This window comes from Pongo abelii, chromosome 1 (assembly GCF_028885655.2).
Source record: "Pongo abelii isolate AG06213 chromosome 1, NHGRI_mPonAbe1-v2.0_pri, whole genome shotgun sequence".
Lineage (NCBI taxonomy): Eukaryota > Metazoa > Chordata > Mammalia > Primates > Hominidae > Pongo > Pongo abelii.
The window spans coordinates 132,752,996-132,978,158 of NC_071985.2; the positions used below are offsets into that span (position 1 = coordinate 132,752,996).

The 225,163-nt window shown below is 37.9% G+C and overlaps 6 protein-coding genes and 2 non-coding genes across 27 annotated transcripts; 4 read left to right on the forward strand and 4 right to left on the reverse strand.

Moving 5' to 3' along the window:
• The first annotated feature begins 7,733 nt into the window (after nt 1-7,733).
• Nucleotides 7,734-28,113, forward strand: LRRC39 (leucine rich repeat containing 39). 3 transcript variants are annotated; one of them, XM_009247398.4, is made up of 8 exons: nt 7,734-7,886; nt 15,896-16,001; nt 17,039-17,195; nt 18,106-18,242; nt 20,162-20,307; nt 21,263-21,415; nt 23,937-24,076; nt 27,451-28,113. In XM_009247398.4, exons 1-8 carry the CDS (start codon nt 7,774-7,776, stop codon nt 27,504-27,506), a joined length of 1,008 nt encoding a protein of 335 aa, XP_009245673.2. In that variant the 5' UTR covers nt 7,734-7,773; the 3' UTR covers nt 27,507-28,113. The 3 variants fall into 3 exon arrangements, with proteins under 3 accessions (XP_009245673.2, XP_063574458.1, XP_054386805.1); XM_063718388.1 differs by lacking the exon at nt 27,451-28,113 and adding an exon at nt 27,113-27,268; XM_054530830.2 differs by lacking the exon at nt 7,734-7,886 and adding an exon at nt 15,418-15,788.
• Nucleotides 26,061-43,414, reverse strand: TRMT13 (tRNA methyltransferase 13 homolog). 6 transcript variants are annotated; one of them, XM_009247391.4, is made up of 12 exons: nt 43,166-43,244; nt 42,979-43,077; nt 39,584-39,630; nt 39,426-39,492; nt 36,844-36,906; nt 36,300-36,369; nt 36,037-36,143; nt 35,530-35,697; nt 33,346-33,418; nt 32,406-32,480; nt 28,222-28,654; nt 26,061-27,920 (listed from the first exon to the last, which is right to left on the reverse strand). In XM_009247391.4, exons 2-12 carry the CDS (start codon nt 43,000-43,002, stop codon nt 27,725-27,727), a joined length of 1,323 nt encoding a protein of 440 aa, XP_009245666.2. In that variant the 5' UTR covers nt 43,003-43,077; nt 43,166-43,244; the 3' UTR covers nt 26,061-27,724. The 6 variants fall into 6 exon arrangements, with proteins under 6 accessions (XP_009245666.2, XP_063574447.1, XP_002810604.2 ...); XM_063718377.1 differs by having other exon boundaries at nt 42,979-43,414; XM_002810558.5 differs by lacking the exon at nt 42,979-43,077 and having other exon boundaries at nt 43,166-43,312.
• Nucleotides 43,415-43,564: 150 nt separating this feature from the next.
• Nucleotides 43,565-106,735, forward strand: SASS6 (SAS-6 centriolar assembly protein). Of its 3 annotated transcripts, none has more exons than XM_024248138.3 (17): nt 43,565-43,729; nt 50,832-50,892; nt 53,513-53,592; nt 54,315-54,419; nt 55,249-55,420; nt 56,029-56,094; nt 57,352-57,471; nt 65,993-66,184; nt 68,477-68,671; nt 68,764-68,853; nt 68,928-69,107; nt 69,480-69,561; nt 70,565-70,701; nt 73,363-73,491; nt 88,148-88,245; nt 90,737-90,831; nt 104,875-106,735. In XM_024248138.3, the coding sequence occupies exons 1-17, from the start codon at nt 43,665-43,667 to the stop codon at nt 105,033-105,035; spliced, it is 2,028 nt and encodes a 675-aa protein (XP_024103906.2). In that variant the 5' UTR covers nt 43,565-43,664; the 3' UTR covers nt 105,036-106,735. The 3 variants fall into 3 exon arrangements, with proteins under 3 accessions (XP_024103906.2, XP_002810605.1, XP_054386730.1); XM_002810559.5 differs by lacking the exon at nt 104,875-106,735 and adding an exon at nt 90,933-92,774; XM_054530755.1 differs by lacking the exons at nt 88,148-88,245; nt 104,875-106,735.
• Nucleotides 76,567-138,028, reverse strand: MFSD14A (major facilitator superfamily domain containing 14A). Of its 3 annotated transcripts, none has more exons than XM_054530756.1 (12): nt 137,807-138,024; nt 126,105-126,200; nt 117,262-117,324; nt 115,996-116,123; nt 114,062-114,176; nt 108,147-108,365; nt 107,756-107,869; nt 106,662-106,733; nt 99,052-99,164; nt 97,792-97,889; nt 95,683-95,846; nt 76,567-77,019 (listed from the first exon to the last, which is right to left on the reverse strand). In XM_054530756.1, exons 1-12 carry the CDS (start codon nt 137,888-137,890, stop codon nt 76,786-76,788), a joined length of 1,500 nt encoding a protein of 499 aa, XP_054386731.1. In that variant the 5' UTR covers nt 137,891-138,024; the 3' UTR covers nt 76,567-76,785. The 3 variants fall into 3 exon arrangements, with proteins under 3 accessions (XP_054386731.1, XP_054386732.1, XP_002810609.1); XM_054530757.1 differs by lacking the exon at nt 76,567-77,019 and adding an exon at nt 89,706-89,827; XM_002810563.5 differs by lacking the exon at nt 76,567-77,019 and adding an exon at nt 93,108-94,342 and having other exon boundaries at nt 137,807-138,028.
• LOC129049932 (uncharacterized) lies at nt 135,757-152,694 on the forward strand. 2 transcript variants are annotated; one of them, XM_054530844.2, is made up of 4 exons: nt 135,757-138,425; nt 139,058-139,265; nt 141,979-142,278; nt 152,147-152,694. In XM_054530844.2, the coding sequence occupies exon 1, from the start codon at nt 137,137-137,139 to the stop codon at nt 137,821-137,823; it is 687 nt and encodes a 228-aa protein (XP_054386819.2). In that variant the 5' UTR covers nt 135,757-137,136; the 3' UTR covers nt 137,824-138,425; nt 139,058-139,265; nt 141,979-142,278; nt 152,147-152,694. The 2 variants fall into 2 exon arrangements, with proteins under 2 accessions (XP_054386819.2, XP_054386813.2); XM_054530838.2 differs by lacking the exons at nt 141,979-142,278; nt 152,147-152,694 and having other exon boundaries at nt 139,058-139,507.
• On the reverse strand, nt 149,227-205,549 carry SLC35A3 (solute carrier family 35 member A3). 8 transcript variants are annotated; one of them, XR_010138056.1, is made up of 9 exons: nt 205,389-205,519; nt 181,809-182,013; nt 176,181-176,335; nt 168,620-168,742; nt 164,256-164,424; nt 160,394-160,512; nt 158,301-158,434; nt 153,585-153,766; nt 149,227-151,485 (listed from the first exon to the last, which is right to left on the reverse strand). XR_010138056.1 is itself a non-coding variant. In XM_024236812.3 (8 exons), the coding sequence occupies exons 2-8, from the start codon at nt 181,993-181,995 to the stop codon at nt 153,676-153,678; spliced, it is 978 nt and encodes a 325-aa protein (XP_024092580.1). In that variant the 5' UTR covers nt 181,996-182,013; nt 205,389-205,549; the 3' UTR covers nt 152,698-153,675. The 8 variants fall into 8 exon arrangements, 6 of the variants coding, with proteins under 6 accessions (XP_024092580.1, XP_024092576.1, XP_063574453.1 ...); XR_008513335.2 differs by lacking the exon at nt 205,389-205,519 and adding an exon at nt 204,908-205,215; XM_024236812.3 differs by lacking the exon at nt 149,227-151,485 and having other exon boundaries at nt 152,698-153,766; nt 205,389-205,549.
• LOC112130933 (U6 spliceosomal RNA) lies at nt 174,856-174,959 on the forward strand. Its single transcript, XR_002913104.1, has one exon. It is a non-coding gene; the product is annotated as a U6 spliceosomal RNA (small nuclear RNA).
• LOC112131029 (U6 spliceosomal RNA) lies at nt 196,515-196,621 on the reverse strand. Its single transcript, XR_002913189.1, has one exon. It is a non-coding gene; the product is annotated as a U6 spliceosomal RNA (small nuclear RNA).
• Nucleotides 205,550-225,163: the final 19,614 nt, after the last annotated feature.

Consider the following 225,163-nt stretch of genomic DNA (forward strand, 5'->3'; position numbering starts at 1 on the left):
GCAGAGTGTTTTCCAACTTGGTTCCATTCTCCCCGTCACTTTCAGGTACACCAATCAGACGTAGATTTGGTCTTTTCACATAGTCCCATATTTCTTGGAGGCTTTGTTCGTTTCTTTTTATTCTTTTTTCCCTAAACTTCCCTTCTTGCTTCATTTCATTCATTTCATCTTCCATCACTGATACCCTTTCTTCCAATTGATCGCATCCACTCCTGAGGCTTCTGCATTCTTCACGTAGTTCTTGAGCCTTGGCTTTCAGCTCCATCAGCTCCTTTAAGCACTTCTCTGTATTGGTTATTCTAGTTATACATTCTTCTAAATTTTTTTCAAAGTTTTCAACTTCTTTGCCTTTGGTTTGAATTTCCTCCTGTAGCTCAGAGTAATTTGATCGTCTGAAGCCTTCTTCTCTCAGCTCGTCAAAGTCATTCTCCGTCCAGCTTTGTTCCATTGCTGGTGAGGAGCTGCGTTCCTTTAGCGGAGGCGAGGCGCTCTGCTTTTTAGAGTTTCCAGTTTTTCTGCTCTGTTTTTTCCCCATCTTTGTGGTTTTATCTACTTTTGGTCTTTGACGATGGTGTTGTACAGATGGGTTTTTGGTGTGGATGTCCTTTCTGTTCGTTAGTTTTCCTTGTAACAGACAGGACCCTCAGCTGCAGGTCTGTTGGAGTTTGCTAGAGGTCCACTCCAGACCCTGTTTGCCTGGGTATCAGCAGCGGTGGCTGCAGAGCAGCCGATTTTCGTGAACCACAAATGCTGCTGTCTGATCGTTCCTCTGGAAGTTTTGTCTCAGAGGAGTACCCAGCCGTGTGAGGTGTCAGTCTGCCCCTACTGGGGGGTGCCTCCCAGTTAGGCTGCTCAGGGGTCAGGGGTCAGGGACCCACTTGAGGAGGCAGTCTGCCCGTTCTCAGATCTCCAGCTGCATGCTGGGAGAACCACTGCTCTCTTCAAAGCTGTCAGACAGGGACATTTAAGTCTGCAGAGGTTACTGCTGTATTTTTGTTTGTCTGTGCCCTGCCCCCAGAGGTGGAGCCTACAGAGGCAGGCAGGCCTCCTTGAGGTGTGGTGGGCTCCACCCAGTTCGAGCTTCCCGGCTGCTTTGTTTACCTAAGGAAGCCTGGGCAATGGCGGGCGCCCCTCCCCCAGCCTCGCTGCCACCTTGCAGTTTGATCTCAGACTGCTGTGCTAGCAATCAGCGAGACTCTGTGGGCGTAGGACCCTCCGAGCCAGGTGCGGAATATAATCTCCTGGTTTGCCGTTTTTTAAGCCCATTGGAAAAGCGCAGTATTAGGGTGGGAGTGACCCAATTTTCCAGGTGCCATCTGTCACCCCTTTCTTTGACTAGGAAAGGGAACTCCCTGACCCCTTGCACTTCCCGAGTGTGGCAATTCCTCACCCTGCTTTGGCTCACGCACAGTGCGCTGCACCCACTGTCCTGTGCCCACTGTCTTGCACTCCCTAGTGAGATGAACCTGGTACCTCAGATGGAAATGCAGAAATCACCCGTCTTCTGCATCGCTCACGCTGGGAGCTGTAGACTGGAGCTGTTCCTATTTGGCCATCTTGGCTGCCACCCTAAATGCTTTATTTTTTCTATGTTCAGTTTTAGATATACAATTCACATGGAATTAATTTTGGTAATATATAGATATTCGACTGTCCCAATATAATTTCTCTTAAAAAATTATTTCCTTGGCCAGGTGTGGTGGCTCACACCTGTAATCCCAGCACTTTGGGTGGCCAAGGCAGGCAGATCACTTGAGCCCAGGAGTTCAAGATCAGCCTGGGCAACATGGTAATACCCCCTTTCTACAGAAAAATACATAAATTAGCCAGGTTTGGTGGTATGTGCCTGTAGTCCCAGCTACTTGGGAGGCTAAGGTGGGAGGATGGCTTGAACTCAGGAGATGGAGGTTGCAGTGAGCCAAGATCATGCCACTGCTCTCCAGCCTGGGTGACAGAACCAGACCCCGTCTAAAAAAAAAAATTCCACAATGTTCTGCAGTGCCTATGTGTATATGAGTCTGTTTCTGGGGTTCCTTATTCAGGTACACTGATATGTTTTTCTATTGCACCAATAACATTATCTAGTACTATAGCTTTAAAAGAGATCTTGACGAATGTAGAATAAATCCTCCCACTCTAGTTTTCTTTGGCGAGAGCGTCTGGGCTATTTTGTATCCTTAGAATTGACATTAAAAATTAGAAACTGATTGTCAGGTTGCTTCTCTCCTTCTCCAAATGAATTTTGTATTGAGATTGATTATAGTTCAATGTGGGGATAACTGACATTTTTACAGATTGAGTCTTGATCAATAAATATGATGTACATCTCTTCATTTATTTAGACCTTCTTTAATTTCACTCTAATTTTTAGTTTTCTACATTCTGTTTATTGTTAAGAATTTGATTTTTACGCTATTGAAAATAGTATATTTTTAACAATTTAATATCTATTTTCTGCTGGAATATAGACACATAATTGATTTTTCAAAATATTGACTTGTCAGAAGTCTTGCTAAATTCTATATATTTAGTTGTAAATTCTCTTGGATTTTCTAGTTCATAATTGTACTCATGAAAAATGTTCTTTTTTTTAAATTCCTTTTCAAACTTGAAGCCTTTTGTTTCTTTTTCTTGCTTTTATGCAATTGGTAGAGCCATGATACAGTATTGAATGGAAGTCGTGAGAGCAGACATCTTTTACTAATTTTACATGAAAGGCTTTCAATGTTACACTATCAAGTATGATTGCTGCAGGTTTTTATTAGATATACTTGGTTAGGTTAAAGAAATTATCTTCTACTTAGAGTATGTTAAGACTTGTTTTTAATCACATGATATTAAATTTTAATAATTTTCTACATCTATTGGAATGATCATATTTTCTTTCTCTTCTAGTCTATTCAGAATATTACATTAATTGATTTCTCAAACAAAGGTAAGCAAACAAACCTTAATCTCTGGAATAAACCCAACATGGCTATAATGTATTTTCTTTTTTTGTTTTTTATGTTTGTTTGTTTGTTTTGAGACAGAGTCTGGCTCTGTCGCCCAGGCTGGAGTGCAGTGCCGCCGTCTCAGCTCACTGCAACCTCCGCCTCTTGGGTTCAAGCGATTCTCCTGCTTCAGTCTCCCAAGTAGCTGGGATTACAGGTGCACGCCACCACACCTGGCTAATTTTTGTATTTTTTATTTTTATTTATTTATTTATTTATTTATTTATTTTTTGGAGACAGATTCTCGCTGTGTCACCCAGGCTGGAGTGCAATGGCATGATCTTGGCTCGCTGCAACCTCCTAATTTTTTTTTTTTTTTTTGAGACAGAGTCTCACCCTGTCACCCAGGCTGGAGTGCAGTGGCGTGATCTCAGCTCACTGCAAGCTCTGCCTCCCAGGTTCACGCCATTCTCGTGCCTCAGCCTCCCGAGTAGCTGGGGCTACAGGTGCCCACCACCACGCCTGGCTAATTTTTTGTATTTGTAGCAGAGACAGCGTTTCACCATGTTAGCCAGGATGGTCTTGATCTCCTGACCTCGTGATCCCCCCACCTCGGCCTCCCAAAGTGCTGGGATTACAGGTATGAGCCACTGTGCCTGGCCACAATTTTTTGGTATTTTAGTGGAGACAGGGTTTCACTGTGTTGCCTAGGCTGGTCTCGAACTCCTGAGTTCATGCAGTCTGCCCACCTCGGTCTCCCAAAGTGCTAGGATTACAGGCATGAGCCACCACGCCTGGCCTTTTTTGTATTTTTTTAGTAGAGACGGGGTTTCACCATGTTGTCCAGGCTGGTCTATAACACCTGACCTCAAGTGATCTGCCTGCCTCGGCCTCCCAAACTGCTGGAATTACATGCATGAGCCACTGTGCCTGGCCAGTATTTTCTTTTTCCTATATTGCCAGATATGGTTTGCCAGTATATGGTTTAGGATTTTTCTCTGTAATATATTTGTTAGATTAGTCTGTATTTTTCTTTCTAGAATTACCATTCTTAGGGTTTGGTATCAAGCGTATGCTAATTTCATAATCTGAACTGGGGAGTCTTTTCTATTCTCAGGAAGAGTCCATGCTATGATTAGTGTTATTTTTACCCCTCAAATGCTTGGTAGAATTTGCTATTGAAGTCATCTCTGGGACCAGCATTTTATTTGTGGAGAGATTTTAGATTGTTATTATTGTATTCTATTGTGTCATTTTAAAATTTTATACATGTATGTGTTCATCTATAATATTCCCTTTCTTCTGTTTTCTTTGTGTTTGTTTTGCTGTATCTAGCTTCTTGAAATGGATGTAAATTTTTTAGCCTCATTTCTTCTAAAATGTATACTTAAGTCTAGAAATTTCCCTCTACTACATTACCTATATTCCATACATTTTGATTTGTGGTATTTTTGTTAATTCCGTTCAAAATGCCTTCTAATTTCATGATGATAGCTTCTTTGACTATAGGTTATTTAGAAGTGTGTTTCATGGATGGGTGCAGTAGCTCACGCCTGTAATCTCAGCACTTTGGGAGGCTGAGGTGGGAGGATCATTTGAGCCCAGGAGTTTGAGACCAGCCCAGGCAACATAGCAAGACCCCTATCTTTACAAAAAAAAAAAAAAAAAAAAAACACAGCCAGGCATGGTTGCACACATCTGTAGTCCCAGCTACTTGGAAGGCTGAGGCAGGAGGATTACTTAAGTCCTGGAGTTTGAGGCTGCAGTGAGCTGAGATCACGCCTCTGCACTCCAGCCTATGGGACAGAACAAGACCATGTCTCAAAAAAAAAAAAAAAAAGAAGAAGAAGAAGGAAAGAAAAAAAAAAAGTATGTTTCCTTAGCTGAAATAATAAAGGCTTTTTTTCCAGGTATCTTTTCATTATTGATTTCTAGCAAGTTTATATTTTGATTAGAAAAAAAACTTCATGCTACTTTAATCCCTTGAAATTGACTGAGACTTGCTCTATGACCCCAATATGAGATTTTTTTTCTGTGACTCTTCCATGTGTTTTTTAAAGCATTATGTATTCTGTCATTGTAGGATATAGTTCTTTATTTATCATTTAAGTAAGTTTATTTATTGTGTGGTTCAAATTTTCAGTATTCTTCCTAAGTTTTAAACTGCTTGTGCAACCAATTGCTGAAAGAATGGTTAAAATATCCCACTTCAATTCTGGATTCCTTGATTTTTTCCTTTAGTTCTGTCAATTTTCCTTTGTATATTTGGAAGCCATGTTATTAGAGGCATATAGTTGAAAGTTGTTTCATATTTCTTGTGGATTAAATCTTTTATTATGATATGAATTGATCTTTTATATCTGTAAAGTATTTGTGCCTAAAGTCCATTTTGTCTGCTATTAATATATTGATACTAGCCTTCTTTTGCTTAGTGTTTGCATAGTATATCTTTCTCAGTTCTCAAAAAAATTAATTGATTAGCCAGACATGGTGGCACATGCCTATACTTCCAGCTACCTGAGAGGCTGAGGCGGGAGGATCACTTGAGCCCAGAGGTCAAGGCTGCAGTGAGTCATATCCCGCCACTATATTCAAGCCTGGGTGATAGAGTGAGACCCTGTCTCAAAAGAGCAAAGAAGGAAAGAAGAAAGGGATGGAGGGAGGGAAGGAGGAAGGAAGAAAGGAAAGAAATAAAGATATAAAAAAGAAAGAAAAAATTAATTGAAATATAATTCATATATAAATTCTCTCTTTTAGTGTACAGCTCAGTAGTTTTATTCAAGAGTTGTACAATCATCATCACTAATTCTAGAACATTTTCATCACTCAAAAAACTGTACAGTTAGCAGTCACTCCCAATTTCCCCCTCAACAAATCCCCTGGGTACCACGAAGCTACTTTTTGAATCTACAGATTTGCCTATTCTGGACATTTCATATAAATGAGCTTATATATGTGGTCTTTTGTGTCTGACTTCTTTCACTTAGCATAATTTTTTTCAAAGTTTATTTATACTGTGGCATGTATCTATACTTCATTCATTTTTATGGCCAAATAACATTCCATTGTATGGATATACCACATCTTGTTTATCCATTCATCAGTAGATGGCCATTTGTGTTGTTGCCACTTTTTAGCTATTATGAATACTGTTTCTATCAGCATTCATGTACAGGATTTTGTGAGAACATATGTTTTCATTTCTGTTGGGTATATACCTAGGAGTGGATCTTTTCCTGTTCTTGTACTGTCCACTTTTCTCTATCTTTATTTTTTAGGTGTGCCTCTCATAAACAACACTCAGGATTTTATCTTTTCTTTAACTGGACAACCTTTGTATATTAACTTGGAACACTTAATCATCAGGGAAGTACAAATTATGACCACCCTAGGATATGGCTTTATGCAGTAGTAGATGTAGATCAACAGGGACCCTTATATAGTGGTAGTAAGAGTATAAATGGGCACAATCAATTTGGAAAACAATTTGGCTCTGTCTTATAAGTTGGAACATTTACATATACTATGATCCAGCAATTCTAATTCTAGATATGTACCCAATAGAAATAATTCCACTGGAACACCAAGAAGATAAAAACATTAATTTTAGAAACATTACTTCTTATAAGAGCAAAGCTCTGGGACCCAAATATTCACATTCATTAGAATGGATAAACTGTGGGATAATTATATATTTTGGAGATCATGGCATATGAATATATAAGATACTTTTCCTTTTTTTGAGCTATATAATCTCCCATGATATAGGTAGATTATAGTTTACTGATGAAATGTTAGGTTGTTTACAATATTTTGCTGTTGTGAAAAACACTGTGAATAACTTCAAAAATATTTGAGGGATAAATTGCTAGAAGTGTGGATGAGCATTAGTGAGTTTAATAAATATTACCAAGTTTCTCTCCATACAGAATATAGTAATACCACCATTGATGAAGCAAAGTGTCTGTTTCCCTATGTTGTTGCAAATTTTATTGCTTTCTTTTCCAACTACATTACTTTCTATTTACTTTACTTCCATTTTGGTTTTCCTATAATGTTGAATAGAAGTGATTGTGAATGTCTTTGTATTCCTGAATTTGAAAGGAAATAATTCAAATAATTGTGAATCAAATTCTTTTATTAATGCTAATTTGGTAAAAAATCAATGTGATTATGTTAAGGCCATAGGACATTCCATAAAATGTACCTAACATAATTTAAATAACCATTCTCCTATTATTGAGTATTTTCCTTTCATTTCTGAGATTCAGGTCAAAATCCTTAATACTGCATCGTCCATTTGCAATTTATTTTACAGAAAAGGAAACAATCCCAATATATTATCACTTAACTGAATTTCTACTTGTGCATATGGTGTCCTGATTAGACTGATATCTCAAGATTCCAGTCTTTTAAAAAATTTCCATTATTTAACCATTTTCCTATAATTGGACATGAAGACTAGTAGCAGTTTTTCATTATTGTGAATTACATAGTAACGAAGGAATCATATATTAGATATGAGACCCCCAAGAAAATTGTTCACCTTCTTTAAAGCTTAATTTTCTCATCTATAAATTAGTCAATAAAAGCACCTATATTATAGTATTTTATGAGAATTTTTAAATATGATATGGCATGTAAAGTATATAAAATAGTTTTTGGAGCATGGAATGTGTTCTATAAATATTAGCTATTATGATCATTATGGTACTCAATGAACAGTCTGAAACATTGCTTTTTTTCTCTGGTACATTTAGGTCCTTTCTGAAATGGTATCTATGATTCAGCTATTCAAAACCTAATGAAGTTGGTGACTCTATGACAATGTGGAGAAATCATGACAGAAAATGTGGTTTGTACTGGGGCTGTCAATGCTGTAAAGGAAGTTTGGGAAAAAAGAATAAAGAAACTCAATGAAGACCTGAAGCGAGAGAAGGAATTTCAACACAAGTATGCTAAAACACATTTATTATTTTGAATTAGTGAAAATTCATATTATCATCACCATAAAAAAGAGCATTCTAAATGCCTTATTATTGAATTTGATATAGAATTTTATTTACTGAAAACTCAAAATATACTTAAAGAAAACAGCTGACTCAATTAAATTTGTCTATGCGATAGAAGTCACAAAAAATACAAATGTGAAAATAGTAGCTATCTTATACCCTCATAGGACTCTGTTTAACATTCATCAAAGTTTGATTAGTATCATACAGTCTAATTTTCAGGATTGTATGTTCAGCATTATATGCCCTAGGACCTAAAACAATATTTGGCAGTAGAAGGTACAGCAGATTCTCATTTGTTTGAATAGCCATGTGTTCTAGCCAGAGCTGCTGGATCACTTGATTCCTTGATCTGGGCTATATTTATTTGACTCTCATTTCCTCTGCCTCCATTTTATCTTACCCACTTTCCTGATTGGATATCTCCAAAAGGTATTCTACTAATCCTGCAAAAATAGTCCCTTTCCTCATAGATTCATATAGTTCCATACAATTCTCATTCATTGTCTCTTTCTATCATTATTATTATTATTATTATTATTTTTTTTTTGAAATAGAGTCTCACTCTGTCGCCCAGGCTGGAGAGCAATGGCATGATCTCAGCTCACTGCAACCTCCGCCTCCCAGATTCAAGTGATTCTCCCTGCCTCAGCCTCCCAAGTAGCTAGGATTACAGGCGCATGCCACCACACTCAGCTAATTTTTGTATTCTTAGTAGAGACAGGATTTCGCCATTTTGGCCAGGCTGGTCTTGAATTCCTGACCTCAGGTGATCCACCCACCTTGGCCTCCCAAAGTGCTGGGATTACAGGCATGAGCCACCATGCCAGGCCACTGCCTGTTTCTAAACATTAAATTACCAAATGTTATTTGCAAATGTCAGTTAACAAATAACAGAAAATTCAACTAAAGATGGTTTAAGTGATAGGGAAGTGAGGCTGTTCTGAAGATAGTCAATGCAAAGCCTCAACATCTTTTAAAAGTCAGCTTTTTCTTTTTTCACCTTCCGCTGTTAATCCCTGTGTCAGTCTGATCTTCAGATTAGCTTCCTTCAATGTTACAAGATGTCTGATGCACTTCCAGGCATCACAGCCAATCATCATTATGTTTTCAGAAAAGTGGAAACTATTTTTTTCTATTTCTTCTTTAAGAGTAAGGAAATCTTTCACAGAGGGTCCCCAACAAACCTCTCCCTCACTTCTCATTGGCCAGAATTGGATCATTTGTACACATCTAACCCAGTTACCTTCTAGGGGAATGAGACTGATTGGTTTAGACAAATTAAGATTCATCCCTGGTGTATTAGTCCGTTTTCATGCTGCTGATAAAGACATACCTGAAACTGGCTAATTTATAAAGGAAAGAGGCTTAATTGACTCACAGTTCCACATGGCTGGGGAGGCCTCACAATCGTGGTGGAAGATGAAGGAAGAGCAAAGGGACATCTTACATGGCAGCTGGCAAAGAGAGAATGAGAACCAAGTGAAAGGGGAAACCTCTTATAAAACCATTGTCTTGGTGATTAACATTTGGCTCCTCATTACTTATGCAAATTTCTGCAGCCAGCTTGAATTTCTCCTCAGAAAATGGGTTTTTCTTTTCTATCACATCCTCAGGCTGCAAATTTTCTGAGTTTTTATGCTCTGTTTCCCTTTTAAAACTGAATGCTTTTAACAGCACCCAAGTCACATCTTGAATGCTTTGCTTAGAAATGTCTTCCTTCAGATACCCTAAATCATCTTCTTCAAGTTCAAAGTTCCACAGATCTCTAGGGCAGGGGCAAAATGCTGCCATTCTCTTTGCTAAAACATAGCAAGAGTGACCTTTACTCCAGTTCCCAACAAGTTCCTCATCTCCATCTGCGATCACCTCAGCCTGGATTTCATTGTCCATATCATTATCAGCATTTTGGTCAAAGCCATTGAACAAGTCTCTAGGAAGTTCCAAACTTTCCCACATTTTCTTTTCTTCTTCTGAGCCATCCAGCTGTTCCAACCTCTGCCTGTTACCCAGTTCCAAAGTCACTTCCACATTTTTGGGTATCTTTACAGCAGTGCCCCACTCTATTGGTACCAATTTACTATTTTAGTCCATTTTCACACTGCTGATAAAGACATACCTGAGACTGGGTAATTTATAAAGAAAAGAGGTTTAATTGACTCACAGTTCCACATGGCTGGGGAGGCCTCACAATCATGGTGGAAGACAAAGGAAGAGCAAAGGGACATCTTACATGGCAGTCAGCAAAGAGAGAATGAGAACCAAATGAAAGGGGAATCCTCAGCCGGACATGGTGGCTCATGCCTGTAATCCCAGCACTTTGAGGGCTGAGGTGGGTGGATCACCTGAGGTCAGGAGTTTGAGACGAGCCTGACCAACATGGTGAAACTCCGTCTCTACTAAATACAAAAAATTAGTTGGGAGTGGTGGTGCGTGCCTGTAATCCCAGCTACTTGGGAGTCTGAGGCAGGAGAATTGCTTGAACCTGGGAGGCAGAGGTTGCAGTGAGCCAAGATTGCACCATTGCACTCCAGCCTGGACAACAAGAGTGAAACTCCATCTCAACAACAACAACAACAACAAAAAAAAAAAAAAAAAAAAAAAAAGAAAGGGGAAACCTCTTATAAAACCATCAGATCTTGGGAGAGAGAATGAGAACAGTATAAGGGAAACTGCCCCCATGATTCAATTATCTCCCACTGCGACCCTCCCACAACACGTGGGAATTATGGAAGCCACAATTCAAGATGAGATTTGGGTGGGGACATAGCCAAACCTTATCACCTGGATTACTTGGTAAACACTTGGACTTGGAAGCAATTGGTATTCTTCCAGTAAACAAGGGTGGGGGGCAAGAAGCTACTGATGAGCAATGATTTGTGTTGCTAAATATCTATAAAAACAAAAGATCTTGACAGGGAGGAATAATTTTTCCCACTTAGTTTTTAGTAAGTGTGCAGACATAGCAAGATTCGTGTTCAAAGTGGATTCTGCAAGGATAGAGAGGGAAGCCCAAGGTCAAGCCTGGTCAAGCAGAGGATGTGGAGCCTGACTAAAGTTTTGATAAAAGGGATCTTTGTCATTAATTAAGAATCACTTAATTTCAGAAATTTCAGAAGTTCTCTATATAGGAATAATGAGTGTGCAGTCTTGCCCTTACTTACTGCTTGTTCTTTTTTGGCATCATCTGTTTTATGATTAGGGAGGAGGATTCTCTGTTAGCAAAATGTAATTTCCAAAAGTTAAGTTAGACCAAAATCAGCTTCTACTTTTAGAAACATTACATGGAATTTGTGTAATGTAGTTTTTCAAAGCACCTTTCCCTTAATCTTAAAACAATTACATTGTAAAATCATTGTACGGTATTATAAAGCTTGGATTGTGGTTAAAATTAAGTATAAACTACTTTAAAAGTAAATTATATAGAGATCAAAGGTTAGGTTTAAAACCTGTAATATGACTAAATAAATAATTTTCCAGGTATGCTGGCTTGTGCCTGTAATCCCAGCACTTTGGCAGGCTGAGGTAGGAGGATCTCTTGAGCCCAACAAGTTTGAGACCAGACTGGGCAATATAGCAAGACCCCATCTCTAAAACAAAAAGTTAGCTGGGCATGGTGGCATGCACCTGTAGTCCCCATTACTTGGGAGGCAGAGGGGTGAGGCGGGAGGATCGATTGTGCCCTGGAGGTCAAGGCTGCAGTAAGTCACAATCACACCCACTGCACTCCAGCCTGGGCGTCAGAGCAAGACACTGTCTCATTAAAAAAAGAAAAGAAAAAAATTAATAAATAAACAACCATAACTGATGCAAAATGGTAAGAATCTGAGAGACCTTTTAAATTGAGACAGAGAAGCTGATTGCCAGAGAAAAGGCTAACTGGAAAATTCATAGAAATTTAAAACTGACCAAGGGTAACCCAAAGAAATGTCCTTAACTTTTTTACTCTGCTCTGAAATAAAGCAGTGTTTCTCAAACTTGTCTTTGTAGGAATCCCGTAGGGATCTTATTAAAATCGCTTCTGGGTTAGTAAGTCTGGAGTAGGGCCAACAGTCTGGATTTCTAACAAGCTCCCAGGAGACAATGATGCTGCTGTTCTGCAAATCACACTGAGTGGCAAGGAAGTAGACAAAAGAAGCAGATTTGAAAGGGGTCAGTACACAGGCAAGGGGTAAGAAGGGTAAGAATGTAATCTAATGCTGCTTCTTTCAGTTAAAAGTGGCTAGAGCTTTAGCTAAAAAATGAAAGAAAAAAAAAGCCTACAGTTTAAACAGAAATTGTGTTTTCTCCCTTTTGATGCCAAGCTCCTTGAAAAAATCAAGTACTTAGGTAATGGTTGGTGTGGCAATATCGGAAAAAGGCCTTATTCTACAATAAAACTTGTAGAATCTAATTTTATTTTATTTTTTCTTTTAGAGACAGAGTCTCACTCTGTCACCTAGGCTGGAGTGTATTGGTGCAATCTTGGCTCACTGCAACCTCTGCCTCCTGGGTTCAAGTGATTCTCCTGCCTCAGCCTCCCGAATAGCTGGGATTACAGGCCCACACCACCATGCCCAGCTAATTTTTGTATTTCTAGTGGAGACGGGGTTTTACCATGTTGGCCAGCTGGTCTCAAACTCCTAACCTCAAGTGATCCACCTGCTTTGACCTCACAAAGTGTTGGGATTACAAGCGTGAGCCACCACACCCGGCCTCAAAAGGGTTTTAGAAGAGTTATAAAATTTCGATTAGAGACCTGAAAGAATATCAAGATTAAAATAAGCAGTTTCACACCTGTAATCCCAGTGCTTTGGGAGGCTGAGGCGGGAGGATTGCTTGAGCTCAGGAGTTCGAGATCAGACTGGGCAACATAGAGACGGCCTTTCTCAATTTTTTTTTTTTTTTTTTTTTAGAAAAAGCTGTATAGGAATTAGAGAATATTGAGCTGGCAAATACATAGATATCATTTAATTATAACCTCACGTTTTATAGGTAAGGCCCACAGGTGGAGGATGTCTTGCTCAAGGTAACCAAATTAATAAATGGTATATTCTGGACTTAGATCATAAAAATACAGAACCAGAAAGAATTTAGCGATCATTACAGAGATGGAAATAGATTTTTCTAATAATAGCCTGACCGTAAACTCAGTAAGGACAGAGCTTTTTTATCTCCAATGTCTAGTACTTGGCTATAATGGTTACTGGATTAATTCCTTAAGTTAAAGGTCAAGGAATAAGATTCCTAATTTACTTGTTACTAAATCTTGCTCTGAATTTCATTTCTTTCTTAGTAATAATTAATAACCATTAAGCCCATTGTTTGAATAGTTCTATTTTTATAATAAGTGATATAATTGAATAGCTGACATTACACATTTTTTCTCAGTTATCCACATCTATGGGAAGCTTAGCTGTTTAGATCAGAAGGCCACACATATCCCACTGCCACAGGGCACCTGTTAGCAGATTAAATTTTAGGCAAGTGATAGATTAAAATACACAGATACTAAGAGAAGTATTTTACAAACCCAAATACTTAAAGACAGCAAATTCAACACTTTGTTTACTTTTGGCTTTCTGTTCATTAAAATAAAATTCTTATTGAAGATCAGTTAATATGCAAAATTGCTAAAAATATGTATTAACTCTCAGAATGTCAAGAGATTTCTGGCAAACAAATGCTCAAATTAGTTAAACTTCATGCTTTGAGGACTGCTTATATTTATTATGTATCCTTTTAATAGGCTAAAATTTCAAAATTTTCAATTCTAAACTTACTCTCTTTTTCATGAGTGAATAATTTTCTGGGATAGAAATAGCTTTTTGCAAAAGGTTTTCCAGTTTCCTTTTTTTTTTTTTTTTTTTTTTTTTGAGATAGTCTCGCTCTGTTGCCCAGGCTGGAGTAAAGTGGTGCAATCTTGGCTCACTGCAACCTTTGCATCCCAGGTTCAAGCAATTCTCCTGCCTTATCCTTCCTAGTAGCTGGGACTACAGGCACGCATCACCACACCCAGCTAATTTTTGTATGTTTAGTAGAGATGGGGTTTCACCATGTTGGCCAGGATGGTGTCGAACTCCACCCGCCTCAGCATTCTAAAAGTGCTGGGATTATAGGCATGAGCCACCATGCCTGGCTGGTTTTCCAGTTTCTAGTTTGCATTTTTCTAGTTTGAGATCATTCTTATGTTTGCAATAGATCAAAAGTCAATAGGAATGTGCTTCAGAATGACAAAGATTTTATACATTTTTATATGTAAAAAGTAAAGACCAGATAAAATTAACATGTAGTAAGATGAAATTGAATTCTGAAGTTGAACTGTATTCTTTGCAAGCCATTACAAAGTCTATTAAATATCTATAGATTATTCACCAGGAAAATGCAAATCAAACCCACAATCAGATACCATTCACCCCCACTAGATGGCTATAATAAAAAAGAGGGACAATAGCAAATATTGGTGAGGATGTGAAGAAATCAGAACCTTGATATGCCACTGGTGGGAATGTAAAATGGTGCAGCCATTTTGGAAACAGCTTGGCAGTTTCTGAAAATGTTAAACATAGCCAGGCACGGTGGTTCACGCCTGTAATCCCAGCACTTTGGGTGGCCAAGGCAGGCGGGTTGCTTGAATTTAGGAGTTTGAGACCAGCCTGGGCAACATGGCAAAACCCTGTCTCCACAAACAATACAAAAATTAGCTGGGCATGGTGGAGCATGCTTGTAGTCCCAGCTACTCAGGAGGCTGAAGTGGGAGGATCACTTGTGCCTGGGAGGTTGAAGCTGCAGTGAGCTGTGATGGTGCCACTGCACTCCTGCCTGGATGACAGAGCGAGACTTTGTCTCAAAAAAGGAAAAATGTTAAACATAAAAGTTACCATATGACTCAGCAATTCTACTCCTAGGAATATAGCCAAGAAAAATGAAAACATGGTCACACAAAAATTTGTACATCAATATTTATAGCAGCATTATTCCAAATAGCCAATAGTGGAATTAACCCAATTCCATCAGTTGATGAATTGATAAACAAAATGTGGTAGATCCATACAGAGGAATCATTCTGCCACAAAAAGAAGTGAAGTACTAATACATGCTACAGCATGGATGAACTTTGAAAAAAACGATGCTAAGTGAAAGAAGCAGACACAAAGGCTATTTATTGTATGATCACATTTAAATAAAGTGTCCAGGATAGGAAAATCCATATACAAAAAGTAGATTAGTGATTACCAAGAGGTATGAGAGGGAAGAATGGAGAGTGACTGCTAATGGGTATGGAGTTTCCTTTTTGAGTGATAAAATGCTTTGGTATTAGATAGTGATGATAGTTGCACAAATCTGTGAATATACCAAAATTTACTGAATTGTGTACTTAAAAAAGTAATTTTTATAGTATGTGTATCAGACCTCAAAAAAGCTATTATTAATAAAATCTATAGAGTTATGATACTTTTTAAAATTTTAAAAGTAGGGCATTTGTGGTACTAATCATATTTATAATTCTTGCAAAATAAGTTATTGTCTGATTTCCAGGTACCAATAGTCAAATGGTTGTTTTTGACAGGTCATTTAAAAATATATATATATAAAAGTGGCTGGGTGCAGTGGCTTACACGTGTAATCCCAACACTTTGGGAGGCTGAGGCTGGTGGATCACAAGGTCAGGAGTTTGAGACCAGCCTGGCCAACATGGTGAAAACCCATCTCTACTAAAAATACAAAAAATTAGCCGGGTGTGGTGGCGGATGCCTGTAATCCTGGCTACTCAGGATTCTGAGGCAGGAGAATCACTTGAAACTGGAAGGCAGAGGTTGCAGTGGGCTGAGATCGGGCCACTGCACTGCAGCCTGGGCAAAAGGTGAAACTCCATCTCAAAAATAAATAAATAAATATAAATATATATATATAAAGTGAATGCCACTTATGTAATTGTCTACGAACTAAAATGATTTCCTGGTTTCCTAGGCTAGTGCGGATCTGGGAAGAACGAGTAAGCTTAACCAAGCTAAGAGAAAAGGTCACCAGGGAAGATGGAAGAGTCATTTTGAAGATAGAAAAAGAGGAATGGAAGGTAAGATTTTATAGAATATTTGATTTTCCACATTTTGCATTTTGTGAGTCAATTGAGAGAATGATTCTGAGACTGTGTAATTAAGACTAGAATAGTTGGAAACTAATTTAAAAAATACACCAAATGAATTTGAGCAACATGAGCAACTGAAAAGAAACACAACTTCACAATTATTTTGCAAAAGTTCAGTTTGCTTCCACCCTGCCTAAACCTCAATCATTTGTGATATTTCTCCTATTAATACTTCTTATAGCAACCTCTCATTTCCCATAAAAAAAGATAACCAGCTGCCTAATAAAAATAATATTGCTTTTCCAAAGAAATGCTCAATTAATGGAATGGAAATAATAGTATTTTCAGCGGGTCTACCACCTAACTCATATTCTTTCTTCCCCTTACACACAAACTCACAGTTGGTTAACTATATTAGGCACACTCTAATTTTTACAAGAGCTTCTAACCCTTGGGTCAGTGTTTGTTTTTATGTTTTATGTCGGTGTTTGTCAGAGTTAGCTCCTTTATATTCTCTACTGGCTATTTTAGGCTGAAAGGGAAACGGCACAGAGTTCACAATAGTTGAAACTCTTAAGATTCTCAAATTAAAAAATAAATTTTTAAAAATATTCATATATTTCAAAACAGAAGTGGAAAAGCAGTTTGAATTATTGATTGAAATTATTTTTTTGGATTGTCTCATTTTCAATAACATATATGTACTTTAGGAAAGCCTAATACTGCATAACAGAATCATCAGGACATACTGGATGTGTGTACATTATTGATCAAAATATTTTTGTTTATTCTATCATGATTGGGGTTTGCAGGTTTAGCCAAAAAAAAAAAAGAAAAAGAAAAAGAAAAAAAAAAAGATCTTAAAACCCGGAAGTCACACAAAGCACCTGGAAAAGTAACCCATTAAGGAAAACAAATTCCAAATATTCCAAAGTGCTTGTATAAGTCAAATTTCACATTCCAGGGTGGCGTGATACTAAAACAATTTAAGTAATATACAACAACCATCATTTCTTTTGCTGTAGACCCTCCCTTCTTCTCTGCTGAAACTGAATCAACTACAGGAATGGCAACTTCATAGAACTGGTTTGCTGAAAATTCCTGAATTCATTGGAAGATTCCAGAACCTCATTGTGTTAGATTTATCTCGAAACACAATTTCAGAGATACCTCCAGGGATTGGTAAGAAAGATTACTTTTAGTCCTGTGCTATTTTATCCACCTGCAGATGTGCTTTTTATTAAGATTTTTTTGGATACATGGAATAAAGACCTCTTTATACAGCCCTCAACCTTGAGAAATTTTAAACATTTAATCTAAATTGAAGCTTCTAGAGGATTCAAGTTTCTGGATCTACTGAGGTGATTCAAGATGAGATTTCAATGAGAGAAAAGCCTCTTTGGAAATATCCTGTAGATTCTCGGAACAATATTGTCGGCTCAGCTATTCCTCTTAGGAAACAACAGGTTGAAGGCAATAAAGCAAAACAAGAAGATTCCTCAAATGGGGAAAAAAAAAATCCAAATAGAAAATTGCTGAGGATTTTGTGTAGATAAAACAGAATGAAAATAGTTCTGGATTTTTTTTTTTTTCCTATTGCACGGATAAACTTGTCCCTTGTTTGAAGAAGGGACAGGACACAGACTGGGAAAAGGGAAGACACTAAGAAGTCCGAATTTGCCAATACAAAACTGGCAAGTAAGTTATGCTGTAGAGCGGGCGCGGTGGCTCACGCCTGTAATCCCAACACTTTGGGAAGCCAAGGTGGGCGGATCACGAGGTCAGGAGATCGAGACCATCCTGGCTAACACGGTGAAACCCCGTCTCTACTAAAAATACAAAAAATTAGCCAGGCGCGGTGGCGGGCACCTATAGTCCCAGCTACTCCGGAGGCTGAGGCAGGAAAATGGCGTGAACCCGGGAGGCGGAGCTTGCAGTGAGCCGAGATAGCACCACTGCACTCCAGCCTGGGCGAAAGAGCGAGATTCCATCTCAAAAAAAAAAAAAAAAAAGAAGTTATGCTGTAATACCTTAAAAACTATAAAGATTATTTTATATCCAACTCCTCTCTATTGTATATTATTTTTTATAGGACTGCTTACTAGACTTCAGGAACTGATTCTCAGCTACAACAAAATCAAGACTGTCCCCAAGGAACTAAGTAATTGTGCCAGCTTGGAGAAACTAGAACTGGCTGTTAACAGAGATATATGTGATCTTCCACAAGAGGTTAGAAAGATATAAATGCCTATGATTGTATTTTCCATCTGCAGTAGTTGACCTCTCAATGTGTGGTTGTTAACAATAATAAAACTAATGAGAAAATTCTATGTATTTCAGAAAAAATATTTAGAGAAAACCAGTTCCTTAAGTATAATGCAGGTTTTTAATTGGAGAAAGATTTAGTGTAAAAGATACTTCTATTATTATCACAGTACTGACATCATTTGTTAAACTGTGATCTCCTTGAAGGCCAGGATGAGAGTTGTATTACAGTCTCAGAATTGAGGGCAGAGCCTAGGTTGTAGTGATTACTTAAATGCTTTTTGAATTAATAAATGGTTATCATAAAGCACAGACAATGTGGTGATAGCAATGGGACTGGAATGCCTCCAAACTTTGATTTGGTATGATGTCTTGTTATTGGTCAAACCAAATTGATCATATAAAAATAAAGACATTTGTATTACTTTTTGAAAATATTTGATGCTCTTAGAATCAGTGAAGAAGTTTCCATGGTGCTTTGGCTTTGAAAACAATGACTTTACAAGATAAAAGTTAAGAAAAATAATAAAATAAAATAGACTATTCCCTTCTCCCACTTTATCTTAATTAGTATATCAGACTTTTCTTCCAAACCAGCAAACTTGTCACCAACAATTGTTGTTCTTGCAAATAAAACATAGTATATACGTATACATTATATCTTCTAATAGTTCAATTTAATGAAATGTATACCCTTGTGTATTAGTCTGTTCTCACACTGCTGATAAAGACGTACTCAAGACTGGGTAATTAATAAAGAAAAAGAGGTTTAATGGACTCAGTTTCACGTGGCTGGGGAGACCTCACAATCACGGCAGAAGGTGAAAGGCACGTCTTACATGGTGGCAAGAGAGAATGAGAACCAAGTGCAAAGGGAAACCCCTCATAAAACCATCAGATCTCATGAGGCTTATTCACTACCATGAGAACAGTATGGGGGAAACCATCCCCATGATTCAATTGTTTCCCACCAGGTCCCTCCCACAACACATGGGAATTATGGGAGGTACAATTCAAGATGAAATTTGGGTGGGGACACAGCCAAACCATATCACTTTGCATACAATAAAAATGATAATCATATGGATAATTTCTTACACATACAAGAGGGCCAATAAATATTTTATTTCTAATTCATGTGTTTTTGTTTCTGAGTTGGCTCCATCATCATAAAAGCTATGTGATTTTGTACAGTCTATTAACCAGTCTTTTTTTGAGACAGAGTCAAACTCTTTTGCCCAGGTTGGAGTACAGTGGTGTGATTCTGGCTCACTGCAGCCTCAACCTCCCGGGCCCAAGCAATACTCCCACTTCAGCCTCCTAAGTAGCTGGGACCACAGGCTTGTGCCACCATGCCCGGCTAATTTTTAAATTATTTTGTAGAGACAGGGTCTCACTATGTTGCCCAGGCTGGTCTCAAACTCCTGGACTGAAGTGATCCTCCTAACTACCAAATTGCCTACCAAAATGCTAGGATTATAAGGCATGAGCTACCCCTTTCCTCCACCACTATTATTTGGAAGTTAAATGTTGAGTTTTCCCATACAATTCTCAACTACTGGATCAAAGGAAAACATGATAATGGGTGCTTACTCTCAGTGAAAACAAGGTTTTGCCAGGCACATTCTATAAACCCTGGAACCTGGTTATTACGAAAGATAAATTTTCTTCAAATAGATGAACTTTCTATGAGAGTTTTCCACTTCCCTGGAGGTTATTTAGCTTTGTATTTATTTTTAATTTGTTGCGGACTACTATGACTAAAAAAGCCCAAGTAAAATATTAACATTCCTGGATGTGAAATATCTCCTTTACCAATGTGAGTCTTTTAAGTAGTTTACATTGTGGACATTTATTTTGAAAAACCTTGCTTTCTTCTTCAGCTCAGCAATCTGCTAAAACTTACTCACCTTGATCTGAGTATGAACCGCTTTACTACAATCCCTCTTGCTGTGTTGAGTATGCCTGCCCTTGAGTGGCTGGACATGGGAAGCAACAAACTTGAACAACTTCCTGATACTATAGAAAGGTAAAAGAAATAACTCTTTATGCTAATGATAAAAGTCTTGAAACCTCTTATGAAAAATAAGCAAGACAAATGGGATCTCAAGCATAATCAATCACAATAGGTCCAACTAGTTTGAAATACACTGTTTTAACAGAATATTTTCATTTGTTCCAAGTAAGTAAAAGGGTTTGGGAAGAAGAAAAAAACTGGCTTTTTTCAAGTGATCCACCTACCTCAGCCTCCCAAAGTTCTGGGATTACATGCACGAGCCACCACGCCTGGCCAAAAGTGTCTGACTGAGAAATTAACAAGAATATGACACAATAACTACCTTGCTTAGTATATTCCAAGCACTTCTATGAACTTTACAAGTGGATGAAGAAACTAATGTTAGCTAACTTGCTCAAGTTAGTAAGTGGGCAAGCTAGGATTTGAACCTAGGCAGCCTGGCCCCAGAGTCCATGATGTTACACATTATGCATACTGCTTTGCTATAAATGGGCATATTCATCATTTGATTGTTCTCCTAAGACTCTAACTCAGATTAGGTAACATTTACAGTAGTTCTTCAAGAAATCCTATGAGAATAGTGAAAGAATTCTAGAATATGTTGATTTGATTTCATTTTTATTGCCATATGATAAGAGAGTTGTACTGTAGAGATGAACTTCCTGATGTGGTTTCTCTAATAACCAGGTAATGTGTTGTCAGTTAACTCAATAAGTACACTGGTTAAAGATGTTGTAAAAGACAACATTTGATTTTTAATATAAGAACCAAAGGCTGGGTGCAGTGGCTCACGCCTGTAATCCCAGCACTTTAGGAGGCTGAGAGGGGAGGATAGCCTGAGCTTAGGAGTTCGAGACCATCGTGGGCAACATGATAAGACCCCTACCTCTTAAAATTATTTGTTAAAACTCCAAAACCAATGTTTTCATATTATATGTAATTAATTGTATAAACCTTAATTTTTCAGAATGCAAAATCTACATACATTATGGCTGCAACGAAATGAAATAACATGCTTGCCTCAAACAATCAGCAATATGAAAAATCTGGGTACTCTTGTTCTCAGCAACAATAAACTGCAAGATATTCCAGTATGCATGGAAGAAATGGCAAATCTGAGGTAAAAAGTTGTGGGCACAAAACTGAAAAACCTTGCTTTCTTTCTGGCTGCAGAAAAAAGTAATGTAGAGAAATTGTTATTAATAAATTTCCGTTGTTATTTATATGAATGGATATCTTAAAAATCTTTTCCGATGTTGAAATTCTATAATTTGATGAATAGCATTCATATAACACTGGTCTATTCAAGAAAGAATCCTTAAAACTAAAGCAGTTTGGGATTTATCAGCTTTAAGAAATGTCCTCCATTTTAGATGTTTATCAAAGGTCTTTTATGTGGAAGAAAGTAAATGTATGAAATAATAAATGTGTGACATTTATGGATAATGTTGGCTCTGAACAAACTTTTGAAAACTTGGTTGACAAAATTTTCAATCAACTGAAAAAAAGCATGACTTGAAATCTCTGAATGCCTTGGTTCTCAGTATTATCATTCTTTATTGAATTTGTTTTTTATTAAAATATGTAGTTTTTAAGACTTTTTTTCTCACAGTATTATGTAATTTTTTAGCATGGGTAGATGGGAGTGTCACTTGTATGTTATCATACAGCTGACATGTATTTTTGTCTATTCTTTATTATCTTATTTTCATGCTATGTATGTACCATAACCAACCTATTGCCTATGAGAAACATGTAAGATAAAATATTTACAGCCATTGTTACAAGTTTATAGTGTATTTTTCTATCTTGTTTTACATGTATGTTATATAACATTCAAAAGGAATTTTTTTCTTGAGAAAATGATACAAAATGCAAAATCCACAATTTTGATAACTGAAAATTGCCAATTGTTTTGCAGTACTTTATTATATTGGGTGTCTTGTCTTTTTTCGGCTTTTAGTTAGCTAATGAATGAATACATTAGACATTTTTGGGTTTTAGCTGGGATTTTACATAGCTTGCATTTTAATTCTTTGGTTCTTTGCTGTTTGTATTAACCCATAGCATTATTTTAATAAATGTTATAATACCAACCTAAAAAAAAAGGAAATGTCCTCCGTTGGTGACATTTTCATGAAAATTATACAGCTAAAAAAACTTCATTCACAACATAAAAATCAAAAGCATAAAAGTGTTTATTTCCTAATAAGTACAAAGGGACACAATTATGTTACTGATAGAAAGCAGACATATTAGTCGGGAGTGGTGGTGCATGCCTATAACAGCTACTCGGGAGGCTGAGGCTGGAGGATTGCTTGAGCCCAGGAGTTCGAGGTTGCAGTGAGCCAAGATTGCGCCACTGTACTCCAGCTTGGGAAACAGAGACTATTTCTTAAAAACAAACAAACAAACAAACAACCACTAGATATAACTTTTTACTAAGTACCATCAAAACTCTGTCAAGTATTTTTTCTTTTTAAAAATTATTTTAGATTATTTTAGGTTGCTTGTATGTCTTCTTTTGGGAAATGTCTGTTCATGTCCTTTGCCCGCTTGTGGGGTTGGTTTTTTTCTTGTTGTTTGAATTCTTTGTAGATTCTGGATATTAGTTCTTTGTCAGATGTATAATTTACATATATTTTCTCCCATTCTGTAGGTTGTCTATTAACTCTGTTGATTATTACTTTTGCTGTGCAGAAGTTTTTCTAATTAAATCTCATTTGTCTATTTTTGGTTTTGTTATGTTTGCTTTTGAGGTCTTCATCATAAATTCTTCGCCTAGGCCAATGTCCAGAAGAGTTTTTCCTAGGATTTCTTCTAGGATTTTTACTGTTTCAGATGTGACATTTAAGTTTTAACCCATCTTGAAAGCTCCCTCAAGTATTTTTCTTCCAAAGCTTAATCTTCTAACAATTAAGAGAATACCCACTAAAACCCAAAACTTCCATAACAAAATAATTCATTTATTCACTTGTTCAGCAACTACCTGCCTTGTACTGGGTGGTGAAGACACAATGATAAGTAAGATGGAGGTATATAAAATATGCAGAAACTAAGTTCATAGCACTAATTTTATATTTAAGATATGTTAAAATTGCTCTTAGAAGTTAAGCTGTATTGCATTAAATATATGCTGTAGGCCAGGTGCGGTGGCTCACACCTGTAATCCCAGCACTTTAGGAGGCTGAGGCAGGCAGATCACTTGAGGCCAGGAGTTCGAGACCAGCCTGACCAATATGGCAAAACCCTGTCTCTACTAAAAATACAAAAATTGGCCGGGCGTCATGGTGTGCACCTCTAGTTCCAGCTACTTGGGAGGCTGAGGCACAAGAATCACTTGAACCCAGGAGGTGGAGGGTGCCATGAGTCCAGATCGTGCCACTACACTCCAGCCTGTGCAACTAGACTAACAGTTGCTTTTATAAGCTTTGAAAGTAAGCTGTCTAAAGCTAGCGTTTTTTTTCTCTTACGAAAAAAACACAGATTCTTGAGATATATCACATCTCACCAAGGTGTTCAGTTATTGAAACCAGTTAAAAACGAGTAATTTAGTATATTATCATTTGACCTTTCTCCAGGGAAATAAATGTACACTTCCATGACACCTATAAAAATACTGGTTTTTGATGAACTTCTAGGTTTGTCAACTTCAGAGACAACCCACTGAAATTGGAAGTATTACTTCCTCCCAATGAAGGCACAGATGAAGAAGACGAACGGGAATTATTTGGCCTTCAGTTTATGCACACTTACATACAAGAGTCACGGAGAAGAGCAGGTATAAGATTTGTATATAACACAGATTAAATGTTTTTTGGTAGAGTAATGTGTGTATCACTAACTGCTGCCTTTTGATGAATTCGTTTATATATTTCTCATTCCATCTTAAGTTTTCTGTCAAATTCTGTTCTCTTAGTCAATATTGTGGGAAGAAAAAAAGTGAAATGGAGAGAGAGGTTTTAAAGATATTCAAAGTCTTTCAAATGGGGGAAGGAAATAAATCCTTTGGCTAAGCATCTGAAGTAAAACCAAGTGAGTGAAGACATGATTCTTAAAGCTTTGCTACCTCATTCTACCAGCTTGCCACACACAGCAGTTTGACCACGAACTGACCTTCCCTGTCATTCCATAAATAGAAAAAAAAAATTTACCTAGGGATGAAAAATATTAAGAGAACACAGTTTTTTGTTTTTTTTAAGAGATGAGGTCTTACTATGTTGCCCAGGCTGGAGTGCAGTGGCTATTCAAAGGCACAATCATAGCTCTGTAGCCTTGAACTCCTGGGCTCAAGAGATCATCCTACCTCAGCCTGTGGAGTAACTGGGGCTATCAGTGCATGCCACCACATCTGGCTGAGAATACAGATTTTAATCAACAATGTGTGAGGTTTTGATACAGAGATTTCAATCACTTAGTCTCTGATAATTAATTAAGGAGGGCCTTTAAGCTAAACCAAGATCGGGGAAGAGGACAAAGTGCACAATTAATTTGTTAATAAAAACTAATAGTAATAGAAATTATAGTCTTATAATTTTAAAATGTTAAGAGTTTTTAACTTAAAAGGTAGATTTTAGTTCAACTTAATGCAACAACTACAAAGTGCACAACTATTTGTTAATAAAAACTAATAATAGTAATAGAAATTATAGTCTTATAATTTTAAAATGTTAAGTTTTTAACTTAAAAGGTGGATTTTAGTTCAACTTAATGCAACAACTAGTTTGAAAAATGAATATAACCAAGAAGACAATGACAGAGTTTTTCAGCTAGAGGAAATAATTTTTACTAACATTCAGTGTAGGATGTTTAGGAAATGGTGATTAGATTTATTGCAGCAAGGTCATAGAAGCAATAACAAGGAGACAGATTGGGGGAAGACAAGCAAAAAAGTCATAATTGTGACCTAGTTTTGGAAAGCAGAGAATATATAAAAGACAATTAGGAGACAGAATTGGTAATTGAATGAAGATGAGAAAAGGCAGTTTATAATCAATGTTTTTGGTTTAGAGGGCAACTGGTTAGATGGTGGTGCTAAGATGGAGAATAAAGTACAGAAGATGGGTTGGCGAGTAGAAATCAGGTGGTAGAGGCAGAAGATGATTTCTAATTTTGGCAGTCTTTTTTTTTTTTTTTTTTGAGGAGTTTCTCTCTGGTTGCCCAGGCTGGAGTGCAATGGCGCAATCTCGGCTCACTTGGCAACTTCCACCTCCCAGGTTGAAGTGATTCTCCTGCCTCAGCCTCCTGAGTAGCTTACAGGCATGCGCCACCATGCCCCACGAATTTTGTATTTTTAGTAGAGACAGGGTTTCACCATATTGGTCAGGCTGGTCTCGAACTCCTGACCTCAGGTGATTCACCTGCCTTGGCCTCCCAAAGTGCTGGGATTACAGGCGTAAGCCACCACATCCGGCCCTTAGCAGTAAATTTGATGCACCTGTGGAACATGCAAGACGTGGTAATTCTGTAGGTGAATCTAAAGTTCAAGAAGAGGTTTGTTGAATCTGAAAATTCTGCAGGACAAGAAATAGCTGTATGCATATCCCACATAGTCACTTTCTCATGATACGTGAAGACAAATTAACAGTTAGGAAAACAATAATCCTGACCTAAGGCTGGCATGTTGAAGGGCAAACTTATCTTCCTTTAAGGTACTTGATACCATTATCAGAAACATACCATTAAGCTAAATGGGCCATACAACTGTTCCTGTATAATTCTTGGGTGTATATGTATATTTTATGAAACATAAATGAGATTATGCCTGTTGTAGAATATTGTTTATTTCTGGGCATAAATTGTTGAATGTGCAAAACAAATTTTATGACGCAAATTAGTATTGCTTGACACAATAAAAAAAGGTTAATTATTTAATGATATATCTTCATTTAGGTTCCCTTGATTGGGGACATGGGTAACTAACTTAAACAAACTACCTTATTTTAATAACATTTGACATAAAACTTATAACAAGGCAAAAAAAGTTAACAACTGAAAGAGATAATAAAATCAAAGCCTATTATGTTATTAAAAATAGATTCATGAGTTACTACCACTACTATTACTAGTTAATATTTATTGAATTACTCTGTGCTTAGAACTGTTCTATGCATTTTACTTGTGTTATCTCATTTGATGCTCACAACAACCTTGTGAGGTAGGTATTATTGTTATCATCATCATCCCCATTTTAAGAGGAGGAAATTGAGGCACAAAGAGATTAAGTAGCATGCCCAAGGTCGCACAACTGAAGATGGTAGGGTTGGAATTTGAACCGAGGCAGTCTGACAAGACATATGAGACTAAAGGCTAGGCTTCTTATTTACAAATCATGTAATCATAGAACCACAGGATAAAAATAGTTATCTCAGAATATCATAATATCTAAAATTAGTAATTCTGAACCTTTGTCTTGGCAAATGTACCATCAATTAAGACAATTTTTACAAATAAAGGCAGAAACAAAATAGGGATAAGATGCAGAAGAGAATAACAGTCCTACCATATATTTGGTTTAATATTTGCTTGTGCATAGAAACCAGTCATGAGTTAAATAAGGCCTAAATTTGAGGTTTTTGGTTTCATTATCTAATTTCTACTTTATTCCAAATTATTTTCCCAAACAGAAGAGAACATACTTATTGTTTGTGCCTATATATGTAAAAAATGACCTGATAAAAGATATGAGATAGCTAATCAACTTCAGAAGTTATTTCAAATTTGTGAATTATGTTTGTAAGTATCTTTTTGGAAGTTCTAACTAGATAATTATCCAACAAAATAATTAAGTGAAATAATCTGTTTTCTTTGAAAACAGCTCTTCAGTTTTGTGTTTGTCATGGACAGATTCTGACAATATATACATGTATGGCTCTGGAAATTTGAAGGTGACTTCATTAATTAATTTTGTTTATTAATTGTGAACATCTCTGAATTGTTTGCATTTGAGAAAATCACAATTGTGCTTTCCAGATCTGTAGGGAAAAATGTCCACATATAAGTCAAATTCTCAGATTGGCCCTTGTTACAATCAATCACTACCTCTTGAACTTGAGAAATAAAAAATATTAAATGAAATCAAAGGAAGATAAATTTCCAAAATTAATACAAACAGAAATATGCGAATTATGTGTTGACATGTTATGTATGTTTCAGATCACCAAGTCAACGGTTCAACTACTTTACCAATCTCCATAAATACGGATGGATAATATAATTCAAGATGCCCTTCTAAAGAGGATTACTTTGGTGAATTCTCTAATGTTTGGATTTCTGAAGTAAAAAGAAAAGCTATTACCAAAGTTTAATGAGGCCACAGCATTTTTTAAAGTTCATATTATTTGCTATTTAAAGTATATATTTTTTGATATAAAAATATAATTAAAAATTTTTTTTTGGTGGAAGACATGATGCTCAAATTTCTTTTCCATTAAGCAGTTGCTTCTGGTGATGAAGAATGATTTGGTAAAGCAGTTAACAAAACATTTTCCAAAGACACCAGAGGGTCTGTATAGTACTGCAAAGCAGGACTGAATCCCTTCTGCTGCAAATACTGGATTCGACCTTGGTCAATCAGCAATTTACAAAGATGCCCTATTTTCTTCTTTTCTTCAACACCAAGAAGCCTAAATGGAATAAACACACACAAAACATTGTTAAAATTTTGCAAAAGTTTATAAAAAATTATTTTTGTCACTTCTATTTATTGAGAGACTGTTAACTAACCCATAATGTACTAAGTACTTTGTCCCATGCTTCCAAGACACATTATATTTATGACCACAATAAAAGATGTGTATATTTTATCTTATTCTAAAATTAGATTATAAAATACATTTTCCTGAATTGTTGATAATAGTCATCTAAAGTACAGTATAATACAACATTTCTCCTTTAGTATCATGCGTTACAAAAGTAGTCTCTTACCCAGGCAAACTATCAGCGCCATCATCTGTGATTCTGTATCCTCCATCATCATGCTCTTCACTATCATCATTCTGATTATCTTGCCTCTTTGTAGTACTATTTGAGGTTTCCAAAGATGTCTTCCGCATCCCACAAGTTGCCCAACTACTCATTCGCTGGAAATAGTGGAATTCCACTGCTCCAAGGCCTAGAGCCCTGAAATATTCTTTGCCCACATAATGTCTCCAATCACACCTGTGGTGACAACAGAGTGCAATAACAATGCCAGCCACAGGGTTCCACTTCTCTGGGACATTTTTTTCATTTCCTTCCTTGGCCAAAGTGTAAATTTCTTTTTCTGTTTTATCATTCCTTATGCGTTTGGCTAAAGGTTCTTCATTCCTTTCCTCAAAACTGGCAGCATAGGTTTCAACCAAACATCGTAATGCAAGATCTGCAAACACAATTATGTGGCCCCCCCAAACCACATCATCTTTAAAAATAAATATTTTTTACATTTATTAAGCAGTACTGTTTTTAAAAACCCAACAATAAAAACAGCAAAAACCTACTCAGCTTTATATTTGTAATAATTCTATCATGAATTATCAACTTCATTCAAATTTGCTCTTCTATCTTCTCAATTTCTTTAATGATTTATTCTGCATAAAGTCTACTTCCCAATAAAGCTATCTGAAGCTTAAGATCTACAATTTGAAGAACTTTTACCCAGCTACCTGAATTGTCTCTCACTTTTCCTACCTTAGCTGAGGAAATGACTTGTATAGGAAAACTTTATTCACCTACACTTACATTCTAGTTTAAGAAAGGAAAAATGAAGGAAGGAAGGAAGGAAGGGAGGGAGGAAGGGCAGACAAATCTGTTTAGGCTGATGCTAGGTCAAGATGCTTGTCTTGAAGAGGCTCATAGCAAATAGTGATGAACTGAAGAGTTGAAAAGAGGGGGTCAGAACAGAATCTGGAAAGTAGGCCTCACTGAGTAGCCTTACTGTATTTATTCATTTATTTAGCAAACATTTACTGAATGCCTTTCATGTGCAAAGCATTGAGGGTGCAATTATTAATATACACAAACTTAAGAGGCAGATGTACTCCACATTACAATGAAAACATTTTAGTATATTTTAAAACTAAATAGATGAATTTTTGATGACTATGGCTATTTCCCATCGAAAACTCCTACACTGTTGACAATATTGGAAAGACCCAAAATGTAGGACCCATATCTTCTTAATCATTAGATTGTCATGTTGTGTCTGTTCAATCAAAAACATATACATATTTTAAAATTTTATTACCCTAAGATATCACAAATAACTATTAAATGATCTGATATTTCACTAGTAAATTTAATTCAATATATGAATTTAAGTCAACATTAGAAACCCATTATTTGTAGAAAGTGATAGCTAATCTATTATTCATAAACTATTATTTTCTGACAAAATACATTTAGTCATTGTTTTATTCATATTTGACTTAAGTAAGTGATTTTCAGAGATGTGAATAACCAGATATATTATTAAAAGAATTAAGTTATTTCAGGCCAGGCGCAGTAGCTCATGCGGGCTGAGGTGGGCAGATCACGAGGTCAGGAGATGGAGACCTTCCTGGCTAACACAGTGAAATCCCGTCTCTACTAAAAATATAAAAATTAGCCGGGCGTGGTGGTACAAGCCTGTAGTCCCAGCAATTCGGGAGGCTGAGGCAGGAGAATCGCTTGAACCCGGGAGGCGGAGGTTGCAGTGAGCCGAGATTGTGCCACTGCACTCCAGTCTGGGTGACAGAGCGAGACTCCGTCTCGAAGAAAAAAAAAAAGAATTAAGTTATTTCAGAATTAGAAGGAGCTTTAGCAATTTATCTCAATTCATCTTGTATAGAGAACTTAAAGGACAAAGCCACATATGCAGAAAGGGACAAGAAAACACAGCAAATTGGTACCCAAGATTATTCATTCATTCAAATATTCACTGTGTTCCTGTTATATAGCAAGCATTGTACTAGTAATATACCATATACTCAAAAAAATTCAGAGCATGGTGGAAGAATTAGATATATAAACAGATAATTAAAATACCACAAGGTAAAAATATGCAGAGGGTATTATGATAACACCAAGGAGGCATATCTTATTTAAGGGAGTTCCCTGAGAGTGGTGACAACTGAGGTGAAGGATGAGTAAAAATCGACCAGTTTGTTTTGTCTGGGCGAGTGGGTGAATGGGGGTGAAATTCCAGATATAGTAGAAATAGTACAGTATATGGAAAAGCACACAGGGTTGATGTTGCTGAACAGCAAAGTAGGAGACAGGGAATGCAAAGAGAGGAAGGCTGAAGCCAGATTGAGACTAAAACGTTATGTCAAAGAGTTTGGACTATATCAGGAAGTACCAAAGAGTTTAAAGGGAAAGACACATTAGTTGTGTAGCAGATGGGTCTGAGATTGATTGACCGATTGAGATAGGGTCTTGCTCTGTCACCCAGGCTGCAATGCAGTGGCGCTATCCCAGTTCACTGCAGACTCAGACTCCTAGGCTCAAGTGGTCCTCCCACCTCAGCCTCCTGAATAGCTGGGACTACATGCACAAGCTATCGTGCCCAACAAATTTCTGTAGAGATGGGGTCTTCCTATGTGCCCAAGCTAATCTTGAACCCCTAGCCTCAAGCAATCATCTCACCTCAGCCTCCAGTGTTGGGTTTCCAGGCATAAGCCACTGTGCCTGGCCTGAATATTAATATTTAAAGGACAGACGTGGAAGGAGACTGTGAAATAAACAGAAAGAATGGCATAGATGTAGGGGAAGAACCAGGAAATAAGAGTATCGCAAAAGAGAAGAAAATGGAATTTCAAGAAGGGTAAGCAACTGCAGCAGAGACAAAAGGAGGATTCAGATACAGTGAATCAAGGGGAAAAAATTATGTGGAACATGAGAAATGGCCACTGTAGGTCAAAAAAGTGTACTCCCTCCTACCCCCAGGATGGAACTGGTTTACTTTAGAAGACTTTTATGAGGCTTAAATGAGATAAGGTATGCAAAAGTACAGTCATGCATTGCTTAACTATTGGTGTATGTTTTGAGAAATGCATAGGCGATTTCATCATTGTGGGAACATCAGAGTGTACTACACAAACCTAGATGGTGTAGTGTAACCTACTACACACCTAGGGTGTATGGCACAGCCTATTGCTCCTAAGCTACAAACCTGTACAGCATGTTACTGAACACTGTAGGCAACTGTAACATAATGGTATTTGTGTATCTAAATACAGAAAAGATACAGTAAAAATATGGTATAATTTTATAGGACCACTATCATATATGAGTCCATTGTTGACCAAATCATCGTTATGTTGTACATAACTATAGTCTTAAAAACTATGAAGGCCAACACAAATATATAGTACTCAATGCCATTTCCAGCCAATATGAATAATATCTATGGATGCTCCAAGTAATCCATATGGGTAGATGATGAAACTAGCAAAAGTTAGGAAGATGATGTAACAATAATTAACATTTATTGAGCACTATTATGTGCCAGACATTTTACATGCAACCTGGTAAATTATTAATACATTAGTATCTTTGCTTTATAGATGAGGTAACCAAAGCTCAGAAAGGTTAAGTAATTTGACAAGGTTACACAACAGAGCTGAAGGCTAGACTATCTGATTCTAAAGCACATGCTGTTTCCACTTTACCATGCTAGACCTGATGGATCAAAGTGCTAAGACAAGACATCTTAGATTTTTTTTTTTGGTCTAACATTTATTTTTTTCTTTTTCCCCAGAATCCTGAAACACAATAGTCTTTTAGTAGAAGAAGTTTCTGAGTTCTTCCTAAGCAACTACTCTAAAAAAATCAGTAGCTTCTGGGTGGAATCATACAGTTTCCATAAATGGTCTTATTTTCCTTTTCTGGTTGAAATTTAACCCAAAGAACTTTAAGGTCTAATGTGATGCAGTATTTACATACAAAACTCTTAATTCATCCTGCAAAATGGCCAAAATGAGCAGATAAATAGGAAAGCTATGCATCTAATAAAGCACAGGGCCAGTGCTCTATAAAGATTATTGAGTTGTAAACATAAGATAGCTATTCAAAAGAGACCACTGAAATGGTTGGGGCCAGGTTAGGCCAAACCTTAATGCATTAATGTAAACATTATCAGTATGTTTACATACCTGTTGCCATACCACACAGATGCTTTCCAATTCCTACTACAGGTAGTTTTCCTTCTCTTAGCACAGGAATCTTGTCTGAAATGGAAATGACAATTAACTGTCTAGTGAAATAAAGTACATATTAATGTGGCCTTCCAAAAGAAATAACTAATTAGAGTCTCTGAATTTTAGCCTGAAAGAGACTCAAACAAAAAATTATCACTTTATGGAACCCAACATATAACATAAGAATTTGTTTAGGGTTCATAACATCAGAAAGTTAATATATTCAGCTAAATAATTTTAAATACACTGATTTCTATACAAATGCTGGGTTGCTTTTCATGGCTAGATTAAAATTAGTGAATGGAAGAGGTTGCAAAGATACGTTTGCATTATTTTCTTTGGATAATCTGAAAAATAGAAAAGGTATAAAAAGGGCACTACAGAGGTTGATTGAGGAGTTTGTGTGTGTGTGTGTGTCTGTGTGTGTTTTGTGTATGGAATATGAATTCCACAGTGATGACTTCTTTTCTTTTGTACAATTTAAAATTCTAGGAAGTATCTTCTACACATTAGCTAGGCAGAGAAATATCTCATTTTCTTTCATGGTTTAGGTAAAGTCATGTTAACTGCAGGCAGAAGGCTAGTTTATAGTTTGAACAGACTCAAAATTAATTTAAACAGGACAAAGAAACAACATAAGTACATATTATAAAACTTTTAAACTCTTCCCTAATATAACACTTCATTTCCATTTGATACTGAAAATTTTAAAAATTCTCAACCTTGATTCAATTTATATCTATTTAAACATTATATAAAACATTCTATATTAACAATGGATTGATTTGACTGTTTTCCCTGAAGCACCGTTCTGCATGATTGGATTTCTAAGCAACCTCAGAGTTTAAAACAGTTATGATTTATTTGTAGACCAATGGAAAGTTACACAACTTACTCAAACACAAGTGTTGAATATCAATTTGAAGTCTTTCAAACACTGAATTTTTCTTTCTGTGTTTTCCATCCACCTGCACAAACAGAACATTATTGTAATAATCACTTCTTACGTTTAAAAAAGCTTTATGAAAATAAAAAGATTTTTATTGGTTTTCAAAATTCAGAGCAACAGAATATATTTAAAAATTAAGATTGTACATTCTTTGATGAGAACTTCAAAATATCACACTTTTAAAAAAAGATTTGAAAATGTGTATCAATTATTACATAGACATTATTTCCTTTAACCCTAAAAATTCCCAGTTCACCGACAAAGGAACTGAAGTTCGCAGATCTTAAGTGATTTATCTAAGATTGTCTACTAGCTCCTTTATCTTTGTCACTCCTGGTATACTATTTTTGGTTCGCTCCTCTTCTTGCTCTCCTGGAAGATCACAACCATTCTAATCTATACCTATGTGCCCACGACCTGCTGATCTACATTTGTGGCTCAGGCCTCTCCAATGGGCATCAGATACTCAATTGTGAACTAGAAAGCTCTACTTCACCAGCAAACTGGGCACATTCAGAACTGAACTCATTATTTCTGTCTCCAAAACCATCCCTCCTCTTGTGCCTCCTTTATTCCTTATCTCAGGAAAGAACACCACTTAGTCACCTAAGCCGTAAAAATCCTCCCGAAAATTACTCATCTCTCATATTCAATTACTAATAAATCACCAACTATTGTGGCTTCCAACATCTTACTGTTTCTCATACTCTTGCCCTCCTCTGCATTCCAATGCAATAGCTTTAGCTCTGGCCTCTTTCTTACTTGGATTGTTGGACAAAAATTATCTTTATTTTTAATCTCTCTACTTTAAGTATCAGACTCTTCTAATATAGTTTTAATGGTGCTGCCAGGATAAACTTTGAAAAATTTCCTTCTACTTTACCAACTCTTACATATTATTTCAATCTCATCTCAACTGTCACTTCTACAAAAACTCCTATGACCCACACTAGACTGAGGTTGGTGCTCTATCTTCATGCTCCCATAGGATTGGGTACTTACCACTATCAAAACACACTTAGCATACTGAACACAAATATTTATATGTCTACTCCACTAGACATAAGCTTCTTCAAAGCCAAGAACTAAATCTTTTTTCTATTGTATCCCCACCAGACAGCAGCATAGTCAAGCTCCTTCCTTAGCATAAAATATGAGACCTTCTATAGACTAGCCATCCTCTCCAGTCCCATCATTGCTGAACTCTACTTTGCACCATGTACTCCCATTATACAGGAATGTTTCCATGTTTTCCTGTTATTTCAGGTATTTGGTTACACTGTTCTTGCTTCCTAGAATGCTTCGCAAACTCTCTAACAAACACCAATTCACCTGTCAAGATTTAGTTCAAGCATCACCTTTTCTACATAGTCATTCTCCATCTCTTCCCTGCAATAAAACTTGTCACTCCCTTCTTTGAAACCATGCTGTACTCTGTGCAGACCTTTCTCATATTTTAACACTTTACTACAATCATTTATGTATTTGCCTGGGTCTCTTTTCTAAATATTAGTAATAAAGTGGCTGGGCACAGTGGCTCACGTTTGTAATTCCAGCAATTTGGAAGGGTAAGGTTGGAGGATGGCTTAAGCCCAGGAGTTTGAGACCAGCCTGGGCAACAAAGTGAGACCCTGTCTCCACAAAAAATTTTTTAAAATTACCTGGGCATGGTGGCGTGGGACTGTAGTCCCAGCTACTCATAAGGCTGAAATGGAAGGATTATATGAGCCCAGGAGGTCAAGGCTGCAGTGAGCCAGGATCCTGCCACTGTACTTCAGCCTGGGTGGGGCCTGGCAGTATGCTCAAAAATTGTTTAATGAATGAAGGGCAAGTGGCAAAGACAGGAATAGAACCCAAGACTTTTAACTCCTAGCTTGAGCTTGGTTCTTTCTATATATTTTTCTGTCTCTGCAAATAATTCTAAGAATTCAGATCAACGGACTATCAAAACTTAGATTAAAAAATTCACCTTCAGTTTGAGTTATCAATACAATTACAACTAATAAAAAGCTACAACAAACAGATAAAATTCCTTTCCTTTCTTTTAAGAAACGTTTCTATCACTTTTTTCCTGAATACAAAAAATGAAAACAAGTTTGGTTACTAATATAGAGCAATGGTTTCACTTACCTTGAATCTTGTGGTCACCTTTTCCACTAGGATGAAGTGAACTTTTTCAGCATCTTTTAAGGCAGTATCAACCCAATGAGATAATTTTCCCTTTCCCGCTCCAAACTCAACAAAGCATCTTCTTGGACCAAGTAACTTTAAATTTTCAATGTTACCTAAAATAGAAGCCTGCAAACTTCACAAGATTATTTTATAAACTAGAGTAAACACATTTGGTTCAAATGGGAAAACAGCAAGGTAATTTCTACATAAGGCAGTATGTTTACATTGATAATTTGTATTTGACTTAAAATTTTTCTCTCTTGCTTTTAAATATTTAATATACGGTACTCAGAATCATATCCATGCCCTCAATTTTTTATATATGTTTCTATATATTTTTTGAAATGAAAATATTTGGCACCCTGAAAAGGTAAACAAAATAAAATCTTATTAATAATTACATTTAAAACAGTTATAACAAATGAACAAAAGCCATGTTTAGTAGTTACTACAGCCTAAACATACCTGCTGTTTCAGGTGCTTGGTTGCAGAATCACCATTTTTAGGGTCATTAAGTGCATCGTGTAATGCTGGATGGGACATAATATGATCTTTAAGTGTAGAATTCAAACCTGTGCCAAATATAAGCACAACAGCTTAAGCAGCCAAACATGTAATTGTAGGATTCTGAACAATAGTAGTAACATATTTTAAACCAGAATGGTATCAACTCATATACCACCTAATTACTCTAAAATAACTGAACTTGCAACTTTAGGCAGTCTTACCTTCACTTGCTTTTCTCAATTTCTTAATTAACTTTTCCAACTGCTCTTCAGACAGAGAAGAAATTGGAACCTATATACAAAAATAAAACTAAATAATGTAGCCAAAAATTGCTTTAAAGTAGCATTAACAGAGACTGAGTAGAGGTTTACCAATTGGGCAAATCCCATGACAGCTTAGGCTTTCTCTCTATCAAGCCTTTTCCCTAAGCTGCCATCAGAATTGTCCAACTGCTAAACTTCTACTCCGTCTTTGCTGTGCTACTTTAATTTTCCTAACTTCCTCAAGGTCAAGAACAAGTCTAGGCTCAGAAGGGTTCAAGAATCAAAGGGGATTCAGGGCCATATTGTAGCTTCTTTTGTTATGGGGCATGAGCTAGTCTGGGTCTAGGAACTAACCATCACTAACAATATTAAGTCTACAGGAAAATGCATTCTAAATTAAAAACAGATTTACTTGAGACAAAAATTAGAACATGGCTTATTCGCATCATGAAGAGAGCTTATAAATACCTTTTAAAATTAAATATTAAGTCAATGTACTTACTAATTGTTCAGGTATTTCTGTTTCATCCCTTAAGCCTGCATTAATATCTTGAATATAGAAATCCTTAACAAAAACAAAACAAAACCATAAAAAAACTGTTAATAATGTAAAGCTCACAAAAATTAAACTAAAATACTGATTCTTCCCTTTATCCCCTGCTCTGTACCTGCCATCCTCCCTTCCTCCATTCATTTCTTCATGAAATCACTATTGAATACTTACTCTAGGCCCTAGTTTGCTTTAGGTATTGGGTACTCCACCACAGCAGATAACAAAAGTGACAAAAATATGTGTTCGTGGATCTTATATTCTAGTGAGGTGATTATCTGAATAAGCACTTACAGTTTAAAGAAATTCATTTGTAAAACTTATTAAAAGTTCTACAGCCTAGACTACTGACAGCATACACTGAGAACTGTAATAATTTTGTCTTATAGTGCTAAAGTAAAAACAGCAAAGTACTAACTACACAATGCTGCTTATCAGACATGCAGCATGACCAAAAACAGATAAGACATAGATATTATAACAATAAGTCTGATTTCTTCTATTTTAAAATATTAATTAAAACTTGAAAATGTAAATGTCCTGTCACACTAGTTATTTAAATTAATGTAATAAGGCCAGGCATAGTGGCTCAGGCCTGTAATCCTAGCACTTTGGGAGGCCAAGGCAGAAGGATCCCTTGAACCCAGGAATTTGAGACCAGCCTGGGCAATATAGGGAGACCCTGTCTCTAAAATAAACAAACAAACACACATAATGAAATCTTTCTAGTCTGGCTTCAGAAATACAGATTCTAGGTAAGGATCTGTATTACCATTGTCCAACAGAACTTTCTACAATGATGGAAATGTTCTACATCTGCTCTGGTCAATATGGTAACCACTGAAATATGACTAGTGTGACTAAGAAACTAGATTTGTAATTTTATTTAGTTTTAATTCAAATTTAAATAGACATATGTGACTAGTGGCTGCCATACTGAACGGTGTGGATCTAGATGAATGAAAAAGTACTGTTTCTACAAATCCTGTTTCAAAAGTGAAAATAACTCTTGGGGACATTATGTTATGTGTAGTAAATGGACTTTTGTTACACGGAGGCAGAAAGGTAACATCCTGATTTTGTGTTGCTAGCTTTACCTATATGGACAGAATGTGTGTTGCTTGCAATGGAAACTGGTGATTGAGTGGAATGAGTGAAGACTGCAGGAATTACAATGTTTTACTGGATAACTGAAAAAAACTATTAATAGAAAACTAGCTGTCAAGTATTAGAATTTGGTGTACTCTTAGTTCAAAATGGTTGCCAAGAGTGCTCCAGGTAACTTATGTTGTAGATTAGATTTTTAAATGTGAAAACTATTTATATTGGAGAAATTTATAACCAACTAACTTTTATTTAGTATACAATATTTTAAAAAATTGTTCACCAGTTTCCCAACGTAAAGCAGAATAATGATATGCCTTTACCTGGGTTCCAAGTGTCCTACTCTACATAGTGAATCAGATAAATACTGCTTTGCATTTCTTTCTTTGTCTCATCATTCCACTGCTTTTCTCCATTTCCTTGCCACTGTGTGTTGGTATGCAATGAAACTCACCCAAGGGTTTCCATTTTTAATAAATTTATCTATTCTCTCAAACTTTTCTCTGAACACATATTGCACTTGCTTGCTTTAACTGAAACCTGGAACTTAGGTAAGGAAGATATTTGCAAACAAAGCCAATGTTCTCTCTTTCTATTAAAAGGGCTACGTCCTAAGTAGGTGGTGGTGGTGAGGGTCACCATTTTTCTTCTACACCGTCTTAATGTAAAAATACTTTCTAAACTTATGCCATCTGGCCTGGTGGTTCTCAATTGGGAGGCATTTGAAAATGAATGGGAGTATTTTGTTGTCAAAAGTAACTGAATGGTGCTATTGCAAGACATCCTCCCATAAGTCTCGATTTTCTATGAGTCTTAGAAGTAGAGGCACTGATTATCTTTTTTCCCAGACTACCTTTTCAAGGGAGCTTGTATACCAAGCACCCTTGGAAGACAGAAATGGTGTCACCTGCTGGATCGCATGGCAGCCCTTATTGTACAGCATAATAAATGTCTACTTATGGAACAAAAGTCAGGCAGGTTTGCCTACTACCCAATTTAAAAATATTTGTATTTCCTGGCTGGATTTGGTGGCTCACGCCTATAATCCTAGCACTTTGGGAGGCTGAGGCAGGAGTATTGCTTGACACCAGCAGTTCGAGACCAGCCTGGGCAAAACAGCGAGAACCCCATCTCTACAAAAAATAAAAAAATAAGCCAGGTGTGGTGTCGTCTGCCTATAGTCCCAGCTAGTCATGAGGTGGAGGTGAGAGGATTGCTTGAGTCCAGGAGTTCAAGGCTGCAGTGAGCTATGATCACACCACTGCACTCCAGCCTGAGTGACAGAGTGAGACCCTATCTCTTTAAAAAAAAAAATTATAATTCCTGAGCTTGGGTTCCTCAGCTATGAAACAAGTACATTCCATGTGCAGCATCTACCAAGGCATTACATACCACATTTCACCATTCAATTTTACTGATCAAACACTTACAGGTTTTGGTTTCTCTCTTGAGTTACATTTTTTCAAATGCTTTGCTAGTTGATCTTCATATACTGTGCTAAATTTAAAGAGAAAATTATTTCAAATGAGATTTGTGCCAATTACTGTTTCCAGCACAAAAAAAATATCCATATCTGATCCACACTTACTGTTTTGGATCTAAAGGACACAGGATTCTTTTCCGAGCATCTTCTTCCTAATAAATTAAGAGATACATTTATTTAAATAAAATATCAAGTTTATTGCTTACAGATACCAGATATAACTGCAGTGTCTCTGTAATCTCAAAACAAGGTAAGGAAACCTTACAGGGACATAATGAAAAGTTGGCAAAATCAGGTCCCAAGGGTTTAACAAAAACTCTCCAGTGTAGCTGGCTTAAATGTATATGAACAAATACTGCTTTGGACAAACAAGGGTCTATAGCTCCAAACAGGGTATAGAGAAGGCCTACATATGGTGTCTGAAATCTAAGATAGTATCAACTATTATATGTATGACTATTTTATGCACAACCAAGAAAGAAAAAAATGCTACCTATTTCATGTTAATTGACAAATAGTTGTATATATTTATCACATATTAGGTTGGTGCAAAAGTAATTGTGATTTTTATAGCAACAAAAATAATATACACTATTATTTATGTATGGTTTTAATACAACATAATGTTTTCAAATATGTATACATTGTGGAATGGCTAAATCAAGCTAATTAACATGTATCGCCTCATATACTTATCATTTTTTGGAAAATGCTGCCCATTGACATATGGATTTTAAGATGTATCCTGATTTTAGAATGTTAAAATGTAAAAATAAAGTTTCTTAGAAACAATGGAACATGGCATTTTAACCATTTGGATGTGCCATATTTTACTGGCTTTGCAACTTTTTAGTATCAGTTACATCCTACTCATTCCTAAGTTACATCACTTAATAACTGGGAATACATTCTGAGAAATGTATCTTTAGGTGATTTTGTCATTGGGAGAACATCATACAGTATAGTAACACAAACCTAGATAGTATAGCCTACTGTACATCTAGCCTATATAGTATAGCCTATTGCTACTAGGATGTAAACCTGTACAGCATGTTACCATACTAAATACTGTAGGCGATTGTAACACAATGTATTTGTGTATCTAAACATATCTAAACATAGAAAAGGTACAGTAAAAATAGAGTATTATAACCTTATGGGACCACCATCATATATGTGGTCTGTTGTTGACTGAAATGTCATTATGTGGCACATGACTATATGAACTGGGAAAAAAGAAAGGAAAATTGATAATGTTGGCAATTCTACCCAATATTCCACATGAATCTGTATAAATAGGGGTTGTATAACAGTTAAGAACACAGGCCAGCCAGACTGCCTAGGTATGATACCCAGCTCTATCTACCAGCTATGATCCCTATGACCTTAGGTAGGTAGGCTTACTGCCTCATCTGAAAGATGAGAACAAAAATATGTCTTACCTTCTAAGGTTTGAACAAATTGAGCTAATAGTTTAAAAAAAAAAAAACTGCCTAGTACAGTGCTGTACATAGAGTAAGTGGTGACTAAGTGTCTGCTATTATTATTCTTTTAAAAATTTATTTCTGTTCGAATGTGCCTCTCAGCATGTCCATGAAGCTATTCACACTGAATTTCATGGGAAAGCTAAGAAATTTTCATTTTTTTTTGGAAAATACTATATATTCAATAGAAGAAAAAGAAAATACTGTATATTATTTCTTCCTTTTTGCTGACTTTAAATCCTAACCTCCATGTAAAAGACTATTCTAACCCCCAGAGCCTAACTGTAGCATAGGAAAAAAAAAGCACATTTAAAATTTATTAGTTGAATTTAGAAACAGGAATTCTCAATCTTGGCACTATTGACATTTTGGGCTGGTAATTCTTTTGAGGGGGTGAGTGCAGGCGGCTGTCCCGTGATTTGTAGGAGGTTTAGCAGCATTTCTGGTCTCCATCCATTAGATGTCAGTGATACTCCTCAGTTTGCCAACCAAAATGTCTTCATTTTGCCAAGTGTCCACTGGAGGCAAAATCAGTCCCAGTCGAGAACCACTGGATAAAAATGAGTGGTGTCATCACAGCTATATATGACACTTAAAAAAAAAGATGGAAACACAATATCCAGTTACATCATTAATTACAGATTCAGGAGGATAGCCACAATTTAAAATGAGATAGCAGTCCTGAAAAGCGTTTCCACTTGATGTTTTGCGGTCTCTCTTCAAGGGTCTAATGACAACATGTCGCTCCTCTCTAGGAATACTAATCAGCTTGTAAGGATTTATTCATATTCTACTATCATCACTATTTGTATTCACCTTCCATATATCTGGATAAGGTGGAGTCTAAATCCTTCTCCTATCGTAACTCTCATTCTTCAACAAGGGATATTTGCCAGTCCCCTCAAAACCAGTCAATACACTATGGGCATAATTCAGAGTTCCCACAACAAGTCACGTCTCCCATATTCCAAAACAAGAATGTCCTTGTTTCAGTATGCTTCACTTTTGGTAAATGCCAGTCAAAACAAAATAGGAAGTAGACTACAACTACGATGGAGAGTGGCAGATGAAGGGTGTCAGGGGACTGATCTGCACTGGATATTGTCTAGAAGAATAAATTCCTTAAGAAATAAAATAACGCAAATAATACTGAACATTCAGAAGCATGAAATCAGATGCTGATTGCTTTGGTTTATTCTTTATAGTTCTGTGGAACTATAAAGACATGCTCTCTTCCTATCAGCATTTTGCTCCTCTGGTTTTTATTTTCCCATCTCATATATATCCTAAAATAATATACATATATACAAATATAAAGTGTTTGATAGTACATTTATATGCATAACTATTATCAAACAAAATTGTATGCTTTGTGCTCAATTGTAAAAGGTCAATTCGTATATATTTAAAAATCTTTCCTTCCCATTCCAGCAAAGTTGCATTCTTAAAAACTGTAAGTCGAAAAAATTTTTTTTTTCTTTTTTGAGATTCAGTCTGGCTGTCACCCAGGCTGGAATGCAGTGGTGTGATCCTGGCTTATTGCCACCTCCACCTCCTGGGTTCAAGCGATTCTCCTGCCTCGGCCTACCGAGTAGCTGGGGTTACAGGCGTGCACCACTACGCCCGGCTGATTTTCTTATTTTTAGTAGAGAGAGGGTTTCATCATGTTGGCCAGGTTGGTCTCGAGCTCCTGACCTCAAGTGATCCGCCCGCCTCGGCCTCCCAAAGTGCTGGGATTACAGGCGTGAGCCACCGCGCCGGGCCTCAAGTCTAAATTTTTAAAAGAAAGTTTCTTCCAACCGCATTCACGAGAAGTACTTCTCTTTCATGAAATAACAATTAGAACACAACTAGTGAAACCTTCGGGACTTCAATCACTACTTTTTCTAAACCACCACTTTCCAGCAGGAAGACGGAGCGGTAGCTTGGGGTAAAAATTAAAACCTATCATTACTATGAGTTAAGATAGAGATAAATAGATCAAGATAAATGGGTCACTGCTGGCGCTTTACTTACAAATTTCTCATCACTAGAACTCATAATCGCTCCGCAAGGAGGGCAAAACTGGGTTTATTAAAGTGAAAGCTGGAGAATCCAGGGGACACAAGCAGAAACCTGTCAAAGAGGGGAGGGGCCGGGTTCCAGCACCGACAGGACCAGGATACTTATTTCCGACTCTTGAGAGAGTAGGGCGATACCACACCTCCGCGGCTCCAGCGTGTTCACCACAAAATCTTTTCCCTGCGGCCACCACCATCCTGCAGAACCGTTTCTTCTTTTCCACGTAGTAACCGCATCTACCCTCAGCTGAAAAACCGGGCGCGTGCGGCGACGCCGCGGAGGTCGCCATAATTCAGGGCTCGATTCGATGTCCAGCATCCGGCAACCAGAAGAAAAGTTAGAAGCTTCCTTCGGGTCTCCTTCCCTTAACAAACATGGCTGCCTCAGCCCCTGCCACACAGGTTAATGCCCGGAACTACCACAACCGTCTTCCCCTTATCCTCCGCAGAACCGGAAGAATCCGATGGTGGCTAGCGAGGGCCAAGTCTCTTCCGTCTTTCCCTCGTTTCTCCCTCCCCGCCTCCTCCGCAGAAGCCGAGCGCCAAACTCAAACTCTATCAGGACCTGGACGTCTCTTAGGCTAGTTCCGAGGGACGGGCCTGTTGGGCTTTTCCGCACACCAGCCGGGGCAGCGAGCAAACATGAGCCAAGTTCTGTTCCACCAACTAGTCCCGTTGCAGGTGAAATGCAAAGACTGCGAGGAGAGGTAAGGTCCGCGTCATCCAGTGCCCGCGGGTGGCGGTTGGGGTCAGGCCAATGGGGAAAGATGGCGGTTCTAGCCAGTGGGATCCGCCTTGCACCTAGGTGTCGAGTCGGCCCCCCTAGGAAGCGGATAGGGAACCCAGAGGGCCCGGTGGTTACCTCTCTCACCAAGTCGGCCGTTGCAGAGGGGACTGGAGGAAGGGTGTGAGGAGTTAGGAAGCCGGCTCACATCAAGTTAATGTCAAAAACCCTATCTATGAACGGAATCGTGAAGATTATAGCCCTGCCTTCCCTTTTGACAGATAAGAACTCTGGCCCAGAGAAGTTAAAAAAAATTTACGTGAGGGCTCACAGCCAGTTCACGGCAGGGTCAGCACTAGAACTCAGGCCTTGGCTCCGAGCCTTTCGCCCCCGTTCTCTTTTGAAGTATGTTGGCAGTAAAGTTCAACTTTTAAAAACCTACCAATTTGGTGGCGTCCTTTGGCTCTTCACATCAGTTGCTTTAAAAAAGTAAATTACATTTAACCGACTAAAAATGAGAAAAGCAGATACGTCATTAATTCATTCAATAAATATTGTCTCCTTGTAAAACACCTTACTGGGCACTGGGAATACAGTGGTCAGGAAAAACAGTCCTTTTCTTCATGGAGTTTACAATCACTGGAGGAAATAAAGACCAGTCGTACAGAGAAGTGCAACTTTGATTAAGGAGGTGGTATTATTGGGGCGTAAATAGATTTGACCAGAGGTCAGGAGACTTAAATTTTTTTCTCAGTTCTAACACTCAATGGTTGTCTCTTTTTTTCTCTGAACGTTCTTTCCTCATTTGTAAAACTGATATAACATGCGTATTCACGTGTTTGTAATGAGGATCAGGTGTGAAATCGTATGTGAAAACTAAGTGGTGTACAAACGTAACATAAAAAATGAAGACATTGCCTTATTGAGTTGCCAGTAATGTCAAACTGTAGTATATATAGTTCAGAATTCGGTCAAAAATCAATGGCAAGCCGGTCAAGGAGATGGTCCCAAAACCAGCAGCTGCATATGGAGATCTGTAGGTTTAGTTGATCATTCTTTTAATGCTGTCCAGTATGGTAGCCACTAGCCACATGTGGTTATTAGACATTTGAAATGGGGCTTATCTCAATTGTTGTGCTTTACGTATGAAAATGCACGTTGGATTTTTAAGACTTACTATGAAAAAAGAATGTAAAATATCTCAATCTTTATATTATGTGTCAAATGGCAATATTTTTGGGTATATTGGGTTAAATACAATGTATTATTAAAATTAATTTCACGGGCCGGGCGCGGTGGCTCACGCCTGTAATCCCAGCACTTTGGGAGGCCGAGGCGGGTGGATCACGAGGTCAGGAGATCGAGACCATCCTGGCTAACACGGTGAAACCCCATCTCTACTAAAAATACAAAAAATTAGCCGGGCGTGGTGGCGGGCGCCTGTAGTCCCAGCTACTTGGGAGGCTGAGGCAGGAGAATGGTGTGAACCTGGGAGGCGGAGTTTGCAGTGAGCCGAGATCGTGCCACTGCACTCCGGCCTGGGCAACAGAGCGAGACTCTGTCTCAAAAAAAAAAAAAAAAATTAATTTCACCTGCTTTTAAAAGTCTTTTTAAAATGTGACTTCTAGAAAATTTAAAAGTAGGCTAGGTATGGTGGCTTACACCTGTAGTCCCAGCACTTTAGGAGGCCAAGACGGGAGGATTGCTTGAGCCTAAGCTTGAGGTTACAGTGAGCTATGATTGTGCCACTGTACTCCAGCCTGGATGACAGAGCGAGATCTTGTCTCTGAAAAAGAAAAAGAAAAAAATTAAAATTACATACCTGGCTCACATTTGTGGCTTACATTGTATCTCCATTGGACAACACTGTTTTAGAATGATTATAGAAAGATAAAGGAGGCCATGACTTTGGTTTCAATATGGAAACTCCTAGATGGTCTCTTTCTGGTTACATTGCCATCACAGTTAATCTTAAAACTCAATTTCTCTGCTTAGAAACCTTTAATATATTCCTATTATCTGTATAATAGGGGTCAGCAAACTGGAGCACAGGGGCCAGATGGCTCACTGTTTTCGTAAATAAACTTTTCTTGGAACACAGCCATGCTCATTTGTTTACATATTGTAGCTGCTTTTGCACAGAAAGGGCAGAGATGAGTAATTGTGACAGAGACCTTATGGCCTGCAAAGCCTAAAATATTTGCTATCTGGCCCTTTACAGAATAATTTGGTGATCCTTGACCTATAGGAAGAACAACCCACACTCTCTCTCTTTCTCTCTCTCTCTCTTTTTTTTTTTTTTTTTTTTTTTCTAGACAGAGTCTCACTCTGTTGCCCAGACTGGAGTATAGTAGCACGATTACAGCTCACTGCAGCCTTGACCTCCTGGGCCCAAGGGTTCCCCCCACCTTAGCCTCCTGAGTAGCTGCCATTACAGGTGCATACCACCACTCCTGGCTTTTTTTTTTGTTTTTAATTTAATTTAATAGAGACGGGGTCTCCCTGTATTGCCCAGGCTGGTCTTGAACGCCTGGGCTCAAGTGATCCTCTCACCCCAGCCTCCCAAAATACGGGGATTATAGGCGTAAGCCACCACGCCCAGCCCAGATGCCTTGGTTGAGTATTTGAGGCCAGTTCAGCTCAACAAATACTGGCAAATGTCTGCTGTGTCTCAGGAACTGTCCTAAGTGTGGAGGATGTAAATACGCACCTCCCTCCCCATCCCCAACAACAACAAAAGCCAACAAAAACCTGTTTTCATTCTGTCCCTCAAGGAACTCACATTTTAATAGGGGAAATAAAAAGATATTCCTTGGACAGGCACCATAGCACAGATTAGGAGTTCAGGCTCTGGAGCCAGATTGCCTGGGTTTAAGTCCCAGTTCTGCCACTTATTGACAGATTTTGTACAATTTCCTTCTCTGTGTCTCATCTTTAAGTTGATGGTAATAACAGTACCTACTTCATGGTATTATGAGAATGGAATGAATTATTACATATGAACTGCTTACAACAGTGACTAGAGCATAATAAATGTTCACTAAATTTTAGGTATTAATGTGTGACAAATGCATAAAGTAATATAAGTACACTAAAGTCAGAGAAAAAGGAAATTCAGTTGAGGACAGTGGTAATGATCAGGGAACTTCATCTGGCGGAAAATTATGTAAAATTTTGGAGCCCATGATTTGACACTAATCTGCCTTTTCAGTTTTGTTTCCTAAGCTTATCTCTCCAATATAAAAGTCATACAAGCATTCTTGTTACCTTCTGAATGTACCTGATACTCATTCTGTACTATTACCCCTGCTGTTCCTTGTGCCTCAGGTGCTTTTTTCTTTCATAACTTTCAGGTGTGTCTTAAATCCTTTCACTATAAGGACCCTTCAAAGTTGCCTAAGTTGAAATGAATTGCCATTATTCAGTTAATAGATAGTGTGGTGTAGGTGAAAGATCTGAGTTTTCATTTGGGCTCTGTAATGTGACCTTAAACCATTATTTGGGCCTTAAGTTCTTCTTTTGTAAAATAGATAATATTTACTTATCAAGATTATTGTTAAATAAGATGATATGTGTAGAATACCTGGCGGGTACTCAGTAGTATTGGTAACCCTTCCCTCCCCTCTCATGGAGCCCTAAAATACAATCAGAAGCCAATCTAGCAAAAAGTCATTAATCTCATCTCAGTTTGAGGACAAAGACCATGGTTTTTTGTTTTGTTTTGTTTCTGTCATCCTATGTCCAAAAATTATTTTTCTTTTTTTTTTTTTTAGAGAGAGGCTGTCACTCTGTTGCCCAGGCTAGAGTGTTGTGGCATAATCATGGCTAACTGTAATCTCAAACTCTTGGGCTTAAGCTCTCCTCCTGCTTCAGCCTCCAGAGTAGCTGAAACTACAGGCATGCACCACCATGCCTGGCTCATTTTATAAATTTTTTGTAGAGATAGGATTTTGCTATGTTGCCCATGCTGGTCTTGAACTCTTGGCCTCAGGTGATCCTCCCACCTCAGCCTCCCAAAGTGCTGGGATTACGGATGTGAGCCACTGCGCCAGGCCCCTGGACCATGTTTATTTCTGTTTGTATCCCTAGCACCTGGCACAATACCTGGCTTAAAGTACCTTTTATTTGTTTGATTGATAGTTTAAGAGCACAGCTACTGGGTGTCAGAGATGGCCTAGAATCCAGTTGTGCTAAAGCAAACCTGATGTTTAGCATACTTTTTATTTAAAAGAACTCAGCTAAATCTAATGTCATTAGTATTAGACATCTATTGAGTATGACATCTATTGAGATGAGAAATAACATTTTATTGAGTTTTTATTGTTTTATATTGCTCTTATGACATTAACCATTATAAGGGAAAAAATAAGGTTTGTGATTTTAGTTAGCATATCCTCTGAAAGCTTGTATTTTTCTACAGCATATTTCTAGGGATTTTTTTAACTAAGCATGGGGAATTCATTTAACTCACAGGCCTTCCGTTTTTTCTTTCAACATCTAATGTATATAGGCATTTGGAATATATGCAACAATATCATTAATATGACTGGTAAATTGCCATAGTAATATAACTCTTCCAGGATTATGTAAAGAACACTTTGATAAGTGGATTCTTCTTGTACTTTTTGCAAATGTATGAAGTATGACAGGACTTTTAAAACCATAAAGCACTGTCTAGGTGCAGTGGCCCACGCCTGTACTGCCATCACTTTGGGAGGCTGAGGTGGGCAGATCACTTGAGGTCAGGAGTTTGAGACCAGCCTGGCCAACATGGCGAAACCCCATCTCTACTAAAAATACGAAAATTAGCCAGGTGTGGTGTTGTGCCCCTGTAAACTCAGCTACTCAGGAGGCCGAGGCAGGAGAATCGTTTGAGCCTGGGAGGCGGAGGTTGCAGTGAGCCGAGATCACACCATTGCACTCCAGCCTGGGTGACAGAGAGAGACTCTGTCTCAAAAAAATAAATGAATAAATAATTAAAATAAATAAAACTGTAAAGCACCATAAAAAGTTAAATACCAACTGCAGTATCATACCACTATGGCATTTATACTAGAGAAAACTTCAGAAGATGAAAACCAAACATAATGATATAGAGCTAAAAAGGTTTTCACAGACCTTCAGTTGAATCCACTTATCTTACAAGTTAGGAAACTGAGTCCCCCGTTCCCCCCCCCCCGCCCCCGCCAAGAAAGCTTAATATTGCTGTGTTGCCCAGACTGGACTTGAACCCCTGGGCTCAAGCTATCCTCCTGCCTCAGCCTCTGAAGTAGCGAGCACTACAGGTGGGAGGCACTGTGCCCAGCTCAGGAAAGCTTAAATGGAATTGGAGTAACACTCTAATCTGTTTCACATACATTGCTTTAGATACTAGAAAAATAGGAACAGTGTATTCTCTTGTTTTGAAAATAATTCTTCCTCTCTCTGGTGTAAACCAGTGCTTCTTGTTCCTTTTCAGAAAACAGATACAAGTTATGAGGTAACATTTAACCTTACTGTACAAACGGAGATTTAGCATCCAATCATATGTTCAACAAGAAACTTAACTAAAATGACACATTTTAAACCCATATAAAATTACAAGTCAGCATTAAAAAATCTGAACAGTTGAATCTAGCCTTGATCAACTGTTTCCAAGTTTTTCTATCAATACTCAATTGCTGTTTATACTTTTTACTTGTGTAGTAGATAAGCAACAGTGTGGAAAAGGTTTAAAAGAAGTCCTTAGAAGAAAAACTTAAAATTGAACAAATTCTATTTGTTAGTTTACTTTTTTCTACCTGCACATCAAAGAAAGGCCATTGTTATTTAATTCTGGCAGAATAGTTTGAGAAGTACTTGTGCATAGGTATTTTTTTTACTAATTTCTCCCTTTATTTTCTGAATTATATAAGCATTTGTGCTCTATTTGATTAATGTTTATGAGCACTTACACTTATATACCTCTGTCCAATTCTGGATTCTCTAAGATACAGCATGGGATGTGGAACACTGGTCTCTCCCTCTCAGGGCTTAAAGTTACTTTACTCAAGGATAAAATAGGTGTAATAAACTTGTTGATAGTACTTCTGTGGTTTTATTACATAAAGAATATATTAAGCAGATTTAATTCGTGGATGTGAAAATACGATTTTGTATGAATAAATGTAGGGACTATGTTATTTCCTTGATTTTAAACATTCAAAGCATTCTAATATTACTTCACATATTAAGTTTTTATTTTATTTTATTTATTTTTTTTTTTTTGAGACAGGGTCTCACTCTGTTACCCAGGCTGGTGTGCAGTGGTGCAGTATTGGCTCACTGCAGCCTCTGCCTACCAGGTTCCAGCATTTCTCCCACCTCAGCCTCCCAAATAGCTGGGACTACAGGTGGGTGCCACCACGCCTGGCTTGTTTTTGTATTTTTTGTAGAGATGAGGTTTTGCCGTGTTAACAGGCTGGTCTTCAACTCTTGACCTCAAGTGATCTGCCTGCTTCAGCCACCCAAAGTGCCAGGATTACAGGTGTGAGCCACTGTGACGGGCCACATACTGAGTTTTTAAAATGGAATCAGTCTCTCATAAATCAGTTTGATTACATGACATGGTAATTTTTTAGTGTGAAAAGTTGTTACTAAATTGGTGGTTTGTCTTTCTAGATGTTATTTTAGAATCAGGGCAGTAAGGGTATACGAGGTTGTTACCTCATTTAATCCTCAAAACATCCCCATTTTACAGTTGAAAAGTTACTAAATTGATGGTTTGTCTTTCAATAGATGTTATTTTACAATCAGGGCAGCAAAGTCATATATCAGGCTAGTGCTAGACACTCCGCAGTGTTTATTTCATTTAATCCTCACGATGTCCCCATTTTGCAGGTGAGAAAAATTTAGTTTTAGGTTAAACACTGCTAGATTACTCACTAGTAGAACAAAAAGAAATTAAGCTTCGAATCCAGTGTGCTTTTCAAACTTCTGTTCATAAGTTAGAGAACACCTGTGGAAAGTCTTGTCGCTTAAGACTGAAAACTTTAGTTAATACAAATGATAGTGATAACTCATTTCATGTGAATGTTTCTGATGGTTGGGTATGTCTTTTAATACAGGAGAGTAAGTATAAGAATGAGCATTGAACTACAATCAGTTTCTAATCCAGTTCACAGAAAGGTTGGTATTTAGTTCTTTTTTGAAATATCATTTCGGTACATTGTAGATAATTAGTTTTGTTCTTTAAGAATGTGACATATTTTATTGCATTTATTTTGCTTTTAAATTTTGGGCTATTTTGTAACTGTTGGAAATCAAGGGTGGTGGAATCTACTGAGACAACAACTGAAGGATAATTGTACTATATATATATTTTTTTATTTTTATTTTTTTTGAGATGGAGTCTTGCTCTGTCACCAGGCTGGAGTGCAGTGGCACGATCTCAGCTCACTTGCCTCCCGGGTTCAAACAATTCTCCTGCCTCAGCCTCCTGAGTAGCTGGGACTACAGGTGTGCACCACCACGCCCAGCTAATTTTTGTATTTTTAGTAGAGACGGGGTTTCACCATGTTGGCCAGGATGGTCTCGATCTCTTGACCTTGTGATCTGCCCACCTCGGCCTCCCAAAGTGCTGAGATTACAGGCTTGAACCACTGTGCCCGGCCTATACCATATATTTCTAAAACATACGTGAAAAATTGGGGGTTAGGGTGACAGTCTCCTTAGATTTGCCCAGTGCACTTAGAAGTTGCATATTTTATATATATATATATATATTTACATATATATAACAATATTTTTTATTGCTGTTGGTCATACACACACACACACACACACACACACACACACACACACACACACTGCTGCCTTATAGAATTGGCATTTCATGGTGTAAATGTAAAAACAATAAACCAAAGTACTGCAGGGAGATATGTGTGAATCTTTTACTTTACGTTTTGAAGAGAGGCATTTAGAGTATCAGTCTTATATAACCTTCAAAAGTGTGAGTCATTAACAGAACTAAGGATATAGAATAGAGCAGGGGTCCCCAACCCCCTGGCCACTTACTGGTACGGTCTATGGCCTGTTAGGAGCCAGGCTGCACAGCAGGAGGTGAGTGGCAGGCAGGGAAGCCAGTGTTACCTCCTACGATCCACCTCCTGTCAGATCAGTGGTGGCATTAGAGTCTCATAGGAGTGCAAACCCTATTGTGAACTGTACATGCAAGGGATCTCAGCTGTATGCTTCTTATGAGAATCTAATGGCTGATCTGAGGTGGAAGTTTCATTCTGAAACCATCCTTCACTCCCCAATTCTTGGAAAAATTGTCTTCTACAAAACTGGCTTCTAGTGCCAAAGAGGTTGGGGGCCACTGGAACAGAGGACTAAGAAATACAGCATCTGTGCCAAGGGCAGTGCCTCATACCTGTAATCCCAGCGCTTTGGGAGACTGAAGTAGGCAGATTGCTTGAGCCAGGAGTTTGAAACCAGTGTAGGCAACATGGTGAAATCCCTTCTCTACAAAAAAATACACAAATTAGCTGAATGTGGTGGCACACTCCTGTAGTTCCAGCTACTTGAGAGGCTGAGGTGGAAGGATCACTTGAGCCTGGGAGGTTGAGGCTGCAGTGAGCTGTGAGGGTGCCACTGCAACCCAGACTGGGCGACAGAGCGAGACCCCATGTCAAAAAACACTGAAATATAGCATCTGTTTTCTGTGTGCCATAGCTTTCCCTGAACACATTCAAGGACCTAGTAGTATTAGTAGTACCTTTGGTTTTTTAAGTAGCATCCTGGGTGAATTTCAGGAAGTACTTAAATAGAAGCTGCTTAAGAACAAGGCATTCAGAGGCAGAGCAGGTGCCTAAATTACTAATTTTCCAGGGTAGAGATGATATATTATACTTCTTGCATGTTATTCCTTATGCCTGCCATACCTCTTTATTTTCTAGCTTTGTGCATAAGTGGTTTAGATTTTTCTAGAATCTTAGCATTTCCTCAGTAGCCATGAGTAGAGATTTTATTTCAAATGTATTCTTAACTTTAATGCCCAGTTCTTTATTAGTTTTACATCATCTTGTAACTAATGCTGTTTTTCTTTCACCAGTGTTGTCTGGTACATAATTTTGGTGTACTTTTTGTGAGCTCTAGCTGTTATGATGATCTCCCACACTATGTACACTTAGCTACCTGGAAAGTGGTCTTTATGAAAGGTGCTTACTTCATTTGAGACTGAAAACAGTTGGGGTTCCATATCAGTGGCCCTCTGGCCTAGGAGAGAATGGGCTTTTTGGAAGAAGCCTGGCGACGTGTTACCTGATAACCCGGTCTTCTGAGAGACAGAAGCTTTCTTTTTTCTAGTGTGGATTATTGTCAGTTCTGCTGATATATTTGCCACTTTTGAAATGCCATACCAGTTAACTTTAAGGAAACTAAAAATAAAATTGAATGTGGTATGTTCAGTGGTAAAGAAAATTTTCATCATGTTATGGTGTAGCAAGGACTGGGTCTAAATTTCCCCAAGCCTCTGATAGGAGGATATTCCTAAACTTTCAACTCCTAGCACTTACTTAACTTTTACAGACCTCCATGTGGCTCTCAAAGAGCAAAATGTCTACCCCTATTTAAGATTCTAACTCTCTAAAGACTAATAAAAAACCAGCAGCACTAGAAAACAAAGCTGTCTGCAATATAACTATATACACTGATGTTGTTGGATTTCTTTACTTCTGAGAAGGAAGAAATTACTCAAAAAGCCAGATCTAGTAAAAACATTTAAAAACAACAAACTTTCTTTTAGGACTTAGTTATTCGTCTGACTGATGACACGGATCCTTTTTTTTTATATAACCTTGTTATATCTGAGGAAGATTTTCAAAGGTAACTAAATTTTTTTCTGATCTTATATTTAATGAATAAGTTTCTAAGTTTTATTGGTACTGTTCTCTTTCAAACACATACCTACATATTAGATTTAGTTACTTTGGGAATATTGGGCTATTTGTACTATCTTTACTTAGGGTGTTTTGGAAAATAAATATTTTGTGGGTTATTAGAATTCTGCTTAAAACACCTGTGAAGTTTGAAGCTTTTGCTGAATTTATTGATTTTTTTTTCCCATTGAATAAGTTCTATAAAAATCAGAGTTCCTTAGCTTAGTTCTTGATTATAACAAGCGTTAGTAAATTTAAAAAAAGAGTCCTTCAGGATGCTAATTATAATTAAAGATAGTAATTGGCCAGGCGCAGTGGCTCACACCTGTAATCCCAGCACTTTGGGCGGCCGAAGAGGGCGGATCATGAGGTCAGGAGTTCGAGACTAGTCTGACCGACATGGTGAAACCCTGTCTTAACTAAAAATACAAAAATTAGCCAGGTGTGGTGGCATGTGCCTGTAATCCCAGCTACTCGGGAGGCTGAGGAAGGAGAATCTCCTTAACCTGGGAGGCAGAGGTTGCAGTGAGCCAAGATTGCACCACTGCACGCCAGCCTGGGTGACAGAGCAAGACTCTTGTCTCAAAAAAAAAAAAAAAAAAAAAAAAAAGCAACAAAACAAAGTTAATTAAATTTTTTAAAAATTTTCTTTTCCTTTCTTCTGTATAGTTTAAAATTCCAGCAGGGTCTTCTGGTAGACTTCTTAGCTTTCCCACAAAAATTTATAGATCTCCTTCAACAATGTACTCAAGAACATGCCAAAGAAATTCCAAGGTAAGTTGCATGAGAACGCTACATTATTAAATTTAATTCAAGACAGACTCTTCTTTGAAACACAAGTTGGTGGCAAAATCTTTTCCATTTATTATGAATATCCCTGTTTATTTTTAGAACTGGGGTTAGGCCTCCATTAAATCTCAGATTTTAAGGCATCTTGATTAAAATCAGAAATATTTCTTAATTTTCATATCTTGACAAAGGCACTAAAGTTATCCGAAATATTTAGCAGCATCAAATATTTGCTTTTATAATGATCTTGGAACAAGGGAAGACTAAGATTGTATGTGTGTATGGTGCTAACGCCTGATTCTTTTATTGTAAAGTTCACCATCAACCTTTTATTTATTGGTTTTATCAGTTGATGATTGTTGTTGAATCAGTTATTTCATTAGGAAGAACAAAATGATGATTCTCTATCATTTTTTCTATATTAAGTATAATTCTTCTATAAAGAAGAACTTTTCCTCAGCAATTAGGGCTATTTGATTACTCAGAAAATTCATAAAGGATAAATGCTTAATTCTTGCATTTAAATTGTCAATCTTTAGAGTAAAGAGCTGGTAGTCTACTTTTGTGGCACTCAGTGAATTTTTGTTTCTAGTTTTTGCTTTTTCTCTCCTTTGCTTCTCATGAACTCATGGACTTTTCTGTAGTCACTGCATTTCAGTCCATCTTTTCTTTTTTTTGCCCAATTTATCTTTTACCATTGGGAGTCCTCAATGTGCTCCCTTTCCTGAGCTTTCTAAGTAGAGAAGCTTCTGATTCAGTGAGAGATTTTCACTGTCTCATAAGTGTGTTATAATGTAACATTTTCTTTTCAAAGGTTTTTGCTACAGTTAGTTTCTCCAGCAGCTATTTTGGATAACTCACCTGCATTTTTAAATGTGGTAGAGACAAATCCTTTTAAGCATCTTACACACCTCTCACTAAAACTTTTACCTGGAAATGATGTGGAGATAAAGAAATTTCTCGCAGGCTGTTTGAAATGTAGTAAGGTAAGATTTAAATTTAAGTTATTCTTTTAACAAAATAAGTATCAATGGTCTTTGATAAATTATTGAAGAGATACATTGCCATAAGTTTTTGTTTTCTAAATAAAGTTTTATGAAATATAACGAATTTATTTTACTGTTTTTTATTTAGTCAAGATATAGTGGGGATGGATCTGGACCAGGAATTGAGAAGCTTAGGTCTCAGGGTTTTTACCAATCATGTGTGACTTTGGACAGGTCACTTAAACTCTTCTGTCATGGTTTCATCAACTGGTAGACATGCATGGAAATAGCTACCCTATCTAGCCCATCTTAAATGAGATAAGATATATGGAAATGTCTTGAAAATTATAAAGTGCTATATGGCACAAGGAAACAACATAGGGATGCTGCTTGAGTTTTTAGAGTCTTCCTAGTCAAATGCTATAGATCAGTGCATCTCAAACTTTAAATTATATGGGGATCTTGTTAAAATGATTTAGGTCTGAGATGGAGCCTAAGAATCTGCATTTCTAACAGGCTTCCAGGATGATGCTGATGCTATACTTTGGGTAGCATGGCTATAGATGATTACATTGTAAACTGTGTAATTTTATTATTTTTATGAATAGGAAGAAAAATTATCATTGATGCAATCACTAGATGATGCTACTAGGCAACTGGACTTTACACAAAAGGTAATTCAAATTTCATTTTGTCTTTGTAAGTCATTCAGACATTGGCGCTGAATTGCTTCCTTGACTCAGTTCCAAGCTTTTATGTATTTTCTTTCAAAGCATGCTTCCCATAAATTTCCTTTCCTCTTTGCCACCCTTCAACTATCACTTAATTATCTTAATCTGATACTTTCTCTTGTACATACTCGATTTTACACAAACATTTCTGTATCCCCAATATATAACATGTTCTCTCGAGTCTTCATTAAATAAGATATGTATATTTCTGTCATATATTAGTTCTCCACTCCCCACTTGTTCGCCTCATTCCTCTGACCTAAATGGCTTTTCAGTTCCTGTGCTCTAAACCTTTCCCTTTCTTTGCTATGTTTAGAATTAATTCCTCTGATAGGCTTAGCATCATTTCAGTCATAGCAACAACATTTCTGCCCTAGTCCATGAAATTGAAGGCCAGAGTATCTGTTTTAGCTTGTTCTTGCTTTGCTTTAAAGAGCTATCTGAAGCTGGGTAATTTATAAAGAAAAGAGATTTAATTGGTTCATTGTTCTGTAGGCTGTACAAGCATGGCACCAACATCTGCTTGGCTTCTAGTGGGGACCTAAGGAAGTTTACAATCATGGCTGAAGGCAAAGGGGAGCAGGAGTGTCACATGGTGAGGGTGGGAGGAAGGAGGGACCACATGCTTTTAAACATCCAGATCTCATATGAACTAACTGAGTGAGAACTCACTTAACACCAAGGGAATGGGCACTAAACCATTCCCATAATCCAATCACCTACCACAGGCCCTGCCTCCTCTGTTGGGGATTACATTTGAACATGAGACTTGGAGGGAACAGACATCCTAACCATATCGGTATCTGATAATCTGCATGGCCTCATGCAGAAAATACCCCTGCACAGTGTGACCCACAGGGCTGTGTTACTGGGTTTTATATGTAAGTGAACTATTCCTTATAATTGACTTACTTCCCCTTACCCCTCTTTATTGAGTGGTAAAGAGCCAGATTTAATTAAAAGCTTTAATTAAAAGTTAGTTAATCTTGACCTGTGGGCCGTTTTGGGTCTAAGATTGTTCTTATTCTAATGTTGATTTCCTAAAATTAAAAAATTTTGTGTAGGAAAAGGCTTTGAACATGTCCTGAAAAGCTATAATTTTGTTTTCTTTAATATCCTTGTAAATATTGCTATATTCTAATTAAAAGTATTACATATTAAGGAGCCTATCTTAATATTTTGTGTTAAACTCTAATGTAGACATTAGCAGAAAAAAAACAAGAATTAGATAAGTTACGGAACGAATGGGCGTCACATACAGCAGCCTTGACAAACAAGCATTCTCAGGAACTGACAAATGAAAAGGAAAAAGCCTTGCAGGTAAGAACATTAAAGGAAACTGAAAAAATATCTTTTATTGCTGTTGGTCATTTTGTTAATTTTAAAAGTAATATATGCTTGCTTTAAAATTTCCAAACATTACAGAAGTATATAAAATAAAAATAAAAATCCTTTCTTTCAAAGTCTTACTACCTAGAGATAATCTATAAACATTTTGATGAATTTTTTTCAGACTTTTCTCTATGTATATGTAAATAATATGCAATTTATAAATATTTGTTTATAAACTTATAACTGTAAATTATGTCGTTTATATATGTACCCATATAATGGGTTTTTGGTTTTGTTCTATACTAATGGGGTCTTACTGGATATATTGATTGTAACTTTTTCTTCGCTTAATGTGATACCATTGTGTATCAGTTAAGATATTCCTTTTTAGTGACTGCAGAGTATTCATTTTTTGGGTTTAACTTAAATTATTTAACTACTTGCCTAAATGGTGGTCATTTAAATGCTTCAAAATTTTGGTTATTTTAAGCAATACTGCAACAAGCACTCTTAGTTTCTAGAAGTGAAACTGCAACATATCTGTATAAAATATTGATGGATACTGCAAATTTGCCACCCAAAAACACTAAACCAAATGGAATCCTAAAGATAAGGTAGTGTATAAGGATACTTATTTCCCCATATTCTTCACGTTGTTTTTAACCGTCTTAATTCTTTTTTTTTTTGAGACGGAGTTTTGCACTTTTGTTGCCCAGGCTGGAGTGCGGTGGCACAATCTCGGCTCACTGCAACCTCTGCCTCCTGGGTTCAAGCGATTCTCCTGCCTCAGCCTCCCAAGTAGCTGGGATTACAGGCATGTGCCACCATGCCCAGCTAATTTTGTATTTTTAGTAGAGATGGGGTTTCTCCATGTTGGTCAGGCTGGTCTTGAACTCCCAACCTTAGGTGATCTGCCCGCCTTGGCCTCCCAAAGTGCTGGGATTACAGGCATGAGCCACTGTGCCCTGCCACCTTCTTAATTCTTAATATATGCCACCTGATCTTAAGGTAGTACTAGTTTTAGTTTATATTTCTTGTATTTTTTGTGAAGACAAGCATCTTTTAATATAACTTTTTATCATTTTTATTTCTTCTATGGATTATTTTTTATTGTCGTTTCATCCCTTTTTCTGTGTGGTTATTTTTTTTTTCACTGTGCCCTGCCACCTTCTTAATTCTTAATATTTGCCACCTGATCTTAAGGTAGTACTAGTTTTAGTTTATATTTCTTATATTTTTTGTGAAGATAAGCACCTTTTAATATAACTTTTTATCATTTTATTTCTTCTATGGATTATTTTTTATTGTCTTTTCATCCCTTTTTCTGTGTGGTTGTTTTTTATTTTTTATTTTTAGATGGAGTCTCGCTCTGTCACTCAGACTGGAGTGCAGTGGCACTATCTCGGCTCACTGCAACCTCTGTCTCCCGGGTTCAAGTAATTCTCCTGCCTCAGCCTCCTGAGTAATTGGGATTACAGGCGCATGCCACCACCACGCCTGGCTAATTTTTGTATTTTTAGTAGAGACGAGTTTCACCCTGTTGGTCAGGCTGGTCTTGAACTCCTGACCTCATGGTTCACCCACCTCGGCCTCCCAAAGTGCTGGGATTACAGGCATGAGCCAGCACGCCCAGCTGTGGTTGTTATTTTCTACTGCTTTGTAGTATGAATTCCTTTTTTACCTTTCATACTATAGCTTCTTCCTTTTTATTTTTTATTTTTTATTTTTTTTATTTTTTTTTTGAGACAGAATTTCACTCTTGTTGCCCAGGCTGGAGTGCAATGGCACGATTTGGCTCATTGCAACCTTTGCCTCCCAGGTTCAAGCAATTCTCCTACCTCAGCCTCCCAAGTAGCTGGGATTACACATGTGCCACCACACCCGGCTAATTTTTTGTATTTTTAGTAAAGACGGGGTTTCACCATGTTGGCCAGGCTGGTCTCGAACTCCTGACCTTAGGTGATCTGCCCTCCTCAGCCTCACAAAGTGCTAGGATTACAGGCGTGAGCCACTGTGCCCGGCCTTATAGCTTCTTTAATATTACATTTTATTGTTGTTTTTATGTACTTTACTGGATGCTTGCTCTTAAGAGTACAGCTTGATGATTTTTTTAAATGTGTAAATTTCACCCAAATTAAGATACAGAAATTGGACCACCCCTCTAGGTTCCCTTGTATGGCTTCCTAGTCCTAACAGTAGTCCATAGGAGGTTATCATACTTCTGACTTACATTATCGTTCATTAGTTTTGCCAATTCTTGAACTTTGTGTAAATGGAATCATATATGTTTGCATATGGCTTTCTTCACTCAGCATGATATTTCTGAAATTCACCTATTTTCTATTGTTTCCTTTTATTGTTATATGAATCTGCCATAATTTATTTTCCTATTGGTAGGCATTTGAGTTGTTTCTGGTATTTTGCTATTATTAGTTAAACTGCTATGAATATTCTTGTACTTATCTTTTTGTGGACACATGCACTCATTTTTCTTGGATATATATCTATTATTGAAATGGCTAGGTTGTAGTATATATAGGCATATGTTTAGCTTTAGCAGAAACTACCAGTTTCCCAAAGTAGGTATACCGGTTTACATTGCCATTCTATGGGTATGTAATACTATCTGATAATAATGAACACTTCTTCATATACATATTTATCACTTGAATATTCTCTTTTCAAGTGCCCATTCAAGTTGTTAGCATGTTTAATTTGCCTATTATTAGTATTATTGTTGATTTGTAGGAATTTGTATATTCTGGACATGAGTCCTTTGTCAGATGTATGCATTGTGAATATTTTCTCTGTCTATAGCTTGCCTTTTCACTTTTTATTGGTATAAATTAAGGATATACACCTTATTTATCATGTATATTATAAACATTTCTCCAAGCCTGTCATTTGCCAGCATCTTTTGCCATATACAGTTTTTTTAATTCGAATGTCATCAAATCTGTCAGTCGTTGCCTTTATGGCTTAAGATTTCATTTCACATTTGGAAAGTGTTTCCCACCCCAGGATTATGAAAAAATTCTCCTATATTCTAATATTTGTTTAATTTTCTTGTTGTATTTAGCTTTTTAATCTACTTGGAATATAATTTTGTGGAGTATAATATAAGGTAGAATTTTTTTAACATATAGTCAGTCATTGTTCCCCAATGATTTAAAATACTACCTCTATTATTTTATTTCATTTTTATTTTTTAGAGGTAGGGTCTTGCTCTGTTGCCGAGGCTGGAGTTCAGTGGCACGATCATGGCTCACTACAGCCTCAACCTCCAGCGATCCTCCTGCCTCCGCTTCCAAAGTAGCTGGGACTACAGGCATGTGTCACCACACCGGCTGATTTTAAAATTTTTTTGTGGAGATGGGGTTTCACTATGTTGCCCAAGCTGGTCTTGAACTCCTGGCCTCAAGTGATCCTCCTTCCTTGGCATCCCAAAGTGCTGAGATTACCGGCATGAGCCACTGTGCCTGGTACTACCTTTATCACATACTAAATTTCTTTTTGTACTTGGGCTTGTCTTTGGACTGTTGTTAAGAACTGATCTCATTTTCTCGTTCAGTGGAGAGATATATCTCTTCATTTATTAAGGTCTTATTTGTTGAAAACAGACTTATTTACTCTCTATCTCTCTCCCTTTTTTCTCTTTTCTCTTTTTCTTTTGCAGTCTTGTTAAACAGTGTTTTTGGCTAGGGACTTTACAGATTTTTACTGCATAAATGAGACCATCCACTCCCTACCAGTACCACTGTGGTTAAATTTATAATTGTTTATCAGTAGTGTATATTAATGTCATATCCAGCCACCTTACTAAATTTACATACTGTTTCTAAGAGTTTTGGAATTGATTCTCTTAGGTTTTCCAGGTAGATATATAAACTATAAAAAATAGTAATTTTTTCTCTTCCTATGATTAGTGTCCTTTTTTTTCTTGTACAGAAAAATAATAGTGGAATTTTTATCTTTTTCCAGTCTTTTTTGGTAAATAACTAAAATATCTCACTGTTAAATATGATGTTTGCTTTGCATTTGAGAGAGGTTTTCTTCTCTTCCTTGCTACCTAAGAATTTTAATTCAAAGAGTGCTAAGTCAGATAAAATGAGTTTTGGGATCTAATCAAATAATTACGTCATTTTCCCCCTTTAATAGTGTAGTAAATTATAACAATAGATTTCCAAAGGTGGAATCATCTTTGCATTCATAGAATAATACTTAAATAGTCATAGCAATTTTTAATAAACTATTGTATCAATTTGCTATTATTTAATTTGGGATTTTTGTATTTTTATTTATTTAATTTTAGAGACAGAGTCTTGCTCTGTTGCCCAGGCTGGAGTGCAGTGGTGCGGTCACGGCTCACTGCATCCTCGACCTTCCGGGCTCAAGCGACCCTCCCACCTCAGTCTTTGGAGTGGCTGGGACCACAGATAAAGACCACCAGGTCTAGCTAATTTTTTGTTGTTGTTTTTTTTTTTAGAGATGGAGTCTCACTATGTTGGTCAGGCTGGACTCAATCTCCTGGTCTCAAGTGATCCATCCGCCTTGGCCTCCTGAAGTGCTGGGATTACAGGCATGAACCACCATGCCTGGCCCAGGATGTTTGTATTTTATTCATAAGTGACATTGGTCTGAGATTGTCTTTTTCCTGCACATCATAGTTTGCTTATTGCAAATGTGGGTTATAGACTATGGTATTAGAATTATGCTAGCCTCATGAGATGAATAAGGACATTTTTCAGTTTTCTTTATTCTTTGAAACAGTGAAATAACAGGGAATTAATCTGTACCTTGAGGGCCTGATACAATTAGCCTTTTAACACCATTTGGATCACGCACCTAGTTGAAGCATTTATGTTTTTCTTTTCCAGTTTTCTCCATGATTATTGGTCTGTTTAAATTTTCTCTTTTTTCTTGAGTTTTGCTAATTTATATTTTCTTAAAAAGCCATGTGTTTCATCTATGTGTTTTTATTTTTAAAATTTATTATTATTTTTTTATTTTTGAAGATGAGGTGTTGCTATGTTGCCCAGGCTGGACTCAGACTCCTAGGTTTAGGCAATCCTCCTGCCTCAGCTCCTCTAGAGTAGCAGGGACTACTGGTGTGTGCCATTGTATGTGGCTGCTATCTGTGTGTTTAAATATATTAGTACAATATCGTGCATATTGTCTTGTGATTTTTAAAATCTCCATATTATTTCTCTTATGTTCTTAATTTGTTTTGTTTAATGCGACTAGATGGTTTTTCTATTGTTTAGTGTTTTCGAAGAACTAGTTTTTCATTTCATTAATTAGTTCTACACTGTTTCTCCCCCTATTTCGTTAATTTCTGTTTACTACCTTTTTTTTTTTTTGGCTTGATTTTCTTTTCTTTTTTTTTTTTTTTTTTTTTGAGACCCAGTCTCACTCTTGTCGCCCAGGCTGGAGTGCAGTGGCATGATCTCAACTCACTGCAAGCTCCACTTCCCGGGTTCACACCATTCTCCTGCCTCAGCCTCCTGAGTAGCTGGGACTACAGGCACCTGCCACCATGCCCGGCTGATTTTTTTGTACTTTTAGTAGAGACGGGGTTTCACCATATTGGCCAGGATGGTCTCGATCTCCTGACCTCGTGATCCGCCCGCCTCAGCCTTCCAAAGTGCTGGGATTACAGACGTGAGCCACCACGCCTGGCCTTTTTTTTGGCTTGATTTTCAAGCAAGTTGTGTTCTTCTTGACGTTGTGGTTCGATTCAGGGGTACGTGTGCAAGTTTGTTACTGGGTATATTACATAATGCTGGAGTTTGGGCTTCTATTGAACTCATCACCCAAGTAGTAAACATAGTACCCAATAAGTAGTTTTTCAATCTCTACCTCACTCTATTCCTCCCTCATTTTGGAGTACTCCTTGTCTATTGTCCATGGAAACAAGTTAGATCTAAAAGTTTCTTCATAAGGGCATTTGTTTAAAACTCCAGAGTGACTGAAGGATTTGTTTGTATTTCTATATTGCACTTTCTAATAGGATTGTTAGGCAGTCCTTTGGGACTTTAAAACCAGGTCAGCACTTCTCTTCCTGCTATTAGATAATGCAAAATTTTAGTGTGCGTGAGAATCATTTGAAGGGTGCATTAGAATGCAGATTGCTGGGCTTCATCCCCAGAGTCTTTGATACAGTTAGTCGGGGGTGGAGTCCAGGAACTTGATTTCCTGGTGGGTTCTTAGCTGATACTGATTATTCTGTTCAGAGGACCATACTTTGATAACCACTGCCACAGGGTGCTGTTTCTCAAATTAGGCCAATTTTGTGACTATATAGAAATCTGTTGAGGCAGGTAAACTGCATTCTACTATTACTGATGGTTTCTACAAATGTTACAGGGAATAATGGCTGTATTATCTATATTTGTCACTTATCTATTCAAGTGGACATTAAACCTGTGTTATCTTTAAGGCATTTTAATAGGGCAAATTTGATTCCTGCATTTTTTATTTTTCTTTATGTTTACACTTATTTCTCATGTTTTCTTTATACCTCCATTTAAAAAAATATACTGAGTAATCTTAATTGTTTCTACACTAATTTCTTGCTAGAAGCTTTTTTTCTGTGAGGAAAGTCCTAGCAACACGTAGAATCACCCATCTTCCTTCTATTTCTTGTATTATTTTCTTAATTCTGACTTCTATATTTCATCACTTCTTCATAGGATGTTTTATTAATTTTTGTTTTCCCATTCATATCATTATAATTCCATTCCCAAAACATTTTTCTCATCTAATATTCTTCCAGAACTACTGTGTGCTTTTCCGATTTAAGCCTCTATAGAATATTCGTTTGAAAATTATTGCTTCCACCTCTACAAATTCTCCCTTTTCTATTGGACTCTATTATTCTGAAACTGTCACTCCAATGATTATTTTTTTCCTCCAGAAGGGAAAATTTTTAATGTATTTTTTTCTAAAAATAAATGATTCAGAAGTGAACAAAGTAGAAAATGTGAACTTTATAATGCTAGTTCTCACACTTTTTTTTAAACAAAAATCTCCAAGGTTCTGATGATCACTGGAATAAAAACCAGTTCTTTATTTTCACTGTTTTTGGCCTCTATTGTCTTTAGTGTCTTTGATTACCCTCTTAGACAGTTACAGTTAGCATCTTTACTAGTTTGCTCTGATTTTTCTTCTTGGTTGCTTCTTCAGTGTTTTCTTCCAAGGTGGCATTTTCAATTTTATGTGGACTGCTTCCTGTTTTATCTCTTTTTGCTCCTTCTTCTCTCCTTTTCAGCTTTCTGAAAATGAGGAAATTCCTGAAGCAGTAATCTAAAATTCCTAAGGTATTTTATGAGAGAGACACTCCCCTGTACTAGTGCTAAGACTTTTGAATGGGTATAAGTTCTCTGGGATACAGTTTTGGAACTTGCCTCAAGCTTTATATTTGTTTATATTCTTTATTCTATAATTGATCATAAAGAAATAATCTGAATTTTAGATGTATGTCTGTACAAAAAAATCATCATTTTATTTATAATTGTGAAAAATTGGGAACTAAATGTCCATAATAGGGCAGAAGTTAAATGAATTATGGAGTAGCCATGGATGGAATGTTGTGTAGCTATTAAAGACTTTACAAAGAATTTTTTAATGGTGTGAGAAGGTGCAAATGCTAAGGGATTAAAAAGTGTGATTAAATTGTATAAATAGCTTGATATTCATTCATTAAATTTAATATGTATATTGTGTGTTTATGTGGATGTCAATATAAATATATAAATGAGTGGAAGAGAGTACTCCTAAATATTAGGAGTGATTTTTCTGGATGGGATTATGGGTTATTTGTGTTTCCTTTTTGCCTGTAAGAGCATGTATAACTTTGATAACCACAAAAATATGCTTTATTTTCAAAAGATATTTAGGATTTGATAGTGTTCGTTAACAAAAGTTACTAAGATAGGTTTGTGATACGATTCAGACAGGCACTAAATATTGCACAGTTATAACCATGTTCAAATTTTATTGTTGGTAAAAATGACTATAAGATTGGACTAATGAACCAACCTTGCTCATTTTACAATTTTAGGTGTTTTTCCATTATAAAGCATATATATGAATATTTATTATTAAAAATTGAAACACTGTGATGGTGTTTAAAGCAAAAATCTTTTTTTTTTTTTTAATACACAAGTAGGTTCATCCTGTATACAGTATTTGCAGTTTGCTTTTTTAACTTATATAGCTTCTTCCCTTAACTTGAAGACTGTTGCATCTAAACATATATGGATTTAGAAGAAGCTAAAATTATGAACAAGATCATGGTGGTAAATTTGCTTTTGTTGACCTTGCTTTCTCCATCATGAAATTCATAATTGAAAATAGACCCTTTTCAGAACAAGAATCTAAAGAAAGATGACAAAATTAAGACAAAAAGAAAAAAGAAATTACAAATTTTTTTTGTTCAAATCTTTCTCTATTTGTATTTCTGATTTTTTTCTTTGAATTTTGGTACTGTATTTTTATTATATCATAGGCACAGGTTCAATATCAACAGCAGCATGAACAGCAGAAAAAAGATTTAGAAATCCTCCATCAACAAAACATCCACCAGCTACAAAACAGACTGTCTGAGTTAGAAGCAGCTAATAAAGACTTAACTGAAAGAAAATATAAAGGAGACTCCACTATTAGAGAACTTAAAGCAAAACTTTCTGGTGTTGAAGAGGTATTGAATGTTGTTTTTTTTTTTCTCCCCCAATTTAAGAGAACGTTTTGATTTGGTTATTTTAATGTGGTTACTTGTGTGGGTGGTGTTCCTCTGGATGCTCTGTAGAGTTCTCTTGTGGTGTTAGGGTAATCCATTCAGACAATGCAAAATTGAGAATTTGAAATTTGATAAAAAGCCTAATTCATAACAGAACTGAGGTAAGCTTGAATATTATTAGTTAGGGTCTTGAGAGCAGATTACTGGCACAGCTGTCAGATTTATCAGTGTGTTTTTAATAGTAACACAGCACCTGTATTTCATAGGGTACTGTGTTGACAGGGCTGGGTTTTTTTTTCCTCAGCCTGCTTAACATATATCAAACAATTATGTGAAATTTAGTATCTAGTAATAATAATGATAATGGTAATAGTAAAGATAATAGTTAATGCTTACTGAGCATTTTCTATGTGATAGGTACTGTTTGAAGTGCTTTACATATATTAACTCATTTTATTGTTATAACAATTCTTTAAGGTAGGAACTATTATTAGCCCTATTTTTACAGATGATGAAACTAAGGCACAGAAAGGTTAAATAAGTTGCCTAAGGTCACATAGTCAAGGAGTGGAAGAACAAGGATTAGAACTCATCTATTATTTGACTGTCTTTAATACTACCTTGTTCTTTCAGGCAACAGAGAAATTTTTATTTTTTATTTTATTTAAGTTCCGGGATACATGTACAGAATGTGCAGGTTTGTTGCATAGGTAAACATGTGCCATGGTGGTTTGCTGCACCTAACAACTCATCACCTGGGTATTCAGCCCCACAGAAATTTTTAAAATCTTGGTATAGTGCCACATTTGTTGTTGCTTTGGCATTGATTACAGGCTTCTTTGTAGCATTATATATTATTGTCATATGAATTATTAGAAAATACATGTAGATTTTGTCTGTATTTAAATACCAAAGTTACCAGTGTTATTCTAGCTCACAAGACTTCAAACTCTATTTTACCAGTCTCATGCTTAGAAGCTCTAAAGCCTGACCAATTTTGTGTTCAGATCCTCATATTGTTTTGCCCCAACAATAGATGTCTTCTGTTTTTCCTGCATACACTCTTCATACTGGTTGTAAAGCATTTGAACCTTCATGGTACATTGGTAGTCTAAATGCTTCAGTATAATGCTCTGATTTCATCATTCTCAGCCCTGGAACTGGTCATTATATAAACAACCTCATTGCGTTGATTTTTATGTGATCTAATGAAAATATTTCCTCCAAGATTTTCATAAGACTTGCAAATTGTTAGTTCTTGGAGCTTTTTTTTTTTAACCGCTGAGTATTCAGTTACCTATTTTAAGTAACAATTTTTAGGCATTAGTGCCCTAAAAATAACAATTGCTACCATTTATTGAGTTTTACTGTGTGCCAGCCAAAATGCTAGGCAATTTACATAAGGATTTTTATGAAAGTTAAATGAAATAATTTATTAAGTATTTGTTATTTCTGTTGTACAAATGAGGGAACTGAGATTTAATTTAGGGAGTTTCAGTAATTACCAAGATCACACAGTAGAAGAGCCAGGATTTGAATTTTGTTTGATACTGAAGTTTGTGCTCCTAAAACCACTATAGTCACAATACCGTATAATTATTTTTGGAAACTTTTGTTAAGAACTAAAACTATCTAGGAATACTGTATCCTGGACTTTCCTATACCAGCAGCATTTGGGTTGATATTAACTGATTGGGAAGAGATCTATTGTAGATTTTTTAAAAATCTATTTTTAATGAACAATTATAGTTTATTTTGCTTGAAAGAGTGAACAGAGAGATCCGGAAATGTTAACATTTATTGACATGGAAAGATATTTGTAATACATGAAGAAGGTAGATTATAAACTGCAGAGTATCAGCCTTTAAAAAACAATCTGTACATGTAAGCAACAAAGAAAAATGTTAATTCTAGATTGTGGCTCTCACCCTTGGTTACCCTTGGAATCAGTTGTGGAGACATCAGAAAATTATTGTTAAAAGTTTTAAAGTTACTGTAATTTATTCATAAATTAGAATTATTTTATTTTCCCTTGATATGATTGAATTAGATAGTAGAATATTTTACAATTATATTCCAGATATATGCTACTGTACCATTAGAAAGACATTCATGCTTTTAAAAAAAATCTGTACTAAAACTTTAAAATTATTAAAGATGTTTTTTAATATGTTAGACATCTTAATTATAAATAACCAGATGAGGCAACTTCCTTTTTTCATAATGCTTAATTTCTTTCTTTTCCCATTCTAGGAGCTACAGCGGACTAAGCAAGAAGTCCTTTCTTTGCGAAGAGAGAATTCTACACTAGATGTTGAATGCCATGAGAAAGAAAAGCACATTAATCAGCTACAAACAAAAGTGGCAGTTTTAGAACAGGAAATCAAGGATAAGGACCAGCTTGTTTTAAGAACAAAAGAGGCATTTGATACAATCCAGGAACAAAAGGTCTACTTTTAAATTTTTCTCAGAAATTGATAGTCATATTTATAAGTAAACACAAATGCCCTAATTATTCATGTTTTTAAAAAATATATCAGGTGGTTTTAGAAGAAAATGGTGAGAAAAATCAAGTACAACTAGGAAAGCTTGAAGCTACAATAAAATCATTATCTGCAGAACTTCTGAAGGTTTGTTTTAAAAATTTTATAGACTAATATTTCATTAGATTACATAGAAATATACATATGAAGCTCTTTTATAGGCAAATGAAATTATCAAGAAGTTACAAGGGGATCTGAAAACTTTAATGGGTAAGTTGAAATTGAAGAATACAGTTACTATTCAGCAAGAAAAACTCTTGGCTGAGAAGGAGGAAAAATTACAAAAGGAACAAAAGGAATTACAAGATGTTGGACAGTCTCTTCGAATTAAAGAGCAAGAGGTAGTTAATATTTTAAATTTTTGTGTTGTAACTATATTTTTTCCTCATTTATTTTTAAAATTTGTGCTTTGTTACATTAACAAATGGCTTTGGTCTTGTTTTTTTTCAACAAAAGAACATGACTAGATTCAATAGATGGTAATAACCTGTTTCAGTTTGGAAAGTTATCATGATTCAGATACCTTGATTGCTCATGTATGTCTATGTTTGTATATACACGTAAATACTTTATTATGTAATTGAGCTAATTCCTTTATTCTCATTTAATAATATTAGTAGTAACCATTTATGTAATTATTTAGTTAATACATTCTTCAGTTTTTATTTAACCTTTATTTTGCTTGACTTATTGTGATGATTGATATATTTCAGGTATGCAAATTACAAGAACAATTAGAAGCTACAGTTAAAAAACTTGAAGAAAGCAAACAACTTCTAAAAAATAATGAAAAGTGTAAGTATGTTACATGTTAATGTAAATGAGGTTTGTAGTTTTATTCTTTTATTTTTTTGAGACGCGGTCTCACTCTGTCACCCAGGCTGGAGTGCAGTGGCATGATCTCAGCTCACTGCAGCCTCCACCACTTTGGTTCAAGTTATCCTCCCACCTCAGCCCCCCAAGTAGCTGGGACTAAGGTGTGCACCACCACACTCAGCTAATTTTGTGGGTTTTTTTTTGTAGAGACGAGGTTTTATCATGTTACTCAGGCTGGTCTCGAACTCTTGAGCTCAAGTGATCCGCCCGCCTCAGCCTCCCAGATTGCTGCGTTTAGGTTTACAGGTGTTAGCCATCGTGCTTGGCTGTAGTTTTATTCTTAACCTGGAAATTTTATTCGAATTCATAAAAGTAGACATTGGCCAATATATAAGTAATTTCTGCTTTAAATGTAATGCCTTTTCTATAATAAATTTATATCATCTGCCCAGTAAAAGAGTTATCATCTTTATAAAGAAAACCATATCCCATAGGTCAGTAATCCACAATTAAAACTGTTGAAAATGTTGACTGTAATTTATTGTTTAAATTCTTCATGATTCCTTTTTTTAATAGCTGTGTTTACCTAATAATAACAATATGAATTGTTTGAAACCAAAACATAAAATTAAGATTTTAACTAACATTTTCTCAGTTTATAGTACTGGGTATCATACATAAGATTGTGAATTTTAAGTAAACTGTAAGATATTCTAGAAGTGAAATCTTTCAAAGAGGTGCTTGACTAGCAGAAATATGTGCTTCGGAGAGTAATACAATAAGGAGTCCTATGTGGCAGCTTCTAAAATAAGAAACTTTAATGACAAAAATTTAGGTGAACCTATATTGCTCTCCTGTGATGTCAGGTGGTTGTAAAAACTTATAATTTAAAAATCTTAATATAATTTGTAAATGTTTAAGATGATTAGAAAAATAAAAACAGTCAATATTCTTTACCTTGCTTCTTGTTCTTTTATTTAAGTAATCACGTGGTTAAATAAAGAACTAAATGAAAATCAGCTAGTGAGAAAGCAAGATGTATTGGGACCTTCTACTACTCCGCCTGCACATTCCAGCAGCAACACAATCAGAAGTGGAATTTCTCCTAACCTGAATGTGGTAAGATTTAAAACAAGATGTGAGTGATCTTAGTGAATTTCCTAAAACAAAAGTATTTCCAGATTGTTAGGAAGCTTCCATGATTTAAGGTGCTGATACCAATACAAAGTGGAGTCCTACAGTTACTAGCACTGAAATAGAGTTTAAGTTGCCCCTGGAAGTGGAACAAAGGCACACTTGCTCTGAACAAAGAGGCTGAGTTTCAAGAGCACAATTCTTTTTTTTTTTTTTGAGACGGAGTCTCGCTCTGTCGCTCAGGCTGGAGTGCAGTGGCACGATCTCGGCTCACTGCAAGCTCCGCCTTCCGGGTTCACACCATTCTCCTGCCTTAGCCTTCCGAGTAGCTGGGACTATAGGCGCCCGCCACCACGCCCGGCTAATTTTTTGTATTTTTAGTAGAGACGGGTTTCACCGTGTTAGCCAGGATGGTCTCGATCTCCTGACCTCATGATCTGCCTGCCTCGGCCTCCCAAAGTGTTGGGATTACAGGCGTGAGCCACCGCGCCCGGCCAAGAGCACACTTCTTTATAAGTGGATATTGAAATCTTTCAGTGCTAACTAAAGTAATACCAAATATACTGAAAAACTTGAAAACACATAACGTAAAACATTTAGGATACTTCAAGAAGAGAGAATTCAGGGTTTAGGCTTAAGCATAAACTGAATTCTATCAGAAAAAGAAAAGAAAGTAAAAAAGAAAAAAGTCCTATTAGCAGGCTTGTCACCTTTATATTCTACAAGAAACTGGTTATGAGATATAAGCTTTCTAGCTCCCAGGACCAGATTTTTTTCTTTTTTGAGATAAGACCTCACTCTATTGCCAAGGCTGGAGTGCAGTGGTGGGATCATGGCTCATGGCAGCCTTGACCTCCTGGGCTCAGGCAATACTCCCACCTTGGCCTCTCAAAGTGCTGGGATTACAGCTGTGAGCCACTGTGCCCAGCCCTGCTTTTTTTTTTTTTTCCCTGATTAAAAAGGGAGGCTGGGCATGATGGTTCATGCCTGTAATCCCAGCACTTTGGGTGGGAGGCTGAGGTGGGTGGATCACCTGAGGTCAGGAGTTAAAGAGGTCAGCCTGGGCAACGTGGTGAAACCCTGTCTCTACTAAAAATACACAATTCAGCTGGGTGCAGCGGTGCATGCCTATAATCCCAGCTACTCAGGAGACTGAGGCAGGGGAACTGCTTGAACCCAGGAGGTGGAGGTTGCCATGAGCCAAGATCACACCACTGTATTCCAGCCTGGGCGACAGAGTGAGACTCTGTCTCAAAAAGAAAAAAGGGAGAATAGGAAAAGCAGCTTCTTACATTCAGAGGTGGTTTGGTACTATCTGATAGTTAGGCCTAGGTGCTGCTAGGAGCTTGCCTAGCATCCACACATAGGCCTTGGGGCTCTGCTGTTAAACACAACAATTTCATGGAATATTAACATCAGGCAAGGTTACTCTGTGGCTCTGTCAATACAAAAACAAGACTGTTTCATAATCATGCCTGAACACAGACAAAAATATGAACATTGCTAAATCACAGATATGGCCCATAAGCATTCTCATATCCTAGCTAACATGAATGGCTGCTGCTGCTTTAATTGCAGCTTTGACCTTAATACATTCCTCTTGCCTTATTAGATAGGATTTATTCAGATACCCAGTCATTCATTTATCCCAATTACCCAGTAGCTTCCAATCCACAGCAAAGCACCACTTAAACTTTTTCTTAAATCACCTAACATGTGCCTAAATCCAATAAATAAGTCCCTTTTAATACCCACTTTTGGAGCTACCCATGTTTTTTCATGGTGTGCAGTTTCCTTTGTTGCAAGGAGCAATAAATCTAGCTTGTATATCTATACATGGGTTCCTGGTGGTCTTTGGCTGCAGGACATTGGCAGAAAGTTTAAAATTCAGATTCCTAATTGAATTTTTAACCTAATCTACTCTGGTAAGTCAGAGTACTGGATGTCTAAAGAAAGGGGAAGATTGCTGTTAAATTGGAGAAAGGTGCAGAAAGAAGTGCCTGGAGCTGAATTACAAACTTAAAAAAATTTTTTTGACTGGCTTAAAATTTGAATGACTGATGATAGCTGTGTGAAAGGTGTTTTTTTGTGTGCATTCATTAGTGTGCACAAATGCTTCTCAAGATTTGTGTTACAACTGGCCTCAGTATAAGAATAAACTTTTTCATAACGTTGGTTAATGTGTGGTGCCAGTATATTGAAAATTAGTGGCAAAACCAATTATTGTCTCAATTAGTCCATTTAAGAACACTGATCTTGTTTTTATGCAGTCTCACAAAAAATTATTTTTATTTTATCTCTGATTGGCCTATTGATCTCCAGACTCCTCTATTCCCCGCTTTTTTAGGAGACTTAGAGTAAAACAAGTTGGTTCAGAAGCTTGGCTTTAACTCAGTACTAAGGCAGGCCTAGTAGTTTGTTTTATCCAAGCTTGCACACCTACTTTGAAAAGCCCTCTAGTTCAAAGTTATCCTAGCCCCATGGTAGATAATAAAGCAGAGTTTTGTGGTGTGATAAACAAGACTGGCCTCTGAGATACTGCTCTTAATTATTAGTTATTATAACAGATGCTAATGCCACCTGATCAACAAATACTATTTAGAATTAATTTATCATCTTTAATCATCTTTATGTTTTTATTTTTAGGTTGATGGTAGACTGACTTACCCAGCCTGTGGGATTGGTTATCCTGTCTCCTCTGCATTTGCATTCCAGAATACCTTCCCTCATTCGATATCTGCCAAAAATACCAGCCACCCTGGTTCAGCAACAAAGGTAGCCAAATTAACTAATACTTGTTCTGGGAAAAAATATAGCAACCTATTAGCATACAAACATTTCACATCTTTTAAAAGTTCATTTATTCTTTGGTCAGTTGTTAAGTAGTAGGTAGTGTATTAGATAAATACATTACTGAATATCTAGTATCTATGTGTACAGGAAATATATGCCCTATATATTTCTTGAGTCACTGTAATTTCTCAAATCTTGACATCGTCTGTTTAAACCTCACTTATTTCTACTCAACCCCTCCTTTTTTTTTTTTTTTTTTGAGACAGAGTCTTGCTTGGTTGTCCAGGCTGGAGTGCAGTGGTGTAATCTCAGCTCACTGCAGCCTCTGCCTCCTGGGTTCAATGATTCTCGTGCCTCAGCCTCCTGAGTAGCTGGGATTACAGGCATGTGCCACTACACCCGCCTAATTTTTTTGCAATTTTAGTAGAGGTGAGGTTTCGCCATGTTGGCCAGGCTGGTCTCGAACTCCTGGCCTCAAGTGATCCGCCTGCCTTGGCCTCCCAAAGTGCTGGGATTGCAGGCCTGAGCCACCACGCCTGGCCAGCCTTTCCATTTTTATTCATTCTTCTACTTGTATCTCCTCCAGCTCTCAAGCCTGGCTAGGATTTCTGAATTCATACTGTTGGAGTCTGAGCTATGATTTGGAGTCCATTGCTAGAATTTACAGGTCTGGTAGGGCAGGCTTAAATCAAATTCTAAAATTTAGTTCTGACAGCATTATCTCAGATAAGATATGACTAGCAATCCCCCCAACCCTTGATATATTTGTTAAGGCTTTCTTCTACCTACTTCTTTTTCCTCATTTTTATTATTATCTTAGATTTATATATATTTTTTATGTATTATAATTTTGTTTTCACAATAGTTTAATCCACCCAGATCAGTCACTGCTTTTATTTTCATTGCTAACTTCAGATCCAGGTTTATTTTTTCTTAAATAATGAGACAAACATTTATGAAAAAATATTCTATAAAAGATAAAATTGAGGACTTTGAAACTGGTATTACAAACTCTATCAAATTAGGTCTGGGCTACTCTAAAAATAAGTTGGCTGTGTTGCTTAGGCATGTGCTCTTTTTATCCATAGCCTTATTATCGCCAGGAGCTATGGAGAGTTCTCAGTGAAATGAGAATTAAGCCTGAGTTTTTATGCTTGGAATACTGTTATGTAAAGAGTACTTAGATGCATATAATTGGCTCTTCTTGCATTGCTTATTAAAGAGAATTAGATATGTGCATTCAAAGGAATGCCTATTGTTTTATTATCAGTATCAGTATACTCAAGTGTGGTTGCATCTTGGGATCATTTTTTTTCTTTAGAATTATAAGTGAATTCACAGTTGTTTTTTATTTAAACAACTTTCCAGGAATATATATATAATGTCCAAAATGAGGACAAGTACTACTAGAGACAGTTGCCTACTTGGTAGGACTAAAGATGATTCATAAAATAATACTGTCATTCTTATAGGTCTTGTGGAATCAGAGGAATCATTATAATAAATATGTTCTTAAATACAGGAGCAAGACTTTCAGTGTTTCCTGTATCGGTGATCTCCATATTCTTTTAATTATGTATCCCTAACAGGGAAAAAAAAAACCCTAAAATAAACAGAACAATTTGCGCTCTCATCTCAAATACATTAATGTGTATTTATTTGTGAATTTATGCGTATACTACTGAAATACTATATTATATGCCATATAATTATTGGTTAAGAAAGTGGAATCTGATGTTAGTTAGGATTTAAAACCTGCCTCTATCAACGTGAAGTTGATCAAGCCACTGAAAAACAAACAACATTCAACTCTTACACTTCAGTTTTCCCACTTATAAAATGGAGTGATAATTTTCTCTACCTTACTGGATTATTAAGTGAATTAATGCATTTGCTTAGAATAGTACCTGGTTCATGATAAGTGCTCCATAAATGTTATATTATTAATAATAAAATATATTCAAAAATAGAAATTAAAGAATGAGACAAAAATGGATGTAAATGAAAGTTGTAAGATTTTCTTCTCAGACCTCAATGAATGGTCCTAATTACTGCCTACTTTGTCCTCCCCGACTCAAAGACCCACTTTAAAGCACCAAATACCACCTACTTTGGTGATCATTGATCTAGGTAGTTTTGTGCTAGCAGCTATGTTGATTAAAACATGTACTTCTGAATTACAGTTTTTAAAAATCACCCTTTTGTTTTTGACATTGAACCTGTGATCTTCCTGATGTCTTAAAATGTTACTGTCAAGATTGAATACATTCAAGGAGATGTTTAACTGTGGGAATGTAAAATAACATGAGAAATTTGGCAAGAAACAAAATAATGCTGAAAGAATATATGAGAATATTTAACAAGATTGTGCTGTTCTGACAAATAAAACAAATACTTGATAATTTTAAAGCAAGATACACAAAACTACTTGTTTTTTCTCTTTTATTTTTGAATACAATGATAGCCAAAGATTCATTCATTGAACAAGTATTTAATGAATGTCTATTATCTGCTGTGGCCAGGCATAGTTTTAGTTGCAGGAGATGACAGCAGTGAACGAGACAAATCCCCTGACACTATGGTGCTTACATTTTGTGGTGAAACACCAGTAGATAGTAAATTGTAATGTCTTTCAAACTAAACTGTTTATTCATTCATTCATTTATTCATTTATTTTTGTGACAGAGTCTCACTCTGTCACCAAGGCTGGAGTGCAGTGGCATGATCTTAGCTCACTGCAACGTCCACCTCCCAGGTTCAAGTGATTCTCATGCCTCAGCCTCCTGAGTAGCTGAGATTACAGGTGTGCGGCACCACACCTGGCTAATTTTTGTATTTTTAGTAGAGACAGGGTTTCACCATGTTGGTCAGGCTGATCTCTAACTCCTGACCTCAAGTGATCCAACCTGCCTCGGCCTCCCAAGTGGTGGGATTACAGGCATGAGCCTCTGTGCCTGGCTTGGGTTACATTCTTGATCTTCAAGGTCAAACTTTCATCGAGGAGATTATGAAGTATGTGAGGGATTTTCCGCAGTGAGGAAGGGGTCAGATGATTGATTTATCTTTTTTGTTTTAATCTGGTTAGAAGGCTTAGGGAGACAATTCTGTTTACTGTTAAGGACCAAGAAACAAAGTCTGGAAATGCCATACACAAAGGTCATGAACTACAAAATAGTAGTGGAGTGGAGAGGAGACACAGTAATACACAGCATTATTTTGAGTGAGCTCCAGCTTTTCATTCTAACCCTTGAACCGAGGAGAAACAGCTGTCCTTTTTCATTGAGTCTGCAACAGAATGGAAATGTGACTCAGTTTATCAGCTCCCACAGAGCAGGCAGAGTAAGAGACTATTTTAAGCTGGTTTGGGGAGCCCCTATCCCAAGCACAGAGTGGATGCTGAAGGTTGTTCCCGGCATCCACTGGTGGTGGCTTGTGGCTGGTCCTGGGCTCCCTGGGTCCTAGGCATCTCTTGATTCTCAGTGATGAACTTGTCAGTTGGCCAATGTGGACCTGTTGAGAAATTACTCTGAATTACTGTAAGGTCTCTTTTGGCTTTATTCTCTAGGGTTTGAGTTTCTACAGGAACCTTTACATTTTTATTTTCTCGGAAGGAATCTCTTATCCTCCTGACATTCTGTAATTGTAGGTGCTGAAATGCTTGTTTTCTGTCAGTGTCATCCAGTACAGATCTCTAACATTTGTGTGTGACTGGAGGCTCCCCAAGGCCCTGTTGCCTCAATTTCTTTATCTTGATAGTGTTTGGCCCACAGTGTGTATTCAGAGACAGATTTTGTGTACAGATAGCATTATTCAGTTTGGTTAACCATATAATTCACCTAGATGATTTAAATTAATTTTTCATTTATTTGGTATTAAGTGTTTTTAAAAATAATGTGTAAGTATGGGAAGCTTCGAAAGGTACAAGAGGATGTACTATCTAAAAGTCCCTACTGTGGTCCCCAGTCCTCTTCTCAGAGAAAAATACTGTTAGGAATTTCTTGTGACATATTCCAGAAATATTCAGAGCATATATAAGACCATATGTATGTGCATGTATATGTATATATGTTCAAATGTATGAGTGTTTTTATATATAAACATAAATAGTAGTTGCCAATTGTTCTGCGCCTTCCTTTTTTCATTTAATGGTATTATGGAATAGGTAACTGCAGTGTATCAGAATGTAAGTTTTTGTTTCTTTTTAATGACTTCATAGTATTCCAGTATACAGATGTACTGTAATTAACTAATACTCTATTTATGGATGATTAGGTTTTTTTCAATCCAGATGCTCATACAGTGCTCCAGCAAGTATTTTTGTGCATACATCTCGGTGGCCTGGTACTAATAGATTTATAGGATACATTGTTAGAAGTAACTGCGTCAAAGGCATTTTTGCATATCTGGTGACTAAAATCCTGTCTTATTGTAATGTTAATTAACATTTTCTTGATTAAAGTGAGAAACATCTTTTTATATATTTATAGGTTATGCTTCCTGTTCTGTAAAACTCCTGTTTATTCATTTTTTCTTTTTCATTTGTTTGTTTTAGAGATGGAAATCTCCCTGTGTTGCCCAGGCTGGCTTCGAACTCCTGGGCTGACCTGATCCTCCTGGCTCAGCCTCCTGAGTAGCTGGGACTACAGGCATGCACCATTGTGCCTGGCTCTTTCTTTTATTCGTTTTTTTAGTTTGAGAGGTTTAACATTTATAAAACGGTTTTATAAGTGTTCTTTACATATTCTGGACACTAGTTTGCTGTTGTTTTTAATGTGCTATTTTGTAATTTTTGGTTTGTTTTTATTCTTCATTATACTTTTTAAAAATTTAAAGGTTATTAAGGTAGAATTTATATACCATAAAATCCTTACACTTTAAGATTAGTTCAATAATTTTAGTCAGCTTATAGAGTTGTGAAACTATACCACAGTTCAATATTAGAACATTTACATTACCCTAAAAGTACCCTAGTGCCTGTTTGCAGTTTATCCTTACTCCTCCTTCTAGCCCTAGGCAACTACTGATCAGCTGTCACTATAAAATTTGCTTTTCTATATTTCATATGAGTAGAATCATACAACATGTAGTTTTTTGTGTGTCTTCTTTTTTTTTTTTTTGAAATATCTCATTCTGTCATCCAGGATAGAGTGCAGTGGCACAATCATGGCTCATTGCAGCCTCGACCTCCCTGGGCTTAGGTGATCCTCCTATCTTAGCCTCCTGAGTAGCTGGGACTACAGGTGTGTGCCACCATGCCCAGGTACCTTTTTTTGCATTTTTTGTAGAGATGGAGTTTCACAGTGTTGCTCAGGCTGATTTCGAACTCCTGGCCTCAAGTGATCCGCCTGCCTTGGCCTCCCAAAGTGCTGGAATTACAGGCGTGAGCCACCATGCCTAGCCCATGTCTTTCCTTTTCCCTCAGTATACCGTGTTTGAGGTTCATCCAGGCTGTAATGTGTATCAGTAGTTCTTTTCTTTTAATTGCTCAGTAGTATTTCATTGTATTGATATGCCACAATTTGTTCATTCATCAGTTGATGGACATTTGAGTTGTTTTAAGTTTTTGGATGTTACAGATTAAGCTGCTGTGAACATATGTGTACAAGTCTTTGTATTTATTGTGGGTGAGTACCTAGGAATGGAATGGCTGGTGGCATATGTTTGATTTTTAAGAAATTACCAAACTTTTCCAAAGTGGTTTTACCATTTACCACCAGCAGTCTGAAAGTTCAAGTTGTTCTGCATCCTTCCAATAGTTGGTATAGTCAGTTGTTTAATTTTAGCCATTCTAATACATGCATAGAAGTACCTCATTGTGATTTTATTTATTTATTTATTTATTTGTTGAGACAGAGTCTTGCTCTGTTGCCCAGGCTGGAGTGCAGTGGTGCAATCTCAGCTCACTGCAACCTCCACCTTCAGGGTTCAAGCGATTCTCATGCCTCAGCCTCCCGAGTAGCTGGGGTTACAGGTGCACGCCACCACGTCCAGCTAATTTTTGTATTTTTTAGTAGAGACAGGGTTCACCATGTTGGCCAGGCTGGTTTTGAACTCCTGACCTCAAGTGATCCCCCTACCTCGGCCTCCCAAAGTGCTGGGATTACAGGCATCAGCCACTGCCTGGCCCCTTATTGTGATTTTAGTTTGCATTTCCCTAAAACCTAATGAGGTTGAGTATCTATTCATGTGCTTATTTAACATCAATTTATCTACTTTGGTGATATTTCTATTTGAATCTTTTGACGATTGCTAAACAAGGTTGTCTTTTTATTGAATTATAAGTTCTTTATATATTCTGGATACAAGTCCTTTATCAAGTATATGATTAGCAAATATTTTCTCCCAGTGGCTTCCCTTTTCATTTTCTCAATGTGTCTTTTGAAACACAAAAGTTTTTAATATTTGATGGAGTGCAGTTTATCAAACTTTTTTCTTTTGTGGATCTTGCTTTTGGAGTTGTATGTAAGAACTCTGTCCAGCCACAGGTTGAAAAGATTTTCTCCTTTGTTTTCTTCTACAAGTTTTATAGTTTTAGTTGTTACATTTAGATCTATAATCCATTTTGAAATAATTTGTGTGCATAGCTTGAAGTAAGGATGTAAGTTTATTTTTTCCCCCCTGCTCTGGATATCCAGTTGTTAGTACCATTTATGAAAAGTCTTTTTCTCTGTTGAATTGTCTAAGCACCTTTGTTGAAAATCAGTTGACCATGTAAGGATTTATTTCAGGATTCTCAATTCTGTTTCATTGATTTTTATGCCTATCCTTTGCCAATATCACAGCATCTTAATTACTATGACTTTATATTAAAAGTTTTGAAAGTCAGTAGTATAAATCTACAGACTCTATTCTTCCTTTTCAAAATTGTTTTAGATCTTTTACATTTTCATGAAAATGTTTGCTCACCTTCTCAATTTCTGCAAAATGGTTTGTTTGGATTTTGATAGGTATACAAGGAATTTATAGGTCAGTTTTCAAAGAAATGCTGTTTTGACAGTGTTTTGTCTTTCAATCCATGAATATTAAGTCTTTCCATTTATTTAGAGCTTTACTTTCTCTCAGTAATGTTTTGCAGTTTTCAGTGTATAAGTCTTGAATTTCTTCTGTTGAATTTATTCTTAAGTGTTTTATTCTTTTAGATGCTATTGTGGGTATAATTATTTTATTTATCTTTCAGAATATTCATTGATGTGTAGAAATGTATGTCATTTTTGTATGTTGATCTTGTATCTTGAAACCTTGCTAAACTCATTTATTATACTCATTAGTGGTTTTTGGTAAATTCTGTTGGATTTTCTACATAGATAGTTATGTCATCTGAAAATAATGACAGTTTTACTTCTTCCTTTCCAATGTGGTTGCTTTTTATTTATTTTTCTTGCCATATTGTAATGGCTAGAACCGATAGTACAATTTATTTTTATTTATTTATTTTTTGAGACAGAGTCTTAGCTTCACCTAGCCTGGAGTGCAGTGGCATGTTCTTGGCTCACTGCAACTTCTGTCTCCCAGGCTCAGGTGATCATCCTACCTCAGCCTCCCTAGTAGCTGGGACCACAGGTGCATGCCACCATACCCAGCTAATTTTTTGTAATTTTGGTAGAGACAGGGTTTTGCCATGTTGCCCAGGCTGGTCTTGCGCTCCTCAGCTCAAGTGATCCACCTGCCACGGCCTCCAAAAAAGTGCTGGGATTACACAGATATTCTGGCCTTGTTCCTGAGCTTCAGGGCAGAGCATTCAGTCTTTGATCATAAGCATATTAGCTGTAGGTTTTTGCTAGATGGCCATTTTTCAGAATAAGGGGGTTTTATTCTATTCCTAGTTTGCTAAGAGCTTTTATCATGAATGGTTGTTAAATTTTGTCAAAGGCTTTTTCAATTGATATGGTCATGTGGCTTATCTTTTGTCAGTTAACAGATTGTATTGATTGTTTAAGATTATATTAGCCTTTCATTCTTGGGATAAACTTCACCTGGTCATGGTGTATTCTTTTTATATATCGCTGGAGTTAATTTTCTTTTTCTTTCTTTTTCTTTTTTTTTGGAGACAGAGTCTCTCTCTGTTGCCCTGGCTGGAGTGCAGTGGCGTGATCTCGGCTCCCTGCAACCTCTGCCTCCTGGGTTCCAGCAATTCTTCTGCCTCAGCCTCCCGAGTAGCTGGGACTACAGGTGCCTGCCACTGCACCAGCTAATTTTTCTATTTTTAATAGAGACACGGTTTCGCCATGTTGGCCAGGCTGGTCTTGAACTTCTGAGCTCAAGGTCAGAGGTGAGTGATCCGCCCACCTTGGCCTCCCAAAGTGCTGGGATTACAGGCGTGTGAGTCCCAACACCCAGCTTGGAGTTAATTTTCTGATAGTTTGATTTTGTATCCATGTTCATAAAGGATATTGGCCTGTAGTTTACTTTTCATGTACTGTCTTTAAAAAATTTAAATCAGGACAATACTGGCCTCATAAAATGAGCAGGAAACTATCTTTTCTCTTTTATTTTCTGGCATATATTTTATAGAGTTGCTTTATATTTTCTTTAAATGTTTGGTAGAATTTTCCAGTGAAATCATCTGGGTCTGCAAATTTTTTTGCTGGAGGCTTTTTTCAGCTGTGAATTAATTTTTTTCAATAGCTATAGAATATTTGGGTTATTTATTTCTTCTTGGGCCAGTTTCGATAGTTTGTGACTTTCACAGGATTAAATCATTTAATCTAAATTTTAAGCTATGTGCGAAGAGTTGTTTGTAGTATTCCATTATTATTTTTTTAATGTCTATAGACTCTGTTGTAACATCCTCTCTTTCATTACTTATAATGGTGATTTTTGCCTTGTCTCTTTGAAAAATCGGTTTGGTAAGAGTTACCAGTTTCATGGATCTTTTCAAGGAACCGGCTTATGGTTTCATTGGTTTTTCAATTTACTGATTTCTCCATTTTTAATATTTTTTCCCTTCTGACTGCCTTGAGTTTGTTTGGCTCCTTTTCTTATTTCTTAAGGTAGAAGATTATGTTCTGATTTAAGAGTTCTATGTTAATCTAAACATTTAATGCTATACATGTTGTTCAGTCTTGCTTTAACTGCATTTCACATATTTTGGTCATTTGTATTTTCATTTTCATTAAGTTCAAAATATTTTTTTTTCTTTTTCTTTTCTTTTTTTTGAGACGGGGTCACACTGTGTCCCCCAGACTGGAGTGCAGTAGCATGATCGCAGCTCCCTGCAGCCTCACCTCCTGGGTTTATGTGATTCTCCCACCTTAGCCTCCTGAGTAGCTGGGACTACAGTAGGTGTACACCGCCACACCTGCCTAATTTTTGTATTTTTTTGTAGAGACAGGGTTTTGCCATGTTTCCCAGGCCGATCTCAAACTCCTGGGCTCAAGTGATCTGCCTGCCTTGGCCTCCCAAAGTGTGGGGATTACAGGCATGAGCCACCACGCCCGGCCCTATTCTTTTCAAGTACACATGGAACACTAACCAAGATAGACTATGTCCTTAGTCCTAAACCAGTCTGGAATTAAACTAGAAATCTGTAACAGAAAGACATATGGAAGATTTGAGGGAAATTAGAAAATATTTTGGCCAGGTGTGATCACACACACCTGTGGTCCCAGCTATTGGGGAGGCTGAGGTGGGAGGATCACCTGAGCCCAGGAGGTGGAGGTGGCAGTGAGCTATGTTTGCACCAGTCTGCTCTGTCCTGGGCAATAGAGTGAGAAGTCTCAAAAAAAAAAAAAAGAAAAAAAGAAAAAGAAAGAAAAGAATAGGTATTCTGTTTTTGTTGGGATAATGTTCTTTAAATATATCTCTTTGTATTATTTTTATTTTAGTGGTTGCTCCAGGCATTATAATATACATACTTTTCATAGTGCGTAGAATTAATATCTTAACCACTTAAAGTAGAATATACATACCTTGCCACCATACAGTCCCTTTGCCTTTTCCCCCCTTATGTTTTCATATTTCGTATGTATTGTATCTGCATACACTGGAGACATTATCAGACCACCTATAATTTTTGCTATCCTCCATTATACATATTTAAAACTCTGGAGTGGGCTGGGTGTGGTCCCTTACGCCTGTAATCCAAGCACTTTGGGAGGCCGAGGCGCGTGGATTACAAGGTCAGGAGATCGAGACCATCTTGGCTAACACAGTGAAACCCTGTCTCTACTAAAAATACAAAAAATTAGCTGGGCATGGTGGTGGGCGCCTGTAGTCTCAGCTACTCGGGAGGCTAAGGCAGAACCCGGGAGGCGGAGGTTGCAGCGAGCCAAGATTGCGCCTCTGCACTCTAGCCTGGGTGACAGAGCGAGACTCTGTTTCAAAAACAAACAAAGAAAAAAAACACAAAAAACAAACTCTGGAGTGGAGAAGACTAGTTCGTTATATTACCCAGTGTTTACCATTTCTGTTGTTCTTGTTGTTCTTTTCCTTCATTCCTGGTATTCTAAGTTCTTCTACAGTATAATTTCCCTGAATGATAGAACATTCATTAGCATTTCTTTTAGAGGAAGTCTTCTGTCAATTCTTTTTCTTCCCCTGGGAATGCCTTTTACCTTTCCTGAATGATATTTTCTCTTGATACATAATTCTGTATTCATAATCCTTTTCCTTAAGCACTTTAAAACTGTTGTTCTGCCTCTTTTAGGATTCCATGATTTCTAATGAGAAATTAGCAGTAAATTTGAATCGTTCTCCTATAACTAGTGCATCATTTTCTCTGCCTGCTTTTAATATATATATGTATTTTAGTTTTTCACAGTTTAACAATGATGTGTCTGGGCATGGATTTTGAACTTATTTGACTTTATCCTTTTGGGGGTTTACTAAACTTGGTGAATCTTTTCCCAAATTTTTGAAGTATTCAGCCATTATTTCTTCAATTTTTTTTTTTTTTTTTTTTTTAAGACAGGGTCTTGCTTTGTAGCTCAGGCTGGAGTGCAGTGGTGTGAACAGAACTCATGGCAGCCTTGACCTCCCAGGATCAAGCAGTCCTCCCTCCTCAGCCTCCCATGTAGTCAAATATTTTTTTCTGCAGAACATTCTTCTTTGTTTTAGGACTCAAAAGACATGAATATAAATCTTTATTTTCCTAAAGGTCCACAACTTCCTGTTCTTTTCTTCCATTCTTATTTTTTCTGTTTTTCAGATTTGATTATTTCTATTGATCTGCCTTCAAGTTTACTCTTTTCTCTGTCCATTCTACTATGGCCCATTCGGTGGTTTTTTCTGTTCTAAAATTTCCATTTCGTTTTCTTTCCTTTTTTTTTTTTCCTGAGACTTTTTTACATTCATTTGAACAGTGTTATTAGAGCATGGTTATAATGGGTGATTTGAAGTGGTTTTTCTGATAATTCCAGTATTTGTGTCATCTTGGGGTTGACTTCTTCTGGTTTATCTTTTCCCTTATGAGTTGCTTACATTTCGCTAGTACTCTATTGAGTGATTTTGGATTGTATCCTGGACATTAGAATATTATGAGATCCCAGATCTTGTTTAAATCCTGAGGAGAATGTGATTTTTTTTTTTTTAAGCAAACAATCAGTCTTGTTAGGTTCAAGTTCTGATTAGCCTTCTTTAGGTTGTGATTCTTAAGTCAGTTCAATTTTTTTTTAAAGACAGAGTTTCACTCTGTTGCCCAGGCTGGAGGATAGTGGTGCAATCTCGGCTCACTGCAATTCTGGGTTCAAGCAATTCTTGTGCCTCAGCCTTCCGAGTAGCTGGGATTACAGATGTGCACCACCACGCCCAGCTAATTTTTGTATTTTTAGTGGAGATGGGGTTTCACCATGTTGGTCAGGCTGGTCTCAAACTCCTGGCCTTATGTGATCGACCCACCTCAGCCTCCCAAAATGCTGGGATCACATACGTGAACCACCATGCCTGGCTGTCAGTTCAAATTTTAAAGACTTTGTCATGTCATGCTGTTTGGATCTGTCTCAAGTGTGCTATTCTGTGACCTTGGCAGTAGTTTACCCCATAGTTCAGTTCCCAGAGCCTTTGGTATGCTGATTAGGGTCAGATTTGTACAGCTCATAAGTGAGCCTAAGAGTTTATATACCACCTTATAGGATTTCTCCCTTGAGTTTTCTCTCCATTTCCTCAGAATTTTCTGTGCCCTTAGGGTCCCCCTTCCTGGTCTTCTGGCTAGAAAATACAGGCCTATGTTTCCCTTCCCTGCTATGCAGTTCCTGTAATTGTATCTGCATCTGTTATCAAGCAGCAAGAGGACAAAGAGAGTAGAAAAGTAGTGAAGATGTTTCCCCTGTTAATGAGGCCACAGTGCCTTTAGTAGGAAAATATGATTCCCCTCCTTCAAAGTTTTAGTTATCCCCTTGCCACTGTTGCTCTCACCATTACCTCTGGCACTTCTGCTTCCATATAGTAGCCTGGGAGTTGGAGCAGGAAAGAACACAGGGAAAAATGAAAAGAAAGGGATTTTCCTCCCTCTCTTTGACCCTTAGGAGTTTCTTTTTTCATATCTCAGCAGAAAAATGAATGTACCTTGATATTAATATTGTATTCTGGCTCTCTTATGCCTAGTATTCACATGAAGTATCATTTTCTATTTTTTTATTTTCCAGCCTGTGTCTTTAAATGTGATTTCTTTTAGATATTTATAATTGACTCATTTTAATCCATTCTGACATTCTGGCTTAAACAATTTAAAATGTAATGCGTATAATAAGTGTTACCATATTATGATTTGTTTTCTATATGTCCTGTTTCTTGCCTCCCTTTTCTGCTTTTTTTCCTGCCGTCTTTCCAGTTAGTTTTGTGCATTTTATTTCATTTTTCATTTTATATTTACTCTTGGCTTTCTTTTATTTTCTTTGTGTTTACTCTAGTTTACAATATACAATTTGATCATCTACCTTCAAATATTATACTACTTCCCATGTAAAATAAGACCGTTACAATAATATACTTCCATTTCTTCCCTTCTTTTTGCTACTGTTGTCAAAATTTTACTTCTTTGTTATAAGCTCTACTTTTTTTTCTTTAAATAATCAAGTATATTTAAAAGACATTAAGCAATGAAGAAAAATCTCCTTGATTAACCCATACATTACTATTTACACTTTTCCTTTATGTAGATCTAAATTTTCATCTGGTATTATTTTCCTTTCTCCTCAATAACTAAGATCTCTTATAGTACAGGTTTTTAAGGCTTCTTACAATGCAGGTCTGTGAGGAATTAATTATTCTTTTGTCTCATAATGTTGTTATTTTGACTTCATTTTCTCTGAAATAGAACTTTAGGTTGACAAGTTTTTTTCCTGTCTGTATTTTGAAGATGTTATTCCATTGTTGCCTGGATTTAATACTTTCTGGCAAGATGTCAGTAATCATGTTTATATATAATGTTTCCTTTATATAAAGTGACCTTTTTCTCTGGGTGCTTTTAAATTTTCTCTTTATCATTAATTTTCAACAAGTTAATTATGCCTTGGTATGGAGTTTGTGTATTATTGTCTAATTGGGGTTTTCGTGAAGTTCTTAAATAGGTGGGTTTGTAGTTTTTATCAGTTTAGGAAATTCTAGTCATTATTCACATTTCTTTTTCTGTTTTGTTCTCTTTTTTGGTGTTCCTCCTTGGTACTCCAATTATGCGTGGTTGATTACATGATACTGTCCCAGGGAGACTTAGTTTATTTCATTATTATTTATTTCATTTTATGTAGATTCTGATGCTGTCTTAAAGTTTATTAGTCTTTTCTTCTGCAGTGTATAATTTGCTGTTAATTTATTCAGTGAGAAATTTTCATTTTATATATTGACTATTTTAGGTCTGGAATTTTCTTTTCACTCTTTTTTATATCTTCAATTTTCTCATACTTTTTATTTCCATTAAGTTCTTACACAATTACATTTGTGTCCCTGGTCTATAATTTCTGCCATTTCTGAATCTGTTTCTGTTGGCTAATTTTTCTTCTGAGTATGACATCTTATTGTTATCTTTGTAAGTGTTACATTGTTGATTGTCTGGGGTTTTATATTTCTTTAAAGCATGGTGGGCTTTTTTTTTTTTTATAGACATGGTCTTGCTCTGTTGCCCAGTCTAGAGTGCAGTGATGTGATCATAACTCACTGTAACCCCAAACTCCAGGGCTTAAGTGATCCTCCTACCTCAGCCTCTCATATATCTGGGATTACAGATGTGCACTGCCACACTGCTGGAATTATAGGCATGAGCCACCACACTTAGCCAAAGCCTGTATTTTTATGGTGTAGATTTATCAGAAAACAAATTTAACCACCCATCTCAATATAGAACTGTCTAATTCACCCTGGTAATGGTGGCTCATCCCTGTAATCCCATGATTTTGGGAGGCTAAGACGGGAGGATCACTTGAGCTGAGGAGTTTGAGACCAGCCTGGGCAACATAGTGAAACCCCATCTCTACAAGAAATAAAAAATTAGCCAGACTTCGTGGCGTGTACCTGTAGTCTCAGCTACTTGGAAGGCTGAGGTGGGAGGATCGCTTGAGCACAGGAGATTGGGACTGCAGTGAGCTGTGATTGTGCCACTCTACTCCAGCTTAAGCAACAGAGCAAGGCTCTGTTTAAAATCCCCCTTCTGCCAAAACTGTCTACTTCTATATAACTCAGTTACATGAGATGTTTTTCCTTCTCACAGGTTCAGTTTAATTTGCAGTTTACAAAACCAAATGCATCACTAGGAGATGTTCAGTCAGGAGCAACTATTAGTATGCCTTGCTCAACTGATAAGGAAAAGTAAGTGCTTAATGACATAAAATTTAATGTTTGCGATTTTGAAGGCCATCTTAAAGAATTTTTATCAGTGCTTGAGAGCTGTGATGCCCACCTGTTTACCTGAGACATTTCAAGTTACTGATCATTGGAATTTAAGTTGACTCACTCTTAGCTATAAAAAAGAGATTTCTCATATTTTTTGTTTCCTCCTCCAACAATCTACTCATTTTTTTTTAAATGTGGGATATGCTTAGATAGTAAAATTTTATTTGTTGAAAGAGATTTTCCTACATAACTGAAGACTGGTCTTTCAAATATTCTCAGACATATTCATAGAAATTTTTAAAAATTCCTCATGGTCAGCTGTTTTTGTTTTCTTATATGGCTATGTCTGTCCCTGGAAGCTCTCCATTTTTCTGATTTGTTGCTTTCAGTATAAATCTAAAACACCAGCTAGTTAATATGCTAGAAATATACAGAGAATGAGTAAAAAGGTTTGTGAGATTTTACCATAGATAATAAAAATAAGCTTTAATGCCATTTTGTGACTTCCATTCCCTATTTTTTAAACAGGGTTTACATAGTGAAGTCTGTTGATTCAATGACTTGTGGTTAAATCAGACCACTCATACAGGCAAACTTTTCTCTCTGGATAGACTTCATGTTTGTAATTTATTATTACTAATATAGTTATGTATTAAATTTAATGGCTTTAAGGCCTGTCTGCCGATACTCATTATCATGAGCTATCACCATCCCAGTTCTACATTACAAACTAAATTACTAACATAGCTCAAAGAGGGTTCTTATCCCCAGCTCTCTAGCTTTTATTCATCGGATCATGATGTGTTAAAATAGTTAAAATGTTTGTGGCTGGTCACAGTGGCTCATGCCTGTAATCCCAACACTTTGGGAGGCCAAGGTGGGTGGATCACTTGAGGCCGGGAGTTCAAGACCAGCCTGGCCAACATGGTGAAACTCCATCTCTATGAAAAATACAAAAATTAGCCAGGCGTGGTGGGCATGTGTAATCTCAGTTACTCAGGAGGCTGAGGCATGAGAATCGCTTCAACCCAGGAGGCAAGAAGTTGCAGTGAGCCGAGATTGCGCCACTGTGCTCCAGCCTGGGCAAGACTCTGTCTCAAATAAAATAAATAGAAAAAATAATTTTAAAAAAGTTAATATTTGTAAGCCTTCATTTTTAAAAAAGATCAAAATTCACTTGTTCACAAGGGAGAGCACCTTAAATTCCTGTTAATGGTAGAATATCATAATGTTTGATATATTTAATTCATCATAGGCCAGGCATAGTGACATACATCTGTAGTCCCAGCTGCATGGAAGGCTGAGGCAGGAGGATCACTTGAGTCTGGGAGGTCGAGACTGCAGTGAGCCATGATCCTGCCACTGCACAGTAGCCTGGGTGATAGAGTGGGGCCCTGCCTCAAAAGGGAAAAAAAAAAAAAGCCAGACATGGTGGTACATGCTTGTAGTCCCAGCTGCTTGGGAGGCTGAGGGATCACTTGAGCCTGGGAGTTGGAGTCTGTAGTAAGCTATGATCAGTCACATCACTGCACTCCAAACTGGGCCTCAAAACGAGAACCTGTCTCAAAAAAAAAAAAAAAATCAAATCATTATAGACAGAGCAGTTTTACTAGCAGAGAATATGACAATCGTATTTGTAGTATGAAGTCAAACATAACCATCTGTCCATAAAATTAGGACTGCTCAGTGATTTTGAGTTTTTTCTGGTTCTTTTATTTGTCAGCTAGCAAAAAGCGGCACCGGGTATCAAACTTTAAAGAAAAAAATAAAATAGAAAAAAGTCTGTTCACCCACTTATTTCTGAAAATTGGGTCAAGAGCAACCATCATTTAATTTTAAGGATTGATTTATTCTCATTGTTTTGCAAGAGCCTTTAACTTCTTATTACAAGCAATACTAGGGAAACCGTTAACATTGGATGTATTTAGAAAGGACGGCAGTGGTAGAAAGGGGAAACATACAGAAATGCCCTTCTTTCTCCCCCAGATTTTCTCATTTGTATTAATTTGACCAGAATTTATTATTGTGTAATGTGTATTAATATTTGATCATGACTACTTTGAAGCACTAGAAAATTTTGAAGAGCTTTTGGTCAAAGGAAAAAGAAATCTTATTTTAAATATGAGTTAGAAATTAATAGTGTTACTCTCAAGGCATGTATTTTTCTGTCATGTATCACTTATGTGCTAGTATTTAAATTTTTGTAACACTTGTAGAATTTTCATTTTTCCCACCATCCTTATCCCAGCTCTTAAAATTTTATTACAATCTACTGTTTACTGAGGATACTTTGGTTTATGTATAAAATTACCATTTGCTTAAGAAACCATGAAGAATGTGTTCTGAACAAAGCTAAGATATAAATAGAACTTAGTTACATTATCTTATATGTATGTATACGTATGAGATAAACCTTCAAAATTAATAAAGACTTTGTTAAATAAGTTATTACCATTTTCTTTTTAAGTGGTGAAAATTTAGGGTTGGAATCCAAATACCTGAAGAAAAGGGAAGATAGCATTCCTTTACGCGGACTCAGCCAGAACCTATTTAGTAATTCAGGTAAGCAGGGATTTCTGGATTTTTGTACTCTATAGTTGAATTAAATGTAATGTATGAAGACTTAATGAATACCAGTAACCTTTTTTTGTCCTCATTTGCAGACCATCAGAGAGATGGCACTTTAGGAGCATTACATACATCTTCCAAACCCACAGTGCTCCCTTCTGCATCTTCAGCCTATTTCCCTGGGCAGTTACCAAACAATTAATTCTAGTGTCATGTTTTACTTTTTATTGGTATTTTAGAAACTCAGGTGCTTAAAAAATGTGTCAACACAAACCAGATCCTAAAATAGCAAGTTTCAAATTTTACTTGAGCTGTTAGACTGGATACTTTAAGTACTGCTATCTTTTATGGCAGTTTATAGGAACAAATTTGTACTTGGGGATTGGTAAAGATTGTGAGTAAATGACATTTTTCGGTTTGTGAACATGGTGTTTTATAGAATAATATGAATTTTATTAAGCTATTCTTTAGAAATTCAGTTCTAAGGAAAGAGTTGATCCTTATAAGGGAGATTCTGATCATATTAAAAATCTGGGTAAACTAAAACCTGCTCATAAGCTCATAGTATGCAACCAAAGAATGCTAATTCATTTTATCACTTTCATTGGTAAAACTTTTAAATTCAACACCTGAAAATTATGAGGGAAAATGATTACCTCTTGAGATATATTATTGATGACATTTAAAGGGAAAAGTCCTAAAATTACCTTAAATAACTGAAATGAATTAAGCCTTCATAGCATATTTTCCTTGAAGCATTTAAATTTGCTATTGATGAATCAAATAAATTTGATATACTTAAAATAATTTGGACAGTGTATTTATGTGACCAGATTAAGTGCTTTAGTCATTTGAGCTGACAAGTTTTTAAAACTTCAGTGCTTCCTAAATGTTTATACTTATCTAGTTTTTCTCAATTTGTAGTTTTATTATGCAGTTGAATCTGTATCAGTGGACTTTTAAAACTTGGTACTACTACTAAGTCTACTATATCATGAATATTCATTTATTTTTATAGTATCAGAACTTGGGTTGATTTCAATGTTAATAAACTAGGCAAAACAAATAACTGTTAGAAGGTACAATTTTCTTCCCTTCCCTGTAACTAAAAGTTTTAAGAATTGTTCCTTAGGGAAAAATTTTTTAAAAATTCACCTAGAATCATAGGGCCTCATTTTGTTTTCTTATTGACAAAATACCTGGTAGCATTCTCTAAAGAGTCTTCTAGATCAATTTTTGTAAAGTACTAATGCTCATGTGATAATTTAAAATTATTTTCAACTACTTGATTACACAGATGAAGAAACATTTCAAGATATTAATGATGTAATAATGTTACTGAGTTCCATGGTAAGAAAGAATCTTTGCTATTTTTTTTTTTTTTTTACGAAGCCAGTATCTTGAAGCTATTGGCAGTTGCAAGTGTCTTTAAACTAGGGATCTAATCTGAAAATTCAGTAACTAATATTAGGCAGTGATACTGCCCCTACCTCCCCCATTTAGATAGACTGCTGTATTAGTGAGAATACTTGGTACAGTAACTTGAAAGCACTTGCTATTCTGGAAAGAAGCATCTTGGTGATTTTGGAAGGGGCTTTGTTGTAAATACTATGTAATATATATAAAATATTGTGACAGGTTTTGGATGGGATGCATGACATACAGGTAGCTCTCTTTTTTTAAATATAGGTATCTCTTTGCATATATATATACACAAGGAAAGTTGAATTTTCAGGAGAGATCATTCTGATAGCTTGCAAATTTGTTTGTATTAAATGTATATAGACTTCCAAGTGTGCTAATTCTTTACCTCCTAAACTTTTAGTTGCAATTGTTTTGCAGTGTAAAATTGTACATGTGTTAATAATCAAAGTGTTGCATTTAATGTTATTTCTGTAAACTTTGAGCTTTGTTAATAAACTATTATGCAGCATCTACACTTTGAAAATCAAGTACTTCAAAACGCATACTGCGTTTTTGTTTCCTTCCTCTTCTCTTCCTTGAAGAGCATTTTTTAGTGAGGGAAAAGAAATGGATACAAAGAAAGAATGAATAATGCTTTGATTTGTTACTGTAAAAATGAATATGGTAACAAAGCCAAAACAGGCCCTATAGGAACTCACAGATCAAGACTTTTTTTAAAAAAAAAAATCATTAAAATATTTAACTTTATTAACAGAATATTTACATTTCTTTTAAGACCTTATTTAACCATAGTGAGTGTTCCAAGTTTAAAAAGCATTAAGCAGTAACCACACACAAGATGAAAACAGTGTAAACTATACAGTAGTTTATATACAATTTTTACAAAGTAACACTTTTTTTAAATAATATAACTGGACACAAAAATATACACTTTAGAGAAATTCACATCAGTAATTGTATAAAGCTCTCCTCTAGGGTCCTGAAAATTTAGGACAAACATTAGCTCTGTAAATAAAGTGTTACTGTGACAGTCCTGAAAGGCCACTATATATATTTATCTACATATAGATATCACATTGACATTTTCAAGGCTACCAGCTTTACTATATAATTTTTAGATTATGTATTCAAGTGTTGAGGTGCTTATGATTATGCAAACATTAAAAGAATAGTGGTATAAGAAGTAGCTGGGGAATAAATTTGAGCCAGCATTTAGATTACAGGCTCTAAATACCCCAATTTAAATTCTAAATGGCTGATACTTTCTCACTTCAAAAACAGTAGTGAATATGTTTAAAAGTACTGCAAACAAGCTCGAAACATGATTCAGATTTAGTACAGTTTTCTTAAGAGTTTTTTTTTTAAATGCAAACAATTCATTTACCATTTCTTTGTTTTAGTGCATCTGCATTAAGGCTTTGAATTATTTGACCCAAGATTTTACAATATTAAAATCTGACTCAAAATTTTACAATGTTAAAACAAATAGGTCCACAACCATACTACCTACTCTGTCTCACTGAGTCAGCATAGAGTTAAAGCTCAACACCTTAAGGAAATGGTAGCAGAGACATTTGCTAATATCTAAAAGTTACATATATAGTTTTTAATTAAAGGATGTATAATAAAACAAATAGCTTAATGGCAAGAAATTGGTGCTAATAAACAAAAGGTTTTTCAAAAGAAATTGTAACATCTTTGGAAAACTGTCCGGTTAAGTTCCCACTTCCTTTAGTTCCCACGGAGTTCATGCAGATACATTTCTTAAGACAATCTTAAAGTACACTGTGGATGGAAATGGAATGTACATCCAGAACTAGAGGTGAAAACTAAGACCTGGGTGCTGATAGAAAAATCTTCCTGATTTCGGTCATCACACATTTGTGTCCTGGAGTAAAGGTTCTTTGGCCTCTCCTGGTGCTTGTGTACTATGAGGATGGCTGTGACTGCCACAGTGCTTTCTCCAACTGCTGGACCTTAAGCTTAAATTGGTATGTTCCGGAATAAACAAGGCAACAAGCAGAGCCAGCAGTACTGAACAGGCTCCAAATAGGAAGGGAGGGCCAGGGATGATGGAATTCTGAGGAAGAATAAAGTAATTAGGATTTTTACACAAATACTTTTACTCATAAGGAGAAACTACATACCTTTTAGTATTAACTTATGAATTACAAGCTAATTGCTCTTCTCTTTATTAAAGCCATAATTATAAAAGGCATTCCCTTTTTAGGAGAAAAGAGATACTATCACATTCTCTATAAAATTCTGGGAATAACAACTGGCAAAATAGCCTATGCGAAAATATTACATCATTACTTTCAGCACAAAATGTGAACACAGCTATTCTATGATTAATTTGGTAGCCCAAGGGGAAAACGTTTATAGAAAGATCTCAAAAATAAAATCAGGCTGCACGTGTTGGCTCAAGCCTGTAATCCCAGCACTTCGGGAGGCTGAGGCAGGCAGATCACTTGAGGTCAGGAGTTGGAGACCAGCCTGGCCAACATGGTGAAACCTCGTCTCTACTAAAAATACAAAAAAAATTAGCCGGGCATGGTGGCATATGCATGTAATCCCAGCTACCCGGGAGGCTGATGTTAAAAGAATCGCTTGAACTCGGGAGGTGGAGGTTGCAGAGAGCCAAGATTGTGCCACTGCATTCCAGCCTTTGTGACAGAGTGAGACTGTCTCAGAAACAACAAAAAAACAAAAAAAGTAAAATCAGGTAGCATACAGTATTTACTACAGTAGCAAAATAAATTACCATTTCTTTGTTTCAAGAAGGTAATTATAATTTCAAGTGACTAGAAGTGAGAATACCAAGAAAAACCGACCTTTGTTTTAGCCCAAAATTACATTCATTCTTAGCAGAAGCTTGCACTGCCAGTTTTGTGTATAGCCCACAAACATTCTTTTATTTAAAAGTAGTCTTAGTGGGTTGGAAGATTAGTACAGAACTCTGATAAATAAGCCAGGAAACTGATGAGCTGCTAATATTGGCCAAAATGATCAGCACTGTTTAGCATTAATTTTCAGTTGAAAGGAGGGAAATATAGCAAACAAGTAAACAAAGGTTATTTACCATAAGCCTGCCTTTTGTATGAAAAGTTAGTTAACATACAGAACTGTGATATTAGAAAAGTTTCAAAAGAGAGACTAGTAGTAAAGAGAAATGGTTTGTTACATATGCCATTAACAAACTAGGTACTTAAAATTTTTCATTCTCAAGTGGAAAAAAATATGCACAGCCAATTTTCACAAGGTGGTATGTAGAAGAACACAGTCCCTTAAACTCTGGTTTTTAAGCATTTTATTCATTTTCAAATAGAATTTCACATAAAAGCTTTAATGACCAAAAACCAGTATCCTTTAATCTAGCCAAATGAACCATACAATTTGATCATGTTGAATGAGAATTACCTGTTCAAAGTGGTGCTGAGGGCTTGTGTTTGTTCCCAAGTCTGTTCCTGTTATTGGCAGTTCTTTAAGTTCCACATGGAATATGTAGAAAATGAATCCATAGAGGGCCGGTCCCAGACCATTGCATAATCCTCGAATTCCTGTTATCATTCCTTGAACGACACCTACATTGTTTAAACAAATTATCACTTAGTAAACTACCTATTTTTTTTTCCCTACCCTAGAACCAGTACAAATATGAAATCACTTAATCTAAAATCAAGGTTCTTATCAGACGCTAGCAATTTATAGCAATGTCATTAAAAACTATTAGTATTTAGAAACTATCAGCTCTACAAAGTGTAGTAAGCTGTCCTATGCAAACATGAGCTCCGATGTACCCATATATAGGTCTCACATAGAAACAAGTGGGCAAAACCACTTTATTTCCCTAGATTACAGCCTTCAAAACATGGCTGGTTAAAAATCAGTCACGATTTCACAACTACAGATGTTAACATTTCTCTGTCCCCAAGCAACTACTTTTAAGACCCCTTTTAGTCAGAAATAAAGTGGGGGGGGTCACCCTGGCTGGAGTGCAGTGGCGCAAACTTGGCTCACTGCAGCCTCAACTTCCTGGGCTCAAATGCCTGGCTAATTTTTGTACTTTCTATAGAAATGGGGTCTCACTTTGTTGCCTAGGGTGGTGGTGAACTCGACTCAAGTGATCCTCCTGCCTCAGCCTACCAAAGTGCTGTGATTACAGGCATGAGCCACTGTGCCCGGCCAAAATCACACTTTTTTTTTTTGAGACAGAGTTTCACTCTTGTTGATCAGGCTGGAGTGCAGTGGCACGATCTCGGCTCACTGCAAACTCCGCTTCCAGGGTTCAAGTGATTCTCCTGCCTCAGCCTCCCGAGTAGCTGGGATTACAGGTGTGCACCACCACGCCTGGCTGATTTTTTTAGTAGAGGTAGGGTTTCACCATGTTGGCCAGGCTGATCTTGAACTCCTGACCTTAGGTGATCCACCAGCCTTGGCCTCCCAAAGCGCTGAGATTACAGGCATGAGCCACTGCGCCCGGCCAATAACACTGTTTTTATAGCATTTGATTTTTGTTTCTCTCTTTTGGATCTTTTCTCTAATTTAAAATGCAACTTGCTTTGGCCATGGGCCTTTCCTTCCTCATTTATCAACCAAGTGACAACTGCCACTGTTTTGCAGTGCCCCTTTTATCCTTATGACTAAACAAAACATATCCTTTTCAAAGAAGTATTCCTCATCTGTTAGCATCCCAAGAATTAAACGTTCCCACCAAAAAAGACAGCATATGACATTAAAGATGTTGCTGTGTTACGTATCTTCAGATCACTGAAACTATATGATTTCTCTTTTTTTATTAGAGATGGGAGTCTTGCTGTGTTGCCTAGGCTAGCTTCAAACTCTTGAGCTCAAGTAATCCTCCTGCCTCAGCTTCCCAAGTGGCTGGGACGACATTCATAAAAGGTCTGTGAATATATCCCACAAGGTGTCTAGCACAACACAGCAAAAACTTAATGCTTAGTTAATATTCTGTGGCCAGCCTTCATCAGTAAATTTTTTTGAGATAGGTCTCTCAAGGTCTCTCACTCTGTCGCCCAGGTTGGAGTTCAGTGGCCTGATTTTGGCTCACTGCAACCTCTGCCTCTGAGACTCAAGTGATTCTCAACCTCGGCCTCCCAAGTAACTGGGACTACAGGCATGCGCCGCCCTGCCCAGCTAATTTTTGCATTTTAGTGATGGGGTTTCCCCATGTTGCCCAGGCTGGTCTCCAACTCCTGAACTCAAGCAATCTGCCTGCCTCGGCCTCTCAAAGTGTTGGGATTACAGGTGTGAGCCACCATGCCCAGCCTCATCAGTAAATTTTCCATGAACAGAACCGATAAGCCACATATTCTAAGTGAGAGAAAAGGGAATATGTATCTACCTAAGGATAAATACCCTAGAATCTGCTTTTCCTGTTTATATCAAAAGCAATTTTAAAAGTCTCTACCCTGAAGATATACTTATGTTTCAGTACATAGGAGACAGAACACAGGATTAGAACATTCTGTACTTTTAAATAATTATCGCTAGTTCCTATCAACTCACCCTGTTGATCAGCATCAGCAGTTCGTGAAACAAGTGCACTGACAGCAGGAAAGGTGATGCTAGACATGGCTGCTACTGCCCCAGCAGCCCACATCATCCTATAAGGAGAGCAGCAAAACAAAAACAGTAAATTCTTCTCCACTGTACCTGAAAGTCAAACTACATAATTAAGTAACTCTTACTGTGAAATGGCTGTAGAGAAAAGGAGAACTGAACTTGCTTACTAGGTGACTATGGGCAAGTCGCTTAACAATCTGACCCTGTATACAAAGACGGCAACTTAATTCACAAGAGTGCTGTGAGGGTGTAATGTAAAATCGGGATATCATGTTCCAAACTGTAAAATGTGCTGGGTATTATTTCTACAGGCAATTGAGAGGTTATATTGAGGATGATGTATAATATAGATGATGAAACATCATCAAATATTTCCAAACACATGAAGCCAACAAGTCTTTAGCAAAGTTCTTATGGATTTGTGAAGATATTGCTGATTTGATCTAATCCTTAAATTGTAAAGAACAAGTAACTTGGATGTTCCTGGCTTGATGTTTAAAAGAAATGTTTTAGGTAATTTCAGTTGTGAGCACCTCTTTGCAAGGCTAGTTTGGAGAACAAATCATCACACTCTTGATGCTTACTTATATCCAAGTCAAAACAGAGACGAGGCAGTTGTTTGAAATATTAGTGCAAACCATGGAGTTCAGTGCCGTAATGCCTGAGCACAATAATACTATCTACGTGGGCAGCCTGACAACAAGCGTCACTACTCAACTCCCCTGCAGGAAACCCTGAGTCAGAAAAGCTGAGACACAGCATGAAGCTGGCACCAAAATAACTGGATTGTTTTCACTTCTGGTTTGCTATCAGTAATGATCACTGGTTATACAACTTTCTTTTTCCTAACCAGAAAAACAGAAAATGTAAATAACTTTCAGGGCCTTGTTGCTATGGGATTACATACTTTTTCCTAGTAACGGACTGATTTAGATTAAATGCTCCTTAAAGATTCAAAAGCTGTATAATCTCATTCAAAAACTCAGCCTGTCATTTAGCTATAAAAGGTCACCTTTTTAATCCTCAAGCCATTCTAGGAGAATATATAAATATACAAGTGGCAGACTTATATTAGACACATTTTGAAAGATAAAGAGCACAGTATGAGACAGATTACAGTCTACCCCTCAGTTGAGAAGCAAATAAAAACAGAAGGGCTAACACCAAAATTCAAAATATTAACATTAAAATATTTATACTTACCAAGGTTCTGAACCAAAGCCATACCATGCCAACTGTAATATTTGAAATCCTAGACCCAATAAAATGGTGTTCTTATTTCCAATTGACCTCATAAGTAAACTCAAGACTATGGTCTGAAGAAAAAAAAAAAAGATTTATCAGAATAAAGTTTTAAAAAGTGACTTCTTTCAATCTACACTATAAAAGGAATATTGGTACTTTTCTACAATTTGGCTGATTTTCAACAATAATTGCCCTGAATATGTCTGAGATCACTGGTCCAGGTCACATAAGCAGATGAAAAGTCCCTCTGCTGACATAGATCCAGACTGAGAGTTAGAAAACTGAAAGATACAACTTCCTATTCAGTACATTTCTACTGAGGACCACTTAAATCAGTAGTTGAAAATGGAAATGTGAAAAGTTCTAACTAATGATTTGGAGATCCCCATTACATAATAGCCTTAAAGCTTGTTTAGGTCCAAGTTAGTCTAAAATGCTTATTTCCACAACTAAAGAAAAACTAACATAGAACAATGATTACCCATATATTATTTACCTAAGTTAATCTATTGAAACCATGATGCCTTTTATAAACAGTAAATTCATAAGCTTGATTTGGGATAAATGCAGTATACTATACAGCAGACTTTAGAAAAACACCCTGGATCATAATCTTGGCTTTGTGTGGCTCTCAGCAAGTCACTTCACTTTGGGCCTCACTTTTGTCTCTTTCCAAATGGGGATAACAGCACCTATTTCAAAACCTTGTCATGGGAATTACATGAGATATATTTACATAAAGTTCTTAGAACTGTGCCTGGCAATAGTCAGCAGTTAATGAACAATATTATCAGTGGGTGGGTTTTCTTGTGCCTCCTTTTTCTTTCAAAGTCAACAAAAGTTCAGCAGTGATTTGGGGAACATTAGAAAAATTTTTTTTGCTATTCTAACTAACGTTTTTAATATACTACATAAGATAGCTAGTAAGTCCATAGACAAAGAAGTAAAAATAATTCAGGAAATCACTATTTTATGATGGGCTGACACTTTAAAACTCATAAAATATAAGTTTTGAATTCTTTAAATTGAGATGGCCAATTAAGAATTCAATCACAAATATGCCAGTGAAAAGCAAATGATTCTTTCAAGGATTTTTGAGCAATTAGAACTCATAGCTTTCTTCTCTAAGACTTTCACTTAAATCACATGAATATAAGACTGAGTTCCATGTAGAATTACATTCTTCGGCAACCAAACCAGAAAAGGAAACTTTCCCAGAGCCAGCAGTTAGCTGAGAAAAACTTCAACTGAAAGAAACATTTAGGCCGGGCACAGTGACTCATGTCTGTAATCCCAGCACTTTGGGGGAACTGAGGTGGAAGGACTGCTTGAACCCAGGAGTTTCAGACCAGCCTGGACAACATAGGGAGACCACATCTCTACAAAAAACTGAAAAATTAGCCAGGCTGGTGGCACACGCCTGTGGTCCCAGCTACTCAGGAGGCTGAGTCCAGAGGATCACTCGAGCCCAGGAGGTTGAGGCTGCAGTAAGCCATGATCACACCACTGCACTCCAGCCTGGGTGACAGAGACCATCTCAAGTCACCCATGACTTGTGGGTGGGAACTGGTGGCCAATATTATAAAAAATAATCAGAAAGATTAGAAATGATTAGGATTCTAATTAGGGTTAGAAATAATTAAAAATGATTTTATTTGTGGACTATATCAGAGACTGGCTTTCAGTTAATTATGAAAAAGGAAACTAAATATACCCAAAGCTCTGTGGCCTCCAACTGTCTGAGAAGAACAGGGAACTATAATGCAAAGTTGAAGAACTTCTGGGAAACTACTTTTAAGAACATCCCTGAAGGTAGCACTTTCATCTAAAAAGCTGTGATTCTTTATATGGCTCTAGGAACTCACAGAGCAGAAAACATTTGTTCTCATCATTCATTGAGATGATGATGAGCATTACAAGGAAGAAATGCTATTAAAAAATAGATTTTACTTATGATGAAATCCCTGGCACTTCAGCCAAGAGACAGGGCAGTGAAGAAGGCTGAGCATCAACTCCCAGCTCAGTGGGAACAGGATGGCATGGGCCAGCCATGTACCCTGGAGCACGTGTTCTTTCAGGAATGCTAGCCTAAGAAAGCTGACACTTCTCAAGCAGAGATCATTAATATTACCAGAAAGTACTTATAAAATGCAGTCATCTCATAGCCCTTCAACCAACCCATCTAGCCAGTAAGTACTTATCTACAGAAATGAGTATCTTCCCCTTTGTGGAAAGCTGTTCTCAAAGAATAAATCCCAGTTCAATAAAAAAGGCTTAGAATGCATTATTAGCCTCATTTCCTTTTTATAGATGAGATTAACTGGAGAATATATTTTCTTTCGGGTTTTTTTTTTTTTTTTTTTTTGAGACGGAGTCTCGCTCTGTTGCCCAGGCTAGAGTACAGTGGCGCGATCTTGGCTCACTGCAACCTCTGCCTCCGGGGTTCAAGCAATTTTTCTGCCTCAGCCTCCCGAGTAGCTGGGACTACAGGTGCCCGCCACCATGCCCGCTAATTTTTGTATTTTTAGTAAAGACAGGGTTCCACCATATTGGCCAGGCTGGTTTCAAACTCCTGACCTTGTGATCCAGCTGCCTCGGCCTCCCAAAGTGCTGGTATCTCAGGCGTGAGCCACCGTGCACCCAGCCGTTCTTCCCCCCCGAGATGGAGTTTCGCTCTTGTTGCCCAGGCTGGAGTGCTGTGGCGCAATGCTGGCTCACTGCAGCCTCCACTTCCCGGGTTCAAGTGATTCTCCTGCCTCAGCCTCCCGAGTAGCTGGGATTACAGGCACGTGCCACCATGCCCAGCTAAATTTTTTTTGCATGTTTAGTTAGAGATGAGGTTTCACCATGTTGGCCAGGCTGGTCTCGAACTCCTGACCTCAGGTGATTCACCCACCTTGGCCTCCCAAAGTGCTAAGATTATAGGTGTGGGCCACTGTGCCCGGCCAAGAATATATTTTCTTAAGGCCATGAGATGACTCATTAAAATTGGAAACAATGAGATACACCAATCCCCCTTTCCTGGGGTAACGTCCTATGTGCAGAATTACTGCAGCAGGCCCACTGCTGTGAGAACCTCCTCTTGGACTCCTTCCCCTACAGCCTATCTTGTGACCCAAAGTCCTAAAAGACACCGATACTTATAACACTCTAACTGGGAACACTGATTTTCTTCTTGAAGGCAGGAACTTTTCTCTTATTTACATTTATATCCCCAGCACCCAGTAAGTTCTTAATAAGTGTTTATGGAAAGGATGCATAATTCTAAATGTTATAATATTCTCAATAATATTAATAATAATGGAACAAAATACTTAATATATAAGTGTTCTTGAACAGAAAAAAATTTTGGTGTCCCTTAATTTAACTCTCATTTTGAAGATGACAGCACTGAGTCCCAAAGGTTAAATGACTTAAGCAAGATGGCATAGCTGATTAACAGCTAAGCTTAAACACTAACATCAGCTTTGGTTAGTCTGTCAACAAATATTTGCCAAATTCCTAATAAGACCAACTCTTAATCTTGTCCTGAAGTCACATGAGTGAGTAAGTCAAAGTATCCATCAACACATGGACTACCTTCTCGTGGAGGAAAGATGCATATGAGCCTGCTTATTTAACAAGATATTCCAGGTTGTAGCTGCTATGAACAAAATAAAATAGGGCAGTGTGATGGAGATGCTGCTTAAACCAGGATCCAGGGAAGGCCTTTTGAAGTGAGAGCTGACTAAGGGGAGCGAGGTAGTTATGCAAAGATCTGGGGAAAGAGAACACCCCAAGCAAGGCTGACAGCAAGTGAAAAGGCCCTGGACTGAAACAGAACATACTCAACCATGTGGAGAGTGGAGGAAAATGACATAATAAGGAGTCTAGATTTTATTCTGGTTGCAAAGGAATGTGAGTTATAGGTAAGATGCGATAAAATTTGCATTTTACAAAAATTACTCTGCCAAGTGCAGAATGAACTATAGTGAGGCAAGATGGAAGCAGAGAGACCAGATGGAGGATATGGCCATGGCTCAGATTGGGTTCCTACTAATGGAGAATATCGGAAATGCTCTGCTTCAAGATATATTTTGGAGAGAGAGGTGATAGGAAGTATCATTTGATGGGCTGAACGTAGGTTAGGGAGAAAGGATTCCTGAATGTCGCTAAGGCTTCTGGCCCCCAAAACCAGGTGGTGGTGAAGCCACTGAATGAGATGAGGAGCACAGGGGTGGCAGGCAAGGGATGGAACCCAGATTTTAATTTTGGCCATGTTAAGGCTGAGATACCCAGCCAATGTGTCATATAGGAGCTCAGGGACTGGACTGGAGGATTAAGTGTGGGAGTCACCCCCACAGAGAGGGCTGGATAGGAAAGCACTGAGAAAAAAGAAATGTGTAGAACTGTATCGATGTTCTCATGTAAACAATTACTTAGTGCAAGTGTTAGGAACTCTTATACGTACCGGTGCCCAGGAAGTAATGGGGCTGATGACAAACCAGAAAGAAAAGGTTCCAAAGGGGACAGCAACTACTTGGCTCTCGCTGGAAGGATGGCCTACAGCTGGTTACCAGATCTAATCATTTTGGGGGAGAAGCTACATAACCATAATTTCACGTAACACTTCCCAATTTTAAAGTGCTTACTATTAATTTTTAAAGTTTTCTTTTTTTTTTTAACATTATGGAAAAAAACCAATGACCTTTTAGTTTAGCACCTCCTGGCAGTTCAGGGTGCTAGGGTGACAAAAATGAATATGATATAATCCTGACCTCATGATCTATTCAGAGGTCCGCTAGAGCTCACAAACTAAGGCAATAAACAGAGATAAAATCTCTACTACACTGTATTCTGTACAATGATACAGATATGCACACATGAGCATGGGGACCCAGAAAAGGGATACTTAGGGTGGAGGAAGGGGAGGCAGAAAGAATAGCAGGAACAAAAGCACATGGGTAAGAAATAAAGCAAACAGGCATAAATGGAGAGCTATTAGCAGCTCTGTGCTGCTGGAGAGGAGGGAGAAATACACTGGTCTTTCAGTGGTTTGGAAGGTCAACAGGGGACAAGTCATTCTCAATTGTATATTTCTGCATAAACGAGAATATAACATCATTCTTCTACCTTTGAGGCTATACAGGTAATAACATAGTAGCTCATATATAATGATATAAAGTGTTAATTCTTACTTCTACATAAGCACCAAAACCTAAGTGGTCACTTAAGGACCTTGATCCTCATGGACTGTGTCTGTCATGCTGTGTCAGCAATGGTGGTTGGAGGGTTGCTTGCACCTTTGCGGTTGTACTGCCTTCAGGGCTCTGCTGCTGCACTGATCTTTCCAATACAAATCCAACTACATCCCTCTCCTTTACCTGTCTGCCCTGCCAGATTCTGCACTCTCAGGGACTGTTTTTCATCTTGTAACCTAGTGCCAGGTGCCATCTGCTGAACAGAGGAAAAATACCCTCAAAAGCACCCTCCACTCATCACTAGGTCTGCAGTGTCACTGACTAAATTTATTAGATGCATACAGCTCCCATGGTCATTTAAGAAACAGAACTTAAGACCTTATAGCTATCAATCTCTTATGTATCATTACAGTATTAGTCTGCTCTCTTCATCTAAATCTTAAACAAAATGTTAGCAAATCTAATGTTGGCAATGTATGAAAAAGATACTCATGCCCAGGTTGATCACATCTATTGCAAGGTTGGGTTAATCTTTGATAATTCATCAAGTTCTACACATACTAACTGTGTATTTTCCTTACACTTTTTTTTTTTGAGACAGGGTCTCATTCTGTTGCCCATACTGGAGTACCATGGCACAACTGTGGCTCACTGCACCGTCGACCTCCCAGGATCAAGCAATCCTCCCATCTCAGCTTCCTGAGTAGCTGGGACTACAGGCACACACCACCACACTGGGCTTTTTTTTTTTTTTTTTGGTAGAGATGGGGTTTTGCCAAGTTGCTTGAGCTGGTCTTGAACTCCTGGGCTCAAGCGGTCTCCGACCTTGGCCACCCAAAGTGCTGGGATTACAGACATGAACCACCGCACCTGGCCTCAAAAACTGTTTTTTAAAGCCATTTTTATATAAAGGCTACAGTATATTTTCCTCCAAAGTTAAAACGCACTTTTCTCATGGCTAAGAATGAATATTTAAATGCATTGTTTTTCCAGACTGATGATTTCTAGGACAAACCTGAAGCTAGAAATAGTACTAATACTCAACACCAAGTATATGTATGCGCAGAGGCTTGGGGAGGCATATAGGATTTAAATTTGAAATTTGTTGCTAAACTCACCAAAACAGAATGAATCATGAGACCTGCAGAAGGAATCCTACTTGAGAAATGGTGAACCATCCAAGAGTCAATTAAAAATACATCCAAGAGTCAATTAAAAATACCCTAGAATAAAACTAAGTTGTAATCTAGTAGATTACATCTAAGGTGAGAAAAAGTATTAACTTAGACTAGACTGTCTTCATAGTGTCTTGGAAACAGAAAGCCAAATAGCAAGAAAGGGGTGGGGCTTTTTCACAGGAAGGAGGACGATGTTCTGTGATGTGAGAGAATTATGGTGGTCACAGGAAAAAAAAAGTATTCTTATTGTTAAACAGAAATAGTTTGGAAGCCAGGATGAAATATCTCCTCAGAAAATCCAAATTCCTGTGTTGATTAATATCTTATTCATCACACAACAACTGTTTACCAACTGGGCTGCCAAGATACACACTTTCATGTCATTCTGCTGCTCAAAACCCACCAATGACTTCCTATCTTACTCAAGTCTTATGAGGACCTGTAAGCCCCGCATGATCTGGTCCCTTACCACCTCTTGGACTTCAGTTTCTAAGATGCTCTCAACCGTTCACTCAACTGGAGCCGCACTGGCCCCCTGTTGTTTCTTACACAAGACAGCTACAGTCTATCCTGAGAATTTTGTTTGTACTGTTTAGAATTCTCTTCTTCCAGATAATCCTACAGCTTGTTCCTCATACCTTTGGGTCTCTGCTCAAATGTCACCTTGCATTAGCAAGGTCTTCTCAACCATGCCCCCTGTGCCCTTAAGACCATTCCCCCAAGTCACTCTCTATATGACCCTTAGCTTTTTTCTCTGTAGTTCTCAATACATCCGATATGTTTACATTGGTGTTTTTATTTTTCTGTCTTATCCCACCAGAATGTAAACTCTACAAGAGCAAGAATTTAGTTAAGCTCACTGCTGTATCCCCAGTGCCTGACACATGGTAGGTATTCAATAAATATTTGTTGAATGAGTGAATAAATAGGACAAGGACTAACAGACATGAAACTTCTAACTTCATCCAGGCATATATCCTAGTATCCATCAATAAACTAGCTTTTACATTTATATATCCTATATTAATATGTGTGGGTCCCAAAAATCTGATCAACACTAGCTACACAAACAAACTGAATTTCTGAACCTATCAACCTCAGACTCCTGACTTTGTTGATTCCACCAAGATACCATCACTATATGAGGCCCCAGTTTGGATGGCCAGCCAGGGTCACTCTGACATCACTCTAACTAAAAAAAGAAACTCACCTGTGCAATAATGGAAAGAATGCCAAGGACTGCTATAAACGCTGCAACACTTTCTGGTGAAAATTTCATTATCTAGAAGGGTTTCCAGAAAAAGTAACATTAATGAATACAAATGTATACCAGATAGAAAACTAAGGCAGCTACTTGTATATTAACATTAAATGGGCCAGAAAAAAATAAATGTAATTCATTTATAAACAAAGAATTCCTCAGAGGAAATACAACAAATCTTAACTACTAAAAATGCCTACTTATCCATGATGGGTCCCTCAATGTGGATATACGAAATTGGAGATACTTATCAAGAACTCAGAATCATTTTACAAATAAATATTGCAGTATTTTGTGCATTTTACATGTATTGGTTAAAGGCTTGATCTCTGTCTAGTGAGACTATTGTCAAGGAGGAAAAAACTTGTTTTTGCTCTCATTTTGGCTAGCTGCTCTACTTACATATGCTCTAAATCGCAAAGAAGCTGGAGCAGGTGAAGGGGTTAAATCATCCCATCACTTCTATAGCCAACAAATAAACTCAAACCACCTATATGGACAGGGAAAACTATCTTTCTCCCTAAGCCAAATATCATAATATACCAAATACCCCCATAAGAAATGCATAAGGAACATCAGCCACACGGAATAGGAGGTTAAGTCTAGTGGACCAAATGGTATTCATTTTTTTTTTTTTTTTAATTTTGAGATGGAGTTTCGCTCTTGTTACCCAGGCTGGAGTGCAATGGCGCAATCTCGGCTCACTGCAGCCTCCGCCTCCTGGGTTCAAGTGATTCTCCTGCCTCAGCCTCCCAAGTAGCTGGGATTACAGGTGCCCGCCACTACATCTGGCTAGTTGTTGTATTTTTAGTAGACATAGGATTTTGCCATGTTGGCCAGGCTGGTCTCGATCTCCTGACCTCAGCTGATCTGCCCACCTTGGCCTACCAAAGTGCTGAGATTACAGGCGTGAGCCACTACACCAAGCCCAATGATATTCATTTTTAAAGGCCACTTCTATTACAGTTCTCTCAAGATTAAATATTTTTATTAAAGCACTAGACAATGAAAGAAAAGTCCACCTTAGTGTAAGAGGATTTTACCTGTCTGAGGTATAAAAAAAAGCTGGAATATTGGCCGGCCTCCGGTAGGTAGGAGAGAAACACCGTAATGCAGATCAGCAGCACTATGGAATCTTGGCCGACTTTTTTTAAGGACTAGAACAAGAAAAAGACTGATTGATATAAGGTTTTCTATCAAAACCACTGAACTATTCTTAAGAATAAGCAGAGATTCCTTTTGGCAGTGTACACATGGACAACTAGTTGTCCTTTTTATTTATTTCATATTCCCCAAACTATTCTGAAAAGTATTTCAAAATGTTAAAAGAAAAACCCAAGATGTTTTCCCAAAAGAAATATCCACAACAAAATATTAATGCTGCACTGAATCATGCACTTTTTTATCAAGGAGAAGGAAAAAGTATAAACTTACCGCAAAAGGGTCAGCTTGTTCCCAGGAAATGGGTGCTCCCCAGGATGCTGGCCGCATTTTCTCAGGCAACGACTCTGGCACAGCAACAAGGATAAAACAAATATCTAGCAAAGCTATTGCTGTAGCTAAGACCACCACCAAGCTGTCCCCATATACTCGTCCAAGATAAGCTCCAATTGCAGGACTGGTGACTAAACTTGCAGCAAATGTTGCTGAAACCTGCAATAAATTAAGGATAGATAGAGATTAGTCAGGCTACCTTTTTTCTTCAACACCATATAACTCCTTTCATAATCTTGATTTATGTCAGGCCTTCTGTTGCACACCCTCCCTTTTCTCTTCCTCCCTGTGCCATTTATCTTTTTTTCTTGTGGGGGCGAGAGTGAGGGAACTGGGTCTTGCTCTGTCGCCCAGGCTGGAGTGCAGTGATGCCATCACGGCTCACTGTAGTCTTGACATCTCAGGCTCAAGAGATCTTCCTGCCTGAAGATCTCCTGATGGGGCTACAGGCAAACACCACCACGCCCAGCTAATTTTGTTTATTTTTTATAGAGGTGGAAGTCGCACTATGTTGCCCAGGCTAGTCTCGAACTCCTGAGCTCAAGTGATCCTCCCACCTCAGCCTCCCAAAGGACTGGGAGTACAGGTATGAGACAGACACCAAGCCTGGCCCCACTTTTCTTATACTCTCTCCTTTGGCAGGAAAAGTAAAGAATTAGATTCTTGCCTAAAAAACAGCCTGGGCAACAGGGAGAAACCCTGTCTGTATCAAAAAAGAAAAAAGAAAAATTAGCTGGGCATGCTGGTGTGCACCTGTAGTCTCAGCTACTTCAGAGGCTGAGGGGCAGAATTCCTCTGAGCCAGAAAGGCAGAGGTTGCAGTGAGCCATGACAGCACCACTGCACTCCAGCCAGGGTGACAGAGTGAGACCGCATCTCAAAAATAAAATAAAATAAACGATAGCCTCTCAGGACACTGTCTTCAAACTTTCTAAGCCTTGGACCCCTCTGTTCCAATAAATCCTGCTGGCAAATTCATAGGTAAAACAGATTTTTTAAAGAAGACTGGGTGTGATGGCTCATGCCTGTAATCTCAGCACTTGGGGAGGCCAAGGTGGGAGAACTCAAAGCCAGAAGTTTGTGACCAGCCTGGGCAACACAGCAAGACCCCGCCTCTATTTAAATTTTTTAACTCTTTTAGTTGAGGAAGGGTTGAGAGTCTGGGCACTGTACAAACTCCCCTCCTTGACTGCCAGTCATGCTGGTCCTTCGGGGAGGAGCGTCTAATCTTTGGCTTCCCTGGGCCACACTAGAAGAACTGTCTTGGGCCACACATAAAATACACTAACAATAGCTGATGGGCTTAAAGAAAAAAAACACTGCATAATGTTTTAAGAAAGTTTATGAATTTCTGTTGGGCCATGTGTGCAGCCTGTGGACCATGGGTTGGACAAGCTTGGTTAAGGGCATTTCCATAAACCCTTAAGTGCTCTCCGTGAAAGGAGTCTAAAATCCACTGCTCTAAGAAAATCCAATTTCACTGTGACTTTTCCAATATTAAAATTAAATGAACGTTTATCTTGATACGTACTGAAGGGCTAGCTGAAATAAGGCTTAAGAACTTGGAGGTTCCTATTCTCATCAATAATATGTTAAGCCCTGGAACAAAACTGAGCTTGGTAATCTTTTTAGTTGGCAGGGTTAGGAAGAATGAAATCACAGATAAATTAAGAACATCTCTAAAACTCTGAGGAAGTCTATTTTTTAAGCCTGGTGAAGATGAAGATTAAAGTTGAAAAGGACACAAGTAGAGCAAACCTGTTAACCGCAGACACTTCTAGCCTACTGGACAACAGCCTACAAATTAGCAGATGTGACAGCAGGAAACACTTCATAAAAATAGCACTCTTAGTCAGGTGAAGTGGCACCTGCCTATAGTCCCAGCTACTCAGGAGGCTGAGGTGGGAGATCACTTGATCCCAAGAGTGAGTCCAGTCTGGGCAACATAGTAACACCCTGTCTGGAAAGGAAAGAGGAAAGGAAAGCAAAGGGAAAAGGAAAGGGGAAAGAAGAGGAGAGGAGATAAGAGAAGAGGAAAGGAGAGGAGGAGAAAGGAAAAGGGGAAAGGGAAGAGAAAAGGGGAAGGAAAGGGTTAAAAAAAAGGGAAAAGGCTTAAGGAAAAGGGGAAGGGGGAAGGGAAAGGAAAAGGAAAGAAACAGGGAAAAGGGGAGGGGAAAGGACAGGAAAGGAAAGGGAAAAGGGGAGGGGAAGGGGGAAGGGAAGGGAAGGGAAAAGAGAAAAGGAAAGGAGAAAGGTGAAAGTGAAAAGGAAAGGGGAAAGTGAAAGTGAAAAGTGGAAAGGGGAGGGGAGGGGAGGGGGAAGGGAAGGGCAAAGGAAAGGAAAGGGGAAGGGAAGGAAAGGAAAGGGGAAGGGAAAGAAAGGAAAAAGGACCATATTCTTTCAAAGCATACAGATTAACGTTGGAATTTTATTCTGTTTCTATGCCATTTTTGACTTTTGGATGGAGAACTTAAACTTCACAAGAATGCTTACTTGCAACTCTGTTGCTTAAGGCAAGCAATTCAATTTTCAAAGGTCAACTATTTGAACAAATACATAAAATTCTAGTAATTTCAAACATCTAGCTATCAATCAAATGTCCATCAACTGATGAATGGATAAGAATACACTATACAGCAATCAAAAAAACTACTGGCCAGGTACAGTGGCTCACGCCTGTAATTCCAGCACTTTGGGAGGCTGAGACAGGCGGATCACTTGAGTCTAGGAGTTTGAGACCATCCTGGGCAACATGGTGAAACTCCATCACTACAAAACATACAAAAATTAGTAGTCCCAGCTACTCGGGAGGCTGAGGTGGAAGGATCACTTGAGGCAGGGAGGTAGAGGGGAGACAGAGGCTGCAGTGAACTGTAACGGCACCACTGCACTCCAGCCTGGGCAACAGAGTGAGACCCTGTCTCAAAAAGAAAAAAATTAGCTGGGCATGGTGCATCATGCCTGTGGTCTCAGCTGCTTTGGAGGCTGAGAAGGATCGCTTGAGCCCAGGAAGCCAAGGCTTCAGTGAGCCGTGATCATGCCATTGCACTCCAGCCTGGGGGATACAGCAGGACCCTGTCTCAAAAAAAAAAAAAAAGATAAGAGACAAAACTAGAACCTATTGATCTATAGTATCAACATGGATCAATCTCAAAAGATTATGCTAAGTGAAAGAAGTTAGACACAAAAGACGTTTTGTATTATTTAATTTATATGAAGTTTCTAGAAAAGGCAAAACCATGGTGACAGAAGCTAAATTGTTGGTTGCTTGGGGTCACAGGTGGAGCATGGGGATGGATGGCAAACAGGGCTAAGGGAACACTTTGGGCTGATGGAAATATTCTATAACTGGGTGGTGGTGGTTTTTTAAATGGTATTTAATATATTCACATGTGGGCCAGGCGCCATGGCTCACGCCTGTAATCCCAACACTTTGGGAGGCCGAGGCAGGCGGATCACAGGTCAGGAGTTCAAGACAAGCCTGGCCAATATGGTGAAACCCCGTCTCTACTAAAAATACAGAAATTAGCTGGGCATGGTAGTGGGCATAGCTACTGGGGAGGCTGAGGCAGGAGAATCGTTTGAACCCGGGAGGCGGAGGTTGCAGTAAGCCAAGATCACACCTCTGCACTCCACTCCAGCCTGGGTGACAGAGTGAGACTCTGTCTCAACAAAAAACAAACTATATATATATACACACACACACACACACACATATATAAAAATATATATATTCACATGTAGTGGTTATTTTGTTATTGCAGCCCTAGGTGTGGTTTCAGAGGGACCCAGATCTCGGCAGGGCTCTGGCACAAGTGTGGGGAAAGGGAAAATGGTTCTCACTATGAGAGTCACTGAAGACATTTGAGGGCATTTACAGAGATCACATTTGTGACACAGTGACCAAAAGTCAGTACAGTTGTTTCATGTCATTTCCCTTCTCCTCAATTCTCTCCACTTGGTAGCCATTTCTTTCTGCTCAGAAAAAAGATCACAGGGGTCACCCCACACCCAACCCCCTTTTTTTGAGACAGGTCTCGCTCTGTGGCTCATGTTGGAGTGCAGTGGTGCAATCACGGCTCACTGCAGCCTCAACCTCTCAGGCCCAAGTGATCCTCTCACCTAAGCCTCTCAAGTAGCTGGGACTACAAGCACACACCACCACACCCGGCTAATTTTTAAAGTTTCTGTATAGCTGGGGTCTCACTATGTTGCCCAGGCTAGTCTCAAACTCCTGGGCTCAAACAATCCTCCTGCCTCAGCCTCCCAAAGTGCTGGGAATATAAGCCACTGCACCCGGCCCCTCCAACTTTTTTTTTTTAAGAGACAGGGTCTCGCTCTGTACCCTAGATTGGAGTGTAGTGGCATGATGATAGCTGCAGCCTCAAACTGCTGGCCTCAAGCAATCCCCCTGCCTTGGCCTCCCAAACTGGTGGTATTACAGGCACATGCCACTGTGCCTGGCCACTTACTCACCTTTTTTCTGCATGCATATTATTTCTAGAAGATTTAAGGTTTTTTTTTGTTTTGTTTTGTTTTTTGCCAGAACATGCCTTAAAATACACAGAACCTCCAGATTGAAAATTGTTAATTCCAAAACTTTGGCTATGGGAAAATAAATTACGTCAAAAAAACCAAACCAACCAACCAACCAACCAACCAACCAACCTCAAATTGGGTTATGGTGTTGTTTGCACAACAGTATAAATTTACTAAAATGCACTGAACTATACTCATAAAAAGGATAAATTTTATGGTATGTAAACTATAGCTTAATTAGACTATTTTTTAAAAATCCTGGCTATCATCAGCCTCGTATCATTTAATGTTCCAAGTTTACAACTGAAATCATTAGTTCTTTTTCTTTTCACTTTTTTTTTTTTTTTTTTTAAATAGAGACAAGGTTTCACCATGTTGGCCAGGCTGGTCGTGAACTCCTGATCTCAAGTGATCCGCCTGCCTCAGCCTCCCAAAGTGCTGAGATTACAGGTGTGAGCCACTGAACGGCCAGAAATCATTAGTTCTTTTTCTAAGTTTCTCTCTATAGGTGTTTCCTCCCCAAAAATCTTATGATTCTTCATTATAACGTCCTTTGAATCAGAAATCAGTCCCTTTTAAAACTAATTCAGCCCAACACAATATTCAGTCCTTATTTATCAAAAGGTATTTGTCTCACATTTACCGAAATGCATCACTGTCCTATTTCTGGCTATTCAGTAGTGATCTATTATTGTGCCTATAGTAGTCGTTCTATTACTAGGCTTTTTTCCTTTAATTCCTAGATTTGATAGATGACAGATTATACTGCCATAATTTAGTTTACCAAAACAGTGTTCAGGAGTTGGCGAACTACCACTATGGCTCAAATCTGGCTAAGTGTTTCTTATGTTTTTAAAGAGTTTATAAACATAAATACACATGCAAAAACAAAAGAATGAGACAGAGACCATACATGGCCCACAAAGCCACAAAAAAGGTTTGCTCATCCCTGAGCTAGATATTAGCCTGTTGTTTTTAGATTAGACATTAAATGAGTAGTGATTTTTTTTAACTCTTGACATACTAAATAATTCTTATTTTTAGGATTCTGTTAAAAAGAACTCTACAAAGTAAAATACACTATAATTTCAATTCTGACGTGTGACTTATAAATATCTCCTAAATGAAAAGTATCAAAACTTACATAGCCTTGTACTGCAAAAAAATTTTAAATGTAGTCTAATGAACAATTTTATTACAAAATATATTTTATGCAAAAATCTTGTAATGCAAAGGTTTGCACTCCTTATAATAATATTTATCTTAAAAACAAGGCATTTCTCAGCAGATACAAAAGGTATAGAATAACATACATACCAGTCCATAAGCCATACTTCTTTCATGCTCTTGGGTTATATCTGCTACGTAGGCAAATACCACAGAAAAAGTCACTGCAAAAACCCCAGAAACAGAGATAACAGCAAAGTACCACCTAGGAATGAAAGATAACAAGAAATGGTTAGAGCAATTACCATTGTTTTAATCTTCTTTCATTTTTATAAGTTAATTAAGCATAAGAGCAGCTCATTTCAGTCAACAGCTTACTAGGATAGTTCATGGATTAACTATTCCATAAATATAAGCCACAGATATGAAAACATAGGGCTAGAAGGAGCCCTTCAATAGCAGCTCAGCTACTATACAGGAATACTTAAAATTAGATCATGTATTCAGGCAAATCTTTTGACCAACTGTTGAACTGGTAAGTGGTTTTGCTTTTTCTGCCAAAAGCAGCAACAAACTAAAGTCTATTATAATCCATCCATTACTGTTTTTCACCACAACACTAGATAAAAAACAAAATCCAGTAAACAAGACTGAGGAACAAGTTTCTTCATATTTGTTTTGAGCCTCTATGTAGTAACTAAATGTTTTCCATAAGTTATCTTTAGCTTTTCAAATGCTGGCAAAACAAATAACTCAGCTTCACACAGAGAAAACCTATATGGCAGTATTCAGTGTTTATAAAACTGAGAATAGACAGTTACTATAAACAGTGGACAAAATATTTAAAGAGTAAACTATATTTTGCTATAAATAATTCCAAAACAGCTGGGAATAAGAAGTTTCTAATACTGTTTAGTTTCTGAAAATCACATATAATCATAATGAACTTTCAAAATATCATTCCACCAAGACTATCACTACTAAAATTTTTCTAACACACTGCTTAACATAGCAAATTCTTTGTTCATTCCATGTTCAATCTTTGGTAAGATTTCATGTGCATGAGTGCCCTTCATCAAAGGCTTGGTCTATTAGAGTTGTATCTCATCTACACGAAGAAGATCCTGCCCCATATAAACCTTTGGGCCTTTGTAGATAACACCATGGAAATAAAGCCCATCCATGATGTAGAACTAACATTAATACTCAGTGGAGTAAAAAGAACATTAGTCAGAATAAATCTATAAATCTACAACCAAATTGGGCTCTGACTTTAGGACAATTATTCCCTTTTTGTTAGCTTTCCTTCCCTTGCCTCCTGAGTGGAAAAAAAAAAAAATACTGATTTTAATCAAGGTGGCCTTGAGTCCAGACTCTTGTAACTAGGAGCAGCATATCCCTGAAATCTGACGAAAAAAATGCAAGCAGAGGTGGGATGGGAATTCTGTAAAATTTCCTTAAAAGAAGATGATGTGCTCTTCTTAGCAACTCCTTCCACCTTGCTATCAGTAGTATGACTTGATGGCTGGAACTCAAGAAGCCACTCTGTTCAGTGAGGTGAGAGATGAGTATGGAAGAACAGCAAGATAGAAAAAGTCTGCTCCATTGGAACTGCCATACCAGCTCCAGACTGCTCAACTGCAGACCCTTTTTCACATGAAAAGAGAAACTTGATTTTTAAGCAACTATTATTTTGGGTTTTGATATATAGCAAAACCTATTCCTAACTAATATAGATAATGACAAACTTTGTGTCTGTTTTTAACATTCTATACAAGAAAAAAAAGTTAGCAATCCTATCCAGTCCCCAAAATATTGTTTTGAAATTTGGCTTCTGGAATCCAAAATTAAGTTAGCCAGAAGTCTAGATGCCTCCAACAGTGTCATCTAGTTCTAAAACCTTTATGAATTATTACCTACTATATTTTTAGAGGCCTTCTTATCTGTGTGAAAGAATAAATGTATTAGAAAAATAAAATTAAAACCTTATAACCAAGATGGCACAAGTGAAAGAAATAAAGGAACATTAAGAAAACAATAGCTGAAAGTGATATTTAGTTGCTATAATCTAAATGTGCACGTACCATGGGCTGATCTTCATTAAAGGAATTGGGGCACATGTGAAAAACACCGTTAGCAGCAAGAAGGATTTTCGGCCCCAAACATCAGAAAGAGCACCAATAAGCGGGGCACTAAGGAATGACAACAAACCCTAAAAAAATTAAATGAAAAAAATGAATACCACACATCTATGAACATGAACCAAAAATAAATCATTTTACTCCTATAGAAAAATTTTCAACAACTTTGTTTCTAAAGTAAATTATCACAAACTTTTAAATAATGAATTGCTTATCTATATATAATTTTAAAATTTCCCAAGATAGTTTAGAATCATCTGTAGGGCTCCAGGTAGATATTAAATATGAACTGCTCTAATAAATTCTCAATCACAATAAATCCACAATAGCAATTCCATATGCTAATTACCTGTGTGTGTGTGTGTGTGTGTGTGTGTGTGTGTGTGTGTGTGTGTGTGTATATATATATAAAACAGGCTAATTACCTATTTAGAAAACTTGTTTGTCAAACTGAATCAAGAGTAAAGAATTTGAGCTGGGCACAGTACTTGCACCAATAATCTCAACACTTTGGGAGGTCGAGGGCAGATCACTTAGGTCAGGAGTTCGAGACCAGCCTGGCCAACATGGCAAAACCCTGTCTCTACTAAAAATACAAAAAATTAGCCGGGTGTGGTGGTACATGTCTGTGGTCCCAGCTACTTAGGAGGCTGAGGCAGAAGAATCACTTGAACCTGGGAGGTAGAGGTTCTCAGCAGTGAGCTGAGATCACACCACTTTCACTCAAGCCTGGGTGACAGTGCAAGACTCTGCCTCAAAGAAAAATTAAAAAAAAAAAAAAAAAAAAACACGAAAAAGAAAGAGCAAAGAATTCATATAATAACCAACTCTTTACCCTACTGATACAGTTTTATATTGATGGGGGTTTTTTAGTATAGTTTTTTCCTCTTCAATCTGTAGTCTTACAAAAATCATTGAGATCTCTGGAATTAAAATGCCAGCATAAAAACAGGGAATCTGTTATGATGTGGTTTATTATTATGCATAATTGGCTATATTGTAGTTAGATCAAATTTAAAACTCAAGTCTAGAAAGTATTAAGTTATCTCTCAAAATATACTCCATCTAATTATAAAAATTAAGTTATTACTCAGTAAGCAAACATATATTCACAGTTATATATACGTAAGTATTTATGTATGTTCATCCGTGTGCATGTATGTGTATGTATGTATATATACACATAAATATATGTATGACTGATCCTACCTTTACTCCTTGAATTAAGCCATTCATCAGAAATGTATGTTTAGGAAAGGTTTCATGTAATACCTAAAGAATAAAAACCAAAATAAAAATCACATGCTCTATTTCAGTCGTAATAAAATTTCTATATTTACCTTTTTGAACATCCATTCATACTACAATCTGATTTATTTTACATATTCAGATTTGTATGACATGCATATGACCATTAATAACCAAATATTTATATGGTACTTACTATGTCACAGGGCACTAAATTGGGCACTTTACATATATTATCTCATTTAATCCCTCATAACAGCCCTATCAGAAAACTGATATGCAGAGGTTAAACATCTTGTCTAAGATTACAGTCAGTAAGTAAATGGCAAAGCTGAAACTGAACCTAAGAGATCAGACTTCAAAGCCTATGTTTTTACTCACTATGCTACGCTGCTTCCCCAAAATAACTGACTTACAATTCTCTTTCAGATGGATATATTGTCTAGGATAGGAGATTGGGAAAATTAATAAGTAATTTTTAATTGCCACAAAGTAGATCTAGAAAGATTCTATAAAGAAAAAAAATCCCAACCTATGAAAATGTATAACAAGTTATTCTATCCTTTCCAAGGCTTGTTCTCAAATCATGTGGTATCAATTTTTTGCAGTGGGCAGCAAGAGAACCACTGGAATGCATCAAATGAAAAGGCAATTCCAGGCAATTGGAAAAATAAACAGCAGCTACCATTTTTACAGCCTATATGTACTCTTATTTAATCCCAACACTGTGAATTAGACAATATTATCACTTTACAGATGAGGCAACTGAGTTCCTGTTTGACTTAGAAACTAATGCTTCTGTTATCCAATGCTATCGCTCAGTAAAAACAATAGAGAATGGGAATGTGGGTAATAAGAAAGGTAGGGAAGGTCTTCCCTTTAAGAAGAAACATTATGCTAAATATACTTTCTGACATGTTGCAAGAAGAACCTTTAGAAGGATCAGAATTGCTCCCCTTTCTTCAGTTATTCCTCTTCTGCCAATAGCGAGAAATTGAATAAAAATGTGCTCATTGTAAGTAAAAATAAATTTAGAGGCCAGGTGTGGTGGCTCACACCTGTAATCCCAACACTTTGGGAGGAAGAGGCGGATGGATCACCTGAGGCGGGAGTTCGACACCAGCCTGGCCAACATGTCGAAACCTCATCTCTACTGAAAATACAAAAAATTAGCCAGGCGTGGTGGCAGGCGCCTGCAATCCAAACTACTCAGGAGGCTGAGGCAGGAGAATTGCTTAAACCTGGAGGGCGGAGGTTGCAGTGAGCTGAGATCGTGCCACCGCACTCTATCCTCGGCAACAGAGTGATACCCTGTCTTAAAAAAAAAAAAAAAAGAAAGAAAAAGAAAAAAAAAAAACCAGTCACAGACTGTATGTAAATGAATGGGTTTGACTGTATTCCAATAAAATTTTATTTATAAAAATAGTATGTGATCTCCAGGTCACTGGACTGGGCAAAAATTTCTTGATAATACTCCACAAGCACAGGCAGCCAAAGCCAAAGTGAGAATGGACAAATGAGATCACATCAAGTTTAAAGCTGCACAGCAAAGCAAACAACAAAGTGAAGAGACAACCCACAGAATAGGAGAAAATATCTGCAAACTATCCATCTGACAAGGGATTAATAACAAAAATGTATAAGGGGCTCAAACAATTCTGTAAGAAAAGAATCTAATAATCTGATTTTTAAAAAACGGGCAAAATATCTGAATAGACATTTCTCAAAGTGACCAATAGGTATATGAAAAAATGCTCAACCATCACTGATCATCGGAGAAATGCAAATCAAAACTACAGTGAAATATCATCTCACCCCAGTTAAAAATGGCTTTTATCCAAAAGATAGGCAAGGATGTGAAGAAAAGGGAACACTCATACACTGTTGGTGGGAATGTAAATTAGTACAATCACTAAGGAAAACAGTTGGAAGGTTACTCAAAAAACCTAAAAATGGAGCTACCATAGGATCCAGCAATCTCACTGCTAGGTATATACCCCTCCAAAAAAAGGAAATTAGTATATCAAAGAGATATCTGTACTCCTATATTTACTGCAGCACTATTCCTTTTTTTGTTTGTTTGAGACGGAGTTGCACTCTTGTCACCCAGGCTGGAGTGCGATGGTGCGATCTTGGCTCACTGCGACCTCCGCCTCCCGGGTTCAAGCAATTCTCCTGCCTCAGCCTCCTGAGTAGCTGGGATTACGGTGTGCACCACCATGCCTGGCTAATTTTTGTATGCAGCACTATTCTTAATAGCTAATATTTGGAAGCAACCTAAGTGTCCATCAACAGATGAATGAAAGGATAAAGAAAATGTGGTACTTATACACACAGAAAAAGAATGAGATCCTGTCATTTGCAACAACATGGATGGAACTGGAGGTCATTATGTTAAGTGAAATAAGCCAGGCACAAAAAGAGAAACTTCACATGTTCTCAATTATTTGTGAAAGCTAAAAATTACAACAATTAAACTCATGGAGATAGAGCAGAATGATGGTTACCAGAGGCTGGGAAGGGTAGTGGGGGAGCGGATGGTTAGTGGGCACAAAAAAATAGAATAAATAAGATCTAGTACTTGATAGGCACAACAGGTTGACTATAGCCATCATTTATTCTACATTTTTAAATAGCTAAAATTTGGCCGGGTGTGGTGGCTCACACCTGTAATCCCAGCACCTTGGGAGGCTGAGGCAGGCAGATCACAAGGTCAAGAGATTGAGACCATCCTGGCCAATACGGTGAAACCCCATCTCTACTAAAAATACAAAAATTAGCTGGGTGTGGTGGCATGTGCCTGTAGTCCCAGCTACTTGGGAGGCTGAGGCAGGAGAATCGCTTGAACCCAGGAAGCAGATTGCAGTGAGCCAAGATCACGCCACTGCACTCCAGCCTGGTGACAGAGCAAGACTCCATCTCAAAAAAACAAAAAACAAAACAAAACAAAATCTAAAATTGGATTGTTTATAACACAAAGAAAGGATAAATGCTTGAAATGATGGATACCCCATTTACCCTGATGTAATTATTACATACTGTATGCCTATATCAAAATATCTCATGTACCCCATAAATATATACACCTACTATGTACCCACAAAAATAAAAAATAAAAATATCATTTAAAAATAAAAAGGAAAAATGGCATGCCCTCTCTAATTGAAAAGAATTATTGGGAGGTCTTTGAGAAACTCCTAGAAGTTCTTTTTAGAGTTCTACTGCATGCATTAACTAAGTAGCTAAGTGATAATTAGGAAAAAGTTCAATTCAACATACTTGTGAAAAGGAATATACACACACACACACACACACAAAGTTGCCAGAAGCAACTACAAAAAAAAAAAAAGAGTGCAAAAAAGATTCAGTCCTCTAGCCATATTTTCCCAGTCCTTGTGCTAAAGGATAAGATTTAAACTCCTTAAACTAGTATCTCAAAACTTTTTACAGGACTCAAATGTATTATGCTTTTCTTTCAATAATCACAAAGGACCTACCGCAAGCCAAATCTTTCTAGGTATGAAGAACAGGTTTGGTGTTAGAAAGAATGAAGAACATTATGAACGTCTATAAGAAGTTTTATACTATGCTAGATCTTATCGCTAATGATTCACTTTGCCAAGCTGTATTCCATTCCAATCAATCTGTTCTCACTGTTTCTGAAATATTCTATGCTTTCCAATATTCGTATTTTATACATGACATCCTTTCAATTTTGAATATTTCTTCCCTTTCTTTATCTGGCCAACCCCCAACCCTTCCAAACTGTTCCTCTGCTACCTAACTTTCTTCTCCAAAGCAATTTCTCCTTTGGGGCCATACAATTTCTAACAAAATTTTAACAGACAAATATAACAAGTGATTCAAATGTTGTAAAGATTTTTGATGTCAGGATCCTTTAGTAATGGTCTTTAGAGGTGATCAGAGAAAATGTAACATTTTTCCAAAAAATTTTATGGATCTTGACTTTTTTTTAACTTTAAAAATGTTGAAAGTAAATAATCCTTAAAATGTTAAACGCTTTGGGGCTGTTTCTGTAGCCAAGGACACAAAACCATCTAGGTAGAAGAGATGCTAGTGGATTTTGAGTGTTCCGTAACATGGGCTGTGTACCTAGGAGCTTGAACCATCAAACACTGGCCTATTATTTCCAGAGCCATAGGTCTGTGAAAAGGGTAAAATCGGCCAGGAACAGTGGCTCACGCCTGTAATCCCAGCACTTTGGGAGGCCAAGGCGGGAGGATCATTTGAGGTCAGGAGTTTGAGATCACCCTGGCCAACATGGTGAAACGCCATCTCTGCTAAAAATACAAAAAATTGGCCGGTGGCAGTGGCTCACGCCTGTAATCCCAGCACTTTGGGAGGCTGAGGTGGGTGGATCACAAGGTAAGGAGTTCAAGACCAGCCTGACCAAGATGGTAAAATCCCGCCTCTACTAGAAATAAAAAAATTAGCCAGGCATGGTGGCAGGTGCCTGTAATCCCACATACTTGGGAGGCTGAGGCAGAGAACTGCTTGAACCTGGGAGGCGAAGGTTGCAGTGAGCCGAGATAGTGCCACTGCATTCCAGCCTAGACGACAGAGTGAAACTCTGTCTCAAAAAAAAAAAAAAAAAAAAAATTAGCTGGGCGTGGTGACATGCACCTGTAATTCCAACTACTGGGGAGGCTGAGGCAGGAGAATCTCTTGAACCTTGGAGGTGGAGGTTGCAGTGAGCCGAGATCACGCCATTGCACTCCAGCCTGGACGCCAGATTAAGACTCCATCTCAATGGAAAAAAAAAAAAGGAAAGAAAAAAAAACCCGGTAAATCCACTCCTTGGCATTACAGATCCTTATACCTACTGTTATTCTCATCACTTAGCTAATATGTTACATAATCAAGCAATAATCACTGATTCTGATTGAACATCTACTATGACCAACCATATATTCATAATCTCTCAAAAGTGTTAGACTTCAATCTTTAAAAATATTTGTCAGTACAAAATCCTTCTTTTTAGCTAAATCCCCTTGTTGGTAGAGGCTCACCATCTTCCCCTGGGCAGATCTTCCACAAAACACAGCTTTTGTTTTTTGACTGTTCTATGAGAGCTTAAAAGTGAAAGATAATTGCAACACACAGTGTTTTTTATCTTAAAATGTCACATTAGTTTTAAAAATTAAGAAATTAAGGCTATCATAAATCCCAAACCAGACATTCAAAATTAATATGTCTAAAACTGGTTATCTGATTTAAAAAATACTTCAAAGAATATCTTTGAAATCTGAAATGCTGAAACAAACTATGATATAACTGTCGAGGGAGGGACAGGGAAATGAAAGATACTGACTTAAAATATAAATAAAATTATGTCTTCATCCTCATTTTCCTTTTAAAATGAATGTTAAAAACTTTGACTCTTGTGGCATGCACCATTTATAATGAGTTTCAAAACACATAAAACAGAAATGAAATGTTTAAAGATTAACAGACTTTTAAGAGGAGAGCCTTCTTTTACCCAGAAACCCACCTCTTTACACACCTCTCACACACAATGCTGGGGAGGAGTGGGAGGAGTACTGGAGCCCAAAAGAAAGACTGCCAACAAAGCCAACAACAAAAAAACAAAATTTGTAAGCCAAAAGCCTTGAAATGAGTAAAACCTTTTTAAAAAGCCCATAATGAATTAATATATTGTTCTTAATTAGTGACATATACTAAATATATAAAAGGGTCACTTCTAAAAAGTAGATATGCCAGGCTGGGCATGGCGGCTTATGCCTGTAATCCCAACACTTTGGGAGGCCGAGGCAGGTGGATCACCTGAGGTCAGGAGTTCAAGACCAGCCTGGCCAATGTGATGAAACCCTGTCTCTACTAAAAATACAAAAATTAGCCTGGTATGGTGGCACGTGCCTATAGTCCCAGCTACTCGGGAGGCTGAGGCAGGAGAATGGCTTGAACCTGGGAGGTGGAGGTTGCAGTGAGCCAAGGTTGCACCACTGCACTCCAGCCTGGGCAACAGAGTGAGACTCCGTCTCAAAACACATAAACAAATAAAATAAAATAAAATAAAAAAGAAAAAGAAAACAAAAATTAAAGATAATAAGAATATATTGGCCAGGCACAGTGGCTCACACCTGTAATCCCAGCACTTTGGGAGGCCAAGGCGGGCGGATCACGAGGTTAAGAGATCGAGACCATTCTGGTCAACATGGTGAAACCCCATCTCTACTAAAAGCACAAAAATTAGCTGGGCATGGTGGCATGTGCCTGTAGTCCCAGCTACTCGGAGGCTGAGGCAGGAAAATCACTTGAACCTGGGAGGTAGGGGTTGCAGTGAGCCAAGATCGTGCCCTCTGCACTCCAGCCTGGCGACAGAGCGAGACTCCATCTCAAAAAAAAAAAAGGAATATATTAAGCACATTAGTCTATGAAAAATGAATAAACAAGCCTTTCTAACTAAGGGGACTCTTTCCTTGTTCTTAAAAAAGATAGCCTCCCTTTGTCCAACTAGGAAAAAAATGTACCAAAATTACACGAACGATGACATACCTAAAAAAATTTAAACAAGAAGCAGATTTTTAAAATAGCTATACAGACTTGAAATACTGATAACAAATTATGGAAACATCACAAAATGCTTTTTTTCACAGCTTGCTAACAGCTCATCCACATTTTGATCACCCTACTTAGCTAGTGGTTGGGCTGCCTGATAACCTCAACTATCTAAAACATGGGTACAAACAAGTTACTACCTGCATTCCCCAAAAGACTGAGCACTGGAGGAGTCAAGGAAGCCTGGGTGCAGATACCAACACTGCAGCTTACTGTCAGAGTAGCAATCAAATTGCTTAACTTTTCTAAGCCCCGGTTTCCTCATCTGTATTATGAGGCTAATATCTCACTGATAAGGTGGTTGTGAGGATTAAAAATGATAATGTATTCGAAGTGGAATACATTAGGACTGTGCCTAACATAGTCCACTTTGAATACATTAAAGGACTGTGCCTAGATCCATCATAATATAAATACACGTGGACTGTTTACTATTACAAAGCTCAAGTACTTTAAATGGTAGGAGTGATGATCTACCAGACAGATTTATATGTTAAACTGACAGATTATAAAAAGCACGCTGGCGCATTAGGAAAGCTAATGTAAAGTCATGAGCTCAAAAAGTTATTACAGCACTTTAGTAACCCTTGACAAAAACAGGTTATTACAATTCAATGAAGTTATGAATGTCATAATCAACTTGCATCATCTGAGGAAGTTCCGAATCACTGTACTTGGATTATGAAGCCAGGAAATGTGTAAATTAATTTTTTAAAGATTTCTATCTGAAATTAGGAAACTAAAAAAAAAAAACAAAACCCTCTGATTTTTTTTTATAGCAATACTCATAAACATGCTCTATATATTCAAAATGATTTTTTTTTTTTTGAGACAGAGTCTCACCCTGTATCCAGGCTGGAGGGCAGTGGTGCAATCTCGGCTCACTGCAACCTCCACTTCCCGGGTTCAAGAGATTCTCCTGCCTCAGCCTCCCAAGTAGCTGGGATTACAGGTGCGCACCACCACGCACAGCTAATTTTTGTATTTTTAGTAGAGATGGGGTTTCACCATGTTGGTCAGGATGGTCTCGATCTCTTGACCTCGTGATCCACCCGCCTCGGCCTCCCAAAGCACTGGGATTACAGGCGTGAGCCACTGCGCCCGGCTGTTTTTTTTTTTTTTGAGACAAGGTTTCACTCCCGTTGCCCAGGCTGGAGTGCAGTGGCACGATATCGGGTCACTACAACCTCTGCCTCCTGGGCTCAAGTGATTCTCCTGCCTTAGCCTCCCGAGTAGCTGGGACTACAAACATATGCCACCGTGCACAACTAATTTTTGCATTTTTTGTGGAGACAAGGTTTCACCATGTTGCCCAGGCTGGTCTCAACTCCTGAGTTCAAGCGATCTGCCCGCCCAGCCTCCCAAAATGCTGGGATTACAGGCATAAGCAACTGCTAAACATCAATATTTTATGTATAGATAGTAACGATTACGCAGCTGTCAATAAATATATCAAGAAATATGCATTGTAAATATTCTTAGGCTAGTTCAATATACTTACATAATTTTTCTATTAAATAACTTTTTTTATAAAAACCATCATGAAAACATAGTATATTACTTTAAAACTCTATTCCTCTAGGATTTGGTAAACTGTACATTTATCCTAATTACTCCTTTCAAGATGGTATAGATATTTACCAGAGATAGTCCTTCCCTCATTCCATTCCCCTTATCTACACCAATATAAGAAAACTGGCTATCTTCTGAGTTGTTTGGTCGGGCAGGGAGGGCTTTTCTAAAGTTTCAAACCTGGGAGAATTTGGGTAAAATCAGCTTAGATCTATTAAAGAATAGCTCTTCTAGGTACTTAGCCCAAATGAACAGAAACCTGTTTTTGAAAAATACAGCTGCATAAATGAACCTCAAAGAAATTATGCTGAGTCATGCAGGTCACAGATACCATCTTTTCTAAACCCGTCGGTTTAAGAATCTCTTCCATTTTACTCACAGTAGTGACAGAGCCTCTGCTTGAACATGCCCAGTGACAAGTCCAAATTCAAACACCTCCACGCCACCCCCCTCCCAAAAAAAGGTAAGGGAGAGTTAACAGTTGGAAAAGACAACCAGTAAAATACTGGTGAATACTGAACAATACCGGTGGGAGAATTAACCGTGCAAAGGAAAAAGGGCCACACTTTCCTCCAAAACTGAAGTAAAAGAGATTTTGGAGTCAGTGTTAAATAATTTAAAAGATTACTTACCACCAAGGTGGGTGCTGTCAATAGTCCCCAAGCAAAAAACTCCAAAAAGATGACGATAACTGCATGATAAACACTAGGAGAACCTATTCCTTGAGGCTATAAAAAACAAGATTTTTAAAAAAGTTAACAAAAAGTTAACAGTACATTCTATAATTATTAACAGTAACAACGATGTAATAGTCAACAAATATTAAGATCATATATGTACTGGGCACTGTGTCAAACATCTGTACTCACTGCCTCTGTCTTCAAAGTCAGAGGGACAGACAAGGCAATAACAAAATTCATTAGCATAAGCACAGTATGCAGTTGGAACATAGAGTCCAAGGGAGCTTGGGAGGTGGGAAATACCAGACTTCCAGGAGGAAGGCTGAAAGGACACAACAGAGTTAGACAGGCGGAGGTATAGGGTGGAAAAGACGGCTCAGCCTGTACAAAGCTTCCAAGGCTTGAGGCATTATGGGTCTCATATATCGAGTTCAGTACAACCAGTGCATGGGCTGCACGTTGGGTGTATTGAAAGACGAGCTACAAGTACTCAAAGACCAGCTTCCATGCTAAGGAGTCTATATTTAATTCTGAAGGCCATGGGGAGCCACTAAAAGATATTAAGACTGACACAATCAGATGAAAGTTTTAAGATTATTCTGGCAAAGATGTAACCAAAAAAAAAAACCATAAATGAAGCAAGTGGCAAAAATATAAACACAATATCAACATGACTCAAAAGCAGAACAATCCCTAGGGAAAGTATGTAAGAGATTTGGGATTTGATATACATGAGAAAGAAAATACAAAATTAAGTTTATACTGCTGCCAGAGATGTCTTAAGACTCACTTCAGTATTATCACTCTGGTGATTTCCTAAAGGATAAAATGGAGAAGCAAGGTGCATCTAAAAGGAAGCTATTTGAATCAGCTCAAACAAGAGATCAGGGCATAAAACAGTGGCACAGTATGAATGTTGGAGGGGAGGGAACGGATAAAGGATTCAGGATTTGAAATTGGGAGGAGCTTGATAAATAGCAGAAGGGAGAATCAAGAACAACTTCCAAGTGTTTAGCTTGGTTGTCTAGCAGTTAAAGCTGGTGGCTTCCCAGCACTTTCCCCCACGAGGCTCAGATTTACTTTAGGTCCTATCTACAAAACTGCCCTCTTTACGTGAAACATTTGTATTGTCTTTGAGCACTGATTAAAACAATTAGCAGCAAATGTGATATCTGAAACCACCAGAGTAGATGAGATTATCAGGAGTGTCAAGTGTGAAAACAGCAGTGAGCTGAGACAGAATCCCAAGAAGTGCCAACATTTTAAGTAGGAGGCAGAGGAAAATAATGAAGGTTTTTCTTCTTTGATGAAGAAAAGAGGAAGATAAAAGGAACAGTGAGAAAATATCAGGAGAGTGAAGAGAATACAGTGTCACAGATGACAATGGAGCAGTTTCAGGAAGGAGGAGGTGATGACTAGTATCAAATGGAACAAGCATAGTAATATAAGGTCAAAAAATGACCACAGGAGGCCAGACATGGTGGCTCATGCCTGTAATGTCAGCACTTTGGGAGGCCAAGGCGGGCAGATCACTTGAGGTCAAGAGTTCGAGACCAGCCTTGCCAACATGGCAAAACCCTGTCTCTACTAAAAATACAAAAATTAGCTGGGCATGGTGGCGTGTGCCTGTAATCCCAGCTACTCAGAAAGGCTGAGGCAGGAGAATCGCTTGAACCTGGGAGGCAGAGGTTGCAGTGAGTTGAGATCCCACCACTGCACCCCAGCCTGGGCGACAGAGACTCTGAAAAAAAAAAAAAAAAATTGGCCACAGATTTGATAAGCTTTAAACCTGTTTTGTTCACCGTGTTCACCACCACATATACCCAGCCCCTAGCAGAAAGCTTGGTACAACTTCTCAGGGCTTAAAGCATGCTAATTTTTTAAAAATCAAAGTAGGATATAACATTGTATAGGTAGGGTAATTTCAACTCTGAAAAACAATAAATACTGACCTCAATGTAAATAAAATGTATATTGGGTAATGATTTTAAGTGATATCACATTGTTTACTATGCTATTCTGAACTTTCCATATCTTTTCTAATAAGCATGCTTGCACTTTAGGAGGAAAATGCTTTGTTTATTTAAGAGAAAAATTACCTAAAACTAGCATGGAGAACAACAAAATAAACTATGGGACAATATCTCTGATGAACATTGATGCAAAAATCCTCAACAAAATACTAGCGAACCTCCTTCAGGAAGGAGGTTTAAAAAAAGATCATTCATCGGCCGGGCGCAGTGGCTCTCGCCTGTAATCCCAGTACTTTGGGAGTCCAAAGCGGGTGGATCACCTGAGGTCAGGAGTTCGAGACCAGCCTGACCAACATGAAGAAACCCCGTCTCCACTAAAAATACAAAATTAGCCAGGCGTGGCGGCGCATGCCTGTAATCCCAGCTACTCGGGAAGCTGAGGCAGGAGAATTGCTTGAACATGGGAGGCGGAAGTTGCGGTGAGCCAAGATCGCGCCATTGCATTCCAGCCTGGGCAACAAGAGCAAAACTCCGGCTCAAAAAAATTAAAAACAAAAAAATCATTCATCATGTTCAAGCGGGATTCATCCAGGTATGCAAGGATAGTCCAACATACATAAATCTATCAAGGTGATACATCATTTCAAAAGAATGAAGGAAAAAAAATATGATCATTTCAATTGATGATGAAAAAGCATTTACTAAAATTCAACACTGCTTCATAAAAACTCTCAAAAATGGTACAGAAGGAACATACCTCAATATGATAAAAGCCATATATGACAGACACAGAGCTATCATGCTGAACAGGGAAAACCTGAAAGCCTTTCCTCAAAGATCTGGAACAAGACAAAGATGCCCACTTTCGCCACTCTTACTCAACAAAGTACTGGAAAGTACCAACAGAGCAATTAGGCATGAGTAAGAAATAAAAGGCATGCAAATTAAAAAAGAGGAAGTCATGTCCCTCTTTACAGATGACATGACCTTATATAGAGAGAACCCTAAATACTCCACCAAAAAACTATCAGAATGGAAGCAAATTCATTGAAGTTGCAGGATACAAAAATCAGTACCATTTCTATATGCCAACAGCAAATATCTGAAAAAGAAACCAAGAAAATAATCCCACTTACAATAGCTACAAATGAAATACCTAAGAATAAACTTAAAGAAGTGAAAGATGTCTATAGACTATAAAACATTGATGACAGGAATTGAAGAGGACACACACACAAATGGGAAGATATTTCATGTTCATAAATTGGAAGAATCAATACTGTTAAAATTTTAATACTACCAAAAGCAATCTACAGATTCAATGCAGTTACTATCAAACTACAAATGACATTCCTCACAGAATTTTTTCTTTTAAATCCTAAAACTTATATGGAACCACAAGAGCCAGAACAGCCAAAGCAATCCTGAGCAAAAAGAACAAGGCTGGAGGCTGGGCACAGTGGCTCACGCCTGTAATCTCAGCACTTTCGGAAGCCAAGGCAGGTGGATTACCTGAGGTCAGGAGTTCGAGACCAGCCTGGCCATCAAAGTGAAATCCCGTCTCTACTAAAAATACAAAAATTAGCCAGGCGTGCTGGTGGGCACCTGTAATCCCAGTTCCTCGGGAGACTGAGGCAGGAGAATCGCTTGAACCAGGGAGGCAGAGGTTGCAGTGAGCCAAGATTGCACCACTGCACTCCAGCCTAGGTGACACAGCTAGACTCTGTCTCAAAAAAAAAAAAAACACACACACACACACACACACAAAAAAACGACGACGCTGGAGGTATCACATTACTTCACTTCAAATTATACTACAAAGTGACAGTAACCAAAACAGCATAATACTGGTATAAAAACAGATACATAGACAATAGAGCACAATAGAGAACCCAGAAATAAATCCATGCATTTACAGTCAACTCATTTTTGACAACGGCACCAAAGTATACATTGGGAAAAGGACAGTCTCTTAAATGGTGCTGGGAAAAGTGGATATCCATATACAGAAGAATAAAATTATACCCCTACCTCTTGCCATGTACAACAATCAAATCAACATGGATTAAAGACTTAAATCTAAAACCTGAAACCACAAATGACTAGAAGAAAACATTGGGAATACACTCTAGGACATTAGTCTGAACACAGATTTTTTTTTTTTTTTTTTTTTTTTTTTTAAGAAAGAGTCTCCCCGTCACCCAGGCTGGAGTACACTACTGTACTATGTATGTCACCTGGGCAACAGAGCGAGACTCTGTCTCAAAAAATAAAAAATAAAATAAAAGTGGAATTGGCATGTTCCTAACACAAAGAAATGATAAATGTTTGAGGTAATGGCTACCCCAGTATCCCTGATTTATTATACACTGTATACCTGTATCAACATATGCTTGTATCAAAATATCAGATGTACCCGATAAATATCTATATCTACTTTGTACCCATAGTAATTAAAAAATTTAGAAGTCCTAACCAGAGTAATCAGACAAGAGAAAGGAATAACGAGCATGCAAACTGGAAAAGAGGAAATCAAACTGTCACTGTTTGCCAATGATATGATTGTATACCTAGAAAACCCTAATGACTCATCCAAAAAGCTCCTAGGTCTGATAAACGAATTCAGTAAAGTCTCAGGATACAAAATCAATGACACAAATCAGTAACACTGCTATATTCCAACAACGACAAAGCTGAGAATCAAATCAAGAACTCAATCCCTTTTACAATAGCTGCAAAAAAAACAAAACACCTAGGAATATACTTAACCAAGGAAGTGAAAGATCTTTACAAGGAAAAGTACAAAACACTGTTAAAAGAAACCATAAATGACACAAAGGGAAACACATCCCATGCTCATGGATGGGAAGAATCAACATTGTGAAAATGACCATTCTGACCAAAACGATCTATAGATTCAATGCAATTCCCATCAAAATACCAGCATGATACTTCACAGAACAAGAAAAAACAATCCTAAAATTCATATGGAACCAAAAAAGAGCCCACATAGCCAAAGCAAGACTAAGCAAAAAACAAATCTGGAGGCATCACATTACCCAACTTTAAATTACATAAAAGGCTACAGTTACCAAAACCGCGTGGTACTGGTATAAAGATAGGCATGAAAACCAATGGAAGACAACAGATAACCCAGAAATAAAGCAAAATACTTACAGCTGGCTAGGCATGCCTGTAATCCCAGCACCCTGGGAGGCCAAGGCGGGTGGATCACCTGAGGTCAGTAGTTTTGAGTCCAGCCTGGCCAACATAGAGAAAACTCATCTCTACTAAAAATACAAAAAAGTTAGCCAGGCGTGGTGGTGTGTGCCTGTAATCCCAACTACTTGGGAGACTGAGGCAGGAGAATAGCTTGAACCTGAGAGGCAGAGGTTGCAGGGAGCCAAGATCATGCCATTGCACTCCAGCCTGAGAAACGAGCAAAATTCCATCTCAAAAAAAAAAAAAAAAAAAAATCAGCAGAGTAAACAGACAACCCACACAGTCAGAGAAAATATTTATGAACTGTGCATCTGACAAAGGACTAGTACCCAGAATCTACAAGGAACTGAAATCAGCAAGAAAAAAACAAACAATCCCATCAAAAGTAGGCAAAAGACATGAACAGACATTTTTCAAAAGACATACAATCAGCCAACAAACATATGAAAAGATGCTCAGCATCACCAATTATCAGGAAAATGCAAATTAAAACCACAATGAGATATCATTTACTCCTGCAAGAATGGCCATAATTTAAAAATCAAAAAATAATAGATGGTGTGGATGTGGTGACAAATGAACAGTTTCACACTGCTGTTGGGAATGTAAACTAGTACAACCACTATGGAAAACAGTATGGCGATTCCTTAAAGAACTAAAAGTAGAACTACTGTTTGATCCAGCAATCCCACTACTGGGTACCCACCCAAAGTAAAAGAAGTCATTATATGAAAAAGACACATGTACATGCATGTTTACAGCAGCACAATTCACAACTGCAAAGATATGGAACCAACCCAAGTGCCCAATGACCAACAAGTGGATAAAGAAAATGTGGTGTATATACACCATTGAATACTTAGCCACAAAAAGGAATGAAATAATGTCTTTTGCAGAAACTTGGATGGAATTGGAGGCCATTATTCTAAGTGAGTAATTTAGGAATGGAAAACCAAATGTCGTATGTTCTCACAAGTGAGAGTTCAGCTGTGAGGACACAAAGGCATAAGAGTGATAGAATGGACTTTGAGGATGGGGGGGAAGCTTGAGAGGGATAAAAGACTATATATTGGGTACAGTATACATTGGTCAGGTGACAGGTGCACTGAAATCTCAGAAATCACCACTAAAAAACTTATCCATGTAACCAAAAACCCACCTGTACCCCAAAACTATTGAAATATTTTAAAAAATAATAAATTTTAAAAATAAAGTAAAATTTGAATGGAAAATGACAGGTATGCTGCATATACTTGTCCCTCTTGAACCATTCTATTGAGTTTCCCACGACTGGAAGGAAAAAATGTATTATTTATTTTTTAAAAAAGCAGGGCAGTGGGAGGGATATTTCTTTGTTATAAAGTACTGGAAATTTTGAGAGCTATATTACACCCATATTCATCTCTTCTTGATGTACCCTGGCTGAAACTGTCAACTGTTACTTTCACACTTTCAATTTAAAATAATGCTAAAAGACAATCAGAGTTCCTTATAATTGAAACTTTTAAATCATATAGACTTGTCAGAATGTTACCTGAAGAAAGCTATTCATTTTTTTACTTAAACTTTAAACTTTCAGTAGCTGCAAAGGAGTTACATTTCAACTGTAGAATTTCTGCTGATGGTCTGATTACGTTGGTATGCAAGTCTTCTAACTATATGAGGATGAACTGGATGCATATAGCAATCTGAAAAAAACTGCATATTAATTTATCCCCAAACACACCAATCTAAACCAAACACTGAACCATGGAGGTAAGGAGTTAAGTAATTAATGATGCTGCCAGCCACACACCTGCCAAAGACAATATAAACACCCTGATGTTTCTAGGCTTTTTGAAAAGCACCACGGGGCCAGGCGCAGTGGCTCACACCTGTAATCCCACTTTGGAAGACTGAGGCAGGTGGATCACCCGAGGTCAAGAGTTCGAGACCAGCCTGGCCAACATGGTAAAATCCCGTCTCTACTAAAAAAAATACAAAAATTAGCCGGGCATGATGGCACATGCCTGTAATCCCAGCTATTCAGGAGGCTAAGGTAGGAGAATTCCTTGAACCGGGGAGGCAGAGGTTGCTGTGAGCCAAGATCACGCCATTGCACTCCAGCCTGGGCAACAAGAGCAAAACTCTGTCTCGAAAAAAAAAAAAAAAAAAAAAAGAAAGAAAGAAAAAGAAAAGCACCACAGGCCCTTCTCATTGCTTGCATGCTAGCAACCAAAGGTTATTTAACAGCTCCCTGGGTCTACAAAGGCCCTACATCCCAGAGAGCTTTCCTGCCACTACTTCAGCCATCCTTGCAGGTGAAGAGTGCAAACCGTCAGAGCTTGGGTCCCGCTTTTGAAATGGTTGCTGACTCCTATTTAATTAAAATCAGGGATGCCAAGAAAAAAAAAAATCTGGTGCTCTGCTTATCCAGGGATATGCATTTCATTTTCAAATGATATATCAATTTTACTTTTTTCAGGTACTTCCGACCATGCAATTCACATATGCCTTACTTTCTATCAAATCTTTAAAGTCATTTTACCACTAACTTCTGAAAGAACTATACATTTTCCACTTTGTCAGAGATGTAGTCCCACAATTGTATTGCCAAAACAATAAAGATCATATTTTAAAATGAGCATTTTAAAAGATAAGGAAAATTCTATTTGAATACTGTAAATAACTCTTTAGCTCTTAGCCTCTAACAGGAATGCTTAAAAACAAGTGGTAATGCTTTAATAAAACAAAACAGAATTCTAGTATTTGAAAATGTCAGAAGGTATTTTTATTTCAGCTGTCTTAAATACCTACACTGAATGTTACATACATGAAAACTTGTAACTAAAAACTTTTTTTTTTTTTTTTGAGACAGTTTCACTCCATCACCCAGGCTGGAATGCAGTGGCGTGATCTAGGCTCACTGCAATCTCAGCCTCCCAGGTTCAAGTGATTCTCGTGCGTCAGCCTCCAGGGTAGCTGGGATTACAGGCACATACCACCACACCTGGCTCATTTTTGTAATTTTGGTAAAGACGGGGTTTCACCATGTTGGCCAGGCTAGTCTCAGACTCCTGGCCTCAAGTGATCCACCCACACTGGCCTCCCAAAGTGCTGGGATTACAGGCGTGAGCCACTGCCCCTGGCCTAAAAACTATTTCTATATATGGATGCTTTAAAAGCAAATTCACTAATATGGTTACTTTCATCAGTGAAGTAGTATACAGTATATGATTAAATATTTACTGAATATAATCTGTGGAACTTATTCTTTAGTTACTTATGCTGTTTTCAAACAGAACAATTGCTCTTAAACTTTTGGGAAGTATGGACCTTCTGGGACTCTTCCAAGAAACATGCATAGCCAAAAGAAAATTTTGCAAACAACTTCAGGCTGAACAGATCCACGTTAAAAACGCCTAATATAGAATCACACACCTTAATGTAATTTATCTTAATTGTGTCTACTCACATAGGTAGCCTATTTGTTAGCTTTATCCCGGCCTGGCTTTTCATTCAGCTGAATGAAATACAATTCAATGAAATACAATTTTAATAAAAAAATTAATAACTTACGATTAAGCTGGCTCATTTAGAAGGATTTATTTCTTCAACCATTGAAAACTACAAATCTGCTCTAATCTGCTCTAATTTTCAGACAAATCATTAACAACTCTTACTACTTTTGTTTATAAATATTTAAACTGGCCAAATAGGCTTACATATATGTCATTAGCAGGACAACAGGAAAGAATTTTATTAACATTGTTGAAAAGAAGAAATCAGAAGGGGATCAAATCAGTACCATTGACCAGGTATGTGAAATACTGTTCACAACCTGTCATGTACCGACCACAGAGCCTCAGACATCTGACTAAATGAATCTACCCATTGGCGGAACTTTATAAAAACTCTGAAACTCTAGGTCAATAGCAATAGCACTAAAATATTCTATGATACGATGAATTAAAAAACACAAGAACAGAGTATTAAATGGCAATTTTTTTCCCTTTCTTAAAAAATGTTCAGTCTGGGCACGGTGGCTCACACCTGTAATCCCTGCACTTTGGGAGGCCAAGGTGGGTGAATCATGAGGTCAGGAGTTCAAGACCAGCCTGGCCAATATGGTGAAACCTTGTCTCTACTGAAAATATAAAAAATTAGCCAGGCATGGTGGCTACTCAGGAGGCTGAGGCAGTAGAATCACTTGAACCCAGGACGCGGTGATTACAGTGAGCCGAGATCCTGCCACTGCACTCCTCCAGCCTGGGCAACAGAGTGAGACTCTGTCCCAAATAAAAAAAAAAAAAATGTTCATAATAGTAGTCTGACCTATTGTAAGTAGAGAGGTAGACAAGCAACTACCATTTTACAATCATTTCTATGACTGCAATAGTTATACTTTTTAAATTTAAAGCTGGGATGGATTAAAATACAAATAATGCAAAATATTCCCCTGATATTTATTGAAATATATCCTCTGATTACATATAAGAATAAACAAAATTACAATAAAAATTCATCTAGGAATGTGCTAGTACAAAATAGAAGTGTTTTTATCACTTTAAAATTCACATACTAGGCCCTGTGGGATTCAAACATACAAAACAAAGCCCCTATTCTAAAGGAGTGCCCAGTGCTCTTAGAATAGAGAATGAAATATTAAGTGTATAAAGATGAGAAATGATAATAGCCCCCATGTTCACAGCCCTCAAGAAAAGTCTTCATTTGTTCTATGTGAAACCTATTGCTGGTGCAAATATTTTATTTTGTGTCCCAAAGCAGACTAAGAATTAATTACAACCTTAATAATGGACAAGAAAGTTTAAAAACAATCTTTTCTAAAACTCACAGGATTTGGAAAGAAAGCATCTGCTGTAAAGCAAATCAAACAAAACCCCAAAGAAAGGTAACAAAACTGAACTTTCCAAGGAAAAGGAAGCTGTGTTTCTTAATCACAGTTTCATTCTTACATTTTGCAAAAAATACTGATCTTAAATATCACTTGGTCTTACAAAATACAATCCTTCATTGCCACTATTTTGTAGATTTTATGAAGAATGTAAAATATTGTCTCTTTCTAAAGGCAACAGTATTTTTCTCCCCACATAGTTCTTACCTACTTGGTCAAAAGAGCTATGACTCTTCATAACTGATCTAATCAAAGTAATGTTTTAATTAATCAAGTTCAATAAAAAGAACTTGAGGAATTTGTTTCTTTTTTTCAATAAATGTCAAAGCTATAACATGTAATAAACCTTAAACTAAAAATACATTCCAAAGTCATTACATATGTCCCAAGTTTTCTAAACTTTGGCATATTGACTGGGCCGTGTTCTGAAATGTCATACAATTTTGTCACGTTTTTCAACTGAATTCAGCAAATCCTCAATGGTGGCCTACTTACACATTTAGTACTGTGCTAGCAGTTGATCAGGGCTCCAGTAAGATATAAACAGAAATGGAATTAATGGAACCATTTCTGCACACTTCAGGTAAGTGAAACATATATTTCACCTTTCCATTCTATTTCAGAACGCGGTATCAGCGGATGCAACAAAGACCACAGAGTGTAGCAACGGAGAAATGTTAGCATAAAAAAGTATAGTTAGCATAAAAAAGTATAGTTTTTTTTTTTTTCAATTAAAAATCCTACGTCCCCTGCTGGTTAACTACAGCACACTGCACAAAGTTTACTGTGATGACAACTGTTTCTAAAAAGCAAACCTTTCTTCCTTTCAAAGTGTCTTCCTCCAATCCTTAGGCCATGACTGATTCTAGTACTTTTGATCTTAAGACACACAGTGATGACTTTTTTTTTTAAAACTAGCAGGTTCGAATGTAGGCCCCAGGTGTCCGCCGTCATGCTTCCGACTCCGGGAAGTGAGGGAAGCCCACCTCCGGTCAGGGTTTACTGTAAGCAGCCCAGAGCCGGAGCACCGACGCAGAGAGACGTGGAAACGATAAGCGAACGTACTACGGGGCCGCAGCGGGATCCCCGCGCCAGACGCCACCCCGTTAGCAACATATGGGAGAGCAGGGATGGTTCCCAGCTCCTTGACAAGCGCGGCGACGGCTCCGCGGGGCCTGGCGACGAAGGCGAGGCGAGGCTGCGGCGACGGAGGGGCGCGGCGGGCGGGCGGGCAGGCGGGCCGCCGGCGGAGCCCCGCACATTCCTCCCCGCGGCAGAGGCGCACGTGGGGTTCGAGGCCGCAGGGCCTGCAGAGGCGGCCAGAGCAGAGGGCGGCAGGTGCGGGAGAGAAAGAGGACGGGCCCCGGAGGCCGCAAGCCCGAGCAGGGGAGGACGATTCCCGGAGCAGCGGCATGCGGCTCCGCGACCCCGAGGCACCGGCACCGCGGACAGGGTGGGGGAAGGCAGGGGGGCACCGGGGCGCCTAGAGACGACAGTGTTGGGGTCTGAAGGAGAGACCGGATGGGGGCCCCGAGGGACGCTCGCCGGCGCGGAACTCAGCTCACCGTGCCTCCATCCTTAATGATGATCTTCTTGGCCAGCATGATACTGCGGTTCGCGGCCCGTTTCTTCTTCTTCCCCTGGGTCATTTTACCATCCTCGATTCCTGGCGCTGCTGCAGCCACTCCCGGGGCGGCAGGCCCCAGCGGCTAGTGCCGTCCCACCACTACTGCCGGGCCGAGCCGCTCTGGGCGCCCGCCGCCATCTTGAGGGCCCGGCCTGCCTCCGGCGGCGCGTCACAATCGTGCGATCAGCCGACGAGCGCGCCCCGCCCCTCCCGCGTGATGCCGCCCCGCCCGCTCGCCGCCAGCCCGCTCTACAGTAGCGGCGCCGGCAGCGTGATCGCGGGCTCGTGTGGGTGCTGCTGGCTACCTGTACAACTCCGTGCTCCGGCGTCACCAGCTAGCTAAATCTTCGCAACGGTCCTGGGCGATAGGGGCCGTTATTGTCCCCCTTCTTCAGCAGATGAGGGAATTTGTTTCAAAAAGTTGTTACCTGCTCACGGAAACAGACGTCCTAAGCTATTAGCACAATCTCCAGCTGTGTTCTAATCAAGACAGGAACCGAAGGGAACAGTAAAAAAGAAATCATTTTCCACAAGTAATGGGTAACTGAAGAGATAAGGTAGTGTTTCAGAAACAGTCTTGTCCTTTTGGTGCTCAGGGACCCCCGCTAGAACTCAGCCGGCTCACGGTTGTTTACCTCCCTAGACCCAGGACATTTTTTATTCCCTGCCAAAAAAAATACCTTACTTGACCGATGTCACCCTTTGTGGCCCTCTACGTTTTTACTATATTGTTTAAAAATAAATTTGATGGGAACATTGCTAGAAAGGGCAATTTACACAAGTGGAAGTGGACTTTAAAGTATCACAATGTTAAAATTAGATATTGATAACTACCGTGTTGTATAATAGAATATCCTTTAACTTAAGAGAGAAACACAAGGGATAGGGATACACCGCATGTTCCCTACTCTCAGATGGTCAGGGAGTAACATGTATGTGTATGTATATATAGGTGGGGAAAAGAGAGGGACAAAGCAAAATGGCAAATGTTTAAAAGTACTGAAACTAGGTATGGTAGTTCTAAGATATGTTCACAGATTCAATGATATTCCTCCCTGGAAGGGGAGGACTCTAATTCCCCTCCCCTTGAGTGTAGACTAGGCTTAGTGACTCTTGATAGATCAAAACAGAAGTGACAGTATTGACTTCAGAGGCTAGGTCATAAAAGGCACTACATCTTCCTTTGCAGGTCTCTTTTTCATTCATTTTGGGGCTTGGAGCCTGGGGAAGCCTGCTTGCATGTTTTCAGGACACTCAAGCAGCCTATGGAGAGATCCAGTTGTCCAGGAACTGTATGTAGCCTCCTACGAAATGCCACGGAGTGAGTCACTTTGGAAGTAGATCCTCCAACCTTGGTCAAGCCTTTGGCAGACTACAACTTCATGAGAGACCCAGAGGTAGGACCACTCAGCTTAGCCACTCCTGGAATCCTGACTCAGAAACAGTGTAAGATGAAAAGTACTTGATGTAAGCCACTAAGCTTTGGGGTTATTTGTTGCACAGCTATAAATAACTAATATATAGGGTAAAAGGAAAAACAGAGTAAATGAATGTATGAGTTCTTTGTACTCTTTTTGTAACTTTTCTGTAAGTTTGAAATTATTTCCAAATAAAATGTTAAAAAGTAAATTTGATTGAATTTCCTGTTCCTTGTATTTTCATACTGACTAAAAATGGAAAAAAAAACCTAATTTCCATGGAAGGGAGAAGAAAAGCAATTTATAGCCTGATAGATACTTCTAATTATGTTTTCCAATCAATAAGTATATTCATTGTACTTGTTTTGAAACATATATTCTCATGTTGAAACTTTTTTTATTATTTATTTATTTATTTTTTGAGACAGAGTTTTGCTCTTGTTGCCCAGGCTGCAGTGCAATAGTGCCATCTTGGCTCACTGCAACTTCCAGCTCCCAGGTTCAAGTGGTTCTCCTGCCTCAGCCTCCCGAGTAGCTGGGATTACAGGTCCCCGCTACCATGCCTGCCTAATTTTTTTTGTATTTTTAGTAGAGATGGAATTTCACCATGTTGGCCAGGCTTGAACTCCTTACCTGAGGTGATGTGCCCACCTCAGCCTCCCAAAGTGCTGGGATTACAGGTGTGAGCCACCACGCGTGGCCTATTATTTTTTGAGACAGGGTCTCACTCTGTCACCCAGGCTGGAGTGCAGTGGTGCCATCATGGCCTCCTGCAGCCTCTTCCGAAACAATCCTTCTGCCTCAGCCTCTCAAGTATCTGGGACTACAAATACACACCACCATGCCTGGCTAATTTTAATTTTTCTTTTGTAAAGACAGAGTCTGGTTATGTTGACCAGGGTGGTTTCAAACCTGGCCTCAAGAGATACTCAGTTCTACCAAAGTGCTGGGATTACAGGTTTGAGCCACCGCGCCTTGCCTGCAACTTTTTAGTTGACATCCAACTTGAAGTTCCTTAGAGAAAGTAATATGATAGATTTCATAATTCAATTCCCAGGAGCTTATTTTGAATGGAAGTAGAGGGCTGGTAATTTATTGTGTGGTTACTTTGATTTTCATAGTCCCTCAAAATCATACTTCATCTAGCTATACCAATTTTATCAGCCTTATGAACTGGTTATTGTTCAGTCATTCAAAAAATATTTACTGGGTGCCTGTGTTTGTCAGTGTTTTATTTAGATGTCAGGGATACATCAATAAATGAGACACTATTTATCTGCACAGAGCTTACATTCTAGTGGGGGACACAGTTACAAAACAAAAGGAAGGTAATTGCAGATTGCAGTAAATACTGTTGGAAATAATGTAGTAAGAGAAATTTAACACATACTAAATGTCCAGAATGTCCCTGGCTTTGTGCTAGAAAGGCTGCAATGATAAACAAGAGAGATCAGTCCTGTTCTAATAGGCCTATTGTGTATGAACTTGTCACTTTGTATGTGATTTGGGTTGTGAATACAGCTGGCCCTCAGTATCCTGTGGATTCAGCTATCCTCAGAATAAAAATATATTTTTTTAAATCCCACAAAACAACAACAACAAAAATACAAGTAAAAAATACAGTATGACTACACAGCATTACATTGTATTAAGTACTATAAATAATCTAGAGATGATGTATGTGGAGGATGATAACCAAATACTATGCCATTTTATGTAAGGGACTTGAGCATCCACTGATTTTGATATCCATGGAAGTCCCACAACCAATTCCCACTCCCCTCCTCATATGGAGGGATGACCGTATTCACAAACTTTGCGCTAAGAGACTGATATGTCAGTTAGGGTTTTTTGGTTAGGATCAACAGAAACTAACACTGACTAACAAACTAGTACTCGCTAACGTAAGCAAAAGGGAATTACTTGGAAGGATATTGGAAGTTTTGAAAATTAATGAGAAGGCCAAGAATCAGGCTTAGAAACAAGCAGAAACCAATGTTTGGAAAGTTAATGAAAACAGTTCATGAGGCACCTTGAAAGGGAGTGGGATTCCTTGGAAAGAAAGGCAAGTGGCCAAAAGTAAAAGATTCCTAAAGAAACAAGATTGTATCACAGAATCCAAATCCCACCCACCCCCACCATGCACAATTTATTAAAGAAACTGCACTTCACCATGCTAACAGAAGAGGGTCCTCTTTAACTAAAAACTGAGTAAGTCACCCACATCCCTTCTACCCTCCATTCTATAGAGCCACCTGTTATTGCTGATTCAAGAAGATCCTACACATTTAATCATGAATAGAAAAGCCACACAAGGCTATTATAAAAAACAGAAAATGAAAACTTTTCGATCAATAGAAAATACTACCCTCTAGAAAATATGAAGCAGAGGCAAATAATATACAACACTCCAACATGAATATCATTAAATAAGTAATTGCACATATAAAAGAGCACAGCAAATAAAAATTTTTAAACTCAATAGTAAGATGTAAAATGAGAGTTGAACAAACATAGGCAATATACTGAAAAGATAAAATCATCTAAAAATGAAAACTAAATCACAGGGTACCTGAGAGACACAAATTAAAGTAAGAAACACAGAGAAGAGGAATACAACAGCTATGAGAACAAAAATGAGATAAAAAGGATCAGAGATAAACTAATATAAAAAAATTATCTGGGTCTCTAGGTAAAAATCAACAACAAACAAAATGTCATTTCCAAAAGGGAAAAAAATCAAGTGGTGCCACACTTCTTGATAATAACATCAAGCAACCCAACAGTGAAGCACAAATTCAGACAAACTCAAGAAAAGGAAATGTTTGTCAAGGATTTTCTACATGGCCAAGCTGTACTTTAAGTATCTAGGCTCCAGAAGAAATTTTAAACATGTCACAACTCAGAGAATATTGTACAGTACTTACAAGCCCTCCTTGAATACTCTACAGAAGAGCTTCATCCAGCCAAGAGTTGACTGGAGAGACTTCAGGTAAGTATCAGTAGGGTATTAAATATACTTTTTTAAAATTTTAATTAATTTTATTACAAAGGTGGGGATTAGGATGGGAAAATAGTGTGTAAATATTATATGTTCTAATCAAAAAGAAATAAGACTACAGAAAATATGAAGAGATAATATATTCACTGACAGTCACATAGACAATTAGATAAGAGTCAAAGAACATCATTTAAAGGTGTCAAATTAAATAGTAGAGGCCTAGACAAGCAAACTGGGGACTCTAAATGCATTATATAAAATGTTATCACTATAAATTAGAACATACAAACCTTTCTAAACATCCAAAGAAATTTTATAAAGACCCCATGTTGTGAAAGAGGCACTAGTAAGTATAGCAATATGCATATTTGTTTGCTTTTTAAAAAGAAACATATGAAAGATAAATTGGAAAACTAAGAAAATACTTACAATAATTACTTATAAGAGATGGTTAGGAATGGAAGGATAGGTATGACAGCTAGATTTTTTCAGAGTACACTTTTCATATAACACTTCTCGAAAAAATTTATCTTTTTTTTTTTTTTGTAGAGACAGGATCTCACTCTGTTGCCCAGGCTGGTCTTGAACCCCTGGCCTTAAGTGATCCTCCCACCTCAGACTCCCAAAGTGCTGGAATTACAGGCATGAGCCACTGCACCTGGCCATGTTGCTAAATTTTAATTGTAAATATTAATTTGAATTCATGATCTTTTAAAATTGTATTTCCTAGCTATGTCCACTAAAATGGCCTAGAAACAATGACAGCTCAGTAACAGTGGATTCTATAATAAATTCCATTCACTGGCTAGAAAGAGTCCAAAGAAAAAATAAAATAAATCCCACTCCCCTTAAAAGGTATAGGGCTCCTTGGAGAATTAGCTGATAATCCAAATTTGGAACAAGACAAATATAAGGTAAACCTCAGATTTCTTGTGCCTGAAGCAAATAAGGACTAAAAGACTAATGTGGTCATGTTTAAAAAACACAAGAGTGGCCAGGTGTGGTGGCTCATGCCTGTAATCCCAGCACTTTGGGAGGCCGAGGCGGGTGGATCACGAGGTCAGGAGTTCAAGACCAGCCTGGCCAAGATGGTGAAACCCCATCTCTACTAAAAATACAAAAAATTAGCCAGGCGCGGTGGCAGGCGCCTGTAGTCCCAGCTACTCAGGAGGCTGAGGAAGGAGAATCATTTGAACCCGGAGGATGGAGGTTGCAGTGAGCCGAGATCATGCCACTGCACTCCAGCTTGGGTGACAGAGTGAAACTCCGTCTCAAAAAAAAAACCCAAGAGCTAGCTTGCTGTGACTTCCATGGGCTAGAGGCTCACAATATATATGAGCATCAAAAAGAACTGTGACCGACTGGCTATAATATATTAATTTTTTTTTAATTCATGAAGACATGGTCTTTTTTTTAAAGAGGGGTATTAGAGAAACAGGAGGGAAATATACTTTTTTATTTTAAAAAAAGAATATAAACTAATAAGTGTAGAAGAAATTTAGAGCACTAAAAAAAATTTATCACCATTTTGCACCCCAGTGTAATAAATGATTCAGTCAAGAATCATCAATTGATGCTAAAGCCATTGGGAAACAGAATATTCTCCTGGTGCTAAAACATTACTCCACAGATTACTAAGGGTGAAAAAATGACCTTTACCACAGGGAGAACTTTACAATAACCTTTACAATGGGGTAGTCATCATCTTAACCAAATAATCAATTACCAACATTAATAACGAGATTATCTGTGCCTTTTAATATGATACAATATAAAATCTGTGAAATATTTTTACCCAATACATTTAACCTGAAGGTAATCAAACCTATAGACTTGACTTCCAGTCCAAAGGACATGAAAGGAATAAAGGGAACAAATCAAACCACATAACAGAAGCAAAGTAACTTTGGTCCTTCAACGAGTACTATCATGGGGAGAAAAGTCATTAGAGGTAGCATTTTCAGTCTCTTGGTATAAAAAAGCCATTGAGGGACAGGTGGTGGTGCAGGAAGGGGACTTCTAGACCAAAGGAGACAATCAAATACAAAGCATTAACCTTGATTTTACCCTCGTTCCAAAACAAAAAAGCTATAAAAAATCATTTTTGAGACAACTGGGAATACAGTTGACTCCTGAACAACAGATTTGAACTGCGTGGGTCCACTTATATGCAGATTTTTTTTCAGCCAAATGCAGATGGAAAACACAGTTATTTGTGGGATGTGAAACCCGCCGATAGGGAGGGCTGACTTTTCTTATACGCGGTTTCCTCTTAAGGACTTGAGTGTGCCCAGATTTTGGTATACACGAGGTGGGGGTCCTGGAACCAATCCCTCACGTTTACAGAGGGGCAATTGTATTCAAATTTGAACTTAGATGAAGTGACCTGAATTAATTTAAATTTTCTTAGATGTCATAATGGCACTGAGGTTAATTAAGAAGATGTCCATATCTTTAGGTCATGCATGCTGGAGTATGTAGGGGTAAAGTGTCCCAACAGAGATAAAGCTAGTGTGGCAAAATGTTAATAATGGTTGGATTTAGGTGGTATACCAATCTTTCAACTTTTTTGTATGCTGCAAAATGAAAAGCTGGAGAAAATTTAATTTTAAAAAAAGTTCTTTAACAATGCCGCATGTGTGAGTTCATGGAGGTAGCCCATGAGTTTTTTAAAGCTAAATTGGCACAATCTGTCATAGCATGATTGAAGCCATTAAAATGGCAATATTATAAAAACAAAATATTGAAAACAAAATGAAACTTGACACGAGGGAAATGGAGAAAAATAATATGAAATAATGGAAATTTGAGGCATTATGTATATATAACATCCAAAATAAGTGGCAGGTTTTAAAATTCTAGAATTCATAGCAATATGACTGGAACAGTTATAAAATGAAACATGGGCACACATCTTTCATTATTTTCTATAATTCTATCATCACTCAGGAAATATTACCCTGCCTTGGCTATATTTAAAAGACCTATTGAAGCAGCATGCATATATTTAAAAAGCACTTAGCATCATCATTTTAAAACGCTGTATTTACTATCCAAGCAGAATAAAATAAAATAAAACTTTAGCCTAAAGGGAAAAACTTAATAAACCCTCAATTATTAGAAATCATGTTTGTACATGCAGTATCTTTTAAAAGAGCAAACACACACACAGAGATTTTGTGTCTAAATCACACAAGTCTGATTTAGTAGATTTAACTGAACCTCTTAAATACTCTACATTTAAAGCTGGGGTGTCCAATCTTTTGGCTTCCCTGGGTCACCCTTAAAGAAGAAGAATTGTCTTGGGCCATATATAAAATACAGTAACTAATAATAGCTGATGAGCTTTAAAAAATTGCAAAAAAATCTCATACTGTTTTAAGAAAGTTTACAAATTTGTGTTGGGCCACATTCAAAGCCATCCTGGGCTGCATGCAGCCTGCGGGCCGCGCGTTGGACAAGCTTAAAGTATATTTTAACGTGAATTTTCAGTGATTATCACTAAACACTGTAACAATATTCATTATTCTTTTAAACCTGCAGTGAGTTCTACCTTTAAAAAGAGGAAGTGTATATCTAAGATAAACTGTATATTTCCAAAAGAACACCATGTTATTTGTTTTAAACAAATTACCTCTAACATTTTAGAAATCCTAAATGAATGAATGAAAATAAATGCATAAACGAAAAACACCTGATTCTCAGGTCCAAGGGAGGAAAATGTGATCCTAACACTAGTGAAGCCCTACTGTGAGCCAAAATAACAACTGGTATCAGGTTTTAGCTCTTCCTTATAATGGTGATAGGTAATGCCTAATTTAAAATTAGTTCAAAATTGTTTATTAATATACAGTACAGGTAAAAGGTTTATAAACCATGTTTTAAATTTGTAGTTTAAAATAGTCCAGCATTTATAAAGTTGTCATTAAACATAAGAACTGAAAACTAAACGATAATACTATGCTTTCTCTCTCTCTATATATATATATATATGTTCTTAACACAGTATCTGATTATAAACATTTTTCCACACTAGATTCATGTTATGTTCAGAATCATTTGACAGATATTCTAAAATTAAAAATGACAATGTATAAATTAAAAGTCTCCGGGCTGGGTGTGATGGCTCATGCCTGTAATCCCAGCACTTTGGGAGGCCGAGGCAGGCAGATCACCTGAGGTCAGGAGTTTCAGACCAGCCTGGCCAACATGGTGAAACCCCGTCTCTACTAAAAATACAAAAATTAGTTGGGCATGGTGGTGAGCACCGGTAATCCCAGCTACTTGGGAGGCTGAGGTAGGAGAATTGCTCAAACCCAGGAGGCAGAGGTTGCAGTGAGCAGAGATTGTGCCACTGAACTCCAGCCTGAGTGACAGGGCGAGACTCTATCTCAAAAAAAAAAAAAAATTAAGTCTCTGAAAAGAAGAATTGTTGTTGCTTGTATCATCCTCATCAATTCAGAAGGATGTGTATAGAGATGAATGGTCTTTGTGTAGTAAGAAATTTGGCCCATCCAAAGAAAGTTCTGGTGTAAGTCTTTGGGAGTTCTCACGGATAGGAATGTCTTTATTATTCATTGTGAGTTCCTCAGACAACACTTGACAGTTTATGCTAAGGAGATAACCTGTGGTGAGGCCCTGAAGTCTTGATGTCAACCAGATCTCCAGGGAGGGGCAGACGTTGGAAAGAGAGGACAACTACATGGGCAAAAAAATCAACCAACCATGCCAACTAATAGACCCTCTCTCAATAAAAATCTGGACACCAAAGCTTAGGTGAGCTTCCCTGAATGGCAATACTATGTGAGTACTGTCAAACATTGTAGTCAGGAGTAGATAACACCTTCCATGACTCTACAAGAAAAGGACACCGAAAGCCTCAAGTTTGGACCACTCCTAGACTCTGTTTTATGTGTCACTTCCTTTGGCTGGTTTTATTTTGTATTTCCTTTCTCTGTAATAAATATGACTGTGAGTATAATAGCTTTCAGTAAGTTTTATCTTTCTAGCCAGAACTGAGGGTGAACTTGGGAAACCCCTGAATTTGCAATGACCAAAACACTCTCAGCCATAGTAGAAGCTCAAATCTTTGGTAATTGAAGGCAATTTATTTCTTCCTTGCTATTTTCTTTTCTAGAGTGTATATGTAATCAGTCCTGCCTTAAAGGAATTCTCTTTTTAAAAACAGTAAGAAAGACCAGTATGGGCTGGGTGTGGTCGCTCATGCCTGTAATCCCAACACTTTGCGAGGCCAAGGCAGGCAGATCACTGAAGCTCAGGAGTTTGAGACCAATCTGGGCAACACGGCGAAACCCCATCTCTACAAAAAAATACAAAAATTAGCTAGGCGTGGTGGTGCGCACCTGTATTCCCAGCTGCTTGGGGGCTGAGGCTCCTGGGAGGATCGCTTGAGCTTGTTCTGTCAAGGCTGCAGTGAGCCAAGATTGTGTCACCGCACTCCAGCCTAGGCGACGGGAGGAAGACCTTGTCTCAAAAACAAAAAACAAAAAAAAACAAAACACAAAAACACCCCAAAAAACCCCACCAGTATGATTACTAATGCTGGTCACTATCAGTCTCTTTTGAAAGGCAGTATTGGCTGGGCGCAGTGGTCATGCCTGTAAACCCAGCACTTTGGGAGGCCGAGGCAGGTGGATCACCTGAGGTCAGGAGTTTGAGACCAGCCTGGCCAACATGGTGAAACCCCGTCTCTACTAAAAATACAAAAATTAGTTGGGCGTGGTGGCGTGGCCTGTAATCCCAGTTACTAGGGAGGCTGCGGCAGAAGAATTGCTTGAACCCGGGAGGCGGAGGTTGCAGTGAGATCACACCACTGCAGCCTAGGTGACAGAGTGAGATGCCAACTCAAAAAAAAAAAAAAAAAAAAGGTAGTATTATCCATAAGATTCAGATTATAAGATACTTTTGCATAGCACTGGAACTTGAGGATTGTGATATATTTCCAACAAAAGAAGCACTGTAATACAAAAAAGATTATTAAATATTTTTAGTCAGTGCTTTTTATGAGAGGTTGCCAAAGAAAAATATACATTTTAAAAATGCTGGCACTTTAGTGATTTTTTACAAAGTATTTTGTGTAAGGTTACTTCAGCAGTAGAGATAGGACTAAAATCCTGTATATTATCACAATTGATCTCCATGCATTCAATTGATGGTCACAATAGAAGCAATTATATTCAAATTATGAAGAAAATACATACCAAACTTCTATAATTACTTAACCTTGAGGCTAGCCTAGAGATATTTAAAACAAAAAATCTGTTAGGCTGTTATTAACATATAGAAAGATAAATTCTAACTAGTTTAAATAAACCCAGTCTTTTCTTGTTGTTTCAGTTTTTGTTTTGTTTGTTTTTTGAGACAGTCTCACTGCCACTCAGGCTAGAGTCCAGTGATGTCATCACGGTTTACTGCAGCATCAAATTGCTGGGCTCAAGCAATCCTTCTGCCTCAGCCTCCTGAGTAGCTGGCCCCACAGGTGCATGCCAACATACCTGGCTAATTTTATTTTTAAGATTTTTTGTAGAAACAAGGTCTCCCTATGTTGCCCAGGCTGGCCTCAAATTCATGGGCTCAAGCGATTCTTCTGCTTTGGCTTCCTAAAGTGTTGGGATTACAGGAATGAGCCACTGCACCTGGCCGACCCAGTATTTCATGCTAGAGTACGGGCTAGAGAAAAGGAAGAAAGATCACATGTGACAGTGATAGAGATACTACAGAGCTAGAGAAAAAGTTCAGCAATTCATTTTTGATATATAAAGAGAGAAGACTAATTCATAGGTTAGGTCATAGACACAGGTAAATAGGAAAATAAGGAAATATAGAAAAAGATTTGTATAGAGTTCTTTATGAAAATAATCTATTTCAATAAATCTATTAAATAGGTAATAGCTGGATACCAAAAAATGACAAGAGAAGTTTATCAATTAAAAAGCTGTTTAACAAAAGATGAGTTTATACATTCCTTTGAATTATGTCCATAAAAAATTTAAATATACAAATTACATTCTCAAACCCAAAAGAATCTTTCTAAACAAATGAAATACAGATATAGACAAAGTCAGGATCCAAATTATTTTAAAAAGTTTTTAAGTTACAGTAAATTATATTTTGTAATTACAAATGAAACAACAAACTGACAGTTTTATGCAATTGTTAAAGTTTCAAAAAGTTCAATGATAGAGCAATAGTATCACAATTTATTTAAGTACTGTTCACAAATGTTTATGCTTTTGTAATATACCTATTTTAATTTTGTTAATGAATTTAAAGAGCTAATGTTGAAACAACCAAAAAAATAGAAATGTATTTATTCTTAAAAATCCTAATTTTGCCCATGTGTCTAAAGTTGTGAATTACAGGAACACCCTCCAGAAAAATCAGGTATTTGGTAAAGCAAGGCACATAGGACCAGATTTTGATAAAGGTGCTTGTTCTCTGCTCCTATAACTACTTTAAATAACCTGGAGATTCTTAAGATGACTTTCAATACAGCATAAATAACTTTTATAAACCTTTTTTATGTAAAGCATACACCCATGATAATTAAATATTATAATGTGAATGTGTAAATCAAATGAGTGATGCTAAACCCTTTAAGAAAAAACCCAACTCAGTTTAATGACTATGCAATGAAATTTTTAAAGTTCAATAATTTGATATATAAGAATAATCAGTATTACAGTAAGTGTAGAGAACATAATTAGTTTCCTTTCAGATTATATCTTAGAATCTAAATATCAAGCTACCTTTCCTTCCATGAAATTATGTGACATTCAATATAAATTGATGTAAACATTTAAATTTTGCATCTCTAAACTATATATTCCACCATAAAAGTAGCCTACAACATCTCTAAAATCACTTATTAAAGAATTGATAATATAATACTACTGTGTGGAAACATCCATCTGTTGCATTTCAAACTTTTCTTCCCAAATACCATATTCTTAATTTTTAAAAGAACTATCGATTGGCACTCTTCTCCCGTGAGTTAGCACATTTTCACATTGAACAAAGTAGTTGCGTGATAACAAATAAAAAGTATAGGAATTTAAATAATGAAGGAGTCATCATTATAAAAGCTTGATACAGTAAGGCCTGTGGAGGTCATCAAAACACACATCACACACACAAGGAAATGGCATTATCTGTATATGTAACATGATCCTAGGGCACAGGTCTACCTTCTCATGTATGATTACTTTTCTATAAATTAAAAATTATAAACTACATAGCCCAATCTCTAATAAACATTTTCAAACCCACTAGAAAAGCAAAATATAAATTACGCCTGTCTAATAAAATCGTGCTTTGAAAATATACTTGACTACTTTGTCCATTTTTACAGTTCTTGTTTACATTTTTATAACTTTCATTAGGAATTTTGAAAATTGTGTTTCGACACCTAAAAATGTGTTACCACTGTAACTAACATGTCTAATATCTAATTTGCTTGTATAATTTTTTTAAATATTAAAATAGAAACAGACTAAACCTGATTAAATGTGAATGCACACTGCATTAATACATAAGTAACCAACCAATACTTGAATGTGAGCTAAACATAAATCATTATATTTCATCTTGAATTCTGTGCATTTGCAAGATTTTGATTTTACTTAGCAGTAAGTAATAATGTAAGTCTGAATATTATTGCAGTCTAAAACTACCATGTTCAAAATGTGGTGAACTTAGTAAACAAATACTCTAAAGGGTGGTTACTGAAAATCATGCTGGGCATCCAGAAAGTTTGCTTGGTACCAATTTGGAATCACCACCAAAGTGATTTTAATGATTTGGTAACTTTAAATGCTTTTAAACTTTGGATGGAATTGATGAGACCTGCAATCTGTAGACTATTACTGCAAAAGCAAGGCAACACCGCCAGTTCACGTTAGGCAAGTGTACCCAACAGTTTGTAACATAGTATTTTTGAGCCAAATTCTGTTTAATAAAATCTGTGAGAGCTATATAAAAATACTTATTTTTTACAGTTTTATATCTATTAGAACAGTCTTTAAAAATATATACAGTATAGGCCGGGTGCAGTGGCTCATGCCTGTAATTCCAGCTACTCAGAGGCTGAGGCAGGAGAATCCCTTGAACCAGGGAGTGGGAGGTTGCAGTAAGCCGAGATCGCACCACAGCACTCCAGCCTGGCGACAAAGTGAGACTCTGTCTCAAAAAAAAAAAAAAAAAAAAGAAGTATTTTACTTTGTTCATTCATACTGTGTGTGTGTGTGTGTGTGTATTTTCTTTTTTTTCTTATTTTTTTTTTTTTTGAGACGGAGTCTCGCTCTGTCACCCAGGCTGGGGTGCAGTGGTGCGATCTTGGCTCACTGCAACTTCCACCTGGTGTGTTCAGGAAATTCTCCTGCCTCAGGCTCCCGAGTAGCTGGGACTACAGGCGCGCACCACCATGCCCGGCTAATTTTTGTATTATTAGTAGAGACAGGGTTTCACCATGCTGGCCAGGCTGGTCTCGAATTCCTGACCTTGTGATCCACCTGCCTCGGCCTCCCAAAGTGCTGGGATTACAGGCGTGAGCCACTGCGCCCAGCCAGTAAAATATTTCTTATACTCAGTAAGTAATTCTGTCTATAGTTAATAATTAAATTAAACCCATATTCAAATTATAGAAAGCATTTTTGCCCACCAAATCATCTTACCATTTCTAATATATTCTCTCTCCCTTGAACCAACTTATTAAATAACTCATGTAATCTTCATCCTCAGCTCCAGTGTTCATTAAAAAGGAAAAAAAACCCACTATTTTAAAGCAAAATGGTGGCTCCTTCTCAGTAGCTTTTTTTTTTTTCTTTTTTTTTTGAGACAGACTCTCACTCTGTCGCCCAGGTTGGAGTGCAGTGGCGTGATCTCCACTTACTGCAACCTCTGCCTCCCGGGTTCAAGCAATTCTCCTGCCTCAGCCTCCCGAGTAGCCGGGACTACAGGTGCGTGCCACCACACCCAGCTAATTTTTGTATTTTTGGTAGAGACGGGGTTTCACCATGTTGGTCAGGATAGTCTCAATCTCTTGACCTTGTGATCCACCTGCCTTGGCCTCCCAAAGAGCTAGGATTACAGGCGTGAACCACTGCGCCCAGCCTTCTCAGCAGCTCTTGTGGGAACACAGAAAGGGAATTCAAAATTTGGCTACCTCTCCCACTCATGTGATCAGGGAAGAATAGGCTTATGAGAGACCTAAAAAAATCTTCCGAGCAGCCTTGGATTTAAAGTCATAGCGCTGTTTAAAACAATGTAATATGGCAATCTGGAATGTCTCCAAGAAAAGTCATTTTGGTCTGTCACTGACATCTGTACTATTATTTGTTTGAATGTTGTTTTTGTCAACAGTTGTAGATTAAAGAAGTTTTTACAGATCAATGAGTAAAATGTTCATTTAATAACTTTCTAACTGTATACAGTATATGCTTGATAGTTCAAAATTCTCCAAATGTAGATATTATACAATAATTATTTTAAATTATTAAATGAGTATTTAATCCTTTTAAATTACATTTTGAAAATTTAATGGCAATTACACACAAATTTTAATTTAAAATAATATTAAGGATTTAATCTGATTTACAGAAATGAAATGCAATGAAGAGATTAAGGGCTAACCTCCATTACTATAAAATTCTCTGGCTACCATCTAGCACAGGAGCAACTGGATTGCTTTCAGCAGTCTTGAAGCACTAAAATATCTTAAAATTCATATGGAGAAATAGTATGTATCGCTACATTAAATTTAGATTTGATATTTATTCTCTGACAAATCAGACTCAGAATATTACTTTATTTTTATGTAATTGAACAAAAAACATTTAGCAATCCTTCATTTAGTAATCTTTTGTATAAATATAAAAATCTCTGATAAGTGAAATTTTTTCAAATTATATTTCTATTTTTTCACAGCTTTATAGGTAATTATAATTTTCAAACTTTAAATATTTCATGTGATTTGATATATCTGTACAGAAAGAGTAAGATAAAAACATTTAATAAGATTAAATCTAATTTGCAAAAATTGATATCTGACATTTGTTGTGTGCTCTTGCAAAGAGTGCATAGGACATTTCTGCAGCAATCAAAAAGGTAAAATCTTTTTAAACTCGGATTTCAAGTTTCCTCTAATATTCCTTCTAATTCTAATCCCTGGAAATACTTTCAAGTTTTGATTTCTAGATGCAATGTGTTTTGTTACATATACACATATTTTATCCTTAAACTTTAAAAAAACAGTATGATCAGATTCAGCATGATGATACCTTCACAGACTCTGTAGAAGTCCTCTGTGCAAGATTAATGTCGAGATTCCTAGTGCACCATCGTGAAAAACCAGTTAAAGATAGTATACAACTATGCTTTAGTGGGATTTCCTGCAGGTTTGGGATCATAACCATATAAAAAAGTAGCTGTTATTACAAGGATGGCTCCAAGGAAAAAGACACTGAATAAGATGAAGACAAAATAAAAAAGAGAAAATCAGATTAAAAGCAGAACAAGTTCCTTCTATTTCTTTACTATAAAAACAATTATAATTTGGGGAAAAATGTTCCAGTAACACAGCTAACAAATCTTGAGTACTTACTACATTCCAGGTATCTGGCTAAGTGATTATATGCATTATTTCATTGAGTTCTCACAGAAAATCTATGAAGATGTATTAGTATTCATTTTTTATACATGAGGAAACAGTTTTACAGAATTTAAATAACTTGTCTAAAGTCCCATAACTTCAAAAGGATTCAAACTCAGGTATGTCTAACTCTACAGCCTGCACTCTCATCCACTGCACTATACTGTCTTCCAAAGCAAAGATATTTTAAGTTCTGTATTTCACCTAAATAGGGATTTTGTATGCAATACATTCAGTAACAAAAGGTCTTAATTCTTTAGTTGAACATATGAAAGGAATATTTTATTCTGTCATGTTAAACCAAGGTAAAGTTTAGTTTAAAATCCAAGATAATAATAAGCAAAACTCAGGACCAGTTTTTATAGGATGCTTTACAAAAGGAAATTACATTAAATACAGGGAGTTCTTGGTTTTCTCTTTATCCTATATATCTATAGATATAGTCTACGATAAATCAGAAACAAATTTAGATGGGATATGTAAACTAGACTACAAATATTAACTTTTTTTTTTCTTTTTAAAGACAGGGTCTCACTCTGTCGCTCAGGCTCTGGAGTGCAGTGCTGTCATCATGGCTCACTGCAGCCTTGACCTCCAGGGTTCAAGCAATCCCAGCTCAATCTCCTAAGCAGCTGGGACTACAGGTGCAAACCACCACACCTGGCTAATTTTTCTATTTTTTGTAGAGCTGAGGTCTCACTTTGTTGCCCAAGCTGATCTTAAACTCCTGGGCTCAGGTGATCTGCCTCAGACTCCCAATGTGCTGTGATTACAGGCATGAGCCACCGTGACCAGCCTGAATCTTAACTTTTATTTGTTTATTTTTCTGAGATGGAGTCTCACTCTGTCGCCCAGGCTGGAGTGCAGTGGTGTGATCTCGGCTCACTGCAACCTCTGCCTCCCAGGTTCAAGCAATTCTCCTGCCTCAGCCTCCCGAGTAGCTGGGATTACCGGTGTGTACCACCACGCCCTGCTAATTTTTTGTATTTTTAGTAGAGACAGGGTTTCACCATGTTGGCCAGGCTGGTCTCGAACTCCTAACCTCAAGTGATCTGCCTGCCTCCGCCTCCCAAAGTGCAATCTTAACTTTTAATGTGTACATTTTTAAAAATGCTATTATAGAGACATAAGCTAGTTTTGGATTTAAAGTTTCTACTAATAGTCCAAAGCCATGCTCCTGTTTTTTAATTGTCTGTAAACGAAAAATAATTACTAATCATTATTAAAAGGCCCTTCATAATATGGTCCCTCCAAACTCATCCTTCCCACTTCATGACACCCAATCTATAATTCAGCCACTCCACTCAGTGAACACAACATACACTTTCTTGACAGTGTCTTTAGAGATACTATTCCCTCTGTCCACAGTTTCTTTGCTTCTTAGAAAATGCTTATTCATAATAATTCAGGTCTAATGTCTCCAAGACTCACTCCCCTAGGCAGAACTACCCTAGCATAACACTTAGCACGCTGTCATTAAATGATGCATTATTTACAAGTCCACTCCCCTGCTCAACCATGTGCTCTTCATTCACTGTGGTAGCCACAGTGCCTAGCATATATAGGGAGCTCAGTAATTATCTGTTACGATTAATAACTAGATTTGACTTGATGCAAATGGTTAACTCTTCAAAAGATTTGAATGCAGTTATACATATAAGGTTATTAGGATAATATAAAACATCCTATAACGTATCTTGAAGAAATTGCTACCACATTAATATTGGTAATTATTAATTACTAGACACTGTCTTCACTAGTCATTATGAACTATTCTTAGCTTTCTGGAACTTTGGAATGGCATGGACTGAAAGTTCATGCTCAACTGAAAGATTTTATGGTCTACCTTTGTATCCACTGCAGGAATCCTTTCTATAATATCTTTAGCAGGATCTACTTGAATACCTAATAATGTCAGGAAACACCTGTTTCTCAAGCCAGCAATTTTTAGATGGTTCTGAGAGAGAAAATTGTCTCAGAAAAAAAATATATTAGGAAAAAACTATCAGAATGTAATGATCACTTCAAGGATTTGAGCCCCCTCTAACAGAATTATTATATGTATACTTCCATTGTTGCATTGATCATACTGTTATAATTATTCACATCTGTCTTTCCAATCACTTGATGGTCACCAAACCTTGATGATCTTGAAGACAAGAAATTGTGTCTCATTCATGCACTCCTTTTCCAGGAGCTAGCACAGTGGCCAGCAGGCACATAGTAGACACTTAATAAACTTTTGATAAAAGAATAAGCAACCCTAAATGGAAGAATGGTAACACCAATAAGCAAAATAACAAGCACAAGAAAAATAATTTAGGGAAATGGGTAATAGTGATATTGTATCAGTAGAGATGTCTAACAGTCAATAGAATAAAGAGATCTAGAGTTTAGGTGAAATCTGAACTTATCTTCCTAGAGAAGACAGATATGACATGGCAGTGGATGAGATGGCCAAGAGAGTGAGCAAGGATTGACAAACTACCAAAGGGACAATCAGAAAGGCAAGTATAGGCATACCATTTCAGAGAAGCCAAACAAACAAACAAAAACCCAGTTTCAGGAGGTGGAATGAGGCTAAAGGCAAATATATTATTACATTTAGGATAGAATTGAATGAAGATTGAGAAAATGTCACTAGATTTATTACTGAAAATGTATTCTCCACAAAGGTAAGATGCATAAAGATAGATGGCTTAGTTATCTATTTTAGGAAAAAGAATCCATCTTCTCCATCTGGCTTAGTGTCCTGAGCATATTCTCAAAATATTCATTCATTCATTCAATAATGGCAGTATCATTGTCTTTTCTCTTTCTATCTTCAACCCAACAAACCTTATATACTTCCTCAGAAACATGAATTTATAGGCAGACATACATCTCATTGCCAAACTACTACTCTTTCGTCCCTCTGTTGGTTTGCTTGTTCATTTATTTGTTTATTCTCTGCATAATTCAAAGATTTAATTACCTCGGCCTTACATAAGGTTCATTTTTTTTTAAAAAAAAAAAGGTATGCTTTTAAAAGTAAAATGTAAACATCTGCAAGGTGCAAACATTCTCAAAGTACATTAAAGCATATGATTTCCTCATCATGTGAACAGGGAATACGATTAAGATTACAAAATTAAGAAACAAGTGTTCATTGTTCGTCTAGTCTCACTAGCTAAGTGATTCATTTCCATACCAAGCTGAAAACAGAAATGCTTTTAAATTTTTGTCTCATAAGAACTACAGATCTCAACATGTATGTTCCAGACCTATTGTCTAGATTGCTAGAAAAGAAAACCATCAACATTCAATATAAAAATATAAAAAGGATATTATATTTTTATAGTGCCAAATTCCATCCATAATCCTATTTCACTCTCAAAAACACAAATGAGTTCAGCAAAGTGGCATATGCCTATAATCCCAGCACTCTGAGAGGCAGAGGTGGGAAGATTGCTTGAGGTAAGGAGTTCAAGATCAGCCCGGGCAACAAAGCACATCTGTAGTCCCAGCTACCCGGGAGGCTGAGGCAGGAGGATTGCTTGAGCCCAGAAGTTTGAAGCTGCAGTGAGCTATGATCGTGCCAGTGCACTGCAACCTGGGTGACAAACTGAGATCCTGTCTCAAAAATATGAACATATAAATAATAAAGTAATAAATAAATAAAAGATCCTTGGGAGATTCCAAAGTTTAGAGGTTGAGAAAATCAGGAAAGGAGTAAAGTTGGAGGAAAACCAAGAGTGTTGTCCTGGAAACAATTAAAATATAATCCCACTAGTCTGGGATTATAAATTAAACAAAAAACTAGAATTTTCAATGCTGTCTGTAATGGATATTCATTACACTCAATTTTTCCTGATGCTATCTCCTCCCTTAGCATCCATAAAACTACAGAGTCCTGGGTCTCCTTCCTCACCCATAACTCCTCCTGCAATTCCTTTCCAGATTGCTTTTCCTGCTACCACCTAATTGAGTTTCCTCATGAGCCACATTCTCTATATAAACTATCTTCTTCAAGGAAGTCATGTAAATTCCGTATTTTAAAAATGTCATTACATGACTTATTTTTATGACTTTATATGACTTATTAACTTTTCTATATCACTTTTTTAATTTGCAGGGAAAATATTCACATCTATTTATTGGGAAAATTCTGGCCAACCAAATTTGTATAAAAAACTTTTCAGGAGAAGACTTTCTTTCATGAATTTAATTTGAAATATTTTTAAAACATAGTTAAATAAATTTTTAAAATTATATAATTCTTCAAATTTATCAGATCACCTTACAAAGAATTCTAATTTTTCTATATACTTTTGGGGATTTAAAAAAATAGAAAAGAATATTTTACCTGGTTGGCACAAAATCTTGAAGCCAAAAATAGGAGATCAATGTTGATAATATTATCGATAAAGAGGTTGCAAATCCTTTTAAAATATTATCTGCATACTTAATAACAGCAGCTATTACAAGGCCTCCAAGTGCCTGCAGAAGTTTTAAAAAAATATTTTTTAAAACACACATATAAAACTGCATTTCAAAACAATTTAAGTATTTAATAAAGCTTTAAGCTTTTGTCCTATAAATTCAATCCCATTATAGTAAGGGATTTATTTTAAACATCTCTTACAACGAATAGACTTATAGGTTTTGTTCAATAGCCCTCTTATTTCAAAAGGCATTTAATAAAAGTAACTACCAGGACAATCTGCAGTTTGTTATAATGGACTTTGACCATATTACAAATAAAATGTCTATCATTATCCAATTTAGTAATTAAACATCACTTGTTTGGACAAATGTGAGAGGACTGGTCACTTAAGTGAAATATTTTTACTTTTGAGTAAAATTAGTAATCAGAGTCAATTTATAGCCTTTCAACAGCCCCTTAATTTGGCTTTTTTCCTATAGTTTCTCCCCTTTCAAATCCACCTCTCATTACTGTCACATTAAGTTTTCTAAAGCACAGTTTTAATTGTGCTTTTTCTTTAAGAATGTAGAAAGAACTTTCTACCTAATCCCTCTCAAATTCCCAATTGTGGCTACTTTAATAATGAGGTTTTACTATACTACACAGTTTTGCTTTCTGCCAAAGACTACTTATCATTTTCCAAATCTAGGTTACCTACTGTAACAACTTCCAAAACACCTCTTCTATGATGGAAGCTTTATTTAGAGAAAGTCATAAATTATGCCAATTGAGCTTACTACAAATTAATGTTTCAGTCCCAATATTTCTTGGCAATGTTGTCATTCATCTATTTACTCCCTATTGAATCCTTCATACCAGTTATACCAAACATTTTTTATTTTTCTCATATCTTCAGCCCCTTTTTAAGGGAAGGGGGCTTCTTCTCTTTGCTGGAATAAGATACATCATACGTAAACTCTCTTGACTCACCCTATCTCCGCTTCAAATTTTCTCTTAATTATTTTTTTCAAATTTTCACTTATCCTTGTTTCCTTTTCTGCTATCTTAAAAACAGAAGTATCTGGGCCGGGTGAGGTGGCTCACGCCTGTAATCCCAGCACTTTGGGAGGCCGAGGCGGGCGGATCACAAGGCCAGGAGATCGAAACCATCCTGGCTAACACAGTGAAACCCCATCTCTACTAAAAATATAAAAAATTAGCCAGGCTTGGTGGCGGGCGCCTGTAGTCCCAGCTACTTGGGAGGCTGAGGCAGGAGAATGGCATGAACCTGGGAGGCGGAGCTTGCAGTGAGCCAAGATCACGCCACTGCACTCCAGCCTGGGCAACAGAGCTAGCCTCCGTCTCAAAAAGAAAAAAAAAAAAAAATAGAAGTATATCCTACCTGCTTTTAAAACACAACTATCTTTTGCCATCTTCACCTTCCTTTCTGGAGCCTTGCTTCTTAGGCTTCAAATATCTCTAGAAGAATAGGAGGCTCTAAGGATAGTGACTTGTATCTTCATTTTTATATCCTCTAGAATTCTCCATATGTATTTTTTAAAGATGTAATTAATTACTCAACCCTTGAACAATTCCAAGCTATATATAAACTGAATTTGACAGACGTTTTCCAATATGTAACTACAATATGAGGCTATGAACTGTCACAGAATTAAATATCTAGATCTGCTTCCTGGGTCTTAATGGCTGACCCAGACTTCCTCTACAATGGTAAGACTTGTAGAAAAATCAAAAGTTATATTTGCCTTTAGCTTCAACTCTTTTATTCTTAAACTTGTATTTTCATTATGTTACATTTAAATACCACAAAGTTCATTAAAGACCCCTTCTCAAAATAAGATTTCATTACAGCATTAAGATCACTTCTATTTTCACTTCCTTGAATAAACTAGATACGAGAGCGCTAACAGGAGGGACCTTTTCCCCTCACATCAGTATATCAGGAGCTACTTTGATTCTTTATATTAAAATAGGGTTTATTAGCATTAAATCTAAGACTTTAAATGCTTTACCTGAAGAACAACTACTATCCAGGTCAGTCGGTTATATCCCTGAAAAAATCCATTCTTTGATACCAGTTCTCCATCATAAATGTATACACCCATTAATCCAAATATACTTCCAAAGAAACCTAAAAAAAAGTAAAATCTACATGATATATCATTTAGTTTGTCTGAAAAGATATATTTTTTCCACTGATATTCCAAATAATTTTATACTTAACTTTTTCTTTTTGATAAAATTAGATTACTTTCTTTTTTGAGACGGAGTCTTGCTCTGTTGCCCAGGCTGCAGTGCAGTGGCGCAATCTTGGCTTACTGCAACCTCTGCCTCCCAGGTTTAAGCAATTCTCCTGCCTCAGCCCCCCGAGTACCTGGGACTACAGGTGCGTGCCACCATGCCCGGCTAATTTTTTGTATTTTTAGTAGAGACGGGGTTTCACTGTGTTAGCCAGGATGGTCTCGATCTCCTGACCTCGTGATCCACCTGCCTCGGCCTCCCAAAGTGCTGGGATTACAGGCGTGAGTCACGCGCCCAGCCAAAATTAGATTACTTTCTAAAATTTTTACTTGGTTTTGTATACTTAACAAAAGTATACTTTGTACTATATTATGACTACAAGACAAAGACATACAAATGTAAAAAGACAAAGACATAGAATACAAAAAATAACAGACATTATCAACTTTGGAGCACTAAAATAATACAATGCACAAATTAGATGATTACATGGCTAGCCCATTCAAATATGTGCAAATTGCTCACATTTGGAATATGTCATTGTTCTTCCATCTTCCTCTTGCTAGATCTAGATTTTTCATATATTCACATGGATACATACAAATATAAAAGCTCAGGCAGGGGGTACAATATTTTTCCTTATTAAGAAGTTTTGAGAGTGGGCACAGTGCCTCACGCCTGAAATCCCAGCACTTTGGAAGGCCAAAGCAGGAGAATCACTTGACCCCAGGAGTTTAAGACCCACCCAGGCAACATAGCAAGACTCCAACTCTACAAAAAATTTTTAAATTAGCTAGGTGTGGTGGTGCATGCCCGTAGTCCTAGCTACTCAGGTGGCTGAGGTGGAACAATCACTTGAGCCCGTAAGTTTGAGGTTACAGTGAGCTATGATTCTACCACTGCATTCCCGTCTGAGCAAAACAGCGAGACTGTCTCTAAAAAAATAAATAAATAAATGAAAGGTTTTTTTGAAAGTATAACTAATAATAACTAATATCCAAAAAATCACAGCTAAGAAATAGTCATAAAAATCATTAGATTCTGTGTTACTGAAGTTTCACTGTTAGAGAAAGTTAACCTGGTGAGAGCAGAAACTGCCTTGTTCATGTTGAATCTCACCTCAGAAACATATTCTATCACATGACTATTGGAATAAAAGATTCCCAGAAGCATTGCTAGGCTATAAATAAAGAAATTCATGCTTACAGGGACCACTTCTTATGGGTCACCTTTGAAATATATGCAGTTAAGGAGTGCAAGGGTAAAGCAATTTTTAAAAATGAAGTCATAACTAATCAAAGTATTCCACAATAGAAAGGAAGTGAAAAGGATGTGAAATGCTCTAAAATTCCATTTAAGTCAGCTCTATCCTTTTAATGTCTAATTTCAAACATGAAATTAATGCTGGCATATAATTACAAAAACACACCTGATGGTATTTTATATGACGGTATTACATATATATAAAATATGTATGTGTGTGTATATATATACACACACATATATAAAATATCATCAGAAGAGTTTTATATATAACATATATATATATGTATATGTATATTTTGAGACAGGATTTCACTCTGTCACTTAGCAGGCTGGAGTGCAGAGGCACAATCACAACTCACTGCAGCCTCGACTTCTTGGACTCAAGCAATCCTCCCACCTCAGCCTCCCAAGCAGCTTGGACTACAGGCACACGCTACCACACCTGGCTAATTTTTTTTTTTTTTTTTTGTACAGAGTTTTGTAGTATTGCTCAGGCTGGTCTCCAATAACTAAGCTCAAACAATCCACCTGCCTTGGCCTCTCAAAATGCTGGGATTACAGGCGTGAGCCACTGCATCCAGCCTTATATATATATATTTTTTTTTTAAGAAACAGGGTCTCACTATGTTGCTCAGGTCTCAAAACTCCTGGTTCTCAAGCAATCCTCCCATCTCAGCCTCCCAATTATCTGGGATTAGAAGCCCAAGCCACCACACCTAGTGAAGTTTTTTAATTTATAAAAGACTTTGTAATTACTAAAAAAGTATACATTATAGAAGGATATATACATGTCAGTATGAACAGATCTACTGCATTCTAACAGTTGCATAATATTCCTTTGTATGGATTATAATAGCAAATATGTATGTATCAGCATGTAACAGGAATTATTCTAAGTGCTTCATGTATGTTAACTCACATACAACACTATGAGGTAGGTGTCTATTTTATAGATGAAGAAACTGAAGCACAGAGAGGTTACATAACTTGCCCAAGCTCACACTACTGGTAAATCATGGGCTCAGGAGAGAAAGTGATCTTAATCACTATACTATGTATTATATCGATAATTTATTTAACCAGTCCTCTAAATGTTTTCTGTTTTTTAGAATTGTAACCAATGGCTGAAACAATAATCCTGGACATCTATCTTTGTGCTTTTATAGGATAGATTCTTATCCAGACTTGAAATTCTAACATTACAGCCTACACATACTTAAAATTTTGGCAAATATTCCCAAATTGAAATCCAACATGGTTATATCAATCTATACTCCTAGGAACAATAGGTAATAGAGTTCCTGGTTCTCTATTCTCTGGCTAAAATTGGATCTTATCATGTTAATCTTTGACAATTTGATGTTTGAAAAATGCTATTACATTGTTTTAATTTGTTCTTATAATTTTGAATTGTGATAGGCAATTATTTAATTATCCTTTCAAAACGTTAAGTCTGTTATCTTTTTTTTTCTATGAGCATTGGAGCTTATGAAGTCACCAAATAAGAAATTCATGAAGCACATTAGAATCATGAATTCTGACTTGTCTTCCATTTTTATCTTACAATTTAATAAAAGTTTAGGCAACTCACACAAACCTTATTTCTTTCTTTTTCTCTGATATTGTATATTTATATAAATAGTTGACATTTTTAGTGCTCACTATACGTAAGACACTTTATTCTTGGCTCACTGCAACCTCCGCCTCCCAGGTTCAAGCGATTGTCCTGCCTCAGCCTCCAGATTAGCCGGGATTACAGGCGCGCGCCACCATACCTGGCTAATTTTTTGTATTTTTAGTAGAGATGGGGTTTCATCATGTTGGCCAGGCTGGTCTTTATGTCACAGATCTAAGTTTTTCATATTCTTAAATAAAAGGCGTTCATTTAAAACAAAATGTTTGGCCGGGCACGGTGGCTCACGCCTGTAATCCCAGCACTTTGGGAGGCCGAGGTGGGCAGATCACAAGGTCAGGAGATCGAGACCATCCTGGCTAACACGGTGAAACCCCATCTCTACTAAAAATACAAAAAATTAGCCAGGCGTGGTGGCAGGTGCCTGTAGTCCCAGCTACTCGGGAGGCTGAGACAGGAGAACAGCGTGAACCCGGGAGGCGGAGCTTGCAGTGAGCCAAGATTGCACCACTGCACTCCAGCCTGGGCGACAGAGCGAGACTCTGTCTCAAAAAAAAAATAAATAAATAAATAATAAAATAAAATAAAATGTTTTAAAAGACAAGAACATTGCCAGATATTTGGATCAATAGCAGATTTTATGCAAGGCTCATTTATTTAAAGATATATAGAAATCTTTAAATATAACAATATAATCATTTTTAAAATAATATTAGAAAACATTTAAAACTTACCAAGCTGAATATTTCTTATCCACACTGATTGTTTTGTTTCTTTTAAGATTTTCTCAAAGTAAACCCCAGCAAAGCCACTTGAAAAACATGCTGTGAGAACTGCCATGAGTCCTACAAATTGAGAACCAGCTGAAAGTTCCTTAGAATCAAGCTGAGAATCTGAGGGCCACTAAATAAGAAGAAAAATAAAATTGAAGTTTAATTCCTATAACATTTTACATAAACATATTGAGAGCCCACTCTTAGACCATAACTTAAAAATGCAACCAATATCATTTTTGGGATTGCAAAGGAGAGCTTTTAACATAAAACCTTACAATCATTTTATTTTTTTCCTCACAGGGATAATATATTACTAACTTATAATTTCAAAAAGTACCTTAGAAATAATAAATATTTTACATTTCATCTATTACAGAGACCAATGTTACCTTGAGATAATTCCTTGAAGTTTAATTTATTAAAAAGCACCATCTCAAATACAGGCAGAAGAAAGAATGAGAATCTCACATCCCCTCTGCTGTGTCAGCAAAAGTAGAGATCAGCTGGAAAGTGTGTTCTAAATCAAGCATAATAAAGGGAAGCTGTTGGGAGGTGAACCCCAAACACTGTCAGGAAAAGACAGTCCATCAGACAGGGAAGGAAAACTCTGAGTACAAGACACTGGAAACAAAATGTGTTGGAAGGGACTCCAGGATCATTCCACCAGGGATGGTACCCTATGGCTTAGATGGTACCCTTAATCTAATCAACTGATACCCTGTAACTACTGTTAAATTTTCTTTTGCATCTATTTCTTCCCTCTTCAGTTTGATCTTCTACTAGCTAGACTTCTTTCTTTGAGACATGGTCTCACTTTGTCACCCAGGCTGGAGTGCAGTGCCTGATAACAGCTCACTGCAGCCTCAACCTCCCTGGGCTCAGGTGATCCACCTTAGCCTCCCCAGTAGCTGGGACTACAGGTGCACACAACCACACCCAGCTAATTTCTGTATTTTTTGTAGAGACAGGGTTCTGCCATGTTGCCCAGGATGGTCTCAAACTCCTGGGCTCAAGCAATTTGCCTGCCTTGGCCTCCCAAAGTGCTAGGATTGTGGGTGTGAGCCACCCTGCCCAACCTAACTGGACTTCTTAAAGCCATTTTTCCTTCTGAAACTGTACTTTTCATAGCGACCAAAGACTTTTCAATCAATATGTTAACTACTTTTTAATAATAAAATTGTTCATTCTCTATTCAGCTTGCCTTCACCACAGAATTAACACTACTGACTATTCATTCCTTACCTCTTGAAACGACCTGCTCTTTTCCGTGTTCTCTCCTCCAATCTATACTTATTCTAGTCAACTGACTCTTTGGATGATGGAAATGTTCTGCATCTTCACCCTCAATAGGGTCATCACTATATTTAAGTGGCTCTGAGCACTTGAAATGTGGGTAGTGTGACCAAGGAACTGAAATTTTAATTTAATTTTAACTAATTAAATTTAAATAGCTACATACGGCTTGTGGCTACCCTATTGGACAGTGTAGTTCTACAGCATAGTTTATAGGAATCCCCTCTACCCTGGAGAGCTGATTCACAGAAGCACTGACATCTCTTCTGAGCTCAAGTCCAAGATTTTCAGTTGCTGCTATCCAGAAACTTATCTCCTCAAGGCCAATATGATTAAAATGTACCCATTCCTCTTCAAAGCAAACATACCTTTTGATACCTTTATATCTATTAAAAATGCCACCATTCAAACTTAAGTTTCTTAATCTCCTTGCTCTCCATTCTCTATGATATTTATTGGTCTAACACTCACACTGATTCTTCCCTTGGAACAACTCTTACATCACTGCTGTGGGACATTCCAATCCCATTAACCTGACAGTTTAGGTCCCTGTCATGCTTTCTAACTCCTCTCCATTCCTTCAGTCTTTCTCCCCACCAATCTGCCCTGCATGCCTATAGGATTTCTCTGATATGCCACTCTCCCTTCCAACTCTCCAGTGAGGCCTTACAGCCAAAAGCAGTTAAGCCTAAGCTCCTGGTTCAATACTGAAGACCACATATAATCTAGGACCAATCTGTATTTTGTAATTTCATCTCTCACCATATCTTTGTCAATTATTTGTTCCAATCAAAGAAGACTATTACCACTTCTTAACTTATCTTGTGCTTATCCACCGATCAACATCTGTATTTTTTTTAACATACCTTTTATGTAATGCTTTTTCTGCTGTTTCCAACCTACTGAAACACAAATAGTGAAAAGTTTTAAGGAGATTTGGTTCTGGCTCTGCCACTACTAGATTGGGATCATAAGCAATTTCATTAACCTATCTGAGCTTCAATAACTCTTTTGTAAGTTGAGAAGAATAATATCTACTTTAAACAGTTGTGTATAACATGAGATTATACAGGATAAGTACCAAGTGGGCACCTGGCACATAAGTACTCAGTATGCAAATTTCATTATAATTATTACCTTTCAACACCTAATTTAACTCCAATATCATCCCTGAAGATTTCCCAGGAGTCATCTGTACTTACAGGATATAGAATCAGTTGACAACCATCATGTAAAAAAAAAATCATTTGTTTAAGTCTTGCTAATTAGGCACTATGAATGGAAGGAGCAGTGAAACACAGCTGCTGCCTTCTAGGAACTTAAGTTGTAGGGGTAAACAGACATATAAATGAGCATTTAACTATAAGTACTTTGGAAAAGGTATGTACAAAGTACTATGGTGGTAGAGAAGAAGGCATAGAAGGCATAAATGTTTAAATGTTATGCCTGTGATGTTAAGAAGATATTCTGGTAGAGGCAGACTTTAAGACTGAGCTGAGTCTTAAAGGTAGGAGTTAGCCAGGCAAAGAAAGGGGAGAAGGCATTGTAGGCACAAGAGAAAGAATGAATAAATGCTCAGCTGTGCAAAATAGCCCCTACAAGCAGCTCAGTTGTAGCAATTCAGAGTGTGAAGTATGCAGCAGCAGAAATGAGTCTAGAACTGTAGGTACATTTCAGAAGGTCCAGTGTGTCACACTAATCACTCTGAGCTTTATCCTATAGGTCTGTGTTCCTGAAGCTTCAGTTATTTGCCTATCATTTTCATGGTTTTGTCAAACTTATGTTCCACCTGAACTATTAATAACTTTCTAATTTAAAATACCTTACTGTTTGAAACAATGCCTACTTTAGCTTACCCTAAGCAATATTTATGAAAATATGAATTTGATATGCCACTTATACTTTTGTAATATTCATTTAAAATAAATATTAAAAATATTAGGCTGGGTGCAGTGGCTTACGCCTGTAATCCCAGCACTTTAGGAGGCTGAGGCGGGTGGATCAGGAGGTCAGGAGTTCGAGACCAGCCTGGCCAACACAGTGAAAGCCCATCTTTACTAAAAATACAAAAAATTAGCCGGGCATGGTGGCAGGCACCTGTAATCCCAGCTACTTGGAAGGCTGAGGCAGGAGAATTGCTTGAACCCAGGAGGTGGAGGTTGCAGTGAGCTGAGATTGTACCACTGCCTTCCAGCCTGGGACAGAGCAAGACTCCACCTCAAAAAAAAAAAAAATTAAAAATTTATTTATGATATAAATTCCACACTTCAGGGAAAGTGATGGCATGAACTGAGGAATTATCAAGATATAAGTATTAATAAAACCTTCCATCAGAACAAGTATCACTGAGGACTAAAAATAATAATCATCATAATAAATAATAAGGCCAGGTGCAGTGGCTCACATTTAACACTTTGGGAGGCTGAGGCAGGATGATCACTTCAGCCCGGAAGTTTAAGACTAGCCTGGGAAACATAGTGAGACCCCGTCACTATATAAATTTTTTAAAAAAAATTAAAATTAACCCCCCCCAAGAATAGATGAAATCTCCAAAAATAAAGATATAACTTAGAAGAAATAACAAACCTGCAAGCAATCCCAGTATTTAAAGGGAGTCTCACAGAAAAGATCCATATGAAGAAAACCGATAAGGAATCATTAGAAAGATAAAAGAACCAGGAAAAAATGGTATTGTGAAGTCAATAGAAAATAAAAGGGAGTGGCTAATAATCTCAAATGCTACAGATAACCAGCAAAAATCAACTTTCTTTAAAATGCAGTGTCTTATTTCCCTAATTAGAATGTTCACTTCTGTAGGTAATATAATTTTATTTTGATTAATTCCTCTGTATTACTTACACTCCCAAAGTAGTATGTCACACAAAGGATGCCCTCAAAACATATGTTAGTTGTGGGGAAAAACATTTGTTGGTTTCAACAATCAATAGAACCATATTTCTCCACACAAAATAAATAAGGTTTTGAAACCACGATAAAGATAAAAATATATACTTATCTTGAATAGTTACCTGTACAAAAGCAACTCCTGTCATCAAAATTACTAGGGACAGCCACTGGTATACACCCAATTTTTTACTAAGCATAGACACAGAAAATAATGCTGTTGTAAGAATTTTCAACTGATACGTGACCTGAAAAAGAAAAGAGTAATATTATTAATGTTTGTTTGTTTGTTTGTTCCTTAAGAGTACTATTAGAAAGGTATTTTAAGGACTATGGCAGCATCCTGGTGGTTGCATCTGGCTGGGAACTGGAATCTAAAGCTTCAGTTAATGCCAGTCTCAGGAATCTGTACTATGTACCAGAGAGCTCTGGACACTTTAGGCAATAATGCAAAATGAATTGAACCTTCTTATTGTAAATTAGGTTGCAACATGCAAGCAAAGACAAAATTATCTCCACAGCCACTGCCACTCTTGCAGATACACACGCATGCAATCTAGGGGCCTGGGTATCAACCTGTCCCACCTGCCACAGACAGCACCTGCGCAGACCATCCAGGGGCCTGAGGACAAGCCTGTCCCACCCACCACTGCTTGCACAGGCCTCCAGGGACTTGAAAACGAGCCTGCTCTGTCTACCGCCCACGCATGCCTCCTGGGGGCTAGCGACTGACCTGCACAACCTGTTGCTACCACTGCTGGCACCCACCCATGCACACAAACTGAGGCCTGAAAATTGGATTGCCCAGCCCTATGCTTTCACCACTGGCACTCATGTACACTGCTTGGGGACCCAAGATTGGCCTACTGCTGCTCCTGCTACTGCCAATGCCACACATGCCACTCAAGAACTGGAAGACCCACCTGCCTGCCCAGCCCACTGCTGCCTCCAGCAGCACTAAAACAAGCTGCTGGGAGGCCCAAGGACCAGCCACCTGGACCCACCACTGCTAGTATCTGCATACACCTCTTGGGGACCCAAGAACCAGCATACCTGGTCCACCACTGCCACCACTGGACCCTGCCTGGCATCCCCATCCCCAGCAAAGCCTTGCCACAGCCTCCACTAATAACTTCAGTCAAAGCAACTAAGGAACCAGACAGACCCCACTGACATTGATTATAGCCAAATAAATCACATAGAGACTATACATTACTGCACCCACCCAGGATCAAAGCCAAAGCACCCTACCCAACCAACATTATGCATATATCTGTAGGAAAATGTCTTTCCCTGTGAAAGCTGTCTACAAAACTGGAAGAAGCTATTGTTATACCAGATGCATAGATATCAATATAAGTACACAAGAAACATGAGAAAGCAAGAAAATATGACACCTCCAAAGGGACACAATAATTCTCCAGTAACACATTCCAATGAAAAGAAAATATGAAAGGCCTGAAAAGAATTCAACATAATGATATCTACAAAGTTTAGTGAGATATAAGAGAACACAAGCAGACAATATAAACAAAATAGGAGAACAATTCATCATCTAAATGAGGTATTCAACAAAGAGATATCATAAAAAAGAACTAAACAAAAATCATACAACTAAAAAATTCAATAAATGAAATAAAAAATCCAATAAAGAGCTTCAATGTTAGACTAGATGAAACAGAATAAAGAATTTCTGAACTTGAAGTCAGGTCTTTTGAAATAAGCCAGTCACATTAAAAAAAGAGAAAAAAGAGTGAAAAAGCCTAAATAGAGTCAACCCAAAAAGATCTTCACCAAAGTACATTATAGTCAAACTACCAAAAGTCAAAAGACAAAGAGAGAACCCTAAAAACAGCAAGAGACAAGCATCAAGTTACATATAAGGGAATCTCCATCAGTCTTAGCAGCAGATTTTTTAAGAGAAACATTATAGGCCAGGAGAGAATTAGATGATATATTCAAAGTGCTGAAAGAAAGAAAAACTGCGAGATAAAAATACCATACACAGTGAAACTATTGTTAAAAAATGAATGCAGGCTGGGTATGGAGGCTCATGCCTGTAATCCCAGCATTTTGGGAGGCCGAGGTGGGCAGATCACTTGAGGTCAGGAGTTTGAGACCAGCCTGGCCAACATGATGAAACCCCGTCTCTACTAAAAATACAAAAATTAGCAGGGCGTGGTGGCGTGCACAGGCATGGTAGAGTGCGACTGTGGTCTAGCTACCTGGAAGGATGAGGCAGGAGGACAGGTTGAGCCCAGGAATTTGATACTGCAGTGCACCATAACTGTGCCTGTGAACAGCCACTGTACTCCAGCCTAGGAAGCATAGCAAGACATCTGTCTTTTAGAAAATAAAAAATAAAAAATAAATAGAAATAAATTTTTTTAAATTAAAAAATAGGTAAATAAATTTTTTAAAAATAAAATGAGAGATAAAGTCTTTCCTAGATAAGGAAAAACTGACAAAATTCATCACCACTAAACCAGCCGTATAAGAAATGCTTAGGCCAGGTGCCTGTAATCACAACGCTTCAGGAAGCCGAGGCGGGCAGATCTCTTGAGCTCAGGAGTTTAAGACCAGCCCTGGGAAACATGACAAAATCTCATCTCTAAAAAAATACGAAAGTTATCCAGGCATGGTGGTGTGCACGGGTAGTCCCAGCTACTTGGGAGGCTGAGGGAAGATGGCTTGAGCCTGGGAGGCAGAAGTTGCAGTGAACCGAGACTGTGCCCCTGCACTCCAGCCTGGGTGATAGAGCCAGACCTTGCCTCAAAAACAAACAAAAAAAGTGCTTACAGGAGTCCTGCACTTGAAAGCCAGTATCTACCATGATAAAAACACATGAAAGTATAAAATTCACTGGAAAACCAGACACACAAATGACAAAGAGAAAGGAGTCAAACATTAACACTACAGAAAACCAACCAGAAAACAACTGACAAAATGACAGGAATAATCCCCATGTATCAATAATAACTGTGAATGTAAATAAATTAAATTTCCCACATAAAAGATATGGACTGGCAAAATGGATTTAAAAAACCATACGTTAACTACACACTACCTACAAGAAATGCAGTTCACCTGTAAAGACAAACATAGACTGAAAGTAAAGGGATAGAGAGATATTCCATGCAAACAGAAACCAAAAATGAGCAGAAATAGCTATACTTCTGTAAAATAGACTTTAGGTCAAAAACTTCAGAAACAGACAAAGAGGTAATTATATCATGATAAAGGGATCAATTCAACAAGACTATAGAGCAATTCTAAATATATATGCACCCAACACTGCAGCACCTAGATATATTAAGAAAATATTAGTAGCTCTAAAGAGAGAGATAGACTCCAATACAGTAACAATTGGGGACTTCACAACCCCACTCTCAGTTTTGCGCATATATCATCTAGAAAGAAAATCAACAAAAGAAACATTAGAGGATTTAAACGACACTTTATACCTAATGGAACTCCCAGACATTCACAAAACACTTCATCTAACAGTTGCGGAATGCACATGCTTCTCATCAGCACATGCAGCATTCTCCAGAATAGAATATATATTAGGCTGTAAGTCTCAACAAATCTTTAAAAGTTGAAGTCATATCAAGTATCTTCTCAGACAAAAAATAGAAAATTTTCTTTTTTTCCTTTTCTTTTTTTTGAGATGGAGTTTCGATCTTGTTGCCCAGGCTGGAGTGCAATGGTGTGATCTCAGCTCACGGCAACCTCCGCCTCCTGGGTTCAAGCAATTCTCCTACATCAGCCTCCTGAGTAGCTGAGATTACAGGTACCTGCCACCATGCTTGGCTAATTTTTGTATTTTTAGTAGAGACAGTGTTTCACCATGTTGGCCAGGCTGGTCTGAAACTCCTGACTTCAGGTGATCCACCCGCCTTGGCCTCCCGACATGCTGGGATTACAGGCGTGAGCCACTGTGCCCAGCCTAGAAAAATAAAACAAATATAAATTGAAACGCAACATACCAAAACCTATGAGATACAGCAAAAGCAGTGACAAAAGGGAAGTTTACAGCAATAAATGCCTACATCGAAAAATTAGAAAGATTCACATAAACAACCTAATATACCTCGAGAAGCTAGAAAAGCAAGAACAAACCAAACCCAAAACTAAAAGAAGGAAAGAAATAATAAAAATGGGCAGGCCAGGCACGGTGGCTCATAGCTATAATCTCAGCACCTTGGGAGGCCAGGCGGGAGGATTACTTGCGGCCAGAAGTTCAAGACCAACCTGGGCAACATAATAAGACCCTGTCTCTACAAAAAAAAAAAAAAAAAAATTTAACCGGCATGGTAGCACATGCCTATATTCTCAGCTATTCAGGAGGCTGAGGCGGGAGGATTTCTTGAGCCCAGGAGGTTGAGGTTGCAGTAAGCTAAGACTGCGCCATGGCACTCCAGTGTGGGCAACAAAGTGAGAATGTCTCAAACAAACAACAACAACAACAAAAGATCAGGGCAGAACTAAATGAAATAGAAACTAAACGAAAATACAAAGGATGAAATAAAAGAAAAATTGGTTTCGTGAAAAGATAAGTAAAATCAATAAACTACAAACTAGACTAACCAAGAAAAAAATAGGAAAGACCCAAATAAAATCATAAACAAAAAAGGAGACAGTACAGACGACACCACAGAAATACACAGGATCATTGAGACTATTATGAACAACTATATACTAGCAAATCGAAAAACCTACAAGAAATGGATAGATTCCTGGACTCATACAACCTACCAAGATTGAACAAAGAAGACATTAAAAACCTAAACAGAACAATAACAAGTAACAAGATTCAATTAGCACTTAAAAAGCCTCCCAGAAAAGAAAAGTCCAGGACTGGACAGCTTCACTTCTGAATTCTACTGAACTTTTAAAGAAGAACTAACACCAGTTCTCCTCAAAGTATTCCAAAAAAATCAAATGAAGGGAATTCTTCCTAACTCATCCTGTGAGGCCAGCATTACCCTGATATCACAACCAGACAAGCACACAGCAAAAAAGAAAACTATAGTTGAATATTCCTGAATAGAACAATAGAGAACCCAAAACTCCTGAATCAAATATTAATACTTGCAAATCGATTCCAACAGCACATAAAAAAGATTGTTTACCATAATCAAGTAGGATTTATCCCAAGGATGCAAAGATGGTTTAACATATATGCAAAATCAATAAATGTAATACATCACATCAACAGAATGAAGAATAAAAACCTTATGATCATCTCAATAGATGCAGAAAAAGCATTTGATAAAATTTAAAATACTCCTAGGAACATATCAACATAATAAAGGCCATATATGACAAACACACAACTAATATCATACTGAATGTGGAAAAGCTGGAAGGCTTTCCTTTAAAAACTGGAACAAAATCGGGCAAAAGAGAGAAATAAAAGGCATCCAAACTAGAAAAGAGGAAGTCAAATTGTCCCTCTTTGCAAATGACATGATCTTATATAGAGAGGACCCTAAAGATTCCATTAAAAAAACTCTTAGAGCTGATAAACAAATTCAGTTGTTTCAGGATACAAAATCAACATACAAAAATCAGTAGCATTTCTATAAACCAATAACAAGCTAGCTGAAAAAGAAATAAAGAAAGCAACCTTATTTCCAATAGCTACAAAAAAAAATCTAGGAATAAATTTCACCAAGGAAGTAAAAGATCTCTACAAGAAAAACTACAAAACACGGATGAAAGAAATGGAAGAGGATACAAATGGGAAGATATCCCATGCTTGTGGATTAAAAGAATTAATATTGTTAAAATCACCATATTACCAAAAGCGATCTTCGGATTCAGGACAATCCCCATCAAAATACCAATGACACTCTTCACAGAAACAGAAAAAACAATCCTAAAATTCATATGGAACCACAAAGACCCTGAATAATAGCCAAAGCAACCCTGAGCAAAAAGAACAAAGCTAGAGGCATCACACTATGACTTCAAAATATACTACAAGGCTATAGTAACCAAAATAGCATGGAATTTGTTTAATAACAGGCACAAAGACCAATGGAACAAAATAGAGAACCCCAAAATACATTTACGTGTTTATAGCCAACTGATTTTTGACGAAGGTGCCAGGAGCATGCATTAGAAAAAGGACACCCTCTTCAATAAATGATGCTGAGAAAATTGGATATGAATATGAAGAAAAATGACACTAGATCCCATCTCTCACCATATTAAAAAAAAAACTCAAAATGGATTAAAGACTTAAACATAAGACTCAAAACTATAAAACTACTACTAGAAGAAAATAGAGGAGAAATGTTTCAGGACATTGGTCAGGACAGATTTTATGGCTGTTATTTCAAAAGCACAGGCAGTGCTTGCTTCAGCAGCACATATACTAAAATTGGAATTATACAGAGATTAGCATGGCCCCTGCATAAGGATGACAAACAAATTCGTGAAGTGTTCCATATTTTAAAAGATACGCAAATAAATACATAAGAAAAAAAGCATAGGCAATGAAAACAAAAATAGAATAATGGAACTATATTAAACTAAAAAGCTTCTGCAAAGCAAAGAAAAAAATACAGAGACAATCTGTAGAGTGGGAGAAAATATTTGCACTAATCATGTGACAAGAAACTAACATCCATAATATATAAAGAACTCCAGAGCATAAGAACAAATAATCCCATTAAAAAGTGGGCAAAGGACCTCAACAAACATTTCTCAAAAGAAGACATACAAATAGCCAACAGGTATATGGAAAAATGCTCAACATCACTAGTCATCAGGGAAATGCAAATCAAGACCACAGTGACATATCATCCTGCCCCCTGTTAGAATAGCTATTATCAAAAAGACAAAAAAATAACCAGTGCTAGTGAGTATGTGGAGAAAAAGGAGCTCTTGTACACTGCTGCTGAGAATGTAAATTAGTACAGCCTCTATGGAAAACAGTACAAAGCATTCTCAAAAAACTTAAAATAGAACTACCAGACAATCCAGCAATCCCACTACTGGGTATTTATCCAAAGGAAAGGAAATCAGTATATCAAAAGGATATCTCTAGCCCTGTATTTATTGCAGCATTGTTCACAATAGCTAAGATATGAACTTAACCTAAGTGTCCATCAATGGATAAATGCATAAAGAAATACTATTCAGATATAACAAGAATAAGATCCTGGCATTTGCAACAACATGGATGCAACTAAAGGTCATTATGTTAAGTGAAACAACCCAGGCACAGAAAGACAAATATTGTATTTTCACTCACATGTGGAAGCTAAAAAAAAAAAAAAAAAAAAGTTGGGGGGTTCTCATGGAGGTAGAGAGCAGAATGATAGCTACCAGAGGATAGGAAAGATACAAGGGCAGGGAGAGGAATAAAGAGAGATTGGTTAATGGGTACAAAAATTGAGTTAGATAGAAGGAATAAGTTCTAGTGTTAGCACAGTAAGGTGACTATGGTTAACAATAATTCACTCAAAATTTCAAAATAACTAGAAGATCTGAAATGTCCCCAACACAAAGAAATGATAAATGTTTGCGGAGATGAATATCCTAAATACCCTGATTTGATCATTACACATTGGATGCATGTATCAAAATATCACATGTACCCCATAAATATATACAATTATTATGTATAAGAAAAAAGTTTTTTTAAAAAAGAAAGAAATGTATTTTAAGTACCTGATAAGTAGCTGCATCTAGATTTGATAGTGCCACATATAGCAAATTATTCTGAAGAGTATAGATCCCTGATGGAATAGCAAGTTTAAGTGTTTCCATAGGTTTATTAAGAATTTCATCATGTAGTACTCGATTCAGTGCTCTTAGACTACATTCTAGAAAATAATATGAGAAAAATCAGTAATTAAGTAACTCTGAATAAGTTACATATCTGCTCTCAAGATCTCAATTTCCTCACCCATAGAAAAAGAAAATTGAGCTACATGTCAAGATACTTTTAGGACTAAAATATATCTTTATGATGCTGATTTTTTAAATGTTAAATATTATAAAGTAATGTATTAAGAAACCTTATATTCTTTTATTCTGATATATAATCAAATTTATCTTATATATATCTACATATATGTATATATACAAACACATACAAACACAAATTTATGACAGCCAAAAGCTCAAAGTTTTAATTTGTCAACCAAGTATTCTTAGTTTATTATAGCAATGTTATAAAAACTTGTATTTTGTGCATTTTGTTTATCATCAGCCATTCATGCCAATTAGTAATTGTGAAGATTTTAATCATAAAAAGAAGGTAAATCAGTTAGGGAATGGGTTTGGTTGCAAACAACAGAAAACCCAACTAATACTAGTTCAACCCATAGGGATTTGTCTCACATAGGGTGAGTCCAGATTTAAAGCTTTTATACAGACTCAGGGACCCAGGCACTCTCTCTCTGTAAGCATACCTCGTTTAATTATGCTTCATTTTATTACACTTTTCAAATATTGCATTTTCTTCCAAATTGAAAGTTTGTGGCAACCCTGCACCAAGCAAGTTGCAAAGGGTGCCAAAGTGTCTAGCTGTGAAAGGAGGAGAAAAGTCCCTGGGGTGGACAAAGGACTCTAAGAAAAGTGGGAAGGTGGATGCTGGAAGCAAATGAACCCACTCCTAAAAGTGACTGTCAGGCTGGGCACGGTGGCTCCTGTCTGTAATGCCAGCATCTTGGGAGGTCAAAGTGAGAGGATTGCTTGAGGCCAGGAGTTCAAGACCAGCTTGATCAACATAATGAGAACCTGTCTCTAAAAAAAAAAAAGAAAGAAAAAGAAAAAAGTTTTTAATTAGCTGGGTGTTGTGGCATGCACCTGTAGTCCCAGCTATCCAGGAGGCTGAGGCAGGAGGATCAACTGAGCCCAGGAGTTTGAAGTAGCAGCAAGCTATGACTGCATAACTGCACTTCAGCCTGAGCAAAAGAACAAGATCCCCATCTCAAAAAAAAAAAAAAAAAAAAAGTGACTGTCACTGGCTTGAAAACAAACCAGATTAGCTGTGGCACAGGCTGCCAACCAGTGGTCTGGAAGAAGGCTTGTTCTTCCACTTCTCCCACCCTGACTGCAACATTGAGACTGAAGAAAACTCAAAGTGGTGCCACTAATGGGTCTAGGTGCCATCAACCAGGAGAGGAAAAAAAGAGAAAGCTGGGGCCAGAGGATTTCAGAGTTATGAGGAACCAACCCCTTCTTGGTTGCATGAATCTCTCATACAGCATTATCTTTTAAAGACCTTCCAGTATCTATGTTGGAAATCCTCTAACCACTGCAGCCCATTCTGGCGATAAACAGGCTGAAATCAATATTCTAAGTTCAGTTGGATTATCAAGAAGACAGCAGGATTCTCTCTTTCCTGTTAATACAATGCTGCTACAAATTAAGCCTGTGTCTCTTCATATTGCAAATTATTAAAATTACGTCCAAGAGAGGCATACTTAGAAAAAAAGCCGTAGCAGAAAAACAAAATAACTGCATTAGAGTAGAATAACAGGCTTTAAAAATTTCTGCAATATAACCTTGAGAAAATTCCTGGATGGTAAAATAAATAAATAAATAAATATAAATATATATATATATAAAAATATATATATATATATATAAGATCTTAATACACGTCCAATTTTTGGAAACCAAAATGTGCCTGGTATGTGATAATATCAACTAAGCACTATTCTAAGATCCATATAAATATATATATATAACTATATATAAAACATATATAACTGTATATATTTTGGCTTTTTAATCTTCATGATTTTCATCTGCTGTCTACGTGATTATTGCAACAAGATCATCAAAGTACTGCTGCATGTCTAGTTCTTGTTTCAGGCAGCAAAAAAAGGAGAGGAAACAGCAGCTTAGCAGGTATCTTCTTGGTTCTCATTGAACAGAATTGTGTTGCATAACTACCCATAGCTGCAAGGAAGCCGGGAAGTCTTTTCCTTTATTTCCTCCACGTTAGAGTCAAGAAAGGGAGAAACGGACTGAAAATGAACTTTGAGCTGGCCAATCTTATGGTATCAGTCATGAAAAATGGCCAAAGATCCTTTAGAGATGTATACATAAACTCCTCAAAAAAATGAGAAATTCTAAGGAACCCTATAATTAGGGTTCTAAGGAGCCTAGAATTATTCTAATTATTCTAATTTGAAGGAACCCTAGAATTATTTACCAATAATGATACTTTAGACAATTTTTTCTCTATATATAAAATAGGAAAACTTTGATTATGAAAAGTTTTTTGAAATAAAAAAAACTTTAAAATTGCTACCTGGTACTCACCGTCTCTTCAACACAAAATAATAGTTGAAAAATTCTTAAGTAAGATAAAAGTTACCAAAAGGTTTTTTTCTTAGTTTTACCAGAAAAGAAAACTAAAATATTACCTTAATTTTATGTTATTTTATTTTTAGAGATGAGGGTCTCGCTATGTTGCCCAGGCTAGATCCCAACTCCTGAGCTTAAGCAATCCTCCTGCCTCAGCCTCCCAAGTAACTGGGGCTATAGGTGTGCACTAAACCTGATTATTTTTTAATTTTTAAATTCAATTTTTAAATAATCACCAATTCCTGGTATTAAGACTTTTTATTTTTGCCAATTTGAGGGCAGTGAAATTCTGTCCTGTGGTTTTAATCTGATTTCCTTGATTGCTAGTGAAGTTGAGCATCTTTTTATATATTTATCCGCCATACAGGTTTCTTCTTCTGTGAATTACCTATTTATATCCTTTGCCCCCTTTTCTATTAAGTTTCTATTAACTCTGATTGAGTTGTAGGAGTAATTGTAATTCTGGATATTAATTATTGGTGGTTACAAGTGATACAAATATCTTCTCTTAATTTGTGACTTGTCTTCTTACTTGATTTGATTTACAGATGTTTTTCAATTTAATATACCCTAAATTATCTATTTTTTCCTTTATGTCTTATTTGTACCTTTTGTATGTTGTTTGAAATCATTCACAATAGTAAGGTCATAAAGTTTTGCTTTTTAAATGTCAATCTTTAATCCACCTGGAATCTGTTTTTCTGTATGGTGTGTCTATAGATGCTTTGGTTCACTGAAAGTTGGTTTTACCACATTTTCACCACATCTCCCTACAATGCAACTATTTGCGTCAAAGATATCTTTGGCTCCACAATGTTAAATGCAGTGAATACTTCTGCTCATCTATACTTTGGCAGCAAAAACACTACCATCTCAACTTGGCTATTACGTTTCCATTTATCTTTCTATTTTGCTTCTGTCTTCTTTTGCTGATTCCTCCTGTGGAATCTGACCTCTAAATATTGGGAATGCAACAGAGCTCAGCCTTTGGCCTTCTCCTCTTCTAGTATACACTTGGTTATCTCATTCAATCCTCGACTTTAAAGCAAAATGTAAACTGACAAATTCTTGATCTCCATATGCATAGACTCTACTATTTGACATCCCAATGGGAATGCCTTATAGCTGTCTGAAACTTAAATGATGCAAAAAGCAGCTTTAATTTCCCCCCAAATCTATTTATATATATCATTAATTGCAGCACACATTCACCCAATAGTTTAATCTAAAAACCTAGCAATTATTCCTCAAGCTGGATTCCTCCTTTCTTCTGACTTTCACATATTCAATCTTTCAACAAGTCATGTCAGATGTAGTTCAAAAGAAAATACACAAAAAGGGCCAGGTGTGGTGGCTCACTCCTGTAATCCCAGCACTTTGGGAGGCCGAGGTTGGCGGATCACCTGAGGTCAGGAGTTCGAGACCAGCCTGGCCAACCTGGTGAAACCCCATCTTTACTAAAAATACAAAAAGTAGCAGGGTGTGGTAGCACGCACCTATAATCACAGCTACTCGGGAGGCTGAGGCATGAGAATCACTTGAACCCGGGAGGTGGAGGTTACAGTAAGCCAAGATCATGCCACTGCACTCCAGCCTAGGTGACTTAGTGAGACTCAGTCTCAAAAAAAAAAGAAAGAAAGAAAGAAAATACACAAAAAGCCAAAAAAAAAAACCCATAAAAATTCATCATCATTAGTTATTAGAGAAACACAAGTCAAAACCACAATGAGAAACTACTTCACACCTATTAGAATGGCTATTTAAAAAAAAAAATAAAACAAAATATTAAGTGCTGGTGAAGATGTGAAGAAACAGGAACCTTCGTACTTTGTTGGTGGAGATATAAAATGGTCCAGTTGCTGTGAAAAACAGTTTGATGGTTCCTTAAAAAGTTAAACATAGAATTACCATATGACCCAGCAATTCTACTCCTAAATATATGCCCAAAAGGAATGAAAACAGGGACTCGAACAGATACTTGTACATCTACTGAAGCATTACTCATTGTTCTTTCCAGCATTATTCACAAAAGCCAAAAGGTGGAAACAACCTAAGTGTCCATCAATGGACACTTTGTTTATTCATGGATGAATAAACAAAATGTGTCACGTCCATACAATAGAATGTTATTCAGCCATAAAAAGGAATAAAGTTCTGATGCATGTTACAATGTGAATAAATCTTGAAAACATTTTGCTAAGTGCCAGACCTAAAAGGACAAATACATGATTCTACTTATATGAAATATTTAGAATAGGCAAATTCATAGAGCCAGAAAGTGAATTAGAGGTTACTAGGGGCTGTGGGTAAGGGAGAATGGGGGTTATTACTTAATAGTTACCAAGTTTTTGTTTAAAGTGATAAAAAAATTTTAGAAATGGATAGTGGTCATTGTTGTACAACACTGTAAAAGTAATGACAATGAAGTGTACACTATAAATAGTTAAGATGGCAATTTTTATGTTATGTGTATATACTTTACCACAGGTTTAAAAAATTAGAATTGAAATATACCAAAAACTATTAAATAATATACTTTAAACACATAAATTGTATGGCTCATGAATTATCTCAATAGAACTATTTTTAAAAACTATATAAAATTAGTCACTACTGGACTAATCAATAAAGCAAATAAAATAAGTGTTTACATTAGTAAAAAAATTATTATGATTCTTCTAAAGTTCTAACAGTAACAGATTTATAAAATTTACTCTTACTCTCAAATTATTATAAATGCAAGAAACTATTTTATATTTACAGAATTAACCAGAAGATATGAATCATGATACAGATTAAAATAAAATGGCTTTATTACTAGACTTAAAATGTCTTAAGAAAATTTTTAAAATATTGAAATATTCTTCACACTAGGCCATTCGACAATGCAAGAGTGCAAATGTGTAGTTACCAATATATATATGCAAACTAAATAAACTGCATTGATTAAAAACAAAAAACCTAGATACCTACTGCTGTCTTTGTAGACCAATAAAATGCAGGCCATTATCTTCAAAAGTTCAGCAACAACCACTGCTGTAGAAGATAGATAACGAGGTCCTTCTTCTTTTAAAGTTCTGGAATAACGCATTGTTAGAACCAAACTGGTAGTCTGAAAGACCAAAATTCCCAGGGAAACGTATTTTAGGTTGGCGGACATTGTTTTATCTTCATTTGCCTGAAAAACAAAATAAACAGGGCAAATAAATAAGATTACAACATATGAAAACTAGTATATTTAAAAACACCAAGAGGGAGAAGGAAGAGGGGCCTGCAGGTCTCTCCTCCACCTGCCACCAAAAAGAAAAAAGACAAAAAAACAGAAACCAAGAGACTTCTTGTTCCAGACAAGATGAAATAAGCACACTCCACCTTATTCTTTCTGCTAATTACAACCAAACACCTTGAACTGGAAACAAAAAGCAACTACCAGAAGACTCTGAAAGGTGAAGGAAATAAGGTAAATTGGCTAGAGACATCAGATCTTGAGGGATGACTCAGCAGTGAATTCCCTAGAGATTTTTTTTGCTACAGATGTAATCTACTTTGGGTGCTACAGCAGCCCAAAACCTGAAACTGCTCAAAGGCATAGAACAACAACAACAACAAAAGCCCCAAGAAAAACATACTTTCTCTAACCAAAGGCCTGAGAAGGCAAGAGTCTTTCAGAATAAAATCTTTTCAACTGGTTACTGTGTAATTAGCAAGAAAGAACTTTACTGACCATCCTCGTCTTGAATCAATGAGAGCAGAGGTGGTGGCCCTTCCCCCTCCCACTAGGGGTTACAGCCACAGAAACTGTGGCACAGAGCCCTGCTGACCATTCCTGCCCTATAGAAGGCAAATGTTTGCAAGGAGGCAGTACTTTTCCTCGCTCCCCAGTGGTTGTCTATTAACATAGAAGATTTAAATAGGAAACAGAGTCTCATAATGTAATATGCAAAAAGTTCAGGAAACAATCCAAAGTAAGTATATTTATTATACCAACAAACAGAAAAAGGTCTCAACTTGGATGAGTAAGGACAACCAACAGACAACAATGCAGAGATGACACAGTTGTTGCAATAGTCAGAAAAGAATTTCAAGCAAGCTATCTTAAAAATGCAGCAACAAGCAATTATGAAGACTTAAAATAATTTTAGACTCATATAGTTTAAAAAATAGTACAAGAGTTCATATGTACCCTTCACTCAGTTTCCCCCAATGATACTAATTCAAAATCCCTATATTTTCCCTAAAGCAATTCAGTATTACTCCAGGAGACTTACTTTAAATATGAAGACATATATAGGTTAAAAAGTAAAAGGACAAAAAAAGATATATTATGAAAAAAATAACTAAAAAAATTAAAGAAACTTTATTAATATCAGCCAAAATGGGTTACATAAGATTTATTTCTGGAATCAAAGAAGGACATTTCATCATGATAAAAGGGTCAATACATTAGAAAAATATAACCATTTTAAATATATATGTGCCTAATAACATACCTTCAAAATATATAAAGCAAAAACTAACATAACTAAAGGGGAAAACAGGTAAATGCAGTCATAATTAAAGATTTTTACCCTACCTTTCTCAGTAATTAGTAAAATAACAATAAAAAAGAAAACCCAGTAAGAATATAGAAAATCTGAACACTATCAACCACCATTACCATGGTAGACATAAAAATGATCTACCTGGCTGGGTGCAGTGGCTCACACCTGTAATCCCAGCACTTTGGGAGGCTGAGTCAGGTAGATCATGAGGTCAAGAGATCGAGACCAGCCTGGCCAACATGGTGAAACCTCGTCTCTACTAAAAATACAAAAACTAGCTGGGCATGGTGGCGCGCACCTGTAGTCCCAGCTTCTCGGGAGGCTGAGGCAGGAGAATAGCTTGAACTCGGGAGGGGAAGGTTGCAGTGAGCCTAGATCATGCCACTGCACTCTAGCCTGGCAGCAGAGCAAGACTGCGTGTCAAAAATAAAATAAAAATAAAAAAAATTAAAAAAAACAGATCTATCAGATCGTACTTGAATTCAAGGAAGGACTTAATGCAGTGTGTAATACCTGACTGCTTTCCTAGTGATGATCACATCCTTTGTCATAGATTTAACTGAAGATGCAATTCAATTCTGAACAAAATCGCTGTAGGCTTTTTTGGTAAACAAACAAGCAAACAAAAACCAAGCAAGCTTATTTTAAAATCATATGGAAAGACAAACGACCTAGACCATCAAAATGATTTTGAAAAAGAAAAACAAAATTGAAAGCCTTAAGTTACCAAACTTCCAGACTTACTATAAAACTACAGTAATCAAAACTGGTGGCTGGGCGCGGTGGCTCACGCCTATAATCCCAGCACTTTGGGAGGCCAAGGCAGGCAGATCACGAGGTCAGGAGCTCAAGACCAGCCTGGCCAACATAGTGAAAGCCCGTCTCTACTAAAAATACAAAAAATTAGCCAGGCATGGTGGCGGGCATCTGTAATCCCAGCTACTCGGGAAGCTGAGGCAGGAGAATTGATTGAACCCAGAGGCGAAAGTTGCAGTGAGCTGAGATTGCACCACTGCACTCCAGCCTGGGCGGCAGAGTGAGACACCATCTCAAAACAAAAAAACAAAAAAACAAAACCTGGTATTGGCATGAGGACAGAAGCATAGATCAATGGAACAGAATATAGTCCAGATTTAGATCCATATGTCTTATAAGCTTAGGGTGCTGTAACAAAGTATCATAGACTGGGTGGCTTATAAACACAGCAATTTATTTCTCACAGTTCTGCAGGCTGGAAGTCCAAGATCAGAGTGCCGGCACCTTGGGTTCTAGTGAGGCCCTTCTTCTGGGTTCACAGATGTCTGTGTTCTCATTGTATCCTCACATGGGAGAAAATAGAGTTCTCTGGGGTCTCTTTTTATAAAGGCACTAATCTCATTCATGAGGGCTCCACTTTAATGACCTAATTACCTCCCAAAGGCCCTACTTCTTAATACCATCATATTGAGAGTTAGGATTTCAACATGTGAATTCGGGGAGGCAGGGGACGGAGGGGAGAAGAGCACAAATATTCAGTCTATTAAACCATACATAAATATTGTCAAACATTCTTTGACAAAGGTACAGAAAAAAGGGGACAGTCTTTTCAACAAATAGTTCTGGACTGGAATAATGAGATCTATGTATTTTTATTTATTTATTTTTTTTTGAGACAGAGTCTCGCTCTGTCACCAGGCTGGAGTGCAGTGGTACGATCTCGGCTCACTGCAACCCCTGACACCCTTGTTCAAGCAATTCTCCTGCCTCAGCCTCCCGAGTAGCTGGGATTACAAGCACACACCACCACACCCAGCTAATTTTTGTATTTTTAGTAGAGATGGGGTTTCACCATGTTGGCCAGGATGGTCTCGATCTCCTGACCTCATGATCCGCCCGCCTCGGTCTCCCAAAGTGCTGGGATTACAGGCTTGAGCCACCTTGCCTCGCCAGATATATGTATTTTTAAAAATATAACCCTCTACCCCTAACTTTCTCACACCAAATATTAACTAGAAATGGATCATATAGCCATTACAAAAGCTGAAACTATAAATATTCAATAATAACAAAGCATAGGAAAAAAACTGTAATCATGTAGAGATAGGCCAAGAGTTCTTAGGATACAAAAAGCACAAACCATAAATGAAAAAAATGGATAAATTGGACACATTAAAATTAAAAAATGGGCCAGGTGCAGTGGCTCACACCTGTAATCCCAGCACTTTGAGAGGCTGAGGCAGGAGGATCACTTGAGCCCAGAAGTTCAAGACCAGCCTGGACAACAAAGTGAGACCTCAGTTCTACAAAAAATTAGCTAGGCATGGTGGCATGCACCTGTGGTCCCAGCATTCAAGAGGCTGAGGCAGGAGGATCAATTGAGCCCAGAAGGTCAAGGCTGCAATGAGCCATGTTCATGCCACCACACTCCAGCCTGGGTGACAGAGCAAGACTCTGCCTCAATAAAATAAAACAATAATAAATTAAAGACTGCTCTTCCAAAGATACTGTAAAATAATATGAAAGGCAAACTACATTATGGGAGAAAATATTCTCAATACATGTATCTGACAATATATCCAGAATATATACAGAACTTTAATAATACAATAAATCAAAGACCGACAATCCAATTTAAAAATAGGCAAAAGATATTTTACCAGCTGGGCATGGTGGCTCATGCCTATAATCCCAGCACTTTGGGAGGCCGAGGTGGGTGGATCACCTGAGGTCAGGAGTTCAAGAGCAGCCTGGCCGACATAATGAAATCCCATCTTTACTAAAAATACAAAAATCAGCCAGGCGTGCTTGAGGGTGCCTGTAACCTCAGCTACTCAGGAGGCTGAGGCAGGAGAATTGCTTGAACCTGAGAGATGGAGGTTGCAGTGAGCCAAGACTGGGCCATTGTACTCCAGTGTGGGCAACAAGAGTAAAACTCCATCTCAAACAAAACAAAACAAAAAAACAAAGATATTTTATCAATAAAGACAAATGAGTGACTAATAGGCATAGGAAAAGGTGTTCAACATCACGGTCATTAGAGAAATACAAATAAAGACCACAATGAGATACCATTATGTACCTATTAGACTGGCTAAATTTTAAAAACTGATACAACTAAGTGTTAAAGGGGATTTACAGCAAACAGCCCTCAACATTGCTAGTGAAAATGCAAAATGGTACGACCACTTTGAAAAAGTTTATTAATTCCTTATTAAAAGAAAACAGCACTTTGGGAGGCTGAGGCTGGAGGATCACTTGAGGCCAGGAGTTTGAGACCAGCCTGGGCAACATATTGAGACCCCGTCTCTACAAAAAATAAAAAAATTAGCTGGTTTGGTGCTACATGCATGTAGTTCCAGCTACTCAGGAGGCTGAGGCAGGAGGATGGCTTGAGCCCAGGAGGTTTGAGGTTATAGTGAGCTATGATTGAACTGCTGTATTCTAGCCTGGGCAACAGAGCAAGACCCTCTCAAATAAAAACAAAAAGAGGATAGGAGAGAGGAGAGAAGGGGAGGGGAGAGGAGGGAAAGCAGAGGGAAGAGGAGACCAAGGGGAGAAAGACAGGTAAGAAAGGGAAGGTAGGAAAGGAAGGGAAGAAAGGAGAGGAGGGGAGGAGAGGGGAGGGACAGAATTAAGGGAAGGAAGAGAAGGAAGAAAACAATAACATAATCTTTTCATATGACCTAGCAATTCCACTCTTAGATGTACCCAAGAAATTTGAAAATACATGTTCACAACAATATTTGTACATGAATATTTATAGGAGCTTTATTTGTAACATCAAAAATGAAATACTCCAAATGCCCATCAATATTTGAATAAATTATCCTATGTGGTACATCCATACAATGGAATAATGCTCAGCTATAAAAAGGAATAAAATACTGCCACACTAAAGCACCCAAAAAAAGTAAAAAACATACTGAGCAAAAAAATTTAAACAAAACAGTATACTGTATACTTTATCTTTCCATTTATATAAAATTCTAGAAAAGGCAAAATTAAATTATAATGACAGATGCAAACTTATGGTTACCTATAGATAGGGGCTGGGGTTGAGGGCTGACTGCAAAGGGACAGCAAAGAATTTTTGGTAGTGGTGGAAATACTGTGTGGTGGTTATATGATTGAATTTATTTATCAGAATTCACTGAATTGTGGATTTTGTTTAAATCTACAATTCAGGGGTACAATGGTTCATTTTATTCAATGGGTACATTTTATTATATGTAAATTACAACTCAATAAAGTTGATTTAAAAAAATTAAAGATTGAGGACATACCAAATAATAGCATTCCTAACCAGGCTTTGTTCACAACTTTGGCTCTAGCTCTGATTTCTTTGGATTAATTCTAAGGACATTCTGTTAGTCTATTCTTCACTCCACCTCTATCTTTTCCATGAGTCCAACTTCTACCTAAATTTTTTCAAATGTGAACGCTGTTTATAATATATCTCTTTAGAGCTCTCACAACCCAAGCTATCAAGCTGCCAGGTTGCTACAACCAAGCTACCATGGTTTAGGTATGGTTGTATATATATATATGATCCTTAACTCCTAATTATTGTAATATATATAATATATTCAAACAGATTCAACAATCATTATTTCATGCCTACATTAGGCTAAGTACCATAGTTACAGAGAGATATATTCCTAAAAGCATTAAGTCTAGCTTACTAAATTCAGCAATGCCTCAACTGAATATGCTCCAAACACGAACAATGCAGCACCATGAGTATAAGGATAAAATTTTTAATGGTAAAATATGTATACTCACCATTAAATATACATAGATTATAATTATTGGAAAAACCAATCTTAAGCATTTAATTTGACTTTCAGAGACAAAAATTGAATAATATATCTCTGTTACAAATAGAGGATCAAGCTTAGAGGAAAGAATACATAGACTTCTTAATCATCTATCTCAATTTTGTCCAATGTGAAATAAAATTATAGCACTTTAGAGGTATGTTTTAGAAATCATCTAATATAATTTCTTCACTTTAAAATGAAGAAAATAGTGAATAGAGAAGTAGATGATTTGTTCAAGGTCACTACTAGTAACTGGAGACACCAGCCTATATAGCTTACATCAGGCTCCCTGGCTCCCACTACACGCTATTGTAAAATTCCAGGACATCCTGGTGCCTTTATCTCTATATGGAAGGAGAGCAAGTTTCCAGCAACTTACATTTGGCAGAGGCATCTAATTCTCCTGGAAAATGTCAAACAATGATTTCATATCTGTTCAAGGAAGTCTTTTGTTTATTCTGTGCAAACAAGACCATAATGTCCCTATTATAACAGCAATGCTCTAACTTCTTTTCAAGTGAAAATTTAGGCCAGGCATGGTGGCTCAGGCTTGTAAACCCAGCATTTTGGGAGGCCAGGTGTGCAGATCACTTGACTCCAGGAGTAAGAGACCAGTCTGGTCAAAATGGTGAAAACTTGTCTCTACAAAAAATACAAAAATTAGCTGGGCGTGGTGGCCTGTGCCTGTGGTCCCAGCTATTGGGGTCTGAAGAGGAAGTATCCCTTTAGTTTGGGAAGTCAAAGCTGCAGTGAGCCAAGATTGTGTACCACTGCACTCCAGCCTGAGTAACAAAGAGAGGCCCTGTCTCAAAAAATAAATAAATAAATAAATAAATAAATAAAAATTAAAGGTCAGGATATACTTTGAAAATTTTGCACTTCCATTTCCAAACATCAATATAAACATTGATCATAATAATACAGTTATTATTAATGCTCTTTATTTATTATAATGTATGTTTTTAAAAGTTGAAAAGTAGAATATGGCCAGGCACAGGGGCAGGCAGATCACTTGAGCCCAGGAGTTAGAGGCCAGCCTATGCAACGTGGCAAAACTATGTCTCTCCTAAAAAATACAAAAATTATCTGGGCATGGTGGTGCATGCTTGTAGTCCCAGCTACTCAGGAGGCTGAAGTTGGAGGATCACTTGAGCCCAGGAGGTTGAGGTTGCAGTGAACCATGGCGGCACCACTGCACTCCAGCCTGAGCGACAGAGTGAGACCCTGTCTCAAAAAAAAAAAAAAAAAAAAAAAGTAGAATATATGCAAACAAATGATCATTTGTAACAGGTTACCTATAAAGAATTCAAATTTAATTTACTATTCTGCCTAACAGTAGAATAAACTCAAAATGAAAATAATCAGGCATCCAATTTGATAAAGAGGAAGTCAAACTGTGGCTGTTTGCTGATAATATGATTGTATACTTAGAAAACCCTAAAGACTCATCCAAAAAGCTCCTAGAACTGATAAATGAATTCAGCAAAGTTTCAGGATACAAAAGTAATGTACACAAATCTGTAGCTCTGCTATACACCAACAGTGACCAAGCTGAGAATCAAATAAAGAACGCAACCCCTTTTACAATAGCTGCAAAACAATAAAATAAAATACTTAGGAATATACCTAACCCAGGAGGTGAAAGACCTCTATGAGGAAAACTATGAAACACTGCTGAAAGAAATCATAGATGACACAAATAAATAGAAATACATCCCACGCTCACGGATGCATAGAATCAATATTGTGAAAATGACCGTACTGCCAAAAGCAATCTACAAATTCAGTGCAATTCCCATCAAAATACCAGCATCATTCTTCACAGAACTAGAAAAAACAATTCTAAAATTTATATGGAACCAAAAAAGAGCCTGCATAGCCAAAGCAAGACTAAGCAAAAAGAACAAATCTGGAGGTATCACATTACCTGACTTCAAACTATAAGACCATAGTCAATAAAACAGCATGGTACTGTTATAAAAATAGGCACATAGACCAATGGAACAGAATAGAGAACCCAGAAATAAAGCCAAATACTTACAGCCAATTGATCTTCAACAAAGCAAACAAAAACATAGAGTGGGGAAAGGACACCCTATTCAACAAATGATTCTGGGATAATTGGCCACATGTAGAAGAATGAAACTGGATCCTCCTCTCTCACCTTATACAAAAATCAACTCAAGGTGGATCAAGGACTTAAATCTAAGACCTGAAACCATAACAATTCTAGAAGATAACATTAGAAAAACCCTACTAGACATTGGCTTAGGCAAAGACTTAATGACCAAAAACCCAAAAGCAAATAAAACAAAGACAGATGACTAAAAAGTTTCTTCACAGCAAAAGAAATAATCAGCAGAGTAAACAGACAACCCACAGAGTGGGAGAAAATATTTGCAATCTATACATCCAACAAACAACTAATATCCAGAATCTACAAGGAACTCAAGCAAATCAGCAAGAAAAAAACAATCCCATCCAAAATTGGGCTAAGGACATGAACAGACAATTCTCAAAAGAAGATATACAAATGGCCAATAAACATATGAAAAAATGCCCAATATCACTAATTATCAGGGAAATGCAAATCAAAACCACAATGTGATACCACTTTAATCCTGCAAGAACAGCCAAAATCAAAAAATAAAAATAAAAATAGATGTTGGCATGGATGTGTTGAAAAGGGAACACTTTTACACTGCCAGTTGGAATGTAAACTGGTATAACTACTATGAAAAACAATGTGGAGATTCCTTAAAGAACTAAAAGTAGAACTACCACTTGATCCAGCAATCCCGCTATTAGGTATCTAGACAGAGGAAAAGAAGTCATTATATGAAAAAGATACTTGCACACGCATGTTTATAGCAGCACAATTTGCAATTATGAAAATATGGAACCAGTCCAAATGTCTATTAATCAACAAAGAAATTGTGGTATATATACAATGGAGTACTACTCAGCCATAAAAAGAAATGAAATGATGACATTCACAGCAACCCAGATGGAATTGGAGACCATTATTCTAGGTGAAGTAACTCAGGAATGAAAAACCAAACATCATATGTTCTCACTCCTAAATGGGAGCTAAGCTATGAGGATGCAAAGGCCCCTTTAATCAACAACTCTAAGTCTATTCCTTTCCTCTTCCCCCCAGGGGAATCAATTATCCGGCTTCTAAATATTATATAAGCCACAAGTGTTTTTATGCTATTTTTAAAAATTTAATATTTCATATGATTTCTCAGGTCCCCTCTATTTCTTGTTTTTGTACTTTTTAACCGATATATCAGATCTACTTCTTTTGGGAGTACATGTGATATTTTCATACATGTATATGTGTAATGATTAAATGAGGGTTAATTGGGACATCCATCACCGCAAACTAATCTTTATGTTGAGAACACTACAATTCTTCTAGCTATTTTGAAATGTAAAATAATTAATTAAATGTAAAATAAAATAAAAAAATAAGGCCGGGTGCGGTGGCTCATGCCTGTAATCCCAGCACTTTGGAAGGCCAAGGCCGGCCAAGGCCGGCGGATCACGCAGTCAGGAGTTTGAGACCAGTCTGGCCAACATGGTGAAACCTCGTCTCTGCTAAACATACAAAAATTAGCCAGGTGTAGTGGTGGGTGCCTGTAATCCCAGCTACTCAGGGGGTTGAGGCAGGAGAATCGCAAGACTCCATCTCGAAAAAAAATAATAAATAATATATTTCCCTATTGTATTATCAAATACTAAAACTTACTCCCTCTATTCAACTGTTTTTTTGTTTTGTTTTGAGACGGAGTCTCGCTTTGTCGCCCAGGCTGGAGTGCAGTGGCGCGATCTCGGCTCACTCCAACCTCTGCCTCCCGGTTTCAAGAGATTCTCCTGCCTGGGCCTCCTGAGTAGCTGGGATTATAGGCGCCCGCCACCACGCCCAGCTAATTTTTTGTATTTTTAGTAGAGACGGGGTTTCACCATGTTGGTCAGGTTGATATCGATCTCCTCACCTTGTGATCCGCCCGCCTGGGCCTCCCAAAGTGCTGGGATTACAGGCATTAGCCACCGTGCCTGGCCCCCAACCGTATTTTTGTAGCCATTATCCAATTTCTCTTCACCCCACTCCTCTCCAGTCCTGAAACACACACACACACCCACACACACACAATTCTATTAATCTAATTTCAACTTTTTCTAAAAGTTCCACATAAATTTGTAAATTGTAAATGTTGAGTATATCTACATAGTAAAATATAACATATAATAATCAACTATTGTATAATTATTATAATGCTCCATAATTATAATCTTTGGGTATGAGTGTAGACATTACAATCACACTGATTTGATACAGCAATCACATTGCTAGTACTTCTATAAATCCTTTACAGTCCTGTGCACAAAAAATATTTTAGGGTTTTGTTTGTCACCCTAATGGATCTTGAACTTGCTTTCTAATCACTAATTCTCCTCTAAATTTTTGGATGTTTGATATTTATAAAGTTGAGTTTTATTATTTTTAAATCTATTCTCACCTCTTGGGGGAAAATATACAAGAAAATTTCATTTATCTAAACTCCATTCATTTGGATTTAATGAGTTTGGATGATGGCTTGGTTAGAATTTACTTTTGCATTTTATACAAAAAATATTAGCTTATTTCATGTTCAAAGATATTTTCAGTAATTATTTAATACTCAAGAGAAAAAGATTTTCAAACACACTAAAATCTATAGTTTAAATATATGTGATATACTAGTTACCTTCATTTTTATTAAAGCAGCTCCCAAAGATCCTTGCTTTACAAGGTTTTATCAGCCAATTACGAGTTACTTTACAGGTCTAAATATTTTAAAAATATACATTTCATAATGTATATGTTTCATTAATGCACACTTACTACCACCCCATCCCCAAATTAATGAGATATTGATAAATTATTTATATCTTCATTAATTGCATTACAGATCTACGCCAAGTTCTAAAATATTCAAAACACCATATACTAATAATTTATATTCATCTTTTCAAAAATAGAATACAGGCCGGGCACAGTGGCTCACACCTGTAATCCCAGCACTTTGGGAGGCCAAGGTGGGCGGATTGCCTGAGCTCAGGAGTTCAAAGCCTGGGCAACATGGCAAAACCCGTCTCTACTAAAAATACAAAAAATTAGCTGGGCGTGGTGGTGTGTGCCTGTAATCCCAGCTACTCAGGAGGCTGAGGCACGAGAATCACTTGAACCCAAGAGGCGGAGGTTGCAGTGAGCTGAGATTGTGCCACTGCACTCCAGCCTGGGCAACACAGCAAGACTCTGTCTCAAGAAAAAAAAAAAAAAAAAACATCCTTGTAGGTGTAGGTAAACCCTAAAATCAGTATTACTACAGACTTATTTCCAGTGGCTCACCAATGTATAGTCTGTATACTTTTTCAGTCTGTGTATAAAGTTTATCATTCTGAGACAATATCTGTATTTTGCTGATATGTCTCCAGCCACTAAAAGTCCTAAAAAACTAAATTGTTTAGTCAATGTTTTAAAACTGTATTAAAATTCATATACAGGCTGGGTGCAGTGGCTCATGTCTGTAATCCCAGAACTTTGGGAGGCTGAGGTGAGCGGATCACTTGAGGCCAGGAGTTCGGGCCAAGCCTGGTCAACATGGCAAAACCCCGTCTCTACTAAAAATACACAAATTAGCCAGGCATGGTGGCACACACCTGTAATCTCAGCTACTCAGGAGGCTGAGGCCACAAGAATTTCTTGAACCCGGGAGGAGGAGGTTGCAGTGAGCCGAAATCCCACCGCTACACTCCAGCCTGGGCAACAGAGCAAGACTCTGTCTCAAAAATAAATAAATAAATAATAAAATAAAAAATATAATAAAATAAAATAATAATAAAATAAAATAAAATTCATATACATTTTTAGACTACCTAGTATCTTAGATATTCTGCAAGTCAATTTTCCTTCTATTATAAAAACAAGGGCTAAATTCCTAAGTTATGATTTTTAGAGTAAGCTATGTTTACATTTTCTAAACACTATACTCCCTTAGTAACAATATCAGTCTACTAGAGGTTAATGACATAAGAGAGTATATATGAAAACACACAAGTTACAAAGTGCTATGCAAATAAGTCACATTATACACTGGTCAGAGACAACTATTAGGGTAAAAAACAAACATTTTAAGGTTTTTCCAAATAAATCACCAGAAAAAAGTATATACATACAGAAATGCTGAGCTCAGTTGCAATTTTTTGTCCATTATCTTCCATGATGCCAAAACTTTAAAACTATAACCTATTATTACAGGCTAAATAATGACGAATAAAATTCATCATAACTGACTTAACTTTTGACACTGGTATTTGTATATATTCTTTTCTAACTACCTCAGAAGTAGATACAGTACTCAAGAAGAAGAGCAACAATATCTTGCACTTGAAATTCATAATAATCTCGTGGAAAATCCAAAAACCTTTTTTATGTAAGTGAAAGAAATAAGTAGAAAGTAATTTACACTACAGATATAATAAACTCAATTTTTATGATAGAAACAATAGCCTCCCCTAAATTAGTTGCCTCTTAAGTGCTTAAGAAAAGCAAAATTTTGCTCAATAACATTTAACCAACTCTTTATAACTTACAGGCTCCTATCACATTCTAAGTTAAACAACTTTTCATTGTTTTTCCTTTTCTTTCTTCCTCAAGGTGTCAGGTAACGGTAACTGTTTACTAAGAAAATATCACCTGTACGTAAGTTACAGTGGTATCCATTTTTAACTTGTTCTTTCATAGGCTGCAAAATTTCCATTCCTAGATTCAAATAAAACCAAGAGTATTCGGATATTTCTTTACCTATACAAATATAAAACCTATTTGCATTCTAATGTTTAGATAAAAATCGTTCAGCACTATTGTACTCTTTACAGAAATGCATGATTTGGAAAACAAAACGACTTAATATCTCTAAGATCTCCTTTCAATGTGTGGTGCCATGTAAAAATGAACTTACTCCTTCCCATCCTCCCATTTCCCCACACTCTCATGCAATTCTGCTCTACCTCATTCTGTTATGGTCACTTCCCACCATTTTCAACAGTTAAAGATATTCTACAAAGAACAGAGACTTGTGTAAAAGCCAGGTAGGGTCTACAGGCACTAATCATTAGTAAAGATTCAAAACTAAGAAGATTGGGGATAGAAGTAAAAAAATACAGTTATCACACAATTCTCCAGATGGAAATCAGCCATCAAATATTTAATTAATATGTATATACATAAACACTTCAATAAAGCCGGAATATATATATATATATATAGAGAGAGAGAGAGAGAGAGAGAAAGAGAGAGAGAGACGAAGTGTTGCTCTGTTGCCCAGGCTGGAGTGCAATGGTGTGATCTTGGCTCACTGCAACTTCTGCCTCCTGGGTTCAAGAGATTCTCCTGCCTCAGTGTCCCGAGTAGCTGGGATTATAGGCTTGCACCACCATGCCCGGCTAATTTTTGTATTTCTAGTAGAGATGGGGTTTCACCATGTTGGCCAGGGTGGTCTTGAACTCCTGACCTCAGGTGATCCACCCACCTCGGCCTCTCAAAGTGCTGGGATTACAGGCATGAGCCACTGCACCTGGCCTGGAAAAATATTTTTAAAAAGAAAAGGAGGCCCGGCACTGTGGCTCACGTCTGTAATCCCAGCACTTTAGGAAGCCAAGGTGGGCGGATCATGAGATAGAGGAGATCGAGACCATCCTGGCTAACATGGTGAAACACTGTCTCTACTAAAAATATAAAAAATTAGCTGGGCATGGTGGTGGGTGCCTGTAGTCCCAGCTACTCGGGAGGCTGAGGCAGGAGAACGGCATGAACCCGGGGGGTGGAGCTTGCAGTGAGCCGAGATCACGCCACTGCACTCCAGCCTGGGCAACAGAGTGAGACTCTGTCTCAAATAAAAAAGAGAAGAAAGAAAAGGAGAATACAGATACACAAGAGAAGAATGCAATATAAAGATGAAGCAGAGAGAGATTTGATGATGCTGTCCTTGGATATTAGAGTGATGCGGGCACAAGCAAAGGAATATTGGCAGCCAACAGAAGCTGGAAGAGGAAAGGAATGGATGCTCTCCCAGAGCAACCAGATGGAGTGAGGCCTTGCTGACAATTAGATTTCAACTCAGTTATATTAATTTTGGATTTCTGGTCTCCAGAACTGTGAGAGAATAAATTGCTGTTGTTTTAAGCCATAAAATTTGTGATAATTTGTTACAGCAGCCATAAGAAATTAATATGAGGAACTGTCTATATTTTTTAAATGTAACGTTTCCAATTCTACATCTATTTTTTCTTCCCTAATGGAATGCTTCATGAATTTGTGTAGCATCCTTGAGCAAGGGCCATGCTAATCTTCTCCATAATGTTCGAATTTTAGTATATGTGCTGCCAAAGGGAACACTCTATGTCTATTCCAGAAGAAAGCATTAAATATGTTTCAGAGAAAGATTGGATGAAATTAAGTTGCTATATTTTAAAAAATTAATTATTAGGAAAACCGGTTTACTGAAGAGTACATAGAACAATTCCTTGCACACAGTATGCACTCAATAAATACTTTTTAAAATATATTCTGGACTCAGTAACAACAAAGATACTAAATGAATGAGAAACTACTCTAGTAATCTTCTCATAGAAAACTGACCCAACCACTTTTTGCTCACAAAACTAAATGTTTAACCGTAACATTTCCATAGAAAAAACAAGGACTTGGCCAGTGTTACAAACCAATTCTTCTACTACCGCTTAGTTTGGAAAACATCAATTTGTTTTATTATTTTATTTCTTATTTTCTTATTTTATTTTATATTTTTTGAAACAGGGTCTCACTCTGTTCCCCAGGCTGGAGTGCAGTGGCATATGCCACGGCTCACTGCTGCCTCTACCTCCTGGGCTCAAGCTATCCTCCCACCTCAGCCTCCTGAGTAGCTGCAACCACAGGCATGTGCCACCACACCTAGCTAAATTTTTTAAATATTTTTTTATTTGTAAAGATGGGGTCTCCCTGTGTTGCCCAGGCTGGTCTCAGGCTCAGGCCATCCTCCTGCCTCAGCTTCCCACAGTGCTGGGATTACAGGTATGAGCCACCCCGCCCAGCCTCTTTGCTGTTTTAAAAGACATAGGTAGGCATGGGTAGGGGGAAGAAAGGACATAAAAGGCAAAACAGTACAGATTGTCACTATTTTCATTAGTATGTTTGTTTTTATAACTTGAAATATTAATAATATATAATCAGATATAAAGCTTATAAGCTAGAGAAAAATATTTCCCAATTTTAGTCTCTGTCCATACTAGACTATTCAAGTTGACTCCTTCAAACATAATTTATTGCTCAATCTCAGATATACTACATGTATCAAAACATGCCAACTGAAACATATCTCTACGCAGAAAGTAAAATATAATTACTCATTAAGATAGAGTTGCTCCCCATGCACTAACATTACAAGGTTCTAGCATTTTCCAATGATTTTTCAAATGTTTAGGTATTAAAGCATACAAGGGCCAGGCGCGGTGTCTCACGCCTATAATCCCAGCACTTTGGGAGACCAAGGTGGGAGGATCCCTTGAGCCCAGGAGTTCCAGACCAGCCTGGGCAACATAGTCGGACTCTGTCTTTACAAAAAACTTTTAAAAATTAGCCGGATGTTGTGGCGTGTGCCTATCTATACTCCCAGCTACTCGAGAAGCTGAGGCTGGAGGATTGCTTGAGCCCAGGAGCAATGAGCTGTAATCACATCACTGCCCTCCCTCCCTCCCTCCCTTCCTCCCTTCCTCCCTTCCTTCTGAGTTGGGAGTTTCACTCTTGTCACCCAAGCTGGAGTGCAATGGCGTGATCTTGGCTCACTGCAACCTCTACCTCCCGAGTTCAAGTGATTTTCCTGCTTCAGCCTCCCGAGTAGCTGAGATGCTGAGATTACAGCCACCTGCCACCATGCCCAGCTAATTTTTTTTGGTATTTTTTAATAGAGACGGGGTTTCACGATGTTCGTCAGGCTGTTCTCAAACACCTGACCTCTGGTGATCCGCCCACCTCTACCTCTCAGAGTGCTGGGATTACAGGTGTGAGCCACTGCACCGAGCCTACTGCACTCCTTCTTGTGTGACAGAGTAAGACCCTGTTTTAAATAAATAAAGCATAGAAGGGTAATCGAGAACAATGTTTAGCTATTCAGCCTGAGGTTAAACCTGAATGGTGAGGGGCCTTAAAATAGTTTTCTTTGTAGCATTCATAAATTATGTTTAAAAATTCAATGTGAAAATAATTTAACTGAAACAATATAGAATGAGCAGTTTTTATGGATTTATGGTCTGACAAACTGTCAAACATTCTTTTTTTTTTTCCCCCAACTTTTATTTTAGATTGAAGGTAAGGGGTAGATATGCACATTTGTTACATGGGTAAATTGTGTGTCCTGGGGCTTTGGTGTATAGATAATTTTGTCACCCAGGTAATCAGCATAATACCCAATAGGCAATTTTTCAATCCTTACCCTCCTCCAACCCTGCACCCTTAAATAGACCTCAATGTCTACTGTGTCCCCTTCTTTGTGTTCATATGTATTGAATGTTTAGCTCCTATTTATAACTGAGAGCATGCAGTATTTAGTTTTCTGTTCCTGCATTAATTTGTTTAGAATAATGGCCTTCAGCTCCATCCATGTTGCTGCAAAGGCCATAGTCTCATTGTTTTATAGCTGCATAGTATTCCAGGGTGTATATGTACCATAGTTTTATGTCCAGTTCACCACTGATGGGCATCTAGGTTGATTCTATGTCTTTGCTATTGTGAATAGTGCTGTGATAAACTTACAGTGCATGTGCCTTTACAGAACAATTTATCTTCCTTTGTTGTCAAAGGTTTTCAAACTTTAAAAAATCCTAGCTGCTGATTGTGTTTAAATAATTAATGTTAGATTACCACCTTCCCTTGAGAACAAGATTCCAATATTCGAATCCAAATGCTGTATAGTTTTGTTTTTTTAACAAACACCTTTTCTAAACATGAAATTGCAACCACTTCCAAGTAAACCCACAGTCTTAGAAGTTTATACATACTATAAGCTTAAGCTACAGAGAATATAAATATATATTAATTATGTTTGTTCTACATTTACTGTTCAAGTCTTATGCCACTCTGCCTAACTGAAGAGGGCAAGCTTCAGACACTCTCAACTCTAATCTAGACTCCATATAGCAGATGTCTTAATAAGACATAGGTCTGATCACATCTCTTCTGTTTTTGTTTTTTTGGGGGGGTTTTTTTGAGACCAAGTCTGACTCTGTCACCCAGGCTGGAGTGCAGTGCTGTGATCACGGCTTGCTGCAGCCTCAACCTACTGGGCTCAGGCAATCCTTCTGCCTCAGCCTCCCAAGTAGCTGAACCTACAACCGCATGCTACCACAACCAGATAATTTTTTTTTTTTTTTGTAGAGCCGGAGTCTTGCTTCATTGCCCATGCTGGTCTCAAACTCCTGCCCTCAAGTGATCCTCTCACCTAGGCCTCCCAAAATGCTGGGATTACAGGCATGAGTCACTGTGCCTTGCCCTGTTTGTAAAGTTTAATTGACTTCTTACAAAATAGAGGATAGAGTCCAAACTCCTTCACATAAAACAGCCCTCATAATCTGGTCCCAACCTACATTTCCTGCCATAAACTATTACCTGTCTCAATCTTGTTCTTTCATGCATTCACTGAACAAATATTCCTCTTTTTAAACACCTCTTCTCCCTTCTCTATTTGTAGAACCTCTACATATCTTACAGGACTCAAAATACAAGTTTCAGTGAAGTTTCATATGTCTTCCAAGCAGACTGAATCGTTCACTCTACTATACTCTCATGCCATTTTGCATGTGCCTTTTATAATAGCACTCATAAATTTTATCAGACTAATTTGTTGACAAATGATATACATTTCCTTCTTCTATTCACTGTATTTCCTGCTTCTCCATACCAGCACCTTTCATATATTAAGCATTTACTCTATGTTGATTTATAAAATAATAAATAAACCCCACAATATTTAGTGTGGGAGAATGATCTCTTCACAACTCTGTGTAATAACATAAAAGACAAATGCAGGGGCTGGACATGGTGGCTCAGGCCTGCAATCCCAGCACTTTGGGAGGCTGAGGTGGGCGGATCACTTAAGCCCAGAAGTCTGAGACCAGCCTGGGCAACATGGTGAAAGCTGTCTCAACAAAAAATACAAAAATTAGCCAGGCATGGTGGCACATGCCAGTAGTTCCACCTACTCGGGAGGCAAAGGTGGGAGATCACTTGAGCCAGGGAGGCAGAAGTTGCAGTGAGCTGAGATTGTGCCTCTGTACTCCAGCCAAGGTGACAGTGAGACCCTGTCTCAAAAAAAAAAAAAAAAAGACAAATGCAGGTCAAAACTGGTTTGCATTAAATGTTTTCTAATAACTGTAATAACTGTACTTCATGAGAGAAGTAAAAATAGTAAGAGAATCTTGAATACCTACAGTCTATCAGGCATTGTGCTAGGTGATTTACAGGTATTATCTCATTTAGATCTCATTTAATCTGTAAAAGGAGGTATTCATTTTACAGATTAAGAAACAGAGGTTCTGAGATATTAAGTGTATGGCTTGTCTTGCATAACTCGTCAGAGCTCAGACATGAACCAAGATTTATCTCAGTCAAAGCCCATAGTCTTTGCAGTAAAGCCTGTGTTTAAGCATGTCTATGGATTGATCACACCAGTAATCTCAACACTTTCAGAGGCCCTGGTGGGAGGATCCCTTGAGGCCAGGAGTTCAAGGACAGCCAAGCCAACATAAGAAGACTTCATCTCTACAAAAAATTATTTAAAAAACAAAAAAGCACATCCAAGTATTAGAGGGTGAGTCACCATAGTATATAAAAGTATGCCTTTGGTCTCAGACTGAGTTCACATTCTGTCTCTACAACTTAGTACAGCAAATTATTTAATCTGTCTGTCCCTCCTTTCTCTTGTCTATAAAATGGTGATAAATAACAGTATGTATTTTGTAGGGTGGTTATGATTAAGGAATATAAATCAAATAAAGTGATTATTATACTACAATGCCTTATTCATTGAATACCTTTATAAAACCTACTCATGATAGAAAATACTATTAGAAATGCTGTTTGAAATTGGTTTTATAGCATATATGAATTTAGAAAAAAACTTATATAACTTTTACAGAAAAAACTAGGCTCTGGGTAGATATAAAGTCCTGTGTAGATACTTTGTGGAATGAGCTTGTTTCTTAGCATTTTATCTGACATGACCTCAAAGTTTCAGCTTCATTTTTTTTTTTTTTGAGGTGGAGTCTCCCTCTGTCGCCCAGGCTGGAGTGCAATGGAGCGATCTTGGCTCACTGCAACCTCCACCTCCCGGGTTCAAGCAATTCTCCTGCCTCAGCCTCCCGAATAGCTGGGACTACAGGCGTCCACCACCACGCCTGGATAATTTTTGTATTTTTAGGAGAGACAGGGTTTCACCATGCTGGTCAGGCTGGTCTTAAATTCTTGACCTCATGATCCGCCCGCCTGGGCTTCCCAAAATGCTGGGATTACAGGCATGAGCCACCGCACCCGGCCCAGTTTCAGCTTCATCTTAATTCTAATTTCTACTATGCTTCCTGACCTAGCATACCTTTTCAATCAAACTTCTTATCTCTAAGTACAGCAACTTATTTTAAACTGGCTCTTTGGTTTCATTTTAGATGGTATCTCCAATACGGATGATAAACTAGAAAGAGTTCTGGTCAGGCAATCTGGATAGAGAAGCTAAGCAACACTGTAGCTTCTAAAGTCATTTTCATGCTTATATATAAAACACTCAAATTTATATAACAAGATACATTAAAGAAACAATGATTAAAAATATATAACCACTATACTCCTTCATTAATAGAGATAATTAAGTTGAACATACTTAAGAATACATTGCTTTTGTGAGGATTAAAATCTAATGTTAAGCTACCAATTCATATTCACCTGAATCTTATTTAATAATAAATTAATACTCACGAATGACATTATTAACTGTCAGTGTGATGATGTTCAAGCTATTTCAGTTACCCAGACAGGTCTATAACTTACTCTAAATTTCTGGCACTTACACGCACACACACACACACACACAAATCCACAGTTGATTAACATCAAACAGAAACTTCACTCTCTATACTTCTCAGGAAAGGAAAAGCTCAAAAGTTATACTTCATGGCTACTGAACAAGTTTAGGCTTTTAAGTGAGATTCTTTCCATTGATTCTGTAACTTATCCAATCACTCGTTCAACATGTTCAATTTCTACTGAGTAAAAGGCACATGTTTCAGGACACAAATTATATCAATTTCAGATATAATTGAGGCAGCCTAAGGCGTATATGTAGGTCCCAGGGCAAATTATTTGCACTGTCTGAACTTTAATATTCTTATCTATAAAACAGCAGTGATAATAACTATCCTACACCAACGATTTATTACTAGGATCAAATGAGGTACTAAAACATGGAACAAAAAAGCATTTTCAAATATTAAATCCACAGTAAGTTTCTATAACAACTCAAGAGCTCATCTTGTCTCCAGGAGCACAATAACAGACTGTTTCATTACATGATTAATGTAACAAATATTTAAGAGTCTAATACATCATGATGTGTTCAAGTACTAAAGTGCTTTAAAAATGTAGTAAGTACAGGCTGGGCACAGTGGCTCATGCCTGTAATTCCAGCACTTTAGGAGGTGAGGTGGGTGGATCACTTGAGGCCAGGAGTTCAAAACCAGCCTGGCCAACATGGCGAAACCCCGTCTCTACTAAAAACACAAAAATTAGCTGGGTGTGGTGACGCACGCCTGTAGTCCCAGCTACTCGAGAGGCTGAGGCAGAAGAATCTCTCGAACCTGGAAGGCGGAGGTGGCAGTGAGACGAGAGGGTCACGCCACTGCACTCCAGCCTGCGTGACAGAGCAAGACTCCATCTCAAAAAAAAAAAAAAGGTAGTTAAGTACAAATGCTTTCCTTAGGAAGCTTACATTATAGTAGGGATAATAGAACTCTCAAATTACAATGGAAATTTAACAAGTATTGTAAGATTTATAAAGCCCAGCACACATGAAGAAAAAAAAATGGGCTGGGCGTGGTGGCTCACGCCTGTAATCCCAACACTTTGGGATGTCGAGGCAGGTGGATCACCTGAGGTCAGGAGTTCAAGACCAGCCTGGCCAACATGGTGAAACCCCATCTCAACTAAAAATACAAAAAAATTAGCTGGGCATGGTGGCGGGCACCTGTAATCCCAGCTACTTCGGGAGGCTGAGGCAGGAGAATCGCTTGAACCCGGGAGACAGAGGTTGCAGTGAGCCGAGATCGCACCATTGAACTCCAGCCTGGGCAACAAGAGTGAAACTCCCTCAAAAAAAGAGAAAAAGAAAAAGAAAAAAAGAATGAACGGATTTATGGCAGATTTCAGAAAGCTGCATAAGAAACAGATGGCATTTTAGGAATTGAAGAATAAGTAGAATTTCTACAAAGACAGCAAGGAAGGCCCTCCTTGTTTCTTCTTTGTAGGAAGAAATGATAAAAGCAAACACCAAGGCAGACAGGCATATAGCATGTTCAGAAACTGGCCGTCTAATTAACGACTAGTTTGGCTAAAAAATAGGATTTGTGGGAAAAAAGTAATACTTGTTTAATAGAATAAAAGGAAAAAATAAAGAATCATACTGGGGGCCGGGCACGGTGGCTCACGCCTGTAATCCCAGCACTTTGAGAGGCCGAGGTGGGTGGATCACGAGGTCAGGAGATCGAGACCATCCTGGCTAACACGGTGAAACCCCGTCTCTACTAAAAATACAAAAAATCAGCCGGGTGTGGCGGCGGGCGCCTGTAGTCGCAGCTCCTCAGGAGGCTGAGGCAGGGGAACGGCGTGAAACCGGGAGGCGGAGCTTGCAGTGAGCTGAGATTGCGCCACTGCACTCCAGCCTGGGTGACAGAGCGAGACTCCGTCTAAAAAAAAAAAAAAGAATCATATTGATTTTACTGGAGCCACCGTCAGACTCAAATTTTGAAGGAAAAATTTGAAACCTCCCTAAATAATATAAAATTTATTAAATGCCTCCCTAAATAATTTACATTTTATTCTGAAGCCGATAGAGAGTCACTGCGTATTCCTGAAGAAGGAACAACCAAAAAAAGAAAGTCATAAGATCTTTGGCTTTAAAAGTAATATGGAGGCAAGTGACTGGAAGGGTGCCAGGCTGAGGACAAGTCCAGTTTGGAAGTTATTGCTATAGTGCAAGTAAGAAGAGGAAAGACGAGCATATTTAGCAGACAGGTAGTGGGAATGAAAAAGGGGAGAACTAAATTTGAGATGCTGAAGAGATAGAATCAACAGTTGGGAGGAAAGTTAGCATCAGAAATGTAAGTTTACAAGTCATTGCCTTGAAACACCCTGAGTTTACCAGTGAAAGTGAATAAGAACACCAAGTAAGAAACTTCACCAAATTTCATCTTTAACTACTAAAGTCGAATGTTGATTTCAAAAACAAAAAGACTTAATTTTCAAATACTGCATTTAAGAGAACATAAGAAAAGATCGTCTTTTACTATAAAGCAATGCACCCACACACCTGTTCTGATGAGAATCTCACCCCACTTCAAACAGTCCTTGTATTCTTACTAGCCTTACCAAGGGCAGCCTTTCCATTTCTTTAAGTTCCTGCGGCTTCTTGAGCTCCAGGTGCTGGTCGGGTGCATCTGTGCCTACCACAGGGCTCAACACCGAGCGAGAGCTCATGGGATGTTCACTGAAGGAATGACTGGCCCCAGCCGGGCCCACCCGTCACTAGCTCCTCACGCACCAGGCGCTGAGGCACACACTGCCGTCTTCATTCGCTAGACACACCCCTCTCCTCGGGCCTTTTTTCCTCCTCCACCCAGCACATTCCGCACGTCGTCCGTCGGAGTAACAGCGTGTCACCTCATCTGCTCCCACCCCTACTTAGCTAGGACTGTATTTCAGGTCTTCGATACCGTCCCCTTCACCCCTACAGACTTCACATCAGCTCCTCGCATGCCTCGTCTTCCTCCTCCTCCAGGAGCTGCCAGGGCCGCCCCGCAGCCGCTGGCCTCCTGGTTCCCGCCCCTCCCCAGGTGCGCTAAGGACTCACCTCCGGCGCAGCTCGACCGGCTGAGCCCACCACCGGGGGCCGCGGTTCAGCTCCGCCGGGCGCCCCAGGCTGCCGAGTCCGCTGGGTCCTACGCGACCGCTGACCCGCAGAGCCGCCGGCTCCCGTCGCCGTAGCCACCGCCAGCTCGGTGCAGCCCAGGCGTTTCCGGGTTCCCGCGGTCCCGTCCCCCAAATGCTCCGGCTTCCGCCTCGGCTCTGTCAAATGCCGTTCCCGGCTCGGCTCTGGCAGCCCCAGCTCGGCACTTGGCAGCTCTGTCCCTAAGGCGACGCACCTGGGCTGCTCTGCTGGCAGCCCCTGGTTTCTGCTTCACCGTCGCGTGGAGGCCTGGGGCACTGCTTTCTGCTACACCTCTCCTAGGAGCGCGAAACAGATGGAGTGACACTCGTCGAGGGCCTCTGCGGGACTGTCTGTTTGCAGAGGGTGCCAAGGTGTCCACTGCGTAAGGAAGGGCAAAGTCCTTTGGGGCAAAGAACCCTGAGAGGCACGGGGAGATGGATTTTGAAAGCAAACGAACCTGCTCCTAAAAGTGACTGTCACTGACCTGAAAACAACCAGATTAGCTATGGCAAAGGCTGCCAATCAACCAGTGGTCTGCAAGAAGGCTTGTTCTTCCAATTCGCCCACCCTGACTGAGATATTGAGACTGAGGGAAACCCAAAGACGTACCACCAGTGGGCCTAGTGTCATCACCCGGGAGAGGAAAAAGAAAACTGGGCCCAGAGGATTGCAGAGTTATGAGGGACCAACCCCTTCCTGGCTGCATGGATCACGGCATTACCTTTTAAAAGTCTTCCAGTAGCTGTGTTGGAAACCCTCTAACCACGGCAGCCCATTCAGGTGATGAACAGGCTGAAATCAGTACTTCAGGTTCAGCTGGATTATCAAATAAGCGAACAGGATTATCTCTTTTTGTTAACTCAGGGCTGCTATAAATTAAGCCTATGTCTCTTTATATTGCAAATGATTAAAACCATGTCCAAGAGAGACATACTTAGAAAAAAAGTGATATTGAAGAAAAATAAATAACTGTATTAGAGTAGAATAACTGGTTTTAAAATTTTCTGCAATACAATCTTGAGAAAATTCCTGGATGGTAAAATACATATTAGATCTTAATACATGTCTAGTTTTTTTTGAAACCAAAATGTGCCTGTTAGATGATGATAACAGCATGCCTCGTTTTATTGTGATTTGCTTTATTGCTCTTCACAGACATTGCCTTTGTTTTTTTTGTTTTTTTTTTTTTACAAATTGGAGGTTTGTGGCAACCTTGCCTCAAGCACATCTATTGATGCCATTTTTCCAACAGCATGTGCTGACTTTGTGTCTCTGTGTTACATAGTATTCAATAATTTTTGCAATATTTAAATTTGTTCATCATTATTATATCTGGTATAGTGCTTTGTGATCAATGATCTTCGATGTTACTATGGTAATTGTTTTGGGGTGCTGATATGGTTTGGCTATGTCCCCACCCAAATCTCAACTTGAATTGTATCTCCCAGAATTCCCATGTGTTGAGGGAGAGACCTAGGGGGAGATAATTGAATCATGGGGGCCAGTCTTTCCTGTGCTATTCTCATGATAGTGAATAAGTCTTATGAAATCCAGTGGGCTTATCTGGGGTTTCCGCTTTTGCTTCTTCCTCATTTTTCCCTTGCTGCAGCCGTGTAAGAAGTACCTTTCACCTCCCACCATGATTCTGAGGCCTCCCCAGCCATGTGGAACTGTAGGTCCAATTAAACTTCTTTTTCTTCCCAGTCTCGGTTATGTCTGTATCAGCACCATGAAAATGGACTAATACAGGTGCCATGTACTGTACTCATATAGGAAGGCAAACTTAATTAATAAATGTTATGTGTGTTCTGACTACTCCACCAACTGCCCATTTCCCCACCCTTCTCCCCCTTGGGCCTCCCTATTTCCCAATAAACAGCAATATTGAAATTAGACCAATTATTAACCCTACAATGGCTTTGAAGGAAATCAAAATATTTCACCCCAAAATATACTTCTTTGACATATTTTGAGATGACTGTTTAGAGGGCCTGCAATCAGAAGTAGCCTTTGCAGGACAGAGGTGGTGGCTCACGCTTGTAATCCCAAGACTTTGGGAGGCTGAGGCCAGCAGATTGCTTGAGCCCAGGAGATCGCGACCAGCCTGAGCAACACATTGAGACCCCATCACTACAAAAAATAAAAATTTAAACATGTACCAGTCGTAATGGTACATGCCTTTAGTCCTAGCTACTCATGAGGGAGGCTGAGGTGGGACGATCGCTTGATCCCAGGAGTTCAAGGCCACATTAAGCCATGATCATGCTACTGTACTCCAGCCTGGCTGATAGAGCAAGACCCTGTCTCAAAAAAAAAAAAAAAAAAAAAAAAAAGTAGCCCGGTAGCCCTGCAAAACTGTCTCTTGTAGGGCAGATTTGCATCTGTAGAGAATCTGCATTAATGTAGCCAGGCTTTCTCTGAGGACTTTCCTTGTCCAGATCTAGGAAAGATTTACTAAGATTCTGACACCTTTAAAGGTCTGAAAGAAACTTCCACCATCTAGTCTCTCTGAGGGCTGCTACCCACCTTTGCTAGTCAGGCCTCTGCTTCTCTCCCTCCTGTAACTTGTTTTGCCACTATAACCTGATTTACCACCATAATCTATTTTTGGCCATGCTTGGAGCTCTCATTCTTTGTAAAGATGGTATATAGCCTTCTTTACTACATGGGGGATAAGAGTAATCACCCTGTGATTTCTCCTCATGCACACTAATAAATTTCTATGCCTTTTTTCTTTTTTTTTTTTTTGAGTATTTTTTTTTTTTTTGAGTTAGGGTCTCGCTCTAGAAGGAGTGCAGTCACATGATCATGGCTTACTGTAGCCTTGACCTCCAAGGCTTTAAGTGATCCTCCTGCCTCAGCCTCCCACTTAGGCAATCCTCCTGCCTCAGCCTCCTGAGTAGCTGGGACTATAGGCACATGCCACCATACCTGGCTAATTTTTTTTTACTTTTAGTAGAGATGGGTTCCCACTATTTTGTGCAGGCTGGTCTCAAACTCCTGAGCTCCAGTGATCTTCTTGCCTCAGCCTCCCATTGTATTGGGATTACAGGCATGAGCCACCGTGCCCAGCCTGCCTCTTCTCTTATTAATCTGACTTTTGTCAGTTGATCATTCAGCCAACCTTCAGAGGGCGAAGGGGAAGGTACAGAAGCTCACCAGGGCAAGAATGTCAGCTGAGCCTGAACTGCAAGTCTGGACATCCAACAATTCAAATCAGTACGCCAGGTCTGCAGCTCTTTCAAATGAGAACAAGATAATAGTCTAAAGGCAGCCAGGGCCAAATAGGACTATGTATCTCAGTGGTACCTAATTAGAATTGTCAGATAAAATAGAGGCCTTCGCCTGGCGCGGTGGCTCACACCTGTAATCCCAGCACTTTGGGAGGCCGAGGCGGGCAGATCACCTGAGTTTGGGAGTTCGAGACCAGCCTAACCAACATGGAGAAACCCCATCTCTCCTAAAAATACAAAAAATTAGCCGGGCGTGGTGGCACATGCCTGTAATCCCAGCTACTCAGGAGGCTGAGGCAGGAGAATTGCTTAAACCCGGGAGGCAGAGGTTGCGGCGACCCAAGGATTGCACCATTGCACTCTAGCCTGGGCAACAAGAGGGTAAAGTCTGTCTCAAAAAAAAAAAAAAAAAAATACAGAAGCCTTGTTAAATTTAAATTTCAAATAAGCAACGAAGTATGGAATATTTCGGATATACTTTTAAAAATTCATTGATTATCAAATTCTAATTTAACTGGATGTCCTGTAATTTTATTTGCTAAATGTGGCAACCCTATTGAAGGCATGAGTGCATTATGATATTGTACAATAACTGGGGTTCCCTATGATGCCCCAGAGAAATTAAGGCCAGATCAAATTATGTTTAGTGCAGTTGACACTGCAAACATTATGCACACAAAATGACATTCTCTAGATCAATATCTTCAGACAGTGCCAAGCTGGTAGACTTGAATGGATAAAGGTCAGAGGTTGTTAGAAAACCCAGGAGAAAATAATGAAAAGACAACAAACAAGAAAGAAAGAGGGCAGGGACTATGTTGATAGACATTTTTAAAGAATTTCTGCTCAAAATGGTTAAAATATTGAAAAAAATTTCAGTGCTTAGAGAATTAAACTGCAGGTTTCCAGGTGTCACTTACCAAATATTTTGTTCCTATGCCATCATAGCTTTTAAAACTATTTAATTGAAATTATAGCTCAGGACAGGAAAAACCAGTTTGTTGTTTCAAGCTGCCAAATCACAGTAATTGAATCTGGCTTTTTCTTGTTAGTTCTTCAGGGGGAAAAAGAAACCTATGTGTAAACAAAACTGGAAAGGATTGCCAAAGATTATCTACTTGTCCATCATTTACTTCTAAGAAGAGTTGAATGAGGTTACTTCCATTATAAGAGCTCAACTGTCAATATGAATATGGTCCTTTGATTCTGAGATGGATCTGTAGAGTTTAACATTCTCTAGAACATAGATCTGATAGGTTTGAAATAAAACTTACTTTTCATTTCTGAGGAAGAGTATTTCAGTGGCTTCTGGTTTTTTCCTATAGTAGACTTACTCTTCGAGTCAGGGGCCCAGGAGGAGATTTCATGGAGATGAGGCCCTCGCCTCCCTCTGTACATTCAGAAACTGGAGAAACTACCCTGCATGATTGCTGCCCTATGGGGCTTGTTGATCAAAGCTTCAGTTATCACTTGATGCTCTAAAGTCTATTTGAGAATCAATGAATTGGTTTCATCTCAGAGTCAGGGTTAAATATGAAGTAAAGCCTTGGGGATTCCCCTGTATCTAGCACAGTTACCTGATAAAATCACTACAGCTTCCTTTCTGGAAGACTAGGAGAAAGGTGCACAGTATATATAGTATGCACTTGTGCTGTTAAAGGGACCTCTTAAATCTGGGTATGGGGGCTACAACTCTAGTAAAGTTGGGTCTCATTTACCAGTCCTAGTGTACATTTGATTACGAAGTTCATATGCAATTGGATTGTGCTGTTCACCAACTACTTCCCACTCTCAACCTGCAGGGCACTTCTTAAAGTAGGTTGCACTCTCAGGCTCTCTTGTGGTTGAGTGAGACCACATGTCCAGTTCTGGCCAATTACCTCAGGGCCAGGGCATTGAATTGCCAATTTGTGACTGTTTAGAATCCTCTTTCTCTCTGCCTTTGAGTCTGGCAATGTGCAGCATCATGACTGCTTCATTATCAGACTGTATCCTAGAATTAGGAGATGTATAACCTGCAGTAAACATACAGCATGAACAAGAAATACATTTTTTATTATTTTATGTTACAAATGAGAAAAGAAAAATAGCTCAGGGCAGTCTGAGCTTTGGGAGGTATGCAGGCCCAAAGAGACAAGAGCATGGGATTTTGGTCATTCTTGCTTTCCATCCTCCAACTCCCACACTACATCCATGCTTGGGGACAATTGTTTAAAGTAATTTTGTTCCTGACTAGCTGCCTCTCCCATGATCTTTGTGTTCCCAGAATTTATGATGCAAAACAACGACAACAACAACAACAACAATGTATAGCCTATCAGTAGCTTGGGTTATTTTAATGTAAATTCTTGGTAAACAAGTCAGGAGCTGCCTCTTCTTTTCCTTTAAAAATCCACTTGTAACTGCTGCTAATCAGAGTGTATATTCAGGGCAACTTGAATCTGTACTCCTAAGTTGCAATCCTCAAGCTTGGCCCAAATTCTACTTATATTAATTTTGCCTCCGCATCTTCCTTTGAGGTCACACTAAGATTTTGCCAATTTCCAAGCACTTGGGAGTTGAAAAAAAAATTTTGACAAAACCTAGCATATATTGATTAATACAAAAACTTATGGCCAGAGATGGGTGCATTTTAACAAAAGCATGACTTTTGTGACTTTGACTTAGGGGCCAAGTGATGGGGGCAAGCAAACTGATTTTAGCAGCTGGAAGAATGATAACCCATGGTGTCCTATGGAATATTTGATAAAACTGTGACCTGCAATTACTTAAAAGTTAAATAATGAACATAGTAAGTTTATAGCTCCAGTGCAAGAGACTAGAAAACAAAATGTTAATAGCATGTGTAGGTTAATGTTGGATGTATTTGAAAGACACTTCATGAAAGAGAAATACCCAAAAAATAATTTACTAATTTGTAAGCAGGAATGGAAAGGAATAAAGACAACATAGAAATTCAGGAACTGGCACAGTTGACAATGGCAAATACTTTTCTAATGGAAGCCTTTAATAATAATTTTAAAAAATCAAACCAAGCCTATCCCTGTCATACCTATCTTTAAAATCTCTAAATGGATTGAGGTATCACCCAGTAAGTCCTTTCAATTGGATGAAATGGCTTAATGAACAGGGAATAAAGATGTTGGTCTCTCACCAAGCTTGACAGGCTCAAGGTACCTAGAATTAAGTAGACAGATAAATGGAGATATGTCAAGGAAAGAACTGTGTTATGGCCATTGGCAAATGAAGCTGATTGGAATCTAAGAGATAAGAAAGCAGTAATGTTTATAAGATAATTGTATTGCCAAAGGAGCCAAGAGCCTAGACAAAACTTAACATGTCTCTTTGGTCTATAGCCCTCTATACACAGGAAGTGAGCTCAGGATACTGGTTAGCCTCCAAAGAGTGCATATTCTCCAATACCCTCTTCACATATAACTAAAAAATGTAATAAAGGAAGAACTGTCTCCCAGAAGGTCAAATCAAGGAACATAAAGAACAATGAATTGGGAACCCCCTTCTAGAGGGCAGAATTAGCATCTAATTCAAGAACTATTTAATATCACCTATACCCAGGATAGTAGGACTTCACAATGTGTTGCCACTGAGCAGTGTCAGCTCTGTTCATTGACTTTACTCTTATTTTTTCCCAATGACTCACCATGTCTCTTCCCTCTAATATACTTTCTGTGATCTAAGGATTTGCCTGTTCTAGGTATTTTATATGTGTTATCATACAATATTTGTTCTTTTTTATTTAACTTCTTTCATTTAGCACCATGTTTTCAAGGTTCATCCATATTGTAATCTGTATCAGAACTTATTCCTTCTTCTGGCTGAACAATACCCCATTTTATGGATATACCACATTTTATTTATCCCTTCATCCATCAGTAGACATTTGAGTTGTTTCTACCTTTTGGGTGTTATGAATAATGCTGCTATGAACATTTATGTACAAGTATCTTATTCGTTTAAGTCCTTGTGTTTTTTTGTTTTGTTTTGTTTTTTGTTTTTTTGAGACAGAGTGTCACTCTATTGCCCAGGCTGGAGTGTGGTGGCGTGATCTCGGCTCACTGCAACCTCTGCCTCCTGGGTTCAAGTGATTCTCCTGCCTCAGCCTTCCGAGTAGCCAGGACTACAGACACATGCCACTACACCTGGCTAATTTTTGTATTTTTAGTAGAGACTGGGTTTCACCATATTGGCCATGCTGGTCTTGAACTCCTGACCTCAAGTGATAACTCCCACCTTGGCCTCCCAAAGTGCTGGAATTACAGGAATGAGCCACCGTGCCCAGCCAAGTCCTTGTTTTCAATTCCTCCACGTATATACGTAGGAGAGGAATGCTGAGTTATATGGTAATATTATGTTAAAATTTTTTTTTTTAGAGGCAAGTTCTGGCTCTGTTGCCTAGGCTGGAGTACAGTGGCATGATCTCATAGCTCACTGCCACCTCAAACTCCTGGGCTCAAGTGATCTTACAGCTTCATCCTCTTAAGTAGCTAGACCTACAGGTATGCGCCACCATGCCTGGCTAATTTTTTTTTATTTTTAGTAGTGATAAGGTCTTCCAATATTGCCCGGGCTGGTCTCAAACTCCTGGCCTTTTTTTTTAAAAAAAATTAATATTTAAAAAATAGAGGCTAAGCAACATGGCTCATACCTGTAATCCTAGCACTTTGGGAGACCAAGGCGGGCAGGTCAGGAGTTCAAGACCAGCCTGGGCAACATAGTGAAACCCTGTCTCTACAAAAAAATACCAAAAAAAGTAGCCAGTAGTTCCAGCTACTTGGGAGGCTGAGGTGGGTGCATCACTTGAGCCCAGGAGGTGGAGGCTGCAGTGAGCCAAGATCATGCCACTGCACTCCAGCCTAGGTGACAAAGAGAGACTCTGCCTTAAAAAAAAATTAAATTTAATTTAAAAAATATAGAGAGATGGGGTCTCACTATGTTGCCCAGGTTGATCTTGAACCTTTGGACTCAAGTGATCCTCCTACCTCAGCCTCCCAAAGTGTTGGGATCACAGGTGTGAGCCACCACACCCAGCCTAATTCTTTTTTAAGATTTTTTTTCCTTGTTATCTTCTTCTTAAATTTTTTTGTTTTTTGAGACAGGGTCTTGCGCTGTTGCCCAGGCTGGAGTACAGTGGCAGAATCATGGCTCACTACATCCTTGACCTCCTGGAGTTAACTGATCTTCCCACCGCAGTCTTCAAAGTAGCTGGGACTACAGGCACTCACCAGCATGCCTAGCTAATTTTTGAATTTTTTGTAGAGACAGGGTTTCGCTGTGTTGCCCAGGTTGGTCTTGAACTCCAGGCCTCAAATGATCTGCCAGTCTTGGCCTAACAAAGTGCTGGGATTACAGGCATGAGCTGCCCCACCTGGGCTGTCTTCTTAATTATTTCCATTCGGTACATTTAATCTTTGAGGAACTGCCAAACTGTTTTTCAAAACAGCTGTACCATTTTGTTTTATTTATTTATTTTATAATAGAAATGGGATCTTGCAATGTTGGCCAGGCTGGTCTCAAACTATTGGGCTCAAGTGATCCTCCCACCTCAACCTCCCACAGCACTGGGATTACTTGTGTGAGCCACTGCACCTGGTCCCAAATTTTAGACAAAGCTTTACTCCTTTAATCAATTGCAAGTTAAAGAATCTCTGAAGACACCTATGACCTGTAAGCCCCCACTTCAAGATAGTCTGCCTTTTTTTTTTTATTATACTTTAAGTTTTAGGATACAGGTGCACAATGTGCAGGTTTGTTACATATATATACATGTGCCATGTTGGTGTGCTGCACCATTAACTCATCATTTAACATTAGGTATATCTCCTAATGCTATCCCTCCCCCTCCCCCCACCCCACAACAGGCCCCAGCGTGTGATGTTCCCCTTCCTGTGTCCATGTGTTCTCATTGTTCAATTCCCACTTATGAGTGAGAACATACGGTGTTTGTTTTTTTGTTCTTGCGATAGTTTGCTGAGAATGATGGTTTCCAGCTTCATCCATGTCCCTACAAAGGACATGAACTCATCATTTTTTATGGCTGCATAGTATTCCATGGTTTATACGTGCCACATTTTCTTAATCCAGTCTATCATTGTTGGACATTTGGGTTGGTTCCGAGTCTTTGCTATTGTGAATAGTGCCGCAATAAACATACGTGTGCATGTGTCTTTATAGCAGCATGATTTACAATCCTTTGGGTATAGATATTCTGCCTTTTTAGGCCAAAGCAATGTATAACTTCCATATATTGATTTATGACTTAGCCAGTAATTTCTACTTCCCTAAAATATATAACACAGGCCAGGTGAGGTGACTCATGCCCGTAATTCCAGAACTTTGGGAGGCTAAAGTGGGCAGATCACTTGAACACAGGAGTCAAGACCAGTGGGTAACATGATGAACCCTCATCTCTACAAAAAATACAAAAATTAACCAGGCATAGTAGTGCACAGCTATAGTCCCAGTTATTTGGGAGGCTGAGGTGGGAGGATCACTGGAGCCCAGGATGTAGAGGCTGCAGTAAACCAAATCATGCCACTGCACTCCAGCAGGGTGACAGAGTGAGACCCTGTCTCAAAAAAAAAAAAAAAAAAAAAAAAGATGGCATAAATATATTCCATGCTATTTCTCCCAAAGAATACAACAAAAATTCTGGGGAGAATACATGAAACAAATAACTGAGATTAGTAAAATAAATAATAAAGGTAATAAAGAAAATACTAGAAGATAAATTACTCGGAGAAAGACCAACAAAATGGTGAGTTTCACATATTTTTCTCTCTACTATCTCAAAGCAAGAAAAATTCTGGAACATTGCAAAAGGAACACCAAGAGTGTATCTCTATCTTTAAAAAGAAAACTGGAAAGAGGCCCCTCTGACAAATGAGGAACTATTCTGTTTCTGTTTTCTTTTATTGGCTCTGTAGGGCTCCAGTTCTAAAGCTGCATTCTCCCTGTGAGTGGTGACTCTATCAGCAGCTGAGCTTGCTGATTTGCCTTGGAGATTGTCTTAGTCCACTTTGGCTGCTATAACAAATTACCTTACACTGGGGCATTTATTTATTTTTATTTTATTTTTTTGAGACAGAGTTTTGCCCTTGTTGCCTAGGTTGGAGTGCAATGGCATGATCTCGGCTCAATGCAACGTCTGCCTCCCAGGTTCAAGCTATTCTCCTGCTTCAGCCTTCCCAGTAGCTGGGATTACAGGCGCACATCACCACACCCAGCTAATTTTTTGTATTTTTAGTAGAGATGGGGTTTCACCATGTTGACCAGGCTGGTCTTGAACTCCTGACCTCAGGTAATCCCCCCACCTCAGCCTCCCAAAGTGCTAGGATTACAGATGTAAGCCACTGCGCCAGACCAGACTGGGGAATTTATAAACAACAGAAACCTATAGCTCAGAGCTCTGGAGTCTAGGAAGTACAAGATCAAGGCACCAGCTGATTCAGTGTCTGGTGAGGGCCTGTTCCTCATAGGTGGTATCTTCCATGTCCTCACATGGGGGAAAGGGCAAAGGGACTCCCTCAAGCCTCTTCTAAAGGGCATTAATCCCGTTCATGAGGGCTGTACCTTCTAATCACTTCCTAAAGACCCTACCTCCTCATGGTAATTGGGGAATAAGTTCTAACTTACAAATTTTGAGGGGACACAAACATTCAGATCATAGCAGAGATGGATCCAGTTGTGGGAGGTGTCTGACAGCACAGGAAGACTGAAAACCAGGCATTTGGGCCAGAGAACCAGGAGAAGGAGCTCTGGGAGCCAGAGAATATTGTGGAGATTTTGGAGAAGAGGACTTCAAAGACGGTTGAAGTCTTAGGATCACTCCCAAGGTGTTTGTGGGAAAAACTTATCTGAAATAGAAGACTGTAAGGGAGGGAAAGACTTTCCCTTTACCCACCTAGGATCAATAGCTAGGTCTAGGATACAGACTGACAACAGGTAATTAATAGGAGAAAAGGTATGCTAATTTATTATGTGCATGGGAGCATCACAGGAAAAAAAGGCAAATACCCAAAAAGCAGTGAGATTTGGAAGCTTGTATATCATCATTATAAGGGAAAGGGCAGAAGAGATGTGGGCATTTTGGGGAGATTAAATGATTTTTAGTAAAGATGAATGGGCCGGGTGTGGCTCACGCCTATAATCGCAGCACTTTGGGAGGTCGAGGCGGGAGGGTCACAGGAGCTCATGAATTTGAGACCACCTTGGGCAACATGGCGAAACCCTGCCTCTACAAAAAATTCAAAAATTAGCCTGGTGTGGTGGCGAGCACCTGTAGTCCCAGATACTTGGGAGGCTGCGGTGGGAGGATGGCTTGAGTCCAGGAGGCAGAAGTTGCAGTGAGCCGAGATTGTGTCATTGCACTCCAGGCTGAGCAACGAGAGTGAAACCCTGTCTCAAAAAATAAAAATAAAAAATAAAGATGAATGAATGATGGGCCCTTGGAAGAACAGATGGGAGATATGATAGTTTCTGACAAAGTTTGTCTGGGGATAGTATCTAGCCTGCTTTCCTATGATGAGTTAATCTTTTCTGTTGATGAAACTCCTGGGAAAGGGATTGATGACAATTGAGTTCCTTTTGGAGTATCTGTCTTTAGGCAGATACAGGGAGTTCAGAGAAAGCTTCTCTCTGCATTTGTTGTTTTTTAAGTGTCTTCACCTCAAAATAATCAATATACCAAAGTGGCATATTTTGAGGTGGCATATCCTAAACTATTTCAAGACCAAGGGCTTTGAGCACTGGTGTGTGGTGTAGACCCCTACCCAGCTCCCATTTAGCCCCTGGGGGAAACATAGATAGAACAGATTGAAATATTCTGCAAAAGCTTGAAAACTGAAATTACATTCCATGGTCCATAGAAGGGAGGCTAGACTTTGGCCTGAATGTAACTGAGACAACTATCTGCTAAACCAAAACAAAGAAAAAATCCAGCATTCCTCAGAGGATTTTAACAAGACTTAGAGTCTCATAACACAATAATAAAAACATCCTGGATACAATACAAAATTGCTCAACATTGAAAAAAACAACAGAAACAAAAACAGGAAAATTGCAGCAACTCATGGTGGAAAAAACAGCAAATCCCAGCCCAAGATGACTCAGAATTATCAGACCTAGACTCAATCATAGCTTGAGAGCAGAGTGGAAAAAAGGAAAGGATCTATAAACTTGAAGAGCAATAGAAATTATCCAATCTGAACCACAAAAAATATTGAAAAAAAAAATTGAACAGCGCCTCAGGGAACTGTGGGGTGACATCAAATAGTATAACATTCATTTCATTGGGGCAGGAGAAGGAAAGGAGAATGAAATTAGTGCAGAAAAAAATATTAGAAGAACGAGGTTGGAGGATGCACACTACTCAATTTTAAGAATAATTATAGGCCGGGCGCGGTGGTTCACGCCTGTAATCCCAGCACTTTGGGAAGCCAAGGGGGGCGGATCACAAGGTCAGCAGTTTGAGACCAGCCTGGCCAATATGGTAAAATCCCGTCTCTACTAAAAATACAAAAATTAGCCGGGCATAGTGGCAGACGCCTGTAGTCCCAGCTACTGGGGAGGCCGAGGCAGAAGAATCCCTCGAGCCCGGGAGGCGGAGCTTGCAGTGAGCCGAGATTGTACCACAGCACTCCAGCCTGGGCGACAGAGTGAGACTCTGTCTCAAAAAAACAAAAACAAAACAAAAAAACATTAGAAGAACAAGGTTGGAGAACACACACTACTCAATTTTAAGAATCATTATAGGCTGGCTGAGGTGACTCACACCTGTAATTCCAGCACTTTGGGAGGCCGAGGCAGGTGGATCTTCTGAGGCCAGGAGAAAAAAACTCAATTTTAAAAACTGAGGCTGAGGGCTGTGACTTACACTTGTAATACCAGCACTTTGGGAGACTGAGGCAGGAGGATCACTTGAAGCCAGGAGTTCCAGGCCAGCCTCAGCCACATAGTGAGGTCTGTAGCTCTACATAAAATAAAAAAATTTGCTGGACATGGTGGTGTGCCATTGTGGCCTCAGTTACTTAGAAGACTGAGGTTGCAGGATCGCTTGAGCCCAGGAGGTAGAGGCTGCAGTGAGCCATCATTGTGTCACTGCACTCCAGCCTGGGCAACAGAGTGAGTCTCTGTCTCTAAATAAATAAATAAATAAATAAATAAATAAAAGGCAAAGGTTTTGAACAGATTCCTCCCCAAAGAAGATACAGATGACAAATAAACATGGGAAAAGATGGTCAACGTCATTAGTCATTAGGCAAATGCAAATTAAAAATCACAATAATATGCTCTTACATACTTATTAGAATGGCCAAACAAACAAAAAATTGACAATACCAAGTGCTGACAAGGATGCAAAGTAACTTAAGTTATCATATATTATTATACAATATCACACAGCTACTCTGGACATTTTTCAGTTTCTTATAAAGTTAAACATACACTTAAATGACCCAGCAATTTGGCTTATAGGTGTTTACTCAAGAGAACTGAAAACTTATGTTCACACAAATTCTGTGCATGAATGATTATAGCAACATTATTCATAACTGCTGAAACTTGGAAACAAGTGAAATGTTTTTGAATGGGTGAATGAATAAACAAACTGTGATACATCTGTACAATGGAATACTGTATGATTCTATCATACGACACCCAGGAAAAGGCAAAATTATTAGAGACCAAGGGCAGATCAGTGGCGGTGCACAGTGGCTCAGGCCTGTAATCCCAGCACTTTGGGAGGCTGAAGTGGGTGGATCACTTGAGGTCAGGAGTTTGAGACCAGCCTGGCCAACATGGTGAAACCCCATCCTACCAAAAATACAAAAATTACCCGGGCGTGGTGGTAAGCATCTGGAATCCCAGCTACTCTTGTGGCTGAGGCATCACTTGAACCTGGGAGGCTGAGGTTGCGGTGAGCCAAGATTGCGCCACCACACTTTGGCCTGGGCAACAGAGCCATGGAACAGCTCTCAGAAGAGAGGGGACACAGAGGCTGGTGGGTGGTCCCCCACCCCCACAGTCAGGTGTTTTTCTCTCTCAGTGTGGCTGGGTCCTGGGCTTTTTATGGGCTCAAAATGGGGAGTGCATGCTGATTGGTTTGTGAGTATGTAAAAAAAGGTTAAAACGAAGACTCCACTCAAAGGTGGGCATGACATTGGAGAAAACCAATTAGGAAAGGGTAGATAAATGTAAAATAGGTAAAGGGTGGGGCTCTATCAGAAGAAAGTACACCAAATAAGAAGACAGGTTCTCAGTTCAGTTGAGAGATTTGACTTGTAGCTTGGTTTTCAGGCTTTAAACTGTCCTTGGCTTGGAGGGGGTGTTTCACCGGGGACCCACCCCTATTTGTCTAGGCATTTGTCTGCGTCCTGCGACTCTCAGTATGATCAAATTAGATTATAAAATATCTTAAAAGGGTTCTATTCAGATTGGTTTAGAGATAAATAAGGCTTATATAATTCTTGAAATAGCCAGAAATTTAGGGGATTGACCTTCCAATAATTTCAATGTGCTGTTAAAATGTACTTTTATAGAGACTAATTTAAATGGTTTAAGAATTTAAGTTCACATTATTTATGTGAATATTTGGCAAGTGAGGCTAGTTTAATATTGTGGGTTTAATAAAAACAGTGTGTCTTCTGAGTTATCTATATTAAGTACAATACAGGCATACATTTTTATTCTAATTGGGTATGCTTTTCCTAAACCTATACAGGTTTACAGATCAAATAAGCTAGCACATTGTGCAGGATCTGGATTTTAAAAAGATAATAAAGAAAAAAATAAGCTAGCATAATCTACTAGATGTTTAAGATTATGAAAATTGTAAATTTGTGTTTAATCAAATTAAATCATTATTCTGGCAAACCTTATTTCAGCAGTAATTATATTTGGTAGCATGTCAGCTTGGAAATAGCTTCTAAGATCTTTTGGTAACTAAAAATCTTGAATTGATGCTAAATTGAATTAGTTAATGGATAGTCACAAAATATTAAGATCATTTCTTTCTTTTTCTTTCCTTTTTTTTTTTTTTTTCGAGATAGAATTCACACTTGTAGCCCAGGCTGGAGTGCAGTGGCACAATCTCGGCTCACTGCAACCTCTGTCCCCTGGGTTCAAGTGATTCTCCTACCTCAGCCTTCCCAATAGCTGGGACCACAGGTGCATGCCACCACACCTGGCTAATTTTTTGTATTTTTAGTAGAGACAGGGTTTCACCATGTTGGCCAGGATGGTCTTGAACTCTTGACCTCAGGTGATCCTCCTGCCTCAGCCTCCCAAAGTGCTGGGATTACAGGCGTGAGCCACCGAGCCTGGCCAAGATCATTTCTAAGATAAGCTACTGAAACATTAACTTCAAAGTATAACTTTAAGTTTATATATATATACATATATATATAAATTTCAACTGTTATTTTTGATTCAGGGTGTACACGTGCAGGTTTGTTAAATGGGTATATTGTGGGACACTGAGTTTGGGGTACAAATGATCCCATCACCCAGGTGGGAACTCATAGGTAGTTTTTCAGCCTTTTCCCTCCTCCCTCTCTCTCCCTTCTAGTAGTCCCAGTGTCTATTGTTCCCATCTTTTTTTTTTTTTTTTGAGACAGAGTCTCACTCTGTTGCCCAGGCTGTAGTGTAATGGCATAATCTTGGCTCACCACAACCTTTGCTTTCCGGTTTCAAGCAATTCTTCTGCCTCAGCCTCCCAAGTAGCTGGGACTAGAGGCACACGCCACCATGCCCAGCTGATTTTTGTATTTTTAGTAGAGATTGGGTTTCACTATGTTGGCCAGGCTGGTCTCGAACTCCTGACCTCATGATCCACACACCTCGGCCTCCCAAATTGCTGGGATTACAGGCGTGTGAGCCACTGCACCTGGCTTTTCCCGTCTTTATGTCCACAGCTACCAAATGCTTAGCTCTGAATTATAAATGAGAACGTGTGGTATTTGATTTCGTATTCCTGCAAAATTTGCTTAGGATAATGGCCTCCAGCTGCATCCATGTTCCTGCAAAGTACATGATTTTGTTCTTTTTTTATGGCTGTGTTTATATCTTTTTAACATTTTTTGCCTCATTTTGATATAATACTGAGAGGCTAGAGGCTATGTACTTGGATCTGTTAATAAATATACTCATTTTTGTGAGTTAGGGATGTGTATCACTATAAAGTTATAAGATGTATAATCATAAGCTTTGCTCGTCTGCTAAAAATGCTGATGTGTTACAAAAACAGCTGCAATTATTTACCTCCTAGTTTTCTGTGTAAAATATAAGTCCTGTGATTAGAAGTTATAATCAATATATGTGAATTAGACTCTACTAGGAGCAAATAGAGGCAGAGAAAAGCAACTTTCTATGCAAAGTATATGGGGATGGATTTTTGTTAAGGAAAAAAAGTAGTTTTGTAAGTAGTTTTGTGCTGAAGTAAAATGACTTTGTTTCAGAATGAGAAGGCGTAAAGTATAGGGAAAAATCTGAATGGATATAGAAAGTCATGGAAGATTCACAGAAAGGAAATTTTGTGGTGGTCAAAGCTGGCTATATTTGATGAATTTATTTATAAGATTATTAGAAAAAGGCTTAGTATAAAATATAATACTTACATAAAACTTGAATTTGGTTTTCTTTCTGTTAAAATTACAAAGTCGGTTGGGCATGGTGGCTCACGCCTGTAATCCTAGCTCTTTGGGAGGCCGAGGTGGGCAAATTCCCTGAGCTCAGGAGCTCGAGATCAGCCTGGGCAACACAGTGAAACCCTGTCTCTACTAAAATACAAAAAGTTAGCCGGGTGTGGTGGCATGCGCCTGTAGTCCCAGCTACTCAGGAGGCTGAGGCAGGAGAATTGCTTGAACCCGGGAGGTGGAGTTTTCAGTGAGCCAAGATCGTGCCACTGCACTCCCGCCTGGGCAACAGAGCAAGACTCCGTCTCCAAAAAAAAAAAAAAAAAAATGTATAAAGTCTTCTTAGATTACTTGGCTGTGTTAGTAAAATCTTTGTAAAACCAAACCAAACCTGGGTCCACTCACCTGGTACAGGAAAGCCAGTCTACACAAAGATTTGCAGTGAGAAAAAGGAGGATGTTTATTTGCAGGGCAAACCAAGCAAGGAGAATTGGGCAGCTGACACTTAAGACCCAACTTCTTTACTTGCCTAAACCCAAGGGTTTTTAAAGGAAGGGGTAAGTTTTAGAAAAGCAGAAGTTACAGGCAAAATTGTATACCAATATGTGGAGGTTATACACTGGTTTTGCCTTAAAAGGTAAAATATATTGAAGCATGGCTTTACAGGTCATAGGTGGTGATATGGTCTGGCACTGTGTCCCCACCCAAATCTCATCTTGAATTGTAATCCCTATGTGTTGGGGGAGGGACCTCGTGGAAGGTGATTAGATCATGCAGGTGGTCCCCCCATGCTGTTCTTGTGATAGTGAGTGAGTTTTCATGAGATCTGATTTTTTTTTTTCGGAGATGGTGTTTCACTCCTGTCACTCAGGTGCTGGAGTGCAATGGCGTGATCTCGGCTCACTGCAATCTCTGCCTCCCAGATTCAAGTGATTCTCCTGCCTCAGCCTCCCTTGTGGCTGGGATTACAGGTGCACAAAACCATGCCCAGCTAATATTTTTGTATTTTTAGTAGAGATGAGGTTTTGCCATGTTGGCCAGGCTGGTCTTGAACTGCTGACCTCAGGTGATCCACCCACCTCGGCCTCCCAAAGTGTTGGGATTACAGGCATGAGCGACCACGCGTGGCCAATCTGATGGTTTTATAAGGAACTTTTCCCCCTTTGCTCAGCACTTCTTTTTCCTGCCACCATGCGAAGAAGGATGTATTTGCATCCCCTTCCACCATAATTGTAAGTTTCCTGAGGCCTCCCCCGCCCTGAGGAACTGTGAATCAATTAAACCTATTTCCTTTATAAATTACCCAGTCTCGGGCAATTCTTTATAGCAGCGTGAGAAAGGACTAATACAGGTGGTTTCCAAGATTCTTTGATTTGCAATTGGTTAAGGAAGAAAAGCTTTGTCTAAAAACTTAGGGTCAGCAGAAAAGAATGTTAAGATCTAGCCTGTGGTTGTGACTCTCCAGAGCCCCTCAAGAAGAAATTTAGAACAAAGAACAGTGGTTAGAGTTCAGTCCTCAGCTCCCTCTTATCTGAGTTCTACATGTCAGCAGGATGGACTTTCTGTTTGGTGGGGGTCCAGGTTTCTGAAAAACAACTCAAGAACATATGTTAATATATTATCTTTAGTTTCCATAGGGAACCAAATACCTTGTGGCTCTAACTTCCTTGTCTATTGTTTAAAGCTATTACCTTCTTGCTTCTCAGGTTGCTCATTTACTTTTCAAGGCTAGCAGGGTGCCCAGAATTTCCCTTGAAGTAACTCAAGATTTTTTTATATTTCCATGCCTTGGGGAAGGGGGACAGCGGGCAGCCAGCCCCTAAAGGAGGTCCCTGCTCTGTCTCAGTTGTAAGAGATTTTTCTTAACTTCTGAGTTATCTATAGAACAAAGATTCTGTGTTTTATCAAAATAATCTCCTGTGCTTTATGTTGAGTTTATCATGTCCTTGATTATTTAAGAGAATTATTTATTTAAGAGAAAAGTCTGCCCACTTTTGAAAGAAGAACCAAGGTCCTTTTCAATTGTGCTATCATCTATGTATACTTTACATTTTTATTTTATTTTGTTTTATTTATTTTATTTTATTTTATTTTTGAGACGGAGTCTTGCTCTGTTGCCAGGCTGGAGTGCAGTGGTGCGATCTCAGCTCACTGCAACCTCTGCCTCCTGGGTTCAAGCGATTCTCATGCCTTAGCCTCCCAAGTAGCTGGGATTACAGGCGCACCCCACCACAACCAGCTAATTTTTTTTTTTTTTTGTATTTTTAGTAGAGATGGAGTTTCACCATGTTGGCCAGGATGGTCTCCATCTCCTGACCTCATGATCCACCTGCCTTGGACTCCCAAAGTGCTAGGATTACAAGTATGAGCCACTGCACCCGGCCTATTTTATTTTATTTTTTTAGAAACAGGGTCTCTCTGATGCCCAGGCTGGAGTGCAGTGATGCAATCATAGTTCACTGCAACCTCAGATTCCTGGGCTTTAAACCATCCTCCTGCCTCAGCCTCTCAAGTAGCTGGGACTACAGGTGTGCACAACCATGCCCATCTAACTTTTTAAAAAAATTGTAGAGACAGGGTCTTGCTATATTGCCCAGGCTAGTCTCAAACTCCTGGCCTCAAGTGATCCTTTTGCCTTGGCCTCCAAAAGTGTAGAGATTACAGGTGTGAGCCACTGTGCCCCACTTTTAAAATTCTTTAATGTAATTTTGCTGACACATGATTAAATAGGTAGCCAAGTGTTATTTCCCAGTAACCCATGATCCTATTTAATCAACTGTTCAAACCTCCTGACAACTTTTGATATTTTGCCTTC

Coding starts and splice junctions, on each gene's coding strand:
- LRRC39 (XM_063718388.1), top strand. CDS start 7,774: ATGACAGAAAATGTGGTTTGTACTGGGGCTGTCAATGCTGTAAAGGAA. Junction 17,196..18,105: donor AGAGATACCTCCAGGGATTG/GTAAGAAAGATT, acceptor TATTTTTTATAG/GACTGCTTACTAGACTTCAG. Junction 20,308..21,262: donor CTTCCTGATACTATAGAAAG/GTAAAAGAAATA, acceptor TTAATTTTTCAG/AATGCAAAATCTACATACAT.
- TRMT13 (XM_002810558.5), bottom strand. CDS start 43,312: ATGGCGACCTCCGCGGCGTCGCCGCACGCGCCCGGTTTTTCAGCTGAG. Junction 33,419..35,529: donor AGGTGACCACAAGATTCAAG/GTAAGTGAAACC, acceptor CTGTTTGTGCAG/GTGGATGGAAAACACAGAAA. Junction 27,921..28,221: donor GGCGCTGATAGTTTGCCTGG/GTAAGAGACTAC, acceptor TATTCCATTTAG/GCTTCTTGGTGTTGAAGAAA.
- SASS6 (XM_024248138.3), top strand. CDS start 43,665: ATGAGCCAAGTTCTGTTCCACCAACTAGTCCCGTTGCAGGTGAAATGC. Junction 53,593..54,314: donor TCTGAGGAAGATTTTCAAAG/GTAACTAAATTT, acceptor TCTTCTGTATAG/TTTAAAATTCCAGCAGGGTC. Junction 90,832..104,874: donor GAACCTATTTAGTAATTCAG/GTAAGCAGGGAT, acceptor TTTTTGAGACAG/GGTCTCATTCTGTTGCCCAT.
- LOC129049932 (XM_054530844.2), top strand. CDS start 137,137: ATGACTTTTTTTTTTAAAACTAGCAGGTTCGAATGTAGGCCCCAGGTG.
- MFSD14A (XM_054530756.1), bottom strand. CDS start 137,890: ATGACCCAGGGGAAGAAGAAGAAACGGGCCGCGAACCGCAGTATCATG. Junction 97,890..99,051: donor GGCTTTGGTTCAGAACCTTG/GTAAGTATAAAT, acceptor CTCTCCTTATAG/GATGATGTGGGCTGCTGGGG. Junction 95,847..97,791: donor TGCTGATGCTGATCAACAGG/GTGAGTTGATAG, acceptor TAAACAATGTAG/GTGTCGTTCAAGGAATGATA.
- SLC35A3 (XM_024236808.2), bottom strand. CDS start 205,015: ATGAGCTCTCGCTCGGTGTTGAGCCCTGTGGTAGGCACAGATGCACCC. Junction 158,435..160,393: donor GGATAGTAGTTGTTCTTCAG/GTAAAGCATTTA, acceptor AAACTTCTGCAG/GCACTTGGAGGCCTTGTAAT. Junction 153,767..158,300: donor CAAGATTTTGTGCCAACCAG/GTAAAATATTCT, acceptor CATCTTATTCAG/TGTCTTTTTCCTTGGAGCCA.